This window comes from Mauremys reevesii, linkage group 6 (assembly GCF_016161935.1).
Source record: "Mauremys reevesii isolate NIE-2019 linkage group 6, ASM1616193v1, whole genome shotgun sequence".
Lineage (NCBI taxonomy): Eukaryota > Metazoa > Chordata > Testudines > Geoemydidae > Mauremys > Mauremys reevesii.
The window spans coordinates 82,771,146-83,019,027 of record NC_052628.1 but is presented as its reverse complement, the minus strand read 5'-3'; the positions used below and the strand labels follow the sequence as shown (position 1 = coordinate 83,019,027).

General features: G+C 41.6%; 5 protein-coding genes, 1 long non-coding RNA gene and 1 pseudogene across 23 annotated transcripts; 3 read left to right on the top strand and 4 right to left on the bottom strand.

Annotated features, from left to right (window-relative positions):
• Positions 1–19,309: 19,309 nt before the first annotated feature.
• On the bottom strand, positions 19,310–21,065 carry LOC120408777 (protein FAM240B-like). The gene is made up of 2 exons (XM_039546002.1): positions 20,926–21,065; positions 19,310–19,466 (listed from the first exon to the last, which is right to left on the bottom strand). The coding sequence occupies exons 1-2, from the start codon at positions 21,063–21,065 to the stop codon at positions 19,388–19,390; spliced, it is 219 nt and encodes a 72-aa protein (XP_039401936.1). The 3' UTR covers positions 19,310–19,387.
• Positions 21,066–55,788: 34,723 nt separating this feature from the next.
• On the bottom strand, positions 55,789–66,232 carry LOC120408774 (cryptic protein-like). Its single transcript, XM_039545999.1, has 7 exons — positions 66,205–66,232; positions 59,691–59,827; positions 59,173–59,222; positions 58,878–59,054; positions 57,900–58,014; positions 57,701–57,810; positions 55,789–56,125 (listed from the first exon to the last, which is right to left on the bottom strand). Exons 2-7 carry the CDS (start codon positions 59,711–59,713, stop codon positions 55,989–55,991), a joined length of 612 nt encoding a protein of 203 aa, XP_039401933.1. The 5' UTR covers positions 59,714–59,827; positions 66,205–66,232; the 3' UTR covers positions 55,789–55,988.
• An 18,836-nt stretch (positions 66,233–85,068) lies between these two features.
• TDGF1 (teratocarcinoma-derived growth factor 1) lies at positions 85,069–88,415 on the bottom strand. Of its 2 annotated transcripts, XM_039545598.1 has the most exons (7): positions 88,339–88,397; positions 88,049–88,204; positions 87,754–87,809; positions 87,496–87,651; positions 86,232–86,346; positions 86,043–86,152; positions 85,069–85,222 (listed from the first exon to the last, which is right to left on the bottom strand). In XM_039545598.1, the coding sequence occupies exons 2-7, from the start codon at positions 88,069–88,071 to the stop codon at positions 85,110–85,112; spliced, it is 573 nt and encodes a 190-aa protein (XP_039401532.1). In that variant the 5' UTR covers positions 88,072–88,204; positions 88,339–88,397; the 3' UTR covers positions 85,069–85,109. The 2 variants fall into 2 exon arrangements, with proteins under 2 accessions (XP_039401532.1, XP_039401533.1); XM_039545599.1 differs by lacking the exon at positions 87,496–87,651 and having other exon boundaries at positions 88,339–88,415.
• LRRC2 (leucine rich repeat containing 2) lies at positions 88,380–181,969 on the top strand. Of its 7 annotated transcripts, none has more exons than XM_039545593.1 (10): positions 88,380–88,533; positions 113,479–113,624; positions 122,613–122,823; positions 137,077–137,148; positions 139,254–139,410; positions 149,009–149,145; positions 175,088–175,233; positions 177,760–177,915; positions 179,575–179,711; positions 181,569–181,969. In XM_039545593.1, the coding sequence occupies exons 2-10, from the start codon at positions 113,500–113,502 to the stop codon at positions 181,616–181,618; spliced, it is 1,191 nt and encodes a 396-aa protein (XP_039401527.1). In that variant the 5' UTR covers positions 88,380–88,533; positions 113,479–113,499; the 3' UTR covers positions 181,619–181,969. The 7 variants fall into 7 exon arrangements, with proteins under 7 accessions (XP_039401527.1, XP_039401528.1, XP_039401531.1 ...); XM_039545594.1 differs by lacking the exon at positions 88,380–88,533 and adding an exon at positions 88,837–88,859; XM_039545590.1 differs by lacking the exon at positions 88,380–88,533 and adding an exon at positions 104,282–104,364.
• LOC120408528 lies at positions 102,242–139,710 on the bottom strand. Of its 2 annotated transcripts, none has more exons than XR_005600756.1 (4): positions 139,657–139,710; positions 124,440–124,558; positions 117,110–117,283; positions 102,242–104,473 (listed from the first exon to the last, which is right to left on the bottom strand). It is a non-coding gene; the product is annotated as an uncharacterized LOC120408528 (long non-coding RNA). The 2 variants fall into 2 exon arrangements; XR_005600755.1 differs by lacking the exon at positions 139,657–139,710 and adding an exon at positions 127,438–127,657.
• Positions 181,970–186,682: 4,713 nt separating the features above from the next.
• On the top strand, positions 186,683–231,683 carry LOC120408703 (spindle assembly abnormal protein 6 homolog). Of its 10 annotated transcripts, XR_005600904.1 has the most exons (20): positions 186,685–187,181; positions 197,096–197,156; positions 197,673–197,752; positions 198,622–198,726; positions 200,536–200,707; positions 201,180–201,233; positions 203,449–203,526; positions 203,656–203,775; positions 204,128–204,319; positions 215,003–215,197; positions 216,932–217,021; positions 217,128–217,307; positions 217,659–217,740; positions 218,655–218,779; positions 223,905–224,057; positions 225,838–225,941; positions 226,350–227,276; positions 227,778–227,956; positions 228,734–228,822; positions 229,618–229,660. XR_005600904.1 is itself a non-coding variant. In XM_039545878.1 (18 exons), the coding sequence occupies exons 1-18, from the start codon at positions 187,117–187,119 to the stop codon at positions 231,332–231,334; spliced, it is 1,956 nt and encodes a 651-aa protein (XP_039401812.1). In that variant the 5' UTR covers positions 186,686–187,116; the 3' UTR covers positions 231,335–231,683. The 10 variants fall into 10 exon arrangements, 5 of the variants coding, with proteins under 5 accessions (XP_039401813.1, XP_039401812.1, XP_039401809.1 ...); XR_005600903.1 differs by lacking the exons at positions 227,778–227,956; positions 229,618–229,660 and adding an exon at positions 231,324–231,683; XR_005600902.1 differs by lacking the exon at positions 227,778–227,956 and having other exon boundaries at positions 229,618–229,667.
• Positions 196,128–196,278, top strand: LOC120408791 (annotated as a pseudogene).
• Positions 231,684–247,882: the final 16,199 nt, after the last annotated feature.

The following is a 247,882-nucleotide window of genomic DNA, read 5'->3' as shown; positions in this document are numbered from 1 at the left end:
ATTTAAAAAAAGAAGTTTACAGCCTAAGGAGAGTCAAAGACTTGCAAATTGAAGTAGTATTTGTTTCCATGAACTTTGACTCAGGATAATGATGGTAAACAATAATTAGTACCTGATATTTATAGATCTCAAACTATGGGCCACTTATGTGAGTGGTTCCATTCATTTAATGGGATTACTCATCACAGATAAGGTGAGCAGGCTTCTGCAAAGGCTTAAGCACACGCTTAACTTTTCATACAGAAGGGTTCAACAGTGCGTGCAGTTAAGCATGTTCATGAGGCCATGTCTACGTTTCGCGCACTACAGGGTCAGGGCATAGCTACTGCACCATAGCTATGCTGCTGTAATCCCAGGGTGTATGCACAGGAAGGATTTTTTCTGTCTCTGTAGAAACTCTGTCTCCCTAAGCAATGGTAGCTTAGTTGACAGAAGCATTCTTCCATCAAATTAGCTGTGTCTTCACCAGGGGTTAGGTCAGCATAGTTATGGCACTCAGGGGTGTAGATTTTTAACACCTCTGAGCACCAAAGCTATGTTGGCCTAAGTTTTAAGTGTAGACCAGAACTCAGTCTTTGCAGCACTGGGATTTTAGCCACTTCTGGGGTGGAAGTGCTTAGCAAACATGCAGCATAGCTCAGAACAGCAAGTGAAGAATAGCAAAGGAGTAAAGAAAGTGAAGAATGTATCTGAATGTCCAGGGAGAATTTGAGATAGGCAGAATGCAATTATTTGAGTGAGAATTCATCCGAGACCGTAGGCCTAACAGTCCTATCTCTTGTTAAAGTGTTAGAGGAGTGGTAATTACCACAAGCTGGCTTTGTTTTTACTTTTCTTCCTCTGAAAGAGGAAAATTCTGAAAAGCGGGATAACTATGTCAATGAGGGGGTGATTTTTACTGATGTAATTATACCAGTACAAACCCTAAACACATTTATACTGGAATAACTCCTTGATGGTACAACTTTCTAATGTCAGAGAAGGTCTGAGGGCTTGTCTACACTTAAAACGCTACGGGACACAGCTTCCCCATTGCAGCTGCACTGCTGTAGCACTTCAGTGTAGACACTACCACGCTTATAGGAGGGATTCTCCCTTTGGCATAGGTAATCCACCTTCCTGAAAGGTGGTAGCTAGGTTGACCAAAGAATTCTTCAGTTGACCTAGTGCTGGAATTTAGGTTGGTTTAACTATTCAGCTCAGGGGTATGGATTTTCCACACCCCTGACTGACATAGTTAAACTGACGTAATTTTCTAGTGTAACCAATCTTCCGAGACCCTTTTTTGTGGTTTAACTTAATGCATTTTAGAAGTAGATTAAACTAAACCACACAAAGGCATTTTGGGTGCAGAATAAGAGCATCCACATGGGAAGCTAGTGGCAGAATTATGCAATAGCTTATTCTGGGCTATTTCCCTATGTAGACAAGCCCTGAATCTCCTATTCTTGAAGATGCAAAATAATTATGTAGTGAGGATCAAAAGCCCTCAACAACATGTAGCTAATGGAATGGTTAATGTGAAGTGGCTGTGGTTAGCTAATGAATAAACTTTGACTGTTCCAGATATTTATTACATATATGAAACTTTTTTTTGTATTTTCTCTTCTTTTGTTTGTAGCTTAAATTTGCTAAGATCAGTGTCAGAAGGTTATTCATTTTTGGCCCATTGATCAGACATTGTTTTCAGATATCTACATTTATTATAAAGCTTAACAAAAACAAAATTGAAAAACCTCACTGATGGATTTGTTGGAGATGCTGCTGCTGCTGTTAGAATGAAAAATGCATCTCCTTGTTTTCTCGTCTGAATTATGTTACATTTGATTTTAAATGCAGCAACATGGTGAAAGCTGACATTTCTGGAGGGGTTCAGTACAATTTAGCAGCTCGTTAAAAGCTAATAGCTCTAAGGTGTGCCTGGGACTAGCAAGACAATTAGCACCAGGAACCCTTGACTTTGCTAATGTTGGGTTCTATTATCATGTTGCCATTTGCTTGGTTGTATGAAACCAGTGTGGTTTCTCAGAGGCATAGATTAAATCTGAAGAGAATTACATCACAATAGTTAACTCATTCATTGTTATTTCAGCTCCATCAGTATGAATTAACAGATTCTCTTAATGCACTTGCTTTTAAATGAGTTTTACTGCTTAAGAAAGTATTTAATCTTCCCCCTCCTTTTTAGTGTGGATTTATTACCAAGGACACTATCAATTCAGTGTATTGCTATGGAATAGCAGCCTAATAGCAATGTAAATGTAGACTCTATTAGCTGCATTATAATCATAAACTTTGCATGAAGAACAGGAGTACTTGTGGCACCTTAGAGACTAACAAATTTATTTGAGCATAAGCTTTCGTGGGCTACAGCCCACTTCTTCGGATGCATAGAATGGAACACACAGAAAGAAGATATTTATACATACAGAGAACATGTAGCCCACGAAAGCTTATGCCCAAATAAATTAGTTAGTCTCTCAGGTGCCACAAGTACTCCTGTTCTTTTTGCGGATACAGACTAACACCACTGCTACTCTGAAACTTTGCATACTGTACCCAGTTATTTGCATGAAAGCATAGTGTATAAAGGAAGTTTAAGTGGAACATGTTCTGAATATGTCAACTGGTGTCTAGAGAATCATAAGACATGCCCCTGCCTACAGAACACAAAAAGATCAAGCTATTGAAGGATGATCTTATGAGTGATTTTTAGGAAATTTGGCTTCTGTCCTTGGCTCTGATACAGATTTCCACTTTGATATTGGACAAGTTACTTCACTTTTCTGTACCTCAGTTTCTCATCTGTAAAATTGGGATAAAAATGCTTGCTTGCCTCACAGTGGTATTGTGAAGTGTCATTAATGTATGTGAAGTGATGTGCATCATTAGAGAAACCTATAAATTAACAGTAGCTGGCAAATAAGTTGTATAAATCAGTGGTTCAAAAAACTTTTGTATTGGTGACCCCTTTCACATAGCAAGCCTCTGAGTGTGACCCCCCTTATAAAAATCTAGCTCATTTAAATTGCTTCTTATACAGAATTAGGTTCTGAAGGAAAGAGATGGTCATAAGCTGTTTAGGCCTCTTAAATCTACCTTTCAAAAAAGCTGGTAAACCCCATGCACTTTCTCTGGGATAGCCCATGTTTACCAGTGATTTAAATATCAGTTGATGCTTTATGGACAGTGCAAATTCAAGCAAAAATTAATTGAATATTTACTAATCATTGATCAGAACAATAAATATCCTAGTCAAGTTTCAATGGAAGGCATAAATGTCCTGTTTTTCAAAAGTTTCCTGTGCTACAGAGAGGTCATGTATGGACCTGACAAAAAATAAAATGAGTGAACTTCCTGCTAATGAAATTCAGGAAATTGAGCAGGAAACATTGCCCCAAAACCCCTGGGATAGGGCTCAATTATACCTCTGCAGAAACAGAGGGGAGGAGAGAAGGGCACATCATCTTAGCAATGGTGCCTTGGAGGCATATCTTGTACAGGTATAATGCCTCCGGTGGGCTGATGGAGCATAGTGCAAAGTAGGGAGGGCACTATGCCTTTAAAAGTAGTTGCAAGCCCAACATACAGTACAACCATTCCAGTGCACAGAGAAAGGGGGAAGCTTGTGGCCACCCAGAAATGTTTTGTTACATGAAGGGCTTGATCTTTAAAGGAAAATCAGGCTCTGCACCCATCTGAGTTTTCCTCCCAGGTTATTGGACTTGTAGTAGAGGGATCAGGTAACTCTCTATAAGTTGGGACAAAAGCCTGCTGGGAAGAGGGATGCAGTGCTAGCCGGTGGAGAGGGAAAAGGGGTGAAATTCTATAGGGACCAGGGCTTGGGCAATCCCTTGTTGAGAGAGAACCAGGGAATAAGCACAGGAAAGGCTCAGCTGAAGCCATGTGAGAAGGCCTGGAAGAAGACCTGGGGAAGAGCAGCAGCATATTGGCAGGTATTTCCTTGGACTAGAGGTAGTGGATGTCCTCAGATGGTGAGGTGGATGTGCTCAGCTGCACCTTTCACAGTCTCTCTCTCTCTCTCTGGGGCTAGTCAATGCTGTACCCATCACTAGCCCCACTCCACAATATGAGGAGAGAAATTGTACCTCGTCCTTGTGACAGTGTATACTCCCTCCTCACTCTACCAAACTCACAATGGGAGTGGCATAATTTAGCCTATAGCATTAGGAACCTTCTAGTTATTCACCGTTGGGTTCTACTTTACTAATTGCCTTTTAAAGTAAGTGAGTCAATGAATCATAGTCACTTTACAAAGCAATTAAAAAGGATTAGAGTGTCCTAAAGAGGCAGATTATGTCAGAACATTATATTATATTACTTTCCTTATTACTGCACCATCATAGGGAGTAGTACATTAATTAATTAAAAGTTGTAGTTTCCTCTTTAATTAAAATTAGTTTCTAAAGGTGAACTGTAAAACTTTTGGGAGGAAGAAAAGGAGGAAGGAAAAGAAGAAATTGAGGCATTATATAAAGTTGTTAACTCTTACATCTATCGCCTATGTCACTGAGTCTTTTATTTTTGTAGTCTTTCACTATAAAACTTTACCCACTGAACACAGTTGTTAAAAATTGAGTTAGTTGACATGATGCTGACCACAACTTTATGTATAGACCAAGACAAGTCATGTTCCATATCATGTCAGCTAGTTGTGATTAAAGCCTAATGGTCTGTGTTGGTTGAAAAATCATGCACAACATCATGTCAGCTAACTTGATTCTTCACAGTCATGTTCAAACAATGTAAAATATTACAGTGTAGGCCCATCCATCCTAACTGGGTGTATTTGCATTAGAGAAGTGTACCACAGGTCACTGAAGCAAGTGCCATTTTCTCCAAAGAGGTTCCAGGATGAATGCTCAACTCTCACTCAGGAAAACAACCTGGATGTATCAGAGGCATTTGCAGCAAAGCAACAGAGGGAGCCTCAGCAGCACATATGGGGAGCCAGGGACTGATACCAGCACAGATAAAGTTCTTGTCGCAGTAGTCATGCCCCTCCCGGTTATCTCTGGGAAGTCTGCTTCATTCAGTACTTATTGATTATATTCACCAGGTTTTGCGATTGGGCCATAGCCAGACTCAGTGGGCTGAGTTTTAGTAACATCTTGAGCTGAGAGGAAGGACATATATCTGAACAGCAAGTCTGATATTCAGTCATTCTGAAGATCTGAGCCTGCAAACTCACATGAAGAGTCCTACTGAAGCCAATAGAAACCTTTGTGTGAGTGAGAACTGCTCATGTGACTAAGGAGTTGCTAGGAGGTGGCTTGTTCCAACACACATTTCCTTTTTTGCCTCTACCTGTTACAGCTTGCTGTGTAAAGACTGCACTGGGCTGGGCTGGACTAAGAAGTAATTTGCTATTGGCTAGTCTGACATGAGTCTTCAAATCAAATCAAACAATGTGGAATCTTTGAAAAGAGAGTGACCTGAGACTGACATATGGTTTCACAGAAGTTTTACGTTATTGTCATTGGATCTGGTGCCATAGGGCTTTGGCAGGCATCCTGGCTCATATGACTGGCAAAGAGCTACAGAGACCTTCTGGTTTTAGGTCACGGGACAGTGACTGAAGTGTTATATCATCTTTGGGTTGGTTTTTTTTGTATCATTCCTTAGTGGGCAGGTGTCCCCATCACCAAGCCAGAAGCCCAGATGGCTCAGGGTATTCTTATTGCCAGCCTCAGAATAGAGGCTAAAGACTAAATGGATGTGGAAATGAAGGTACCCTTTTGTGCCGATGGGTTGGTCACTCAGGGTTTAAGAATATCAGCAGTGTGGTATGGAAACTTGGAGGGCTGCTGTTCATGCTTTAACTTTTTTGTGGAGAAAGAGCTTTATTTTTCAGGCCTGTCAAGTCCACACTTTCATAAGCACTAAATTTACCTTTTAAAAAGAGACTGATCAAGATTTTCATAGTGATTCTGGGTGATTCATTTGTCGGATGCTCAACTTGAGATTCCTTAAAAGGTCCTTTACTTACAGAAAGTACTTAGCACCTCAGCATCCTCTGACTATCAGCATCCTTCTAAAGTATTTCAAGTTGGCCACCCAAAAATGGAGGCAACCAGAATTACTAGTCACTTCTGAAAATCTTGTCCATTAGTGCAAATAAATATTTAAAAGATGTAGAGGCTGGTGAGCTAGCCTGTGAACATTGTGTGACAGCCATTTATTTCTTCCCATACCTTGAAATTGGAAAATGGGCTGATTATTTAGTAATGCATCTCCTCTACTAACAGGTGTACATTCTGGCTGTGACTAAGTTTATGGGCCTATCAGGTGATTTTGAGTCAGCTGCGCTAGCACTGGTTGAAAATTTTCCAGCAAAATGTTTTCCAATGGAAGATTGGGTTTTCAATTAACGCTCACCCTCACCCCACCCCAAGTGTCTCCTTTCCTCAAAACTGTTCAATTTTCTGGCCAAAAACTGAAGTTGGGGGGTTGGGGCTTTGGTGAGACATTGAAATTTTCCATGTTAAAAAAAAAGATAAATTTTCCAGTTAGCTCTAGGACTAATCAATGTAGCACAGAAGTAACTCCAGTCCCCTCAGTGAGACTGATGTGGGCTGACTGCTCCCCTCTGTAAATGTGCGCCTGACCAAATAGTAACCTTTAGTCTAGTGGTAGCAAACTCAACAGTTCTAAGTAGCTGCGGGAGAAACAATCTGGATAAAATAAGAACCTTCACCTCCACAATTGAGTGCAAAGCCAAATCCTTTGTGTGAGAATCAGGAAAATTTTTACTAACTCTTTTTGTAAATCATTTCTTGGTCTGGCCACACTCTGAGCTTTCTGGTTCCATGCTGATCCTGTCTTGTGACTCTGAATGCCCTCCTGGCTGACATTGCAATGGTGGGAGCTGTGTGTTGGCAAAAGTGCTATCTGTAAAATTTTACAGATATGGCCCAGATGGACCCAAGTCTGTCTTAACTCATTTGTACTGAGGAGCTGGAGACTTTTATTTGTGTTCCCTTGAGCTTGAGTTTAATGAAGTTATAAAAAAGGAGATCAAGGTGAGGTTAATTATAAGAATAATTTGTGGTGTCCATAACCTATTTGTAAAGGATGATGGTTTAGTTTGGCTGCATAAAACAGCCTCTGCCCAGTGATAACTGCTTCCTGATTTAATCCATTTAGCATGAAAATAATTGGAGTGAGTGAACTGGCTTGGCAAAAGATAATAAACAATGAAAATTTTCACTCAGTTCCCCAAACAGATGCCTACATTGATCCAAACTGAATCTGTAAAGAAGACTCAATGTGTATAAGTCCCCATATATCTTTTAAATGTATAAATCATGGTGGGTTTAGGAGGTCACGGAAGTCACAGATTCTGTAACTTTCCGCGACCTCTGTGACTTCTGCAATGGCCAGTGTGGCTGACCCCAGGGCTGCCCACATAGCTGGCTCCAGTGCCAGCTGCTTAGATGACCCTAGGTGACAGTCACACTGGCTGCTGCTGGAGCGGCTCTGCAGCCAGCTGCTCGGGGGGCCCCAGCAGCAGTCCCTGGCCCTGCAGCCCCAGGCAGCTGGCTGTGGGCCCAGGTGCCCCCCGCCCTGGATGCACCCGCCGCAGCACCCCCTCCTCATCCCCACCAAGAGTTAGTTGTAGGTATAAGCCGAGGACAGGTCATGGCCATGAATTTTTGTTTATTGCCCGTGACCTGTCTGTGACTTTCACTCTAAATACCCATGACTAAAAAGTAGTCTTAATAATAATATTGTTGTCCCATAAAACAGTGTCTGGAAAAGAACTAACTGAGCAAGCATAGTAATTAGAGTTGTGCAATTCAGTTTTGTTACCTACACCAGACTGTTGCCAAGATCACTAAGGATCTGTCTACACTGGCAGAGTTACAGCGCCGGCAGTTACAGCACCGATCAGAGAGTGCTGAAGGGAAACTGCTGTTGTGTGCTCACACTGTCAGCTGCCTGTACAATAGCATAGTCACACTTGTGGCACTTACAGTGGTATTTAGAGTGGTGCACTGTGGGGAACTATCCCACAGAGCATCTCTTCCTCTTCTGCCACTAAGAGTTGTGGGAAGATGGAGAGGGTCGCGGGGCATCCTGGGTCCTATCCCAAAGCCCCATGATGCATTGCTTCACATCCCAGCAATCCCTGTGCTTCCATCCACATTCAGCATCATCTTTCAATGGCAGCTTGTGGCTGCAGTACCGGCGTGGCAGTTTGCCTCCCGCGCCTTGTGGTAGGTGTTGCGCAGCTCCTTCACTTTGACACTGCACTGCAGTGTGTCCCACTCATGCCCCCTTTCTGTCATGCATCGTGAAATCTGTCCATAGGTATCATAATTTCTATGGCTGGAGCGCAGCTGGGACTGTAAAGCCTCCTCTCCCCAAATGCTGATGCAGCCCAGCAGCTTGGCATTGCTCCAAGTGGGGGATTGCTTGGTGCGTGGAGCAGGCATGGCCACCTGGAAAGATGCGCTGAGACCACTGCATGCATCACTGAGCAAACAGGAAGGGGACTTTCAAAATTCCCAAGGAATTTAAGGGGTGGGGATGATGGTTAGTAACCTGAGGGCAGGGCAGTAGAGTTCAAACCGATGACCAGAGAGGCAAGAAAGAGCATTGTGGGACACCTCTTGGAAGCCAGTTGCAGCACTGTAATTGACCAGGGTGTCTACACTGGCACAACAGCGCTGTACGCCTGGCGCAGAAAGCTGTACACCTCTCGTTGGGGTGTTTTTTTACAGCGCTGTAGCTGCGCAGTTTCTGTGCACTAAGTGGCTTGGCAGTGGGTACACATCAGGAGTTACAGTGCAAAAAGCTGCTTTATTGAGCAGAAACTTGCCGGTGTAGACAAGGCCTAAATGTCTTCAAATGTTTTTGCAAGGCCTGGGCTAACTTTTGACTGTGCTTGGACTGATTTGTGCTTTTCAAGGGCTGGGGGACGAGAAGGAGAGAAGCTTGCTAAACTAGGTTTTTAGATTGATTCAGCTGAGGGGTGGGGAATGCCAGGTGGAGTGGTCATGGCTGATGTTTGCTCGGAGTTTGGGGCCTAAATAACCTATATGAATTAGGTGCTAGGCACTGTTATGGCAGCTTAAAGCAGCTATAAACCCAATTTAATCCCACTTGGGAGGATTCTGCCTGAATAGGGCAATTCTTCTAGTCATTGTACTGGCTTCTATATCTTCCCTTTACCCCACTACAGGGGTCTACAGGGGATGATGTAGGAGATTTGGCAAACAGGCCATTGTTGGGACACCCCTGTCACTGATTGATCCTTGACTGCCAGAATAGCTGTGAGCAGCTGGGCATAAGGTTGGAGTATCTATTGGGTTTCCGGGAAACGGGGCGGGCAAAGCCCGCCCCATGCTAACGGATCCCCCGCCAGCCTAAGGGGAGGTTCCACAGGGCCTCAGAAACCCACTAATTGCGGGGGACAACTAATAAAAGAACAGGAACAGGAGTGCGGTCAGAGGGTCTTTGGGTTGGAGTAGCTTCCTGCTGACTCTGAGATCAGGGGAGCACACAGGTAGCTTATAATCACATCTGTTCCTGGTCTTAGTATGAGCACAGCTTGGCTAGACTAGAAAACCTGTCCTGTTAGGTTCGTTTGAACCCAAGACTTGGGTTGTGAACTGAAATTAAGAAAAAGCCTTGTACCACTGATCTCTGCAATCTGAAACTGCAAAGTTTCACAGAGTGAAACCTAAGAGTGGGGCAAAGACCTGTGTAATAAGAGTCCTGCAAGGCATGGAAAATATCAGGGGATAGGGGAGAGAACCCTTAGTTTACAAGCAGCCAAGCCGTCCGCACACCAAGGCCACAGGCTACAATGCAGGCCATTGAGAAGAATAGCCGATGCTCCCTGTTACACTGTATATAGGGCTTTTGTGCTACTGAATCTTAGTATTCCCATACATCTGTAGTTTCCAGTAAAGATGAAGCGGGAGAAAGGAGTTTCAGTAGGCCTCTGGCTGGCTGAGTTTCTTTTGAAATGATTACTTTAATGCTGCTGGGATTTTATTGTATTATTGATGATACATTAGGGTGCCTGGAGCATTGGCTAGACTTATTTTAAATCTAAATAAGTATTGCATGGCCCCATTGATCAACCACATTGCATGCCTGTCCACATAGCTCCTTCTGGTGGTGGAAGCTCAGGCTATCAACTGAGATCTCATTTGTAATTGCATAGCATGCTGCATGGCCCCACAGCACAGAATCTCCACTGCTATTGGCTTCCTGCACAGCTGAGCCTTGGCTTTGAAGTTAATCTGGGGCATTCTGTGGGCACGTAGGCTGCCCCAGGATTTGACTTTATATGCATACATTGCATATTAATAACCTGCAAACAGTACAAGGATTATACAAGCTGCTTTCTGTTTGCTTTTCTTTATGAATAGACTACTTGATAATTTCCCACCTTTTCCTTTAAAAACACCAACTAATACAATAGATGCCGCTTATATGTTTTGAAAAAACAGTATTTAATTTAAGTAAATCAAATCAAATAAAGAGCATATTCTTTCTCCTGTTGGGTTCTGATCCATTCCTTCTAATTACAATAATCTTAAATTACATGACACATCACTTGGACATGAAATGAACTATGAGCTAGTGTAGGATTAGAGCGACATCAAAGCCCTGATTGATTTTCAACATTATGCAAAGCCTCTCATTTTCCTTTTGACTCAGAGAGCCATGCAGATTATAGATTGTGTTCAGTAATCATAGCAGTGCTGGTCTTCCCTGGCCATGGATAAGTCTATATCTGCATTCCCCTTATGAACTCCTAGTTTCAAAGGGTTTTATAGTTTGTCCATAAAAATGTGTTCTGTGATGGAATTTGGTATTAAGGTCTCATCCCAGGATCAGAAGAATTTTTCTTTAAACGTTTGATTACTGTTTGCCATTTCTGAGATGCTGTCTGAGGTTTAAAATGGTAGAACTCAGTTCCTTAAAGTGCTCCCCACTCCTACAATTCAAAACCAGCTTTATTTTCCAAAGTGAATGTTGACAGGTCATTATTAGACTGTTCTGTGGATTTGTGCCTTTCATTTCCTAGGCAGTGCGGAGTCGGGAGGGTCAGAGAAACAATGCACTCAGCTCACAGAGTGAACTTCACCTAACAGTGACTCCTGCCACCAAGGTTACTCCACTCAGCTCTCCTGGACAGAAGAATGATGGGATAAAGCAAAGCCCTGTTTTCAAGCAGGAGGGAGAAGGGGATTAAAGTACGCTTCTCAGGAAGGTGTAGCCATTCTTTAGGCAGGCTGCAGCCAAGGCCATGCACTTTGTTTTCACAAGTAAGTCAGCAAATGGTTAGGAGAGATCGGGTTTGTGAGGGAAGTCCTGGGGGTAAACTGGCTGGATTGCAGTAATAAGCAGTGGTGGAAAGGGTGGTTATGTTTACTCATAAACAAAGAGCAAACTGGATGATAATGACATTTACTTTATATTGAGAAATAGCAAGTCAAGCGAGAACAAAAGTAACATCCCTGTGTGAGAGCACACTGTGTGTGTCCTCTCTGTCAAACTCTGCTGCCCAAAATGGCTGCCAGCAGCTGCAGAGAGCAAACTTCTAGACATGTACAAGTGCTGTACACAGATAACAAGTCATAATATTTGTAAGCTACACATAGCACAGCTGTCTCCATTGAGACTTTCCCTTTAGGTGCAATGGGCCTAATTCTGAGCCTATTGAAGTCAATTTTAATCTTCCCATAGACTTGAATGGGCTTCAGATCAGGCCCCATATGAAGCTGTTGCATCAGCCCAGAAGAATCTTTGGGATTGTCCTAACAAGTGCTGTTAGCATGATGTGAGAACCTTTGATCAAAATAAGGGCTGTTCAATGCTCACTGGGGTGTTGTGTAGCTCTCAGCTGACCAGACAGCAAGTGTGAAAAATTGGGATGAGGGTGGGGAGTAATAGGAGCCCATATAAGAAAAAGACCCCCAAATTGGGACTGTCCCTATAAAATCGGGACATCTGGTCACCCTACTCAGCTGTGGTCTTGCACTGATTATAAAATGGCCCAAAAGAAACGGTACCATATATACTCGTTCATAAGCCGCATTTTTTTAGTAAAAAAGGGAAGCACTAGAGAAGGGGGTCAGCTTATGAACAGGTATAGAGAGAGGGAGAGGTGGGACACAGCCCCTCCCCCCAACAGAAGGAGCAAGGAGAGGCAGCACAGCCAGAAGGGAAGAGGCGGGACCAGAGTCTCTCTGCTTCTGGCCATGCTGCTCTCCTCCCAGCCTCTGAAGCAGCTGCAGCTCTGGGGCTGGCAGGCTGCAACCGTGCCGCTCAGCCCTGCTCCCCAGAGCAGGCTGTGGCCGTGCTGCCCGGCCTGCCAGAGCACACTTCAGCCGTGCTGCCCGGCCCAGCCCGCTGGAACGTGCTATGGCTGCGCCACCCGGTGTGGCTCACCGGAGCAGGCTTCAGCCGTGCTGCCCAGTTGCCGGAGCAGCTCCAGCCAGGCCAGAGACATCCTCCCCTGGCCCTCCCCAGATAAGGTAGGAAGGGATGGGATGGGGGAGAGTGTGGGGGTCCCGGGCTAGGGGTGGGGTCATGTGAGGTGTGGTCACAGGGGTCACTCTCCTGACCCCAAGCTTCTCCCTCCACAAAATTTCCCCACCAGTTGCTGTTCCAGCCCTTCAGGGTAAGTAGCTGGCGCACCGGGACACTTTGTTTACTTTAGGTTTACCTCCCTGCCTGCGGACGCTTGAGGTAAACAAACCATCTCGACCCACCAGCGGCTTATCCTGATGGCCCGGGAGCCAAAGTTTGCTGACCCCTGACTTATAGGGTCAGCTTATGAACAGGTCATAAACATTTTCCATTTTTACTTAGCCATCTTGTGTGGAGGGGAGCTTATAAACCGACTTATTATCGAGTATATACGGTAGTTAACTTAGGGTAGACAATTATACATTTAGGAGCTCAAACAGATGCTTGAGGGATAATTGGAGTACTCTGATGCAAAGTGGTTGACCAAATTTGAAAATTGGCCCCAAAGGCTTATGGTTTTATCCTGCAGACTAAGTTCTGTAAAATGGGGCCCTTAATGTGTAGGTGCAACAGGTGGACCAACCCAAGAGTGGTGATGCCTTTCAGAGACCACAGGTGTAATAAGTAGGGATGAATGGGTCAGTTCAAAATAACACTAGTCTTGAATCTCAGTCCTTCAAATGAACCACATCAAGCCGTGTTTCAGATATTACCCCTCCCTCCAAAATCTTTGACTGCCCTTCTAAAAATTATCTACCCTGCTTCTTTAAATTCAGTCATCTGGCCTGGGTCTAGTGAGTCTTGTTCTTTACCCCTCTCCTCGCATAGTTTTGCTTCCCAAGAATTCCCTTCCCAATCCACTCCTGATGATATGTTCACTAGATCCCACAGTCTCTGATGGTGCTGGACCCTGAATGGTTTTATTTTTCAAATCTCAAGCTTCAGGTCTTCTCTGGATTATCAGAGAGTGGTGGTTCTTGTATGAACAGAGGCAATGTGATCCAATGGTTAGGAAATTGGATTGGGGCTTGGTACTTGGACTGGCTAACACAGCTGTGCCACTGACCTTGGGCAAGTCATTTCACTTCTTTTGCCTCTGTTTTTCCCTCCTGCTCTTTCTGTCTTGCCTATTTAGATTGTAATCTCTATGAAGCAGGGACTGTCTCTTATTAAATGTATGGATAGTAATCAGCACAAAGAGGGTCCTGATCTTGGTTGAGGCCTCTGTGTGCCACTGTAATACAAATAACTCCAATACTTTAACACTGTATAGAATATCTAGTAAGACTCATGATGATGAGTGACCTGTTTATCTTTGAACTGGGATGGAGCTCAGTCTGTCTTTCTTTCTTTTCTTTAGGTAGTGCTGCCACTATTAAAAGAAAAACCCAAACAAACACAATTTGCAGGACACAAAGGAATCACACACGGCATGGTATGTGTCGCCAATGGATGTCACTGTGAAGACATACTCCACTTGTGAAAATCTGAGGGCACTCTGCAGTAGCTTGACATACCCATCATTAAGGGTATGTCTACACTGGCAAGTTTCTGTGCCACAAGTTATACCACTTTCATTAAAACGCTGGAATTAAACTGCTGTTGCGTGTCCACACTGTGCTCCTTGTGACGCTGGAGCGCATCCACATTAGCAGCTCTTGCAATGACAAAGACTGCAGTGCATTGTGGTAGCTATCCCTCTGTGCAAATGGCTGCAGGGTACTTTGAGAAGGGTTTGCAATGCCTCATGGGGCTGGCACAGTATCACATGATGCAGGTTTCCCAATACCATTGTTCCATGGGCATCCTACTACATTGCTAGCTGCTTTTCAACTGAAGAGTGGGGGGAGGGAAGAGTTTGTGACAGGAGTGTATGTGCGTATGGAGGTGGAGAGAGAGACAGTGTGATTTGGGGGACAGAAAGTGTGTCAGTATGCTGTCTTGTAAGTTCACACAGTGGCAGGAAGCAACCTGTCCTGAGGCAGGGGGAGGGGAAAACCCCGACATTAGCCCCCGCCTCCCTTCCTGGGCTCTCTGCACAGAAATATCTCTCTCCCTCTCTCTCTCACCCCTCCCCCCCCCACACCCTGCCTCTGTGTTCAACAGCGGGAGCATTCCACGTTAATGGTTTGCTGTGTGTCCCAGAGCAGATCAGTACTTTGAAAGGGGAGGGGCGCATGTCTCCAGGGCAGCTGAGTTCAAAACAATGAGCAGAGAAGTCACTTGAGGCATTACAGGACAGCTCCGGAGGCCAATTACAGCACAGAAAGCAATCAAGTGTCTACACTGCACTGGCAATAGAGCGCTGGAGCCTCTGCGCAAATAGTTTTACGACTCTTGTTGAGGTGGGTTTTTTGCAGCACTGCAACTGAGGAGTTTCTGCACACAAAGTGGCCTGGCAGTATGTACACGTCTGCAATTTGAGTGCAAAAAGCTGCTTTACTGCGCAGAAACTTGCCAGTGTAGACAAGCCCTAAGGAAACTGTGCTGGGCCAGGTTTGTGAAAGTTCACCCAGTCCCATTTGGACTCGCTGACAAAATTGACACTACTGTATTAGCAAGAAAGAACTCGGCTCTGGTTTCAGTACGTTATTCAGCTTCAAAGCACTGCATAAACAAGCACGACGACACTTCCTAGTTTGTGGAAAACAACGGTCAGGAACAATGTTAAGGAACTGTATTTAAACTCTCCCTTAAACACAGTTTCAAAGTTGTCAGACCTTATCCATACAATGCAGGTAAAATGAAGTATCTGTCATTCCCATGGTAGCGTTGAATATACTTCTCATAAACAGAGCCTAAAAGAGGGATTGGATCCAGATTATTTAGTGTTTGTTTTAGATGATGGCAAAACTATGCTACTTCTGATTTTGTCTGTGTAATAAGATTTCAAAAAGTTGTTCTGAATCGTTCATATATAATGAAAGAGGCATAGTACATCTTCTAGTAACACGCTATCCAGATGAGGAAGAAGAATGGTAAAATAGTGAGAGCTGGAAAAGATAAGCAAATGTATCCTATTTTAATCTCAAAAAATAATTAAAATGGATTGGTATAGTTGAAATATCCCATTGTTATACTCAAAACCAATGCGGAAATTTGGTTTGAAAAAATCAAATGAAGTTGTCCTTTGAAGAAGTGTTTTTTTTTAAATTCCTAGATCTCACTGTATTGTTGCACATCCCACTCTGCTAAAAGCTCTGCCTTTACTGAGAGCAACTTGTAAATAATCCAGAGGATCTTTGGCTGTTAAGCAATAATGATCCTACAGTGCTCACATAGTTTTATCAATGACTAAATCACAACCTTTTCTGTCCTATAGTCTCTAGAGGTGAGGAATATTTTTCAGTGTTTTGGCTTGTCTTAAAGTTTGTCTTTACTCTTCACTTCCTTTTGATTTTTATCAGTAGTGTCAATCAAGGTGAATTAAAGACTTATACTCCAATCTTTTCTATTTACCCCCAAACATTTTCATCTCACATTCTGCTCCTGCTTCTGATTAAGTTTGTTTCTTGACATTTAGACTTGAATTTCAGTTTTATTGTATTTTAGTTTTTGCTGACTGATCTTAAATTGTATTTATTGCTGTGGGAATGTACTGTTTTGTTACTAATAATTTATAAAGCTACTAGTCAGATTGCCCCTGAAAAAGAGATTGAGTTTGTAATCAAAATGGGTTGCTACGATCTGGATAAATAAAGATAACAACATGACCCAAAGTCCTAAATCTAACACTGTGAAACCTGAGCCCAAAATAATTCATTTAAACACTCAAGGTAAATTGCACAGCTAAACTGAACACTGGGCTAAATCCAGAAATATGTTCTCAGAGCCCCCAGGATCCAGGCTGTGGAGAATGCATTCAGCACAAAGATAAGTTTCAGTTTACTATTTTAAAAAATATTTTATTCATCTTCACATCTATTGGCACATCCTAATTTGCTAAAGACATGCATCATTCCAGGGCCGGCTCTAGACCCCAGCGCGCCAAGAGCGCGCTTGGGGCGGCATGCCAGCGGGAGGGCGGCAGGTGGCTCCGGTGGACCTCCCGCAGGCACGCCTGTGGAGGGTCCGGTCGTCCGCGGCTCTGGTAGACCTGCCGCAGGCGTGCCTGCGGCGGGTCGGCTCTGGTCCCGCGGCTCGGATGGAGCATCTGCAGGCACGTCTGCGGGAGCTCCACCGGAGCCACAGGACCAGCGACCGCCAGAGCGCCCCCCATGGCGTGCCGCCCTGCTTGGGGTGGCGCAATTGCTAGAGCCGCCCCTGCATCATTCTGTGACATCACTGAAGTCTCATGATGTCAGGAGCCTGAAGTATCATGGGGAAATACTTTGGAAAGCAGGCACTTTGTTCTGTTTCTTAGGCCTGGTCTACACTAAGTGGGGGGGGTCGAAGTAAGGTACGCAAGTTCAGCTACGCGAATAGCGTAGCTGAACTCGAACTACTTTAGTTCGAAGTACTCACCCGTCCAGACGCCGCGGGATTGAAGTCTGCGGCTCCCCCGTCGACTCCATCACCGCCGTTCGCGGTGGTGGAGTTCTGGAGTCGACGGGGGCGCGTTCGGAGTTCGATATATCGCGTCTAGATTAGACGCGATATATCGAACTCCGAGAAGTCGAACGCTAGCCGCCGACCCGGACGGTAAGTATAGATGTACCCTTACTCTTGCCACCTAGTGGATTCTGACAGGTCTGCTCTCCATGATTCATTTCATTGGAAGAGAATTTGTATGGAAAGTAGTCAATCCATCTGAATCCTGTAGTGAAATTCTCACTCCTATATTTTCAGGTACAGTAAATCTGAGTCTCTCTTGTATTGCACGTTTTAGCAGCTGCATTGATGCAGCAGTGCCACTGTAAGCTCTCTAATGAAGCTGCTCTAAGCCGATGAGAGAGAGCTCTCCCATTGGCTTAATTTCTCCAGCATCCACGAGCGGTGGTAGCCATGTTGCCGGGGGATGCTCTTCCACTGACATAGTGCTGTCCACACTGGCGCTTAAATCAGCATAAATTATGTTGCTCAGGGGAGTGGCTAATTCACACTCTTGAATGACATAATTTATGTTGACTTAAACTATAGTGCAGCCATAACCTTTGACCCTTGGGTCCCATTTTTGATCTCTACTACACCAGTGTAAAATCCGGTGCAACCCTGAGAGCAGAATTTGGTCTTGGGTTTAGTAGGTGCTGAGCACAGGCAAGGGAGGAGAAAATTGAGCTGCACAGCCTGGGATTTTCAAAGGCACTAACTCCTACTAAAACTTAATGAGAGCTGTGTGCCTAACTCCCTTGAGGCTTGTCTACATGGGGAAATTTACAGGTATAATTATATTGTTATAGTTATACTGTTATAACTCCCTGTGTACATGTGGAATAAGAGTGCCTTTCCATTTTAGCTTATGTCACTTTGAAAGCAGTGTAAGAAAACAATATTGAAGAAATGGAGCATAGCATATTTTAGGAAGTTTCAGCCCACAGGGAAATTTTTTTCAAAAGTTCTGATGACTTGATTTCTGAGCATGTGTTCCAAGGTAGATTTTTATGTTTGAACTGCTTTTTTCAGGCTCCCAATCAGCCTGTCATTTGTGCACAACTCCTATCAGATGCCAGATTTGTTTTTTGCCCTCAGGTTTCTCCAACGTGGCATATTTGAAATGTGATGTACAAAGGAAAATATAATATTTTAAACGTGCTTTATGATAACAGTTGATTTAAGCTATTTAAAAACCAGAATCTTACTTTTACTGATTTCCCCTCTGCGCCCCCCTCCCACTTGGTAATTAAAATCTTGTCTACCCTGGAACTATATGGAGACTGGAGAACTAGTCAAATGATGTCATTGCAAGAGACTGACAGCTGAGCAATTGAGGGAAAGGGATTTTTACCATGTTTTAAAAGAATCCATTTTGCCATGCATTACTCCTGTGCAGGGCCGGCTCCAGACCCCAGCGCGCCAAGCAGGCGCGTGGGGCGGCATTGTCCCGGCAGGGCGGCATTTGGCTCCGGCGGACCTTCCGCAGTCATGCCTGCGGGAGGTCCACCGGACCTCCGGGACGAGCGGACCTGCCGCAGGCATGACTGCGGAGGCTGCGCTGGTCCCACGGCTCGGACGGAGCTCCCGCAGGCGTGTTCGCGGATGCTCCACCGGAGCCGCGGAACCAGCGCACCCGCCGCAGACACTTCTGCCCCGGTAATTTCTAGAGCCGCCCCTACTCCTGTGGCAATGAAACAGTCACTAAAAAAGAAGCAACTTGATAGCACTACTTCATTGAAACTCTTCCATTTTAGTAAAGGCTATTGCATATTGGTGGTAGGGGTTAGACGAATACACTTTGAAACAATCTGTCTTATAAGGAGGAGGAAGTGGACCTACTCCCAAAGTGTATTAGTAATAAATGAATATCTTTTAAGTATATTTGTTCTCTGTGTATATTTGTGGTTTCATAGTAGTCAAACACACAAAAATGTATTTTAAACAATTTCAAAGAAAAAACACAACATTAAATTGCTCTATAATATCAGTATGTATAGAAACCCAAGGAGTATTTAATAAAATACACAGGAGATTATTTCAATGAGCATTTAGTTAAAATGATACTAAATTCCTTTTCCAGACAGTTTTCTGGATCAGGGAACCACAATTTAGGATCCATCCACATTTATTTTCTCCTCACTGAATAAGGGGTCCACATAGGTAATAGGTCTCATAAGCAGTAATAGAGGTTTCACATATGAACTCCCTACATGATGATGGTACTGTAAAATAAATCTTATTGAAGCTTATCAATAAAAATAAATTGGGTGTTTGCAATACACTATGGTTTTCTTCTGCAAAACATTTTTCCTTCTTTTCCCAAATGTGTAAGAAGCCTTCAACTAGCTGGCTCTTCATTTTGAGTCTTCATCATTTGTATCCTTTTTTCCAACCTCTCCTTCCATTCAGTTCTGAGTCTAAGACAGGAAACAAACACCGGTATCACCAAAAAGACTCCAGTCTTGCACATCTCCGGGCTTTGAGAGATACCACCAAACCCATCTTCCTAACATTTCCCACCATTGGTGCTGCTTTGCCAGCAGTAGCAACAGTGGGAGAGCTACCAAATCCTGCTCATCTGGAGTGTTTTCTAGCATAATAGTGTTAACATGATGAAGAAACTTAACCTGAGTTTTGGGGCTCAGCCATCTCTAGTTTTCATCTCTCCTGGCTTGACAAATCTACTTTGTAGGTCATCCCTTATTTCTCAAGATTGGCTGCTGCCACCTGCTGGACAACCTCTTACAGTACTTTCTTGGTTTCCTTTAGCACTACTAGATTGAAAGCACTAGAGAGACTGTGTACAGTTAAATCTACAAGATTGTTACCAGAAGCAATGCTTCTTACTTGTTGACCAGATAGGTTAGATGATTGGTGGGAGTTTATTTGTAGTGCAGTAGTACCTAGTGGTCCCAATAAGGATCAAGGCACTGTACTAGGCACTGCACAAATTCATAGTAAGACAGTTCCTGGCCCAAAGAGTGAATAGACAAGACAGACAAAAGACACGAGAAATTATACAGGTGGGGAGCTGAGGATGGAGAAATTAAGGGACTTGCCCAAGGTTACAGTATAAATCTAAGACAGACCCAGGAACTGAACTCAGCTCAGCTCTCACACGTCCTAGGCCAGGGCACTAACTACAACACCATCCTTCCTTCCTCTTCTCTGTTGGATTTTAACTTTTTTTTTTTTTTTTTTGAAAAAAGGAAAAGGGTGGGTGAATTTTGAATGCTTCCTTTATTTGGGACCAGCTTACGTGGTAAGGTGCATCTTCACTAGGAAAAAAAAGAAGGTATGTTCTTACCTCAGGGTAACCAGCACAATCTGAGATCCTCTGAAGACAAGGCAGTTTATAGTTTTCACAGGTTAGCAGGCTGAGGTAAAGACTAGAGGGGAGCTTAGGGTTTGTCTTGGCCTGTTGACACATGCTGAAACTACAGCTGCCTTGTTTTAATTAGGGATTGACCTTGTGTTAGTTACATTAGTTACTCTGAGTTAAGAACACACATTTTTTCCTAGGGAACAGAAGGCTAGAAAGGCTAAATGATCTAAGGCCAGATTCTCTGCTGTGGTTGAACTGAGGCTCCACACAGCACCAGACAGTGAGGGGTAAAGGTAGCATTAGCAACTTGAGCAGGACCCAAGAATGAACTACCCTCTCTTATCTTTTTGAGATCAGCCATTGAGGTCATGGCTGAGGCACACAGGGGGAGGGGCAGCGCATGAAGCTTTGTTGTTGTATATTATACAGAGAACCCCAATTACCTGGGTGGTCATTCTGGGATCTATTGCGTGCACTAAATTTATTTATGTATTACTTTTTTAAAGGATTACAATATCAAAACAAGCACCTCTTCTCCCCCTCCTCCTTACTTTGGCAGAGCACTTCTCTGTTGACGTTCTTTTTCAATTTGCAGATGCTTAGTTTGTTTTTCAATTGTCTTTTCCCAGAAGTCTGTTAGTTCCTCAGTTTCACATCCAAACACTTCAAAGCGCACATATTGACTATTCATTTTCTGTAAAGGAGAAAACCCAAATGACCAGTTACCAGTCCTTTTCTATTTTGCTGTCTGGAATATGGTACTACTGCAGCATGCTTTAGATCTTTACAATATTGAATTCACATGCAGTTTTCTACCGTGGAGGCAAAAGAAGAACTTAATGGGAATGAATCATGCTTCTACTTCTTCATTCAGAAAGCGGCACGAGGTATATGCTGTACTACAGTAATTACAATTCCTAATTGTTCACCTTAAAGTGCCTTTGGTAAAATATCTTTCACCTCCATATAATTGTGGTTGTGACCTTTTAGCGCACAATTCAGGATACAGTTATTGCACTTACTTTAGCATAATGATGAAGACATTTTGCGTGTGCCATGCTCATAAGTTAAAGAGGTAATGTAAAAGTAACTGACATTTGTAAGATTTTTCCAAGGTTTCTCTGAAAGTAAATTGCCAGCAGGCTAATTACCAGTTCATCTTAACACCTACAATAATGAGTAAACCCATTTCTGGCAAGTCTGTCCTCATAGTATCTTTACACTTCCATAAGATGTAGGCAAGCATGTCTTTATTTTACTTTTTAATTATTTATACAAAGATAACAGAAATGTCCCCCAAAGTTCCCCATGCGAAAGACTTTACAGTAAAATTAACAGCACTCTTAATAGCTTAGTTTTTCATTCCACTTTATTTCCACTGATTGTAGTTGATATTGATACATTTTGTAATATTGTAACAAAGGATGTTAATGACTTGCACATTTGGAGAGTTTCACCCTGGTGACCCCAGAGGAAGAGTTAAGGGTGTCAGGCAGTAACCATACTCAATCCTTAAGGGTATCGTGTGGGTTAAAGCACTTTCAGTATGGTTATTATTCCTTTCAGAGCTTCCTTTTGTATTGCAAAGCAAGTGCACAAAAGGAGGGTTAAGGGTTCGCCTTTCTGGTCAGGGGTGTCCTTGGCAAGAGTTTTGGGCTAGGGCTGTTTCTATTCTTGAGGGCTAAGTGTTAAGCATGAGTTTTGCAGTTATATTGGAGGGAAGTAGCTGCTTCTGGGGCTGGAGCAGAGCAGTGCCTCAGCTAGGGTTTATGCAAAAAGACAGTTGCCTTTGTGCAATGTGTTGCCATCTTGGTTCAAGGAAACAGGATGGTGTGTACATTTTGTAAGGAAACAAATCTCCTAGGAAATACCTGACTCCACAATTTCTGCTGCTACAAATGGGAAACTGACCGGTCAGAATCAAGACCTGCTACTGCTTGGCAAAGGGGATGTCATAGGGTGGGACTCACCCCTGCAGCACCTCCTGTCAGTCATCCTGGGAATTAGTTCTTCGATCCAGGAGTGCCCTCTGCAGGTCAGTGTCCCACTTGCCACTGGGCCTGAGTCCCTCTTGGTCCCTGGCACCCCTTTCAGGCTGGGGGGTTCTGTCCCTTGGCAGTACCCCCCCAGATCTGGGTCTCCCCTCCCCAGGGAACTCCCACCCTCTATCAGGGTTGCCCAGAGGATTCAGGGCACCTGGGGTCTTCAGCAGCAGGGGGCCCCCGTTTTGGCAGTAATTCAGCAGCGGGGGGTCCTTGTACTCCGGGACCCACTGCCGAATTGCCCTGAAGATCTGCGGCGGGGGGTCCCCCACTGCCGAATTGCCGCCAAAGACCCGGCACTTCGGCGGCGGGTCCCGGGGTGGAAGGATCCTCCGCTGCCGAATTGCTGCTGAAGACCCAGAGCGGAAGAAGCTCCAGGGCCCCAGGCCCCACGAGAGTTTTCCAGGGCCCCCAGAGCGAGTGAAGGACCCTGCTCTAGGGGCCCCAAAAAACTCTCATGGGGGCCCCTGCAGGGCCCGGGGCAAATTGCCCCACTTGCCCCCACCCCCTCTGGGCGGCCCTGCCCTCTATCCCCACCTTGTCTCAGTCTATGGCCACTGCCAGTCTCGATCTAGCCCCCGTTCACTGGGGCAGACTGCAGTGTAAATGCCATTCAGCAAGCGGGGTTTAGACCTGCTGCCTCTGCCTACCCTTGGGTTTCCCTCTGCAACCCTTTAACAAGGCCTACAGCCTGGGGGGTTTCTAGGCCGGAACTCCCCTGCCCTTCCCTCAGCCCTGCCCCACAGTACTTTTCTTTGGCCTTTAACAAGACCTGCAGCCTGTGGGGTTTCTAGGCTGGCGCTCCAGGCTCTGGCCTTCCCCCAGCCCTGCTCCAGTCTCAGTACCCTGCTTAGCTCCTAGCAGTCAGGCCCATCCCTCTCCACATCAAGAGAGAGAAAGACTCTGTGTGCTTCTGGCCCACTGCCCTCTTATAAGGGCCAGTTGGGCCCTGATTGGGGCATGGCCACATCTGTAGCTGGTTCCCCAATCAGCCGAGGCTTGCTGCTTTTCCTAGCAGCAGCCCTCTGGCAGTTTCAGCCCTCTCCCAGGGCTGATTTCAAGCCCTTCAGGGCAGGAGTGGGTGGCCACCCCACTACAGGGGAACAGTAACAACTGAGGTGAGTGAAAACCTTCCCCCAGCCTGATGGAATGAATTGAGGTAGCTCTTCGGGGGAGCCTCATGAAGTGTTCCTTGTTGTAGTCCCTGATCCTGCAATTGTCTTTGTGAGGCATACCTCTGTGCCTACCCAAAGCACCGTTAACATCAGTGGGGCTGTGCAGGCCCAGGCATGTGATTAAGTGCAATCATCAATGGGAGCATTGTGGCCTGAATCAACAAAATAAAACAGATATAACTTGGCTAGGATGACCAGAGAGCAAATGTGAAAAATCAGGACAGGGGGTGGGGTGGGGGGTAATAGGAGCCTATATAAGAAAAAGACCCCAAAATTGGGACTGACCCTATAAAATTGGGACATCTGGTCACCCTAAACTTGGCAACACATCTAGGCCCTGAATATGGAAGGCATTGGATCATGTACCCATGCTTAAAGTTACATACATAAGTAAGTGCCTTCCTGGATAGGCCCCGTAGAATAAGATGATGCCATTTTTGCATAGTCTTTACTGTTTTGTTAACATAATCATGCTCTAAATCACAACATATATTAGAGGATTACATGCTTTGTTGCTTCTGCTGGCCATGCTCCTGGCATCCCTTCATGCTCCCAACATGTTCCCTGTGTTCCATCCTCCCATCCCCATCTATTTCAAGGACTTGCTGGAACTCCTCCCAGTCTCCACCCTGCCAGGGTCTCTGTGTGCCCCCCAGTCTCTTTCCTCCCATACCAGAGTCCCCCATTCTTTTCCATATGCCAGTGACTCTGTGCGCCTCCCTTCCCCATACCAACGTCCCGCACCAGGGTCCCTCAGTTTTCTCCACTAATGGTTCTGTGTATCCCTGCACAGCAGGGCCCCGCATTCTCCATGCCATACCAGAGGCTCTGTTCCTCTCCATTCCCTTCTCCCCACCACACACACCAGGGTCCTTCATTCTCCCAGCATGTCAGGGATTCTGATTTTCCTCCAATCCCATGTATGCCCATGCCAGGGTCCCCCCATTCTCTAGTCTACACCACGTCAAGGGTGCTGGGTGTCTCTCCTCCCCCACTGCCCCCATCAAGATACCACATTTTCCTCACCATGCCTAGGACTCTGTTTTCCTCTATTGCTCTCTCCCCATTCCTGCTCTGATTCTCCATGCAACATGCCAGGGAAGCCCTATGTTTCTTCTTCCCTCACCCCAGACTGCCTTTCTTTCTCCCAGATTGGAAGGAAGGGACAGACGGCTAGTACCATCTTTCTTCTCACTTGGAGCAGGCTGAGGAGACAGGACATTAGGAAGGAAGATGGAATGAATGAAACCTTCTCTCTCTTCTCCCTCTGGCTGCCCCTGCTGGCTAAGAATCTGCCCCATCGCTCCCCAGCAGGGAGAGTAATTATTTCTCTTATGTTTTTCAAGGCAGGTCTACACTGAAAAGTTACATTGGCATAGCTATGTCTCTCAGGGGTGTGAAAAATCCACACTCCGAGCAATGTGCCTAAGCCAACTTAACCCTCAATGTAGACAGTGCTAGGTTGATGGAAGAATTCATCAGGGAGGTAGATTACCTACAGCAATGGGAGAGCCCCTCCCGTCACTGTAGGGAGTGTGTACACAGAAGTGCTACAGTACAGTGGCTCAGCTGCAGCAGTGTTTTAAGTGTAGACATAACCTCAGTGTGTCAACATGTTAAACTCTCCTGAGAGATGAGGAGAAATGTTATGCTGCAAGGGGTTAATGGGTGCCATCAAGAGATGACAGGAGGGCTACATGTCCCCCTTTCCCCTCTTTTGGCATTCTGATTTCCCTTCAAATCAAGAGGGTGCTGGCCATTGAAGTCTAGAACATTCCTTGAAATTTTGGAATAGATCAGATGTGGCATTCAGAAGTTATGGCACGACAGACAAATTCCATCAAGTTGAGTACAGGGGCTCACAAGCTTGGCCAACTATTACAAGTGGCACATTCATGTGCTTATAGAGACTAGGAAGGTTCTTTTAGGGGTATTCCTGCAGCATTGTGGGGTTGGTATTGGCTCTGCCAGTAGGATAAGTCTGTACAGCAACTGGGAGGGTAGACAGATACGTACTAGCTCTGCTTGAGCTAATGTACTAAAAATAGCTGTATGGGTGTGGCCTTGGTGTCATATGAAGCAGCATGGGTTACCTGCATGAGCAAAAACCCGCCTGAGGCCAGGTCTACATTACAAAGTTTTGCCAGTATAGCTATATTGCTTAGGAGTGTGGAAAAATCTGCACCCCTGATTGACATATCTATGCCAGCATGCACACAACCCCCCACCCAAAACCCAGCAACCACCAAACAACTCTTGTGTAAACACAACTATATTGGCAAAAGAGTATTTTTCCATTATAGCTTATGTCATCTGGGAAGGTGGTTTAACTATACCGTCAAAAGATTGCCTTATGATGGTATATAAGCTGCATCTCTACTGGAGGCTCTGCTGATATGGCCATATGTATGGCCATAGCTACACTACCACTTATGTTGGCCAAACTTATTTGCTCAGGGATGTGAAAAACATGCACCCCTGAGCGACTTATGTTTCCGCGGCATAAGTGGTAGCGTGCGTTGCGCTATGTTGATGGAAGAGCTTCCTTGAGGGTGGTTTTATTATGTGGATGGGAAAGCTCTCTCCCGTCAGCAAAGATCAGCTACATGTGCGATCTTACAGTGGCTCAGCTCCATTGTTACAGCTGTGCTGCTGTAAACTCGCCAGTGTAGACATGGCCTATAGCTGTAGCAGCAAAGCCTTTCTAGTATAGACATAGCCTGAGACAAAGAGAGAATGAGAAACTCTAGTGACCACCAGTAACGGCATGGGGGAATGAGACAGCAGGTTATTCATTCTGAAGTTGAGTTATTGTTGAACTTGTACTAGAGACCATAAAATGGCTACAGTAGGCCACTGCCAAAGAATTGAAGGGATAGAGTTCTATTGGTTTTTCCATTAATCAGTACAGCATTTACCTTCATTTTAGTCAGAAATGGGGAAGGTTAGAAATTATACAGGATGCAAAATTGCAAATGCCCATGAATTAATTTAAAAAAATCAAAACAAAATCTTAATTGAATATATTTTGTCTGTTTTATTACATTTCTTTCTGATAGTCATCTTGTACCTTCAAGGCAGTTTACATTCAACATCAGCTTGAGAAATAAATTTGGGGACAAATTTTATAAGATAATAATCTCTCTCTCTCAATGGGACTTTTAACGGGTTAATAGCAATGCCTCTGCGCCCCATGTTACTGCTAGAAAATTTCATTATTTCCAAAAATATCCCTTTGTAGTCTTCATTAAGCATGGAACGGGTTTTAGATTATACTTATACATCCTGCTTTCCAAATGATGTGGTTTTTGCATGAAAATGTCATTACAACCATCTTCCACAACATTTAATTTTTAACAAGTATGTAGTTTCCTGTGCCTTGTGTGAATTTGTAGCAATTATTTGTAATTTATTTTAATCAGAGCTGCAGAGAGCTAGTAAGATAGTCTCTCTAGGCTTGCTTGGAAAAGCTTGAAGAAATTGCTGCCATTCACCTGCCAGGCATGGTATGAAAAGCAAAGCTGGGAGCTCATAATGTTTATATAATTCTATTTAGCGATTCAGTTGTTTTATGAGAAAATGTGACACATACTACAAAGAGACTAGGAGCTCAGAACAAAAATAGCCTCTTTGAAGGGATTGTTTTATTTTCTTTTTGAGATTTTGCTGTGGCTTTGTTTGCATTCTTCTTGGGTTTCTGAGTTTGAAAACCCCCTTATTTGCCAACCCATTTCCCCTGAATTATTGGGGCTCTTCATTTTGAGTCTGATTTTCAGAACTTCACTGTGGTTGTCGCTTTTCTGAAGTTGACATGTTGAGCAAGTAAATCTGATAGGTATACGTGTGCTGGCATTTGTATTTGGGATTAATTGCAGGTACAATTGTGTGCTGCAAGAAAAATGTGGGCTCCATTATTTCTTGATTAAAAGTTATGCCCACAAACATATTGGTTGCTTTTGAAAATCTCCTTATTTCTTTTTTTGTTTTATGCTTTAATGTGTCAGTGAAAAAACTTACTTCTTTCTAGTTTTAAAGGCAAGTGAGTATCCTTCCTTTTCTCTAAACAGAGCAGAATGTTACAAATGTAGGAATATATTACAGCATTTACCAATTTGGATCAGACTAATCATCCTTCTAGTCCAGTATTCTGTTTCTGAGAATGACCAGTATCAGATTCTTTAAAAAAAAAAAAAAAAGGCCGTGTGTGTGTGGGGGCAGGGTATAGAGCAAGAGTCTGTAAGCAAGCAATTAGGAGTAATTTTTCCATAGGGGACATTATTTCCTAACGTCCTCAGTCAGATGTGGGCTTATAGCCTGAAACATAAGGGTTATAGTCCTTCCTTATTCTTATAAATTCCTGATTAATATAGCTGTGGATGTTCTTATTGTCTATTCATTATTTGAATCCTGCTGAGCTATTGATCTCAACTATACCTTGTGGCAATGAGTTCCAAAGGCTAAATGTGACTCATAGAAAAAAATATTTCCTTTTATCTGTTATAACTATCCTGCCTGTCCGTTTTATTGAATGTCCCTGTACTCCTGATGTAAATGGTGATTTTTTTTGTTCTTAACCATTAAAAGAACCAAACTATTTGTTGAAATAACACCTTGTAACCTGTCAAAAGGAGGGGATCTGCATTAGTCTTCACTTTTAGGTCACGTGATGTTCTGTGCAGAAATACTGGGAGGAATTTTAGAACAGTCTGGGGTCTGAAGTGCAGTTAATGTGCTATATGCTGCATTTGGATCATGATACTTTTCTGTGTGTATGAGTCATTTTGAGATGGGTTCACTTGTTCAGGTAAAATAAGAACTGGCCTAGCCTGTCACTCTTCTCAAGCTATTTATTGTATGTTCAAATGTGGATTCATTTGTGGTTAGGCTTTTTTCGCCATTCCTGTAGCTAGACAAACCTAGAATCTGGTTCAGTGCTGCCTAGGCATTGCAGCTCTGCAGCACGACCTATGCAGGACACAGTCTGACCTTATAAAAGGGTTATTCACAGCCCTTCTTAGCACCAGAGCTTTGAAAACTTTAGCACATGAATGTGCAGTAGTTTTTGAAAACTGAGTCTTCCTACCTGTTTCAAACTCCAGTGCTTTTAGTGTTTGCCTCAATTAACACACATGCTTATAGGATTCCTGTCCCAAACATTCCAAAATGATTGACCTCTTTTTTTTGCTTGGTCCTTCACATGCACATGTATCTGAATTCGGCTGTACAATGGGATGCCCTGGCTACGCCACCTCTGGGCCTGTCCCAGAATGCTTCCCCTGTGCCAGGGGCTTCTACAAGGAGTGGATCTGCATCTACCTGAGAAGCCCTCTATGGGTATGTCTACACAGCAAAGAAAAATTTGCAGCTGGTGTTTGCCAGCCGACTCTGGCTCACAGGACTTGGTCTTCAGGGCTGTTTCATTGCTGTGTAGTAGACTTCTGGGCTTGGGCTGGAGCCCGAGCTCTGGGGCCCTCCCACTCTCCATGGTCCTAAAGCCTGGCCCCGGGCTGAGCCCGGGAGTCTACACAGCAATGAAACAGCCCTGTAGCCTGAGCCCTGCAAGCCTGAATTGGCTAGCATGGGCTGGGCATGGGATTTTAGTTGCTGTGTCAATTCTATTCACTCAGCAGGGAGACATTAACCCTGCCCTATTTTCCCTTTATGCCAGCAAAGACAAATTGGACCCGTGTTCCATAAAAAATCTATTTCCATTTTAAAAGAACTTCTCAGATAAAGGAGAGAGGAGAAGTGAGAATAGGGGAGAAGTGAGATGTTGACTTTGAAGTGGGCACTGAACACAGCTTGAACTCAGTATCTCTGCATGTAATACAAAGTGTACACAGTAATGTTTTGTTAAAGTATGTAAAGAGCTCCAAGTAGCCCTCTTGTAAATCTCAGGAGTTAGGACTGACCTGAGCTGGCCTGCCATAACTGCAATAGTTCTGACTGAAAGAGATTTAATTTAAGCCTCTGGTGACAATCCTTCCAAAGGACAACAATGAGAAACTCACTCACAGGCAATCATTTTTGACATAGCCCTGGCTGAAAACAAGCTGAACCAAAACTGACTGCTCCCCAATGAAAGAAATAGCTGGAATGACTTTAGAAGGGGTTTTTCCTACACAAGATTAATATGATTGCTTATTTTTAGACTTAATCATATTAGAGTGCATTGATTATTTTTAGATTTAATTTGCAAAGGTATACTTCCCAGGGTAGGAAAACCATGTTACTGACAGTGCTATTTGGAAACACTAGTAATGTTATTGGGACTAACAAGTGGAATACAAGATGAGTTAAATAGTGACACATTGACTTTTCTGTAAGTGGAAGATCAATAGCTAGAGGCTGGAACTCACTGATTCTATGAAACATAGTTACCATCAGCAGAAAAAATACCTTTCCATATAAGGAATTGGAACTCAAGTTCCTATATTAGAAAAGAGTAGATACAAAGGGGCTTTGCTAGCAGAGATAGAAAGTTGATATCCAGGGATACAACTTAATATTTTACAATGTTTTAAAATCTATTATGTTTTAGTATAAGTATAGTCACCTGCAGGGTCACAAAGGCATTTTCCCTCCATGTATAAATCACAGTACTGTTGTCTAGGGCAGTGGTTTTCAAACTCTTTTTTTTCCTGCGGACCATTTGAAAATTGCTGAGGGTCTTGGCAGACCACTTAATGATCTTTCCAAATGTTGTTTGTACCGTTAGCTAACTGTTGTGAAGTGCTTTGGATAAAAGCGCTATATAAAAAAACCTTAATAATAATTAACGGGGTTTTTTTGTTCTACAAATGAAGGCACACACTCATATTTTAATATCAGTAGTCTTACCTTTCTAATGTGATGGATGTGCTCTCTCTCCCCCGCTGCGGCAGCACCCAAGCTGGGGCTGGGAAGGAGAGGGGCTCCCCCACCACAGGAGCCACAGAGATAAGGCTGGGAAGGAGGGCCGTCTCTCCCCAGCAGCCACAGCTCTGGAGCTAGGGAAAGTCGCCTTTTTCTCTGGCTGCTGCAGCCCTACACGTCCCAAATTTCCCCTACCCCCTCTTCTCACCCCACTGCCCCCCCCACCTACCTGCTATTTCCCCCGAGGCCACCACCTCACCTTACAGGTGCGTCTTCTCCAGGGTCCAGGCACCTAATTAGTGGAGCCAAACCTGCGTGGCTCCACTAATTAGGTGGATGGCTCTTCATTTTCTTGTGTGCGGCTGCCCAGGCGTGCACCTTAGGGGAAACTATCCATGGACCACCTGAATGGAGCTCGCAGACCACTGGTGGTCTGTGGACTATAGTTTGAGAACCTCTGGTCTAGGGCAATTGATGGGTCATTGCCCGCATCTGAGGCATCAGGTATTAAGCACTACAGGGGCCAAGAGTGGTTCAGATTCTGCTTTTCCTTATACCAGCATAAACGACACGTTGTTTTCTGCCAGAATTGGGAAATGGCTAAACCCAAGCAAGACTTAATTTATGTATGTTGCATGGATGGTATTACAAATCTGGTGCTGCTGAGGCCACTGGGCCCTGCAATACCTCATGCTCTTCTTGCTAACTTCAGGTGAATGTTTTCTCTCTAGCAAGGCCACAACTTCCTAAGTGGTGTTACAGGAAAAAGGCCTATTATTTTTTCTTTCATTATTATTTGTATTACCATAGAGTCTAGGAGACCTAGTCATGGCTGTGCTAGGTGCTGTACAAACACAGAACAAAAAGATGTTAGCTGCTCTCACGGAATGACAATCTAAGCACAAGACATGAGACAATAGACAGAGACAGAGAGACAGAAGGGGAGTACAAGGAAACAATGAGACACTGCTGCTGCGTGTGTTAGGCTGTGGTCTCTGTACACCAGCAGCCTAGCCGTTGTCAAAGTTTTTGTGTCCTGGCAAAAGAGAGTTTAAGGAGGGATTGGAATGTGCATAATCAGGTAGCTCTGCAGATGTTTACAGAGAGCATTTCCCAAGCATGAAGGACAACATGGGCATTGAAAATGTAATGAGTGGGCAAAGGAGGATGGTGTCCCCCAACTGGAGATCAGCATTGATAGCTCAGTATTGAATGGGAGTATAGGGTACTGGGATGTAGGTAGTCTTGCCTAGTGGTCAGACCAGGAGTCTGCTATAGTGGGTGGAGCAGGCATCCAGGTTGGGAAATGGAGTTGAGTGTCTGGACAAGAGTCAACTGCCAATTACCAACGCCAGAGGTCAAGCCAGAGTCAGGAATTGAAGCTGAGAGTCAGAGCTGGAGCTGGAGCCACAGAGTTTTCTGCATTCTGCACCCAACAGGCACAAGTAGCAGCAGTGAATTATCTAGTTGCTCAGACAACTTCCTGTGCCGCCTCCTGGCTTAAATAGCATGAGTGGACCAATTGGTGGAGCTGGGCAATCCTCCAATCATGGTTCCTAAGGGTGGTGCCTTGGCTAAGGCTATTGTCCTGCTAGCTCCTCTGCCCTCCAGGTTTCAGGATATCACAGGGAAATGATAGCTAGGATGGGGACCAGGGGCGGCTCCAGGCACCAGCACGCCAAGCGCGTGCCTGGGGCGGCAAGCCATGGGGGGCACTCTGCCAGTCGCCGTGAGGGCGGCAGGCAGGTTACCTTCGGCGGCATGCCTGCAGAGGGTCCGCTGGTCCCTTGGCTTCGGCGGACCTCCCACAGGCGTGCCGCCGAATCCACGGGACCAGGGATCTCCTGCAGGCAGGCCGCCGAAAGCAGCCTGCCTGCTGTGCTTGGGGCGGCAAAATACCTAGAGCCGCCCCTGATGGGGACTGACTGTGAAGGGTCCTGAAAATAGATACAAGCAGCTTATATTTGGTACAATAGAGATGGTGCAGCCAGTGTGGGGATTTAAAAACAAAAGTTCTCTGGCCAAAGTAATGGGCTAGGAATGATCTTTGCAGCAGCATTCTAAATGGGTATGATCAGGGCAAAATTTCACTTGTCAAAGTCAGAGAGAAGGGTGTTGCAATGACTGAGATGTGAGAGGAGAGCTTGGACAAGAGTTTTAGCTCTGTGGATGGATAGGAAAGGCTGTATCTTAGAGAACTGGCAAGATTTAGACATAGCCTGGATGTAAGGACCTAGAGAGAGGTCTGAGTTGAAGATGATGCCTAGGTTACAGGCCTGAGTGACAGGCAGGATGGTGGTATTGCTCACTGTGATCAAGAAAGGGGGAGAGAGAGAGAGAGTTTCTAATATCTCACACTCTCTCTATGTTTTAGCCATGTTTATCTTGAGACAATGACTAGACATCCATAAGGAGATGTCATACACAGGCTGAAATTATAGTTTGGACAGAAGGAGACAGATCTGAAATACAGAAGCAGATCTGTGAGGCCTCAGAATAGAGATGGTATTGGAATTTTTGTTTGCAGATGAGATTGCCCAAAGAAAAGGTGTAGAAGGAGAAGAGAAAGGAACTAGAACCCTCATAGAAAATTGGAGGATAGATGAGGAGGATCCAAAGGACACACTGAAAGAGTGATTATGAAGGTGGAAGGAGAAACAGTAGAGGGCAGAGTAACAAAAGCCAAGGAAGGACAAAATTTTGAGAAGAGGAGCCAGGGGCGGCTCTACGTTTTTGGCCGCCCCAAGCAGTCATGCGCGGGAGGCGCCCCGGAGCCGCGGGAGCAGCGGACCTCCCGCGGGCATGACTGCAGAGGGACCGCTGGTCCCGCGTGGCTCGGCTGGACCTTCCGCGGCTGCGGACGGTTCGCGGGTCCGGCAGCTCCGCTTGAGCTGCCGCAGTCATGCGTGCGGGAGGTCCAGCCGAGCCGCGGGACGAGCGCCCCCTCCGCAGTCATGCCTGTGGCAGGTCCAGTCGTCCCGGGGCTCCCGTGGACCTCCCGCAGGCATGACTGTGGCAGGTCCGCTGGCACAGCCTGCCGCCCCCACCCCGGCCGCAGGGGACGCCCCCTAGATTTTGCCACCCTAGGCACCAGCTTGTTTTGCTGGTGCCTAGAGCCGCCCCTGAGAGGAGCATGTTCAATTGTGTCAAAGGCGGCTGACTGGTCAAGGAGGATGAAGATGGAATACTTGTTCTGAGTTTTAGATTGAAAGAAGTTGTTAGAGACTTTGATGAGAGTGGTTTCAGTTGAATGTTGGGGGCAGGAGCTGGATTGGAGAAGGTCTAGGATAGAATTGGAGGAGAGAAACTTGAGACAGCAATTATAGACAGGGCATTTAGTGAGTTTAGCAAGGAAAGGGAGAAGGGAGATGGGGTTGTAGTTGCAGAGGCAAGTGGGATCAAGTTTTTTGTTTGCTTCTTTTTAAGCTGGGAGAGACTAGAGCATGCTTGTATTGTGAGTGGGAAGAACCAGAGGAGGGTGAGAGGTTAAGGAAAAGAGTAAGGGAGGAGTTGAGAGGGGTACGAGGGAGATCTGAAGCTGGGATGGCGTCACTGAGGCAAGTGGATTGCTTAGAGGAGGAGAGCGGATGACACATTTCTGTGCCTGTGATAAGGGAAAAGCAGGAGAGAATTCTACGGGGAAAGGGAAGGTGAGCTAAGGGGAGGGGGAACATTACATTATATTTTGTCAGTTTTCTCTTAGAAGAAGTCAGCCATCTCCTGTGCAGAGAGAGAAGTGGAGATGGGGAGGGGAAGGCTTAAGGAATGAGTAAAAGGTGGTGAAAAGGCAGCTGGGATTGTGGAAGTGAGATTCAACTAAACTGAAGAACTAGAGTTCTGAACTGGAAGAGCAGAGAATAAATTGGTAACAGAGGAAGTCGGCCTGATCATAGGATTTCCAACACAGATGCTCTGTAGCACTAGAGCAAGAGCAAACCGATGTTGGGAGTGAGCCAGGGCTGGGAGTTGGCAGGATTGACCCTGAAATGGGAGAGAGGGACAAAAGAGTCAAGGGTGGTGCAGAGTGATGAATGGAGAGTGTCAGCAACCATGATGAAAAAAGGGAAGAGAGGATAGGGAGAAGAGGGCTGAAAGCAGATAGGAAATCATTAACACAGAGGCCCTGGAAGTCACAGAAAGGCCAAGTGACTGGGCATGATGGAGGGGGCTGATGGCAATGTTGAAGGAGATGGTCACAGAGGGAGAATTCTGCAACAGAGAGATCAGAGACAATTTAAATAATATAATGATATAAATAATAGGAGAAAAATAAAAACCAATGATTCTGATAAGATCTATGAGAGTTCATGTCTCAGACACTGAGAGAAGGCTGTACAAAGAAAGAGATCCTGTTGGAATTTTTTGTAATGATATATTTAGGTTTTTTGGTTCATTGCAGACCAGTACAGAGTGTACCAAAAGTATCTACAGTCATCACCAGTACTGCACACTATCTGCTTTTTTCTCCTTGCTGTAACAAATCTTTCTATATTTGTCATATCCAGATCGCTACTGCCAATTCATTTTACTTGAGGTTTCTAGGTATTATTCATCTCCTGCTATAAAAATCCAATTGTATATTCATATATCCTTACATGTAGTTTGCTTAGCACGCGCACTTCATAATATAGATATGCTGGATAAATACAGAAATTGCACAGCATAGAGGTCTGGTGTGTGTGTGTGTATATATAATGTCATTGTTGACATTTTACTTTAAAATGTCTGTTTAGAGATTAGACAATAAGACTGGTAATTAGGACCCCCCATTTTTATTATTTGCTCTGCAACTGACTTCCTCATTTGCAAAATAGGGGTGGCAACCCTTATCTCAGATGAGTGTTTGAGGATTCATTTTACATCCTATCGCTATGCAAAGAATTATTGTATTAAGAGATCTGAAATAACAGTTTCCATTACAGTTCTAAATCTGTTTTGTTTTCAGATCCTGGACAAAAATCTGTATGTGGGAAGAAAAGTAGTTGCAAGGATAAAGCAGAAAATGTTCCCTATTTAAGGGGGAAAAAATTGTATAATAAATATTTTCAGAGTTTGTCCATTAAAATTAGTGTTGGGAAAGCTGCAACAATTTTGTGGGTTTAAGGAAATGTACCAATGTTTGCAGACATATCGAGAGGTTTATCTGTAAATTCTGGGGTGCATAGTAATTGGAGCTAGTTGAAAATTTTCCAAGGGAATATTTTTATGTTCAAAATGATGATTTGTTGGAATCGAGTAATTCCATGGGAATGTGTTGATTTTTTGAGAAAATTTTCACTTTTAAAAAATGTTTTGAAACAAACACTTCAAAGATGTCTAAACATGCTGTTTCAACATTTTCAGAACAGAACATTTTTATTTTTCATTTTGAAATGACTTCTCATTTTGAAATGTATTATATTTTAATGATAATAAAAAACAATTGAAACAAAACATTTCAAATTTTTCAATATTCAGTGAATTGAGTCCAAACAAAATTTTTTGGAATATGTCGGTTCACAAACAATTATGACATTTTGTCCCGAATTGGGATGAAATAAAATCTTGAAATCTCAATTTTTTTTTTTTGTGGCATGAAAAATCCATTTTCCAGAGAGCTCTATCAGTCATTACATTGTGGGGCCAAAATATAAGAACACAGAGTTGGTTTGATTTTGGGGAAGCTTCATGAGAAAGGAAAGTGTGGCTAGCTATGGAGCTTTGGCTAGCAGCATGCTGGGGAGCTGCAGAGTATGATCAGGATTTGTCCAACATGAGTCATATGGCTAGAAGCTATGAGGAATATACTTTCCAAACAGTATGACATTCAACAAAATAAGATAAAACACCTTTAGAATCACTGGTACCTGGACTTTCATCATTATAGGGCAATTGCATTGCACAGCCTATCCCCTAATGGTATTCAGAAAATAAATAGTATTGGGGTCTTCCTGAAACCACAATACTAAATTTTATTTCGGGGATTTAATGGGAGGTTGGCTTAGAAACCCAAATGTGTATCTATGTTGCAGTGTATCTCTGTAGTTTAAAAGTTGTGTTTTGTGTGTGTATTTTGGATAAGCACAATTTTTCATTTAGACCCAAGAATCATCGAGTACTTAGATAAGAGTAGCATGGTTCAGCGTAGCACTGTCTACAGACATCAATGAAAGAATAGAACTCTGGATTGTTTTATTCCCTTGCACACATCTATTCTCCCTTCCACACTTGACAGAATTTGAAGTATGCAGTGTTGTAGCCATGTTGGTCCCAGAATATTAGAGAGACAAGGTGACTTGGGTGAGACAATATTTGATGTATATATTCTCTTTCCTGTCTGTGGCCAGTGTAAATCCCAAGGGAGTTAAGGAGAGTTTTCTGTGCACAAGAACTTCAAGATAAGAACCATGTTTGAGTATGACTCTGACTAATTTTAATAGGAGCTACCTACATACATCAAGAGAGTAGACACTGAAACATTCATGTTAGAAGGAAATATTTGCATACCAGCATCACACAACACTCTAAAGTTTGCCAGTCCTTCCTATTAACAGCACCACTGTTACACTATTGTTTTCTGTGAAATATTGATCACTCTGACCCATTTGCCAGAATCGGAACATGATGATTCTTGGCAGACTGCCCTAAAACACAAAACGAACTAGTTTTTCTGACAGGTTTCAGAGTAGCAGCCGTGTTAGTCTGTATCCGCAAAAAAAAACCAGGAGTACTTGTGGCACCTTAAAGACTAACAAATTTATTTAAGCATGAGCTTTCGTGAGCTACAGCTCAAAGAAGTGAGCTGTAGCTCACGAAAGCTCATGCTTAAATAAATTTGTTAGTCTTTAAGGTGCCACAAGTACTCTAGTTTTTCTGAGACATTTTCTCACATAATAGCACTGTGTGAAAGAAACCTGGAATAATGCAAGGCTACTGGCAGCTGACTCATGTACAATGATATCTGTAATGCTGCTATTATGGTTAATCCCTGGAGAGTGGAGACTATTCAGTCTAAGACAGCAGCATCAATGCTTTTATAATGGCAATTATAGTTGGCCTCACTTTTCTCTGTCCTCCCCTCCCAAAGGTCAAAAACATGTAGGGCCTGCATGTGGGACCCTTACACTGAGGTGAGCACTTTCGAGTGTAGACCCATTGACTTCAGTGAGACTACTTATGTGCATGAGCACTTACACAAGAGTAGCACATCAGACCTTCTTCAAATGACTACCCTTTTCTGAGCTATCCATCACTCTGTCCATCTATTATTGACTTTCTTTTAATATTCCACATGTAAAGCAGTTGTCGTTTGCTTTCTTGATCAAGGATTGTCTATAGTACATGAGCTTTTCCCCACCCATCCCATTTGAAACCTGATCCCGTGAATTGCTGAATTCAGGGCTCTTGGTAAATAGCATAAATTATTGTCTGTGAAAACTTATGTTAAGATCCTAAATGATCATTGTTGAGTGGGATCGCTTGATGCTGTGGGATCAAGGAAGATGACAGATCCTGTCTGTAGCTCATGTTCTTAATCAGGTGAGAGAATTTTGACACAGCATACCAGAGAGAGGTCTACTCTCAGGTTTGGGTATCTTTTTTTTTTTTTAAATCATCCATCTAATGGATAATGATTGAAAGTCTTTGTAGAAGGAGTGTATGTAACCCCAGCTGCCATTTGGCACACCAATCTATAATATACAGAGACACCCATTGGTGTTTTGTCCTGTGCTCTGCCAAGGGACCTCATCTTAAAATATTTTTTCTGTGTCAATACTTCTAATCTTTTCCAGAATGCTGTTAAACTGGGCACCATTCCCTGGCTTGCCTCACACCTTGACCTTTATTTGAATATATTTGTATAAGAATTAAAGTTAGAGAAGGTACTCACCTCTTGCGACATTAAGATGATGAAATGTATTATGAAAAACAAATCCTTACTTACCTTGGAGATAGATTCTTCCTGCAATAAATCCTCTGTGTGACACAAACCAGTGATGAATAATGCAACTGCAGCCCTGGCTTCTACAGTGCCACAGGGCAGCAATGAAATCCATCCCTCGGTACTTTTTATTTGAAGTGGGGGTAACATAAATCCTTCATCGTATCAAGGCTATTTTGAACAGAACTAGTAGAGAGATAAGATCAGTCTCATTTAATGAACTTTGCAGCCCCCTGCCTGAGATGACCATGAAACACAGGCCCCTTGAGAGCATGCCTCCCTCCCACTCTGGCAGATACCACAGAGAGCATGACTTGGCAAGAGCTAGGAATTATTCTTTAAAATACACACTGATATTATCCAGTCTAATATTTGTCCCGTGAAGCTTGAAAAATTCCATATGACCATCTTGGTTGTAATGGTGGCTGGGATGGTGCGACAAATCACACTTAGTTTTGCAGTAGAGAATGACTTGTAGAAGCACGCTGTTCTGAGCTGCAGATCTAAGGGTGTGTGCTTGATTATGACATATCACACAGTCTGTTCTCTCAAGACAATAGTCACAGGAATTGTCTGTTCCGTTAATGTTAGCTGCCAAAAGGTATTATACTGGCACTAGTTTCACCAATTGGAGTTGTTATAACTCTATTATAGATTATCACTTGAATTATTACATTTCATTTTCAGATAAAATATTTTGTACATTTGTTTGATGACAGATGTAGACCCCAGTCTTAGTTTTCATTAAATCCATCTATTGCTAATATACCATATGTGACACTTAGCTTAAGTGGTATTTATAATGTCACTGATTACTTTAACCTTCCTTTGCTGTCATATTTCAAACTCCAAGCAGCTAAAGCCACACGCAGTGTTTTTAGGTCTGTGCTTTTGTAGCTCAGATTTTAAAAGGTTTTTACTGTAGCTAGCCTTACAGCCAAATTCCATAAATAGAAAAAAGTTGATCAAAACCCTAATTGCGGTAACCTTTTTTTATAGAGCACCATTTCAATTTATTCCAAATAGATTGAGCTGTTAAACATTTCAAGCAGTCTTTAATGTATGTTCTTTTTTCTTTAAAATACAGGCTCTTTAAAAAAAACCCTCATATTGTTATATAAAGCCATAGAGGTCTAGTCTCAGTATGTGTGTGTATAGTAACTCCCATGAAAATTACCTATTAACAGCAAAGTTACTATAAGCTGTAAGTTCATGATCCTGAAGACATGCATGTACTTAAAGTTAAGCATATATTTAAGTGCTTGCGGGATTGGGCCTAACTCAGCAAAGACTGATCTGGCAATACTATTTCTTTTTAGAAAACAGTCGGTAACGTCTTTGGAAATCACAAGCAAATATTACACACACATACTCTACCTGTGTGTATGTGTGTATTATAATATTCTAACCAGATGCAAGATTACTTTGACTGCTTTTTTCTGTCATTGACCTTAATTATATCTACACAAAAAACCCTTCCAGTTGGCTCACCGGAATTTGTTTTAAAATTGCTTGAGTGCCAGGGTACACAAGACATTGCTGGCAGTATCTAAAATGGGTTAGAATGTTTTTCAACTCATCTGAGGTGTAGACAAAGACATGTGGTGAAAATTATTTTGGTTGTATCTGTCTTTGTTCACTCCATTAGCAAATCTCCATGAAGCAGTTTACCATAAACTGTGAATATGTTGCTCCTCTTCTGTGGCTCAGAAATATAATGTAAACACCTGCTTAGTGCCATTAACATGGACCTCTGTAGAATCCACAAAATGTTTGACTACAAAGAACAAATCTCTGGAGAGGCTGAGGTTTTATTTATCTGTAGCTATCAAATTCTGCCTCTGTGTTCAGAGCACGTACTGCCACTTATGTGGGAGGGTTGTGGAATTTAAAGGAGCAATGTTTAAGTCATGTCCCACACTTATGTGAGTTGTCTCGCCGAGTATTTACAGATCAGAACCTTCATTTCCAATCTGGCCATCTTCTTCCATTAAGTTTTAGTGTGTGTTTGTATGAGATTCATGGATCCAACATAAAAGGAACCAACAAAAAGAAACAGAGATTGTTAGAGGAGCTTGTCAACAGAGCAAGCTTCTCATAGTCTTTTCTCTAAATGCTGAATCAAGTAGGAAAAATACCTGAAGGTGTTTCTGGATGTGCAAGTTTTTAAAGACCATCCAGATTCACCAGCTGTTGGAATCCTCATGATTTTTCTTCTGCTCCCTTTTGGCTGATACTTTACTAGTCAGAAAGAAGGGTGGCCTGCTCATCACTATCAGAGCAGCAGTGGCTCTATGAGTTCTCCTCATACCTCCTGATGTCCAGAATGAATCTGTCAACCAGAGAGATTCTGAGGGCCGGATTAGGTTAGGCACCTTTCAAGAAAGTGAGGTGCCTAACCTGCTTAGGCACTTTTGTAAATCCCACTAGGTACCTAAATATCTTTGCAAATTTGGCCTTGCAAGCTTTCAGGCTAAAGCTCCTCTAACTGCTCACCTACCCCACATTAGGACATCAGAGAAAGGACTCCCTGAAGATGTGGAGTGGAATCCCCCAAAGTCCTCCCTAAGAGGCCACTTATTACTTCTGGGTAGAGTCAGAAGGCTAGTTTCTTCTCAGGTACATCTGTGTAGCCACATTGACTTTCGCTATGTTACACTGATATACACCTCTATGCGATGTACGTGGACAAAACAAGCCAAGTTTGACGTTTCTAGCTTGTTGGAGGTAGCACAAAATAACCAATCATATAATATTAGGAAAAGTCCTTTTTTTAATGCTTGAAGAACTCAATGGCTTATTCCATTTCACTTAAAAACATAATTTCACTATTAGCTTGATCATCAGCAGGGACAGTTTTATCCCAATAGGAACTTTGTTTTAAAAAAAGAAAGTGATAAACAACTGAAAAAATGAGAATGAAACTGGAATTCATCTTTAACTTCAGTGGGTACCAGCACCTCCCACCAAGATACTTTATAATTTCATAAGATTTTTAATCTAGGCCCATTATAGATGGCACACAAATCACATCATCCAGATGCCTAAACTATAGGGGACACATCACACTTTCCCCCCCTTCTTTTTAATACCTTTTATAGGGAAATCTCAAGGTCAGTAAGGCAGCAGATTGGAGAGTTGGCATGTTTTATTAGCTGACTGCAACTTCTTATTGACACCAGTTATATGACATATGAAACATTTATAGAGGTCATTTCGTGTTTATTGCAGTCATAATACTGTTTCTGTGACACAGACTGGTAAAATTAGATATGGAAGGTCCATTCTGTTGTTATGCTGGCACCTTGCAGCAACACTGGGTGTCTGCCTGAAGCTTTTCCATTATTAATCCCATTTTCCAGGAGTTTATAACTTTCAGCTGTTTCAGTTGCAACCGGCTAAAATTTACCACACAGAGCTGGATTCAAAGACTCTGAAAAAGGTATAATTTATGTGTCTCTCAGTTAGCCTGGCTCCTTGAACTACAGGGGGGAGTTCCTTTATGAAGGGAGGTGGCAGGAGTAGTTGATATCACTGTCCTCAGGGTTTCCACCAGGTAGAAGCAGTTTTATGGTTTGTGCCAGCAGAGTTTCTGTAAGATACTTGTCATCAGATGCTTCCAAAGGGAGGCACTGAATCAGTTGTCTTTTTCAGCTTCAGCCTCTCTAGTGCCAGAGACTCAGCATGAAGTTCACTAGGGATTTTGCTATGGCTATTGATTTTCCATGGAAGGTGCTCAGATACTACGATGATGGGCAGCAGTATAAAACCTGAGGATAGTCAGCCTGTTAGAATGATTTTTCATCTTCATTTAATTTCTGACAAATGTTAAGTGCACAGATATCAGAAAGAGGGTGAGTGTTAATGTGTTGTTTTTCTTAACTGCAAACCAAGACTTCACTGGAGATTAGCTCGTGAAGTCTTGGTTTGGGGGAAAATAAATATAAATCATCATTATGCTTTGTTTTTGAATGGCAAAAATCTTGCCCACCCATAGTATTGGTTATGGATTCTCTGGGCCAGATTCTAAGGTGTGGTATTCAAGCGGGCATTGCTGCTTAAACTCTAATGGAACTGGCACTTGGGCCCATCATTAGAATCTGGCTAAACAACCATTTTGACCCAGTAGGTTCACCCCAATTCAATGGGGATCCTTCCTCATAGAGGCTTGTACACACTCAGCTGCCAGGGAAAGGGACGTGGCTGGGACACCCCAAAAGTGCACTGATTCGTGGCTGCTGTTATGGCCCTTGGGATCATTTGCAGTTGACATAAATCAGAGCAGCCTGAACTGTTCTAACTGGTGGACAGACCTCACACGAAGTAGACTGAGGACCACAGGAGCATAATGCCACCTGTGCACTTCCCATGCACTCCTTCTGACTTGCATTATATGAAGTTCAGCTGGACCCTAGGATCTGACCCACTGTGCCTCTAAATCAAAATGGGCTAACTCAGGGGCAGATAAACATGACTTTAAATCCTGCATGAATCTAGGATGCGAATGGTTTTCATCAGCATGTTGTCACCATAAAGCCTTAGAAGATATCGTTAAAAAAGCCTTTGAATGGAACAGACTTCATGATGCAAAGATTGTTTTTGAGATTACAAAAAGTACCAGGCACATGACAAGTAAAACTTTAGTTGAGGCAGATTAAAATCACATATTTACCAGAAAACTGAGAGTCTCCTGGAACATTGTTCAGAAGCATAATGAATATACTCACTGAAAAAAACCTACAGATTCCAGCTGATCAAACTGCAGGAACTAATACATGGATTGTTTTGAGGATGCAGAACTGCAAGTCCTGAAACAGGATACTTGAGGGATGGACGGAGGCAAGAGATAGATCTCATCCTGAGCTAATCTTTCCTTTTCCTGTGTGGGTGGAGCAGTTTCTGGGAGTTAGTAAGATAAGTAACATTTTCATATGTGTGCGTTTTGACCTCAGTGGGTGCGCAGTAGAACTGGTCAAATATTTTCCAATGGAAGGTTTTTCTGTGGGAAAAAGTCATTTTGTTGACATCAAAACTTTCAATGGGTATGTGTCATTTTTGGCAATTTTGTTTTCAAAAGAATGGAAGCAAATTATTTCACTAAGGTTAAAAAATGCTCAGTTTAAACCTTATTGGAATAGAATGTTTTGATAATTTTAAAATGATTTTTCATTGTGAAATTTATATTTTAATTTTTTAAGAGTCAACAATAAAATGAAACATTTCAATTTCATTGAAATGCAACATTTTGACCCAAAATTATTATTTTTCCCCAACATTTTGTTTTGTGGAGAAATTTTGCGTTTTTTAGTTTTTGTTCTGATTCAGAATGAAAACAAGCTTCAAAATGATGGAATTTCCTGCAATATGGAAATTCTAGTTCCCTCACAGCTGTAGTGCTCATCGTCTTTGAACAATCAGGCCACTTACGTAAGTTAAATATGGATTTTAAGGGCTTAATAATAGATTGAAAATTCTGGCCATATTTTTTGAGAGAGAACCCCAGTGATTTCAAACAAGGAAGGAAACGGTATGTTGCATTTGCCAAGGACATTTTTATTCCAAAGAGCCAGAGAAATCCGTTGCTGGTCTGGTACGTACACATATTACTGATATGGTTTTGAAATGTTTAATGTGTCAAATGTAGCCATCATAAGAGCCATTACATCCTTATGAAGTACCAGTAAAACCTTCACAAAATGCATCCCCTGACCTTCAATTGAAGGTAAAAAGTCTTTGTGTATTTGACCTATATTCAGGCTACTTGGAGTTGAATCATCCACAAAATAACCTTAGCTATTAATCTTCTCAAATCTATCTTCACAAGGAAGGGAATCCAGGATCAAGCAGTTTCTGATAATGATCCACAGTATAATAGCATTCCCAGAACATAGGTTTGGGCAGTAGCTCTTTCCTTGAGTGTGCTCTCATGTTGTGTTCCACAGAGTTCCATCTTGTCTCCCTCTCCTGTTCAATGTGTGTATGGGGACAATGGAAGGGCTAGTGAGGGGAAAATGGTCTGCCATGTCTTCACTACACTGACATTGACACCCACTTCTATCATATGATTTGGCTATTGCAGCTGAGCACTTGGCCCTCTGTATGGTAGACATTAAGGCCTGGATTAGGGCAAACTGGCTGAGGCTCACAATCTAGATATGAGGGAAACAATATTAGTTGATTGAGGGAATCAACCAGGAGATGTGGCAAGCATTCTGTCTTCTCCTTTGACAGAGCAGCTACACTTTTGTTCTGTTACTTAAATTTATAATTTGTGCTAAAGTACAACCCTCATTGGGTTACACCGTAAATCCATTCTGAAACAAGGGTGTGTCTTGTTCAGTAGTGTTTCCTGCTAGAAGCATGTGGCATCAGGGGTCTGTAATGTATAGTGGTTGACTTTTTGTTTCTGAATACACTTTAAACTGTAAATTCTGACCTCTAAAACCTTAAGGCTATTTCTACACTGCCCTGCAAATTGCAGTGTGCACCAAAGTGCTGCACCGTAACTCCTCCGTGTTGACATGGCAGGCACGAACAGAAAGGTTCCTAGTTTGCATTAATGTAACTATGTTTGAAGAAGACACCATTAATGCAAACTAGGAACGTTTTTGTTCACACCTGCTGCGACCCCTTGGGGAGTTACAACACACTTTGGTGTGCACTGCTATTCACACCTCCAGACTCTGAACTGTGGGGCACCGTTGACAAGCCCTAAATCACGTATCCTGCTTGCCCGAGAGTTGCTTCCCTCCTGTGTGAAATTGCCTCAGTTGTGTTCAGTGGAGGCAGCTGAGTTTGAGTTCCTTGGCTTACCAGGGTGGAAAGCAGCCAGCAAGGCATTCTTTGTGAGAGGCCTTTGACTTTGGAATTCAATCCTCCTAGTTTGGTCCAAAATACCCTGCTGTCCTTCAGGCCATGCTGCAAAGCCCATCTGTTTTCTGGGGCAACCGTTCCAGTAGGGCTGAACACCTACAACTCCCATTGAATTGTAACAAGTGCTTACTAGTGCTCATCAAGTAATGTGCTTGCTAGTTCTCACCAAGATGAAAAACTACATAGAGCAATGTTTTATTATGCGAGTGCAAGAGCTCCCCCTAGTGTGTCAGCGTTACCTGTGTAAATAGAAATGTTTCCAACAAAAAAGGGCCCCAAATAGCAACTTTCCTCAATAAAGCATAAGTCCAATGAGATCATAAATGAGACTCCTCTGATACTGGTCAGAAGGTGTGTAGGCAGTAAAGACGCTCTCTCAATTCCTGATGTAAAAAAAGACCTTGGTGATATTTAGCTTACACAGACATCTTAAGTGGCCCTTAACATTGTTTCTAAATAATTCTTTTAAAATGACCTTAAAATCAGTTTCCCACTTACTCTCTTCGATTCCCATCCTTGTGTGGTGTTTGGTGGGTCCACCTTCATGCCACCCAGGTCATCTCAGAAAAATAGGCACTTTCTTATTGTCCATTTTCCCCATCTTCTCTTTGTTTTGGCTTCTGCCCATTAGTTGTTGAAGGGGGTATTCACTGATGGCTCTGTAGGACAGGTTGCACAATCTCTTGTGCCACAAGAGCAGAGAAAACTTGAACCTACAGCCCTAAGTACACATGAGCTGAGATCTGCTGTGAGAGCAAGGCAGGAAGACTGAGGTGGTCACAAGGAGGTACTTCTTTTTGCCCACAGGCAGCTGAAGGCATAAGAAAGATTTGAGTTATGCAGCTTTCCCTGATTCCAGTGCTCCTCTGACCTGTCCACAGGCTAATCTGGCATTCCACTAAAACCACTCATCAGGTGGGGAATTTGCAGTGGTAGCAGCCGTTCCCAACAGTATTCAGGAACAGAATGATACACTGGTGGAGTCCAGAATTTTTGGTATTTCCCAGAGAAACTTTTTCAATATATAATGAATTATTAAAGAAGCATTTTTATTTTGGCTCAGCTAATCACATACATAGCACACCAAGGTCAGTGCATAAGAGTGTTACGGAAAAACAATAAATGTAGCAGACAACTAATTTATCTTCTGGCAATGTTATTTCACGCACTGACACATTTTCCTCTTTAGCATCAGTCTATAGGGCTGAATTCTTTGAAGTACTTTAATTAACCTACCATTATGTTGCTATTTACTGAGACCCACAAAAATATCATCATCAGTTTACAACTGTCTGCTTCCTAGGTCTTCATATTTACATTCTGTGAAATATTTCAAGAGCTGAATATTTATACTAAACAGTAAATGTTGAAAACAAATATTTCCAAACACACTTAATATGCACATCTTTGCATTCTTTTCACTTTAGCTGCCAGGAGCAAAGCAAGATATTTAGGCCTGGTCTACACTAGAAAATTACATTGGCCAGGGAAGTGAAAAATCCATACCCCTGAGCTGTGCAGTTAAGCCGACCTAAGTCCCTGTGTAGAGAGTGCTAAGTCAATGGAAGAATTTTTCTGTCAGTCTAGCTATTGCCTCTGAGGGAGATGGATTAGCTACGCCATTGGGAGAATTCCTCCCGTTGGCACAGGTAGTGTCTACACTGAAGCACTACAGCCGTGTAGCTGTGCCTCTGTGGTGTTTTAAGTGTAGACAAGCCCTTAGCTTTGAAACATAACAAGCCCCTGTTATTTCTTCTTGTCTGGGTGTCAGATAAAGCTTCTCTAAAATTAGTATTCAGAGCCTCAGGATCCATGCACATGGGAGCAGTATAATTTGTCTTTTTGACACAGTTAACCCAGTCAGTGGGTTCCTCAATCTATTTGAAAGAACAGTGAGATTAAAGGCGATTGTTACTCTTTCTGTAAACGTCTTGACACAATTGCACAAGAAACATTCCAACTCCCTGCAGTGAGTGTATTCATGCTTATTCTCTGCCAGTTTCATTTTAATCCATGAAGGGAATGATGATATGTAAAACTCTTGCAAAAATACTGAATTATTATCCATCACATGTGATAGTTTGTCAGTAATCTTGTTTATATCTGTAATCTTGTGCATACTCATTTTAACTAGCCAAAGATTTTCCAATCCTTAATTGCCTAAGTGAGGATTTCTCTCATCTGGTCTTATAGTAAATATGAGAAGAGTATTTTTTGCTAAGTATTGACAATATGTTCAACTTTGGTAAACACACCAAGAAAGACAGTTCATAGCCTGAGGAGCACATAAAACATCCTTTTGTGATTGCATTCAGAGAACACACTGCTTTTATTCAAATGCTTGGCAATAATATGCTTTAAGTGCATCAGTTTAGTAGTGATGTTAGGTTCTGAATGTCTGAACGTTCTGAACGTTTCATTATTACTAAATTTACTTTTGCACTTGTATCTAATTGGAAGAGTAGGAGTAAGGCTGGCCAGAAAACAACCATTTTGTTTTGTGAAACATTGGGGTTTTGGTGTTTGCTTTCATTCCAATGTGGAACATAGCTAAGACCTTTTGAATTTTTTAAGTGAAAAAGCACAGGAAAGAGACACAGGGTCTTGAACGTTGATCGACAATGCCCTCACCACCAAGCTACTGGCTGTTCTGCTGTGTTGTATGCTTTCTCTTATTCTTTCCCTTCTCACGCCCACCTGCTCACCCAATCATCATGACCCCGAGAAAACTTCCTGATGAAATTTTTGTGAAAGCCAATCAATGCACTCAAAACTGAAATTTCATTGAAATGGTATTTCTTGATGGGAAAAAACGTTTAAGCAAATCTTTTTAGACCAGCTCTGATTGCGAGTGGACTGATCTATTCCAGTGGTGCCACTTGGTGGCCAGCTGCACTATCGCAGTGATACCTGTTCCATTATTATAGATGTACATATGGTATTGTGAAATTTTGAGATAGTCTGCCTACAAAACCAACAGGCCTGATTAACATGACCCAAGTACCAGCATGTATGCTCTCAGGCAGCATTTCTCTGAGTTTGCACTTATTGATAGATGCTTTAGAAATAGACAGAAAAATCACATTTGCTGGGGATTGTCATCTCTTCAGGGCAGCAACTGTTTCTGACTATGCATTGATACAGGGCCTAGTCTGAGCTGGGGCCTGTAAGCATCTCTGTGATGTTGTATGCAGCTCATGATCATGGTTTTAACCAAATTGTTGCAATAAAATGATAGGCTGCTTTGTACATTACCTATAAATCCTTGCTTTATTTCTTTGGACTTCTCTTATTTCAAAGTCTGCTCCAGAATTGCCTGTTTATATGGAACTGTGATAGCTCATTGGCTTGATCGATGTTTGCTGTAGCCTCAACTGGAAGGTCCAATTCTGCCAGCAGCTTCTCAGGAAATATTATGATCCCAAATTGTTAACATCATGGGATGAATTCCATTCTTAGACATCAGGGTCACTCCTAGTGACGTGCACGCTCTGGGCTTTGGTGCCCTTGGTTCTCTACTGTGCACTAGTGAATCTGAGTTCTGCGGGTGTATGAGGGTGGAAATGGCACTGCACATTCACTGAAATCACAGGACTGAGAATTGAACATTAGTGTTCAGGACAAAGGCATCAATTTCCTCTCCTTGCTATTCTATTTAATAATTTGCACCTTCTTTGTGAGAGAAGAATCTTGGTTTTTAGATCCTGCTCAGCAATGCAGAAGAATATTTGCTTAGAAGTTCCCTCCAAGGTTTCAGCTAATTCTGTGGGTCTAACTTTCATCCATTTTACCCCTGTGTTACTCCAATGACTTCAGTGGAGATACTCCTGATTTAGCCTGATACTGCAATGAGAGATCCCTCACTCTCTCGGAACTTCAATGGGGCTTGGTGCAGGGGTCCAGCACCTTACAATGGTGCAAAAGGAGATTTGGGTCCTCTGGACTTGTTTCTGCCCTCAGGCAGACAGGTGTAACTCCTACTAAGGTCAGTTTAACTGAGGGCAGATTCATAGATTTTAAGCCAGAAGGGACCATTATGATACTCTAGTCTGACCTCCTGCATATCACAGGCTATAGAACCTCAGCCAGTGATGTCTAGAGCTGGAATGTTTTTCTGTTGGAGAATGCTGATTTGTCAAAATCAAAATGTTTTATAGGAACTGTTTAGATTTTGATGAAGTTGGGACAGAACCCAAGCAGGATTTCAAAACATGCCAGGTTTCTTGCCAGCTTTCCTGCTCAGTGCCTTAGCAGCCCACTTGGTAGGATGATGGGGAGCCTGGGCTTCCAGGCTCCTATCTCTTTGAAAACCTCTGAAATAAAACTACCTTTCTCCACACAGCTGCAGGAATTTCTGCATTAACCTCATAACATCTGCTTGAGCAAGAGTATCACTTTCAGAAATATATCTAGTCTTGATTTAAAGACTTCAAGGGATGGAGAAGCCATTACATCCCTCTGTAAACTGTTCCAATATTTAATTATCCTAACTGTTAAAAATGTGTGGATTATTCCTAGTCTGATTTTTGTCTAGTTTCAGATATTGGATCGTGTTTCTTTTTCTGCTAGATTAAAGAGACATTTACTATCAGAAATCTTTTCCCCATGTAGGTACTTGTAGATTGTAATCAAGTCACCTCTTAACCTGCTCTAGGATAAACAAAACAGCCTTCTGTTGCTTGGGTCATCCTCTGGAGTGGAGTGGCTTGGTGCCCGGAGCCTCCACCCCCGTGTTCTTGGGCATCTGGTTGAGGAGTCTGTGGAACAAGGGGAGGAGGGTAGGTGGTTATACAGTGGATGCAACGGGGGTCTGTTTGTGCTCTTGTTGGCTTTCCTGCAGCTCCAACAGATGCTTCATCATGTCCGTTTGCTCCCCCAACAGACGCTTCATCATGTCCATTTGCTCCCCCAACAGACGCTTCATCATGTCCATTTTCTCCCCCAACAGGTGCTTCATCATGTCCGTTTGCTTCCCCATTAGCCTAAGCATCGCGTCCTGCCTCCGCTCTTCGTGCTCACTTTAATTCTTTCCTTGCCTCTGCCACTGAATGCCTCCATGCATTAAGCTGTGCCCTATCAGTGCAATAGGACTGCATGAGCTCAGAAAACGTCATCGCGAGTGCGTTTTTTTTCGCCTTCTAATCTGCAATAACCTCGGAGATGATAAGGGGGGACTGCATGGTCACCTGTGCTGCTGAGTTTGCCACGCTGACCAAACAGGAAATGAAATCCAAAAGTTCCCGGAGCTTTTCCTGTGTACCTGGCTAGTGCATCGGAATTCAAAGTGCTGTCCAGAGCGGTCACAACGGAGCACTCTGGGATAGCTCCCGGAGGCCAATACCGTCGATTTGCTTCCGCACTACCCCAGATTCAACCCAGCAAAGTCGATTTTAGCGCTTCTCCCCTCACTGGGGAGGAGTACAGAAGTCGATTTTAAGAGTCTTTTAGGTCGACGGAACAGGGTTGGTTGTGTGGACGCATTATTTTTAATTGACCTAATGCAGCTAAATTTGACCTAGCCCCGTAGTGTAGACCAGGCCTGAGGGTGTGAAACAGGGACAGGTCTACTGTTGAATGATATTAGTATATATATTTAGCACTGTCCAAGACACACAAATGATTGTTTAATTCTTCCCAGAGGTCTCCTTTATGGTGCTTAGTCATCCAGCTAATCAAGCAGCACCTTGATATTCAGTGCTGTATAAAGAAAGTACTTCAGCTTTAATATTGAGACCAAAGCTACTGAATCTAAATCCTTCCTGTGCCATCAGTTGCTTAGGGCACAAAGAAGGCTCTGCCATCCAGTGTTGCCAACCCTCATGATTTTGTCTTAACTTTTGGGGGGGAGGGAGAGAAAAGGGATGGGCGTGTGTTGGGGCTTCTGATACCAATAGATGACTAGTTGGAAAAAGCTTCTTCATAGTCATAAATGAGAAGGAAGGATATTGGGAAATCAGATCCTACAAGAGTTGACTGAACTGTGCACCTTTAACACTATGGGGCTTTGGCTACACTTACACTTCAAAGCGCTGCCGCGGCAGCGCTTTGAAGCGCTAAGTGTAGTCAAAGCGCCAGCGCTGGGAGAGAGCTCTCCCAGCGCTGTCCGTACTCCACCTCCCTGTGGGGAATAACGTACAGCGCTGGGAGCCGCGCTCCCAGCGCTGGGGCTTTGACCACACTGGCGCTTTGCAGCGCCGCAATTTGCAGCGCTGGAGAGGGTGTGTTTTCACACCCTGCTGCAGCGCTGCAAATTTGTAAGTGTAGCCAAGCCCAGAGGCAGTTACAAATTCTTCCCTCTACCCTCAGAAATAGTGAAACATGTGGAGACGACATGGTGGATTACATGATTCTAATCTCATCTACACAGGAAGAGTGTAATTAGACTCTAAGAAGGGCAAAAGAAAGAGCACAAGTGTTAAACTTGATGATGTCTCCAGTGATGGCTGGTGAACTTTGGGGCAAGTGAGGCTCGTGCATAGAATTTTTTCTCCACTCACCTTCCTTCCTTTCCTTCCCACCAGTGATGCTGAGCATCTGAGACCTCCCCCCACCTCCCTGTCTACATCCTGATCCCTATGTTCTCCCCCCATTACATCCTGGAAGGAGCTCAAGTCAGGGCACAGTTCGAATAACTGGGACTGGTATGGACTTGGCCAATGACAGGGCCAACCCAGCATAGCATGCTGCAGAGGATCTGGAGAGGAAAAGCACCCAGGCTTCAAGGGGCAGGACAGAGCTGCCCCAGCCTGGGGACATGACACTTACTTGCAGGTCAGCCCTAGCTTTGCTTGAGGCTTCATAAAGGAGGTTCAGGCAGTGAAGAACTACTCCTCATATCCCTCCTCTTCCAGGCTGCTGTAGCTGCTGTTCATGATGCTGCTGGTCCAGGTCATCAGTGCCGGCCACAGCTGAATTTGGGGCACTGAACTCACTGCTCAAGCCACAGACTGCAGTGACTGTACAGAGCTCTAACAGCCCTGTGTAGATCCTGCTGGCCTGCTCTCTGGGTATCTTTTAGGGCAGGCCAGCAGGGCTATACAGGGCAGTTTGAGCACTGTTCAGTCACTGCAGACTGAGGCAATGAATCTAGCACCCCAAACTTCTCTGACTGCACAGTCTGTGAATGCGCCACATGGAGGTAGAGAAGAACTCCTACAGGCATGTGAATGACAAACTCAGCACATTTATAGCAGGCTGCTCTAGACTTGCTGTGTTCATGATTCATATTTAGTGATACACAAAGATCTATATATGTGTGTGCCTTTGCATATGTTTTGGGGGGGACATGGTGCCCTAATGCCCTCTATACATGAGCCACCACTGGTTTTCTCCTCAAAATATCCAGTTCATGGAGAAGGAAGTTGAGTTTACAGGAACGTTTTGGAAAGTCTTGGTCCACTCAAAATCTGCAGAATCACTGCAACTGCCTTTTAAGAGCAGTTAAAAAATAGATTGGAGTAAACCTATGAGAGTTTAAGGCTCGGTATTACAATTGTCATGGGTACCTAGTCAAGTATAGTGACAATTCTGAAGAGGCAAGAAACAAAACAAAACAAACAAAAAACAAGGCAGCTGCTTTTTCAAGATACTAATGATGCTACATCTCAGGTCACAATTGTGCCCTTTGGTATATTTCCTTTATGAATGGTTTCATGTCTTTGCCAATTATATGCTGTAAGGGATGGCATGAGCAGCACTCCCGAGGACAGGTTGTGCCATCTGTTTTAGTTCTGAGGTAAACTGTGAAGAGTGAGAAGTCTAATGGCCTAGAGAGGTGTGAAGCATTTGATAAATATTTCCCTTTGACAGTTTCCCTTCTCCCCAAAGGTGGCCACATATAGGGAGGTACAGGCATGAACTTGTGGCAACAGATGTCTAGTTTGCTAGGACATGCTATGTTTGACTGAGTGACCTATAAAAAGAGTTAGCATGAAGCTGTAGAGTAAACTTCAGTGTTTGCTATAAACAAACCTCATCAAAGTGCTTGTAATTGCTTTGTTAGAAGGATGGCCAGGCCTCCATGGTAGTGGGGGTGGAGGAACATTTTCTTTTATCTACACTTCTAAACAGCTGGAGACAGATAAGAGTGGAGACACTTTTGGCCTAGGCAAAGAGTCTGACTATGTGCTTTCCTTTGTCCCTTGCTGCTTTCAGTTTTCAGCCCTTCTACTTGTATTTTAGTGTGTGTGCAAAATTGTATGTAGAACAGCTACCACATATATTTTTTTTCTTAAGGAATTAAGGATTCCGTTTTCTATGGAGGTATCTAAGAAGAGACTAGCCTCATTATTCTGTAGTGACCCACTGACATGCAATGTCTGGAGCACTGACACAAAAGGAAAGAAAAATGGCTTTCAAAATATAGATATCACTTCATTGGACTGGCAAAGGTTTTCCCAGAGTCACTGAAACTAAGGCCAGAAGGAACTGCTATAGTCATCTAGTCTGACCTCCTGCACAGCACAAGCCAGAGAACATCACCCAGTGACTCCTGCATCAAGCCCAAAAACTTCTGGCTGAGCTAGAGTGGATCTTTTTGAAAGACAACCAGCCTTGATTTAGACTCTCTAGCTGATGAGCTCCCAGTGATGGAGAACCTCCAGTGTCCCTCAGAAGATTTAGTTGGGGATTGGTCCTGCTTTGAGCAGGGGGTTGGACTAGATGACCTCCTGAGGTCCCTTCCAACCCTGATATTCTATGATTCTATGAATGATACACCTGACCTAGTCTGGTAGATCTAAATAGGTTTTGAAGAGCTCATCTTCAACATTTCCAGTTCGCTAGAATATAAGAGCAGGAGGAGGAGCGGCAGGAATTCGTAAACCATTTTTAAAATGGTGAATCTATGTTCTTTGTCAACTCTTCCTACCAAATGAGGTTAAATGATCAGATCTTTGCATTTAGAGTGAGCTAGTGATTTCCACTGATGTTAATGAGAAACACTTACCTCTCTGGTCCTAATCAGCTGTTCTGGAATGTGGCTTTGGTAGGGCAGGGAAATTCTGCTTTGCTAGAACTTTCTATTGGTCTAATTCCATCAGACCTCAACAGCCCAATTACATACAGTTCCTTCAGGGTTAGTACACACACACACACACACACACTCTTACATTCTCCTGCATCTCATGTCTGTTTGGTTGCCAGATGCCTTACTTATGTTACACCATTTAAGACTGTGATTTTTGGATGTTTTATATAATAGATGTAAATTAGCCAAAAATAATTGTATATATTCTAGTATATTTCAGTTACCGCACAAGCTATATAATCTATAATACACTGAACAAGTATGCTCTATATCAAACTTGAAAACTTTTCCTTGGGACATGCATAGTTTGATCCGCGTGTTTGATACAGAATCCAAATCACAAGAACTCCAACTTACAACATAATGAATATTTTTCAAAACAATGTACCCATTTTGGTGTAAATTTTGCCCTATCTTTGAGGTTGAAGCGGTGGTGGTTTCATAGAACAAGGGGAGTGGAAACGATCTGGGCCGGGAGCATCTTGTAGAGCTCAGCTTCGTGGATGATTGTCTGCCTGATCAGTCATGTAAAGTTTAGATTGAGACAAGCCAGGGGATTTGCTGCCTTGTGGCTCTTCAGGTCCTTAACCCCTCCAACATGAGAGGGGGCACTCTATGCCTGGGGATGCTACTTCTTACATTAGGAGTAGGGAGTAGGAGTAGGGAGTTTAATGCATCACCTCACTAAAGTGGCTTCCTTGGAGCTTTGCAGTTTTTTGGGGGGAAGGAAAAGGAATCCTCCCTCTCATAGGGGCTTCCCCAGCCAGGATACTTGGTCAGGGCACTGGTGTGTGGATTTGTCCCTTAGAGAATAGATGTCTTACTTAGATTTGCTTTCTCAGAAAGAGACCTCCATCTCTCTGTGTAGCCTACCCACATCTCAGTTGCTGGAGCGGAGAAGCGTATAGGCTGTATATGAGGCCACTTGTGTAGGTATGTTGGGAGTGGGCAGAAGGGTGGGGAATGAGCAGAGAGCCTTGGATCTGGCTGGTCAATATAGGGTGGCTGAAGGAATGAATCTGCTAGTTGGGAGGCAGTAGCATTTTATTACCTCTGGGAGGAAGGTAGGATTGCAACTGCTTACACAGTGCTGCATCTCAAGGCACAATCAATGCCTAAGTGATGTGGGGGGGAGGGGAGGAGACACCTTTGCAGAGAGCTGCTCAGATTGAATCCCAAGAACAGCAATTAGTCACAGGAAATGCCACAGCCACTTACCAACTTTCTCCTGTTCCTTTTTAAAGGTTTAAATTAAAAAATACAGAGGGATCCTTTGAAATAAGATTTGTTTTATTTTTTTAAATAAAATGTTAAATATATGCAAAGAAATAATAGATATAAATTTCCAATGCTTAAGGCATAGAACATTGAGGGGTTTCTTCCACTGGAAGAGCCAATACTTCAAAACTAGAGAACTGCTTAAATCAGACCCTGATAGAAGTAGTAATAAGAATTAATACATAGCATTCATACAGTCTAGTGCTTTTCATAATCTAAGCTCTTTACTAACATTAACTAATTAATCCTTAGCATGTCCCTTTCAGGCAGACAAGTAAGTAGAGGTTATCTTTAGGTTAAAGAGGAAAATTTGAGGTAACGTACATTTCACCTCTTATCATTCAGTCTGTTAGAAAAATGGTTTTGTCAATGGGCAAAAAACTCTGTTTGATTCAAAGTGAGGGGATTTGAGTCCTAAATAAATTCTTTCATATAGCCAGTCTCAAAACTGCTGATGGAGCCTGCTGCAGAACAATGTGAAGAAGCAGAGTAGGAGAATGAGAGAGCACATTTTTGTTTGCTGTAATCTTGGGCCACTAGAACGTAACCTGAGAAATTCCTCCTCTTCTATTTTTAGATCTGAGAAAATAATAATTAAGAAAAGTTAACATGGGAGTGAGATAGGAATGATTTCAACAGACTTTGAAATTTCCTCCCAACATCTTTGCAGATACTTAAGTTAAAGCTATCAGATGTGAAAGCCAATCAAAAAGTCTATTCTCAGAGGAGAGATGTGAATGGATGCCATCAAGGATCGTTTGAGAAGCAACTGATAGCACTTATCAGCTCTTGAAGCATTAATCTCAGCATAATCAAAAGTAAATACCAAGCACTGGCAAAGATGTTAGCAAGTGGCATGCACTCATTCTTTATGTTGACTGTTAACCCTTTCCTCAAGGGAAAAAAGCCATCCTTCTACAGCCATTAACACACAAGCAGAAAATAACTGAGTAATTCAGCCCTAAAAATTCTTTTTGTACAGTTTTAAAAAAATGGTAATATCTACTTATATAGCACTTTAAACCAATCTTCAAAACACTTTACAAGTCTATGGCCTGGTCTACACTAGAAAATTAGGTTGGCTTAACTACTTTGCTCAGGGGTGTGAAAAATCCACACCCCAGAATTGTGTAGTTTGACAGCCAAAGTCCCCATGTAGTCAGCATTAGGTCAACCTAGCTACCGCCTCTTGGGGAGTTTGATTAACTCCTATCAGAATAAGGGCTAGTTTACACTGGCAGTGCTTTAACCTGGCTTGTGTGGTTGTGGCGAAGTGCTGGGAGAGAGCACGAGGGGCATAGCTCCCAGCGTTGGTGCACTGTCTACACTGGCGCTTTACAGTGCTGAAACTTGCTGTGCTCCAGGGGGTGTTTTTACACACCCCTGAGTAAGAAAGCTGCAGCACTGTAGATTGCCAGTGTAGACAAGCCCTAAGTTGTGTCTACACTGAAGTGCTAGCAAGGTGCCACTGTAGCGTTTTAAGTGTAGACATACCCTAAGAGTACTCTCATGATTAAGATACAGATTGAAGTGGTATTCATCCACCCTTAGGTTCCCATTCTGACTCTACCACCTGCTTCCTATGTGATCTTGTGCAAGTCTCTAACTTCTTGATACCTTAGTTTCCTCCTGTATAAAATGTGAATAATATAGTATATTCCTGCCCCACAGAGTTGAGGTGAAGCTTGTAACATGTAGTGAGATCCTCTGACAAAAGGGTCTAAGTAAGTGTAAAGGCTTTATTTGTATTTTATGTTGGTAACCATTTTCAAGAAGGTTCTAAACCTTCTGACCCAGCAAATTTTATGCATGTAATTTACACATATGAATAGTCCCTTTGATTTAAGTGTTTGAAAACCTGGCCAACTAATTTAACCTCTTTAATTTTTAATTGAACTGGGGGAAATAATTCCCTACTGTACAGGAGTGTTCTTATGCTTTATTCACTAATATTTGCAAAGTACTTTGAGATCTGTGGATGAGCTGCTTTAGAAGTGCAAATGTAGAAGTACCATTACATTAATGTGTTCTCAAAAATAGACCAGGCCACTGAATAAGTTTCACGTTAATGCAAATTCTGCAGAAAATAATGTTGTCCGGTAACTACTAAAAAGCCCCATTTATTCCCCACTAGTTAAATAACCATCTCCTTACCACAGTTGTCTTGCGTTATTTCCGAAAGGCAGTGCAGAACCCCATAGCCACATCGACAGAATCGACAACCCTTTTGCACCCAGACTCCATGGGCAACACTGCCACAGTTGCTGTCAATGACAAGGGAGAGGTTTTGCATTTCCCTGCTTGTCTTCAGTAATAACCTGGAGGATCTCTGCCTTCATCTTTTCTTTCTTACCTATTCTGCTCGTCATGCTCACAATATCTGCCAGTGAAGTGTTTTGGGCAAGCACAGAAACTGCCCAGGATACAGGTTCCTCCATTTTGACAACAATGCCTGTTCAGTTTTTTACCTAAAAGACAATGGTCCACAATTTACTAAGAAATAGGAAAACTTGGAACAACCTCCTTTCTCATTTGTTCTTTCAGGTCTCTGTAGCTGCCAAAGGATCTTAGGGATGTCTAGTTTTATTGTCCTTAGGGGCAATAAAATTAGCTGCCTGTTAGGAATGTTTGTTCAGTTAAGCTGAGTTTGTTTAGTTAAGGATTAAAAGCAAACTACTAGGGATTACAGGATGGTCAAGAAGCAACTCCTGACAACTTCTACAGAAGAAGTATGTATGGAACTGAAATATTTCACTTTGACAGAGGCAGATTTCAGTCACACTTATAAATCAGGGTTGTTCTTTAGCACTGTCACTCAGCTTTACTCTGCCGTGCAACAGAGGAGATCTGACTGGGATGGATTCTCTCACCTAAAACTTTGTGATGTTATGAGACACAGAAATCTGCAGTTGTTTTGGAGTGTTACTGTTTGTTTATAGACAGTCACTCTTAAATAAAAATGATTAAAATTTCAATTTAACGAGAATTTTTAACTATAAAACAAAATCATTTTTTAAAAAAAACCTTCAAGACTAGTGCACACCTCGTTTGTAAGACCAACATCTGCACTTATTTTCTTTATCCTTGACAGTGGTTTTGTAGATGCAAGAAACCTAGTTCAACCTTAATTTTATATGCTCACTTTATAAACAATAGTCCACAGGGATTTCTAAATTGTCCAGCTTAAACTATCAGAATCCAGCCTAGTTAGTGCTTAGGAGGACAAAGGGTTATTGATGTTGAATGAATGCTTATGAAGGCACTTTGCAAATGGTTAATATAGCAATTTTACAGCACTGCGCACACATGATGGTATAGAAATGTTACCTACTATCTGTAAGCCCAGTAAAGGGTACAAAAGTCCTCGAACTCTGTTGCTTGCTGCTCTCATCACTCCGATTCATGTCATTAAACATATTTAGAGTAGTGCCTTGATTTTTTGGCTGTTGCTTTTGGGCTGTTGCATGCACATTTTCTCCATCACTTTTATGCTCCTCTTTTTCACGGCCTTGGAAAGGTAGTGAAATCGGCAGGGGAGGGAAAGAACAGTTTGAAATGAGCAACACATTATATATTCAGAAAAACTTGCACACGAAAACAGATGGGAAATATAAGCTCCCCTTTACCTTTTCCATAATGAATGACCTGCAAGGCCAGACTCACAGTAAAAAGAATTCTACAAAAATAAAAGAAAAAATGAAAAGTTTATGGAAATAAAAATGATGAAGCACATTGTTGAATACTGAAATGGATTCTTATGAAAAAATATACAGTGCCTGATAGGCTACAGGTAGTGTAATACTAATAATTCAGATTAGCACACCACGAAATAAACTTGTCAATGAAAAAAACTGTATGTATAAATCTAGTTTCCCTACATAATGCCACAGATTCATACATTTGGTTGTTTTCAAGTTGCTATATACAGTTGTTGAGTACAGCTAGCCTATTAGTAAAGCACCCCATTACAAAAGCACGGAAGACAAAAGTAGGCATTAATCTTCATTTGAAGTAAAGTTCACAAATATATTGTTTCACTGTTACTCTTGTTTAAATTGTCTGCTCTAAATTATATAAAGAGAGTTTGACTCAAATCAAATGATTTCCTGCTTATAGAAAGTAATTGGCCGGCAGATCGCCTTACCGAACATGCTGTCCCCGGTACATTTTCCGTCACTCTGCAATTCTAGTGTGATTCTCAGCAGCTTGACTAGATGCACGATTCCAAGGTAGATCAGTGTAGGCTGTTACATGCAGCAATCTTCATACCATACGCTGTGACTGCTCCATCAAGAGACAGGATAAAGAGCAGAGGAGAGAAAACGGAGGAAACTTTTCCTTTTATCTCTAGACCATAGCAATATAGATGAGACATAGTTCCCAGCTCTGCTGCTTGTAGATCCTCACTGAGGTAGTGATAGACAGTCACTTATCATTTCTCTGAGTTTGCTAGTCCACCCCACCCCTAACCCACACACAGCTTGCTGGAGGTGGAGCAAAAAGTGCGATTTACATCAGTTTCTGTTTGCACGCAGTGAACTGGGGGAGCAGGTCATTGGATGACTAAAGTTAAGTACCTAAATCCATTTTTAGGACTTCAGTTAATATCATGATTTTCAAAAAGACTGAGCACCCACTTTAGGCACACAAGTTTAGAATGTGTGGGCCTCAGTGGATGATGTGATTTAATTCAATTCCTTGCCTTCTGTAATAACATGAGTTATTGGGCACTGACAGAGGCTGATGTGATCCTCTATTGCAAATCCTATATAAATGTAGGGGTTCCTTCATTATGAACACAGTGGGTGAAATTCTACTCTGTTGACAGGGGCAGCTCTATGTCTTTTGCAGCCCCTGTTTGTTGAAGAGACAGCGAGAGAAACACATTCTTGTGAATCTTTGTGCTCTTTAAGGGCAGAAGTATATATGTGTGTGTATATATAATTTTTATATTATATGTGGGTCTATATTCAAACGTTTTTATGCCTACTATGTCCCTCCTTGATTGATCCTAAGTTGGTCTCTTCATAATTTCTTTATTAGATGTAACTGACTAGTGTAACTATAACAAGCCAATATGAGGAAGTAATATTTGTCTGAATTATTATGGTTCAAATAGCTTGGACAGCATGCAGTATAATCTATTTTTGACTCCTGCACCCAAAGTTCTCCAGAGAGTGTCACAAATCCACATGTTGTCAATGAGAGTTAAGTTTTGCATTTGGAGCCTTAATTTGATGAAAAATTTGTAACACTCATGTAGCCATCCCCCGAAACATTGGGGGCATCACTTATTCATTTCAATGTCAACTGTAAATTGAATTTACTAAATTGCCTACAGATCTCTCTCTTTCAGATAATAATCAAGATATAATTTAGCTTGATCTAAACACCATGGGTACACCACATTTATGGAGATGCCATCACAGGGTACAAAGAACACACTGACCTGGAAGATCATGGACCCAATTCCCCGTTTCCTTGAAAAGTCAAATACAACTGTACAAAGACAATGGAAGGTGGCTGTAAAACTACCACTTCAGAATCACTTATCACAGGTGCCAATGACTACCCAAAGTGCAAGCAGGGGAGAATCAGGCTCCATATATTTTGCAGTGACCACCAGTCAGTTGCACAATTTATTCTCATTGTGTGCAGTGTGGATAAGGGAAGAAAATGTGATCCTACTGTTCATTTAGCAAAACCTGAGGTTGATCTCAACCAGTAACATTGAAGTTAAAAAAAAACTACCCATGTCTTTTCTCCACTAGCATTTACATTGAGATAACTAACGATGTAAAAACACACCTTTTTTTGCAGCAAAGCCTTAGATACCACCTGCTGGGTAAACTGGACTTAAACTTAACCTTTTCCCCAGTGCAGATGCAGGACTTTTAGCTCAGTTTTAGCTGGCTGTATTCTAATTTAGGTTTGTAACCACTTTTCGCTAAATCAACATTAACCACTTTCGTTCCAGAGCACTGACTTGCACCAAAATAACCCAGTCTGTTGTAATTAACTCTGCCATTTGGGTGCAAGTTTGCGTGTAGACCAGCCATCACTGTAAATCCAGAGTAACTCAGAGCATAATTTGATGCAATTGTATGGTGTGGGTATACCAATAACATAGAATCTAGAGTTGAGACTTTGATTTTTATCGTGACTGTGTCTATTTAAATAATGTCAGAAAAACAGAATCCTTACCTGAGTTAGTAGTATTTTAGATTAAACTGGAATAACTTCTAAAATCTAGTTTACTCTTCCACGATTTTTGCTGTCTCCTCCTTTTAGATCCAGTTCAGGAAAGCACTTAAGCCTGTGCTCAAGTCCAAGTTCAGGACAGCACTTAAGCACATACTTAGGTTTAGCCATTTGTTTAATCCTATTGACCTTAAATTAAGCACATGTTCAAGTGCTATCCTGAATAGGGATGCTTCCCTGCATCTGGGCCCTAGCGTGTTTCAGGCAGCTTGGGCAATGTAATTAAACTAGGCAGTGTTGGGTTTGCATGTACTAACAGTGTTTGGTTTTTAGCACTGCTGGGGAATATTTCAATAAAATGTTTTCCCAATGTTTGTTTGCTTTTAAATCAAACTCATTAAATTCCTTTGATTCTAATTGAATCTCCAGTTCCATTCCTTATTTTCCATAAGTGTAAAATGAGGATAATGTTTTGAGTTCAAGAAGTAAAGCACTAGAATAAATGCTTTTAATAATTTATTATGATTATTATTAGACAAAACAATTAATTAATCTACATGTCAGTGTCCCTTTAGTTTGAAACCTTTAGAAAATAAAGCAAACAGCCACACTATCACTCAGGATCCAGTTTACGGCTTTTCTCCCTCACCACAGATGGAAGCCAGAAAATGTAAACAGGGCAAAATAAATATGGAGACAGAACACTTCATAGTTTTTTTAGTAAATGTAATCCTGATTCAAATATCAGTGACGTCGCACTACTTTTTTGGTATCAAGACCCCCATTTTATACTAGAGGTAACTTTTAAAAGGGGATACTTGTAAAGAAATATAGATGCATCTTCACACTTTGTGCCATTTGTTTAAGATCTGAAGTCAGCCCTAAGGAGTGAAAGATTTGATGGCCCAGAGAGCTGTAAATCAATTGATAAATGTTTCTCACCATGTTACCTTATTTCTTTCTTCCTTCTCCCTGCAGTCACACAGAAAGGGCACATGTCGACTGAGGCCACAGGCGTAGCTTATGCCACTTTTGCTTATGGAGAGGAGTTTGGCATGAAACTGCAGAATAGCCTCCAATGTTTGTTGTCAACAAAATCTACCAGAAAGGGATTGCTTATGCACAAGAATCTGAGAGAAACCTGTCATGAGAGCAAACTCATCTCCTTTTATCAGCTGTAAACAAGATAAGAATGGAGACAGGAGGAATTGGTCCTAACAGTTTCAATCAAGCTCTATCTATACTAGAGAGCTTTTTGATGGTTAAACATTAGTTAGGTGTTTCTAGTACAGTTTGTTCTGGGAGGGGCTCAGTGAGCCTGCACTTACCTACCTGGTTTATGTAGATGAGTTCAGCAGCATGTCCACACAAAATTGCTTTATCAGGGCACAGGACAAAGCCTTTCCTTTCAGAAGTTAATATATCAGTGCCTGTGGGTCTCCCAAGGTCTACCTGTCTCACAATTCCCAGCACAGATCCCTAATGTATGAGCAGCAGGTTATTCTGGAAGATTAAGGACCCTCCACTTTCTGCATTAATCTCTAGTATAGAGCACATCCCAGAGGAACTGAAGCATCTTGCATAGTTGTTCTGACAGCTTTCCTAGCTTTGACAAATCTGTTGGCACCTGAGGAAGCCATTGTCAGTATTTCAGCAGAGAATGAGGTGGGACAGAGGGCAGGAACTGGAGAATTCAGGTATCACTAACTGCCTGAACTCCATGCTGGAAATATTGACTCAGCTCAGAGTAAGATTTTAGACTAGGGATGTTGCCAATATAAGAACATAAGAATGGCTAGACTGGGTCAGACCAATGGTCCATCTAGCCCAGTATCCTGTCTTCTGACAGTGGCCAATGCCAGGTGCTTCAGAGGTTCTGAACAGAACAGGCAACAAGCGAGTGATCCATCCCCTGTCAGCCACTCCCAGCTTCTGGCAAACAGAGGCTAGGGACACTCAGAGCATGGTATTCCAATCAGTTCCTGACTTAGGACCACTGATGAAAATATTTTTGCTGCTCTAGTGTACTTCCACACTAGTATCAATCAGTAGGGAGCTGGGACAGCAACAGGCTATGGACTTTTGGTCACATTCCTGGCCCAACTCCTTGCCACACCACTTATCTTTATCTTATCTTCTCCTCCATCACCATTCTACCAGGTGACTCTCTAATGTCCTGCATCATGGGAGGCTGAGTGGGTGCCTTAGGCTCAACAATGGCTTGAGAAGGGGCGGGAGTGTCATCCTGCCTTAGTGATGTGTTGTCCTGTGCCTTATTGAACTCTCCTTTGTGGCTTTTCATTTTATTCTGGCACTGTATTTATGCTAAATTCATCCTGACACTGTGGGTATCACACTGGGTCTTCACTGCAGAGATAAGTTGGGCTCTTAATTGGGAGTTTCCCTTAACTGTCCTTCTGTCCACACACACAAACCCTCTTACCAAAGATTGGTGGTGTTTTCAGTCTGAGCTAGTTATCTTGTGTGAAGCTATTGGCTAAAACCTGAGTGAGCTTTTCATTCTGACTGGGAAACAACCCACTTAGCAGTGAGGATGAAGGATAACCACTGCAGGTGTTGATAGTCTTCCAATGCTTTCCAACAACCCCTTCCCCTCCATATGCCCAGAAGGACAGACAAATTCTCCCATAATTCACTTGGAAAGAATCATTACGCAGCTCACCTTGCTGCAGCTCAAAAACCTGCTCCCAGAAGTCCTAGCAACAAAGATGGAGAGTGTGGCACCAATGAAGACACAGTAACGTGTGCATAGTTTTGTATTTGGCTGTTCACCCAAGTTAACTCTGCACGTAAGACATACCCTGAAATATTTGGTATATACTAAGTTGTTCTGAATGGCAAAGTTCGGTTCTGAATAGACCTTCTCATTAGCAGATCCTAGTGAGGGCCCGGGGCTGGCATTCTTCTTAGGCCAGCTGTCAGCATGGTCCTAGAACATCTTTGTTAGGAAATGATGGTTTCAAATCCAAAAGCACTAGGTGGCCTGTACCAAAATGCAGCAATATCACTGAAGTGGATGTTGATGATGAGATAGGTACTAAGTAGTTGAAGTAAGTTCAAAGAACAGACAGAGTTCTTGTAGGGACCCCCCCCATGTGGCACCCTGGGAAGGTGCACAGATTGCTGAGTGGTCACTGGAAGGATGAGCAAGAGAACAATGGGTTTGTGCTGGGAGGATCTGCTGCAGCTGTAATATATTTGGGTTCTGTTCCATATTAGTGCAGCAATTATCTGAACTGAAGTTGTGTGGGCAGAGGTGCTTTCAAAACGTGTTCACATCATACCTAGTATACTTCTAGTGATAGCTGGAATGTCTGTGAAATTCTTGGGAACCCATTTATTTGTTGGCCTGGAAGCCAAATTTTCAGAAGTTGCACCTTAGCATCTGAATCTGAGCACTTAAAAATGGAGCACCCCATATCAAAAGCCGGTTCTGCAAGTTTTTGGTGTGAGTACTTTACAGGCTGCCCAGGTGCATGAACTGGCAGTGAGAATGCAAAAATGATCCAGTGCAGATGGAACTAAAAAAGCCACAAGTAAAGCCAAAAGCATGATCTGGAAATAAAGCAGTTGTTTCAAGTAGTTAAAGCACACCTAGGGCTACAGGATGAATAGAATTGTCTCTCTTTCAGCAATGGGCCACTTCAATGTGCTTGAATGTTGTAAATTGACAAGACGATTAAAGGGGTGGAACAGAAAAGCAACAAAGGTCTTTGGAAGAGCTATATAGATAGAATCAGGTTCTTAGGGAAAGCTGTTCAAACTCAGGATAACACGTTAAAGCTTAACTTGGGAATTATCCTTTTGAAATTACTTTTCCTTTTTTGGCTAGAGGGGTTACAAATTTAAGTGATCAGTATTGTTTTAATCATTTGTTTCTTGGGATTAGTGAGGAACAGCAAGCTTTTAATTGTGTTTGCGCTTAAATGGTTACATGGTATGCTTGAAACCTTCAGACAAGACATCCCAACCAGCTTTGAGGAAATGTATAGACTCTAATTTCAAAAGATTATAGCAACTTCCATCTTTTTCAGGGAAAATGGGTGGGGGGACCCTGAATCCTGGGGGGGGGGAGGACAAAAAACGTATACTTTTACATAACTTTACTCACCTGAATAAATCCACTGAAGTCAATGCAACTGGATTCACTCAGGTAGACACCCATATACTTGACTTATGTGGGACTCCATACAGGCCTATGGGTCCAGCCATGCTGAGCCTTATGGTACAAAGGGCTCCACATAGTTGCATAGGGGTTCCCTCATGTGGATCAGTTTGCATTGACTTCAGTGGGACTATTCATATGAATAAAGTTACTCGCATGTTTAAGGCCCAGACCCTCAAAGATATTTAGGTGCCTAACTCCCATTAAAATCAACAGGAATTAGACACCTTTTAGGATATGGGCCTAAATGATTAAAGGATCAGGCCCTTACCTTATATGCCTTCTTATGACAGTTAATTAAATAGCCTTCTCCTACTGTTTGTTAAAATATGCTTGGTTAATTCCTTCTCTCACAGAACCTGAGTGGTTGTGAATTGTAAGCCATTCTCTTCTTAAGGTTGGCTCTGTAACAAGCAAAAGAAATATTGCTTAGTGCTTGTAGGTATTAAAACAACTGCCAAGAAAGCAATTAATTTAAAACACATGTTTAATGGCTTTGTTTTTGTGCACTCTGCACAGATGCACTCTAAAATCCAAAACATATACAGTAACCAGAAAAGGAAACGATTGAAATGGTGAACCTCTAGCCCTAAAAGGCACTTGCTCACACTGATACAGGAACCAGCTGTCAGAAGGAGTTAGGATAAAGTCAAGGAGGTAAAAATACTTTGCGTGGGAAAAATAGCTATGTCATGTATATTATATTAACAGAGTAATTAAGCCAACATTTTCACCAGTTCATACCATGTGATTTTGTGCCTCTGAACATTTCGGTATTTGACATATTGGAGCCCTGAAGGAACCGTTTGATAAATTCCAAAATCTATTTTAAAACACAAAAATTTCCCAGACCAGCTCCCAAAAGCCTCTCTGGCCAGTGTTTAACCACAAGATGGGAACTAGGAGGTCCTAAGTTCTACTGCCACCTGTGTGACACTGGCAGGACTTTATAATACTTAGTAATTATATGACATTTTACAAACATAATTTATTAAGTTGCATTGCAATGTCAAGACTGGTACATTTCTTACTAATGGGAAGAGGTTACAGAGAGGTGAAAGAAAATAGCATAGGAGAGAGAAAATAAACAGAGGAAACAGAGAAAAGGGGTTGGGGCGGTGTGTGTGTGTTGGGGGGAGGAGATGAAAACAAGGCTAAATTCATCTGGTTAAAGAGTAGGCCAGACTTTCAGCTGCTGTAAACTGGCACTCCTCCACTGAAGTCAATGATGCTAGCTTAGGATCTTGTACAAATCTCTGCCTTTTTAGGAAAATAATTCAGGCAGAAGTCTCAGGAAAGGCAAAATCATCTAATGGAAGGGAACAAAACTGAAAACAGGTATGACACTGAAAGATAAGGAGGAAGGAGAGGGGAAGAGAATAGAAGGCTGAGCTGCCAGTGGATAAAAAGTAGTGCTCTGCATTCCCATAGGAGATATCCAAGTTTAATTATAGGACTCTCATTTTTGCTCTCCATGCTGGCACAAAACACATTCTGCCTGAGATGGGATGGTGGGGACTTATAGATTTTAAGGCCAGCAGGGATCATCATGAGTATCTAGTCTGACCTCCTGCACATTGCAGGCCAGAGAAACTCACACCTCCATGATAGACCCATAACATACCTTGCACCACTCAGTTAATTCCCTTCTCACTGATTAAGTATAAAATTGGTAGGTATTTGAAAGAATCCCAATCCTTTTTCAGCTCTGGTGGCTCCAAGCAGAAAGGTCAAAAGGGAAGAAATAATGAGAAAGCCTCAATTTCAATATCCATATTGGAATTGTCTAAAAGTACCTGACAAAGTCAGAGAGATTAATGGAACTGGGTTCTTCAAGACATTCAGTATGGAATTTAGAGATTTCTAGCTCTAGGTCACTTGATGTTTGAATCTAGGCTTAGTCCTTAATGACCAAAGATCATTGTTATCCAGTTATCTCCAGCCTGTCTGATATAAGTTGGTGTCCTTACTCCATAAAATCATTACCACCCCAACTGGCCCCTCTGTGCCCCACTGACAGTTTTCACAAAGGGTATGTCGTCACTGAAGACAGGGCAGTTACTTAGGTGTTGCTCCTAACCCCCTTTTCATCCACACACAATACCTCTCATCTGAATCAAGTGGTACTTCCAGCTCAAGCTAGGTGATATGGGTTAGTGTCTGGGTCACAGCCGCCGACTTTCCAAAGTGCCAGGGGTGCTCGACACCTGGCCCTGCCCCAGGCCCCATCCCCACTCCACCCTTTCCCCTACGGCCTCACTCCTGCCCCATGTCTTCCTGCCCCCGTTCCACCTCGCCCCACCTCTTCCCGCCCAGTTTTGCCCCCTCCCCTGACTGTGCTGCGTCTTCCCTCTTTCTCCCTCCCCCAGCCTCCTGCATGCTGTGAAACAGCTGATTGTGGCAGGTGGGAGGTGCGGGGAAGGAGTGGGAGGTGCTGATCTGCAGGGCCCGCCGGTGGGCTGGAGATGCTGGGGGGAGGGGAGGTGCTGATGGGGGGCTGCCAGTGGGTGCTCAGCACCCACCATTTTTCCCCCGTGGGTGCTCCAGACCTGCAGCAGCCCCAGAGTCAGTGCCTATCGTCTGAATTCAGCTTTTTAACTCACCTACTTTGTAGTGAGAATGCAGGCTAAATCATTTGAGTGCTGATAGTCCTCCAGTGCCTTCCCACAATTTCCCTAGGTGCCCAGAAGGACAGACAAGTTCTCCCACAATTCACAGTGGGTCAGAGTTGCCACACAAAGAGCCATGAGCTATGGCCCCAGAATTCCTATCAAGATAGAGACACACACACACACAAGGGAGTGCAGTACCACACTAACTCCACTATGCAGTGTAGCTGCTGACGCCTGGGCAATGCTAACCCTGGTGTTGATCAGAGAGGCTAACTTTGAGGAGAAGACATAGCCAGAGAGGCCACAGAATGCAGGAATAGGGAGACTGAACTAACTTGTCACTCCTTTAGGTGAGTTGCCTGGGCAGTCATGTACTTCATTCTCAGTACTACCTTTTCTGGGGATAAAGAGAGAGTGTTAGTGTCCAGTGCTGTTAGGCTGATACCTTTCACAAGTACTGTAGCTCACATTTAAAAAAAAATGTTTGACTTAAACTATCAAATTATCTTCAGCTCTTGGCTGGTAGACAGAAATGTTTCTTAAAGGCCTAGTTTTGAAAAATGTAAATCTTAAACTAAAGTTTCGTTCTCAGATTTTATCATAGGATAGACCACATTTTAAAAGAGAGATTGTCTTGGGCAGCACCATATTTAACCTAAATATTTCTGCCTGTATATATCATGGCCCCACATGTCTTGAAGCTGGGTCTACATTAGTCCAAGACAACTATTGTCTCCCTACTGCCACCCAGCAGCTCTCTGATTACCAACCTGCGAGTCATGAGAGACCATGAAGATACATCTGCAAGGGCTCCCTGGGCCTAATTAGAGGAACACTGTGAACACTGATTGGTCAGGGCTTCCTATTTAAACCCAAAGAGAGGCACAGGAAGTTACCTGCACAACTGGGCTCTGTGTGGCTGCTGCATTGGATCCAGTCTTCTTGGCTGACTTCTGGTTTCTGATCCTTGCACCTGGTCTCTGAATCTGTCTTTGACCCGAGGCTTGACACCGACTCCTGTTCCAACCGGTAGAGCAAAAACAATGAGGAGTCCTTGTGGCCAGGGCTGGCTTTAGGAACTGCAGGGCCCAATTCGAATACCCGGTGGCAGTCCGGGTCTTCGGCGTCACTTCGGCGGCAAAGGGTCCTTCACTCGCTTTGGACCCCCTGCTGCCGAAATGCCGCCAAAGACCCAGAGCGAGTGAAGGTCCCCCCGCCGCCAAAGACCCGGAACGACGCTGGGTATGTAAAAAAAAAAATTAAAAATTAAAAAGATGCCTAAGGAGCGGGGCCTTCTTAGGCGCAGGCGCGGGGCCTGATTCCAGGTAATCGGGGGAATCGGCCTAAAGCCGGCCCTGCATGTAGCACCTTAGAGACTAACATATTTATTTGGGCATAAGCCTTTGTGAGCTAGAACCCACTTCATCAGATGCATGGGGATCCACTAGAGCAGGCTGCCTGTATCTTGGCCACAACAGTATGTTTATTCCAGGGGAGCTCCTCTGATTGTATCCCAGAGTATCTTCCAAGTGGCTGAAGCATAAGAACAACGTGCTGCTGTAAGTCACAGTGTCTGGTTTGCTACTTTACAAAGGTTAAAAAAAAAATGGTTTCACAGAGTAATCAAAGATTTCAAAAAACAATTTAACAGAGATTTCCACAATAGCATGAGTCACCAAGAGAACTCAAAGCCATAAAGCGATAACACAAATAGTGAATGTGTGTTCTGTTAACACAGTTTTGTTTGGCTAAGGATTAAAGAGGGAAGGGTGTGAATTTCTAATTAGCAAAAATATTGATCTCAAGCAAATGCCAGCAGAGCAAATATCTATGCATTCAGGTCAAGTTTACAGCCTGACTTAAGTATATATTACCACATTCACGATGAGGCTTGGCTTATCTCAAATTATTTAAAACTAGCAGTTAAGAGATACTTTGGGAGTGCTCATGAATTTCCTCCTTAAGTGAAAATGCATCATTTTCACAGCAAAATTTTCTTATTTTTACAGAGGACACTGACTACAGCAGAGATTCTCAAACTGGGGGTCAGGACCCCTCAGGGGGTCACGAGGTTATTATGTGGGGGGATCACAAGCTGTCAGCCTCCACCCCAAACTCCACATTGCCTCCAGCATTTATAATGGTGTTAAATATATAAAAAAGTGTTTTTAATTTATAGGGGGGGGGGGGTTGCACACAGAGACTTGCTATGTGAAAGTGGTCACTAGTACAAAAGTTTGAGAACCACTGGACTACAGGGATACAGGACCACAGTGACTATTTCTCACCTGGAAACCTGCCCTTGCTTTTCACACACAAATTAATGAAGGGGGGAAAAAAATCCATCCCTTTTTTTTCACCAAACTATAAATTTTGATCTTTCTCTTGGAACCAAATGTTCTTCCACAGTTCCACTTACAAACTTTGACCCTAATCTTGCAGACACTTATACATGTGCATAACTATTTCCCAGTGACTTAAATGGGACTGCTCATATAAATAAAATTATGCACATATATATGGGTTTGCAGTATATGAGCTTATAATAAGAATAACTGGCATTTATAAAGTGCCTCTGAGCACTTGACAAACTCATTTACAAACTGGGAGCCAAATCTGTAGTTCCTTAATGAATCATTGCTCAGGCAAGAATGTGGCCATATCTTCACTCCCAACAAATCATGAAATTGTGTTTTCACATCAACATAGTGATCTCAAGATAGAAACAGACCTGCTAGAGATAGCTATCTCACTGTCAAATCCTAGTGGAGTCAAGGCTTGGGTAGTTTTTACTTGGTGGTAGCTAGTCATGTTGAACTCCAAGAGGGATATGTAGGGTGCATACATTGAATTAAAACTACCTGCTTTGTCTCTGCTAGGATCTTACATTGAGAGTGGTATCTCAAATTACCTATCTCAATATAAAAACATGCCTTGATTTGCAGTGCAGATATAGCTATGTTGACTTATTAACCCTGTAACCAGTGGTCAGAGTTATTTTTATTTTTGTTGTGGGGCAAGCAGTGCTGCTGGATGTAGTTGTGTGCATGCACAGGGGTCAGTCTCTCCTCTTCACAGACCAGGGGAGGGGAAGTGTAATTGCACATCTTTTTTCCAGCATCCCCACAACCCGGGGAAAGGACTATGTGACGAATGTCTTGCTTCTGTACCCCTCACTGTGGCTGGTGTTCCCCACAGCAGCTGAAATGTCACCAGATCTTATTCAGAGTGGGCTCAGACACTTGTCTGCTCATCTGGAACATACAGGTAAAACTTTCTCTTTTGTGCATCTCCCCTGGGGGGACAACATCATCACTTGCTTTCAGAGCTGCTGAGCAGGAAGGAGTTAGCATTGAACTGCACATTATTATGTATTTATATTGTAGTAGCAACTACGGCCCCATTGTGCTTGATACTGAATAAACAGGGGAAGGGAGATGGCACCTGACCCAAAAAGTTTGTTACACTCCCCGACCAGGGATGATTTTAGAACTGAGGTTTTATTAAACGTAGCACTAAAAAAACCAAAACTCAACCCCATATAAACACAGCTTGCACAGCCCCACTCCTGCTCTGTCACACTGGTGCACACCAAAACTTTCCTAGGACCACCTCATGCTTCCCAGCTGTGTCCCGTTTAACCTCATCAGCAGAACTCCTTAAAGGGCCAGGGCACAGATAAATATAACTTGGCGTTCAATTATGAACGCTACACTTGCAATCTAATATGCCTCCATTGCCAGCTGGGTCCAGGTAAGGGCTGCTACTGCTTCCACACCTGTGACCTTTAAAAAATGTAAACAAGGGTGATGACAAATACAAGTGAAGATGGGCCTGGGGAGAGATGTCACACCCGCCCATCTAAATTTCAAGGGATTTTGTCTTTAATACTGTCAGTTGCCTAATTTGGTCATTAATTCCTAGTTTCAAATGTTAAACTATCTATGTAGTAAAATTAATAACTTATTTTTGGGTTGGTTTTCTTCTTTCTGTACCTTTTCTTTTCCTGTCTTCCAAGTCCTTCTGTTACTCCATGTGCCTTCTTTTCAGTCTTGTATAATGTCCGTCTCAATCTCCTAGGAGTTTCTTAGGCCACGTCTACACTACAGACCTTACAGGGGCACAGTTGTACCGCTGCAGCTGTGCTGCTGTAAGGTCTCCCGTGAGGCCGCTTTGTGAGAGCTCTCCTGTCGGCATAATTAAACCAACCCCAACGAGCAGTGGCAGCTATGTCAGCAGGAGAGCATCTCCCACCATCATAGCGCTGTCCACACCAGCACTTCTGTTGGTGAAACTGTTGGTTTTTTCACACCCCCGACCAACAAAAGTTTTACTGACAAAAGTGCTAGTGTGGTCATAGACTAATACTATTTTTCCGTTTCTAAAGCCTTGACTAAAATTTGCATTGGTGTCATAAGTGTAGTGGTACAAACCCCTAATATATATTTATTCCTCCAGCTCACGACTTCACCCATTGGCTTGTGGGGGGGAGGAGGAGTAGCAGACTTTTGTGCCTGAGCTGGCAATCCGAATAGGGCAAGGAGAGGGCCCGCATGACATGTAGGGACAAGTGATGGTTTTGCTTGTATTGTGTTGTGATTGAGTTATTCAGTGATGTGTCAATGTAGCTCTTCCTTGGTGGTTGACATCTTGCAGAATTAACAATTTTAGGGAATAATCCATAAACCCAGATCAAAGGGGAAAAACATGTCTCATTTTATCTAAGGCAAGCCTCTCAGTAAGACATTCATACTCACTTGTCACCTCTGTTCTTTTCCCTCCACTCTGTCACTTTGCCTGCTAATGGGAGAGTTTTATGTGTACATTAACATTACTGAGATATCAAGCTGCTCTCTCAAAAAACATTATATCATCGGCAAGTGAGATTAGAGGATTTCCCCTAAAGATTTTTCACTGTTAGGCAGGGATAGAAATGCCTGATCCACACATTCTGTTCCATATATAGTACTTTGCTAACAGACTCAGTTGTAGGGATGCAAAAACCTGGATGGCAAGCTGCCATCTCTGAAATAGATGCTGGATCAGTGTTGTGTGACAATGTGATATCACAGCTACTTTAGGGAAGGTGCTTTTGGCAAGGAGAGAGATAATAAACTTATAGGACTGTTGTCACTCTGTGGCACTGTGAAGCTTAGAATGTCCATTGAGTCAGCTATAAGCATGGTTGAGAGCTCTTTTTGTTTAGCATATCATGAGGTTCAATCACCACTGGGATTTGCAGTCTGTTGCCATCCAGTTTTTAAGTTTTTAGCTATTTTTTTTGCCTTTTTACACTTTACAAATTACACCCATATGGCATCATGGGCTTTCATCGGTAACAGGCTATGCAATCTAGGTATATATAGGTAATAGGATGTGTAAAATAATGTTGCAGACATAGAAAATAAGATAAGTCAGGCCAACAAAAACATACAGGCTACTGCACTCACATTACTCCAATTTTTGGAGACAGTTGTACTGTATAGATCTGTCCATCTTTTAGTTGATCAATATGGTGAGTGTAAACCTGTGTGATTCTCAAACTGTATATAGACCAGCTCTAACAGACAGCTCTAAACTTGTCTTCACTACAGATTTATAGTGGTATAATTATGCCACTAGTAACTTTCCCCACTTAGACAGGTCCTACGTGTTCTTTTTATTTATTTATTTTTAAGGAAAATCCCTATGGATGCAAAGAAAATCTGCTGAATCCTGAATGTGACCTTATGCACTCCTGAATTCCTGAGATTGCAAAATGGCAGCATGAAGCACTAGTTTTGAGAGAAGTGAGACCTACACCCATTCTTGTCAATGCGGTGTTTTGTCTGGAAGGTAATTATGACAATTTAAATATCAACAATGTTAACTATTTAACTGTTAATCATTGTTTATCCATCACTGCTGGACTTTGTGGGTGGGTGGGATTGGTGGGGAGGTTTGACTGCCATCAAACTGTCCTAAAACAAAGTCAACCTTCCAGATTTCAACTCCTCATGTACCCTTCCCACAATGCAAAAAGAAAGAGATGAAAAGCCTCTTCCTAATGCCAAAACCCCAGACCAACCTCCTGCTCATTTCAGGGCACTAGAAAGCCCTGACTACCCTTTACCCAGCTGTGAAAATTGTGTGGCTTTCCTCTTGAGTGTCTACACTAAAGTTTTGCATTACCGTTGCTGTACACTGAAAAGTGAAAATTAGGGGGCAGCAAAAAAGTCCAGTACAGGTTTTAAATTTAAAACATATCAAACAGCTGACAGGAGACACTGCACTGATAGTATTATTTGGTTTCACATTTAAGTCAATAAAAAAAATGCTGCATTTGAATTTTATTTGCAGCTGCCTCAGAACACAGAGTTCAGTGCAAAATTCAGTGTGCACTGTCTGCAACAGCTTCACAAATCAGGGGGCAGACCTATAGACTTTAGGTCCAGTGTGTTACATTACATGGGGCCCTGCACATGCCGAGTCCACTCCTGGGCTCTCCCATTGAATCAGAGCATGCATGGCAATGAATAGTTATTCACTTGGGATCAGATTGTTATATCAGGCCTTGTCTATACTGAAAAGGATTTGCTGGTATAGCTATATGGGCAGAGCTAGGCTTTGTCTATACTAAAAAGTGTCTGCAATTATAGCAACATTGGCAACCCCTCTAGTGGAGTGCTTTTGTGGGTATGGCTTATACCAATTCCCTGAATGGAAGAGACTATACCGGTAAAAGGACTTTTTTGCTGGTGTAACTGCATCTACATAGCATAGCTCTGCCGTGTTGGGATGTGATCTTTTTCATTCTCCTAATGAACGATATTGCTGGTAAAACTTTCTAGTGTAACCAGGCCTCTGTCATTAATAGGTAACAATGTCATATTGCTGCATATGGAGAGCTCTTAACTTGTCACAGCTGTGCAAGCCAATTACTCACATGGCTATGTTGCAAGTGGTGGATTACAATGACAAGGAATCTTACGGAATGAGGCGACAGTGCACTTATTTACCAGTGGAGCATAGTGAAAAATTATGTTTCTGTTGTGAATACAGGGACAGAGAAGTTGCATGAATGTGCGACTCAGACTGTGCTGCTAGTTGTTACTCATTGTACCCAAAGGTGTCAAATTTGAATAACAAAGGTAATTTTGTAATGTCTTCCCAAACCACAAGTTAGAATAAGGATTAAATAATAATGACAAATCACAGAAGCTATCAGGGGAAAGGAAAGATGATGTTTTGGTTGGAAGAAAAAAAAAAGTCCACAAGTTATTAAATAAAATCTAATTTGTTTTCCTCTCTCCGTAGGAGCATAGGGCTGAAGTGTAATCGCTATTTCTGTAATATGGCTTTCTTAGCATGGAGTTCTAGAAATAGAATCATAGAAGATTAGGGTTGGAAGGGACCTCAGAAGGTCATCTAGTCCAACCCCCTGCTCAAAGCAGGACCAATCCCTAGACAGATTTTTACCCCAGTTCCCTAAATGGCCCCCTCAAGGATTGAACTCACAACCCTGGGTTTAGCAGGCCAATGCTCAAACCACAGCACCTTTGCTATTAAGTAATTTGTGTTTATTTTGTGGCCAACAGTCTTCTTTGCTTCTGTGGCAATGGATTTGTCAGAGATTCCATTCTAGAGCTCTCTTTTTAGGGCTTTATTAATGGAGGCTTTATTCCTATTAAGTGTTGAATGTTCAAGTATCCAGCTTCAGTTTGGATTTGTTCTCATATTTGGAAGGGAGGGATGAGGCTCTTCCCTGTGATTACTATCTGGGGTCCTTATCAGAGGCTCCAGAACAGAGCCACTCTTGGTACCTAAGTCTAACTGAGGACTTGCCCTACCTCTCCCTGCTTCCAGAACCTGTTTCTCACAAGGGGGGGAGAGTAGGTCTGTACAAACGAGGAAGCAAGTAAGGGAGGTGGGAAGCATGAGCATTACTGCCCCCTGGGCTGTTAAAGCTGTTTATGGTGAACTCACAGTGGTGAAATGAAGACAGACACACACACACACACCAACTTTTATTAAACTTTAACAACCCCCTGCTCTCCTTTAGCAGGCATTTAAATAGTTCCAGTGAAGGAGTTACATGGCTCCTTACCATATAACTGGCTGTGGGTGTGGGCTCTGGGGTGGGGCTGGGGATGAGGTGTTTGGGGTGCAGGAGGATGCTCCAGGGCTACAGTGGGGAGAGAGACTCCCCCCAGCTCTCTCCTCCTGCACCAGCACCTGGACTGGGGAGGGAGTGGCGCCTCTCCCCACCACAGCAGTTCCGGGGCTGGGGCCGCAGGATAGGTGCCCCTCCAGTAGCTCTGGCAGGTCTGGGTTGGGACGGGGGAGGGGTGCCCTTCCTTCAGCTGTGGCAGGTCCGTGGCTGAGTTGGTGCCTAGGGAGGGGTGCCCCGGCCACAGCAGGTCTGGCCAGGGCTGTGCTTGGGCCACACCTCCCCTGGATGCAGGTCTGGCCAGGGCTGTATTCAGGCTGCCTCTCCCCTGGCTGCGGCAGGTCCCGCAGGGTGGGTTCCCTGAGCACCTGTGCTGTACTAGCTTAGAGGGAACTTAGCTGCCAATCGCCTCAGCTTTCCCCACCCATTGAAGCAAATGGGTGACATTTTTTCAGTACTTGCGGCCTGGTCTATACTACAAACGTTTACCAGCAAAACTTGTTTCTGTTGCCACAGCCTTTTGTGTGTCCACATTCTGTTTTGAATCATGTTGATAAAACCCTGAACTTTTGTTTGTGAAGTTAAACCAGGTCCCCAAGCAACGTAAGCGTTCCACCAGTACCATCTTACTGGCACAATACCTGTGTGGACAGAAGCAACTGTACTGGTATAAGTAGTCCTCCAGCAACAAGCCCACAATGCATCTGTATCCACAGCAGTGACCACGCTGGTGAAAGGTAAAATATTTGTTAAAACAAAAGACAAGCAGTAAAAATGAGGTTTCAGGCCTGATGTATCATTATTTTGAGATGAATTTTGCCACTTGGGCTTCTCCCCAAGCAAACTTGTCATCCCTTCTATGACAAGAATGAAATAAAACAGGTGATGAAGCAGAAGGGCTGCTGATAGGCAATGTCTTGTGAGTGACATCTAAGCCTAGGAAGAACTTATATTCTCCTGCTGGGGACCCCTCCAGCCTGTGACACTAAACTCTGACTGCCAGCTCTGGACTAAGAGCCAAAACAAGAGGATAAAGCTCTGTTAAATCTCACACTTTAATTCTTCTTAAGTTCTGCAGTGCTCAGTAAATCCACACAGCCACAGCGTGGATACATCTGCTTTCCCACCAATCTCATAGTACAGGAGATCTCATGGAGAAGAATGCTCCTTCTAATATCAATCCAAGTGAGACAACTGTGGTACATTACAACTTGGATGACACTACTCAATCCTAAAGCCATTATCAATGCCTTCCCAAGCTTGATATGATAAACAAAGCACTCATTTCCTCAGAAGATCCTGGTAAAGGGAGGAGCTATGTTAGGAAGATCTATAAAAAACCCAAGGCTGGTCTACACATACGTTTTATGGGTATAACTAGTTCAGTTAGGGGTGTGATTTTTTTAAAAACAAAAATGATTATACAAGTAAAAGCTATAGTGTGGATGCTGTTAAACTGGTATAAAGCTCCCTGTACCAGCATAGTTTATTCCTTTTCCTATTTGGGAATAGCTATATCAGTGTAAAGCAACTTTACACAGATATAATTGTACCCACACTATGCGGTTGTACTACTTTAACTATACTGGTATAGTTACAGTGGTACATGCTTCTAGTGTTGACAGAGCTTTAACATGTATTTCCTACCCATCACCCCACAGCGTAAATCAAGGTTTTATCTCCAGTTACCAAAAAACAAAACAAAAAAAAGTACTGTGAATTGAGAAATAAAAACTTCAATATGTCACAAAAGGTCAAACAAACAGCATTTCTGTGAAGACTTCCTATAGCAGCAGTTGTAGTTAAGCGGATTGTTCAAACTTTTCAAAGCAGCAGCCACCTAAGAAGTCAGATGGCACTGGCTGTGCTATGGTATTTTAAATGTGCTGTGATCCAAATGAATAACAATGTTATTGCGCATAAAATTCCTGCACCCAACAAATGGTCACATCAGGTTGCCGTTCAGTTACAGTGAAAAACTGAAATGACAAAGCCAACTACATATATTTTTTTTAAATTTTAAACATATGGGAAGAGAACAGATCTTGTCAACACAAACTGTCCTGCAAGGCTGCAGCTTGGCACCAGCTCCAGCTGTGCACAACAGGCATTTCCCCTCAAGCCGACAGCACTATGCACAAGACACTGAAGAGGATCCGCATCTTTCCTGATCCACTCCTTAAAGAGCACTTAACACTGCCAGAGCTTTGTCAAGGAAATATAGTATGATCCTAAAGTCACACTGTGAGATTAAAACAGTTTAAAAAAAAAGCAGTAGGCATTTTATTCAGAGTTAAAGATAAATTACTATCCCTCACTTTTGCTAGCAAAAAGGAACAAAGGTAAGTAGACAGACCAATCAACCAAAGCCCTGTGAAGTTGTATCATCTCTCTCTGGGTACGTCTACACTACGGGACTATTCCGAATTTGCATAAACCGGTTTTGTAAAACAGATTGTATAAAAAAAGTGCGGCGGCCACACTACAACAAATTTGTGGTGGTGTGCGGTCGGTCACGGTCTAGCATCGACTTCGACTGTTGTGGGCACTGTGGGTGTAGCTATCCCTGGCTTCCCATAGTTCCCGCAGCCTCCCCGCCCTTGGATTTTCGGTTGAGATCCCAGTGCCTGAAAATGGGCAAAAAATCATTCGGGGGTGGGTGCATGTCAAATGTCAGTCCTTCCTCCTCTCTCTGCAGCAGCAGCAGCTTTTTTTTTTCCTTTTTTGGGTCTCTCTCTCTCAGGGCTTATATGATCATAAAAGTTATACCACTGTAACTATACCAGGATAGTTAAAGCAATTCAACCCCCCACCCCACACCATGGATGCAGTCATATTGGTAAAATGGTGCTTTATACTGGTAGAGCTATTCCCACATAGGGGAGGGAATAAGTTATACTACTGTAAGGCATCTTTATATTGGTAGTTGCTAAGAGCGTGGGTCCTCTCTACTATTCTCCTTCCTGGAAAGATTTAAGTCTGGCTTTAATTAATTAGCAGTATTTTTTAAAAAATTACAGTCATTGTCAGAATTAAATACATTTTAAAAAACACAAAAAAACAGCTACACTTGTTCTGAATCATCCTATCCAGGTTTTGAAGCCACATTCGATCAGATGCTTCTAATTAGTGAGTGAGCATTTCCTACCATTTCCATCCCACCATCAACCTCAGCCTAGACCAATCCACACAAGCGGTCCATTTCCTAGACACTACTGTGCTAATAAGCGATGGTCACATAAACACCACCCTATATCAGAAACCTGCTGACCGCTATACTTAACTACATGCCTCCAGCTTTCATCCAGTACACAACACACGATCCATTGTCTACAGCCAAGCTCTAAGATACAACCGCATTTGCTCCAATCCCTCAGACAGAGGCAAACACCTACAAGATCTCTATCAAGCATTCTTAAAACTACAATACCCACTTGCTGAAGTGAAAAAACAGATTGACAGAGCCAGAAGAGTACCCAGAAGTCACCTACTACAGGACAGGCCCAACAAAGAAAATAACAGAAGGCCACTAGCTGTCACCTTCAGCGCCCAACTAAAACACTCTCCAGCGCATCAAAGATCTACAACCTATCCTGAAAGATGATCCCTCACTCTCACAGATCTTGGGAGACAGACCAGTCCTCGCTTACAGACAGCCCCCCACCTGAAGCAAATACTCACCAGCAACTGCACACCATACAACAAACACTAACCCAGGAAGCTATCCTTGCAACAAAGCCCAATGCCAACTCTGTCCACATATCTATTCAAGTGACACCATCATAGGACCTAATCACATCAATCACACCATCAGGGGCTCGTTCACCTGCACATCTACCAATGTGATATATGCCATCATGTGCCAGCAATGCCCCTCTGCCATATACATTGGCCAAACCGGACAGTCTCTATTCAAAAGAATAAATGGACACAAATCTGACATCAGGAATCAGAACATTAAAAAACCAGTGGGAGAACACTTCAGCCTCTCTAACCACTCAGTGACAGACCTGAAGGTGGCAATTTTACAACAAAAAAAACTTCAAAAACAGACCCCAAAGAGAGACTGCTGAACTTGAATTAATATGCAAATTAGATACAATTAACTTAGGTTTGAACAGAGACTGGGAATGGTTGGGTCATTACACTAATTGAATCTATTTCCCCATGTTAAGTATCCTCACACCTTCTATGGGTCATCTCGATTTTCACTTAAAAAGTTTTTTTTCTCCTGCTGCTGATAGCTCATTTCAATTGATTGGCTTCTTACAGTTGATATGGCTACTTCTACTTTTTCATGTTCTCTGTATGTATAAATATCTTCTTGCTGTATGTTCCAGTTTATGCATCTGATGAACTGGGCTGAAGCCCACGAAAGCTTATGCTCAAATAAATTTGTTAGTCTCTAAGGTGCCACAAGTACTCCTGTTCTTTTTGGGGATACAGACTAACACAGCTGCTACTCTGAAACCATTCCCTTCTGTTTACCATGGAAAAGGTAAGAAAGCTGAAGCATTCAGGGCATGACCATGCATCCAGACTGTCCCCATGTGCAGAGGTGTTCAGACCAACATTTAGCTTCATGCCCAATCTTTAAGCTTTTTTTGACTGCCGTAAGTTCTGGACTGATTGCCCCAGCAGCACTTTATTAACCTATTGAGACAATATCTATATTAGTAATGATATTAGAAAAGAAACTACAGTAGAGTGGGAAGAAATTCAGACCCAATTTAAGATTTCTGTACTATATTTGATGAAATTATTGCCAGTGATGGCTATTCTGTACTGCAACTGGTAACCAAATGAAGTCTGGGTAATGTTTGGGAGGTAATTCTAAGAGGATAGAAAGAAGCAACTGTCCAGATATAAAATACTTCATTTTCTATAAATATTTTCTACTCCAAAAGTAAGAGTAGTTTGTGGAAGCACTGGATTAGTCTTAGGAACCAGCCTTTTTTGGGTCTTCAAAGATTAGAAGAAGAATAGTCTTGTGATTTAGACTCAGCAAATCTAGGATCAATTCCTACATCAGCAATAGAGTTCCTGACCTTGGACAGGTCACTTCAACTCTCTACCTCACTTTCCTGGATGTAAAATGAAGATAATAGAGCTGACTTTCTCTCTGCCTCTGTCTTGTCTATTTTAGATTGTAATCCTTTCACACCAGGGACTGTCTCTTCCTATGGCTGTTCAGTGCCTAGCTCAGTGATACTGTATTAATAATCATGTGAAGCCCCTAGCCACATGGCCTCCCCCTCACCCTGTTTGATGTTTGGTCAGTCAGCAGATCAGGAACATTTAGAAGGAAGAGAGCAACTATAGTAAGCTTCCACTTATGTATTTTTGTGATTAAAGTGACTGTCTTTATTTCTAATAAGCCTGGTTAGCAACAAACCCTGCTCTTAGAGGTATGTATTGCGTAGCAGCAGAGAACTTGTTTAATAATTATTAATTTAAAGTGCAACCTGCTGAAAGGTTGACTTATCAGGCCTAAATTCTTGGCCCATGAAAGCTATTCTTCGAACAGATTTCGGTTACTCAAAAGTTTGCTAATGTACATACATGAGAGAATCAAATAGATTGAACCATGCAAGTCCCAGGAACAGCCATATTAAGATATATTAAGTATTTTTTTCTTGGAAGGAAGGGGAAGGTATTCAGAGATTAAAAGGGTACTGAAGTTTATAAGAACAAGACAATAGCTTACAATTTACAAAGTTAGTAAGTTTTTACAGTAAAAGATAGTAAGCATAACAGTGTAGAAATCTGTAAGTTGGTTCAGATCTTTGGTTCACCATAAAATTCTATAGCTTACTCCAATGTTCAAGAGCCCTAAATTTTGTTCAAGTAGCAGTAATGATAAGCAATTCTGCATTCAAGTTGACTGATGTTTGTTGGAGTTTTGTGTTTTTTGTGGTCTAGGCAGCTCAGTAAATTTGACTTGATGTACTGTGTTTGGCCAAAATTTATTGGCCAGACAAGCAGACCCAGTTTGCAGATATCATGGGTGAAATTCTGGCTGCATCAAAGTCAATGGCAAAACTCCCCTTGACCTCAATGAAGCCAGAATTTTCCCCACACTAGTTAGGTTTAAAAAATAAAAATAAAAACTAACACACCACAACACCCTCCCCTCAAACACATGAAAACTGAAAGTTAGTTATTTGAAATTGTAGGCCCTTAACTGCCCTTTTACATGCTAATTAAGTATACTGGGTAGGGTGACCAGACAGCAAATGTGAAAAATTGGGACAGGGGATGGAGGGGGGTGGGGTAATAGGAGCCTATATAAGAAAAAGACCCAAAAATCGGGACTATCCCTATAAAATCAGGACATCTGGTCACCCTAATACTGGGTTCCATTTCTGCTATACATCTTTCTAGCTACCCAAGCCAGTGTTGTAATAACACACTATGGTGATAGGGAGGTTTATTGTCATTAAACACACAACCTGCATTAAGCCCTGCTTTCCTCCCTCCCATGCCTTTACATTTTAATAAAGCAGCATGGAGTAGCAGTTCTGCACAAGCACCATGACCCTAGACCAGAACACTTGACTTCACTACTGCTGCCACAGGTAGTGGGGTAGGTCATTTTGATGAGCAGTTCGGTAATGGTAGTTAAGGTGACTAAGAAGAAAGTCATTATTTAGAACTGGGATGTTTTGCTCTAGACTGCTTTTTATTTAAAAGAAGGGAAAAAAATTCTCCCAGTCAGCACTACCGAGCCTACCCAGGGAGGCAGTAAAGATTTTAGCACTGAAGACTCAGAGTATGGTGCAGGAATTGGGGTTAATGCCCCAAGAGCAAAGAGAGATAGTGGTGAGAAATTAGTATGAACAGAAGTCAGCTCTCCAACTTTGAGGACTGCTCTACATCTAAAACTTGGATCAAACTAGATACATCATCAGGGTTCTGAAAAATTTCATACTCTGCACAACAGTTATGTTAACCTAATCTTCACTGGAGATACAGGCTTGTCTTCACTACAGGGGTAAATTGACCTAAGTTATCCTACTCCAGCTATGTGAATAAGGACGTAGCTTAGGTCAACTTGTCCTGGTGTCTTTACTGCACTTCATCAATGAGAGACTCTCTCCAGTCAATTTCCCTTACTCTTCTTGGAGAGCTGGAGTACCAGGATAGACCGGAGAGCTCTTTGCTGTTGATTTAGCAGGTCTTCACTAGACCTGCAAAACTGATCCCTGCTTCACTAGACCAACAAAATCGATCTCCCCGTAGTGAAGACCAGCCCACAGCTAAGTCGATGGAAGAATTATTCCATTGACCTAACTACAGCGAGTCTCAAGTGGTGGTAGCAAGTGTCTACACTATAGCAGAGTAGCTGCGGCACTGCCACTATATAGTGTAGTGTAGGGTCTGCCAGAGGTGTACACATTCAGCAGTTTTATAAAGTGGCTCTTAAAACATTAAATAATCACTACAAAAATGTATTATAAAGTTAGCTAACTTGGGTAAAATCCTACTGCACACAAGGCAGCTTGTAATTTCATGCAAGTTGGCATGTCAGATTAAAGACTGTGGGGCACTATGGAGTTAATGTGACCTACCACCTAGTATGAAGGCTACATACTGCCTTTTCTGCACTAGGATTTTACCTCAATTAGCTAACTCATCACTACAAAAAAGTGTGTTCTGAAGTCATGAGGCTGTGATGTCTTAAATTGGGGGTGGGTTGGTGGAAGATTACATATGGCTGGCTGATCTGAGCCTATGGCACTTTTTGGATCATGATTTGTGTTTTCTATTAAACAATCTCTAGAAGTTTTTTTGGTGCCAGCAATTAGAATTGTTATATAGAACTATAATTATAGTTATAATTTATAGTAGTCTTCCCAAGTTCACTTCATTGTAAAGCTTGGAATCTAAGGGTAAGGAACATATCATGTATATTGGGTAGGAATTTACTATATTCCACTTCAGATTCAATAAAGAGAACCCACTCGCACAGTTTAAGTGGTTGTCCTACCTTTCATATTTGCAGCTAAAACTGAAATATTACATCATTTGCACATTAGTCTTCCCACTAAACTATTTCTTTAGTATTATCTTACAATATTTAAAAAACCTCACTCCACTTCTGGGAAAGTCTTTTGAAATTAAATAGAGATGAAGTCAGTAGAGTTATATAGCAGTTATTCTAAAAAAACCTACATAAAATTGAAAGAAAGATACATCTTTGCTATACATTTTCAAAATCAAAACATCCTGTAGATCCCTACGGTGGAAGTCTCCCTTGAATTCTATGGAACTGTTAAAAGAGCTGATAAAAACCAACAGCACTATTAGAATTCTACAGGAGTTTTCCCGGGGGGGGGGGAAGTCTGAAGATAAATTAAAAATAAAATCTTGATTACAAGCACAGAGACAAAACAGAACTTTTCTATTCTGCTTTCACACCATAAAATGGGATATAAACAGTGTAAAAAACCAGATACGTCCTGTTGGCTGCAGTTTAGAACTCATGGAAAGTATTCGGAGAATCTCCTCTTCATATTTGTCTTCATCTGAAAGGAAGAATGAAACAAATAGCTCTTGCACATCTTCTGGTTTTATTAAAAAAACTTGAGTCCTTAGAATGAATTTCTACTGGGCAGTCAGTAGCATAGGGTGTTTAAAGGAGGTGTGAATAGCTGCTATACTGAACATTCACAAGATAAAAGAGTCTGAGCTTTTACAGTCCTCACTATCATTCAGTCTGTAAATTCTAAATAGCTGGCAGAAGTCAAATTCTTTAACTGTAGGTCATCCAATTTATTGGCTTTGGCAACACAGAAATTTTGGATAAGAAGCCAACTCCTGTTTTATTGCAAATCACATAATATTTGGTGTTTTTCTTAAGGCCCTAGCTGCTGGAATCAAACAATTGCATCAGAATCTCAGCTTTAATTAAAAAGAAAATAAAAGTAAGCTTCTAACCCTCAGTTCCGAGGGGGGGGAGGGGTGTCTTAAAAACATTGAGTGTATGCTCTAAAGGCATAGAAACTAGAACCCAACATTTGGCTTAAAAAAAAACTACTAACAAATTTAAAAAAAAAACAAAACACACACACACCACAGGATATTTTGTGACCTGACTCATGATTTTTGAAAGCCTGGAACTGGCACTAGTGCAGACTATTGAAATTACAGTGATGGTGATAGTGCCTCTGTTGAGAATAGTTACTAAACAGATTCATCTTCCAAGACTGAAGACATTACATTTCCTGTTTCTAATGTTTGCATTAAGCTTGTTTGCAACCTACAGCTTTAGAACCTGTTTATGTTAAGGAGGAGGATGGAAGATTATGCATCTGCTACCTCATTCTCTTAAGCAAATTTACTTACCACAACCATCTTGAAACATTTGTGGGATACAATGCAAAGTCCCATAAACACATTTGCATAAGGAACAATCTTTCTGTAGCCAGTTTCCATGGAGAACAGCACCACAGTCTCTGTTAAGAAGAACAGATTTCAGATTTTAAAAGGTGATCCCATTGGAACAAAATACACCACTTTCATCAGTTCCTTTACCTTTTCCGTTCATCAAAGTCACAGTATCTCCCAGTGAAATATTTTGGACATGCACAAAAACTGCCTAGGATACAGGTTCCTCCATTTTTGCAGCAGTGTCTATTTAACTTCTTGCCTGGGGTTTTGAAAAAATAAATTGTTAAAGTTATTTGCATGCCTATCAGCATTTGGCAGCTATAAATGGGGATCCCTTTCACCTGCACTGAAATACATGGAACTAGCCAGATAGTGAGAAATAGATATTTAGTAAAGAATTAGAAGAAGTGTCCCTTCAACAAGAGGTTACTTGAGTTTTGGACACCTATACCTTAGTACCAATACAGACTAGGAACCAACACAGCCCTTCAGTCCCATGATTTTCCCATGTTATTGTTTACCACACACTGAAGTCAAAGAGGGGGGAAAAAACCTAGGTCCACAAAGTTGTTTTTAGTAAAATAATCCCAATCCACTGTGATCAGGAAAACTTTACTGGCATGTGACTAGTATAATTTGGCAATGATACAGGGAAGGCCTTTGAGTATCTTTTCAGTTAAAGCTACAGCTAAAGGAAGAAGTGTCAACAGATTTATTAAACAAGAAATTAGTGCCTTGGAGAAATTTTAAAGACTACTGTGGAAAAGCTATATTGGACTCATTTGTTTATGTTTTTTCACTATCAAGACCAATTCTATGGCCTAGTGCAGAGCAAAATATTTTCAAGATGCAGCAAGTAAGTTTAATTTCCAATCCTACACTCATTATTTAAAATGTATTTGATTTAACTTAAGCCAATAGATTTTTAAAAAGCCTCAACTAGCCCTGGGTAAATACTGTCAAGTGTTTACTCATTGGAATTGCCTTGGCCAGTGATCATGCCTTTGTTGTAGGCTTTCCAAGGGCATCCTAGTAAATGAGTTCGCTGGCAGGAATGTTTGCAGGAACTTTGGAGTTTACTTGGCTATTGGAGAATAATCAAAGAAAGTTCACCTTCCATGAGAATTCACATCAGAAATGTGACTTTAAAGAATAGAATCACAGGGAATAGAAACATATAGAGTGACTTAGGTGGCCCATGCCCAGATATGGGCTACAGACCCAGATTTGTTTAATGTCTTTAATAAGTACTTGAGTGCACATAGACAGTTAGCAAAACAGAGCAGAGGTAATTTTCAAGTTAGTTATTCATTATGAATTATTCCCCTAGCACTCTTCTCACTATTCATATGGTAGAAAGCCTGGTGCTGGTGCAGTTTTCCTAATTATACATAATGTATTAACTTACTGTCTGTGAGGCCAATAAAAGGTACATGAGATTGCAGCTCTGAAAAGCCATTTGTTTCATTAATGGTCTTCAGGGAAAAGTCAAAATATCTCAGAGGTGGTTGTGTTCCAAGAACAGACAGATTTGTCCTGTGCTTTGGGTTCCTTTCTTCATGCTCTTAATTTGAATATAGAGAAATACATTTATATAGTATAAGAATCAAAGGTAATATTTTAAAGACCCCCTTTGCCATTCAACCAATAAGAAAAATCCTCCTACCAGTTCCCAATTCCAGCTTAACAGCGTCAGAAAACAGAGCCAAAATGAAAACCAATCTAAAACAGACAGAGAACTCAGTTTAGCTGCAAAGAAGAAATGAAATTAGTTTGACAGAAGGGGGAGGAAGGAAAAAAACGCCATAATGCAGGTAAATATTCGGTTATTAAAATTTCAGTTCTCATCTTAAGTAATTACTGCCAAGTGAAAAAAAACAAACCAGGAAAACCTTTTAAGATAACAAAAAGTCAGTCAAAAAGTTGACAGTTGCAAAGGTGATGTTCTCAATGTTTCTAACCTAGTTGAGACCCTCTTGCTCATTATCCTTCTGTCTCAGGAGACAAATGCTGCAAAAATAACTTCAGTATTCCACCAGCAACTTAACAGGCACCTTCATTTACTGGCCAGGACCATCATCCACAGAGAAACCTGGAAGCAACTTTCTTTGTTTTGTCTGGTAGAAACAAGCAGAGAACTGTTAGTGTTACTTTAGCTTTTCCTTGTAACAGGTCAATCAATAAACAATTGAAAGTCAATTATCACCTGTCTACCCCTCCTCCACACACTGATATCTCCATTAAAGCTCACCTAAAGGGACAACAGAACTGAGCCTGCTGCTACCAATGAATACTCCCCCAGTTCTCCAATCTCCACTGGTTCTGCATTGATTCATATAGATTGATGTAACTCCATCGGCTTCAGTGAAGTTACTTGTTATTTACACCTGTGTAAGCAGAGGTGGGCCCAATATCTTTTAGAAGGGCCAGCAGACAGACCCCTCAGGTGAGTGGATATGACTCGTCTATTATTGTATGCAGCGTTGTTGTAGCTGTGGTGGGCCCAGGATATTAGTGAGACAAGATGGGTGAGGTAATATCTTTTATTGGACTGACTTCTGTTGCAGAGAGACAAGCTATTGAGCTTACATACAGCTCTTCTTCAGGTCAGAGAGCTCTGTGTAAGCTCAAAAGCTTGTCTTGCTCACCAACAGAAATAGGTCCAATAAAATATATTATCTCACCCAACTAATCTCACCTGCTGTTAAATTACACACTCAGTGTGCACTGGTAAATGACTACACCGGGGCAAAGCAGTGGAGAGTCAGGGCTGTAAGTTGTGTTTTCACTAGGGACATTTTTGCAAAGTTTCATACTGTCACTAATGATGGCCCAGTTCAACCAGTGTTAGCAATGGTGTGAGCTCGTGCTGATGGAGCATAGCTGGTGTTAGTATTTTAAATATTGTCATCTAACCCTGTTTGGAACAAATCTAATTGAATCTAATGGAATGTTTGCAAAATTTCCCCAGTGTAGTGTGGTCTTTGAAAAAAAATCAAGCAACTCTTTTCTCATGTGAAAAATGTTGTGAGCATTATGTAAAATAACTTGCAAGCTAACTTTTGAAAATGCAGCCCTGCATATTTAGATATAAATTGTTGTTTACTAAAATTTAGCTTTAAGCATTAACATGTGTCCTGGAATGTCTCTTTGTTCCCCTGTTTTGATATGAAACAAAGAGAAATATACAGAGTACAAACCTTGTTTCTTCTAGAACATAGTAGAGGAAACATTTTCAAGTTGTAGGGTGCTGTGTAGCACTTCTTTGCATAGTTCCCCCCCCCCTTCTTCTTTAGTTTCTTGGTGTTAAATTAAACTGGCAGCATTACAGGCCATTTTAAATCAATGCTTTCAGAACTGCAAGAAGTGTGAAGTTGCCAGTGAAGAGTCAATGAGGAGGCAGTGATAGTAGTTATCAGCTCCTCCACATAAATATCCTGAGCATTAGAGCTGGGTGAACCTTCCAAGTTTGATTAAAAAGGGATTAATGATTTTTTTTGTATGAGAACCAATTTGTGTGGGTTTGTAAACCATAAAGTTTGAAGAGGTTTGTATTTAAATGAACCTAGTTTTCCAATGGACAAATATTACTGCAAACCTTTAGGCAAGACGTCGGTTTGACAAATTCATACAGTTTTGCTCGAGTTTGCTCCATTTAATTAGTTTGCAAGAATTAGAAGGGGCTTTAGCTCAAATGCTAGACCCAAAATCTGATCTAAGGAAAACAGATGTATTATTATTTTTACAGTGCTGAAAGCATGGTAGGGGCTTTACATGCAGTTCTGAAGACAAGGGGGTTGATTCTCATTTCATTGATGTTAGCGTGATGGAGTTTCTACTGAGATGAGAATGAGGCCCCTTGGGTTGGATCCTCGGCTGGTGTAAATTGGTGTGGTTCCATTGACTTCAATGGCACTATTCTGATTTACACCAGTTGAGAATCTGATTCATAGTCTTTAATTACATATTCATAAAATAAACCAGGTTTTCAGATGGTGTAAATTGGCACCATTCTGCTGAGGCCAATGGAGCAATACAAGTTTACACTTAGATGAGGCTCTAATCCAATATTTTTTCTGTAGGATCCCTTCCTCATCCAGTGTGCAGGTTAGACAGAGTGCAGTGAATGAATCAGGGACATGGGCAGGGAGGGTGCAAGGATGTTTTGCGCCCTAGGTGAAACTTCCACCTTGTGCCTGCCCCTCCCCCTCAAGCCCTGTGACAGCTCCCCACCCCCCCGCCCTAAGGTGCCCCCTCGTGGCAGCTCCCCACCCCCCTGCCCTGAGGTGTCCCCCCTCGCGGCAGCTCCCCCTCCACCCTGAGGCCCCCCCCATGTCAGCTCCCCCCGGCCCAGGGAGCCGTGCAGCAGCTCCCCGCCCCAGCTCACCTGTGCTCTGCCTCCTCCCTGAGCATGCCATCACTGCTCCACTTCTCCCACCTCGTAGGCTTGTGGCGCCAATCAGCTGTTTGGCGCTGCAAGCCTGGGAGGGAGAGAAGCAGAGTGGGGCGGCGTGCTCGGGGAGGAGGCAGAGCAGAGGTGAGCTGGGGCGGGGAGTTCCCCTGCATGCCGCCCCCCCCCTTTACTTGCTGAAGGGGGCCCTCCCTGCGCCCCCCTGCCCCAGCTCCCTCCGCCTAAATGCCAACAACTGGGGCGGCCGAAGATGCGGTTGCCGCCAAAGGACCCAAAATGCTGCCCCCCAAATGCTAGCACCCTTGGCGACCACCTAGGTTGCCTAATGGGTTGCACCAGCCCTGGACATGGGTAATTCTGTGATTGATAGATTCTCTATCTTATTTTGGCCAGATTCTTTTTGCAGTTGCCAGGGAATGAAGATGTTGAGATGATTAAATGGTTGGACACTTTGTGACAGGAAATGAAGTGAGGTTGTGAGAGGCTTAATGTGGGTTGCCCCAGTTGAAGACAGGGAAGCTAGGCTACATTGCTATGGACATGTCCAACATAGATCTGAGAGTTATATTGGTAACATGGCCCTTGAAATGATTGTGGATGGAAGATGACCAACGGGGACGTCAGTGACTTGATATATGAACTGGATATAAGTGGACTTTAGAGAGAACAATTTGCATGACAGCCACATGTACAATCATGAGTTTTTTTGGAAGAAAGCTATATAAGTCACTGACTCTGAATTGGGAAGTAGAAAGAAAGGAGAGGAGTGTAAATCTGGAGTAGATTTACTCTGAATTTGCTCTAGTGTAACTGAAAGTACATATGAACCCTCAGGGGACAGGCTGGAAAATGTGTAGTAAATGTTGCTGGGTTGCATAGTGAAAAAGGCAGAATTCCAGAGGACGGTGAATATGATAGCTGCAGAGGATGTGGGAGGTAGCAATCAGGAAATGCTAGGAATGTAGGCACAACAAATGCTTATTGTGACAGTTTTTACAACTTTTTTTCCTCTTGTGATTTTTTTTTTGTTGTGAATATTCTTAAAAGGCAATTAAAATTAAGCAAACAACCGTGTTCACTAAGGACTAGATTTTAACTTGGACTACACACCCATATAGGGGAGTAAGAACCCAGACCTTGGGTCACAGTATGCAGGTGTAAGTTGGCACTGTGCAGACACTAGTCTGCCCCAGGAGGGAATGGGAGAACTTTCGTTGTGGCCTTCCATCCCATGCACTAGCCACCACAAATTACTATCCACCTGAAGCAACAGACAAGCAGGGAAGGAATTGTTCCTCAGAGTGACAGTATGACTACTGGCAGCTTAAACACTATCTCTTATTGTTGCTGGTATTTTTTATTCTCATTACTGTAATATCTGAGCATTTCACAATCTTTAATTAATGTATCCTCATAAGAACCCTGTGAGGTAGGAAAGTACTACTATCCCCATTTTACAGATGAGGAACTTAGGCATAGTGACACTGAGTGACCTTGGGCAAGGTTACTCATGGCTTGTCTACACTTACCAGGGGATCGACGAGCGGTGATCGATGCATCGGCGGTCGATTTAGCAGGTTTAGTGAAGACCTGCTAAATCGATCGCAGATCACTCTCCCGTCGACTCCTGTACTCCACCGGATCGAGAAGAGTAAGGGGAGTTGACAGGAAAGTGTCTCCTCTAGACATTGCATATTGTGGACCCACGGTAAATAGATCTAAGCTAAGTAACTCAAATTGTGTAGCTTAGATTGAATTTCCCCTGTAGTGTAGGACAAGGCCTCAGGAAATCTGTAGTAGAAGAGGGAACTGAATCCATGTCTACTAAGTCCCAGATTTGTGCCCTAGCCACTGGACCATTCTTCCTTACTCAGAGCTGCACCTAAAGGCTCAATATAGCTCTTAGCTATGAAAAACTACACTCTCCATAAGCTTTTGAATCTGCTAGTGCCTGGCCTGCAAAGATATAAACCTTCTTTAATGCTGCAAATAGTCTTTCTTCAGTTTACATGCTACAAGCCTGTGATTTTTGGATCTAAATATCTTTAGTTCTGATTCCCCTGCTGCCTGTTTGCTGGTTAGCTGTAATTATCAGTAGAGCTAGTTTAAAAAATGGAAACATTTTCCATTGAAAATTATTTTCATTCTTTGTTAATTTTTAACTTCTTGAAATTTTTTGACTAGCTCTAACCATGAAGCCATTCTACCATTATAAACACTCTCATTTTTAGACATTTACCAGGATACAGTCATTTATAAATCTGTAATAATGTCATTAAAATTGCACTGAAGGTTTAGCTTATTAAAACTTCCTTTCCAAATCTAAATGACAAATGCTGGTCCTAATGGGACAACTCATTTCAACAAATTAAATACTTAGTAACTGGTATTTTTTTTTGAACATTACATTCCTCCAGGTTAATTATTTTAAAATTATTGTTTAATCTGTGCGTATTGCAAGACAGAAATAATTAATTCTTTGCACATGGATTCTTCATTCTTCCATGCAGTTCATCATCTTGTGTGATGAGCTGCATTGTCTCCACTGGTAATTACCTTTTGTAATTACCACTGCCCCCACTTGTCATGTTTGCTCGACAGAGAGAAAGATAATATATGTAATGGTTAGGGCACCTTTAGTACTTACTGTTGACACTGATACAAAGCCAATTGCTTAAACCTGTACGTAGAATGAGAAAATTTCTCTTTGGTGAGCTACTAGGAGAATGGGGAATCCGGTAGGCTTATGCCAGGGATGATACTTTGCTGCTCTATATTTGTTTTCATGGTGTCCAACACTTGTTAATTGGCTCCATGAATCATGTACAGAGGAAAACATTGACCCTTTCAGAGTGAATTACCCTATCAACACTAATGTCAATACACTGCATGTTATGAATGGTCATAACATTAAAATTCAATTTTTACCACCTTCACCCGTCCCTTCTCATTCTTGGTCCTACTCTCTTTTTGTCCCCCCACCCTCCCCAAATTAAAAACTAGCACAATACATTAAAAAAAAAAAACCCAACAGCAAACCCAACCCTACAGCCTCACATGAGGACATTGTTTTTTCCTTCCTTTAAATGTCCTTTGCAGTTGTGATTTGATGTTAGTAGTCGTGTGGTGACCTCGGGTACTGCCTCTTGGAGGTTGATGCTGCCAGCTCCCATTCTGCTTTGTTGTACATTTCTTTTTTGTCTCTGCTGGTAGCCTGGGACAGTATGTACAGCAGAGAAAGAAGGATTACATCACTAACTGGGCTCTGGTAGCACTAGAACTATGGTGACTTTTTTCCTATGAAACCTGAACCCAAGCAAAATTCACTAATATTTTTTACTTTACAACTCCAAATCCAGTTTTATTACCTTTGAAATGTTAATTTGGGCAAACTTCTTCCTTTTCACATGGACACTTTGTCTGCCAATCCTTTTATCTGCACACAGAGTTACCATATTTATCTGAGCACTCGCTGACACATTTATTAGGTCATGGAAGTGTCAACTAAATTTAAATCTAATAAACAAGATGACACTGAGATGAGAATTTACACACTAAGCTTTTTTGCTGTTCTTATCTAGATATACTCCCAGTGGGAGAGGATCAGGTTCATTACCAAGAAATAGATAGTGCTTGTTCTTCTGTTCACAGTTTTTATAGGTATGGATTAAAACTTTCCTTTTCCCTTGTTGCTCTCTTCTTTATAAAGTTATGATGAACAATTTGGCAAAAGTACAAATACTGCCCTGGGGGAGCTTGCTGTCCTATGATGAGACTTACAGGCAACATTACACAGCAAAGCAAATCACAACCTAGTTTTTAAAAACTGTTGGGCCAAATTTATCACTGAGGCCAATAAAGTTATGCCAGGGATAAATTTGTCTTATTAGTGTGTTCAGTGAATTTAACCACATTGTGCCTTACTCTGTGTGTGACTTCACATGGTTTTGAATGGAGCTGTGGGTGCATATTCACTAGGAAAAAAGCCTGGCTGTGTTCTTACTGCATGATAGCTGACACATTGTAAAATTCTAGTGAAGACCAGGCAGTTTGTAGCTTTCACATGTGGGCAGACTGAGGTAAAGACAATGGGGTGTCTGTGATTTACCCCAGTGACTCTCAGCCTTTCCAGACTACTGTACCCCTTTCAGGAGTCTGATTTGTCTTATGTACCACCAAGTTTCACCTACTTAAAATCTACTTGCTTACAAAATCAGACATAAAAACACAAAAGTGTCACAGCACACTATTACTGAAAAATTGCTTACTTTGTCATTTTTACTATATAATTCTAAAATAAATCAATTGGAATATAAATATTGTACTTACATTTCAGTGTATAGTATATAGAGCTATATAAAAAGTTATTGTATGAACTTTCAGTTTGTTCTGACTTTGCTCATGCTTTTTATGTAGCCTGTTGTAAAACTAGGCAAATATCTGGATGTTGATGTACCCCTGGAAGACCTCTGGGTATCCCCATGGGTACATGTACCCTGGTTGAGAATCACTGATTTACCTCAACTTGCTAACCTATGTTAAAACTACAAATGCCTTGCTTTGCTAGGATTTTATCTCATGTTAGTTATCATTAGTTCCTAGTGGAGACAAGGTTTGTGAGGTATCTGGCATTAATAGGAGGTGTTTGTTTCCTGATATCAGTGTAAGCCTTTCCTCTCTGGCCTCTGCACCTATGATCACTTTAGTCCTTACAAAATCTAACATAATTTTCCTTGTCTATCTTTTTTAATTCCTCAGTGACCCCATTCCACCACTGCATGAAGTTCATGCTTATTGTCCTTGCCTTTTAGACCCCACAACACCCAACCCTTCTTTTCTTATCTTTCCTTGTCTCTTGTGTAAAATAATTCATGGCATGTCTACATATACTTACTGAAAGGTATGTTGGACCTATCAAAAGACAATGTATAGACCTGATTGTATATCAAGGATTGATTAATGGAGAGTTCTTTAGCTCAGTAGTACCCCAGCACTTTAAAGAAAAATAGTATTGCTCATGAATTAGTGGACATAGACAATTCCTCTTTTTCATTCTGGGAGTGATCCTTCTCCACTTTGGTTCCACCCAGAATGCTGCTGACTAAGGCCTGGTCTACACCTAAAATAGGTTACCCTAGCTGTATCCCAGAGGGTTGTAGAAAAATTCACACCTCTGAGTGATGTAGGTAAGCTGACCTAAACTCTGGTGTAGGCAATTGCTAATTTGACAGAAGAATTGTTCTGCCAATTTAGCTACTGCCTCTCGAGGGGGCGCATTTACTACAGTGATGGAAAAATATTTGGTGCTTATTGCTATGTATGTGAATTAAGTAGGTATTAATATAGTTTAGTCAGTAGATGGTGCTATTTGTTTCATTGTTACTACAACCACTCCTGTTAAAGCAATGTCCTTGTCTGTTTGCTGCCTTTGAGCAGGTTCAGAATTATTCCTCTGAATTGCTGTTGTTTGTTAAAATGCAATACCGCAGGGCATAAGCTGATCACTTCGGGGGACGTATGGTAGGATGTACTCTTTGGCAAGTCATTTCTCCCCCTCAAACCTAATCTCTGAACAGGCTGCCAATGGTAGGATGTTGGTATAGAGTAGATAGGCCAATGGTCTGTTTCCTCTTCATAGCTCTCCTGTTCTCTTAACAGAAAATTAGTGAGAAGGATAACTGTGCCGCTTCTATTTTTAGCCTTACTTGGAAAGCAACAGGTTTCCATCTATTGATCTCATTGCATTAGGCCTTGATGATGATGTGACCTCCTGGAAGAAGGTTCTGCTCCTTCACTGTTTTGATATGGATGGAAGGCTAGTGGCATTTCACTCACTGTACTGCTGTCTCTGTTGAGGATATCAGTTGATTTTGGCTTCTACTATAATAGCCTCCTATTTCAAGTACCACCAAAGTTCTGAGCAGTGATTGGCGAACAAATCAGACATAACAAATCAGTATTACACCAGGGCCCTGCTGTATGTTTGGTTTGTTGCATAATGAAATCAAATAAGAGTTCAATTGACTGATAACATTCCCATTACTCAGCTCAGAGAACACCTTTTAAGTGAGGTGAGTGCCAGTGGAAGCAGTTCTAAAAAAAAGGGACCTTGAGATTGAGCATGGGGCTTTGCTCTGGATTTACATCTGCACACATCTGCAATCATCAGGCATTAACAATATTATTATTTATTTATTTGTATAGTGCTTTGTGTTCTTTATAGCTTTGTTATCTACCTCCTGTACAAGACTTGTGCGGTCATAGCATTGTCCTTCCTTCAAAAAGATTTGGAAAGTGTTCCAGTATCTTGCAAAAATCTCCATTAAAATGCTGTGAGTCTCCCTTAAAACATTAGCAAAATCCTTCAGGAACTCTTAGCTGGTTTTTGGCTGGTAAAGTATTGCAAATTTATCTATGGACACGTCACCTCCAAAAGTATAGCCTCCACAAACCAAAATGACTTTGGAGACTCTTTAATGGTATTGAGGATCAACTTTTCCCCTCATTCTCTTGTGGGCTTCTGAGAATTGCTCTAAGAATCCTTGGGAGCTGGGAATACTAATAATTTCTTGGCATGGATGCTCCAGACACATTTTAGAGCATCTGTCTCATAGCTGCAGCTAAGCCAGGAATTAAAAGTTGGCCCCATTCCCCAGTACCCTTTCAGACTATATCAGGAAGGGCCGACTTCACAAGGTCAGAAGGGCATTGATACCTTTCTTTCAAATAGGTAATGAGCTGTCCTATTGGAATGATTTGTAGTGGGACTTGTGGATAGTGTAGTCTCACTCTGCAGCTCTGGCAAGTACAGATGGCTCTTGAAGGCCATATGAATGTTGTGAAAATAAAGCAACAAGCAGAAATAATTTTGGTGGCCAAGTATTCTTGTCAACACTGAGTCTTGCTTAAGCACTGCACAGCTTCTTTAGTGAGTGGAAAATCCACACAGCTAATTCCACCTTGTCTTCAGCCTGACACTGGGCCATTCTCATGGGGAAAAGCTTCTGCTAGACATTTGTGGGAAGTGTATCTCCAAGGAGCTGTTGTTTGCCACACTGTTGCACTAAAGCATTGCCTACACTAGGAGTTTTGAGGAAGTATTTTACTGATACATCTTTACTGGGGGTAAACAATGGCAAGCTCTGGTGTAGAAGGGCACTGAAATTCTCTGTTCTCTATTGTGCGGTTTAGAATAGATCTGTTCTGAGCAGGATTCAATGACACGATGGTAAAAACACTAGTGCCTTGTCTACCCCTAATGTTCTCTCTATTTCTACCAATGGTAGAACTGCACTGGGAGATTCTGGATCCCCTATCATCCAGGGGTTGACCCTTCATCTCAGAGGTCTTCTAGAGATTGTTAGCAAATGGAATATTTTCAGAACTTTATTACTTCGTCTCTGAACAAGTGGGGGGAGAGAGAGCAGGAGAACTGTTATGTCTATGCAGCTAGTGTTTAATATTGGTTACTCAATAGATTGGGTTATTTGATCCTGAGTTAATTGTAGCTACTCATGCTGTTTTATACAAAATAATAAGCTAGCAGGTAGTGTTCAGATATAGTAATCGGAAGTTGTGTGTGTGTTCTGAGCAGAATGAAAGTAAAAAGATGGGTTCTTTTAACACCCTTGATCTGTGACTTAATTCTTAATGGTTTAACTGGCTCTGTGAAACCAAAGAAACAACTGGACTGTCTGAACAAGCTATTTTTGGAAACAGCTTTGGGAACTGAATACTCAGTACAGACTTTTTCAGATATGATGTGGATCAGGTTGTATTATTAGTTGCCAAACTTTCTGGTATTCAATCATACAGTTAGTCTGAAGATTTAAATACCCATTTTACAGATGCGAAGCTGGTTATAATGACACTGACCTCCTTTGTAATGTTTGTAATGCTTTGAGATACACAGCACTTTTCTGGAATACAAGAGCTAGGTATTATTATTATTATTATTATTATTATTTATTATTTATTTATTTATCTCTACAAACACTTCCTACAACTCCCTGAAATGGTCCAAATCCTTCCTTGAACTGAACCCAGGGGGTTGTAGCGGGCTACAGTTCCTCACTTACACCTTCTTCTTTGGAGGCACAATCGTCTTTCTCAATGTATTCAACATGCATATGAATCAATTGTTGCAGCTGGGGAGGCAACATAACTTGAAGTGCCAGCAGTCTATTTCTGAGTCCCAGCTCTACATCTCATTATAGCAAACACAAACAATGCCTTTCCCAATGCCTAGGCAACATTAGCAGCTGAAGAATAGCAGTTGGTGGATCTGAAACAAGTCAAGAATCAGGTGACTTATTATTATTAATTAGTAATAATATTTATATGGTGGTAGCACACAATGACAAAGATCAGGATGAGGAACCCATTATGCTAGGCACTGTACAAACACATAGGAAAAGATGTGATGTTGATGGGAAGAGGGAAGCACTTTGAAGAACTTGTCTTCTCCATAATATCTCCCTCTATTGTGGTCATCGCCTCTTCCAATTCCTGAATCAGTTCTCCCTTTTGAGAGTCTTTTTGGACTCCTCACTGCTACTGGAATCCCAAATAGCCATTCCACAAAAAATGCCTTTCCACTTTGCTCTGACCAGAAGACTGTACTCTGTGTTACTGGATTCGGACCTGACTATGAAGATTGGTACATTTGTGGCTTCCAGGCTTGTTTATTGCAATTTAGGAATGAAGTCACACACCTGGAAAAAGCTCCACCTGATAGAGAAATCATCAGCCTGCATGAATAACACAGTCTCTGTGAACACATCATCCAAATGCATTGTTTCACTGACTCTCAAGCCTTTATGTTTAATATTCAGAGGCCTCTGGGATTAATCTTAACTGTCCAATGATGCATTTTTCATTCTGTGACCATTACTTCAGTGTAACAGAGCTTGATGTTTGGATAAATTAGACTGCAAGTACAGGAGACAGAAATTCATCAAGAATTGCATGAAGACAGTGGAACTCACTTCCACAAGAGCTCATTGAAGTTACAATCAGATCTTCACTCTTTCAGGACTAAAGGCAAAACTCCATTTTTAGTCCTGCAGTTCATGGACTTGAGTCTCCTCTCTCACTGGTATAAATTAGGAGTGATTTAACTGAAGTCAATGAAGTTATAGGGAAGTAAAACTAAGTGAAATCAGAATCAGGACCAGCTGCTGTAATTAATACTTAGAATTGCTGAGGCTGAAGAGTAATGCACATAACTGGTTGAAAAATGCCAATTCTTTTTTATGTTTTTTTTTTTTAATTCCCCATGAAATTCTTTTGGTTTCTTTTAAATGAAAAACTGAAATAAAACCCCAAAAGAGTTTGGTTTTAAAAAACTGTAATCAATCTTTTAGGTTTCAAAAACCAAACCAAGAATTTTTTTTTACCAAAAACTAAACATTTTTTTTTCAGAAAAGTTTTAAATTTCCCATTTTTTGATGTAAAACCATTAAAAATCCTACCAAATTCTGCAACATTTTCCTTGTAGTTGAAAAGCCATTTTTTATTAAAAACGTATTTCCTCCTCCTGCAAATTCTGGCCAAAAGAATTTTTTTTTTTTTTTACAACAGAAAAATAAATGGGGCACCAGCACAGAGATATAAAAATGGGGATAGAGAAAAGGCTGGCATCATCAAATATTGAAAGTCCCATAGCAGAATTCCCTATAAATGAAATTGACCAGTGTACTCATAGAGTGAAAGTGTGTGTGTGTGTGTGTGTGTGTGTGTGTGTGTGTGTGTGTGTGTGTGTGAGAGAGAGAGAGAGAGAGAATTTCATAGGGAGAAAAAGGAAAAAAAAATTTCTAGGAATTTCCCCCCAAATTGGACTGAAGTCACCATAGTTATTGTACAGATGTAGGTAAGAAAAATTCATCAGTGTAGAGGAACAGAAACAGAAATGCTTCTGGTTACATTTCTACTGGCAAACATACTGCACTAGATTCTCAGGTATGTCTTGGCACATCCAAGGTTGAGGGGGAATAGAAGGTTTCCTCCAGGCTGCTGTGACTCATGACCCCTAGAAAGGCCCCGGAACACTGGAGTCCACTGTGACGGGTTCACACTGGGATACCACCTGGAACTGGGGTACTACTGAGTCCCCTGACCCACCAGCCCAGGCTCCCTCTCACACTGTACTGCTGTGACAAGCTGCCTAGCCTTCTAGCCTGCACTTTCACAAGCATACATGCAGGTAGGGACACACCCAGCTGCAGTTACGTGCAGGCTTTCTGACCAGACCCTGTGTGATGGTGCCTCCCATAAGGCTTTATGGAATATGCTTATGATTGTATATGTGACATAACTGGAATATGTTTTAGGCTACATATGCCATGTAACATATCTATGTAAAGGTTATGATCTACTGAATGTATTTATCCTATTTGTATGCATGTATCATTTTTGTATTCAAAGTATGAATATTGGCTGTGTACTGGCTTGATTTTAACTAGCCTAGTAAAGCATTTGGTCAGCATCTTGAGAAAAGTGCAAATTAAGTGTGCAATCAAAAACCATTTAAGCCAACAATGAACTTGAAGATGCCAATCCACATCTGAGCCTTTCCAGGAATGTGGCTTGGCTGGTAAAAACTGAGTCATGCATGGACATGTGGCTTGCCCATATGACTCCAAAACTCCATCTTGGAGCTGGACTTTGTATAGGAATGAGGAGGGGGTCTCCACCCACAAGAGAGAGTCTATTTAAACCCCTGGGAAACTCCTCCATTTTTTCTTCAGCTGGCAAAGAGAGAGTCTCTCCATGCCCAAGGATACCTGAAAGAAACTGGAACAAAGGACAGTAACTATAGGAGGTGTGAGTGATTGCTGGACCCAGACTAGCAGGAGACTAGTCTGTAAAAGGAAGCTTACTGGAACTGGTGGGGTTTTATTTGTATTCAGTTTCTTAGACATAGACATAGACTTGCGTGTGCTATTTTATTTTACTTGGTAAGTCACGTTGTTGTTACTACTTGGAACCACTTAACTCCTACTTTCTGTATTTAATAAAATCACTTTTTACTTATTAATTAACTCAGAGTATGTATTAATCCGGGGGGCGGGGGACAGCTGTGCATATCTCTTTATCAGTGCTATAGAGGGCGAACAATTTATGAGTTTACCCTGTATAAGCTTTATACCATGTAAAATGGATTTATTTGGGGTTTGGACCCCATTGGGAATTGGACATCTGAGTATTAAATACAGGAACACTTCTGTAAGTTGCTTTCAGTCAAGCCTACAGCTATTAGGGGACGTGGTTCAGACCCTGGGTCTGGGTTTGCAGCAGGCTAGTGGGTCTGGCTCAAACCAAGCAGGGCACTGAAGTCCTAAGCTGCCATGGCAGGAAAGCAGGGGCAGAAGTAGTCTTGGCACATCAGTTGGCAGCCCCAAGGGGGTTTCTGTGATCCAAACCGTCACACCCTGCCTAGGAAGTATACAGATAAGGCAACTCCCTGCTCCTCAGACATGCACCTCCTCTGGAGTATAAACCCCAAAATGATACCATCTTGCGCTGCACAGGGAACTCTATAGCATACGTTCATAAAATTCACCCTCATCCCTCAATGTGGAGGGGAATATACAACAGCCTTTGCCCATGAGTTATGATTCCCACACACTTCACTCCAACTCCCTGGCTTAGATAAAGCAAAACCAAGTTTATTAACTACAAAAGATTTTAAGTGATTGATTATAAGGGATAGCAAACAGATCAAAGCAGATCACCTAGCAAATTATAAAAAACACAAATTAAGCTTAATATACTAATTGATTGGACATAACTAGCAGATTCTTACCCTAAGAGATAATACATGCAGGCTTCAGATTCTTAAGGGACAAGCTGCACTGGCTTTATAGCTTGGAATCCTGAGGTGTTTCATTCACAGGCTAGAAATCCCTTGAGACTCAGTCTTTGTTCCTCAGGTGTTTTTAGGAGTCTTCTTGGGTGGGGAGTGAAGAACCCCAGATGATGTCACTCCCTGCCTTATATAGCTTTTGCATAGAGCGGGAACCCATTGTTCTCAAAGCTTGGTTCCAGTCTGTGGAAAAACACTGACACCCCAAGATGGAGCCTAGCGACATCTGGTCTCATAACATGTCCTTGTAGAGTCATAGCAGGAGGAGGCTCTCTGTAGCATTCTCATAACATGTCTTTGTAGAGTCATAGCAGCCATTGCTAGAAGGAGGCTCTCTGTAGCATTCTCAGGAAGGCTTCCCAGGTGGGAGATAAGCTTCTCCTAAGGCCTATTGTTTTTTCCTAATGGCCCATTGCCCTGAACGGGCCCTTCCCAATCAGCTATCTAGCCTGAAAGCATCTTGTGTAGTGGGCATTACCCAGGTGTAACTGCATTTGAAATACAGGTACACAGTCACTAGTCATAACTTCAGATGCAAAAATGAGACATAGGCTAATCATATTCAGCAAATCATAACTTCTCCAGTGATACTTCATATGACTTATCTTGCATAATTATGCCATACTCAGATCATAATAATATCACAGTGAAGAATATGCTCTCTGAGTTGGGCCTGGGCTAGGAGCAGATGACACAGAGCACACTATATGTCTTTAACCTGCTTTGGGATTCTCCTGGGCAAGGAGAACACACAGCTGTCCCATTGGGATGGATTTCCAGCTTCTGGCACCTTAGAGGAGCAAGAATGGGCAGCAGTGGATGGCATGGGAATGAAGATCTGGCCCACTTTATGTAATCTAGTGATGGGCCATACTGTTAAGATTGGAATACGGATTACATTTAGCTGGGATTCAGGTTTAGTTTCAAGGCCTAATCAGGGCTAGGATTCGAGTTTGGGTTATGAACTCTCTCAATGTTTATTCTTGTGAGACTTTGTCCCTAAATGATGGCACTCGCAAGAGATTAGTTACTCACAGAATCAGGTGATCACCATCTGGGGATAAAATCTCACAAGAACAGTTCTCAAGAGATATTGTTCACGTCAGAACAAAAACTGTAAAACTTTTTTCTGGTTCTGGATCCAGCTCAGAACTAAAACAACCGGAGTAGATTTGAATCTATGAATTTGAATCTGAAAACAGCCATCCTGAAATTTATGGTGGTTCAGATTAGGACTTGATGTTTGCTCTCCCCCCTATTGTAACCCATCATCTGATCGCTTTAGATTTGAACTCAAGAGAGAGACTATAATCAAAATGCTTTGTTTTGTTACCAAACAGAAGCATTTTTAGATGGGTCATTCTAATATCAACCTTATAACCAGAGTTACAGCGAACAGCTTTTACCTACAGTTTAATAAAACTTCAAAAAGGATCTGAAATAGAGGGGATGGGGGTAGTGTTGATTGTCTTTGCCTTTGAAGGGGATTTCCGTATCCCTTTCTCTTTTCATTTCCTTGTATTAACAGGTTTCTTGTCTATAAAAATTATGTTAATTGCAAGGATTTTACAGTAACAACAGAAAATTATTTAACTAATTTCAAGTATGGATTACCCATGACATTTTCAAGTGGAAAAGTACACAGGCACCTGTGTGTGGTTTAAATAACTTTAGGTTACAGTTCCAAGTAATGTTAGCTCTCTCACTATTCCATAGTTCAAGTAAGATGCTATTCTATTAACACTGCTGTTTCTCGTACTGTTGAGTCATGCAGTATAGATATTTTATCTTGCACGTGTCTCTGTTCTGAGACCACAGATCATGTTATCATTGTACAAATATAGCATATTAGTGCATGTGGAAGGCTAGTCAGCTGTGGGGTTCAAACAGATCTGGCTCAGCATAAACTATGTTGCTGTTGTAAACAACCTCAGCGTCCCCAATTAACTAACCACAGTGCATAACCGGAGCTCTGGACGCTTGTGTTCCTTTAGTTGTAGGTAAGTGACAATTTTGCTGGTTACAGTTTACAGTTTCTTTGGATTCATGGGGTCAGGGTGGGAAGCAGGAAGGAGAAATTGTCATCAGGTCTTTGTTGCTTCTAATGAACTGCAAAAGAGAAAGATATGTATATGAGAAAGAGAACAGAGATAGATGCAGCATATTGCACCCTAAGAGTGTTTTATATTTTAAAGATAGCTGGCCAAATTCACCCCCGGTGTAACTCCACTGATTTCAATAGACTTACACCTGGGACAAGTTCAACCCAGCGTGTTGTATTATACACACACAATGCTTATGACTCCAGATATTTGCTCTCTCCATGTCTGCACTGTAATAAACCTTTGCTATTACATCTCAAGGACATATGTTGGTGTGAAAATGCTTTTCAATAAAATAAATGGTTGGAGAGATTGGTCATTTATTTTCACTAGCTGTCAAAATTTACGGTAGAATCGAAAAAGAGTTATAGAACTTCAGCCTCTGAAGGCCACTTACACCTAATCTAGCACTGGTAGAGGAAATCTAACCAGCTAATAGATCTTTGTGAAGAAAACATACCATTTTAAGTTAAACATAGTTGTCTTTAGTAAAAGTATTTGTATGGTGTCCATCGCTGTGATATGAGGATGTGTTCCTTACTGTAGGCTAAAATGGTACTGAACATCTCCACGCCCCAAAAACTATGAGCATGCACTGTGTGAACCTCTATAGCAACTAACTCAGCATCCTTGAGAAGATCTGTGATACCACCCAGTGCACAAAGGTTCAGATCTTGGGTGCTGGCTCCATCCTCTACGCACCTCTCTGACAGCACAAAGGAGATAGAGAACTGCTTTAATGGGGAAGCTAAGGACTGCCCTGATGGAAAGTGAATCCCTGGGGGATGTAAACCTGGTGTCACCAGCTCTGTGCCACCTGGTCCCTACATATCAAAGCATGTAGAGGGAATTCTTGGGGAGGCTGAGGACATGTGCATAATCAGGAGGAGGCAGAGCTGGAGTGTACTGTCCTCCAGAGCTCCTCAGCCAGTGGAGTGGCCCTGAGGTGACAAGTCTTGATGGCATAATATAGTCACTGAAGCAGGAGTAATTTAGAGCAGCCCTTCTTCTAATCTATCTAACTGGTGTGCCCTAAATTCTTATACTGCACTCATCACCGTGGCATCAGAGTATGAAGGAACTGAGCTGGCAAGAGCACATTGCCCCAGCTCCCATGATTTTGAGACTGATAGCTGAAGTGTTCCTTCCAAGTGCAGTAACTGGGGCAGATGTGGGGCCTGATTCGCAGGTCAGACATAGGCATTTTACTCTGTTCCTGCAAAATAAAAGGGTCTTAAACTGGCCAGGGAATACCTCTCATGTAAGGGAATGGTGCAGAACGCTAGCAAAATGGCTTGCTGACATCCCCTTTCACAGATCCCTGTGAAGGGAATGTGACTCGTGCAGAAGAAGGTGTGGCTAGAAGGAAGGGACACAATGGCTCCATGGGCAACTGAGCCCAGTGTAGAAAGAGCCTTAGGATGCTATAATCTCTGAAGGGGGCTAAACTTGCCTCTGGAAGACTCTGGAATATGGAAAGGATAAAAGTAGTTTAAAACTAGGGTCCTATACCATGTGGTACTTGTCCAGACCTGAGAACCAAGGCTGTAGTCCTTAAGTCAACCAGGGGCTAAGTCAATGGGGTATCCTGCTTAAAAACTGGTGACATAAAATAGCCCTGAGGTAAGTGGACCTTAATTTTCCTGTTTTTAATTAACAGAGATATATTGTAGCTAAGAGCCTATATGATTCCTTCATTAAAAAATATTGTGCTTTATTTTGAAATTTCAGTTTTCCCTTTCACATAGACATGTCCCCAAATTCAGCTTCATTTTAAATATAGCAGGTCTCTTCCAATATTTATGAAAATTAGTCAGCTTCTCAGTGAAGTCCAGTAAATAAAAGGAAGAAAATATACCACAAACATCAGCAAAACATTTTTTTGGCTCCATTGTAGGAGAAAGAATCACTTTGCTGAATAGATTGTCTGTCTGTTCACTGAGGTACTGGGGAAATACATCTGTAATAAATCCCCTTGCAAATGTAACATCTATCATGCTTGATGACAAAAACATTAGTGCTACAAGAGTTGACAAGTATAAGGAATACTGTAATTCAACTGATAATTAATCCACAATTAAAAGACCTAATTAATGAATAACCCAGTGAGAAACTGTCTCAGAATCAAGGTGCGATGAGAATAATGATAAAGGGGAATCTCGTTTATGAGATCAGTTAATTTAACTAAGAGTAGAATTTGAACAGATTAATGAAAATTGTTACCTAGACATTGTGCTACAGTGATAGGCAATCTAGAAATATGTAAATAGAAAACAATGCAGGAGACAAGCTCAGTTTTTGCATACCAGTTATCTGCACATTTTTATTATTGCTGCTGCTTAAAATAGCATTAACTTGATCTTTAATGGAAAAGTTAAAGGAAGAAATATCTAAGTGACTTATATCAACTTTATTATTAAATGGCCACTTTTATAATATGACTTTTATTATGGTCTTTTCTTTTTTAATGTATTGTTACTACAGTATAGCCACATGACATCCATCAGTGAGAACTGTGCTCAGAAGAAAGTAAATTGTAAGGTGCCACACACACCTAGGCCACTATATAAATAGGTGCTTAAATGAACTGGGGGGCTTGGATGAGCACTCGCTGGCTGCAATTCACTCCCAACAAGACAGAAGTAATGATGGTGGGCTGGTAGAAGCAGCTGGAAGAGTTGGTAGACCTTTTTACTCCTGGAGTCCTAAGTAATGGCTGCCAAAGAGTTCTTTCTTCCATATGCACCAGGCAAGATGAGTGTGATTTATCTCTACAGTGTGGCTCTTGCCACAATTACTCATGCTTTCATTGCTTCAAAATTAGATAAATGGGTTGTGCTCAACCCAGGGCTATGATTTGGTGCCATTCAGAAGCTAAAGCAGGATGCTGCAGCCTGTTTATTAAGAGAAACTGCACATTTGGAGCACATGTTCTGTGATTTGCACTGGTTTCCATGGCGCTTCTGAGTGGAATTCAGTGTTAGTTTTAACTTAAAAAGTCTTAAGTTGTTTGGTTCATGTTTACCTCAGAGATCGCCACTCTTCCCATGACATACTTCCACAGGTGAGTTTAACCAAAGTGCTTTAGCTGGCGCTCCCTCGGTATAAATGAGAGGGAGCTGCTGGCAGGGCATTCTCAGGGTATGTTTAAACTGAAAATGCTACAGTGGTGCACTGATGGGAGGGCTTCTCCTATCAGCAAAGGTAATCCACCTCCCAAGGTGGCAATAGCTAGGTTGATGGAAGCGCTGTCTACACCAGAATTCTTTATGGCCCTGAGAGATGTAGCTAAATTCCTAGTGTAGACCAGGCCTCAGTGAGAAGTCGTCATTTCTGGCCCTTGCTTCCTCACTTGATCTGCCAGGCCCAGATTTATTAATCTTCTGAACACATTGCAAAGGCCATCTTTTTTTCTCTCTTGGTTAAAGCTGGTGAGGATCGTGTGGGCTGAGGTAGATATATTTATGTGTAGTCCTTGTTTATGTTTGTATTGTGAAATTGTAAGCTTCTTGGGGCAGGGATTGTCTTTTGGTTCTGTATTTGTACAGTACCTAACACAGTGGGATCCAAGTTCTCAAGTAGGGTTCCTAGGTGTTACCTTAATACTAATAATTTTTTTGTTTATGGGATAAGCACCTAGAACATTGGACAGGCAATTATAGATTTTTTTCAAAAATGAATACGAGTCATAGCCTGTGGTGCCTGTTGTTATGCATGCCAGATACTTAGCAGATACTCATCCTGATGATGGAGTTGTGCATAAATGCTACAATTATTTCAGTAAAATATCTGATAAATACCATCTCTTTATTCTTGGCCTTTTGGGCCCTGATTCTACCAATCCTTATGTACACAAATAGATTTATCCAACGATTATGCCCATTGACTTCAATGGGCCTACTCATTTTAAAAGTACTCACATGAGTACAAGTTTTCAGGACTGGGCCCTAAGTTGTATTTCTGAAGAATAAGTAAAACAGAAAATCGATTTTAAATCCCTTTATGTCTGGAAAACAAATGTGAAAATAAAAAAAGCAGAAAGAATGAGGTATGAGAACAACAACATCCAACTTCTATAGCCTGCAGCTATGAGATAATGTTGGAACTACGTATTTATAATGGTACTTTAAAATCATTCAGCAGTTGATACCAGAAAAGGACATTTCACCCCCAATTTAATTATTTAAAAATAATATACACTACTTTGAAAAATAGTCTGTATGCAATGAATCATATTCCCTTAAACAGCAGGCAAAGATTTTACAATATTCTTTACAATAGCCATGAATTATAGTTAATGGATGATCTTAGTTCCTGATCAAACTCTACTGAAATCAATAAAGATACACCAGGGATGAATCTGGCCCAGTGTGTTACATTTGAGGATATTGATTAAGGCCCACTAAATTGCCCATATGTGAGTGTGAATTACAAGTGGTAAAATTATCTCCTACCATTGACTCCCATATGCAGAACTCCTCTTTCCAGAGGTGAGGCTATTGTAAATCATACCCTTGCTTTCACTTTATAGTCCTGGAGCCTTTCTTCCCTGGAAGGCACTGTGCTTTCATTATACTGTAGTATATTACCAAAGAGCCTTGCTTTCATGATCCTGTCTCACTAACACTTCATAAGACGGAGTGAACATTATAACAATGCATCATCCGAGAAAGGGGCTTTGATGATCTGTAATATAATTCAGAAGCAGACCTCATCCATGGAAGAAGGTATTCAGCTGCAGACTCAATACAGTTAAAGAGTAAACTTTGCAGACATTAGAGCAAATGCTCCTCTGGCCTGGATGGTGAAAGCCCACACAAGATAAGAAATATGCTGGTTTCAGTGTATTCTCCTCTCTCACCTACTGCTTCCTTCTAGTTAGAGGCAGAAGCTGCGTGCAGAACTTGAGACCCCTCTCACTCATGGCCGAGACTACTCCCACATCTGCCGGTGCAAGGACGGGGAGGAAAGGGAGCTGAGTTTTGTTCAGGATGACTGGGCACATGGGGGAGCATGATGAAACTGTGATACAGAAAGGATTCCTGCCACCTTCCTCATGTGAAGGTCTCTAGCAGCTAACCCAGCTACCTGTGAAGTAGAGAAGAATATTTTCTCCTAAGTGGCAAACTGTAAATTGATAGTAAAGTTAGGTTATGTCTACACTAGCACTTCTGTTGGTATAACTTATGTCACTCGGGTGTGAAAAAAAATACCCCTCTGAGCAACATACGTTACTCCGACAGAAGGACCGTTGTGGCCAGCACTGTGTTGGCAGGAGACGCTTTCCCGCTGACATAGCTACTGCCACTCACTGGCCATGGTTTAATTATGCCAACGGGAGAGCAACATGAACGATCTGACAGTGGCACAGCTGCATCGGTACAGTTGTGCCATTGTAAGCTCGCTAGTGTAGACATGGCCTTAGTGTTTGTACAACACATCTGATTATAGACAAAGCTTTCCATAGAGGAATAAGGTCAGTGTTCTCATGACATTGCTATTCATGGGGTTTTGACTCTGCTGTTGTCAGCAGTAGGTTGAAGAGACGCTGGGAGCTATTTGTTGCTTCATTGTTAACACTCAGATATAAACAAACAACAGAAGCTTCTTTACAAGCAGGAAAGGTAAAGTTCATACTTTGTGACTTTGTCCTCACCCACAACTATTTCACATTTGGGGACAATATATACCTTCAAGTAAGTGGCACTGCTATGGGTAACCGCATGGCCCCACAGTATGCCAACATCTTTATGGCTGACTTAGAACAACGCTTCCTTAGCTCTCGTTCCCTAACGCCCCTACTCTACTTGCGCTACATTGATGACATCTTCATCATCTGGACTCATGGAAAAGAAACCCTCGAGGAATTCCACCATGATTTTAACAATTTCCATCCCACCATCAACCTCAGCCTAGACCAATCCACACAAGCGGTCCATTTCCTAGACACTACTGTGCTAATAAGCGATGATCACATAAACACCACCCTATACTAGAAACCCACTGACCGCTATACTTACCTACATGCCTCCAGCTTCCATCCAGGACACACCACACAATCCATTGTCTATAGCCAAGCTCTAAGATACAACCGTATTTGCTCTAATCCCTCAGACAGAGAGAAACACTTACAAGATCTCTTTCAAGCATTCTTAAAACTACAATACCCACCTGCTGAAGTGAAAAAACAGATTGACGGAGCCAGAAGAGTACCCAGAAGTCACCTACTACAGGACAGGCCCAAAAAAGAAAATAACAGAACGCCACTAGCCATCACCTACAGCCCCCAACTAAAACCTCTCCAGCGCATCATCAAAGATCTACAACCTATCCTTAAAGATGATCCCTCATTCTCACAGATCTTGGGAGACAAGCCAGTCCTCGCTTATAGACAGCCTCCCAACCTGAAGCAAATACTCACCAGCAACCGCACACCATACAACATAAACACTAACCCAGGAACCTATCCTTGCAACAAAGCCCAATGCCAGCTCTGTCCACATATCTATTAAAGTGACACCATCATAGGACCTAATCACATCAGCCACGCCATCAGGGGCTCGTTCACCTGCACATCTACCAATGTGATATATGCCATCATGTGCCAGCAATGCCCCTCAGCAATGTACATTGGCCAAACCGGACTGTCTCTACGCAAAAGAATAAATGGACACAAATTTGACATCAGGAATCATAACATTAAAAAACCAGTGGGAGAACACTTCAACCTTTATAACCACTCAGTGACAGACTTGAAGGTGGCAATTTTGCAACAAAAAAACTTCAAAAACAGACTCCAAAGAGAGAGTGCTGAACTCGACTTAATATGCAAATTAGATACAATTAACTCAGGCTTAAACAGAGACTGGGAATGGTTGGGTCTTTACACTAATTGAATCTATTTCCCTATGTTAATTCTCCTCACACCTTCTATGGGTCATCTAAATTATCACTTCAAAAGGTTTATTTTTTTTTCTCCTGCTGATGATAGCTCATCTCAATTGATTAGAATCTTCCTGTTGGTATACTTCCTGTTGGTATACCTGTTGGTATACTTCCACCTTTTCATGTTCTCTGTATGTATAAATATCTCCTGTCTGTGTGTTCCATTCTATGCATCCGAAGTAGTGAGCTGTAGCTCACGAAAGCTCATGCTGCCATAAATTTGTTAGTCTCTAAGGTGCCACAAGTACTCCTGTTCTTTTTGCGGATACAGACTAACACGGCTGCTACTCTGAAAACAGTTCATACAGTCATCCAAAGATACAAAAGACACTGGTATAGCAAAATACGTGACCTATCCCTACGCCAAAGTTCAGAGGCACTGTATCTTCATGATAGTACTTAGGGTATTTCTTACAGATATAACAAATAGGATCTAACCCTACTTGTTGTTCTTATCAGTCTGCATTTGCCTAAGTCAGCCCAAGGGTTTGGTTAGGGGAGACTGGGGTGCTTTGTTGATAAACAATGTATGTTTGTATTTCTTAATATGCCCTCTTGTATGGAGATATTTTGTAGGTTAAGAGAAAAAGAGCATTAAGAAAAGGTAGAATAAAAAAAAATAGGGATTTGGTGACCACCTTCTCCCCGCCTTCCCCTGCCCCAAGTGTTTTGACTCAAGGCCAGACTGTTAGTGACCCCCATGGAAGGATAGGAGGCTTGGAAACAGTGATTAGAGTATGAACTTGGAAAAATTAATAGCTGAAACCTTGAAAATACACACTAAGGTAAGGGACAGACTATTTGTTCAACAGTAGCTTGACAGCTCAAGGCCTTTGTGTGTTTTACTAACGAACAATGTAATAAAAGTGGCATCTAATGAAATCTCAAGTGAAGTTAAAAAAAGAGAAGAAACAGCAGTTTTTATCTTGGTGGAAGCAATTATTTTAAAAAGGCTTTCAGAGTTCTGTTTTATAAGATTTCCTCATGTTGGCTCAGTGAACCATTTTATGAACAAGTAGGCATAACAAAAGCCCTCTATAGATAGATTAGCTGCATCTCATGATAAAAAAATCGAGTTGAGATGATTACCTCTTCAGCAATGACTCTGAGCAAGAGAGAATAGTTCCTACACTGCTCCTATTAAAAGCAATGGGAATTTAGCCATTGACTTCAGTAAGGGCTTGTCTGCACTGCGACACTGTCAACAAAAAAGCCCCCCCGCACAAAAGACAAAACTTTTGCCGACGTGAGTGGCAATGTGAATGTGGTTTTGTCGGCAGGAACGTTCTCCTGCCGACAAAGTGAATGCCGCTCACAGGGCTGGAAGTATTTTGTCGGCCAAAGTGCCGACAAAATACTGACAGAGAGCATTCACACACGCTGACTTTTAGTGACAAGGCCGTGTCGACGCAGCCTTGTCGCTAAAAGCTGTGTAGTGTAGACAAGCCCTAAGAGCAGGTGCAGGCTGCAGGTAATAGCCCTGTATCTAATTTCTCTCTGCAGTTTTGGCTGGACACAGCATACTTTACTTCCTGGCTTAGGCTCCAATTCAGAACTGTACTCAATCGCTTGCTTAAAAGTAGGCATGTGAAGTACCTGGCTGAATGGAGGTCCTATTGCTATGTTCAACTAAACAACTGCCACCTTTCACAAATTGGTGATTGCATTTCAGTAGTAGATGAAGTGATTTCTGTATCTGATGGGACTGATCCTGCAGGCCTTAATCACATGATGAACACTTAACTTGTGCAAGTAGTCCCATTGATTGGAATAAGGATTGGTAGCATGAAAAAAGGTCAGTAGGATGACGGCTTAAATTTGGTAAACACTTTAGGATCATTTGGGATTGACAGGAACTTTATAAACTGTTGTTATTACTATTATTGTTAATTGCATCATTAAAGAAAAAAATATTTTTTTGGGATGATATTTAATCAAGTTAATATTTCTTTGTCCATTTTTCCCCAAGCAAGCTGTAAGGAACTGGACCATAACATTAAATATTTGTATTAATTGTTTTCTTCCCTTTTTATGATGACATCTTAATGATACACTTATTTTTTACAGGAAAAGCTTAATGTCAGCAACATGGGACATCAGGTGATAATATTTGACATTTCTGTCGTAAGAGGCTTCTGGGAAACTCAAGTCAAGAAGCATAAAGAAGTTCGAAAGAAGGAGAAGGAAAGATTAGCACAAAGCTCATTAGAGAAGTAAGCCAACCTACTATTCTTCTGTTTAACTGAATTCATTAACACATTTGTTAATTTCATTACATACAAAGGATAGTCAAATGATCCTAGGAATCCAATTTAATTTAGTTGGTTAGAAAGTTGCGTCAGCAAATCCAACCTCCCCTCAAATGACTGTACCAGAAATACAGCACAGATTATATGTATATTGCCTTGTCTTATTAGTTACTGAACTTTGTATGTAGACTGCAATTTACTGATGGGATATTTTGCTAGTTCATTGTATAGATTTAATTAAAAAATACAGAAGTGCTTCCCCCCTCTTCTATTCTTGTTCATGAAAAGTGCAATATTAAGGTACTGCATTTATTGTGAAATACATTCAAATATACTTGTGAAATTCAATAGTAAGAAATGTGTTGTGTTGTCAGCAGAAACAAAAAGGAAGAAATATACATGCAGGTACAGTGTTGTTGAATACCATAAAGGAGAAAAGAGGGACTAGAACAAAAGAACTATCAAAGGAGCCTTCTGTTGTCCCAACCTAAATGCAAAACCAAAGGCTTGAATACAATACCGTTCACCCCTACTATTCATACTGGTTGCTTTATTATAGTTTATTAATGATTTGTTTAAATGATATTTCAGTTTCTTTGTGATCATCTCCATTAGAGTAACTGGAATATTATACCAGGAAGATAGCGTAGGCATAGGTGCTGACTCCGTGAATGCTCCAGGGCTGGAGTGGGGGGCAGGCCTGGGGTGATACAGGTATCGAGCACCCCTCAGGAATGTAGAAAGTTGGCACCTATGCAGGAGTTACAGGACTTGACTGATACCATATTTATTGCTCAGGGAAGATTAAAAAAAAGAAAAGAATCTCTTTGCTGAAAAGTGCCTAGGGCTGAATGGTCCCTTTGGTGGAGGGACAGCATAAATCCCTAGACTGAAATCTGGCTGACCCAGCAGGAGTTACTCCTGGGTTCTCTGGTGCAACTCAGCCTGATAGTAGCTACATCACTGTTTAAAAGCCCAGGACAAGGCACATTACCGAAAGCACTCTTGTCGAGGGGATCTGGCTATGGAGCAAACTTCCAGAGGAGATCAGGCGAATCCAGAATCTTTTGGAAATGCTGTAAAATCTTCTTCTTTGAAAAAAGTTTTTCCAACATAACAATGACACACTGACACCCCCTGCTGTCCCTAAATCACTACCAAACAAAGACAAAACAACATACCCTAAGCAGAGCTTTTACCCCAAAAAGGAGACAGTGCCAGAGAGTCCATGAAGTCCCACAGGGATTTATCCATTGCTATTGATTGCAGTATAAAACCCTAAGACAGTTAAGCTGCTTGAAGGGGGTGGAAAGTGCTGCTTTTTCTGTGCCAGCTTCTCTGACTGCTCAGGGGATGAGACACAGGCTAGTGGCCTCACCTTCACCTTCTTGCCTCCTTTCAGGTAACTAGTGCCCACAAAGTTGTTAGGAGGAACCAGGGCCTGCACTTTCCAGCCAGACTATTGCTGGCCCCTGCAAAGGGGAAAAAGGCAGGAAAAGTCCATGCATCCTTTGGGCAATGATGTAGTGGCTGGCCACAATCTGGTCCCTAATTTGTGCATCCCTCCATCTCTCTGCTTTTCTCTCTCTGACTCATTTGTACAGAGTGTAGGTTTTCTAAACATTCCAAACCACAGACTATTTTGTTTCCTATTTGTGTTGGCTAGTACAAAAGCAAACCACAACTGACATACCTCAGGGAAATTCAACAGAGAGAAAAAAAGATGGCACCTTAATATGGTGAGGAGTAGTTTTTTCTGCTGCAATGCAGCTAATTTTAGCTACCTCACTTTTTGCCAGTGGACTGGAGCAAGACCCAGAGCTGTCCTGTGAGTCATGTTTTCCATGAAGACAACAATCTCGCCGTAGCTGACATCTGTGCTTCTCGTTACCCATCCCTTCTACTAAAGTAACAAGGATTGGTGATCCGTTCTGCCCAATCTTACTGCATTCATTAATGAGGTTCCAAATTCCTTCATTATATTTTCTGTACCAATGAGGGTAGGCCCAGGATTTGGTAGAGAGTACAGCAATATATAGCATTTGAACTTTCTATAGCCACAAGGGAAATTTTTTAAAGCCTGAAATGTATACAATACTTTGTCCCACAACACTAGGCCAGATTCCGATGCTCTTAATTTATGCTGAGAAGCAGCACACTCTCCGTATAATCCCATTGATTTCAATGGGAGTACTCCAGGAATAAGATGTTACTCAGTATAAATATTTCAGAACCTAAGCCTGTGTTATTATGGATTGATATTGTACCTCTTGAAATTAATTTCAAAACTCCCATTAATTCCAGTGGTGCAGGATCCAGCAGTTAAAACAGGGGTGGGCAAACTACGGCCCATGGGCTACATGAGGCTGTGGGACCGTCATGCCCAGCCCCCGAGCTCCTGGCCCGGGAGGCTAGCCCCCGGTCCCTCCCCTGGTACCCCCTGTCCTCTGCAGCATCAGCTCGCAATGCTCTGAGCAGTGGGGCTGTGAGCTCCTGGGGCAACTCAGCTGCAGAGCCGGCCTGACTTGGACTCTGTGCTGTGTGGTGACAGCGGTGGTGGCAAAGCCAAGTAGCCATCTGTTTCCTTGTTGGCTCTCCAGAGTTGTGAAATTAGAAAGAAAAGGATTAAGGAGTGGAGCCAATGGAGCTGGGCTACATAAGCGTAGGGTATGAAAGGGAAAAGCAAACAAGCAGGGGTAGGTTGTGGAATGAACCCAGTTCTAGTAGGCAGCAGAGTGTGTTGAATAAGTGCTATAGAGGGAATGATATTTATTATGCCCCTAGTGAAAGAAAAGATTTGCTGTTGTTGCTGTTCTCTATTTAAGGTCTCACACCAGGGAAGACTTTGTTTGGGTAGAGGTTGATTGTACCCCTGGTGGGGGACAGCTTCTGCTAGGATGAAGCTTTTTCTGCAAACTTGTTTCTATTTTGGAGAAGAACTTAATGGATTGAAAAGAAACCAACTTTCTACATAAGCAGGGAGGTTCTCTATGCTTCCCAAAGCACTTGAAAGTTGTGTGTTAGTATTTCAATGCACTTGGGGAGATAGAAGTATGTGAGGTGTTTTTCGGAAATGGAGATGGGTTACATAAACTTTCAGAAAAGCGGGTGTATTGCTAAATAGTGGGGCACTTGTACAGGCCAGCAGGTAGCTTAGTGTTTTGCCTTTCTGTCTCTTAAAACACTGGCCAGGAGTAAATGATTATTTTATTCAAGATCCCAAAACCTACCAGAAAACCTCATGGTAAATTTTCCAGATCATGGCTTAAATTATAAGCCACAATATGTTAGAGATGTACAGTACTGTATGTTCACTACATCTGTATAGAAATCAACACAAATTGTAGAGAATAGAGCCAGCAGCTAATGCGTGGGAATGGGTTTGGTTTAATGCAATGTCAGCATGTAAATAAAGACTATCATTTTAAAATGTAAGTAATGTTGCTTACAATACAGCTTCAAATTGGTTCTTCTACATTCTGATGATACTCAGTGATTTTTTTGTTGCATCCTGTAATGCTGACGTGTAAATAGAAATCCGGCATGCTGTCAGAGAAGCTTCATGTAGTATGTTAAGTGCACTCATCATGTGGAAGTCTATCTCCACCTTCTGTCTTCTTCTTCTTCAAAAAATAAATAAATAAAAGGTAAGTACCTTATAACTTACGCTATAATCTACAATTAAAACACAAACACACTGTTAATACAAAGCTAAGACTGCACCATTAAGCTCTGAAAAATGTGGAAATGTCCAGTCTAGCCACCTAAGGTTCTCCCCAAGAAGTAGCTCAGGCCTTGGCTACACTGGCGCTTTAGAGCGCTGCAACTTTCTCACTCAGGGGCGTGAAAAAACACTCCCCTGAGCGCAGCAAGTTACAGCGCTGTAAAGTGCCAGTGTAAACGGTGTCCCAGCGCGGCTCCCAGCGCTGTAAGCTAATCCCTTTGGGAAGGTGGAGTACCTGCGGCGCTGGGAGAGCTCTCTCCCAGTGCTGGCGTCGCGACAACACTCGCACTTCAAAGCGCTGCCGCAGGAGCGCTCCCGCAGCCGCGCTTTGGAGTTTCGAGTGTAGCCAAGCCCTCAGTAAATACCCTTGGTTCATTCCCAGCCCACCAACAAAACATGAAGTGAATAAGGCAGAGCTTGCAGAACTGTCTCACACATTTCTTATCTTCACTTACTTTTTCAGTGTGTAGCTAAGTTAACCATGAGTTGGACTCTTTCTGAATGTATGAAAAAAGCCTGGACAATATTCAGTTGATGTGCAGCGTGCAACTTTTTTTCAAAGGCTTATAACTGTTGATCAAAACTAACTCACTAGAACACTCAAAGCCTCTCCTCTATTTCTCTGCTGGACTTTATTGTTCGAGTTCCAGTTGTTTTACTGCTCATGGCTATTTTTTTAAGCGATAAGAATTTTTACAATAGTGAAAGTATTTTATTTTTGGTCCTTCACTGAGCAAAAAATGGTTCAGCTATTTCAGAGAAACTTTCTGACCACACTTAGTCCAAATCAAGTGTTTTGGAAAATTATGAATACTTCGAAAATTGGTGGTTAGGACAGAAGTAATTATGCAATGTTAACTACCATTTTAACAATATAGTTTGTTTCTGTTCATGTGCATTTGCTCATATAGATCTTTATACATAATATAATTAACAGAAATACAGTTTTCTGTCTGTTACATTACTGCCCATATTCTTCAGCTGCAATCCTGTACAAGAGTGCGGTAGGTTAGGATTTTTCCCCAAGAACCCCCTGTAACATTTCGCGAACCCCCAGGTGTTCACGAACCCCAGTTTGGGAACCACTGGGCTAGGTCTTACTGAAGACAAGATGAGCAATAACCAATAGGGCCGGCTCCAGGCACCAGCTGAGGAAGCAGGTGCCTGGGGCAGCACATTCTGAGGGGCGGCATTCTGGCTATTCAGGGGGTGGCAGTTCGTTGGCCGTTCTTTCTTTTTTTTTTTTTTGCTTGGGGCAGCAAAAAAGGTAGAGCCGGCCCTGATAACCAAAACAGTAACACTTAAACAAATAGCCACAATCTCTGCTGATCCTACTCCATACCTCAAAAATACTACCTTGAGAGCTCACTGAAAACTCATACTCGATTGGTCTGTAGTGAGGTTATCACAATGTTGACAGATTTCTAGGGCAAGAGTGACTTCTGTTTCAGCAAGGTGTACTTATTCATATACCTAGCTATCAACACAGAAATAACCTCATTGAAGCCAGTGTGACTACTTCCGTGCTTAACATTAGGCATATGCGTAAGTATTTTGCTGAACTGAGGCCTCAGATCATACTTGAATGATCTCCATGCCCCAAAAGGAACACTCCCCTTTTTATGATGTACTCATGCCACATGCCCAACTGCACTGGGCTCAATTGTGGCCAAATTATCTCTTAAATACCTTGAGAATGATAGCCATCTCTTTAAAACAAGTGAAACATTAATGAGCAGTTAGGATTGACAAAGAGTCCTGTGGCACTTTATAGACTAACAGATGTATTGGAGCATAAGCTTTCGTGGGTGAATACCCACTTCATCAGATGCACGTGTCTGACGAAGTGGGTATTCACCCCTGAAAGCTTATGCTCCAATATGTCTGTTAGTCTATAAGGTACCACAGGACTCTTTGTTGCTTTTTACAGATCCAGACTAACACAGTTACCCCTCTGCTACTTAATGGTTAGGATAAGGATCAACCTATTGCACAGCTTAACAGCAACACTTTTACTAATTAATAAAAAGAACAAAAAATAAACTTTAGGGCTTATGAGGTTTGTATCTCTGTAACTATCTTACATGTTGCTCTATAGGTCCCAGAGTTACCCAGCGCTTTCAGAACCCAAAGCAGTGGTAACTGTTTCTCTCAATAGCCAATAACAATTCATTATTTTCCTTATTAGCAAAGCAGCTTCAGCAAAAAAAATTCAAAGTCAGTTCCCCATATTTCTTCCCCCTTTTCATGAATCTGTTCTTTCACTTTATCTATCACACTCAGTAAAACTGCAGTGTGCAGCTGGTTTTGTTCTGTCTGCCTTAGGAATAATTTGTCCTCGCTATGTGGTGTCCTCGCTTCCATTTAGGCGAGGGATGGCGCTATGTACACAAGATGGCTGCAAGTTATGTCAAATCCAGTTTTCTCAAACCAGGATATTAGAGAGACAAGGTGGATGAGTTAAGAGGTTGGTCCAATAAAAAGATTTCCTCACCATTTTATGCATTTGTTGTAGGGGAAAATGTGTTCCTGGGTTTTCCAGGGCCTTTAAAAGAAAGCCAGTCTTCAAAACAAAGCATTTAGACTGGAAACCTACTTACTTTCCTCAGAGAAATGTTAACAGATTTAAAAAGAACTGGAAATGTTAAATAGTTGCTGGTGGAGTGTTTTCTTAAAACAACCCTTCTCCGCCTCCCCCCGCCCCTGGCGCCAACCACCCAAGAATTTGTTGCTCTGTTTTATAGAATTTTCTCACTCACAACAGAGGCTACAGATAGCACTTTGCCTATCTGTACATTTAGATTATTATAGATGATTTTTTTTGTCTGTGTGTGTGTGTGGTGAAAATCGATGTTTACCGATAAAAATCAAATTCTTCCAAGCCTATATAAAAGTCTTTTTCTGTGTAAGGAAAGCTGTATTGATTCATATTTGGTTGGTGATGCAGCCCCAGCGGTACAAGCAATGATTGCAAGTGATTAGAACATCTGCCCTTGGAATTGACCATGTCTTTAGTCTGACACATACTGGATAAAATCAGATATGTTTGTTGCCCCATTGGTATAATTCACTCTCCATCAGCATGCAGTATTTCTCTATGATGCTTAACCTGATGACCATGCGAGATCGTTTTATAAAAGCTCTGAAGAGCATATTGCATTAAGCTGACATTAAAAAGCTATGTAAAATTTCTTCTTTGCTCTTACATCACCGTGTGATTATATTCATGCTGAATTTGTCATCGAGTTTGTAGTTGTTGTAATTCTTTTGCATTCAGTCCCTCTTTTGCTGCATTGATCCATAATTGAATTATCAGAGGAACTGCATTGTACTCAACTAACAATGTAGTGTTGCCTCTAAATTTTTGTATTTTCTACATTTTATCAGTAAAATATCAGAGGAAAATACATTCTCTTGTCATTAATGCTTCCCTGGTTGTTACCACAGTTAAAAGTTTTAGAGCTAAATCTTGCCTTTTGTGGGTTTTATTGTGTTGCCTCAAGTCTCCCTGGGTTGGGAATAATGGTCAGCATGGAGGTGGCCTGCTTCTGGGCGGGGGGAAGATTTTTATGATCCCACCTCTTCTACTTACTTCAGGTTTCCTGAATTCAACCAGCTAGAGATGAAACAACCATTTATGGGACTGGCTGAGTAAAGGGCAAGGAAGGCACAAAAAAGCCAATTTTCAGTTCACTGAATGATCACAGTGAAACTTTTAATTCTTTGGTGGACGATCAAGGAATTCTATGGATGTGTGAGGATTGTGCCACAGAATCAAAATTCAACAATTATAGAATGCATATACCTGGAGGACAAGTGGAGGAGGAGAGTACAAAGAAGGAGCAGCACCGCAGTGGTATCTAAGTTAGGATTATTTCTAAGATATCAGAGAAGAGAACTCTAGGGGTTTGGGTACTTTTTAGTTTTCCGCTTTTTAATGGTTCAAATACTGTTTTTCTTTTTGTCTTCCCTCTTTTTCCGTCTGGGGTTTATTTTAATTTTTCTCTGCACATTTCTGTTTTGCCCACCTTTTCACTCACAACAACAAAAAGCTTTTATAGTTAATTAGATGCACTCACTGGTAGAATAATTTTAGAAAATAGCATGTAGGTGTCTTGGACCTATTTTTCCCAACGTATATTAGACCAGTATTTTTTAGATTTTTCCTACTTGTTCCTGTGTGAACTCTCTATTAACTCTTGCCTTGCCACTGCCTGCTCCTTGTTTTGCCAGTGATCTCTGGGTTCATAGAAGGGCTTGTCTCCATTACCAAATTGCATCAGTATAATTTAAATTGGCTTTTAAACCAGTACGTTTAAACTGGGGCAAAAGGCTCTGTGGAGACTCTTCTTTTGGTATAAGAATGGCTTATTTTGGTTTAGTTACACCTGTTCTTTAATTGACTTGAGCCAAACCAAAATAAGCTACCCTTAAATCAAAATATGTGTCTCTAAAATCACCTTCATTTATATTGATGCAACTTTTTCACATAGTCAAGCCCTAAGTAACATTGATGTTGAAATTAGCAGGGGTAAAATATATTACCTAACCTTTAACTTCACCTCTTCTATGATGTACACACCATAGTTTTAGACATTTTTTCTTTTTTCTTTTCTAGGTAAAAACTCTTTACTTGAATCTAAAAAGTCGGGGAAAAACAATTATTTCCAATGGCTGAAAAAGGTTGAGAAAATATTTTTCCAGTTGCAAAATTATGAGCATAAACCCATGACCAATGTAGGGTCTCCGTTGTATACATATATATTGGTAACTTCTTTAGTGTGAGCCTACTCCTATTGAAATCAATGGCAAAATTCATATAGGATAGGCCTAATAATGAGCATTATTTTCTGGAGCTGATCCTGTTCTCATATGCATTAAAGAAGAGCCTACTCATCCGAATTCTACTATTCATCCTTACAAACCCAAGAAATACTCTTGGGCCAGGAGTTCTAAAAATGGCCTCTAAATTTACATGCATAATTTGCATCTTTAGTCATTTGCCTACGCAAAGATGCCTATGCATTTCCAAGTGCAAGCAGGACTGTTTTAGTGCAAAAATCAAATGGGTTTCCATCTGATTTGCATGCATTCAAATGTTATTTACATGTGTGAAATGTGTGCACTAATTTGGAGGTTGGAGTCAGTCTCCTTTTAAAATATAAGACTTTAAGTTTTTGAGTTCTGTTATTTGGGTTCATAGAAACTCTTTATCTGCACTATTTCAGGATAAAGCAAGAATGGGACTTTGTACTAGAGTGCAGAAAGAAAGGCATTCCACAATCTGCATACCTAAAGAATGGTTTCATAGATACCACTGTGAAGATTTTGGATAAAACTGAGAAGAAAACTCAGCTCTGTAAGAAGAGTACTTTGTCAGATGAAACAGACAAAGAAAGAAGCAAGTTTATTTTTCAACTTTCTGGAGAGCACTGGACGGTAAACTTAGTCTGAGCCTTTTTCTGCAGTGTTTGGCTGATTAGCATGGCACATTTTTTTCCCCCTAACAAAACATTTTATGCCAAAGCCTGATATTCTAGTCCATTCTGAGTTGTTTTCTACTGCATTAGAAGTGACAATAATATTACCTTCCTTTCTTGCTATAAGTTAATAACATTTTTAGTTTTAAAATATGTTTGTGACAGATTGGATCACAGAAACACCTTTGGGGCTGCCAACTGATGTGCCAAGACTACTTCTGCCCCTGTTTTCCCTGCCAGCTTGGAACTCCAGCACCCTGTCTTGCTGAGCCAGACACGCCAGTCTGCTCCAACACAGACCCAGGGTCTGAACCACATGCCCCAAAGCTGCAGATTTAACTTAAAGCTGCTTAGGAAGTGTTCCTGTCTTTAACACTCAGCTGTCCAACTCTCAATGGGGTCCAAACCCCAAATAAATCCATTTTACCCTGTATATAACTTATACAGGGTAAACTCATAAATTGTTTGCCCTCTATAACACTGATAGAGAGAGATGCACAGCTGTTTCCCTCCCCCCAGTAATTAATACATATTCTGGGTTAAATAATAAGTAAAAAGTGATTTTATTAAATACAGAAAGTAGGATTTAAGAGATTCCAAGTAATAACAGAAGAACAAAGTGAATTACCAAGCAAAACAAAATAAAACATGCAAGTCTAAGCCTATTATAGTAATAAAACTGAATAGAGATAAAATCTCACCATCAGAGATGTTTCAATAAGTTTTTCACAGACTGGACACCTTCCTAGTCTGGGCACAATCCTTTTCCCCGGTCCAGCACTTGTTCCAGCTCAGGTGTTAGCTAGGGGATTTCTCATGATGACCGCCCCATTTGTTCTGTTCCACCCACTTATGTATCTTTTGCATAAGGCGGGAATCCCTCTGGGTTCCCACCCCTCCTTCTCAATGGAAATGCACCAGGTTAAAGATGGATTCCAGTTCAGGTGACATGATCACATGTCACTGTAAGACTTCATTACCAACTTGCCAGCACACACGTATACAGGAAGACTTACAGGTAAAACAGAGCCATCTCCAGTCAATTGTCCTAGTTAATGGGAGCCATTAAAATTCCAAACCACCATTAATGGCCCACACTTTGCATAACTCAATAGGACTTCAGAGTTATATTTCATATTTCTAGTTTCAGATACAAGAGTGATACATTTATACAACTAGGATGACCACACTCAGTAGATTATAAGCTTTGTAATGAGACCTTACAAGAGACCTTTTGCATGAAGCATATTTTACTTACATTATATTCACACTCATCATATAATCATTATGATTTTTCATAAAATCATAGAGTGCAATGTCACAATGTTGATCATTAATTCTGCACTGATGTGTGTAATGTAGTCCTCTGGAAAGCTTGATAGTAAACTATCACAATACAATGGGATTGTTCCCTAGTTCCACCTATAGTGCAAAGGAGACAGCAGTAACGATATCAGCTTAGGTTGGCTTGTCAATTACTTTTAAAATACCCAAAGATTTGCTTGCATTCCTTGATGGTTCAGAGACAAATTTTGTTCTGCATTTGTTTAAAACAAAATCATAAGTAGAACTTACCAGTCATGGAGTAGTAGAAATAACACTTGGCATTGCTTTTCTTGATACTTCAGTTTAGAAGTGAGATTAGGAGTCCACTTCCTCAACTGATGCCAGTCAATTAGTAGTGGAGTTGGTTTCTAGAGAGATAAAAGTGTTCTGAAGCATGTCCTATTTTCACAATCAGAGATAATTATTTATGTGTGTATTAGAACATAAGAACGGCCATACCGGGTCAGACCAATTGTCCATCTAGCCCAGTATCTGTCTACCCACAGTGGCCAATGCCAGGTGCCCCAGAGGGAGTGAACCTAACAGGCAATGATCAAGTGAGCTCTCTCCTGCCATCCATCTCCACCCTCTGACAAACAGAGGCTAGGGACACCATTCCTTACCCATCCTGGCTAATAGCCATTTATGGACTTAACTGGATAAATTCATGGTGGTTCTCTTTTAAACGCTGCTATAGTCCTAGCCTTCACAACCTCCTCAGGTAAGGAGTTCCACAAGTTGACTGTGCGCTGCGTGAAGAAGAACTTCCTTTTATTTGTTTTAAACCTGCTGCCCATTAATTTCATTCCTCATATGGGACCCTCTCCAAACCCCTAATCATTTTAGTTGCCCTTTTCTGAACCTTTTCTAGTGCCAGTATAACCGTTTCTAGTGCCTATTATGAGAAAAGGGGGGAAATCATAAAGCTACTCAGAGAGTAACTTTTGTCTGCCTAGCTATTTAACTAGGGGCATGTCTATACTACTGCAGCAAGAGCTGCACAGCTACAGTGTAGATTGACCTTGAAACTGTGGAATTCCTACAGAAATGAAGGACCATCACAAACTTTATCACCTTCTGCTATAAGAGCAAGGCATGCTTCTTTGACCTTGCCTTCTGTGATATAAACATATAGCAGCATCTACAGTTAAAAACCCTCCAACAAACCCTAATAAAACAAAGTACTTCACTGCACCCACTATTCTGTCCCTGGGGAGAGCATGAAAGAGAGAGTTAACCATACATGACAGATGTTAGTCATAATGTAATGCACTACTGGAAGGTGCTGAGCTATTATGTTGATGAGGGTGGTAGAAGAACATGTATAGATTAATGTCTGGAACCACAGTTTGGGTTGAAGTGTAGCTTTCCAGTTCACAGCTAGAGCTAACCCAACAGCAAGCAGTAAGTACTGAGTAGTGCTGGGACAGTGGATCTAGTGTATTAGTCTACAAAACTTTTTCCAAGCAGTGTCATTTGAATCTTCCAGGTTAGTGAGGTGTCCATTATGGAAATATGTCCAGCCAGGAATTAACAATTATAGGGTGTACTCGCCATATAGGAAAGAAAACTTCTATGCCAGAGTAACATCAGAATTTATGCAGCTGATATATAACAGTCGTCCCAGTCAGATAACATTTTATATTGGGTTTCCACACGAGCTGTGGAAACTGAAAGAACTTTAGTGGATTTAAAAATAGCTTTCCAAGCAGTATCAGTGATACAGAAATCAAAATGGTTACTCCCAAACTCGGGGTGTTGATGAGGAACTTATTCTATACTCTCATCTTTTGTATGATTGAGGATGTGAGTCCCTTAATATTAAATAATTTAGAGATTAAATAATATTTTCAGCATTTTACAGCTCTTTATTTGTTTCTATATTATTAGGGAGAAAACAGCTGTATTTGAAAGGAACAGAGTATTTCTGTTGGAGTTGATAAGTGGTTATTACAGAGACCTTGAGTTATCCTAGACCTTGAGAGACCTTGAGTTATCCTAATGATGCCCCTTGTTAACTAATGTCAAAAGGTTTTGTGTTTATAGTTGGCAAGAAACTAGGTATGTCCAAAACAGGTCTGAGAAGTGATGAATATGTTATGAATTTTAAAGCTTTATGTTTTCATCTTTGAATTTTGTTAAAAATGGATGGGTTGTAAGTTGTAGTTTGTTGGATATCCCCCCCCAACTTCTTAAAAAGAATTTTTCATAATTGATTGTAACATTTGCCTTTTCCTCTTGCTTAATTGGTGTCATTGCCCACATTTATTATTATTTTAAATGAGAGTTTAGTTCAGAAATACAACTAAAATAGGGAGACATTGGATGATCCCTTAGAATATGTGCTAACTACTTATGCTAAACTATCTATTCAATCTTGTATTTGGCTCTGACACTCTAAGTACCTTTCCCAAACCTGAAGAAGAGCTCGGTGTAGCTTGAAAACTTGTCTCTCTCACCAACAGAAGTTGGTCCAATAAAAGATATTGCCTCACTCACTTGTCCAAATAAAATAGGAGGCAGAGCAAATAATGAAGAACAATGCTGCTAGTTTCAAAAGGATTAAAATAATTTGGGATTTAGGACAACAGATTGCAAATGCTGTTAAACGTAGACTGATGTAAAATAATTAGTCCTGAAATCAGGAAACGAGGCCCAGTTTCTGTAAAGATTTATGTACCTCTTTAAGCACATGAGAAGTCCCATAAAATTCAAAACAATCGTTCAGCTCCTTAGCTGGTGAAGCAAGGTGGTCTAGTGGCTGCCACACTAAGTTGGAGATCTGGGTTCTATTCCCAGGATCTGCTATGTCACTGTGGGTAAATCACTTCATCTGTTTCCCCTCCCACCGTTTATCTGTCTTGTCTATTTAGATTGTATGCTCTTTGGGGCAGGTGAGGTGTCTCTTATTATATATTGGTACAGTGTTTAGCGCAGTGGGGCCCCAATCAGTCGGGTTGTCTAGGTGCTACTGCAATACAAATAATTTATGCCAGCTGAGGATCTGGCCCACTGTTTTATTTTAACTCTTTCCCTCTTCACTTTCCTCCTTCTCCCTTCATTTTTTGCAGTCACTCTCTCTCTCATTTGTCCTCCCAGTGCATGACTTTTCTCTCTGCAGCTTCTTCATAGGTCTCCCTTTATAGTGCAATTCCCTCTCCATGTTGTTTATCCTTATCTGCCCTTAGAGAATCTCCCAAGTGAACCCCTGATGAAAAAAAATGTTGTAGTGCTTTTAGACTCTTACCAGCATGTCTGAATCAGCTACCTAGCAGAGAATGATAACCAGTTGATAAAGCTCTTAGCTGAGATTCTTTGTGATTTTACCACAAACGTGTACCTACTGAATTAAATAAGTTCTTCAGAGAAAGCTTTAGCTACTGCAGATGGGTGAAGGCTGTAAAAAAAACCCAAAAAACATCAATGTCATGAATATTTATTTGAATTATTACATGAATTTACTTTGACTGGCTTCTTGCCATTTAAGTGTTTCATTCATTAGTTATTCACAGAAAGCAGTTTACGTCAAGAATGTTCATGGAATCAGCACATTTTAAGTGAATGTTGGAAAATTTTCAGGAAAAGCAACTTTTGAATTTGTGAATGTCAGCATTAGCACCAGAAAAAGTGCCTATACTTATCCAGTCAGGCAGTCAGAGAACTGAAAACCACCATGGACCAGATCTTGGCTATATTGCTTTATGCCAGCTGGGGATCTTGACTCTCATTTCCAGCAGTACATATCCAATAAAAAAGCTTGAATATCAAATGCATTCAGCAAACTCCTTGCTAATGAACTACAGTAAAATAATTATTTATGAACAAATCATGACCTCAGGTACAATTTATGAAGGTTAAAATACATGAAATTCACAGAAAAAAATAATGTATTGCAAATTATTCTCTCAGGGCTTGTCTACACTACAGGACTATTTCGAATCTACTTAAGTCGAATTTGTGGATTCTGTATCCATACTAAATACACAAATTCACATTCAGTGCACTGTGGGAAGCTATCCACAGTTCCCACTGCCCATTCCAATGCATGCTGGGGAAAAATGTGTCGCCATTGAACCGTCAATCACGCCTCCCTGTCTTCCTTGAATCTGTTCGCGCCTTTGTCTGGTCGGTTACACGCGCGCGCGCCACAGCACTGCGAGCATGGAGCCCGCTCGATCATCGCTGCACTTATGGCCGCTGTCAACTCCTCGCACCTATCGTCCACCTCTGCAACAGTCAGCTGCTGAGAAAGAGAGTGGCACAGACCTCTCAGAAAGCAGGATACGCCGGGCAGTGGAGATCATGGAGGCAATGGGTCACGTTCATGGTGTGGGAAACAAGCACAGACTGGTGGGACCGCATAGTGCTGCAGGTCTGGGATGACACAGAGTGGCTGCAAACTTCAGGATGCACTTTCCTTGAACTTGCTGTCCCCTGCCCTGAAGCGCCAGGACACAAGGATGCGAGCAGCCCTGAGTGTGCAGAAGCGAGTGGCCATAGCCCTCTGGAACTTGCCCCCGCCCAGCAGCTACCGGTCGCAGTAACCACTTTGGCGTTGCTGTCATTCAAGTAGCCCACGCAATCGTTGAGCAACTGCTCTCAAAGGTAGTGACTCTCGGAAATGTCCAGGTCATCATAGATGGCTTCACCGTGATGGGATTCCCAAACTGCGGTGGGGCTATAGATGGGACTCACATCCCTATCCTGGCACCAGCCCACCAGGCCAGGGCTACTTTTCAATGGTGCTGCAAGCTGTGGTGGACCATAGGGGACGTTTACCAACATCAACGTGTTCAGGAACTCTGGTCTGTTTAGACGCCTCAGGCAGGCACTTTCTTCCCGGACCACAAAATAACGGTTGGGGATGTGCAGATGCCTACAGTGATCCTCGGTGACCCGGCCTACCCGCTAATGCCCTGGCTCATGAAGCCCTATACAGGCGCCTTGGACAGTGAAAAGGAACTCTTCAACTACCGGCTGAGCAAGTGCAGAATGGTGGTGGAGGAGATGGCGGACCTTACTGACTCGCTCGGACATCAGCGAAAAGAATATCCCCGTAGTTATTGCTGCTTGCTGTGTGCTCCACAATCTCTGTGAGAGCAAGAGGTTGAGGCAAATCGCCTGGCTGCTGTTTACGATCAGCCAGACACCCGTGCTGAGAGAATATCCCAGCTATGCATCAGGAGGCTTTGGAGCAGGGTAACCTGTGACTGTCCACTTGATTTTAAGAGAGCCTGATCATAAACCAAGTTTCCCCACTTCGAAGGACATTTTAAAACTAAGGACATGTTTTAGTAATTAATAATAAATCTTTCGTTGACTTTGCATTTCTGTTTCTTGGTTGAAACATGGAAGCATTCTGTGCTGGGTAAGGTGTGCACTGATGGGTGGGTTTGCAGGAAGGCTGTGGGTTTGGGCGTTGGAAGGGTGAGGGTGTGGGAAGGGTGCGTAGCTGCCCCTGGATGAGGTCTCTTTTTGGGGCTCAGGGCACCGGGGAGGATCGTGACTATGGTCCAAGTGCATGTGAAGGGAAGCCTGCCTTTACATTCGGGGATGGCAGGCACCAGGACCCTGCACAAGCATACACATCAAGGAAAGACCGGCAGCATACACCACACAGACTGTCCCTGGTGCCTAGTGACTGCAGTCTGTGTGTGCCCTGCAGTTGACCCTGCAGCCAAGTCTGTATCATGGCACTGTGGGCTATGCACTGAAATTACAATTCCCCACAGAACAACAGAAAGTCCTCTGTCACCAGAAACGTGACGGAAACAGTCATTAACACCAACCCGCTTTTAATAATTTAGTACACTGTGGGGGGTTTGAACTTGTAGTTGGGACTGGTTGATGCTGTAAGGAAAGAGCTTGTACAAATTTACAGCGAGAGTTGTCTCGAACATTATCGGTCTGCTGCGGTGCAGGGACAGTTCTCACGGCCCCTACCGCTCTCCTTGTAACTTTGGGTGAGGGGACAGGACTTCTTGGCGTTGGAGGGCGGTTGCAGATGCACTGCAGGGGCTCTCTCCTCCTGCCTGCGGTCTTGCAGAACATCTACAAGGCGCCGGGCGTGTCCATTTGCTCCTCATTAGACCAAGCAGCGTTTGAGTCGCCTGCTGGTCTTCCTGCCGCCACCTATCCTCCCATTCCAGGTGTGTGCGATGCTGCTGACACAGGCTCTCCTCGACTGTCTCTGCTCTGCCGCCTCCGCTCTGGAGCTGGCCATCAGTTCCTGGAACATGTCGTCCCAAGTCTTTTCTAATCTGAGCCAGCCTCTGCGTGAGCGCTGGGCAGTCCGGGAAGGGCTGTGTGATGCGAAAAAGTAGGTGATTTCCTTGAACAAATACATGTTTGCCAACAGTAAACACAGTCTAGTCAGTTTCAGTTAAGAAGACCAAAGAGGGAACCAAGTCTCAGGAGATCTCGGAACTAGTCCGAGATTTCACTGGATAGCGCGAGACAGCTGCATCCCTCTTGCACAAAGTCCTGGTAAGCCTTACAGTACAGAGTGCTTATCAGTTAGTGCTTAGCTGTGCTCTCCTGCTGGAGGCAATGTGCAAAGCAGAAAAGATGACCGCACCTCCCTCCAGTGAACGGGAAAGAGCCCTGTATGCTTTTCCTCTGTGGCCTCCAACACGTGGCTGTTAAGCGAGGGTCATTCTTATGCAAAGTAAAAGTCTGTTAAGCGAGGGTCATTCTTATGCAAAGTAAAACTCTGTTAAGCGAGGGTCATTCTTATGCAAAGTAAAAGTCTACCATTCACAATAGTAACAGTACACTAATTCCACTAATTAGATGCAGCACTTCCACAACGACATCACCCTGAGGCATGTCAGGAGGACTCAGAGAGAGCGGATGCTCACAGAAGCCCTGCACAGACCAGGACCATACGCTGCCATGCTCATCGAGGCGATGGTCCCCCTTTACCTGAGGATGGCCTGGCGGAAGAGTGTGCTTCAACGGAGCACCCAACAAGGCACCTCTACCAAGGAACCTCCTGCTGAGGCTTTTCCAGCTGCTCTCTGAGAGCTTTTTTGAACTGTCCCCAGAGGACTATTGCTCCATTCCTATATGTGTAGACCTACTTTTTGTATAGTTTGATATTTAAAATTTTTAATATAGTATTTCTATTTTTTATATATATCCCTGTTTCTTAAAAAAATAAATGTTTCCCTGTTTGTAGCACTTACCGCCTGATCCTTCCCCTGATTCCGAGTCCGGGATCTCTGTGAGGGTGATGAAGAGATCCTGGCTGTCAGGGAAAGCGGGAGTGGGTTCGATGTCGCCTGCGCCGTCCTCAAAAGACCCTTCCTCATCTTCCCCATACAGGAGGAGGAACTGTACACTATTCCGTCCTCGGAGTCCACCGTCACTGGTGGGGCACTGGTGGCAGACCCACCTAGAATGGCATGCAGTGCCTCGTAGAAGCGGCATGTCTGGGGCTTTTGATACCCTTGTCTTAGGTCCTTCACTTTCACGCAGCACTGCATCGCATCCCGGCTGTATCCTTTCTCTTTCATGGCTTTAGAGACCTTCTCGGTCTTCGCGTTCCGCTTGTTGGAGCGCAGCTCCAAGAGCACAGACTCCTCGCCCCACACAGCGATCAGATCCTGGACTTCCCGGTCACTCCATGCTGGGGACCTCTTTCTATTCTGGGATTGCCCAGACTCCTCTGCTGGAGAGTTCTGCATCGTTGCAGGTGCGATGTGCAACCAGAACGTCAGATTCAAACCGCCCAGACAGGAAAATGAATTCAAACATTTCCTGTGTGGCTGGCCAGAGAATCCAAGCTCGGACTGCTGTCCAGAGCGTCAACAGAGTGGTGCACTGTTTAGCATCCACACCAAGCCTAATTCGAGCTAGCAAGTGTGAATTTAGCGTTACTCCACCTGCCGGGGTGGAGTACCAAATTCGAACTAAAGAGCCCTCTAGTTCGAATTAAATGGCTTCCTGGTGTGGACGGTTGAGCGGTTAGTTCGAATTAACGCTGATAAATTCGAATTAAAGTCCTAGTGTAGACCAGGCCTCAGTTTTATTCTGCGAATTTCAGTTACTTTGTGACTCAGTAAGGAGACTACTTCCATTTGTTATTCCAAACCTGCTGGTGACAGTGAGTTATGTGTTTGCCATAATAAGTCAAGTTTCTTTATGTGAAATAACCACACCAGAGGGGATAAATTCTGTGTCATCATTATATCATTATTATACACCCACAGATGTTTTCTGAGCCCATGAAGAACCTGCCCTGGTTAGGTAGTCGAGATGGGTCAGAGTCTTAAAGCTTGGAACCAGCTCCAAACTTTCTCAAAACTAAGGGAGGTATTTGATTCCAGGCTGTTGGTTTGGCCCATTGCAGATAGAGTGGTAAGTTTGGATCAAAATCAGAATCTGAACTTCTCTAAAAATTGAGTGTTTGAAATCCAGAGTTCTGGTTCAGAATCATCTCTAGTAGGTAGAGTCTGTTCTCACTGGTAATACTTAAATAAGTGATGGGTACCTTGGTATATTGCCTTTAAATAGTTTTTTCAAAATCAAGGCATTTTGTGATATCGTTTTACTCTTAGAGGCTAAGACTGGGCATTTTCCAAGTGGCATTCTTCATGGAGTAATTTATCAGCTGCTTGCCAGCTTCAATAAAGTGGCTGAAGATTACAAAAAAACCACCAGGGAATTGAAGAAGAAAGCAAAAATATAAAGCCTGTGTACATTTCAGTTCCTACTACTCACTGGTTTAGCAACACAGATATATGTATTGAAAGAGGGAATATCCTGAAAAAAATGGAACACTATAGCAAAACATTAGGTTGTTTATCCCATATAATACTGGGTATAAAGAAAGATTGTCAGAGAAAACTTGGAAGTCTAGACAATTGATATAAATTCAGACCTTGTGTGAGTGGGTTCAACTCTATTACAATCAGGTTTGAATTTGGCCTGATTACTGGACCAAACATCCAGAAAGAATATCTTGGTACTAGGGCTGTCAATTAATCACAGTTAACTCATGTGATTAACTCAAAAATTAATCGTAATTAAAAATTAATTTTTAACAGTTTTAATTGCAGTGTTAAACAATAGAATACCAATTGAAATTTATTAAATATTTTGGATGTTTTCTACATTTTCATATATATTGTATTCTGTGTTGTAATTGAAATCCAAGTGTATATTATTTTTGAGTATAAATATTTGCATTGTAAAAATGATAAACAAAAGAAATAGTATTTATGTACAAGTACTGTAGTGCAATCTCTTTGTCGTGAAAGTGCAACTTACAAATGCAGATTTTTTTTGGTTATATAACTGCACTCCAAAACAAAATAATGTAAAACTTTGGAGCCTACAAGTCCACTCAGGGTACGTCTTCACTACCCGCCATATCGGCGGGTAGCAATCGATTTCTCGGAGTTTGATATATCGCGTCTCATCTAGACGCGATATATCGAACTCCGAACGCGCTCCCGTCGACTCCAGAACTCCACCACTGCGAACGGCGGTGGCGGAGTCGACGGGGGAGCTGCGGACGTCGATCCCACGCCGTGAGGACGGGTAAGTAATTCGAACTAAGGTACTTCGACTTCAGCTATGCTATTCGCGTAGCTGAAGTTGTGTACCTTAGATCGAACCCCCCTCCCTCAGTGTAGACCAGGCCTTAGTCATACTTCTTGTTCAGCCAATCGCTCAGACAAACAAGTTTGTTTACATTTACAGGAAATAATTCTTCCCTCTTCTTATTTACAATGTCACCAGAAAGGAAGAACAGACATTTGCATGGCACTTTTGTAGCTGGCACTGCAAGGTATTTATGTGATAGATATGCTAAATATTCGTATGCCCCTTCATGCTTCAGCAACCATTCCAGAGGACATGCTTCCATGTTGATGACACTCTTTAAAAAAATAATGTGTTAATTAAATTTGTGACTGAACTCCTTGGGGGAGAATTCCCTTGCTCTGTTTTACCTGCATTCTGCCATATATTTCATGTTACAGCAGTCTTGGATGATGACCCAGAACATGTTGTTCATTTAAAAAACACTTTCACTGCAGATTTGACAAAACGCAAAGAAGGTATTAATGTGAGATTTCTAAACATAGCTAGAGCACTTGACCCAAGGTTTAAGAATCTGAAGTGCCTTCCAAAATCTGAGAGGGATGAAGTGTGGGGCATGCTTTCAGAAGTCTTAAAAAAGCAACACTCTGATGCGGAAACTACAGAACCCGAACCACCAAAAAAGAAAATCAACCGTGTTCTGGTGGCATCTGACTCAGATAAAGAAAATGAACATGCATCAGTCTGCACTGCTTTGGATTGTTATCGAGCAGAACCTGTCATCAGCACGGATGCACATCCCCTGGAATGGTGGTTGAAGCATGAAGGGACATATGAATCTTTAGCACATCTGGCACATAAATATCTTGCGACTCTGGCTACAACAGTGCCATGAGAACACCTGTTTTCACGTTCAGGTGACATTGTAAACAAGAAGCGGACATCATTATCTCCTGCAAATGTAAACTCGTTTGTCAGGGCGATTGGCTGAACAAGAAGTAGGACTGAGTGGACTTGCAGGCTCTAAAATTATACATTGTTTTATTTTTAAATGCAAGGTTTTTTTTTAAATAATTCTACATTTGTAAGTTCAACTTTCATGATAAAGAGATGGAACTACAGTACTTGTAGTAGATGAGTTTAAAAATACTATTTCTTTTGTTTTTTACAGTGAAAATATTTGTAATAAAAAATAAATATAGAGTGGGCACTGTACACTTTGTATTCTGTGTTGTAATTAAAATCAATATATTTGAAAATGTAGAAAACATCCAAAATATTTAAATAAATGGTATTCTATTATTAACAGTGTGATTAATCATGATTAATTTTTTTAATCGCTTGAGAGCCCTACTTGATCCTACTATAGCAATCCTTAGCTCTTAATAGCAGCAAAGAGTCCTGTGGCACCTTATAGACTAACAGACGTATTGGAGCATGAGCTTTTGTGGGTGAATACCCACTTCGTCGGATGCATGTGACATCAGTGGGTATTCACCCATGAAAGCTCATGCTCCAATACGTCCAGTGATGAGCTGCCAAAATATTAACAACCGGTTCCCTCCTCCTCACCCCATGAGGGGGTCATGACCCCCCGGGGACTCCTGCCGCATCCAACCCCCCCATGTTTCTTGACAGCCCCCCCCGAGACCCGTGCCCTATCCACCCCCCTTCCCTGTCCCCTGACTGCCCCTTGCCACCCCATCCAACCCCTTCTCTTATTCCTGATGGCACCCCGGGACCCCTACTCCATCCAACCACCCTTTCTCTCTGTCTCCTGACTGTCCCTGGAATCCCTACCCCTAACTGCCCCCCACTGCCCCATCCAACCCCTGCTCCTTTCTGACTGCCACCCCGGGACCCTTGCCCCCATTCAATCCCCCTGTTCCCTGCCCTCTGACCGCTCCGACACTAATCCACCCCCCCAAGTCCCCTGCCCTCTATCCAACACGCCCTCCCTGCTCCCTTACCGTGCTGCCTGGAGGTGGGAGCCCAGCTGGGCTGGGGCTGGGACCGGAGCCACCCGGCCGAGGTCGGGGCTGGCCCCGGGGACCGGGAAGGAGCCGCGCCACCCGGCCGAGGTCAGGGCTGGCCCCGGGGGCCGGGCAGGAGCCACGCTGCACTGCCCGGTGAGTTTGCAGCTGGACCCGGGGGGCAGGAGCCGCTCCGCCCAGCCCCAGGGTCCAGCCGCGACCTCGCTGGGCGGCGCGGCGCCTGGAGCCCTCCTCCCACTGGCGCCCCTGACCCCCGGCCCCAGCTCAAGCTCACCTGCAGGAAGCTGCTGCTTCCTTCTCAGCCCTCCCAGGCTTTCCGCACGAACAGCTGATTCGCAGGAAGCTGGGAAGGGGGAGGAGAAGCCAGAGGAGCTTCAGAAGAGGAGGCAGAGGCGGAGTGAGGTGAGCTGGGGCCGGGGGAAGGGTAGAGAGCTGCTAGAGGTTTTGTTAAATTTAAAAGCCCTTTTGGAACTAGTTGTCCCTCCAGGAACAACCGGTTCTAAACGGGCTTCTAAATTTAACAATTGGTTCTCGTGAACTGGTGCGAACTGGCTGCAGCTCCACTGAGTACGTCTGCTAGTCTATAAGGTGCCACAGGACTCTTTGCTGCTTTTACAGATCCAGACTAACACGGCTACCCCTCTGATACTTAGTTCTTAATGAAACTTAAGTACAATTTTCTAAGCCTTTCAGATTGATTCCAGACAATAGAATAAATCCCTAAGTTATGAAGTTCCCAAACTTCATAACATTCCCAAAGTTATGAAGGAGTCAGATAGCAGAGGAAAGCCCAGCACTTTGGATCAGTCTATCTCTAACAAAGAAAAAGGTTTTGCATGATTATCTTTTTATTTATGGAGAACACTCAGGATGAAATCCTAGCCTCAGTGAAGCTGATGGGAGTTTTGCCATGTGACTCCAATAGGACCAGGATTTCACTCTCAGTGCTCACTTTAGTGAATTAGGAACAACAGGTGTTAGGAGAATGTGTACAAGATGGAAAGAAATGGGAGACCAGTGAAGGGACAGCAATAGAGCTAGATCATGGCAGAGCCAGGGAACAAGGAAGTGTAATGTGCTTTCTCTCTGCCATCCACTCTTCCCAACATCCAAGCAGCAGCTATCTGAACCTTGCCTCTGGGGTGGGAGGAGAGCATGCCAAAGACTGTCCCTCCCTAGCAAGTGGGAATGAAGTGGATGAGGAGAGGACTGTGCACCAGTCAGTGGGAGAAGAGAAATACATTGGGTTTGGTAAAGGGATAATGCAACTTCCATCTAACCGTCCTACCAAAGTGGAGCTCTGGAGGAATTGTGACTAAATGGAGTGTCTCTTATCTATCTAGTTACATACATGGCCCTTATTACCATCCTATCTGAGCACCTCACAGTCTTTATCTTCACAACACCCTAGTGAGGTAAGTAAGTGCTATCATCTCCATTTTAAAGATGGGAAACTGAGACACAGAAAGACTAAGTGACTTGCCCACAGTCACATGTGGTAGAGAAGGCCTTTGAACCTGCATCTTGTAAGTTCTAGGTTAGCCCTTTAAGTACTGGGCCACCCCGCCACTTCCTCCCTGACTCACAATTCCTTGTGAGAGCTCCTTCTTGGCTGGTACAAGTATGTGTTACCCCATAGGTTGAAGCTTCAAGTTAAGTCTCAGTTTAGCCCATAATGGTGGGGAAAATCAAGAATGAGATGAAAGAAGAGCAGTCATAGTTTGAACCTTTATGATTTATTTATTTATAATAGATGTAAAAATAAGTACTGCACATTTGGAGGGGTTGGGGGGAAGGAAAGGGTGGGGTAATCTTCCACAAGAATTTAGAAAGATTGCTCATTACCAGCCTTGAGGTAATTCAGGCACTTTATTTTTTAACTGCCAGAAACTGACAAATATATAGGATAAATCAAAATATGCTAAATACTTCCTGGGCAGATAAAGTAAAAAAATGAAACAATCCATATCAAAAAGAGAAGGGAAAAAAAAAGAATTACATACAGACTCAATGTCTGCAGATTTATATATATATATATGAAGTCATGGAATTAGAACTAGCATTACATTATTTTTTAAAAAAATCCCAGTGGTCAGCATTTGAATGTCTGTTTCAATGTACTGCTAATCAAGTTAAGATGAATGATTTAGCTGTACATAAGTAGCACTATTACTGGTGCTTAATTAAGAGGAACCTATTAAAATATGTCACCATATTAATATTTTGGGGGAAACTAACAAACCTAAAGAAAAACTGAAGTTTCTGATCTTAAAAACAAGTTAAAATTGTGGCCTTCGCAGTTAAAGTTGCCTTTGTAATGTAAAATTCTAAAAGAACAGAACAAAACCCACACACAAAGATTTAAAGGGAGTAAAGGTGGAAACTATTAAAACTCATTTTATGAGGTGGAGTTACTGCTGCAGAGATGGTAATGGCATCTCAGCTAGATTATTTATTTCAGATGTTACCACCGCAGAATGATATAAAACCTAGCAGTAAGATTGCTAGATGATATGCTACTTTACAAAAATAGAGTCTAAAATTACCTAATTTTCATTTTTATCAACTGATTTCTATCTGACCCAAGTTTAGGGCATTTGTTGCATAATTCAAACAATGAAAAGTTGATCAGAATTGAAAACGAATTAACTAAAACAATTTAGTATGGATTCAAAGGCTTAAAAACCTGCACTACCCATCATTCAAAACGGTTGAAACACATGGGTTAAAATGAATGGAGTTTTGAAAATTACCCCAGTAGCAAATTCTTTCCCAAGTATTTGAAATAATTCTAGAAATTGGCAAGGCATAAATTGCTTCTAATTAATGAGTTGTTTAAAGACACTATTTCCATGCTTCCTGGAGCCAAAAGAAAGATCCGGGGGTAACATTTTCAAAAACGCTTAAGTGATTTAGGAGTCCTATTTCAGAAAGTGAAAGTCAATGGGACTTGGGCTCCTAAGTGCCCAGGTCACTTTTTGAAAATGGGATTTAGACTTCCCAGTCACGTAAACACTTCTGAAAATTTTACCCATGATTTTGACCCAGTGTTGCTATGTCGCTATATGACCAAGCTAAAAAGAGTTTGCACTCTTCAGTCTCAGTGGGTATGTTTACATAGCAATTAGACCCACAGCTGGCCTGTGCCAGCTGACTCTGGCTGTGGGGCTCTTTAATTGTGGTGTAGATATTGGGGCTTGGGCTGGTTCCTGAAGTCTGACCCTCCCCCTCGCAGGGTCATAGAGTCCAAGCTCTAGCCTGAGCCCCAAAGTCTACACTACAATTACATAGCCCCTTAGCCTGACACCTGCAAGCCTGAGTCAGCTGGTATAGTCCAGCCACAGGTTTTAATTGCAGTGTAGACATACCCTATATTCCTTCTCAGAAGGAGACAAATTTGGAAACATTGATAAATGCTAAAGGCAGATCTCAAAGGACCAGACTATTCTGGACCTGATTCAACAAAACACTTAAGCACTATCCAAATACTCTTGATTTATGTAATCTCATTTCATTACAGGAATTGCCAGATTCATTGAAAGAACAGACACATCTGAAAGAATGGCATATCTACAAAACACAGATAGAAACCATTCCAGCCTACGTTGCCCTGTTTCAAGAGCTGAAAGTATTGGAGTTATCAAATAACCAGATCACACATCTTCCAGTGGAAATTGGTATGTTAATTTGGATTTAGCTATTTAATTTTATGGTCAAATGTGCAAATGCATGGTGGTCAATTGGCATGAAGCTACTACTTGTAAATATAGACTGACCCAGTCCCAAAGTCTTTTGTCTCTACTGTTTTCAGCAAATAGTTATGCCTGGATGTTTACTGTTTTTCAGATACTTTATATGTACTGAATCATGTATGATATTTTGCAGTCAAACCTGGCCAAAATGTAAGAGAAAATGACACTCACCTATTGTTAAGATGTTAGGCAGTGACTTTGGTTTCTATGGTGCCATTGTTTGTTTCTAAGTTCTACTTAGAATGGACAGCATTTTATGGCCCATTGTTAGGTTACCAACAATGAGAACAACAACACAGAACACCAGACTGAAACGCTGTGTGATTAATCATGATTAATTTTTTTAATCGCTTGAGAGCCCTACTTGATACTACTATAGCAATCCTTAGCTCTTAATAGCAGCAAAGAGTCCTGTGGCACCTTATAGACTAGCAGACGTATTGACTGAGTCTGCTGTTGCTACCTACTCTTTTGGCAGTAGAGACTCATGCTTTGAGGTCTGCAGATGACCCAACTGGGGTATCAGTATATATATCTATATACAATGCCAGTATATTCATTCAAGTAAAGGAGAAAAAAGACTTAAAAAATGAAACCTCCCTCTTATCAATTATCTATCCCAGAATCTTACGCAATATCTTTGCTGGAAACACTGCAGCAGACCTGCTGTAGTGCTTCATTGTAGACACTCAATATAGGGATATATGGGGTTCTCCCGTCATGGCGGTTAATCAGTCTCCCCAAGAATTCTTCTATTGACCTAGCACCATCTACACCAGGAGTTAGGTCGGCTTAGTCATTTTGCTCAGTGGTGTGGATTTTTCGCACCTCTGAGCAATGTAGCTATGTCAACATAACTTTTTTGTGTAGACCTGGCCTTAGCTTTTATTTCTATTTCTTTTAGCTAGAGACTTGCTACTTGGGGTTCACTGCCAAATTTGGCTTTCCCAGATGGTAGATTAACACTGATACTTTTGATGTATTTATTTACTTACATATACAGATAATTGCCCCCTGGCATAAAAAATATTTTATAGGGGCATTCCGGTGGCTAAATAGTATAACAAATCATAAACAAGACATAAGGAGGAGATTATGAACATAAAATAAACACTCACAGTCTGGCTGTTTTATCTGTTCTGTAACCTTAGAACTGACATAGGCCAGTGGGCTTAATTGGTGGAAACATTCCACAAGGTGGCAGTAGGGAATGGGGGGAAAAATGATTCCAAAATTAGATTCTATGTGAGGTAACACGAAAAAAATGGCTAACCATAGTTGTCTTAAATTAACTAAAAACAGGACCATTTTATGCCATATTAAAAAATTACCGCTGTTTGACCATTTGAAGCAGGTAAAGGCCATTACAGGTTCTTCAGTCTCTGGTGATACTGGATATTAACAAAGAAGTCAGTCCTGCCAATCAAAGCTGATTAAAAAAAGTAATAACATTTGTTTCAAGGAATAAAGACATAAAACTAGGTATTACTGGCATGACCTATTCTCTACAGAAGGATGATTTTGAAGCCATTCAAGACCTACCTTGGTAAATGAGGATAAAAAGTTTCAGATTTGTTTGCTACCAACCACTTATCTTTTTTAAAAAAAATCCATACATTCATTGGACTAAATTTTGCCTACAATAATTTTCATGCAACTCCCACTGAAAGAATTATTTTGGAGAAGTTCTATGACCTGTGTTATACAGGAGGTCAGACTAGATGATCACAATGATCCCTTCTGGGCTTGGAATATATGAATAGCAGCTGCAGTTTCTCTGCTCTATGGGTGAAATTCAGCCCTGTATGTAGGGACTGTGTGGGGTTTATAATTACCAATTAAGTTCTGTTTTGTGTTTTTTCAATGGTGCTTAGCTTTGTGTGGTCTCACTGCATAATGTTGAGTTTTGAAGGTTTGGGGCCCTACTATGCCAGTGTGAAGTCCTCCACACCACATAAGCCCTGTGCTGACGGGGAGTGCCTGCACAGCCGACAAAGAAGGGTGTCTGCACAACCCTTACCCGCAGTGGAAAAATCTACAGGTCAACTGTGCATAGGTTGGTCTTGAAAGCCGTGATAACGGATGGGCTGTGGGTCCCAGTAATCCAAGTCTTGTGGAGTAATTGTCTGTGACATAAGGGTCTGATCTAAAGCCCATTAAAGTCAATGGGAGTATTTGGGTCCCTTTGTATTAGGTGCCTCATGAGAAGAAGCTGCTGCTGCTATTCCAAGATATAAACTAGAATACCAGCTAAGGGGGTGGATTTAATCTCCCCAATACCTTTGCAATCTACCTGTGTAGGACCTGATTACTCAGGCTTTATGCAGGTGGAAAACTTTAAGCACAAGTCTTTCCATGCAAACCTCTGTGCATATTGGCATGTATAAACAGAAGAATGCCCTTGACAGCTGACTTCCTAAGGTGAGCCAGGCTGGCAGAGGGTCACTCCTGCAGACCTCGTAAACTAGATGGCATAGAGGTTTTGGGGGATATCTAGCCAAATTTTCACTTTACAGATTTTTTTGTTTAAAGAACCCCCCCAAGAATTTCCATACACAAAGCTGTATTTTGTTTTTGAAATAAAAGAATTGTAGGATATTGTGTTGCATTATTTGAAAAGTACTATGCGGTCATATAATTAGAGTGTCTTTATAGGAACAGAGTTAAGACTGTGTGTTCAACCTTAACTTTGGCATTGCCTGATTTTGAGCACTTAACTGTGAAACTTTGATGTTCTCTCCAATATAGGCTTGTTTTTTTGTTTTTGGATGGAACATGTAATCAGTTAGTTCAAGTCTAATTTAGAAAATGTACTTTAGTCTAAAAAGGCAGCTTGGCTTTTAAAGTTTCTTTGACTGTTAACATGCTGGCTGAAACATCAGTTTGGAAACCCCAGAAGCGTGATCTTAACACCCATTGACTTAATGGCATGTACATACACTCTTAATCTCTTTGCTGAAGCAGGGCCTGAATGTGTTTACCGCGCTCTAATGGCTAGTCTGCTACCTCCTAGTAGAGCTGCTCCTTCAACTCATGTGGTGGAGAGTTGTGCTTTGGTATTGAAAGTCCTGGCTTAAATCCCTGCTGATGGATGACCCCTGGTAGGAGTTGTTCTTAGGGAAACAACTACTTCTTGCACCATTGAGCTGTTAAAAATAGCTCTCGATGATATTATCCCCTGTTGTTTATTCTGTAACTTTGACAAACATTCCATCACTTGGTAGTAAGTTTAAAAAGGAAGTGAAAACTTCCATTAAAGTGGCAGTTAAATTGATCATGCTGTTGGCAATATGTGAATTATAGACTTGTAAATCACAAATTATCATCTCCCTTACACATACCCAATCTTGTAGAAATCAGGGTGGTTTTTTTTTCCCATTTCAGGTTGAGAAATCGTGGGTATTGTATTTGCATAGATAATATCCTGTTTGGCAATATTAACTGTAGCATTAGAAGAACATAGAAACTTGTTAATTCAGGGGTATTTTAAAAAGTAAATTAAATGGTAGCAAAATAACCGCTAACAAGTATCAAGGTATCTTCATTAGGTTGGACTTAAGCCTCCTTGATGCTGCAACTTCAAGCTTGCTGTTTTATGCTGCTGTTGCAACTCTGGGAAACTTATGAACCATGGTGAATACTTTATACTCTGTCCGTAGCTTCATGATAATTTACAGTACCTTGCATAAACAGAATGAAACATGCTGTTACAGGGATGGCTTTAGAGAATTCTTTACAATATTTCCTCTTGATTGCAAATGCTTTGGCTTTTAAGTAATCTTTGCATATGGAACACCCCATTAGAATTCACGAAGAACATGATCCAAAGTCCACTGAAGCCAATGGAAAGATGTCTGTTAGCTTCAATGATGAGACCACGTGGCTTTGTCTAAACTAGAGTTTTATAGACATGTACTGTGAATCCAGTTGCACAAAACTCTGAGTGGGGAAAAAATAATTAAGTATATTTTAAAAATAGAATTTAAAAGACCTATAATTCTCAGTGTGCTATCTCAGTGAGCTTCCAGAATTAAGCTGGGAACTCAACCCCTCTTTTCCAATGTTATATAGTCCAGAGGAGTTGCAGGATAGCAGATTTTAACTTTTTCACATGTTCAGTACTGAATATTGTCCAGAGGAGTGTAACATTTGAAGAAAAACTCCCATTTGGGGGAAGGTGGAAACATTTCTCTGGCAGGTTGACTTTTTAAAAAGTGGCAGTTGTTTGCAGCTGCTCACAAGTTTGGAATATTATAATAAATACTGGGAGACATGGATTTATGGGCAGAGGGGAAGTGAGGTTATCATAAGATAATTAATCCCATGTCTGTCTCCTCCGCATGTGTTATATTCTATCTTACCTATCTGTCTAATCTATCTTTTAATTTGCTTAAGATATCAAGAAGATGAATAATACATTAAAATGTAAAAAACAAAACAAATAAACCCCCTCTGCTTTCTAGACAACAAGGGACTTTGCCAAGGTCAATGAAAATAAAAAAATAAAAAAATCACTTAATTTCTTCCAAGGGCTTCAGATAGTGGCATTGTATAAATCAGCGCTCCCACTGTGAATTCTGACACGCACACACCCCATTTATGTAACCTCTCTTTGCTAAAAAAATTGTATCTATTGATTTATCTTTTGAGTTTTATGCTCTCTCCCATCACTGTAGTATCTCAGAACCTTACAGATAAAATAATCTGGTAAAAGAAATATGCTCTGGTGGACGTATCCAGCTCTACTCTCCTTTTAAATAATAGGAAGATCTGGGTGGGTGGGAGTAGAAAAACTTTATCAAATAGAAAGAATTTGCTGCATTTCTTAAAAGTGATTAGACTCTGAATTCCTCTAACCTTCTCCAGATGTTAATCTGACAGCTAGATCCCTTCCACTGAGAATGCTTTCTCCCTGGTTTCCACACACTTTGTATTAGACTTTGTGATCGCCATTGTCCCAGAAGAATACAACTGTTTTGTTGGTCCACAGAGAGATTTGAATTGGTATTCCATTTATCTGTTCAGAAAAAAATCATGGTTAGATAAAGTTAATATGGAGCCTTGATCCATCAAATTCCCTCCTCTCAAAACAAATAAAACCAAAACCCCACATCTGCCCTCTCCTCACCACAGAGATTTCTTCCCACCGCTCCTTGTACCTCTCTGACTCCTTGAACTTCCTCCTCAGTCCTCACAAATGGTCTTTTACTCATAGTTCTTTCCCCCCAGGTGGAGTCTGTTTCCATCCTCTCAACCCACATGGACTTCCTCATCTTCCCCTTCCACATATTCTGCTAGAAAGGGACTTCTAGGTTCTCTTTGACTCACTGCCATATTCGTAACCCTCTGATCCTAGATCAATTGCAAACAGGATTGATACTGGCCTTCTGATTTTTTAAATCCAAAATTTTAGATGTGGATACGTAGAAACTGGACAAAGAACAAAATGTCACTAACCAAGGTCACTTTGTTAAATAATAATAATGATAATTTAAAAAAATGATAGTACTTTCTGAAGCACCACCCACAACCCCAAGCTTTGCCTATTTGTTATGCCACAATCTGATGCCAAAGTAGATTGTTCAAAAAATCATAGTCTCTCTCTTCTTCTGCAATGCTTTGATTAGAAGTGAAATAATGAACAATGTTGACATTTAAATTGTCATCAGTAAGCTACAGAGTTTATACCCCTTGAAATGAAACAAGGCCGAATCACTGGTGTACCAGAGAGGATGAGGAAAAGAGACAATTTACCATTTAATGGACCAAAAGAAGCTCGTGTCCAGCTAATTCGGCTTGACTATTTCGGACCAATGCAAACACCTGCTTTGCAGGTTTCTGTAGGCTTATACGGGTGGAAAAACATTGGTGAAGAACATTGTCCTTAGGTGATAAAAACTACTTTATAATTTTGTCTGCTCTCTTAGCCATCCCCTTAGAAGCTCTAATGCAGGCTTGTCTACCTCTTCAAGTGGCATGGCAATCACTATTGTGCTGCTTTGCATATTAAAAATTAAAAGTTGTAGGGTTTAATTACAGGGTTTAATTTTTTAAATAATGAGTTTAAAAAATCACAATGAGAATAAATGGTATCTTATGCAACAACTGTGATGGCATAGCAGGTTCTAATTAAAAATAAAATATTCTTAGACATGAAATTGCCAGGGAAACTATGGGTTTCATTACTGCTTTAACTGCCTCTGCTTGGAAAATACAAGAAGATGTTAGCTGTTTAATGCTCTAATTTATATTTTTTATGGAATGGAAAACTCAGTGCACTAGCCTCATAAAGAGAAGTCAATCACAAAGCTGTACCAGCAGCAAGTTTATTATTGTGGGGTTTTTTTAATTGTGAATTTATGCTTGAGCACCATCTGAATATAGTGTTGACACATGTGGGGCCAAATCCTGATCCATTCCATGCAGCCAAAAAAGGGGGAGTACCCTTATAGGACTACATAAACGGGTTGCATTTCAGGCTGATCAGTCTTAAGGGGGGGTGGGCCTGGTACATAAGGTCTAGTTTTAGAGGGAAGGAGATACAAATACAGCAGGCTTGTCCCTCTCATCCTGCTCAGGCTATTCCAGTAGGACAATTTTGTTAAGATTTCTCACTGTTGCTATCACCAGTTCAGCTTCACAAGAGGTAATGCTGCATTCTGCAGATCTACCCTGATCATGGTTAGACAACAAAGGGCTTAAAACACCAATGGTCCTCTGAATCCTGGTGTATGTTAACACTTCATCTGCCAGTGGAGCAGAAATGGTAGTAGGGATGGCGAGAAATTTTAGCAAAAATTTCCTGGCAGGGACCAAATTCTCCTCTGGTCTAAATGATTCCAACTCCTATTAACTTCAATGGGAGTTACTCCTGTTTAAAGCCAGGAAGTAATTGGGTCCACGTAGAAAGAAATCTTTCCCATCAGACTTGATGTGTTCTTCCTCCACATATTTACAGCTCAGTGATTTATTTTTGCTATAACAAGGTGATAAATTGATGTAAGATAGGCTAAATATACAAATAATACCTTCATTTCTTTAAATCATGTTGCACTCGATAGGTTAACATTATATTTTGATGCACTTGTAAATAGGATAAGCGGTTCACACATTAACACCCTAACTACTGCTATTATCCTCTTGCACCAGCCAAATGAATCTTTTTTGATAATACTACACTGCCAAATCTATGTCTATTGTAGTCTAAAGGCTAATTCTTCTCTTGCCAGTTTAACTGAAACACCACTTAAGAGGAAAAAGGGAAAACAATAATTTCTTATGTGCATAGAGCTTAAATACTTACTCAGTTCTTTGTGAGGCAAAGCTTCACCAAAGGCAATGGGAATTTTCCCTGAGTAAAAGAACTTAAATAAAAACTAAAGTCTACATCATGCCTCTTAGCTCAGTGAATCTGCCTCAGATGCCACAGAACAAGGGTGGGGTCTTCTACTTCCATAGAACCATCCTAGGCCCTGTCCCTTGGAAGGTTCACTGTGGATATGGGGCTCGGTAGCTGGGGAGAATGTAGGCCAGGGCAAGCTGACATGGAGGCAGGCATATCATCCTCCCCTGCAATCTGTAGAGGCTCCCCTTGCAGAGCTTCCTCCATATGGGGACCCTCCACCTTCACCCCCACTACTCCCTAGCACCAGAGTCGGATTAATTCTCCTGTGGGCCGGGGTTATTAGATTTTGTGGGGCCCCTGTATACAAGTCTTTTTCCTAATTTAAAACAAAATGATCACAATTGTGGCATTGAGGCTACTAATGTTATACTAAACTTGCCTTTTAATTAATATAAAGTAATTCTGTGGTTACATTTCAGTCTTAAAACATGTAGAATGTAGTTACGTTCATTCAAAATAGCCTACTTCTTCCCTTAGCACAGCTGTTATATTAGTTTGGGTGCAGGAGGGGGCTCCAGGCTGGGGCAGGGGGTTGGGGTGCAGGAGAGAGTGAGGAGTGCAGGCTCTGGGAGGGAGTTGGGTGCAGGAGGGGATTCTGACCTGGGGCAGGGGGTTGGGTTGCAGGAGCGGGTATGAGGTGCAGGCTCTAGCTGGGAGGCGCTTACCACAGGTGGTTCTCGGCCGGCAGCGCAGCAGGGTTCAGGCAGGCTGCCTGCATGCCATGGCCCCATGCCACTCTCGGAAGCGGCCAGCTGCAGGCACGTCTCTGCGGCCCCTGATGGGGCATGGGGGAAGGAGGCTCCATGTGCTGTCCCTGCTCCCAGCACCATCCCTGCAGCTCCCATTGGCCAGGAATCCCCTGGCCCCACTGCCTAGGAGCCACTGCCAGAGGGATGTGCCGATTGCTTTCAGGAGCTGCTCGAGGTAAGCACCGCCCGGCCGGAGCCTGCACCCCTCACGCCCTCCTGCATCCAACCCCCAGCCCAGAGACCATACCCCACACCTCCCTCTGGGAGGGAATTTGGGTGCAGGAGAGGGTGCGGGATGTGGGCTCTGGGAGGGAGTTTGGGTGCGGGGTGTGGGTTCTGGGCTGGGGCAGAGGGGTTGGATACAGGAAGGGGTGAGGGTTTGGGCAGTTCCTGAAAGCGACCGGCACATCCCTCTGGCAACAGCTCCTAGGCAGGGGAGCCAGGGGGGTTCTGTGTGCTGCCCCTGCCCACAGACACTGCCCCCACAGCTCCCATTGGCCTTAGTTCCCAGCCAATGGGAGCTGCAGAGTTGGCTCTTGGGGCAGAGGCAGTCCGTGGAGACTCCTTGCCCCCCTCACCCAAGGGCCACAGGGATACTGGCCACTTCTGAGAGCAGCGCAGAGCCGGTGCAGGTAGGTAGCCTGTTCCCCAGTGTGCTGGGAGGGAGAGGAGTTGAGGAAGGGAGGGGAGGAGTTTCTCAGTGGGGTCCGCGGACCCCCTGGAGTACCCTCAGGGCCCCAGTTTGAGAAATGCTGCCCTAAGATATCATCAGTGCCTAAGATCCAGCTGACAAGGAGCATAGCTTTCAATAAAGCAAATAATGTAATAACTGTACATTCTCCTTGTCTTTCATATCAGATATGAGCACCAAAGTCATCAAGATTACATAAAAGAGTGTATAATGCTTGATACTTGCCAGATGCAATTCTTGATGTCCTCCAATAAGTTTGGTGGCAGGAGAAATCAATGATGATAAAGGCCATGCCAATAGTCACAGCACTTTCCAGCCAAAAGGCAAACTCTTTATTCCTTTTTAGCAGTAACTGAGGGCCTAATTCTGCACATGATCCAGTTCCTATTGAAGTCAATAGGAGTTTTGCCATTAATACCAATAGAAGCATGATCAGACCTTTTGTGAGATGCTGGGTCCTTTAAACTCCCATGGAACTCATTGGGAGTTGAGGGCATTCCATACCTTGAAGGACTGGGCCCATCATGACTTCAGTGATGTTTTGAACAATATTTATGTCTGAATACTTTTTTTTTTTAACTAACTGGCATATAGAGTGGCTGTTCCTTTGCTAACCTGAATAGACTTTTGATTCCTTTGTGCTTCTGCCCTACTGATTTTAACTTTTTATTTTAACAGGTTGTTTAAAACAACTGAAAGAACTCAATGTGAGTTTTAATAATTTGAAGAGCATCCCTCCAGAATTGGGAAACTGTGAGAATCTGGAAAAACTGGATTTGGCTGGAAATATAGAACTTACAGAGCTCCCGTTTGAAGTAAGATCTGTAACTGCATTTCTTGTATCTGATTTATTTGGGCTGTTAGATATTTCACCACATGCAGCATAAACAGAGATTCTTACAAACTGATTTCACACACCATCACATACTTCAACAATACAGTTTTAGTAGCAATGTCATTGAAAATATCTTAGAACAGACAGAACAGAGCAGGACAGAGCGTCTGAGTGTCACTTGACAAATGGCTAAATCCTGCTCACATTTGCTCTAGTGCATAAGGCTGGGAAAGGGGCCAAAAGGGATTTTGTATAATGTGGCTAAGGGAAGGCTGCTGAAGGCTTCCTGCCATGAAACACAATTGTGTGTTGACAGCTTTATCCATGAAATGCCCCAAGTTGCAACCCCATGTATATGGGGTGATGGTTTATTAAAGGAACACGGTGCTGTCCCAAGCCAATAATGCTGTATGCTTCCATGAGCAGCAAAAAATGGTTGGCAGAAATGTAGATGCTTACATGACTCCTGAGGATCAGTAAGCTCTACTTACTACATTGTGATGGTCCATGGAGAGACACCCAGCCCTGCAACAGCAGTATATCCCTTATGTTGGATGTGTGGTTGTCTACTCACTGCATACACACCCAACAGGTGTTTGCTATTTAAGGCAGAAATTTGGTCCAAAACGTCTATGGTGAAATTAAATAAAGTTCCTAATTTTATTTTTAATCTAGAAATTTCCTGCATTTTGCCAATGTCACCATCACTTCCATAAACCTAGACATTTTTTAAACTTCTTGGTTCTGCTGTAGGTCAGATGTTTGGGTGGAAAGTAGGTGTTCAGTAGTGTAGTAAGGAGAAACTGAAGTGCACACAAGCCTGTCTCCCAGAGCCTCATGTCACAAGCAAACATTGTATATGGACATAAGTTATAGTATCAGGCCAGCCAGCAAATCCCATGTGTGCCTGTCTCTCTGTCTTTATAATCTTTATCCTTGTGGTTAGGGTACCTGCCTGGGATGATGGGGATCTAAATTTGAATCCCCATTCCAGACTTGAACTCAGATCTCCCCCACAACCCAGATGAGTGCTCTAACCACAGGCTATTCTGAAGTGGCTGTAGTCAGTGTCTCCTATTGAAGATGTTCCACTTTATGTAGCTACATAAATATTCATTGGGCCAGAGAGAGAAAGTGGCTAATGCACTCGCTTGTAGGGTAGGATACATGGATTTAAATCTTCTGTCTGATTCAGATATACAGATAAATAGGCTATTTGCCTGGAAAAATTTAAATTTTAAACCACAGTTTTTTAAAGTAGTAACATTATCCTTCATAATGTAATATGTGTCTGACATCTCATTGTTAGATGGGCATAAGATGGTAACTAGGGTGACCAGATGTCCCAATTTTTATAGGGACAGCCCCAATATCTGGGGCTTTGTCTTATATAGGTTCCTATTACCCTCACCCCGTCCCTGTTTTTCACACTTGCTGTCTGGTCACTCTAATGATAACTGGCAATAATTGCTTCTTCATGAATGAAAACTATTGAAATAACTTGAATTGTGTTTGGAACCTGAGAGAGACAGAGAAAGAGAGAGATTTTGAAATGCTTATAATACCTGAAAGAGGTGAACATATTTACTTCTGAAAATTACCAATTGGGCGAAATGAGTGATTCACAAGAGAAACATCACAACCTCCAATATGACTAGAGAGTACTGTGTGTGTGTGTGTGTGTGTGTACAGAAAAATTACCTACAAAGGTATTTTTTATTAATACATTGTCATTTGGAAAGTTCAACTTTTATTTGACTTTCAAAATCCTTAAAAAAATCTTCCTTGGAAGGTTACAGAAATGTGCAACTTGAAGAAAGCAGGTAATATTCTCTACTGTAAAACTTGCTTGAGAGAAATAATGGCAAACTTCAACACAGCAGAAATGATCAAAGTCTAATTTTACCTTGGTATTGTACATAGAATAATGGCCAGGGAGAACCAGATAAAATATATGATGATAGATTCAGGGAGATTGATAACATGCCTGTAATTCAGTCAAGAGTTTCTGACGGTGCCATAAAAAGTTTATGAGATCATCAGAACTCTGAGACTGAATTACATCTTCAGTAATCAGTCTCCCTACTCTCTTTCTATCCATTTTCTTTATGACAGCTGTAGAATATATAGAAGTTTTTGAGCTTTTAAAGCAATTTATTGAGGAATTTTATAAGAAGAGAATTCTGGATTTTTAAACAGATACAGAAAGAAAATATTACAAACTGACTGAATTAGAGGGGAAAAATTCAGTTGTGTGTGTCACATAATACCTGCTACCACTTTCTACATAATAGTGGCAAAAGCATTGTCTGAAAGTGGCAAACATTCAGTCTGATCCACCTGCAATTCCATGTACAAATCATGCACTTGCACCTCCAAACACCCATTTGACAACGAGCTGTCCAGTCTGTGGGCACACCCACTGTGTTCTGGGACTACAATTTGTGTTCATGCATTTTTGCAGGTGCACCAGTTGCTCCTGTTTTTAACGTTTCGTCCACAGTGACAAAGGATGTGCATAGGCCCCACAATTTGCATGTCAGCTATATATGAAGTCAACAAATAAAACTGCTATATGTCAGGAATTTTCTGTAGTTTTTTATGAGGTCAAATACTGAGAGGTGCTGAGCACCTGCAACTCACATTTACTTCAGTGTAAGTTCTAGCTGCTAGCAGATGTGCAGCACCTTTAAAGATGAGGACCATTAACAATATCTGATGACTTATGTCTTTTACATTTCATTTAGCTCTGTGTATGGTATAGTATACCTTAGAAATTATATCTAGTTAAGTCTTTTTTTCACAGAACAGCTCTGCTTGTAGTCAAATAAACTGTCGTGTGAATGTTGATATCATTCTGGACTTTTATATCATTATTCCATACCAAAAAATATCTTCCCAAAGCCCCCCAAAAGTCTATGTTAAAAGAACATTATGGTTGCAAACTCAAGAACTCAAAAGTTAGGAAATACAAGAATTAACACACACTTAATTCTGCCCCCTTTTCCAGATGCATTATGATACAAACCTTAACTACTTGAGCTTATACTTTTTTTTCCACAGGTAACTTGTGCTTGGAGCACTTTACTAGTGCAGGAATACTGGCATACTATCCTGGCCAATTGCTTGTAGTGTGCGTGCAGATGCCACTATGAATGAAACTAGCTAGCTTGGTACAGGACAGATTTGCTGGTATAGCTGTATCTACATTAGGGGCTTCCGTAACTTGGCACCCTGTGTCAGTCAGGGATTACACCTCTTCACACCCCTGACTGACATAGCTCTGCTGACAGAAGTTTGTAGCATAGACCTGGGGCCAGCGTCAATAAGGACTGCTTTGTGTGAGTTAGAGTTGGTAGGATCATGTGTCTCTCCTTCTCTATCCTCGCTAATGGGAAAGTCCTCACAAAGTATCATAGATTCATTGTCTTCTATGGAGCTGTGACAATTGAAACCAGCTGGTGATCTGCCTTATGATGTCTTCTTTCCCTCAAAATCATGTTCTCTTCACATTTGGATGTATCTGGACTAGAAAGAAAGATTTGTTTATTTATTTACTTTACAAACACCCCCCCCCCAACATTTTGCTAACACATTTTAATTAACACATTTTAAAGGCCTCATGTAGACAGCACAAATTATATTTTAATATGTCTTATCTGGTTCAGGTGAAACCAAGCTAAGACTACGAGCTACATTTTTTTAAAATGTTTTTATTCTAGTCTAGACATACTTTTTGTGTGCATATACAACAAAGTGGAAACAGCTTGAATCCTAATGTCTGAAACTCTGGGAGTCAAGTGACAATGACCTGAAATCCCAGCACTTCAGACCCTAGATTTCAAGTCATTTTAACTCAGCTCTGTACACACACAGAGTGGGGCAGAAAACAATGCAGGGTGGAGGGGTAATTTTTGCCATGTGCCTTTTAAAACAAGCAAAGAAAGTCTTCTTCCAAAAGCTATGGCATCTCTGATTGCATGTCACCGACACTGCCAAGGTAGTTGGCTATCTGTATTATTTCATAACAGTGTTCTTTACTGGGATAACAAAGATACATTGTGGTTAAGACACAGAACCGAAAGTCTGGAGATTGAGATTCCGTCACAAATTTCTTATATTACCTTGAACAAGTCATTTGTGCTCAGGTGTTTGTGCCTCAGTTTCCTCATGTGAAATGGGAATTATAATACTCACCTACATTGCAGGGGGATTGTAAAGATAAATTAATTAATGATCACAATGAACTCTGAGACTCTAAGAAGGAATGCACTATACAGACCTAATTCTTCTCTCATTGACACTTCTGTCAATCGGGAGTCACTCTATTGAAGTCTATGGAGTAAAATGTGTATGAGAGAAGAATTAGGACCAACTAACTATTGAGTCTAGATGCTGTTGATATGTTGTTACACATTGTGCAATTAATTTGTTTTCTTAGGAATTATAGATAAGACTGTAAATTAAATACATGCCATAGTGTGCATTCATATATTTGGGCATGTAGAAAAACTGATCTGACTTCAGTCCTAAGTGTACTGCTTTCAAAAGGTGATGCTTTCAACTATTATGTTACCGCATCACACAATCACCATTTCCAATGCTGCAACAGCTCTTTTTAATTACTCTTTCTGTGCTGGTATTTCATAGTGATGCCTGCACTACATGGAAGGGCCAGATCTCTAGTCAGTTCAAACTCCCTTGCCTTTGAGGCATTCCTATTACTTATTTTATTTATTTTAATTAACTCAGTCCATCTCTGATAGGAAATATTAAGCAGCTAGTTTGTTCAAGAAAATCAAATTTCAAAAAGGTTAATGGAGGGTGCAGCATGGTGTTCTGAACTTCTTATGCAGTGAATAGTGTATGCTGCTGTTAGGGGGGTTCCCAGCAAGTTACTTCGACATCCCTTTGTACAGCCTGAACAATGCAGAGTGAGTGAAATGGGGTAGAGAATCTGCTCCTGCTCCAGCATATGAATATTTTGTCAGAGAAGAGCATCCTAAAATATCATGAGAGGGAGTGAAAAGAATGTGTGTGTATATATATAATATATTGAACACCTTGAATAAATTAACCAAAATTAGTAAATTTAGCTCTAAGCAACATAAGGAATCATAGTGTGGTTTGTTTAACATGTGGTGTAACACTTCTGCAGAGTGAGCATGTGTGTGCGTGCGTGTGTGTGTGTGTGCATGCACCTCTGTGTTTTCATGTGCATGCATATGTATTTTAAATGTATTACTTAATATCCGGCCTCCAAAGTTCAGAGGCCTGGGAGATCATGTTTTCTTTTCGGCATGCCATAATCTCAGTGTAACAGGTGGTAATCTTGTTTTGCATTATTGCTGCACAGATGGGTTCAAATAAACTGTAAACACTGGTCAACAGTTTCCCAGAGGCCTCCTTACTTTAATCACCCAGAAAGGAAAAAGGTTGACCTTTCCTTTTAACTTCACCTTCCTGTTATATTTCTTCTGGAGCAGCCATATTACTAGCCTGTTCACCGTTTACAAGATGCAAGACCTTTATCTTGTTACAGGAGTTTTGCCTGAGTAAGGAGTGAAGTATTGGATCATAAGTAAAAAATGAACTTTATTACTGTCCAAATCATTTGAGTTTGGTTTGTCCATGCACAGGTTCAGAACCACAAAACTGTGTGCATTGGCTATTACTTCAGTGAGGAGGTAGCAAGTCAGTGGCAAAAGGCCTACTGTGGGTAAAATCCAGCTTCTACTGAAATCTGTTGCGATGGGACCAGCATTTCACAGTGTATGTTTTGCAGTTTAAGAAAGGTACAGTTGCTTAGCCTTGCTGACTTTCTGTTTGAGAGAAATTTATCTTGCTTTGGTTGTTTGTTCAATGCACATACTCGCCTGCAAAGATTAAAGCTTTTTGGATGGCAAATCCACCTAATGCTCATGCCAAGTTTCACACTATCGTAGCATTTGCCAAAATGCTGTCAGTCTAAGGTAAGGAACAGCTGCTTTGTGAAACTGGCATGAGATATAATACCAGACATTAGCAGGAGTGTGTGAAAATCGAAAGGGGGTGGGTGCAAAGGTGTTAGGTATCAGAGGAGATAGACAAAGGCATTAGCACTGCATGAGTTCTTATAAATGTTTTGAAAAGATAAGAGAGTAAAGAAGGACATGCAAATGTGTTAGGAAACAGGATTATGTAGTTAGACAAAGGAATGTTTGCATCAGTTGATGTAGTTCTTGACCATGTGATTCAAAAATTTTATAATTAATATAACATCACTTCAAAGACATTGCATTCTCTACCAGAGCAGGTCATTTGCCAATAATAGCTCTGCCTTGTTAGAGAACTGATCCCTGTATACCTTTGTATTGTGATACCAGTGACCTTTACCTTCCATTTGAATTTTAAACAAAAGTAGCATCTCCTTCTACAAGCAGAGTTTAAATGACACCAAAACCCTTGTATAAACAAAGGATTATTAGTGGTGACCAAATGCTACCAAAAACTGAGCAAAGGGGAATTATGTGAACATTAGAATGTTACTAATTCATTATAAAAATGTGGATTTAATTTTAAAAAGGTTTTGTTCTCTGTAAATGAGGGGTGGGGGTTTTCAATAGTGTTCAGCATTGGCCCAACCCTGCTGTCTTTTAAAGTCAAAAGTTAAACTTTGTTACAGGAGTTTTGCCTGAGTAAGGAGTGAAGTATTGAATCATAAGTAAGAAATGAACAATTCAGTAGCAGGAAAAGTTAAACCAGCTTTGAGTGCTTGTGAAAATCCTACCCTCAAATGTTATCTAGTCACATAAGCTAGAAAATCAGAGCCAGATTCTGCCTGATCCATAAATAGGTGTACAGTGGTGGGAGAGGGAATGCAGAACTTTCCCTTATTTGCATGGCCTGCATAAAGCGAGCACAGGGACTGCTTTCTCTGTCTCTTTCTTCCCCTGGGGATGTACAGCATCTCAAGGGGATGAAGAGGGTTAGGGAAAAAGCAAGTCACTTCTCCACAGTGGCCCATAGAGTGAAACTAGTGAAGTGAAAAGGATAGCATAACTGGTTCCTGATCATGTCTGGAGTTTCTGGGCAATACCAAATATTAAATAGGAAATGTATTAAATTAATTACTGAGTACATTCATCTCAGTTATCAGCTAATTACAGCTAGTTACATGATTACAAGGTAAATTTTTATAGCTGTCATCAACATTTAATACTGTTAACCATGAATTTCTGTATATCCTCAACAGACTCTTGTGAGGGTGGACCGGAAGATGGGATCAGTGCTATCAGTCAGCAGCTGGTGCAAAGTGTCAGTGGTTGCAGATGGTGCACTGTGGGCTTGAATTCTTTCAGCTGAGCCTGGGGCTTGCTGGGTATGCCCAGTTAATGAGCCTGGTTGGGCTATGGCAGAATTGCCTGATTTGCTGGCCTGACCTGTTGTCTGGAAGGAGCCATCAGGTGTGCATTTAAGCTCAGCAGTAGTGGTGGCAGGCTGCTGGAAACTTAATGCTTATTCCTGCCGCTGCAATCGCTTCTGTGCCGTCTTGTTCCCAGTCCCTTTCCTGCCTTATTTCTGACTAGCTTCAGCCCTGCTGCCTTGTGCCAGCTATGACTCCTGATTGCTGGCAGTGGCTTTGAACTTTGGCTCTGTTTGTGGCCTCTGTGATGCTTTGGAGTTTCACCTAGAGCATTAAGGGGTTCTGTCATTGCCTGCCCTGGAGCCCTGGGTACTTCTGTCTGCGTGGCTTTGGCTCTGACACTAGCAACCTGCTTACAATACAATGTCCTCACTCTGGCTTCCATCAGCCTGGTTACTCCTTGCAGAGTGACAGCAACAGCCTTTCCAGTCCCAAGTCTGTCCAAAACCATCTCCCTTGCAGTGTCCAGTCCCTCTCGCTGGATACTCAGAAATTATTACGTTCACTGTCTCCAAAGAGACAGAGCTCACATCAGCCTGTTAGTTTAGCTGAGGATTTCATCCTTCAGTTTCATACACAGAATTGAGATGGTTTTGTAATAAGACAAGAATGTTTATTAACAAAGAACAGAAATTTGAATGACAATAAGTAAGAATAGAAGACACAGATATGGTTACAGTGAAACAAAACAAAACAAAACAAAACACACTTTTTTGTGGCTAAAACAACTTCAGCAAGTTACAATCTTTGTCTAAGCAGGTTTCTCACCTATAGTCAGTTCCAGCTACTCTTGGTTTTCAGGCCAAGAGGATCCACTCTTCATGAGCTCAAGGGGCGCTGCTTCCCTTTTGTCACCCAGGTGATGGATGACAAAATGGCTTTATTTTTTTTTGGACTTCGCTTATATTTCCCAAAGTCTATTGTCTCTGTTTCAAGAGCCAGAAAGCTTCCTGGGAGTGCAGGCTCCATCCCCTGTCATGATCATTAAGCGGTCTTCTCCCTCTTAAGCTTGATGGCTTAGTTTAATTTGCATGTAGATGTACTTTTCATTGTCCTCCTGAGGTATTACCTGTCTACACTGGAAACACTGGAAAACAAGCAAAACAATGTTCTTTGACTTGGATAGGCTGGTTTTATACAATGCTTGCTAAACACCTTTTAAGAACATATTTTCAACACAGATCTAAAATTCTTTATACACCACTGGTACATACATCACACAATAATATTCATGACCAATGTGTTATCAGTTTGCATATCACAGAATCATAGAAGATTAGGGTTGGAAGAGACCTCAGGAGGTCATCCAGTCTAACCCCCTGCTCAAAGCAGGACCAACCTCAACTAAATCATATGACACCTCACTAAATATGTAGAAGCAGCAAAGAATCCTGTGGCACCTTATAGACTAACAGACGTTTTGCAGCATGAGCTTTCGTGGGTGAATACCCACTTCTTCGGATGCAAGCAGTGGGTATTCACCCACGAAAGCTCATGCTGCAAAACGTCTGTTAGTCTATAAGGTGCCACAGGATTCTTTGCTGCTTCTACAGAACCAGACTAACACGGCTACCCCTCTGATACTCACTAAATATGACACCTCACATGACACCTTTTAGATACAGATTATATCAACAGTGTGTTGAGGCAATGAGTATGTCATGCTCAGGGGCGGCTCCAGGCCCCAGCACGCCAAGCGCGTGCTTGGGGTGGCATGCTGCGGGGGGCGCTCTGCCAGTCACCGGTCGGGCGGCAGCCGGCTCCGGTGGACCTCCCGCAGGCGTCCCTGCGGAGGGTCCACTGGTCCCGCGGCTTCGGTGGAGCATCCGCAGGCATGCCTGCAGGAGGTCCACCAGAGCCGCGGGACCAGGGCACCCTCCGCAGGCACGTCTGCGGGAGGTCCACCGGAGCCGCGGGACCGGTGACCAGCAGAGCGCCCCCCCGCAGCGTGCCGCCGTGCTTGGGGCGGCGAAATGGCTAGAGCCGCCCCTGGTCACACTTGATGTGAGTTATGGTTTGATGTGCCCTCTGCCAGTTGGTAATGAAAGGCTCTCAGCCTCTGACTGCCACTGATCTAACCTCCAGGCCTGACTGCCCATGTCCCAGTTCGTGACACACAGCTCCATATTATTTTTCCATTTTACCTGGATGATGCCATGTCTGTACTTTTTCAGTGTCAGGCAAAGATTGGGACTTAAAGGTGAACAAGTTGGCTGATGCTGAGCCTACATATAATGGAAGTGATGTTAGTGGCTTGGTGGAAGTAGATTGAAGACATAGTAGAGTGGTTACTGCTCCTGTTGTTGAAGAGGTTTGTCATAAGAACATAAGAATGTCCATACTGGGTCAGACCAATGGTCCATCTAGCCCAGTAATGCCAGATGGGTCAAAGGGAATGAACAGAACAAGGCAATTATCAAGTGTCCATGCACTGTGCAATAGTTTTACAACTGTGGGAGAGTCTAAGGAGGCATTGTTTGCTAAAAGTGAAGGCTTCTGTCTATGTCTGATTAGGTGGATGTTGTGAACTTTTCTTTTCCATCTATGTATTGGTTGTTTGCTCCAACCTCCTTCTGCCTCATTTCCTCATTGTCTCTCTGTGGCCAGCTTCATTCTCCCTTTCCCTCTTTATGTTCCCCTCAGTCCTTATATCTTTTCCTCTCCTCTCAGAACCTAGCAGGAGACACCCAGTACCTCTCAGAGCTGGGCCCTGTAATATATCAGAAGTGACATGGAAAGGACAATGAATCTCATATTATGAAATTAATGGCTGGTAAATTTAGAACAAATGTAAAGAAATGCTTCTTCATACAGCCGATAGGCAGCCTATGAAATTCACTGCTGCAGAATGCCAATGAGCCAGTTATTGTGGCTGAATATTAGAAAGTCCTGGATAATTTTATGGACAATATCATTTATAGTTATGCAGGCTATGATGAGGCTAATTAAATCTTATTCTTCAGGTTATAAACAGATCACTTCAGGGATAAAGAAAGATTTTTGTCACCATGTAAAGCATTGCAAAATTGATGTTGAATATTTTTGTTTTATTGGTTTTTTTCCCCCTTTCTCTGACATATCAGGTATTGGCCACTGCTAGAGGTAGTCGGTTGGACCGGATATGGACTGATCTGATATTGCTAATCCTATGTTGCAATGCTTTTACTAGAATGAATTAGTAGTTAGATATTTGGAGGGTCAGATGTGTGTGTGTCTTAGCCCGTGTTCCATCAGTTGTGCTTTTGTTGCAGTTGTTGTTTATTTCTGGGGCAAGAAAAGGGTCAAAGAAAGTCTTATTCCCTGAAACTACTTTTAATATAGCTGAAAGATTTTCATCCTCAGAAGTTGGCACCAAGACCTCAGAATATTACATAATACAAAATGGCTAGATGAAAAGATGGCTAGAGGCAATGAAAAAAATTACAGGAACTCGATTGAAGGACCTACTATTGCAGTTAAGAACAAATGGAGTCCAGGAGCTAGAGTACAACTTTAAAAAACGAGGTTCTTAGAGAACAAATCACCTTAATGTTTCCCAGTGATCATACAACACTATCAAAACAGATCTTGAAAGTTGAACAGGCTGTTAAAAATAACTTGGGAAGCAGAGTGGTCTGAATGGATGTGTCATAGGACTGAGAATCAGGAAACCTGGGTTTTATGAAGAGATTCTTATTCTATTTGTATAGCACCTAGCACAATGGGACCCGGATCTCAGTTGGGGGGCTTTATGTGCTACTGTAAGAGAAAAAAAATATTTAATTAAGGATCAGATTTCAAAAGAGCTCAGCACCCAATGGCTCCTGGTCAGACACCTAAATTAAGTGGACAGATTTTCAAAAGTATTGCAATGCCATAGAGATGCCAACTTCTGAGGATGAAAACAATGGGGATCACTGGGGGCGGCAGACTCTTCTGAAAATGAGAGTTGCACATTTTCAAAAATCTGAGCTTGATTGTAGAAGCTGAACACTTTTGAAAATCTGGCTCTAAATTTAAGAGCAGGGGGCATCAACATTAATTTGGTGCTGTTGACTGTAAGAAGCATAGGGGATCCATAAATTGTCTAGAACTACTGCTTTAATGCAGTGATGTCATCTTATAAGAAGATAAATAGCAAACAATAAATTACGTACATTTTTAATTTCCCGAGTTTCCATTGACTGTGGCACAGCATTTTAAAATTGTATAAAGGAAGCTTGTGCATCTTCTGTGAAGGAAGCCATGATCTGGTCCCTCCTGACTGCTCTCCAGCTTTGCTGCAGAAAGGAATGCATTCATGGGAAATCAAAGAGGAGTCAGTGCTTTGAAATGTGATTTTTGTTTTCTTAGGCCTCAGTCCAGTACATCACTTAAGCACATGCTTAATTTTAATGGAAGCAGTCCTATTGCAGTTAGCAAATGCTTTGCTGATTCAAGGTCTTATTTCTTGGCAGATTCTACACTGAATGCTAATCATATCTATATCTTCACCCCAGAAGAGACTTCAAAGATTTTGGTCCAAATGAATTGATGAATTAGTAAGAAATTCAGAATTTAGATACATAGGATTATTATCCAGATCAGATAAGTCATTCATTTAGTTCAATATCCTATCTGACTGTGGCTTCTAACAAATTCCTCAAAAGGTTGTGTTCCTATCATGGATTATAATGGAATAACCAGCCCCTTGGAGAAATTTTTTCCTAGCCCCAGGCAGGTAGTGGTTGACTTATGTCCTGAAGCATGAAGGTTTATATCCCTTATTTTTCTATCCTATCTAATGTACCTGTGAATGTTTTCATTATCTGTATAAATGTCAAATCCTCTTCAGAATCCTGCTATGCTCTTAGACTCAGTAATACACTTATAAAGTTTGTGGACAATACCAAGCTGGGAGGGGTTGCAAGTGCTTTGGAGGATAGGATTATAATTCAAAATGATCTGGACAAACTGGAGAAATGGTCTGAAGTAAATAGGATGAAATTCAATAAGGACCAATGCAAAGTACTCCACTTAGGAAGGAACACTCAGTTGAACACATACAAAATGGGAAATGACTGCCTAGGAAGGAGTACTGTGGATCTGGGGGTCATAGTAGACCATAAGCTAAATATGAGTCAACTGTGTAACACTGTTGCAAAAAAAAAAAAAAACAATCAGTCTGGGATGTATTAGCAAGAGTGTTGTAAACAAGATATGAGAAGTTATTCTTCCTCTCTACTCCACGCTGATTATGACTCAGCTGGAGTATTGTGTCCAGTTCTGGGCACCACATTTCAGGAAAGATGTGGACAAATTGGAGAAAGTAGAGAGGAGAGCAACAAAAATGATTAAAAGTCTAGAAAACATGATCTATGAGGGAAGATTGGGTTTGTTTAGTCTGGAAAAGAGAAGCCTGAGAGGGGACATAATAACAGTTTTCAAGTACATAGAAGGTTGTTACAAGGAGGGGGGAGAAAAATTGTTCTTCTTAACCACTGAGGGTAGGACAAGAAGCCATGGACTTAAATGGGCAGCAAGGGAGCAAGGTTTGATTGGACATCAGGAAAAACTTCCTAACTGTCAGAGTGGTTAAGCACGGGAATAAATTGCCTAGGGAGGTTGTGGAATGTCCATCATTGGAGATTTTTAAGAGCAGGTTAGACAAACAGCTATCAGGGATGGTCTAGATAATACTTAGTCCTGCCATGAGGACAGGGGACTGGACTAGATGACTTCTCAAGATCCCTTCCAGTCCTATGATTCTATTTCAATGAGTTCCATAGGTTAATTATGTAAAGAAAACTATTTCCTTTTATCAGTTTAAATTTATTGCTTTTAGGATTCATTGGAATCCTTCTTGTTCTTATGGTTATAAGGGAATATATATAGGAGCAGCTGATTTACCATTTCTCTATTGTTCATTGTTCTGAAAATTTCTTTTTTATTCATCAGCTCTTTAAACTAAAGTGTTACCGTCTTTCCAATTTTTCTTCAGCTTGATTGAGATCTTTGGGTATTACTGCAATGCAAATATTCAGTAAAGATGATAGAGAAAATTTCTTTCCATTCCTCTGATCGTTTTTGTTGTTCATCCCTGGACCCCTTCTATTTTTGCTGTATCTGTCTTGGAGACAGAGTGACCGGACATGAACATAGTATTGCAGGTCAAGGTGTGCTATTGATATATATAGTGACACTATAATAATTTCACTGTTCTAATATATCCCACTCCTTATGTATTAAAGTAGTATTTTCTTTGACCACCAGTGTACATTGAACAGAAGTTTTCATTCACCTAAATAATTATCTTTCCATCCCTCCTGGGTTCCAGTTAATTTAGTAATCGACAATGTGCATGTTAGTAATTGACATTATTTCTTCCAGTTTATATTTGTCAACACTGAATTTCATATACCACCATGAAAACTCAAATATTTCAGATATGTACCATTAATCATAATGAATTTTGTTCACTTAAATATTTGTTCATTATTCACAGTTTCCTCCCCCAACCCCATGTTCTGATATATTCATGCTACACTGTAGGTATTATTGAAATGCTATCTGCACAGAAAATATTCTGTGACAGTATACAAATTATACACAACCATGCAGAACTATTCAATTGGCTAATACAGATTAATGTTTATGGGAATACACATCATCAGCAATTGCACAGAGATAAGCAAAGAAAAGTTTAGGCAACACATTAGAAAAAGGTTCCTAAGAGTTAGAGGACATGGATAGAGAAATAGATTTTTTTGGAAGGTGCGTATGAACACAGTACAAAACTAGCAGCCCGGGGGAGGAGTGGCTAAGGTAGTTTTGAGCCTCGGCTCATCTGGAGGTTGGAGAAGCTCCTAACATATCTTAGACAGCACTAGGAGCCTATCCAAGTTATAACTTCCTCTCTGAACTGCCCGATGGGTGGCAGCACTGCTTGAAATTTCTGCAGCAACGTGTGCTGTGACTCCACCTCAAGGTGCCTCTCCCACCCTTGGCATGCCCCCTATACCAGGGCTTATGGAAGGCAGCCCTCTGGTTGTCTCTGCAGTGTCTGTGCTGGAGGAAACCACCCTCAGCTGGAACTGGGTTTTTTTTTAGGACCCCTTTATACTGCTCCAGACCTTTAAAAAGAGCCAGTGCAGGGGTGAGGACCTCACTCATTGGTTTTACATAGGAATATTTATACAACTGTATGTAATTCTGTTTGATTCACTGCTCCTCCTGCTATATACAGATGGCTTGTTCAGGGCTGAGCCAGCTGGCTAAATATTGAGCCAGATAATTTATTATTTTATTTTATTTTATTATTTATTTATCACTAATCTAAAGAAGTAAATGTTCTAGCATCTACATCAATTGTATTTCCATCAGCAGACATTTGTAACAAATGAATATGTAATTCTAATAATACAATGTATTCTGTGAGCTGTTTGTGTTTTAGGGATACAGCCCCGAGTTAGGGTGATGCAGAGTGGCAGTGACCCAGTGGGAGCTGCTGGAGGCTTTGTGCTGAGGGCCGGCTCCCTCGTGCACAAGAAGGTCCTTGTTAGGCAGCCTTATGGGTCTCTCCTCATGACCACTGTGCCAGACAGTTCTCCAGGCCAGGGCAGAGAGGGGTGGAGCCATAGTTCCATCTCCTCTTTCTGAATCCCCTAGTGGTACATGCCTTATAGAGCTTTTGTGCATGCATACAGGGGCAGGACATAAAGAAACCTGTTACATGTTACACATATTGAGAATTATGTGGAGAGAAAAAGAATAATGCAGGATAATAAACAGGATAGATGAGATGAAAACATTCCATGCTAGCCTGGTGGTGGTAATTAATTAAAACACAGTAAAAGTAGTTACTCCACCTAAGGCCATTCTAGCTATAATTGGATCTGTGCATAAAAAATTTTAAAAGAAAACCTCTGGAATGGAAATGCAAATCTGAGAGCACTCTGTGTGGGTGAAGGAGAGAGACTGCTGAAATCCTGGCAGGGGACAAGACTTTGAATTGCCAGGTTAATTGTTGAAATTGTGCCCAGTTGAAGGCTCATAAAATGTGTCACACCCAAAGGCAGATTCTGTGGATCTACCTACATTAAAAAAATGAGCCATATTTGATAATAGACTTTCAGGCGGCACTGAAAAGGTCATCCACTGATGTGGATAGGGTCAGCTGAGTTTTACACCCGATCTGTTAAAGAATGGGACAGGTTTATCCCTGGTGTGACTCCACTGAATCTTGGGATTTTGGCTATGAAAGTGTTGGCTTAGGAAGCAGCAAGCCCAACCCTAATTGTGGAGGCTTTTCCACCAAAGACTGAGCGGGAGTGCTTTTGCCTGCTATTATTATTTAACTATTATTTATAGACATGTCTATGGTGCTCATCAACATAGTAAATAAGGACCTCCCAAAGGCTAGTGAACTAAGGTTGACAAAGCCATTGTGAGGTATAGAGAAAGTATTATCACTACCATTTCTATAGATAAGAATACTGAGGCAGAGAGTGATTGATTCCCAGTATGACACAGGAAATCTGACACTTAGGGTACGTCTACACTACGGGACTATTCCGAATTTGCATAAACCGGTTTTGTAAAACAGATTGTATAAAATCGAGTGCGCGCGGCCACACTAAACACATTAATTCGGTGGTGTGCGTCCACGGTCCGAGGCTAGCATCGACTTCTGGAGCATTGCACTGTGGGTAGCTATTCCGTAGCTATCCCATAGTTCCCGCAGCCTCCCCCGGCCCTTGGAATTTCCGGGTTGAGATCCCAGTGCCTGATGGGGCAAAAATCATTGTCGCGGGTGGTTCTGGGTAAATGTCGTCAGTCACTCCTTCCTCTGGGAAAGCAACGGCAGACAAGCATTTCGCGCCTTTTTTCCCTGGATTGCCCTGGCAGATGCCATAGCATGGCAATCATGGAGCCTGTTTTGCCTTTTGTGACTGTCACCGTATGTGTACTAGATGCCGCTGACAGAGGCGATTCAGCAGCGCTACACAGCAGCATGCTTTTGCATGACAGCAGAGATGGTTATCAGCCATACTGCACCATCTACCAATCCATAAATTGGTAAAAAGATGAGCATGGCTACCAGTCGTTTTGCACCATTTGCTGCTGTCATAAGTGCCCCTGGCTGCTCTTAGCCAGGGGCGCAAAAGCCAAAATTGGGACTGACTCCCAGAGTCAATCCCTCCTTTTTGGTATCTTAAAAATAGAATCAGTCCTGCCTAGAATATGGGCAAGTGTACTAGAGAACCACTGTATCAGAGAGCACAGCTGCTCTGTGTCAGATCCTGCAGAAATTATGAGCTGTATGCTATTCACAGGGGGTGCTCCTGCAAAAACCCCACCTGTTGATTCTGTTCTTCCCCCAGCCTTCCTGGGCTACTGTAGCATTGTCCCCCCACTTGTCAGGAATTGTCCCCTCACTTGTCAGGAATAAGACACACTGACTTGTTAGTGAGAAATGAGTGGAAGGCAGCCTCCAGCTGCTATGATAGTCCAGACAGGACAGTAAGGAGTGTGTAGGAGAGGAGCCCAGCATCCCTCTGCTAGTCCAGGGGCAATTGAATCTTTTTTTTACACATGAAGGGTGGGGGCTGACAGAGCTCAGCCCCCTGTTGCTATGACGACGATGGTTATCAGCCATACTGTACCATCTACCATGAAAAATTAGGGCCAGGCACCCTTGATAGACCTCACCGATGCTAGTCTGCATGGTTACCAGTCCTTTTGCACTGCCCCATGTGCCAATAGGCTGATGACGAGGACGGATACCAGTCGTATTGCACCATCAGCCACCCATGGCGGGGGGGAGCAAGGATGTTGGTGTTGAGTGCTGCAGCATCGGGTCTATCTGCAGCATTCAGTAAAGATAGGGTGACATGTTAAAGAGTCAAGAGAGGATTGTTTTCCCTTTCACTTCTGGGGGTGGGTGGGGGGGTGCGTAAATTGCCGAGCTATGCCCTGACCCACCGCGGACACTGTGTTTGACCCTAGAAGCATTTGGAGCTCAGCCAAGAATGCAAATACTTTTCGGAGACTGCAGGAACTGTGGGATAGCTTGAGTCCTCCAGTCCATGAGCGTCCATTTGATTCTTGGGCTTTCCGTTACGTTTGTCACGCAGCAGTGCGCTGAGCCCCTGCTATGGCGTCTGTCTGGAGATTTTTTAAAAATGATTTTGAATTTCGTCTTCTGTAACGGAGCGCTGATAGAACAGATTTACCTGCCCTTACAGCGATCACATCCTCATGGTCCATGCGGGAGCTCTTTCTTTATTTTGATTTTTAACTGCATCGCCACACGTGCTGATCTGAGCTCCACGCTAGGCAAACAGGAAATATTCAAAAGTTCGCGGGGCTTTTCCTGTCTACCTGGCCACTGCATCTGAGTTCAGATTGCTGTCCAGAGCGGTCAGTGGTGCACTGTGGGATACCGCCCGGAGGCCAATACCATCGATCTGCGGCCACACTAACCCCAATCCGATATGGTAATACCGATATTAGCGCTACTCCTCTCGTTAGGGAGGAGTACAGAAACCGGTTTAAAGAGCCCTTTATACCGATATAAAGGGCCTCTTAGTGTGGACGGGTGTGGCGTTAAATCGGTTTTACGCTCCTAAAACCGGTTTAAACGCCTAGTGTAGACCAGGCCTTAGGAATGGAACCCAAAGCTTTTAACTTCTAGTCCTGTTCTGTAACTACAATTATTCCTCTATTCTCAGCTCCTAAATATAGGGGGATTGTTCCTGAATTTTACCTTTATTTCTCAACTTTTCTTGATATTTTTTTAGCATCCGCCAATATTATCCTATGACAACATTCTATTGTACTGATACTGTCTCTTTAAATGTCCTCTGTATATCTTCTTCTAAAGTGAGTCATTACTAGTTTACCAACCTAAAAGAAAACTGTCAACCAGTGCTTTACAGTTCTTAATGCATTTGTCATCTCCTTGGTTTATAATACTCTTTCTAGCTGCTTGAAAATAAAATTTACTTCTCTACTGATTTTTTTTTTCATTCTCCCTTTGGCAAATATTGATTGATTTACTGTGTGTTTCTGTAAGATCTAAAACGAATATGACCATTTTTAACAAACAAAATGACAACTTTAGTAGATATAGTGCCTGGTCGTGTCAAAATGTTTTTGTTTGTGTGTTTATATCATTACGTCTGTGTCACTCTAATAGTATTCTCCATTCATTGCTGCTGCAGTGTGCAGAGGGAACATAACAAAATGGTGTATTTGTTCCTGTTCTGTTATAAAAGTGGACATACTTTTTTTTTCATTTATTGGTGATGGAGCAGAATATATTTTAAAAGAGATCTTTGAAAATCAAAAGATATTTACCACCAGAACATTACCGAGAGGTCAAATAATATGCAATGCTATTGACAGGGCTCTTCTAACTAGTGTTTTTAATTAAAAAATATGAAAAGTAAGCCCTTGGTGAGAATTTCTAGGTCCAGGTAAGTAAGTGGGAGTTTTGCTATTGACTTCAGTGGGGCTAGATTTTCATCCCCTCATGTTCCTATGCAATATGATTTGGAGATCTAGAAAACAGAGCTATTTTGTATTGGCAAATTGCATTGATATGTGGATTACATGTAGTTGGAGAACCAGCAGTATGAAGATTTATAATTTATAACTCTAATCAACAGGAAGTAACCTTTTGGGATATTTGCCGTTTATATGGCCTCAATCCAGCAAAGCACTTAAGCACATGCTTAATTTTAAGCACCGTTGTAGTCTCATTGACTGAAATGGATTGACATGCTTAAATGTAAGTGTGTGCTTAAATTTCTTGCTGGATCAGGTCTTTATGCAGCATAGTGCTTTTGTTATTACCATGCATGATCAAGGGATGAAACAAAAGTACAGGAGTCAATGAAATAAAGGAAAAATGTAAAACCAATTAAAACACATCATGGCTTTTTATGGCTGTTTGCTTGCATAGTCTAGTAATCCTGCTGCCTTTAGTGTCAGTGGTAGTTTTGCTATCGACTTTGTCTACATTCTGATCAGAGGTATGACTACAGCACCTGTATCCATACCTGTGCTAGCTCTGATCTAGCTAGCTTGTATAACAATAGCAGTGCAAGCCTGCTTGGGATGGTGCGCACTTGAGGGCTAGTCTGTGCTGCCACCTATGCCGCTGCAACTTCACTGCTATTGGTGTTCAAAGTAGTTAGATCAAAGCTAGCTCAGGTATGTCTATACATGCTGTTGTCACCCCACTGATTGCACTGCAGACATACTCAACGGGAGAAGGATTGGTTCTGCTAGAGCTACAGAACTAACACTGGAGCAGAGACCATCTTTTTATTATACAGTGTGCGCACAGTACCTAGCACAGTGTGGCTGGGTTCTCCAAGTGCTACAGCTATACCGTAAATAATGAGTCCATGGTTGTCTTTCTTCTCACCCCCAGTGTGGCCCTGATGCCATTTTTACATTCTACTGTAGGTCATTTCCCAATGTTACAGTAATAATTAGTATTTTATATGCAGCCAGTTTACTCATTCTTTGAAATAGTTGGCATTTTTGCTTGCTTCTCAAAGCACACGAGACATTTTACTTCATCACTGTTTTCTTTAAGTATACGTAATTTTTTAAAGATAAAAGGGTGAAAGGAAATAGGGCCAACATTTTAAAACTTGGGTGCCTAAAACTAAACCCCTAAATTCACAATTAGGCATCAAAATAAATGTGGCCTGATTTTCAGAGGTGCTGCTCTGACTGACTCCAGTGGTTCAAGATAAGCGTGTCCAATGCCTCTGAAAATCTTCTTTTGTGACCAATTTAACATTCTTCAATTACCAGAATTCTGTCATCTAGTTAGGAACCTGCCCCCATGTTAAGACTTTGGGGTGAGTTTCTTTATGTTACTTTATGTCAAGATCCTGGGTTGATGAAATCACAGACTCTAACCCTAAGAATGGTTTTACTGTAGTTTCATCTAGCATCCTGTCTCTGGTGGTGAATAGGGTATACTTCTTGTTACCAACTCCCTGCTAACTGCTGTACTCTTCTGCAAAAAACCTTGGTGGTAATAATAATATATTTTTTTAAATACATACAAAAGAAATGTTAAGGGTGTAGTTTAAATTGACAAGAACTCGTTAGCTAAGAGTTAAAGCTAAAGAATTTACCTGAGTAGTTCTCTTGTCATCGGTATTGCAGCACAGATGTGTCCCAGTCCTGCAAGTTACTGAGCGCCTTCTGCAAGGTGTTGAGTGCCATCCAAACCTGGCAGGAGAGGTTGGGTGACATCCTGGCCTCATTAAAATCAATGATGCTAAACTCATCATGACTTCAATGGGGCCAGGATTTTCTTGCTTAGGTCACCAATTGTTTGGACAGAACTGAAAGCAGTTGGGCATAGCTGTGCTAATTCTCTGTATTTCCTGGCTTATGTTGGTTTTAGTCAGATTGTTTCTGCCACAGAATATTTGTATTTAATTTAATGTTGTTGTTTTTTTGGGTAGGTATTGACATAATTTCAGATCTTTGCATTTGCTGATGCTGTGCAATGGGCAGCTCATACTAAAACCACAGGCAACAGACCTTATCAGTAAAACCCTTTCAATGACAAAAATAAAGCAGAAGTAAAACCACACCCATTAATCAAACAACTCATTCAACTCAGGGACATGGTGTCCTTTTCTCTCAACTGAAACTTTAACTGTCAGAGAAAAGAAAAGCAGTGGAGCTCTGGAATGCTGCAAGGACTATTTTCTTTAAAAGCAAAATTATTAAGATAAGAAGCAATATGGGTTGTTTGTCAAATAAAGATGACAATTATGATTAACAGTAAGGACCGCAATAACTGTGGCCAGGTAGTTAGATTGTCAAATGTAGCTAGTGTTTAAAATGGAGCTTGCATAAAACCTATATTCTGACTGATTCAAAGTCAGATAACCAAGTTAAATAGCAAAAATAAACTGCTTAAGTAAAAATGATAAGGTTGGCAGGCTTGTTTATAAATGAAATGTTATAGGAGGTGCAAAAATCCATTAGTCTTTCAAAAGGAAATAAATATATATAGGATTTTCTTTAGTAAATATAATATCTAGCTGCCATAATTTCCAGTGTGTCATATTCCCCAGGGATTTGTTGGTAGCATTTCAGTGACAGATTAAATCAAAACTCCATTTTGCTGGAACACGGTGTAGAAACCAGATAGATTTTGTTAACTATTTCCCTAAAAAAAGCGCAAGGAGGGCTTGTAGCCTACACAATATAATTAGAGCCCCATATATTGTGTGGCATGCCAAACCAAAGTTTTGTATCAAAGTTGTGTATATATTTCTGTGGCAAATTCATTTTTGTGGGATTATAAACTCCGAAGAAAAACAAAATTAAATATTAAAAAGATCATTTGGCAATAGCATTTAATAAATGGAAAAATAGCTATTCTTATAACATGCAGTCATGCAGTATTGATGTTCCTTTTAACATGTAATTCAGTAAAACACTTTGTTTTTATACGTTTTCTGGTTTACGCTGGACAGAAATGTCTGTTTGCCATGGAATGTGGTATTAACATTACAGAACTGTTGCAGTGTGGCAGTTGTCTGGGAAAACTGAAGTGTTTGGCAGCTTGTGAAAGCGGTGATGTCAGGTAGATCCTGTTGGAAGTGAGAGACCAGGGATCTTGTTACTTAAGGAGAGTTTGCAACCTTTGCATGGGCATCTGGTTGTTTGGGGCTCTGTTTTAACCCTGTCCTTGTTAGACTCTGTGTCAGATCCATTTATCCTTTCTATGTCATAACCAGAGACACACTTTTAACAATTTAATTTTTTTGAGTTGAGAGAAACTTGAACTGCATGCATGGCAATTTTGCTTTTGGAAAATGAAATGACGTGTGGTTTGGAAATCAGACACCTCACTCTTTAAAATGTTTTCCTCGAAGCTTTGATTCACTTGTGAGGGGCTTCCACTTTGATGCTTCCTGAAAGCAGCTTTAAAGTGGAAGCCAGCAGACTTTAACTTGTATCTTGACTTTGAGAGCCTCTGTGCCTCTATCTTGATTCTGCGCCTCTATCTTGATTCTGAAGGCTGAATTTAATAGTATCCTATGTAATCCAATATTCTTCAATAAAGCTCTTTGAATAGGTTCCCTCAAGTTCTAAAGCCTGTTCTTGGAAAGCTGGCAGCAATATCTGGTTGTATCTGAAAGGAAACTATAGCTTTGACACAGCATCACACTGGAAATATCAACATTTTAAAAGAGCAGTGTGAAGTTAAATATTAAGAGTGAAATTCTGCCTCCATTGAAATTAATAGAAATTTTGTCATTCACTTCAGTGGAGCCAGGAACTCATCCTGAAAAAGCAAATTCCCTTACCTATGTCACTAATAACACCCTGCATTATAACAAATGAAATAATTTTAAAAATCATATTTTCACTTGTTTATGCTGTTTGTGTAGAAAATTTCCCCTGCATTCTAAAATGCCTTAGTTCAAGTATAGGTGAAGTCCTGTGCACATCTCACTTCAGGACTGGAGTAGGTTATCATCTCAGATACATGCTTAGAAGTTAATTTCCACTCTTAAAATATTTATTTTTTTGTTAACTGCTTTGACAATCACTTAAGATGTCTGAATAGTTTCATGAACACTAATACTATAAATTAGGGCTGTCAAGCGATTAAAAACTAATTGTGATTAATTGCACTATTAAACAATAATAGAATACAATAATAGAATACAATATAATTTAAATATTTTTGGATGTTTTCTACATTTTCAAATATATTGATTTCAATTACAACACAGAACATAAAGTGTATAGTGCTCATTTTATATTTATTTTCACAGTAAAAACACAAGAAATAGTATTTTTCAATTCACCTAATACAAGTACTGTAGTGCAATCTCTTTATCATGAAAGTTGAACTTACAAATGTAGAATTATGTACAAACCCCCCTGCATTCAAAAATAAAACAACATAAAACCTTAGAGCCTACAAGTCCACTCAGTCCTATTTCTTGTTCAGCCAATCGCTTAGACAAACAAGTTCCTTTAAATTTGCAGGAAATAATGCTGTCTGCTTCTTGTTTACAGTGTTACCTGAAAGTGAGAACGGGCATTTGCATGGCACTGTTTCCCACACACCCCGCCCCTTTCCCTGCCCCTTCCCCCCGACTCCACCCCATTCCAGTCCCTGACCCGGCCCCCATTCCAATACCATCCCCAAAGTCCCCGCCCTAACTCCACCCCCTCCCTGCCCCATTAGATCCCTTCCCCAAATCCCCACCCCGGCCCCGCCTCTTCCCCCAGCGCACCACGTTCCCCCTTCCTCCCCTCTCCCTTCCTGCCCCATGAATCAGCAGTTTCATGGCGCAAGCCCTGGGAGGGAGGAGGGAGAAGTGGGATACGGCAGCATGCTCACGGAGGAGGTGGAGGCGGAGGTGAGCTGGAGCAGGGGGTTGGGTCGGGGCCATGGGGAGCTGCTGATGGGTGCTAAGGACACACCAATTTTTTTCTGTGGGTGCTCCAGCCCCAGAGCACCCACGGAGTCGGCACCTATGCACTGTTGTAGCTGGCGTCGCAAGTTGTTTACATGCCAGATGCGCTAAACATTCATGTGTCCCTTCATGCTTCAACCACCATTTCAGAGGACATGCATCCCTGCTGATGACGGGTTCTGCTTCATAACAACCCAAAGCAGTGCAGACCGACACATGTTCATTTTCATCATTTGGGTCAGATGCCACCAGCAGAAGGTTGATTTTCTTTTTTGGTGGTTTGGGTTCTGTAGTTTCTGCATCAGAGTGTTGCTCTTTTAAGACTCCTGAAAGCAAGCTCCACACCTCATCCCTCTCAGATTTTGGAAGGCGCTTCAGATTCTTAAAGCTTGGGTCGAGTGCTGTAGCTATCTTTAGAAATCTCACATTGGTACCTTTTTTGCATTTTGTCAAATCTGTAGCGAAAGTGTTTTTAAAATGAACAACATGTGCTGGATCATCTTCCGAGACTACTATAACATGAAATATATGGCAGAATGCGAGCAAAACAGAGCCGGAGACGTACAATTCTCCCCCAAGGAGTTCAGTCACAAATATAATTAACACATTATTTTTTTAATGAGCATCATCAGCATGGAAGCATGTCCTCTAGAATGGTGGCTGAAGCATGAAGGGGCATATGAATGTTTAGCCTATCTGGCATATAAATACCTTGCAATGCTGGTTACAAAAGTGCCATGCCAATGTCTGTTCTTCCTTTCGGGTGACATTGTAAATAAGAAGAGGGCAGCATTATCTCCTGTAAATGTAAACAAACTTGTTTGTCTTAATGATTGGCTGAACAAGAAGTAGGACTGAGTGAACTTGTAGGCTCTAAAGTTTTGCATTGTTTTGTTTTTGAGTGCAGTTATGTAACAAAAAAATCTATATTTGTGAGTTGAACTTTCACAACAAAGAGATTGCACTACAGTATTTGTATGAGGTGAATTGAAAAATACTATTTCTTTTATCATTTTTACAATGCAAATATTTATAATAAAAATAATACTATAAAGTGAGCACTGTAAACTTTGTATTCTGTGTTGTAACTGAAATCAATATAATTGAAAATGTAAAAAAATCCAAAGATTTTATAAATTTAAATTAGTATTCTATTGTTTAATAGTGTGATTTAAAACTGTGATTAATCACAATAAATTTTTTTAATCGCGATTAATTTTTTTTAGTTAATCGCGTGAGTTTACTACGATTAATTGACAGCCCTACTATAAATAATTGATTTAGTACACAGAGCCCTTCATTTAACACATTTAATTCTTAAACTGTTCTACTTTACATTTGTAGTTAATCTTGGATACACTAGCAGTTTATTATTTAAAAATATAATTCCTTTGACAGGTCTTCAAATAAAAGGATTTAGTGCTTTTTTAATATATATATTTAGTTTGGGACACAGAAAATTTATTTTTAAACAGCTTTCGTTAACAAAATGTTGGATCGTATTCTAGTCTGACATTAACTGGTAAAGTTGCAATTCTCAAGTGGTCTTTTAGCTAAACATTTTCAATGTGTTACATGAGTTTATAGTCAAAGAAGTCTATTTAAAGTAAATAGATGATATATTGATAAAACCTCCATGATGTTTTTAAAAATGACTGTTTAGTATATATATAGTGTGTAATAACTAAGTCTATTAGTTAGCAAAACAGTTTTATTTACTGGTGTTAGTTTTCTGTACTATTTTGGGGTCAGTATTTTGTCCCAGTTGCTGTTTTCCCAGACTCCAGGCTTTTTAAAAGGGGAAATACTAGTTCATGTCATTTTTTAGGTTTCTTTGGTGAATTTAGAGGTGTTGAAAAGTTCTGGAGGGAGTTATGTCTGGTATCCCTCTACCTGAAGAATGATGGCTGTGATGTGTGTGGCATAAAGCCGAGTACAAATCAGAAACATTATGCAATCCTCAGTGCTCAAAGTGATCTGGAGAAGCAATAATATTTATTTGAAGGGTGTAATGATTTGCTTATAAAATATTCTGTAAAATGTACTTAAAATGCTGCATTGTTTCTTTCCAGCTAAGTAACTTGAAACAAGTCACGTTTGTGGATGTGTCAGCAAACAAGTTCCCTACTATTCCAATTTGTATACTCCGGATGTCAAGTTTGCACTGGCTGGATATTAGCAACAACAAACTGAAAGATCTCCCACAAGATATAGACAGGTAGTTCCTTACATTTCATAAATAGGCTCATGAACTAGAAAATTTGTTTAGAATGTAACATGACAGTAACCAGCAAATTTTAATTTACCAATTATTGTTTGAAAGGGACACCATCACCGGAAAACTCCATTTCCAGCTGCAAATGTATCTAGTATTTTACAAGTAAAGCCTACCATTTACATTACAGAAAGATATTGGAGAACAAAATATATTTTCCTCAATTTTCTAGTGTGTTGACCATGTGGTGTGTAGTCAGTTTCCCTGTTTTGTGGTTAGCTAGTTGCTCTTCCTGTTTTATTCCTGAGCAACATAATGTTCTGTGTGGAGACAGAAGCAGCAAACTTGCAACTGAAAGGGCAGCAACTGTGCAGCTACACAGAAAGGAATACGAGGTGGGGAGAAAGGTCAAGCCAAAGCATGCTTAATGTGACTCATAGAGCTTGGTAAACATCAGTAGGGAAGCAAACTAATCTGTATGAATTTTAAATTTCCATCCTCCTCGCAACAAAATCATTACAAATCCTTGCTATTGGGCTTGCAATTTCATGCCCCAGTTCCTGTAATATTCTTGGATGGAGATTATTTGGCTCCCCAATTTGGCCAGTAAGCTGTTTGAGTTTGACTTCCACCTCGGATGTGGTATTTTCTACTTTCACATCCTCATTTCTATTAGCTACCCTAGCAGTACCCCAAAGCTCCTCATTACACTTATTAAAAGCTGAGGCAAAATATTCATTTAGGTGTTGGGCCTTGCCTATATTATCTTTGATCTCCACCCCATCCTCAGAGCTTAGCAGTCCCACTTCTTCTTTTCTTGTTTTCTTTTTACTTATATGGTTAAAGAACCTTGGGTTTAATTGTTTTTAATTTCCTTTTGCAAGGTGAAACTCTGCTTCGCTTTTGGCAGTTCTCACTTTTTTCCCCTACATCTTCTGATCGCCAAGAGGTAGCATTCCTTGTTGATCTATACCACTATACCAACAACTTTTAGGATTTCTGCTTTCTCTTAATAACCTGTTTGAGATGTTTGTTCATCTAGTTCGGTCTGCAACCCTTCCCTACAATTTCCCTCCCGCCTTGCTTGGGATGCTGGCTCCAGATAGCTTATGCAACTTTGACTTAAAGGAATTACAAGCCTCTTCCTCATTCAGATCCTTTTGTTCTTCAGTTCAGTCCAATTCCCTATATACCTGCCATAAGTTTTTAAGTTTGTCCTTTTTAAATCAAGGATCCTAGTTACATACCTATTTTTATCCTTCCATTTAGTTTAAACTGAATTAGCTCATGATCACATGAATCAAGATTCTCCTCTACAACCAATTCTTCTGTAAGGTCCTTGGTACTAACTAATACTAAATATAAAATGGCATCACCTGTTGTTGGTTCGGTGACTTTGATGGAAGAAATCGGTCAGCTATCACATACAGGAATATCTGGGCCCTACCATTATTAGTAGCACTTGTCCTCCAATGGATATCTAAGAAATTAAAGTCTCCCATAATCACACAATTCCAAGTAGTATTTAGTTCATTAAAAATATTAAAGAGGTCTCTATCCATATCCTGAGGGGCTGTAGCATACCCCATCCACTATCCCAGTGGAGTATTAGTTAGCTTTCTTCCCTAAAGTGATTTTCAGCCAAATAGATTCCATTTTATCCCTTCCATCACTTTTCCCTTTAAGAGAAACACCAAATATCATGAGGTTCACAGTCAAAATCATGTGCTGAAGCACCACTTGCCACACCTTCTAGAACTCAAAGGAAATGTCTCTCATGCAATACAGCTGCATCACTATTCTAGCAGTAGAACCAACACCTATACGGGGTTAATGAGAAAAACAATAGTACCTCAGGTTTTATAGTTCTGGCCCCCACATTCACTCTCAAGACCAAATGTTCAGCCCCAAATTACTATTGTGTGAAGAAAGGATAAGGGGACACAAAACAAATGAAAGGAGCCTACTCCCTAAACCACAAGATTAGGTCCTTTATATTGATTTCAGTCGTACTTGTAAAAGTTCCCTTATATATTTTGTTCCCACCTAAAATTTGGGCAACAAAATAAAGGCCAAATCCTGGTCACATGACTGTTACAAGTAGTTCCCATATATATTTTTGTTCCCACCTATATTTTGATGACTTTCTGACAGAATGAGGTACATGAGAACTTTACATCACATTGTGTGGCAAGGCATCGTGTGCATACACCTTCACTGTACCATGAAAGTGCACACTGCTGCTCTAGCTTCTGATTTGGGCACAACTTTTAGTTCTTCTCACAGGTGTATTATTAGCATCTATCTTATCAAACCATGCATGAAACTTCCCACTGAAATCAATGGAGTGTTCTGTGAAAATAAAAAAAACAGCATAAGGAAAAGCATATGGTTCATGTGAATATTTTCATACTTCTTTCCCAGAGGAAGACATTAACAGTTGGTGTTTGAATAGATACACATATATAATAAAAGATCTTTAAAATATATTGTATTTTTAAGCCACGTTTCTCTTTTATGCTTCCTTAGGCTCAGTGAACTGCAGACATTTCTCCTGCAGAAAAACAAGTTGACTTATCTTCCACGAGCTTTGCTCAATATGCCAAAGCTCAGCTTGCTGGTGGTTAGTGGTGATGATCTGGTCGAGATACCCACCGACGTTTGTGACTCACACACAGGTTTAAAGTAAGTTATAGTTAGGGAGAAATGAATATGCTCAAAAGTAGAAAGGTAAGTGACCCAGTGCAGTAATGGTCCTCAAAAACAGTTTTACAATTCTCTTTTCCTTTCCTTTTATTGCGTTCTGCATTCATGCTTGCTGGGCTGGGTATGTTGTTACCTGTGCAACTTCCACCAAACCTGGGGCAAAATTCTGACCTCATTTACATGAGAACCACTCTTTAAGGGCAATGAAATCACTGAAGTCCAGTGGGGAATTGTACAAGTGTACCTCAGGGTTCCTGATATTTCACCTGCTACCGAGGAGTGCTTTTGTACTTGTACTGAGACTTTATTGCCTCATCAACATTCAGTGTTTGTGTCAGCTTAATAATGTGTATATTCTTGGTTGAGAGACTGTATCCTATAGATGCAGAACAATGGACTCGTAAGTCTTTCCCATTTGTAACTATGATAATCCCATGTCTTGATTTGACACTCAGGATTTAGGACCTGAAGTCATTTGAATCTGATAGAGTAGTTCCTGGTAGTGTTACTATGCCATATGATTAATTGGAGTGATATTTTTTCTTTTTGATAGTTGAAATTTCACTGATTAATTTATTTTTGTTGCTTTAAAGAGATGTCCCCATAATTTTCAGAATTATGTACACATACTTTGTGCATGGAATTATTGAGCAGTTTGTGCAACCATGTGATTTTCATTTTCAAAGTATTGGTTTAGTATATTTACATACATGACAAAAAGAGGCTGCAGATTGAACTTCTCTGTTGTAATGGATGTTGGGAAGTAACTGTAACCAGGGGCGGCTCTAGGCACCAGCGCGCCAAGCAGGCGCTGGACCTGCCGCAGGCATGACTGCGCGGTCCCGCCTTCCCGCTGCCCGCGCGCTGAGCGCCCGAGATGACCGCGCGCGGTCCGCGCGCGTGGACCTGCCGCAGGCATGCCCTGACTGTAACTCCCAAGGGTGTGCATCATCAACTAAGGAATTCTGACTAAACCCTGGAATGCTGTGAAACCTGGATAGGATGGGGTCTATGTTGAAGTTTTTTGTTCTGATCTGGAGTTGCTGTAGAATTATGGTACAGCTGGTCAGATGTTGTGAAGTGTGATATGTACAGATGCCTCAAAATGCTAAAACTCTGTTCCTGCAGAAAAAAATATTGCAGTATGGATGTACTGAATTGTATTAGGGAGAACAGAGTGTAAAGAGAGTGCTACCTAAAATATTTACTTGCTCCATAATAGAAAGACCATAAAACACTTTTGTTCAATTACTTAAGCATAGTAATTCTTCACAACTCCCCAGTTTAGTCAGAATTCCTTAGTTGATGATGCACACCCTTGGGAGTTAGTTACTTCCCAACATCCATTACAACAGAGAAGTTCAATCTGCAGCCTCTTTTTGTGCGAGTTGCCACTTTTAAGTAATGTTGACTGGCTAATTAAACTGAGTGGCTCGTTGGTCTATGGACTATGTGTAGGATACACCCAAACAAGACAAGTTAGTAAATATAATGTATAGAGCTAATCAATTCAAACTGTTTGTAATTTCAGAATAGGGAAATTTTTTTAACATAATCAATATTTGACATACAGCAAACTACATTTGTCTGCCCATGTTAAGAAGTTATCCTTTCATGTTAATATTTCTTTTTCTACAGATTTATAAGCCTTAAGGATAATCCTCTTGAAACATTCTTGTATCACGATACTGAAGACAACGTAGAAAGTGAACGTGATCGAGAGCAATTTGAGAAAGAATTTATGAAAGCCTACCTTGCAGACATAAGAGAAAGAGGTATATGCACTAAATTTTTAGTACATCTGCCATTATTTATGATATAAATGTAGATTTCATAAAGATTTCCTGGCCACATCAAAATAATATGCTTGGGTTATACAGAGAGATCAACAATATCCTGAATCTTTATAAAAAGTGAAGACATGTGTAAGAGCACATGTAATATGCAATTTTAAAAGCTGTAAAAGTTCTATATGCTATTGGAGGAGGGTGAAAGTTCTTTTATCTTTTTTTCAAAATAAGATGAGCTTTCAGATACGTTTTGATGAGAGATGCCAGAATCAGAGCCCTGGATCTGAACAAACATATACAAACTTCAGGGAGGGGTCAAAATTCATTATGGCTAGGGCCCTACCAAATTCATGGTCCATTTTGGTGATAGGGTTTTAAAAATAGTAAATTTCATGATTTCAGCTATTTAAATTTGAAATTTCACAGTGTTTTAATTGTAGGGGTACTGACTTATAAAGGAATAGTGTGGGGGTCCACAAGGTTATTGTAGGGCAGGGGTTGTGGTACTGCTACACTTACTTCTGAGCTGCTGCTGGCAGCAGTGCTGCCTTCAGAGCTGGGCATCTGGAGAGGGGTGGCTGCTGGCTGGGAGCTCAGCTCTGAAGACAGAGCCATCACCAGCAGCAGCGCAGAAATAAGGATGGCACGGTATGATATTGCCACCCTTACTTCTGCGCTGCTGCCTGTAGAGATGTGCCCTCAATCAGTGGCCACCACTCTCAGGCCACCCAGCTCTGAAGATAGCAGCGCAGAAGTAAGGGTGGCATGGTATGGTATTGCATTGCCTTCAGAGCTGGTGCCCAGCTAACAGCTGCTGTTCTCCAGCGGCCCAGATCTGAACGCAGCGCAGAAGTAAGGGTGGGAATACCATAACCCCCCTAAAATAGCCTTGTGATCCGCCCTCCAACTCCCTTTTGGGTCAGGAACCCCAATTTGAGAAACGCTGGTCTCCCCTGTGAAATCTGTATAATATAGGTTAAAAGCACACAAAAGATGAGATTTCATGGGGGGAGACCACATTTCATGATCTGTGACGCATTTTTCATGGTCGTGAATTTGGTAGGGCCCTAATTATGGTTGTTATTATGCCAAGAGACCCTGATTAGAGAACAGGCCCACACTGAACTTGAAATTATACTCTAGAGCTGGGTCACCCCCTCTGCTCCCTTAGTAGTACCACCATGGAGGGAAAATAAACAGAAAATATCAGATCAGAATTTGGCTTTAAAGGTCCTGGAGATGTGTACAAAACAAGTGTGTAGTGATGGTGTTCTATTTGCATGACTGGTGGGGATGTCATATGTGAGGAAGTCCATTCATTTGTGGTGTTCCTGGGTTATTTGGTTTGATCTGGGATAATTGACAGATTTTTTTTAAAAATTAATGTAGTCTTTAAAAATTGTCCTGGGAGCCCGTGGCATTGGATATATACTCATTTATTTTGGTGCATATTTAAATAAATAATAATTATTATTAATAAAAACACTATGGTGTTTTGTTGTTGTTTTTTTTTGTAAAAGTGAACTGCAAATCAATAAATATATATTTAAAAATTGTTTCTACCCATAAGTGCTAATCCTGTGAAGTCAGACAGGCACAAAATACATTCACCTTTGTAGATGCAGTTTCAATTTTAAGGCCAGTTATGATAATCTAGACTGACATTCTGCATAACAGACCAGTAGAATCTATGAAAACTAGCACACAAATCATTTGCTGTTGTAGTTCACCTTTGAAATAAAACAGACATAGAGCTGTTTCTGGGCAAGGTTTAAATATAACTGTTTACTTGATGATCATACAACTGAAATTTTAAATAGTATATTTTTTCTCCTTTTACAGAATCTATGCCTTGCTATACTACAAAGGTATCATTTACTATCCAGCTCTGAAGATCAGAAATCTCTAAGACACTGTGGGATACCAGAAAAACTCTATTTTTGTCTATGTGAATGGAAAACATTAATATCATGGAGAGTCATAAGCAGCTCTTAAATAATGATCACAGAATTTCTTATTTGTTACCATACTTGCTTTCAATAACTACAGACAAAATTGCAAGGACTAAATAGTTTTCATCAGATGAAATTTCACTTTTTAAATTAACACATTTATTTTCAAGTCAACAGCAACAAGCACTAAATTATACACGGCTAAGGCCCAATCTTGCAAACACTTATACATGTGCTGTACTTCATGACTGTGAATAGTACTATTGCAATCAATGGGGTTACAGTAATAAAGTTAAGCAGGTATGTGTTTGCAGGATAGGGGCCTTAAACAGTATCTGGTTTATATTCTGTTGCAGTTCAGCTGAAAAAAGATTTGTTCCTGTGCAAACAGTGGAAGTGTTAATGCTTTAGAAAATGCATGTGATCTATTATATTTTAAAGACCAAATAACTAATTCAATTGTTTTCAATAGTTCTTGATGGTAGGTTTAAATACATTGTTTACGAGTGATGTTTTTACTTTCTGCTGTTCAGAAAGGTCCTACTTTGGTTTTTCAGTTTAAATAAATTCCAGCAAGTAGACACTCAATATGGAGTCTGTGAAAATACTGTTGCTTTTTTCATTATATTACAAGCATTTAAATGATCACAAATATTAGTACACAGGTGATTAGAATTTTTGCGGTAAGCAATTTTAAAATAATAGTTTGGCAACGGCTTAATAGGACTTTAAAGAAAAATAATCTCTGGGAAGAAGTTTCAATGAATAAAACATCATGAAAATATTTAAAAACCAAGCACTTTGACTAATAATGATAATTCTGAATTACAGTATTGTTGGTATAACAATGAATTGTTTTTGTATGTAATGCAAATGCCTTAGTTCTATAAGTATGATGATTTTGCTGGTTATGATATTTGTTTTGCTTGTTTTGTAATCTGTTATACATAATTCTGTAAGTGTAAATACTATAGAATGATTTAGTTTTGCATATGAATATTTTTCATTTATTAAATCAACTTTTAATCTAAAAATACTAATTGAAACTTGAAGCCATTTAATTAAAATCATCCTAAACTCTGTAAGTGTGAATGTGGGAGAAACATGTAATAAAGAGTAGTAACATCATGAGGATGACATGTTATAGAAGAGTGATAGCTCTGCTATAGCCGGTGAGATAAAGACCAGTTTCTGGTTAAAGTTCACCAACACTACATGGTGAGCAAAGAAGAGTATCAGAAATATTACTTAAAGAGGTAACTAAAATAATATTTTTATTGTATTTATAAGAAGAATTTTGAAAATATGATTTTACAATATTAAATTATTTTTCTACATTTGTTATATTGGTAAAGATAAGGTGAGATTCATTGGCCCCCAAATATTATGTAAAATACCTCAGATCAATAATATGGTGTGAAAATAATACAACTTATTAAACTCTAAGACCCTGATCCTGTAAACACTTACCAACATGCTCAACATTAACCATATGAATAGTTCTATGACTACAGGGAACTACAGGCCAGTCAGTCTCACCTCAGTCCCTGGAAAAATCATGGAACAGGTCCTCAAGGAATCAATTTTGAACCACTTAAATAAGGGGAAAGTGATCAGGAACAGTCAGCATGGATTCACCAAGGGCAAGTCATGCCTGACTAACCTAATTGCCTTCTATGATGAGATAACCAGCTCTGTGGATGAGGGGAAAGCAATGGATGTGCTATTTCTGGACTTTAGCAAAGCTTTTGATACAGTCTCCCACAGTATTCTTGCCAGCAAGTTAAAGAAGTATGGGCTGGATGAATGGACGGTAAGGTGGATAGAAAACTGGCTAGATGGTCGGGCTCAACGGGTAGTGATCAATGGTTCCACGTCTAGTTGGCAGCCGGTATCAAGTGGAGTGTCCCAAGGGTCAGTGCTGGGGCCGGTTTTGTTCAATATCTTCATTAACGATCTGGAGGATGGTGTGGACTGCACCCTTAGCAAGTTTGCAGATGACACTAAACTGGGAGGAGTGGTTGATATGCTGGAGGGTAGGGATAGGATACAGAGGGACCTAGACAATTTAGAGGATTGGGCTAAAAGAAATATGATGAGGTTCAACAAGGACAAGTGCAGAGTCCTGCACTTAGGACGGAAGAATCCCATGCACTGCTACAGACTAGGGACCGAATGGGTGGGCAGCAGTTCTGCAGAAAAGGACCTAGGGGTTACGGTGGACGAAAAGCTGAATATGAGTCAACAGTGTGCCCTTGTTGCCAAGAAGGCTAATGGCATTTGGGGTTGTATAAGTAGGGGCATTTCCAGCAGATTGAGGGATGTGATCATTCCCCTCTATTCAGCACTGGTGAGGCCTCATTTGGAGTACTGTGTCCAGTTTTGGGCCCCACACTACAAGAAGGATGTGGATAAATTGGAGAGAGTCCAGCGGAGGGCAACAAAAATGATTAGTGGGCTGGAGCACATGACTTATGAGGAGAGGCTGAGGGAACTGAGATTGTTTAGCCTGCAGAAGAGAAGAATGAGGGGGGATTTGATAGCTGCTTTCAACTGCCTGAAAGGGAGTTCCAAAGAGGATGGATCTAGACTGTTCTCAGTGGTAGAAGATGACAGAACAAGGAGTAATGGTCTCAAGTTGCAGAGGGGGAGGTTTAGGTTGGACATTAGGAAAAACTTTTTCACTAGTAGGGTGGTGAAGAACTGGAATGGGTTACCTAGGGAGGTGGTGGAATCTTCTTCCTTAGAGGTTTTTAAGGTCAGGCTTGACAAAGCCCTGGCTGGGATGATTTAGTTGGGAATTGGTCCTGCTTTGAGCAGGGGGTTGGACTAGATGACCTCCTGAGGTCCCTTCCAACCCTGAGATTCTAAGATTCTATGATTCTACTCATTTGCATCACTCATGGGTACCATAGAATAGATCATGCCACTAAAATGATACAGGGAAAATAAAAGGGATACAGAAGTTACTGCATGCCATTAGAAAGGGAGAAAAGGCGGATTGTATTTAATTAATACTTTGTGGCATGGAAAATTATAGAATATATCAATATTATTTTAGTTTCTCTCCTTTATTTACTGATTTCGTGTAAACAACAATTGTGGAATGCCAGTTTTCAGCAAACATATTTTTGTTGCTTATACCTTTAGGGCTTTTGCTAAAAAGAGTATTTTAAATTAATTTATTTTCAGATTTAAAGACTCAGATAATACAATTATCCTCTTACATGTTGTTATAAAGTACAGTAAATAAAATCATATATGGGATGTACTAATAAAACTGGGATCACTTTGCTGATCTTATAACAAATGCTAGGTAACAGGACCTTGGGGGTTTTATATATGTATTCATTTTATGAAGACTTAAAAAATTTCCCACTCACCATCTGGATTGAGGGACTAAACCTATTAGATTTGGGCCAGATCCATTGGTAACACACAAGTCAGGTGCACAATTCCCCAGCTATCAGCTATTGGTAATGCGAAAAGTACTGGGATTTTGGTCCCTTCCTGGGTCCTGTATCTATCACATCAGCAGTGGATAGCAACTGTTTTATAAAGGTGAAGTTTCTAGCTTTCTAGCTGCTAGGAGCTTTCTGTCTTTTTCGCCTCATCCAGTGCTTCCTGACTGGTGTGAGAGATGTATTGCTATTCTACTCCCCTGGACTGTCTATTTTTTTAGGTCCTCCTCCAAGCTAGTGAATAACTCCTGTTCCTGCCTCTGCTACTGTTTACAGCTTTTCCAAGTAGCAATAATAAAGTTAATCTGTCCCAATTCTTGGCAGCTGAGACTCCCATGGTTGCTTGTAGTATCAAGGGTATATATTTTTACATTCTTCAGTAAGTGTGTAGCACTGACCTACATGTCAAACATACATTTTTGTGCTGCTGCTATTCCAGTTTACAAAACGGTCTGGATTTTTTGGTGCAAACAAAGTGACTACACTTGTTCTTTATGTGTTTGGTGTAGCGCTCATGTTCTGAGATGCATAAGGGTCTGGAAATGCAGTCAGTCATTCTCTATACTCGTACTGCAATTGGGGCCATAATTAGACAGGATTCTGCTTTTACCTTAGAGTTGCTCTAGATTTACCCCAGTGTAATTGTGGGCAGTATTCACTGTTGCTAGCTCATAATTAAGTCTGTGAGTCTTTCACAGAAGTCACAGATTCTGTGACTTTCTGGGCCCTCCATGACTTCCGCAGCTGCAACAGCTGTCCCCAGGGCCTTACTCATACTACTTGGCATTTTTCCTTGAAGGATTCTGATTATTAGCAACCTCTTGGCTCCCAGAAAAACTCTCATCCAAGAGTTGCCCATAAGTGAAACACAAGGTGGATGAGGTAGGCGTGACCTGTTTCTGTTGGTGAAAGAGAGACAAGCTTTCCATATCCTTGGACCAACACGGCTACAACAACAATGCATAAAATAAGTGGGGCTTCAATCAAGGAAGAAAGTGCTGGGATATGCCTTCAGTGGATGCAGACTACAAACCTGCCTGTGACCCGTGTTCCCCACACGTGGTATGTGACTGGGGCACCCATATTACCACCAAATGGGGGAGCCTCTGCCAGAGTCCAGGTGTTGTGGGCTGGGAAGGGAGGATGCAGCCAGGGGAACAGTGGGCTGAGGGGCTGCAGCCCTGATTCAGGGGCTCTCCTCAGGGTGAGTGGCTGCTGGAGGCCTGTGGAGATGGATGGTACCTCTCCCTGCGGTCTACAGACCACACCCTTCCCTGACATTTGGCCTCGGCATTCCTAGCACTTCCCTCCCTGCCAACCTGCCTGCAGCCAGAGCTTTTCTTTCAGAAAAGTTGTTACTAAGCAGGAAGTAGCATGTCTGCTGCTAACATCCGAGTCCCATTCACATTTAAGTCAATGGGATGGGATCAGGGCCGGGCATAATGTTGCTATTAAGCGAAAGTTAATATGGGCATTGCTAGGAGGTGGCATCTCCCCCATGACGTGAGACCCTCACTTTTCATTTTCAATCGTTCCTAACCCTCCCGCCTGCAGAGACAAGCTGGACTTTCTCGCCCTCGGTTAACCTGCAGGCGCAGGAACCAACAGACCCCCGCTGGCAAGGCTGGCGCTGCTCTTTGGCCGCTTGCTGCTAAGGCAGATCCAGGGATTAACACACACCGGGCACCGCAAGGGCTCCTGCGGCCTTAGGCAACCCCACTGCCAGGGGTAGAGCAACGAGGGCGCGTCCCCCTTCCGCGGCTCCGCCCGGCGCGGTCTCCCCAGCGGCGGGAAGCCGGCGCCAAAGCTGCGGGGAGCCGCCCGGCGGGAGGGAGGGGAAGCGAGCCCAGCAGGGAGCGGCGGCGGGGATCCCCGCGCGGCCCCAGGTGCAGGCAGGGAGCTAATGCGCCCGGCGCAGGCAGCGACGGCAGCGCCAGGGCTATGTAGGGGCGCGGGGATGCGCGGGCTCCCGGCAGCATGGCAGAGCAGCTCTTCTGTAAGGGGGTGTCCGCGGTGATCAGCTGCGCGGGCTGCGAGGAGAGGTGAGTGCCACCGGGTCCCGGCTGGGCTCGAGGGGGTAGGCAGAGCCTGCAAAGGGAGGGGTCGGGAGGAAGTGCCCCCAAGCTTCTTGCATTTTGTTCCCACAAATGTGGGGAGAGGCAGTATTGTCGATTGGGATCACTAGCCCCAGCTGCGTGGTAGCCGCAGCCTCACCCAAACTGACAAAGTCAGAACACTTTACCTGTAGCATTAAAAAGCACTCCGGCCTTCATCTTCTAATAACCCCCTAGCTTTATAAATCTATTCCCACAAGATACTGACGCCTTAAAGCCTTGTAACAAACACATTCAGTAGTTCAGAGCTGTCAACTGTAAACATTCAGGACCCATGAGTTTGGGTGAAAAATGATTTTGTTCTTAAATGGTAAATTTCTTTTTATCTGCTTTTTGTGTTTTTGAGCCTGTGGGGGAGTCCCATTTTCAAGTTTTCCCCACAACCAGACTAGAAACTTTTTTTTTAAATAAATTGAGATTTTCATCTAACCACATGACTCCAGGAGTGGGGGCTTTAAGAAACACCAAATATTATGAGACTCATGAAAATATTGTGAGGCTTATCAGTGTTGCAAATTGTTAGGCAGTGACATAAAATGGTCTCACAGAAGTGCAAGGTAAGTCATAAACATGCTTTGTACATTCTAAAGGAAAATCTTGAATAATCCTAGTCTGAGGGGCAGTATGTATGCTATATTGTCTTTATCTCATATATTACACACTAGCTTTCTTCTCCCTTCCCATTATTTCTACAACTTCCTGCCTTCCTAAATATCAAAACTACTTACAAAAATCTAAAAGTCATATTAGGATCATTTTTTTTTATATCCAGTAGTTCTACCACCTTAATTCTTTCCTACAAATTAAATGATAAAACTTTAAATTAAATAGCTGACTACACATTAAGTTATCTGGTGTTAAGAACTCACTGTTATGCTGGGATAGGCCTTGAAGCAGTTGATGTGATTAGTACTTTGCACATTACATACACACAGGGCTGGCCCTAGATCAAATAGTGCCCCAGGTGAGGAGCATCTTCGGCGCCCTCCCCTCTATTAGTAAATGTTTGAATACCTTATTTTTATTGCATTTGTAGCCCATTTCATGACTTTGATGCACAATTTGCATGCATGCTTTATCTCCATCATATAAGAATAAATTCGCATACTGGGATCTGTAAATCTGTATTTATTCATGCCATATATAAGCAAATAGAAAAAGTAGTTTCCTCTAGGCTTATAGATTCTTTTTAATTTTAAGAATAACTGAAATGTACTAATATCAAGAAATTGAAATGTGTATCAACATTGGGTGGACCAGTAATAGTGTTACAGTAAGTGACAGCCTTAGAATGTTAAGTATAGTCCTTTAGTTCAAAAGGTTGCTTTTCTCACCTTTGCCCTTGCGAACTGAAGCACAACATCAGAGAGATCCAAAGACTGGTCAATGGCATTTCCAAGAGAGAAAATAGTAAGCTATGTCAGTCTCTCATCAGGCATTGTCGATCGAAGATGTGTTTTTAATGAGCTTCAGCTTTGAAAAGCTGCACTCACACTTGGCTGACCATCAGCATGAACAGAACCCTCCAAGCTATCTACACATTAGGAAAAGCATCCTTCAACTCTGCATCATGAATGAGTTGGAGAACTTGGAGTGGAGAGTGCTTACTGAGTGGAGAGTGCTTACTGAGGTCATACAATCCCCATCATTCTCCCCCGCCCCCCCAGGTCTTTTTGTGGTGCTTCATTTGTCCGAACCTTTCTTCGATGGACAATCGAGCAGGGTCAATGAGCAAGCAAAAAACCTCCGTCTTTAATTTTTCTTCCAAGCTTCCCATCACGTCATCTCTGCCATACAACCAAACTCTCTCCTCTTCCAATGAATGAGTTTCCTTGAAGGCAGGCTCAGCTCCTAAGTTTTCTGCCATTTCTTTGGCAGTAGTGCTGGATCTTCAAAACTGTTGCCTCTGGAGGCCATAACGAAATCAAGGCAGCTTCTCATCAAAAGTGGTAGCAGTCGTGATGTCTATCGACTGAGTTTGTAATGCCTTGCTTACAACATTTACTTGGAACAGGATATCGTGCCAAAGCACAATTGAGGTCAGAAATTTGAAGTTAGTTCAAAATTGTATGATCAATATCAGCAGAGTTTTATGGACGGCCATAAAGCAGGATCTGATGTATCGATTTGTGGCATGCAATTTTTCTCACTGCTGTTTCTGTCAACATGCAAGGCTGATTCTTCTCTATTGCTTCTCTTTTTCATGTAAACAAGATTTTTCTCTGTCATTGCGCTCCTTTTCACGTGAGCCACATTCTTCATCATCGCGCTCTTTTTTTACGCTGCTAGGAAAACTGGATGATTCTCCATCCCTTTCCTCACATTTCCGTTCCTTATCTTTAGGTAAATCTGCTAATGACTTAATAATAGGACTTCCATCATTTACGCTTTGCTCCTCAATTTCTTCTGCACTGGGACAATCGCTATTGTGTTAAGCCCAGTATATGTTCTGTTTCAGATATTTTCCCATCAGTTTGCCCCTTGCTGCAAACTAGATGGCAATGGAGCTTTTTGCTTCCCATACTGAGCTCCTGAAGGCTTCTTTGCAAGATGCCCCCAAAGGTGTCATGGGAACCTTATTTTCCATATATGGCCGAGTTCTGTCTATTAAGTTTCAGCTAAAGGATGACGTCTGCAGCACCCAATGCCCCCTAGGACCCTGTTGGGTGCTGGTTCAGTATTAAATCAGATGGAGGAGTGCATAGGTGCTGACTTCCCCTCTGCCCGGTGGGTGCTCGACTGCCCCCCCCAGCCATGCCCGTGCCCCGCCCCTGCCCTGCCCATGCTCCACCCCCATTCCAGCCCTTCACCCATTCCAGCCGCTTCCCCCAAGTCCCCGCCTCTGCCTTGCCTCTTCTCCACTTCCTCCCCTGAGCACGCCGCATCCCCACTCCTCCCCCTCCCTCCCGGAAAGTCCTAAGCACTGCCAAACAGCTGTTAGGCGGTGTGCATGGGGGGAACGGGAAGCGCTGGGAAGGAGGGGAAGGAGCAGGGATGCGGCGGGCTCGGAGGAAGACGGGGAGGGGGGAAAGGAGGCATGGAGGGGGGAGCTTGGCTGCTGGTGGGTGTGGAGCATCTGCTAATTTTTCCCCGTGGGTACTCCAGCCTGGAGCACCCACGGAGTTGGCGCCTATGAGGAGTGTCACCTTCTCTGGGTCTCTCAGGATTTAATTATTCCATGTAAGTATCTCATCTGAATGCTGACCTGGTTGGGAGAACTGAGCAAATTTTCCTACGTGCTGAGATGGACCTGGACTGAAATCACATATTAAGTCACAAATGTCAATTATCCTAGATTCTTCCTGGTCTCCATTTGCGCAGATTACAAACCCACCACATAAATCAGTATGACTTGCACACTGCCAAAGAGCAGTCTAGAAGAGTTGGAAGGAGAAAGTGAGAAATGTAAAAATCGTACTCTAGGCATGACATTCCTCTTGTCTCCTTTGTTACATAAGAACATAAGAAAGGCCGTACCGGGTCAGACCAAAGTTCCATCTAGCCCAGTATCTGTCTACCGACAGTGGCCAATGCCAGGTGCCCCAGAGGGAGTGAACCTAACAGGCAATGATCAAGTGATCTCTCTCCTGCCATCTATCTCCATCCTCTGCCGAACAGAGGCTAGGGACACCATTCTTTACCCATCCTGGCTAATAGCCATTTATGGACTTAGCCACCATGAATTTATCCAGTTCCCTTTTAAACATTGTTATAGTCCTAGCCTTCACAACCTCCTCAGGTAAGGAGTTCCACAAGTTGTTAGTTGTTTTCCTGACTATATTACTTTGTTTTGTATTTGCCAACTGCAGTAGTGTCATAGAATGGTCTTAGAAACTTCAGGATTTCTTTGATAAATATCACAGAATGATGTGGCAAGGTAATGCTGTGACCAGACTGTTGCTGTAGCTGGGTCATGATGCATCTTGCAGGAATGTTTCAGGACTGGATTGAAGTGCATCATACCATTGCTGTGTGAGAAAGTTTGCACTGCTCTTGCCTGCAGTGCATGACTCAAATCAGGGTTATTTGTTGGAAGCACTTGAATGGCAAGTTTAGCACAGTCTCTGCTCCCCTCCCATGAATTCAGGAAGCGCGCTCTGGTGGGAATTTCAGGACCTCACTGAAGCATCATCTTTGCTATCATCCTGGACTCAGAAGGTGTATGGTAAATGTTTAGAACCCTATACATGAGCGAAACAGTCCCATGAGGAGAACTAACAGATCAGTAAGAGCCTAGAAAGATTCCTAGGGAAGGTGGTACACGTGGGTATGTCTACACTGCAATAAAACCATGGCTGGCCCATGTAGCTGACACAAGGTCATGGGGCTCAGGCCGGAGGGCTATAAAATTGCAGTGTACATGTTCGGGCTCCCTTGGGGTACCAGAGCCTGAACATCTACACTGCAATTTCATAGCCCCATAGCTGGAGTCCTGCAAGCCTGAGTCAGCTGACATGACCCAGCCGTGGGTGTTTTATTGCAGTGCAGACATATCATTGGATGTTACAGTGCAAGCAGACTGAAAGATATAAGAAAATATCATACACAGTGTTAGTGTTGGCTTTAAAAAAACAAACAGATTTTCTTGGATATGACTAAAATCCAAGTTGAAATTACAGCACTACTGTCAGATTGATAAGCAAAATCACTCTAGGGAGGGAGAATATAATATAGAAAGGAATAGTTTAGGGCACTAATTGGATATCTTAAAATATTAGAAATAGTATATGCAGGCATTTTAGGCTGTCAGTTTGAACCCTGCTCAGATAGCTCTTTGGTCTATAAAAAGTGAGTTGAGTGATGAGTTATCCACATGAAATCCACAACCATAAATGCCATTGGTGGCTTTGTTGGTAACCTCAGAATAGAAGCAAAGCATGGAAAGCACATGGTTGAATCCCATCAGTGGGATAGTTCAAACATGTCCATACTGTTTCTTTGTTTCTTCCTGTGCTCTGTATGTTTTGTATTTAAAGAGATAAGTTTAGTTTCCAGGCTGTTTTCTGGTGCCTTATGAGCATTATGCTTTTCTTTTCTTTTTTTTAAACACACCACTTTTCCAAAACACAATTTTAGTTTTAAAGATCTTTCCTACCCATAGATATCTTTCCTCTCCCACCTAGCAAAAATTCATAGAGTGAGCTATAAAAAGAGACCCTGGTCAATAGCTGTCTTAGCAATTATGACTTAGAGTAGGATTCCTGTATGTCTCATTACACTGGCTTGATTAGGAGTAGTTGATGTGTTTTTGTTTAATTTTAGGAGCAACTTCTCATCAAAACTGAATTTCCATGATAAAAAGGAGTAGTAAATTGGCAAATCTTTAATTTCCTCTCATTTTTGACTATCTCTAGACTTGTGTCCAAGCAGAGCAGCAAGGCTCACTTTATTGTAAGGAAACATTGATGTGTATTCTCACATCAAATGTAAGCATGATTCTGCAGTCTAAAAAAAATTAACCTACTTTCCCAAAGTGTGTCTGATGAAGATTGTCTTCCTCTTGCAGGTAAATGTTTAGATGAGCATGAAGATAGGTTAAAAAAGATAACACCTTTTGTGAAACAGCATATTTTTAAATGAACCATGTAAAGACTTGTCATTTTTGTGAACCTTTTGGCTAGCTTGATTCTGTACTCTCTGAGGGTATGTCTAGGCTGCAGTGTAAGCCCAGGGTTTGAACTCAGGCTCAAGCCTAACCCCCCTTCCATCTACACACAAATTATGTTATCCCAGGGCTCAGACCCACCCCCATGAGGGTGGATGGTTTGAATCTGAGTCAAACCGGGACCCACGGTTCAAGCTTTATTGCTTTGCAGTGTAGATGCAGCCGCACTGGATTTTTGCTCTGGGAGTGCACTAAAAGTATTCCATGATCTCATGGGCTGACTGTTCTCTGGACATTCTAGTTTGTGGCCAGTAAAATTTTCCCATGCTGCACCATGAACCAAGAACTGGAGTGGCCACATTTTGGGAGGGCACTAGGAAGTTTGGGATACGGGTGGTTGGACTCAGGCCCACGTAATGTAGTGTAGACTCTGGAATCCCATGTTGGGACTCAGAGTTCAACAGTTCTTAACCTGGGGTTACAAATGTGTGTCAGTGCTCAAGCTGTAGGTTAACACACCCAGCATCTGCTAACTTGAGATCTACTAACCACTATAGGTTCATTATAGGACACAGTAATTATAACTTTTGATTTCTAAATACTGTATAAGTAAAGAAGCATATATTCAAATTCCTCCAAATCAGCTGTGCTAATTGTCACATCAAATGTTTTTGTCATGGGATACCATTTTTTTCTTTAATTTTAGTGGATTTAGTTCTAAATTGACAGTTTTGGACACTCAATTCTTTTAATTAACAAAACAAATACTGGGCAGCAACGGTACAAAATTCCCCATACTGCCTTGCCAACGTGTCTCAACCCTGAAACGGGGGGGGGGGGAGGGAGGCATCTTTAAGGGTAAGAGCGCTCCATTGTATTTTACTATAGCAGTGGCTTACATGTATGCAAGACTTGAAAATTGCTTTTGCCAAATGGGATTCCAATTGAATCGTGAATGAATGTAGCCCTATAACCTGTTTGTCTGATAGCAGCACTTCATGACACTGATCATCACTATAGCCTTGTCTTAAGGACTTTGGCTGAGTGAGGAGCATACGACTGATCACAAGAGTGCTTCCAGCTTAGCCTAACACAGAATACTCATGGATAAGGGCAGTATGGGGAGCTCCAGTGTATACGCCATGGCAGTATAGGGACTAACTGGAAGAGATTATTCACATTTAAGATTGTAGACAGCCTTCTATATATGCCTGAAATAGGCCCCCCCCCCCCCACTCTATGAAATGGTCTTTCAGTTTCAAATTTCTGCCTGGCATATGTATGTGCTTTTTTTTGTTAGCCAAATTTTGGGGAAAATCAGAAGTAATTTCTGAGATAAGAGAGTTTAGAAAGTCAGATGTGAATTGCCCCTCAGGTATTGTGTGTTTATCTAGTGTGCAAATGATCTGATGGACTTTGGAAACCTCTGAAAAATTCTGGTGGGCTCTTACTCAAGTACTGTACCTTCCCTCCAGCATGCGTGCACACACTATCATCTCCTGTTGTAAATTTGGTTTAATACACTTATTCTTACTGGTATATGGCTCCTTTTGTGCTCACAAAGAGCTACAAGTGTTCTGAATGTGTTGTGGGCTCCTCATGACTTTGAGACCAGGTCAACACTAGGAATTTACATTTGTATAGGTACAATTCTCAAGGGTGTGAAAAATCTACAGCCCTGGAAGACATAGCTATACCAACCTAACCCCCGGCATTGACAGTGCTACGTCGACGGAAGAATTTTTCTGTTGACCTAGCTACTGCCTCTTGGGGAGGTGGATTATCTACACAGATGGGAGTTGCACCATTGTAGCGTTTTAAGTATAGATGTAGACTTCAGGGGAATTAGTAATCTGCCATATTCCCGAAGACAAAGGTGAAATTTCTCCATCACATGTGCAAACCACCACCTTGTAAATGCATCACCTCCCACTTCCTCTTTCATGCACGTGGTTTAATGTATTTGGTCCTTCAGCGATTCTGAATACCACAGGATCCTTAGCAGTACTGATGGGTTCAATTCTGATGACTCTCAATCAGATAGATAAATCAGCACAATACAGAAAGAGTTAATACTTTACCCAATCTGGAGAACAGGCATGCAGCTTACATCTTCACTGTTAACTCAGTTTTGTCCATATTTGTACCTCGCTTGTTTACAATAGAGAGTGATTTTACAGTATTACCACAAACCTTTTATCCCTTTTCTTATCTAATTTTCTACATATTTTGAAGTTCACACAGACCTCTGTAACAATTATCCCTAGAAGATAACAAGCTGCTTCTAGCACACTGTTTATTTTTGACAATACTTCTGACAGATTCTACATACGCAAACAGAGATTACATACAGTTTACTTGCTAATAAATTTCTACAATAAAGGGTAGCATGAATACAAAACATTCTGTAAAATACAACCTATTTATACAACTTAGCATGCTTTTAAACCTTTCTGAGAAATATGATCTTGTCTAACAGTAGAACCACCTTGTCTAAAGAAATGGAAGAATTCTTGAAGCTTTTCTTCCACAGGATAACTGGAACATTCTGACTTAAGTTCAAAGCTGAGACTGTTGGTTCTGAAATTTAACCATCTGTATATGCAGCTTTGAGGAATTTATGGTGCAGTTTTAGCAAGGCAGGGGACCACAAGATGCTAATTACCATAGTGTAATTTCATGTAGGATGTAATTAAATTTATATAATTGGAGAATAAACAATTTCCTGTCGCAACAGTTCAATTATTTTTTCTTTGAAACTTTTATTAAAAATAATTAAGAAACTGTTCAGTCGTGCCTGCATCCCTTTGTACTAACTGTATTTGCTCCTGTAGGGCTGTCTGACTTGGATTAAGATGATCTATCATGGTGGCCCCATTGATGTCGCCAGTCTGCAGCCTTTCAAATCTTGCATTCCTGGCGTCTAATTGCCAGTATCCCGTTGAATTATTGAGAACATTTTATGGGAGTGATGCAACACAGTTGAGACAGGGAACGTATTTTACTTTAGCTTTTAATGCTTTAATTTAGGGTAGACTGATTGCTAAGATGGCATTTTTCAGAAGAGTTCAGCTCCCATTTAGGCATCAAAATAACTGGCCAGATTTTCAGAAGTTATCACCACATTTGACGCTGAGTTGTTTTGAAATTCTAGCACATATTTAGGTGCCTAAATGGGAGCTGACCCCTGAATAGGTGCTGAGCTCTTCTGAAAATTTGGCTCTCAGTATTGAAAATAGAGGATCTAGTTAGTGCTGTAGTTTTTATTCTTACTTACCTGGCAGGGGAGATACCATGATCACGAAGGTGGTTTTCCCAGGGTGAGGCTCATCCATTGCACTGCGGGTGTGCTGACCCCTGCGATTTCCCCAAATGCGGGAAACTCGACTGCATAATTTGTGGTTTAGCATTCTCCGTGTCTTTCAAGGTGAAGTAACCACAGTATGGAGAGGCCTGGTGAATTTAAGGTCCTGTCTGCTAGAGATCTGTCACTGCTGTTTCTGGTGGTTGGATAATGCGCAGACCCTTTCCTGTAGAGGCTCCCCATTCCTCTGACAGTGTGAATACTCAGTGCTAAGGAAGATATTTTTCTTTAATTTTTTTTATTAAATAAAACATTACTTCTGAAAGTTCATTCCAAGCAGTTTTATAGGCTACTAAATCATTAGAAGAAAGTATTGATAAAAAGTTGAAACTTTGTTCCATTTATTTCTGAACTTAAGAAAAAAGTTGTAATGGTTGAAGAATCTCTTCAGTCCATGGACTCGTGACTACAACAATAGCCAGTATTAAACACCCAAAATGAAAACAGGAAACAGTTAATATTGCAGTACACGGAAATCTAAAAGTATTAGGTCTGAAAGAGTGTTTGTAGGTAGAAATAATACAGAGGATTAAGTTGTGCTGGTAACTATGGTACAAAATAGGGCAACAAGTCTGAAAAGACTCATTGCATGTGCTTAATTTTGTGCACTGAGAGACGTCAGTCTTCATTAAATATTGAGTAGGTGTTTTGATTACTGAACCTATTGACTGGTTAGGCATTTGCAACTTCACTCAAATGTTTATAAATTTGTCTAGCCATACATAATTTTATTCGTAGCAGGAATAGAACTGTATTACCATTTTTTTAACACCATGTAACAATACATTTGTAAAAAGCATGAGTTCAAATGTTAATCAATACCTTTTTGATGAAATGTCTTTTGTTGAGTGTGAGTCTCTATTTATATTGCAGGAGGGCTGATGTAAGGCTAACTGTTGAAACTTGTACATCATCAAGTCCTATCCATAAGAAGGTATGCTCTGTATCAAAAAATCATCTTTTGTACATCTGCTATCTCTTGTGTGCTAAAACAGAATGTAAACTGCCTTGATGCAGTGACACAGGCTTTTTTTGCTTTTTACATTGCTTAAGATTCTATAAGGTGCTATGAAATGTTTTTTGTAAATCTCTGTATAACCATATAATCTTGTGTTTAAATGTACTGTGATGTGTTTAGGGATCATACAAAATATTATTCTGATTATTTAAAATGCACATTGTAGATAAACTTGACTATGCTTTTCAATGTGAGTCACCACTAATGATCTGCTATTAATTACCAAAATAAAAAAAGTCTGAACCAAAGGTGTGATACAAGCACCTCTTTAGTCACCTTGTACTTTGTATCTTAATTGTAGTTCATTTGTCTTTTTTTGTAAATGTAAACTTTTTATGTGTGTCGTGTCTCCTGTATACTTTATGGTGCCAAGCAGCATGCTGTTAATGTTCAACAAATAATGTTAATATAATTCTACCCTCACTTTGACAGGAACTTACTGTGCGTATTACAGATGATGCAGATCCATTATTCTTGTATTCTGTTGCTATAGGAGAAGAAGATTTTCAGAGGTAATTGCTATCTTGCTGCTTTTATCCAGGAAACAATGGAACTTGCTATCATTGTGAACGTTGTTTGAAGAACAAATATGTACAATATTCTATGTTTCTTACTTAATTTTACTGTTACTATATACTCTTTGCAGTTTACATACCAGCTTCATTGTGTTGTCATTTTAATATAATGTACTTACTGATGTAGGTGTCAGCATTTGAGTTCAGAAGCAGATTCTATTCTGAAAGATTTCTTTATATCGTAGAGGAGTATAAGTATAGGAAATGAGATGATGATCCTTCTTTAAAGTATTGCATTAATGTAAAACTTCTGTAATGTATGTAGTAATGTAATGTTAACATAGTAAAAAGTTGTCATTGTTAGATATGCTGCCTAATAGAATGAATTTGGTTCTTTGAAAGTTCTGTTTTATGCTGTTAAAATTAATTTTATGAACATGTAGTGTCTGAAGTTATGGTGCATATAGTATTGCTGTCTTTAGTAAAGTCAGTGTCTGGCGGCTTTTTACATAAGGGTGGGAGTTGGTATTAAAAAAGAAATAAGATGCTTTTCTCAAACTTTTTTGTAGTAACTATCTTTGTGTGTGTTCTCAAAGATATGGCTGTCTCGTTTACTACCCAGATCCTATTTTAATAGGAGGGAAGAAACTGAAACCTCCTAATAAAAGAGTACAGAGGAAAAACTGCCCAACTAAGGGAAACTGCTAATGACAAAACCTAATTGTTGTTTGAATAATATAGAACTACTACCTAGATCCCATTTAGAAAAGCTAATTTGTTTTCTAGGCTGACAATATTTCAGAATAAAGATGGTTTTCCCTTGACTGTTATCCTTTATCATTGCTATCCTTTTGTTTCCTTTACAGTTTAAAGAGCCAACAAGGACTGCTTGTAGATTTTTCAGCTTTTCCCCAGAAATTCATTGATTTGTTAGAACAATGCATTTTGGAACAAGGAAAACAAGTGCCTCGGTAAGGGCAGTTTCATTATTTTGATAGAATTTGGATTAGAAAGGGGCATTCAATAAATGGAAATTCTTACCCGAGGGAGCATTTCACTGCAACCCTCACAGTTGGTTGTATGGGTGCTTGGATATCGTGGTGATGATGAGTAATGCCTTTACAAGTGCCAGAGATAGAGGTAGCCAGGGGAGCTGTTTGTGTGGTTTTGTATTTGCAAAGTTCCTTAACTCTGCTAAGAAAAAATGGTAGAGGAAGACCACTTTGCTGTCCTACTGGTAATTTAAGAACTAAAATTCTCTTTCCTTGTCAACAGCACCATTCTCCCTTCACTCAGGACTGCAATGTGGATGTTGACTTGGTTCCTCCATTGCCTCATGTCCAGGGCATATCTAAATCTTGCCACCTCTTCCTCAGCTTTTCCAAGATTTCTCTTTCCATCCTCTCAAACAAATCTCTCATTCAGGCCCTCACTGTATGTCACTTTGCCTACTGCAACAACTTCCTCTCTGGTCTCCCTGAAATCCACATCAGCCCTGTCTGCACCCTGCAAGATATTGCAGCTAAGGCCATTTTCATTGCCTCTTGTTTTGATGACGTTACTGCCCACTTTCAACCCTTCCACTTTCTCCCCATTCACTATTGAATCAGATTTTAAGCATCTTGTTACCATCTTCAAAGTTCTACATAACTCTGCCCTCTCTTACTTATTATCTGAGCTTGTCTGTTTGTGTGATTACCTGTTCTCAGCTTTGTGCATAAACATCTAAGGGTATGTCTCCACTGCAATCAGGAGGTGTGATTATAGCATCAAAGCAAGCTCAGCTAACAATAGCAGTGAAGGTGTGGCAGCACAGGCAGATGCATGAGCTAGTCCTTCCTGCCCATGTTCATAGGTGAGTACTCAAGTACCACTGCCCGGACTGCTGCTTCACTGCTTTTGTTACTTGAGCTAACTTTAATGCTGTAATCACATTTCCCAATTGGAGTGCAGACATACCCTGAGTGCCATCTTTCATGCTGCCCTTGTGCATTGTATCTTGAAACAGATGTTTGGGGAATATCTATCCTAGCCTTTTCAAATGCATTAGCTCTCTTGAGTTAACTCTAAAAAAGAACTGTGGTGTAGATGAGGCCTCAAGGTTTTTAGTCTTCATGTGTGTTAGCAGGTTGAGGTAAACTTAAAGGGAGAACCTAGGGTTTACCTTGACCTGCTAGCATATATTAACTACAGTTGTCTTGTCTTGTTTTTACTAGAATTTTACCTTGTTACCATGTGTTAGTAAACACACAATACACCTTTTTTCTAGTGAAGACAAATCCTGAGGGGCTACAACATTGTACCCAGCACTATTATTATTGTGTTAAACTGTGTATGCGAGATGTTCAGTGGTTCATCAAATCATGTAAGCTAACTCAGTTTAGGGGAAAAAATTTTTTCCCTCTAGTCCAGGGCTTCTCAAAGCCGGTCCGCTGCTTGTTCAGGGAAAGTCCTTGGTGGTCTGGGCTGGTTTGATTACCTGCTGCGTCCGCTGGCTTGGCCGATCGCAGCTCCTACTGGCCACAGTTCGCTGCTACCTGTCTAGACAGTCAACACTTGTTGTTCAAACAATTTTCTGAATTGATGTGATTGTCCATTCTGGTGGCCACCCTGTTGAGAGCTGGTCAAGAGGAGGTTCTTGGTTGAATTCACAGATGTCTCAGTGTATCTATAAAATAATGGTGGGAGAAGCCCAGTGAATCAGTGAAGTTTAAATGGCTGTAACCTTTTTGAATCAAGAGACTGTTTTTAATACTTGCCTTTTGTTGGTGTGTTTATAGGTTTTTAATTCAACTTGTAACATCTTCCCCAGCATTGGATTGCATGCCTGCATATTTAAATGTAGTGGAAACCAATCCATTCAAACATCTCACTCACTTGTCTCTAAAGCTTTTGGCAGGAAGTGACAGTGACATCAAGAAATATCTTGCCATCTGCATTAAACATTTAAAGGTTAGCTTTAAGTCTTTCTTTTATTAAGAAATAACACAAGTACTATCAATTAAAACCTTAATAGATCAGATAGAACAAGATAAGCCTTGAACCTTGGTATGATCGATGAAGGTCCATCCTTCCATGTAGAGCCCCATTGACTTGAATGGGTTTCCCAGTGGGGGTAATGGTCCACTCATGCAAATCTAATTCCAAGATCAAGCACCAAATTAGAAGGATATTTAAAGCATATGATTAGTACATTGGCTAGCTCTTATTGCTAAGATGGTGCTGTATGCATATGTACCATATGTATAAGTAGTAACACCCAAGATGAGAATCAGGCTAACTCGACAAAGAGTCCTATGGAACGTTAAAGACTAACAGATGTATTGGAGCATAAGCTTGCGTCTGATGAAGAGGTTATTCACCCACGAAAGCTTATACATGTTAGTCTGTAAGGTGCCACAGGACTCTTCGTTGCTTTTTACAGATCCAGACTAACACGGCTACCCCTCTGAAGCTAACTCAAGTGACTTCAAGAGAGGTGCCTTTTTCTTTCTTTTTTACCAGTTTAAATTAGATGAAAATTGGGGCCCAGCATCTTAGATGTACACCTCTACCCCAATATAAAGTGACCCGATATAAGGCAGGTTCGCATACAAGGTGGTAAAGCTCTGACACACTGCTCTGAGCAGTGTGTTAAGGGTGCTGGGCCAGGCCCAGGGCCGAGGGGCTCAATAAGAGACAGAGAGTCTTGGGGGCGGTCAGGGGCTCCCCCCCAGGGTCTGGGGGGCAGGAGCTGTGGGAGGGCACTTTTGGGGGCCCTGCAGTCCCAGAGTGGACTGGGGGATTAGCAGATGGCTGGGAGCAGTCCGCTCTGTTTACCTCACCCCGGCCCCAGCCGTGTCGCTCAGGGGAGGGGGTTGGGGAAAGGGATCCCCCTGCACTCACCAGCAGTGGCAGAAGCGGAGCAGCCTGGCCCCAGCCCGCTCCACGCCGCAGCACTCCGCTTCCTGCCGCAGGTGAGTATGGGGGGCGTCCTTTCCCCAACCTCTCCGTGCTCACCTGCGGCGGGAGGCAGAGCGATGCAGCCCCAGCCCACTCCGCTTTCCTTGTCTCGGCCCCAGCTGTGTCCCTGGAGGGTAGCTGGGGAAAGGTCCTGCACTCACCTTGCTGGCGGGAAGTGGAGCGCCATGGCTGGGAGCTGGCAGAGTGGAGTTGGCTGGGGCTGGGCTGCTCCACTTCCCACTGCCGGTGAGTGCGGGGAGTTTGGGGAAAGGATGCCCTCCGCACTCACCGGTGGTGGGAAGCAGAGCGACGCAGCCCCAGCTCGCTCCATTCTGTCAGCTCCCAGCCATGGCACTCAGCTTCCTGCCGCAGGTGACACGGCTGGGGCCAGGGCAAGGAAAGCGGAGCATGCTGGGGCTGCGTCGCTCCGCTTCCCGCCGCAGGTGAGTGTGAGGGGGCATCCTTTCCCCAACCTCCCCGCACTCACTGACAGCGGGAAGTGGAGCGCCGTGGCTGGGAAGTGGTGGAGTGGAGTGGCCTGGGGCCAGGCGGCTCCGCTTCCTGCCGCTGCCGGTGAGTGCCTGTCAGGGGGCAGGGTGAGTGGATAGGGGTTGGAGCAGTCAGGGGATGGTGGGGGGGAGGGTTGGGTAGGGTCCTGGAGGTGATTAGGGACGGGGGTCTCTGGAGGGGGCGGTCAGGGAACAAGGAAGAGTGGGGGCCAAAGCAAGTTTGATATAATGTGGTCTCACCTATAACACAGTGAGATGTTTTTGTCTCCCGAGGACCGTGTTATATCAAGGTAGAGGGGTGTGTGTGTGTGTGTGTATATGAATACAAGTTTTTATCTTGTTGTATATTTGTTTGAAAATAATAAGCAGTAACATTAGAAAGTTTCCATTTAATGGGCCTGCCTGGTATAATTAGACTGCCGTGGTTTGAAAACTATACTATGAGAGGGAAAAACTACAGATGCTGAATGTGTTAAACCTATAATTAGTTCAAAACTCCTTCCTGGATCTTAAACTAATGAATCTCCCTCAACTCCCAATGATGATAATTTGTATCTAAAGGGAAGTTTGTGCTATGGGAAAGAATTCCCTCCTCTCTAAATCTAGGCTGGCACAAGTAGGTCGCTGGCAGATGGTGTATATGCTGTTTGCTTCATAAGGATATTTCCCCCCACCCATCTGCTATTTTAAAATCTCTTAAGTGGAGTGCGACTCCAATAACAGCTGAGTCTAGGTTTCAAACTATAATGAACAAGTGGGTTTGAAGTTAAGCAAAAGTCTTCTGTTTCTAGAAGAAACAGAGAAATAAATACACAAGACCAGCAAATTTGCATGGAAAATAAAAAATATTTAAGTGCTTTAGAGATCTTCCTTTTAAAATCAAATACATTACAATATTGTGAGCAAATTTCTTTCCTCCATTCCTGCTTCCTCAATCATATAACTTACTGACATATTACTTACAATATTTGCTGTATAGAAAGTGTAATGAATTATTATTATTTTTAATTTTGCTAGTGGTTTGGAAGGAGACCTCTGAATTATTGTATACTGTCACCACTGATAGTAATATTATGGTCATTTTACATATTGGTAAAGGTTCTTATTATAAAGGAAAAATCTGTAATTTTAGCATGGGTTGTGTAGTAAGTGCAGGCCCTGATAAAGGCCCGGTATGAGGCCTGAGGCCTTAACCTTAACGATTTATAATATAGTTTGTGGGGATTTGGTGTTTTTTACTAGATGGAAAACAGTATGTTGGAGGATAAGCTACACAGATCAGAAGAGGGACTTTCGAAAAGACTAACTGTAACACAGCAGGTAGGAAGCAGCCTTTATTTTTAAAAAAACAAACCAAATCCTGAAAGTGTGGTGCTAAATCTATACCAAATTGACTTTACAAAAAGTGTAACTGCTATACAAACAGAAATCAGCATGTGATATTTTCAGGCTTTGGCAGAAAAAAGTAAGGAACTGGATAAACTGCAAAATGAATGGACATCGCAGACCACTTCATTGACTAACAAGTACTCCCAAGAAATCACAGCAGAAAAGGAGAAAGTGCTACGGGTAAGAAGAAATATAGTCATCTGGCTCAGGTAGAGCAGCACCAGAATAACCTGTAGATCGAATACTTCATATCTATAGCATAGATATGCAAGACTACTTCTTGGCAATCTGTTGAAGTAAATAGTCCCTCATCTAATAGCTTCTTTTAAAGAGACTCCCTGAATTCTACAGTGAAGGGGGAATGTGTAAATGTTGAGTTTTAATATTGTCTGTATCTCTTGTGAGCCTGGTGTGCATTTTTTCTTTAACTGTATTTAATTGAATTTTAAATTAATATATCTGTATGTAAAATCAGATGTTTGTCTGTATGCCATATATATGCATGATTAATATCCTTGTCTTCCTGCTTAAGGTCCAAACACAGTACCAGCTTCAGCATGAACAGCAAAAGAAAGAGATGGAAGCAACTTTCAACAGAAAAGTGCATCACTTAGAAACCAGAGTATCTGAATTTGAAACTGTTAATAAGGATCTCACAGAGAAAAAATACAAGTCTGAATCTTCTATAAGGGAGCTGAAATCCAAATTTGCAGGACTTGAAGAGGTATAGTAAAACTAGTGTAATAAATAGTATGCTTATTGGGGAATTAAAAGTTTTGTGTTACTGGTAACATTTTTGCCTTTAAAAATCAATTCACTTAATGAATTCCAGTAAATTTAAAAGTCTTTTTGTGTCAGATATTTAGCTAATGTAAATCAGCATAGCTTTGCTTTAGTCATTGGAGCTCTGCCAGTTCACACCAGCTAAGGATCTGGCCCCTTATTTTGATACCAGGGCTGGCTCTAGACCCCAGTGCGGCAAGCACGCGCGTGGGGCGGCCCTTTCCTGGGGGGGCGGCAGTTTGGTCCACTGGAGCCCCGGGACGACCGGACCTCCCGCAGGCATGACTGCGGAGGGGGCGCTCGTCCCGCGGCTCGGCTGGACCTCCTGCAGGCACGCCTGCGGCAGCTCAACCGGAGCCGCCGGACCTGCGAACCGTCCGCAGCTGCGGGAGGTCCAGCCGAGCCGCGCAACCAGCGGATCCTCCGCAGTCATGCCTGCGGGAGGTCCGCTGCTCCCACGGCTCTGGGGCGCCTCCCGGGCATGACTGCTTGGGGCGGCCAAAAACGTAGAGCCGCTCCTGTTTGATACACTTAGGATGGGATATCCCAACCTTAACATATTGTTAAAGCTTGCTCCAGAGTAGTTCTGAGAGCTCTGCAAGACCTTTGTGTGTATGAGGAGGTGGGGAGAATAAATAAAGCATGTAAAATTGCTACATAAGTAGTTCTGACTCTAAATACAGTCTGTACTGAAATATTTCCTCCAGCTCATTCTGGAGGAAATATTTCAGTACAGACTGTATTTAGAGTCAGAACAAACATGTAGCTGCTGTGTAATTATTGACCATAATTGTAAGTTTATTTCTATTATGCAAATCTTTGCACTCTGGCTCAGGAAAATCTATTTGCATAAGCACTGTATAGCTGGATAATTGCTGTAGGGTTATTCAGAAACAAACCCCTGCACGGTAACTGGTTATTGCCTTCAGAATGCCCCATCCCTATACCTGTATCAAAGCTATTTGCCTAAATATTTACTCCTCTTTCTGTGCTATTGCTTCATCTAACTCCACATATTAAATACAACTTAATTTAAGGAAGAGATTGCTCTTAATTAAGGAGGGAGGGAGATAAAGCATTTGTGGGAACCAAAGGCTAATTAGTGGGAGAGGCTTTTAGGTTGACCCAGGTCCTCAAAGGTTCTGGACCCACAATGCTTATTGAAAGACATGTGATTGATTTTTTTATAAATTAAAATACTTAAATCAAATCAAGAGAACATATCACCAAAGCTAATATAGTCTTACTAATATTAAGCTAAAAATAAGTCAAATAAAAACCTTTAGTAGTACTACTGAATTTGGGTTAGATCATCAAATTTAATACCAAAATAATCAGTTCTTATAAATTCTAAAAAGAGGACCCTAGGAATGTGGCTGTCTGTTTGATAAAATTCTTTTAGTTGGGATTATTAAACAAAGTCAATCAAATCTGTAATTTGGAGTTGGTTAAATGTCTTTAATACAGAAATCAAATTATCTTCTGTTTGAAACACAACATCAGTGCCAGTTATAAAGGTTTCTTCTTAAAACTCAGGGTACGTCTACACTACGGGACTATTCCAAATTTGCATAAACCGGTTTTGTAAAACAGATTTTATAAAATCGAGTGTGCGTGGCCACACTAAACGCATTAAATCGGTGGTGTGCGTCCACGGTCCGAGGCTAGCGTCGATTTCTGGAGCGTTGCACTGTGGGTAGCTACTCCGTAGCTATCCCATAGTTCCCGCAGCCTCCCCCGCCCCTTGGCATTTCCGGGTTGAGATCCCAGTGCCTGATGGGGCAAAAATCATTTTCGCGGGTGGTTCTGGGTACAGCCTCACCCCTCCCTCCCTCCCTGACAGCGGCAGACAACCGTTTCGCGCCCTTTTTGCTTGGTGAACCGTGCAGACGCCATAGCACAGCAAGCATGGACCCTGCTCAGCTCCATACCGCAATCGTGGATGTTTTAAACACCTCGCACTCGTGCAGTATATGCTGAACCAGGACCTTCGAACCGAGGCGAGTAAGAGGCGGATACGGCAGCGCGCGATGACAGTGATGAGGACGTGGACACAGAATTATCTCAAACCGCGGGCCCCGGCGCGCTTTAGAGATCCTGATGGTAATGGGGCAGATTCTATCCATTGAACGCCGATTTTGGGCCCGGAAACAAGCACTGACTGGTGGGACCGCATTGTGTTGCAGGTGTGGGACGATTCCCAGTGGCTGCGAAACTTTCGCATGCGTAAGGGCACTTTCATGGAACTTTGTGACTTGCTTGCCCCTGCCCTGAAACGCCATAATACCAAGATGAGAGCAGCCCTCACAGAATAGAAGCAAGTGGCGATAGCCATGTGGAAGCTTGCAACGCCAGACAGCTAACGGTCAGTCGGGAATCATTTTGGAGTTGGAAAATCTACTGTGGGGCTGCTGTGATGCAAGTAGCCAAAGCAATCACTAAGCTGCTGCTACGAAGGTTGTGACTCTGGGAAACGTGCAGGCCATAGTGGATGGCTTTGCTGCAATGGGATTCCCTAACTGTGGGGCGATAGACGGAACCCATATCCCTATCTTGGCACCGCAGCACCAGGGCACCCAGTACGTAAACCGGAAGGGGTACTTTTCAATGGTGCTGCAAGCACTGGTGGATCACAAGGACGTTTCACAAACATCCACGCGGGATGGCCAGGAGGGTTCATGACGCCGCGTATTCAGAAGCACTACTCTGTTTAAACGGCTGCAGCAAGGGACTTACTTCCCAGACCAGAAAATAACAGTTGGGGATGTTGAAATGCCTGTCGTTATCCTGGGGACCCAGCCTACCCCTTGATGCCATGGCTCATGAAGCCATACACAGGCAGCCTGGACAGTGGTCAGGATCTGTTCAATTACAGGCTGAGCAAGTGCAGAATGGTGGTGGAATGTGCATTTGGCCGTTTAAAGGCTCGCTGGCGCACATTACTGACTCGCTCAGACCTCAGCCAAACCAATGTCCCCTATGTTATTGCTGCTTGCTGTATTCTCCACAATCTCTGTGAGAGTAAGGGGGAGACCTTTATGGCGGGGTGGGAGGCTGAGGCAAATCACCTGGCCGCTGATTACGCGCAGCCAGACACCAGGGAGATTAGAAGAGCACACCAGGAAGCGGTGCGCATCAGAGAAGCTTTGAAAACGAGCTTCATCAATGGCCAGGGTACAGTGTGACTGCTGTGTTTGTTGATGAACACCCAACCCCTTGATTGACTCAGTCCCTGTAAGCAACTCCCCTCCCCTTCGAGTACAGCTTACTTATGCAAATAAAGTCACTCTCATTTAAAAAGCATGAATTCTTTATTTTTTCATTATAAAAAGAGGGAGAGAAGTAAGGGTGTGCTTTGGGAGGAGGAAAGGAGGGATGGAGAAGGCCATTAAAAAAAATTCAGAGTAACGGCATCCTTCTGGTTGGGCTGTCCACGGGGGTGGAGTGGGCGGGTGCACGGAGCCTCCCCCCACGCGTTCTTACACGTCTGGGTGAGGAGGCTAAGGAACATGGTGAGGGCTAAGGAACGTGGTTATACAGGGGCTGCAGCGGCACTCTGTGATCCTGCTGCCGTTCCTGAAGCTCCACAAGACGCCGGAGCATGTCAGTTTGATCACGCAGCAGCCCCAGAGTTGCATCCCGCCACCGCTGATCTTCCTGCCGCCACCGCTGATTTTCCTGCCGGTCTTCCTGCCGCCACCTCTCATCTCGGTTGTCCCTCCTGTCCTCACGTTCATCCCTCCTGTCCTCACGTTCACTGGCCTCTTTCCTGTAATTTGAAACCACGTCCTTCCACTCATTCAGATGAGCTCTTTCATTGCGTGTAACTTCCATAATATCCGAGAACATCTCATCTCGCGTCTTCTTTTTCCTCCGCCTTATCTGTGCTAGCCTTTGGGAAGGAGGAGGGACGCTTGAAAAATTTGCAGCTGCATGAGGGAGATAAATATTTAGAAAGATACATTTTACAGAACAATGGTTATACTCTTTCACAGTGAAAAGCACTATTCACCTTACATAGCACATGTGATTTCCCTACAAGGTCGCATTTTTCATCTTAATAGTGACTGCTTGCATCTCTGGGGTTACAGATCTCACAGACACAGGTCCAGGCATCAGGATTCAGCTTGCATGCGGCCATGGTAAGCCACTGTCTCAGTGATTTACCCCTCCCCCCCCAACGCATGGCTAATACCACGCTAGCTCCCTGCTAATCAACAACCTTCCCCCTCCCCCCCACCCACTGCTTGTCCGGTAGCTTGGGGAAGCTCGCCGCCGGTGACCAAACAGAAAAGATCATCGGCATTTCACCCCCTCCCCCCGCTCGCTACGTGCAGGAAAGTGTTTTTTTTAAGCTGCTGCATTCCACGAACCCAGTAGAAAAATGGCCACCCCCCTTACTTAAATTCCTGATTTTTAACCAGGTTATCCTGAACGATATCACTTTGCTGAGGATAACAGAACAAGATAAAGAGCGGATGCTTCTTGAATGCCAGCAGTCCCGGGACCATACGCTGCGATGCTTTGCCACGCAATGATACCTGATTACTTGCTACATGCATGGCATGGTAAAGTGTCCTACCATGGTGGGCGGAACAAGGATGCCTTGCCCAGAAACCTTCTGCAAAGGCTTCTGGAGTACCTACAGGAGCGCTTCATCGAGATGTCCCTGGAGGATTTCCTCTCAATCCCCGGACATGTTAACAAACTTTTCTAAGTAACTATACTGTCTGCGAATGCATCCCAAGTCCTCAGGGCAAATCAATCATTAAAAAAGGCTTGCTTAAAAAACACTGTTTGCTATTTGCAAAGGTACACTCACCAGAGCTCCCTTCCAGGGCGTCATTCTCTGCAATAGTTGCTTGTGAGGGCTGGGAGCAGGGTAATTCCGTCAGGGTGATAAAAGCTCCTGGCTGCTGGGGGTCACGGAGTGCTGTGTGCTCTCTGCGAGGTCTTCCTCTTCTTCTTCCTCTTCATCTTCCCGTCTGCATAATCCTCAGACATGGCAGAGATTACAACCCCCACCTCGGAATCCACAGTCAGGGGTGGGGTACTTGTGGCGCAGCCCCCTAAAATTGCATGCAGCTCATCATAGAAGCGGCATGTTTTTCGACCTGCCCCGGACCTTCCATTTGCTTCTTTGGTTTTCTGGTAGGCTTGTCTGAGCTCCTTAACTTTCACTCTGCACTGCACGGAGTCCCTGCTGTGGCCTTTAGCAGTCATAGCCTTAGAAATTCTTTCAAATACTTTTTCATTTCGTCTTTTGGAACGCAGTTCTGTTAGCACTGAATCCTCTCCCCATATAGCGATCAGATCCAGTACCTCCCGAGCGGTCCATGCTGGGGCTCTTTTTCGATTCTCAGGAGACTGCATTGTTAACTGTGCTGATGAGCTGTGCGTGGTCACCTGTGATGATGAGCTCTCCACGCTGTCGAAGCAGGAAATGAATTTCAAAAGTTCGCAGGGCTTTTCCTGTCTACCTGGCCAGTGCATCCGAGTTGAGAATGCTGTCCAGAGCGGTCAGTGGTGCACTGTGGGATAGCTCCCGGAGGCCAATACCGTCGATTGCGGCCACACTAACCCTATTCCGATATGTTAATACCGATATTAGCGCTACTCCTCTCGTCGGGCAGGAGTACAGAAACCGATTTAAAGAGCCATTAAAATCGATATAAGGTGTCTCCTAGTGTGGACGGTTGTGGCGTTAAATCGGTTTTACGCTCGTAAAACCGATTTAAACGCCTAGTGTAGACCAGGCCTCAGTTCTTATGTGCTGGCTAACTTTTTCCTCCCTCCTTCAAGTGGCCTGAAGAAGAGCTCTATATAAACTGGAAAGTTTCTCTCTCTTACCAACAGAAGTTGGTCCCAGAAAAAATATTACCTTGCCCATCTTGTCTCTCTCTCATATCCTGGGACTGACACTTCTACAACACATCATCCTTCCTTTAGCATCAGTTTTGTGAAAAGTCCCATTTAAATTAGCAATTTTAAAAGTATTCAGTGGTTTACATACTGCAGAGACTGTAAGTCTGTGACCCCCTGAAAAATATCATCAAAAAGCCAGATACATGAGACCACCTTGAGGAAGCTGACAGTCTTACCCAGGTGAAAGTCTAGGGATGTCACCAGTTTATGGAAAACTTGACACACATACATTCTATAAAAACAGCTGATTGCTAGGGGTCTTTTCCAACAATTAGTTCAACATTCATCCATCGATCAGCAAGATGAAAATTAAGCTTGAACAACTTATGACCAGTATCATTCTTGCAAATCAGACAGTATTTTTTCTCTTTTGGAACTGGGTTATAAATCAAACAGCTTGTCTTCTCTAATCTTCATCTTGCTATTATTTAGAAAAAAAAATTCTTTATCAAGATAAAAGCCATTTAAGAAATAAAAATGTTTAAAGTTTTCTGTGTTGCCATATAAGCTATTTATCTAACACCTTTATTGAAGCATGGGGGAGAGATTGAGATCAAAGGGTGAAGATAGGGTCTTATGCTGTAGGAGTCATGCTTGCCATGTGTGTACAGTAACTCCTCACTTAAAGTTGTCCCGGTTAATGTTGTTACATTGTTCCCTAACTGATCAGCAACATAACATACTCGTTTAAAGTTGTGCAATGCTCCCTTATAACATTGTTTGGCAGCCGCCTGCTTTGTCCACTGCTTGCAGGAAGAGCAGCCCATTGGAGCTAGCTGGTGGGGGCTTGGAACCAGGGTGGACCGGCAGCCCCCCTATCAGCTCCCCACTCCCCTAAGTTCTCTGTGCAGCAGCCACCCGGCAGGCTATCAATTGCCGGCAGTTCAGCTGTCCCTCCTCCCACTGCCATGTGCTGCTCCTGCTCTCTGCCTTGGAGCTGCTCCTGGGAGCCTCCTGCTTGCTGTGCGGGGTGGGGAGAGGGAGCTAATGTCAGGGTGTCCCCACTTCCCCTCTACTCCTGCCCCCCCCCCACTTACCCCTTCTCCATATAGAGCAGGGTGGGGACAGGGTTCAAGATGGAGAGAGCTTGCTGGCCACAGCTGCTGTCTCAACTTCCTGATCTTTTTAAAGGCAATGTACTTAGAGTGGTGTCAGCGTACTTAAAGGGGCAATGCACATCTCTCTTCCCCCCCCCCCCCCACAGGATGTGTGTCTGTCTCTGTCTGCAGTGCTGTCTTCCCTCCCTCCATTTGTGCTGCCTTGTAGAGTGTGAGGCTACATTAACAACGAGTTAACCCTTGAGGGCTCAGCCAAGTGCTAGTTCATCATTTAGCAGCAAGGCATCCCTGGGAAATATCCCACCCTCTTCCACCCTTTAACTTCACCACCTCAACCAAGCTTCACAATCATCATCGCTGTGTACAGATTAAATTTTTTGTCTAAAACTTATATGAGGGGTGTGTGTGTGTGTTAGTTTTTTGTCTGGTGGGGAAAATTTTTTCCCAGGAACCTAACCCCCTCCCTCCATTTACATTAATTCTTATGGGGAAATTGGATTCGCTTAACATCATTTCACTTAGTCTCATTTTTCAGGAACATAACTACAACGTTAAACGAGGAGTTACTGTGTATAAATGGATAGTTCAGAGGCATTCACCAGCCAGCAAGAAAGGTAGTGAGGATGAAGTGTTCATTCAATAATAATAGTAATAAATCTGAAGATGTTGCCTATTAACTTGGTAATAACTGCAGACCAGAGCACATACTTCAGTGACAAAAACCCCTGGGTGAGGTACCAAAGGGAAGACAAAAATCTTTTGAGAGAGGAGTCAGGGTTTCCACCCTACAAAATAAACTGCAGTGGCTGCTTGTAGGCTCACCTAATAAAGCAATGCCCAGAGCCTCAGACTCTGTGAATCTGAGTTTGTATGAGGTGAGGGTTGGTTTGAGGAGTTTAAGGGTTAGTTCTTGAAAGGCTTCATGTAGAGCAGGGCTGAAACGCTGTCATGTGAGAGAGGAGATCGTTTCTGAAGTGAACATGTATCTACCCAACCTGCTTTCTGTCAACTGAGCTGGTCAATGGCCTGTCAGCTGACCCTTTTGCTGACATTTACAAAAAAGCTAGAGAAAACATGGTGTTCTTGTAATACAGAACAAGAACATTGGGAAAGATCCTGAAAGTAAGGACAATCCTGTTGTTTCAGTGACATATGGTTACATTGTTGATAAACTGAAATTGTGTAGTTCATTCATATTAATGTGCAGTAAAGTGTGAGCATGGCAGATAAGAGTTAGTTAATGTTTTTTTGGTGGAAGGAAATGAACAGACATTAATGTTTTGTGCACCTTGCAGACCCTGATAGTGTCACTGCTAACTTTGCAAAAGGAATTCCTCTGGGCATGATCTCTGGTACCCTGATGTAAAAAGAGATGGTCTCCAGCTGACTTAAAGTTCAATTTTTAGTTCTTCTCAACAAAACTTCCAGATATGACCTGGCAAACTATTTGTGTGCCCCCCAAAAAACAAAAGACATGAGGGAGGGGGAAACTATTAAACTTCTTTCATGCCTCACAGTCCATGGCAAAAACATTTTAAAAATCTAAATAGAATCTATCCTGCTACTATTTAAAATTAGATTGATCCCTGCCCAAGAGCTTATAATCACTGGATTTGTTTTGTAAAGTGCCTAGAAAAATTCTGAACTAATACTGAATTCAGTGCTTGCATGCAGTATTACCTGTCATGTAGCAGTGCCCTGGTCAGCCATATTGTTAGGCAAGATAGTCAGACTGACATTGTGTGTATGTCTGAGTTATAGGCAGCTGCAGGAAAAATGGGTTTTATCTTCCCCATTTCTCTGGCATTGTTTCTAGACACTTCTATTTGAAATGGATAAGGAAAAAATAGAGAGAAACCTGCCTGTGTGAACACCTTCTCAACAGCTGGCATTGGGATTTTCTTTTAAGGCCTGGCAAATATTTTGGACTCTATTCAGCAATAATTATTTTTTGCATAGGTATAGTCTATTCAAGTCTAAATTGCAAATCTTCATTACAACATGCTCGATCACTAACCCATACATGGTACCATCTTGATTGTCTAAATCTGCTGTTTTTTATTACAGTAACAGAGTTATAGATCATACCATCATCTTCTAATTATAATGAAAAGTCATTACATTTCTGATAATGTGTGCCCAAGTTATTTGGATAATCAAGGGTACTATAAGGCTATGATGTTGTTTCAGTGACATAGGTGTGGCCACTTCCACTATACACTCAGCAGTGCGAGTGACACTTGGAGACCAGCAGCATCGTTGCTGAACAGCAGCACTACATTGAATAGTGTGTTGCTGGAGAGGCTGTGGCCTTCCAGTCCCTAGAGCTCATGAGCAGAGTTGGGCAGGAAATGTTTCCTGTTCTGTGAAAGTTTTCACGACTTCAGAATTTTTTCCTTTTGCACATCAGGACAAAGATATTGTCTCTTTAGTTATTATACATGCCATATGTACAATTATTCCTCTTCAATTACATTTTAATTGACCAGAGAGAGAGAAAGACAGACTTGTTTGCAGTTAGTAAGAGGATTTGATTTTTTCATTTATTATTTTCACACACATTTGCATGTAGAAGGAGGTGGCCTAACCAAAGGCATATGACAAGATCGATGAGAATTATTCTGAAATCAGTACAGATGAAGTTCCCCCTACCCCATTTGCATAACACAATACATCCATAAAATGAACAGGTTACTCCATAATAAAAGGAGACTAATGAAAAAAATTGTGTGGTGGTTTTTTTTGAGTATAAAGTATAGTAACAGCAGGAAAACACAAACAAAACTGCACTGTGAACTGTTTGTGTGCAATTTTCTCTGACCTCTACTCTATGATAATGGTCTCCATTACACAGTAGCAATATTGGTATGTTGCCAGTGTGGTATTTTGTTTGTCTTTCCTTGTCTTGTGAATAGAATTCTACAGATATTTGTCACTTGTTCACACAGAGGTGTTGCAAAGATTAGGTAGTATTGCTTTTGAGGCAAGGCCAAATGGTACTTTTGTAAAAGTTTGCTTAAGAATCTACTAGCCATTTTGAGTTCTATTATTGTGTAAAATACGATCACAAATTCCACAGACAAATGAAATCAAAACTATAGTAACTGTAATTTGCTTCAAGCATTGACACTCAGGTGTTCACTTTCAAAGACAAAATCATATAGTTAGGTGAGGCTCATTAAATTATTCTTGCATTTTTATTATTAGTGCATCTGTTTAACTGTTTAATTATTGGTATTGATTGGCTAGCACTAAAGCAAGCTAAGTGTTGTACAAAATACAAGAAAACACTGTCCTTGCCTCAGAAACATTTACAATTGAACTATAAGTTATCATAAAAGTGTAAGGAGGTTTTTGTGAGGCTCTGCACTGGACCAGAGTTATTTGCAGAAAAGCTAATAGCCTCTGAGGAAAATCTTGGCTAGAGAAGAATAGAAATATAATGAAGGTGAGTCTGTCTAAAGGGCTAATTCCTTGAATAGAGCTGACCAAACTCATAATTTTTCATTAGTTTTTCCATCTACAATTCTCCAGTCCTCACAGAGAACTGCTCAGCTGCTCATCCTAAAATTCTTCCATAACACTTTAATGTAAAGACTTATTTTTTTTTTCTATTTTTCCCCTGAATCTTCATTTGATAGGAGTATCAGAGGGCAAAACAAGAAGTTCTGTCCCTTCGAAGAGAAAATTCAACTCTTGACACAGAGTGCCATGAAAAGGAGAAACTACTAAACCAGTTAAGAACACGCATTGCAGTCCTAGAACAAGAAGTGAAGGATAAAGAGCAAGTAATAATAAGAAGCACAGATGTCTGTGAAAGTGCACAAGAACACAAGGTTGGCAATAGCAACTCATTGCTTGAAAGATGTTCCCTAGAGGTGTAAAACATGCACATCTTGAAGATTTCTTTAAATATTCCTTTGGAAAGTAAACCAGTTTTGAAATGATGTGGTGTTAATGTGAGGATTATGGCTTAAAACAAAAGTCTTATTTTGTCAGGGTGTGTGTGTTGGCACGTCTACACTATAAACTTAAGCTGACCTATGTTGGGTCAATTTACAGCAACCGCAGTAATTACTGAGGTGGTTCATGTCCACGCCGCCCTTCTTCTGTCAGTGGTGCACATCCTCACTAGGAGCACTCTCACCGACTTAAGAGGGGCAATGTGCGGGGCTGAGAGTCAGGGCTCTCTGTGTGCAGATCCCTGCCGGTAGCCTGGCTCCCTGCTCCTCACCGGGCTTCTTGGCTCCCTGTTGGGAGTGGGGCAGCCGCACCAGGCTTTTCAGCTCTGTGCTCCTAGTGTGGGGAGCCAAGGGCATGGGGGGCATCCGGACTCTCACCAACCCGGATTCTGAGCATGGAGCTCCCGACCGAGTGCTCCTAGTGGGGGGCCGAGATGCTTGGAGTGGCTGCCCCGTTCCTGGGGCAGGGAGGAGCCTGAAATTTACAAGAATGATAGCTAATAGATGTAAGTAACGCACTTCAACGCCCTAACTACACCAACATAAGCCCTTTGCCTCTCGCGGAGGTGGAATTATGTTGGTGTAGTAGGGCACTTACATCAGTGGGAGCAAGGTTGTAGTGTGTACGCTGACATAAATAGGTCAATGTAAGCTGCCTTATGTTGACCTAATGCTCTAGTGTTGACCAGGCCTGTGTATATATACATAGATATAATTCTTTTCTTCCCCCTCAGCTCCCACCAATTAATTTTGTTTTTAAACACAGTTTCCTTTAACTTTGAAACAATCCAACATGGCTACAGTCAAATTGGTTTGTTTAATTTTACTTTTTAACACAATACATTAATGAATTCAGTGCTCATGAAAGAATTGATAGCCTTGGAAACTGAAGTCCTATTTACAGACAAGGCAGCAGCAGCGTACATTTCCCCATGCTGCCCTGCTTGAGTACATTAACATTGAGATGGAAGATCTACTCTAAAGTGACCCTTCCTCACAAGTGCAACCTCTGGTCTCTTTCTACATCTGCCAGCAAGGATGACAGTTGAGATGGTACTTTCTGAGAGGGACAGTTCTCCACTAGGGCTATCAGGACAGCTTTCAGATGACACACACACACACACACACACACACACACACACACACACTCTTACTTTTTAACCAGCAAAGGCACCAACTTTCTAATTTGCTGGATGGTGCTTGACCTCCACTCCAAGCCTTGCCCCCACTCTTCCTCCAAGGCCACACCCCCAACCACTTCCTGCCCCTGCTCCCGCTGCTGAACAGCTGATCCTTGGTGGATGGGAGGCACTGGAAGGGAGGGGGAGGGTCTGCCGATGGGTGCTGAGCATCCACTTTTTTTTCCCCCCCCTTTGGTGCTCCAGCACAGTACCACCCACAGAGTTGGCACCTATGTTAACCTGATCCCCTTCACAGGCTGTCAAGGGTTGCCACTGAACAGGACTAATTTCAATTGGTGACCTAGAAATGAAATGCACACTCTCTCCCATTACTAATCCCTGGAGTCTTGCAGTTACCAGCACCACTACATTTCAGCATTTGGTTATATTGACATTGTCGTGTCATGAATACAAAACTATCTTTCAGAAAAAGTTGGAAGAATCTCTGGAAATGAAACAGCTTCAAATTGGAAAATTTGAAACCACTGTGAAGTCTATTTCTGAGGAACTTCTGAAAGTAAGACACTTATGAGCATTTATTAAATTTTAATCTATGGGGCAGGTTTGTTCACTTGTGTTGTGTTTTTTTATTTATTTTATTTTTTATTTTTGGGTGTGGGTAGGCTAATGAAATTATCAAAAAGCTCCAGGGAGAGATGAAGAAACTAATGGAGAAGATGAAGTTAAAAAATGCAGTGACACTGCAACAAGAAAAAATATTAGGAGAAAAAGAGCAAATCCTTCAAAAGGAGAGATTGGAGCTTAATAATGTGAAACAGGCCCTTCAACAAAAAGAGGAAGAGGTAAATGTGAATGTGTGTGTATGTGTGTATATATATATAATTTTGCATGGAAAAGTACAGAGTAATGCAAATATTTAATGTTCACATAGAGTATGCAAGCTTTACCACAATCTCCTGGAAGGCAGGTTGATAACCTGACTCTCCCCAACCCTTGTAATTGTCAGTGTGTGTTATTAGTATCATAATGATTGTTATGGGGAAAATGTAGGAATAGAAAGGTTTGTATTGATGGTGTTGCTATATGAGGAAGAATTGTACCAGTTTTTTACACTTTTTTTTTTTAAGTTTCTTTTGAAGACTAGGTTGCTCAGATTGATTAATTATATACTATAATTTCATTACTGTTCCCAGGTCTTGAAGTTTCAAGAGCAGCTGGACATCACTGTTCAGAAATTGGAAGAAAGCAAACAGCTGCTGAAAACTAATGAGAATGGTAAGGAGAGTAAAGGCACCCTTTAGAATGATGATGTAAACTATCGAACTAAAACCTGTGCCTTATTACAAACATTTTATATTCCATGGGCACTTTAGTTTTGCTACTTCTCCACTCTGTTATGAGTTGAAACCAATTTCAAGGCAAAGTTAGATCTTTGAACTGGAAAAGGTGGGTATTGAATTTCTCTGTGTGTATATCGAGGCATGAGTCAAGTTCTGATTTGTTAAAATACTATAAAAATGGATTTAACCGCACTGAAGTCAGTAGAGTAACTGAGATCAGAATTTGGTACAAAATTTTTACTGTAAGACTAGTATAGTATATAGCTGTGTGGGAGAGGCAATGAAGAATATTACAATTAATAAAACTTATAGATATGTGCAAAGTCACATTAATAATGGCTGAATAACAACTGCCACTCCAACCCTGTCCAAGACCTAGGTATCAGGAAACAAAGAACATTGTCTTCAGTGGGAGTTGAAGGTGTTTGCTACCTCACACTCAGTGCTCAGCACTGCAGGATGGGGTTCAATTTTATCCCCATTATATGTGGTGATAATCCCTAGAGCTTCATTTAATTGACTTCTTTCAATCAAGCTAAATTCAGCACTTGTGTGCACATTTAAGATACAATATGATAGATGTTGTGACCAATGCATTTTGATTACTGTTGGCTTTCTGAAAATACATATGCTGTATAATTAGTGTAATTCCATTTACAGTATATTGAAATTAGGTCAGTTGGCCTTGCTTGCATGTGTCCTCAAAGATAGGACAATGAATTAATGCCTTATCTTTAGTCCTCAGTTACTCTAATATACTTGCCTGTATTTTTGTATGAGACAAATCAGAAATCTGTTACATTTTATGTAGAATTGAATGTTAATTTCATGCATTTTTTCTCCTTGTAGTAATTTCCTGGCTAAATAAACAACTGAATGAGAATAAAATTGTATCTATGCATGGGGCATCAGGTCACAGTGATATGCCATGTGCTGGAAGTGCCACCAATTCAGCAGCCTTGCAGAATGGCCTGGTAAGTATTTGTGCTGTATTACACTGAATCATGGTTGGGAAATCTTTTTGATTATTTATATGCACAAAACCACAATAAGTCTCAGATCTGAATGAAAACTGAACAAAGCCACACAGTTCTAAACATGCCCATCTCTCGCTCCCGGGGCAAGATTCTTGGCCTTGCCTGTAGCTGTTTGTTTTGCATTTTCTCAGCAGCACGAAGCCACTATAAACTGCTCTGAGGGCAGCTGAGATTTCTTCTGAGTCACAAAGAGGATTTGTTGGGGGTTGAGTGGAGTATACAGTGCACCTCTTGATTTCCAGTGCTAGCCATTTAAAGCAGCTTTTAAACAGTCCCCAGCATAGGTTAAGGCAGTTTCTTGGCCTCTCTCTTCCTCCTCTCCTCCGACTCCGCCCCCATATTAACTTTATGTCCACTCTGTTCCCTATCTTTTCACACACCTACCTTTGTCAGCTGTGCTGAGTATCTATCCCTTGAGGTTCAGGTGAGCATGGTTGACGGTTGAGATCTGACTGGGAAGGAAAAACAAAATGTGCAGTGGTCGCATGTGAAATTTCTTCCATTTTAAAGGATTCTGGTAGAGTGAGAGCGAGTTCCTACACTTAACCTGAGGGATATGGCTGAACTGGTTACCCCCTCTCAAAGTGGCCAAAACTATACAATGGGTACACTTTTATATAGTTTCAATGGACACAGGAGGAAATAATAAATTGGCTGGCCTCCTCTTCATTCAGGAGATGTACTGCCATATTAGAAACAGACATTATCCTGTCTGTGAGACTGCTGAACCCAGGACAGTGTTTTCCAGAAAGGTGTCCATTACTGGTATACATCTGGACAATGGAAATTGTCAGCAGTGCAGAAAATTTAGTGTTATCTTCATGCAGTTTCTTCCTGATGTTTTATCACTTCAGAATCAGCAGGAAAAGATATGTAGCCTCTATCCAGTACATGTTGGCTCATAATGCAAACAAAGGATTAAGAATTGTAAGTAAAATAGTCAATGGAGAAACATTAAATGAAGTCTGAGGTTGTTTAGTGCTTTCCAAATTATACAAACACAGTAGGGGATTTATATATATCCCAATGATACTTGTCTGAAGAAAAGAGCTGTTGTTGTTCAGGAATTCTGAGGTATATAACAGATGGCACTAAACTGAAGCTGTGGATGATATTCGGAGCAGAAGAAAAAATCTTAAGATGATATTGACAGGTGGTACAAAGGTGAAAATGCATCCCAGTGGCTCAGTGAAAAATGCAGCAGTGAAGAAATAGACTGATGTACTATGGAAAATTAGACCAGGAGGACATGTTAACAAGCATTTCACTTCTTTCAGGACCATCCGGAAGATGGCTTCTAACAAATGTAAAAAAGGGAAAATCAATACGATTGTTAATTCTAAGGGCTGGTTACAATCACTCAGTCTCTGCATCCAGCTGACAAATCATTAATGAGTGAGTGGTACACAGCTGAAATAGTAGAGGCACTGTGCTTTGTTAGATGGCTGACATAAGTTTGGCTCCAACTTTTAAATTGCCTCAGAAATAATGTGTAAATTTTAAAACCGTTGCCTTCAGAGTTCAGCTTGAACATTATTTGCGAAGATGAAAGTTTCTTTTAAATGGCAAAGGTAATATTGTGGCTATTATAAATGTAGAAAGAAATTGTGTCCAGCCATGGTCCAGCTGTGTGTAACCACTTTTTACTAAGAGCAAGCTATTTTAATTTCTAACTCTTTTTCTCGAAAACACTCAAGCCAGTCTGAAACTTCTCCTGCATATCTTTGGCCCACCACTCGCTAATGTCAGACTGTTAAGAAGAGTCACTTCACCTTACAATTCTAGTAAATGGACAGGTTGGTTGGGATTTTTTGTGTCAGTTTTAAAAAAAAAATCTGATGTGGAGACCTCCTCAAATATCCCTTTAATTTATAACAAAACCCTTTAGGAGCTGCTCCAATAATCATCTGCTTTGAAGGTGTTGCCCCCATTTTCTTCAGTCCTATTTGCTTTTTAATTTGTTGATTTGTTCTGAGGCAGTGGGGATTTTAAAATCTGCATGACCCCTCCATTTCCAGAGTAGTGAGAGACAGATACTTTGGCTCTGCTGTCATTTTAAAATTCTTCTCCATTCCTAACTTGCTGGCTGACTGATGGGAGGTGAAGGACCCAACTCTAGGGATTCTCTGAATTTACTGAGTCCCTAGATTGCCATATACAGAGATCCATACTTAATTTGGTATTCTACAACCATCAGAGTGGGATTGTTATCCCTTTAGGAATAGTGAACTGACTCCACTGCTGCGGAACCCAAGAAGATGGCTGGGGTTTTCATTGGTCAGGAGCCAAGCGAACTAATTTTTTGTCAAAGAACAACCTAAGGAGCAGTTGTCATAATGGCTTCTTTTTTACTAAGGATTTCAATATTACAATCACCCTGGATCTGAATTGAAGAAATTAAATTGCAATTTATGAATCTGTGTATCTCTCTAGCTAGATCACTACTGTCAAAATATTTGCAGGAAAATCATTTGGGTAAAACTCTTCAAGCTGGTCTCTTGATGACAGATATAGCTGTATGGCTCAATTATCTTTTATCCACTTAACATTTTTGGTTGACAAGAATTTACTTTCTTGAAAATTAGGCTACGTGGTGCTAGATGGGTTAAGATGTTTTGCAGGATGGGTGTGCACTAAGATGCCTCTGAAAAAAAGTGATATATATTTTCTTAATAGGCAGTTATATATAAAAAATAAATAACCTAGCGATGAGTAAAATTCCAAAAGATTTCCATGATTAATGTTGGGAGTCACCAGATGATGCTATTATAGTTAGTCTAACAAGTCATGTTTGACTGTGTAGTACTTGTTGGGTGTTGGCGAGGATAGGGGTGAAATCACACTGTTCAGTGTGTGGTGTTTGAGTTTGTTATAAAAACTTGATTTGATTTGCTTCCTAAATCATGTACAGAAATAACGTGTTAGTCTGTAGGTATCAGCTCTTTCCTATGTCATGAAAGCAAACCAGTCCATTAAACAAGGTAAAATTTTCAAGAGCTCTTAGGAACTTAAGAGCAAAACCCCGCTTTTGAAAATGGAACTTTGGCTCCTAACACAGTTTAGGCTCTTTTTTTTTTTTCAAAATTTTACCCAAGTTATCTAACTTGATAGATTCAGAAAACCTGTAAGAACAGTTACCCCCACCTGTTGTTGTTGTTGTTGTTGTAAGGCTGTCTAGAATAAATGGGAAAAGCATGAATATTCTTAGGGAGAGGAAGAAATTTAAATAGTTGGTGGAGCGTCTTCAAGGGTCTCCTAAAATTCAGTGCTGAGGAGCAAAAATGTTGTTATATACTTGTTTGGAGAAGAAGAGGAGGTAGAGACATTTATAATACTTGGATAGATAGATCTGCTGAAGAGAAAAGAAAGCTAAAAGCATATTACAATAGGATTTGAAACTCCGCAAAAGCTAACCCATTGTTAGTACTCCCTACGTTTTAAAACTAAACACAGGTTCCAGCTGAATCCATAGAGTAATCTGAGACAGAGTTAAAGTTCCTGGCTAAGGGCAGAGAAATTACTGACCTGAACAAAGTGATTTGGGATAGGATAATGTTTGACTGATTCACTAAAAGTTGTGAAAAGCTGATAAGACAGGAAGCTGAATAAAAATTAGACAGTATTAGAACACAAGAAAAGGCTGAAGCACAGTTAAAATTTATTGCTAACATTTTCAAACTTGGATCCCTAAATTCACGTATGAAGATTTGTCAGTGGCTTGACTTCTCAGAGTTGCTGAGCATCTAGAACTCTCAGTTGAAGTCTACTGGAAACTCCCACTGTTCAGCACCTCTGAAAATCAAGCTATTTAGGCATCCTGTATATAGATTTGTGTGCCTCACACAAACTTGAAGGTTTTGGCTCGTATATAAAAGAAGACCATATACGCAGTATCACCATGTAATACCTGTAAAGCCTCTGTGAACAATTAAAGCTCTTACCTGTCACATCTTTCATCCAGAAATTGTTTCATATTTGAGATAAGCCAATGGACGTTTCATTTTTGTAGCATAACATACAAGTACAAGGAAAATACAAATATCTAAAACATGAACATATATTTACTATCAGTACTTGGTCTCAGAACATGCCTGATCTTAAATTGATCAGATTGCTTTTTTTTTTCTTTAAATGAAAAAGATAGACAAAACACTTCCCAGTTCCAGTGGCATTTACCACCTGCTAAGCTACAAGATGTAATGACAGAATACGAAGATATATATTTAATGGAAGTTTCCTGGGAGGGTACTAATTTTGAAGTGCATCCTCTTATAAATCCCATGTTACCTGCTACTTAAAAATCCCAGTTGCACTGCAAGTCTGATTAGATAAAGAGTTTTGGAGATTGGAAAAAAATTAGAGGCAATTTGTCAGAGGTAGATGATCATTTGTAGTGGGTAAAAACTATGGAAATGGTGGAAAAAACACTTGCAGTAGAGCTGAGACTGTGCTGTGTGTGTGGGGGAGGGTGGGGGGGAGAACGCAGGCCCTCCCACTCCACTAGGTGCCAGCCCAGGGCCCTAGCGGTGGCCAAACGGCCGCTGCTGTCAGTGGGGATCCTGGCCACAACACACTGACATGAGTTCCAGGTGTGTTGCAGCCAGACCCGGGTTGGCTGTCCTTGGGCTACTTCCCAACTCCCCCTCTGGAGGTACCTGGGTCAAAGTGGTGTCCTCAGGGTAGCTGGTGAGGGGTAGGCTCAGCGACACTCCCACACGCTAATCCGTGTCGAGTGTCAACAAGTCAGGCCAGTCTCCAGGTCCACCACTGGTCGCTGGAGTCTCCCCTGCAGGAGCTGGGCCAAAGGCGTCTGGCCTCTCCAGCAGCTGCCTCTCAAGTGAGCTCTTGCGTTGAGCTCTTATACTTCCTGTCCAGCCTCTGACCCTATGGGGGATGGCCTTGGAGTGCCTGGCTCCACCTACTCTGGTGTCCGGCAGAGCTCGTCCCTCTCCGGGGCACCAGGGAACCACACCGCCTCCCTAAGGGGGCTTGTTTACTTTTGTCATATTTTACTTTAAACAGACTTTTTTCTTCCACTTATTTTTGTTTGTTTCTCTTACAGCCTCGGCTTCTACTTTATAACAGTCCTTTCTCTGTCCCTGTGATGCCTCCACCAATTAGCACTGCTTCCCTTTCTAATAACTATAAAGGCTCTGTTCCTCTGCGAATGAATATCCCATGTGCGGTCACCAGTGCTGCAAGATATAATCCACAGGCAGGCATATATACTTTATTTTTCACCTCCTTTGCACTATAATGTATTCTGCTGAAGTGTCCTAGTTTTGAACAGCTTAATTCACCATTGTGATTTGCCTCTGGATAATGCACACCGGAACATTAATGTTAACATGGAATGTTTTGACACTAATAACTGCATTAGAGAACTGGAGCTGTGCTTAATGTAAATGTTGAAAAACAAAACACTTCAAAATGGCCAATACTCTTATCTAAGTATTCCCCTCCACCCAACAGTTTTGACTTATGTCATAAATACAACATAATGACAAATGTGTTAAGAAAACATTACTAACCATTTTTGACAGATTATGCACAGACTACAAGAGAGGAATTGGATAAATGGTTTTGGAGGAAAGTGGGGAGAAGCGTTTTTCTTAACCATTTTTGCTTATTTGCTCCTCCTGGAAAAATTAACTATGAGCCCAATTATATATCTGAAAAAGCATTATTTTCATTTTTCTAAAACTGTACAATAAATGGCGTTTATCTTGTAACTTTCACTGCCTTCCTACACTCTGCCTACTAATCCATTTCCACTAGGGACTACTACTTACATTCCAAATCTCTAGGCAGCTTTTAAGCAGTGTGGCATTTTGTTAATTTAAACAAAAAAAAATCTGGTACAAGAAATGGTGCTATAAATGTTCTCTTTATCCCCTCCCCAAGCAAAACTATCACTAGTCTATGGCTCAAGCCTGGCTAAATCCATTCTTGTGCCTGATATCTCTCAATTCATCAGAGCTAGAAATGTCTATAGCCCACAAAAGATCTGGGATCTCAGCTCTTGTAATAGTATAAAGAATCTGTTCCTGGCTTCAGCCAGCTGCACTATATTGGGCCTTCAATTGCAACATTTGACATGTAGTAGCCTTTTTTCGAAGTTGTAAAATGTATCATTTGATCTACCTCCCATTTGTAGAGTTAGACTCAAAGCCAAAATTCTTTTAGTACATAGTTGGAGGATATGAAAAACAGAAATTAAAAAAATAAAAATTGGCTCTATAGGTGGAGAGTATGAAAACGATAAATTTAGATTTAACTGTAAAAATGTAGCATAATTAAAATATGTAAATGTGTTTAATTTGAAGCTTCTATTGACAATTATGAGGCAACATTCAAAAAATGCAGTAATCTCAAACTTGCCCCAGTAAAACTTTATCCCCCCAACTTTTATTAAGTTAGTTTACCTTTAGATTAATCATTCACATAATGTATTTACTTTTAGATGTATTAAAAATTTTCCCATTGCCTAAGCCTCTGGTTGCATTTACAGCAATAAATTCAATAATACAGATATTATACTGTTCCAAAGTGGGTACATCAGGCATTCCCTCACAGATGTAGTTTCCTCTCAAGAACACAAACTAGGGGCCTTCTCCAGCTCCTCTTGAATTCAATGAGTTTTGTCATTGGCTTCAGTGGAAGCAGAATCTGGCTCCAGAAGCCAGTGGGCATGACTCTGCTCTGCACTGCACTGCACCAGTTTGAGCCATGTATTTTCACTGAAGACAGTGGAGTGGTGCAAGCATAAAACTAGTGTAGTACAGCAGAGGTCTAGGCCTGATGTCCCCGAGTAGTTACCCAAGTGATCTTTTAAAAAATGAGGGACTTTAAAAATCACAAAATATGGTTTAATGGTACAATGATGATTGTTCTATTTGGGAGAGGAAAAATGTGTGCCGTCTATGGTGATGGGAGCCTTATAAACACACAAGTCTTGTCCAATGTTTCTGTTTTTCACTCTCTAAATTGTATAGGTACGCATCAACTTATCAGCAAATTCCACCAGCACTCCATTACATGAGACAAGACCTTGTCCACCAGCCTCCACTCCTTTAGTGCCCCCAAACTCAGGCCATGTGTAAGTTGTGGTGTGTTTTGTTTGTTTGTTTTTCCTTTTTGTTTTTTTGCTGAGTGATGTAACAAACTACATCATTTTATGGTAACTTCTAAAGACAGAGATTACAGAAGTCCTATTTTCACGTGTGTGTGTGTGTGTGTGTGTGTGTGTGTAAAAAAGCCTTTATGAAAAATCACACATTTGTCCAATGTCAGATTGTTCCTGTGTTGTAAGTAACATCAGTCTGAGATTTCAGGCAGTGCTATATGGGCTGCTGTTTGACTCTGTTTCCTTCAAGGAATCCGTGGGACATCCATTTGTTTGCCAGAAGAATGTTCAAAAATGTCAGGGAAGATCTGGAAAAGAATTAAACCCTGCAGAGAAGTCTATTTTCACTTTTTTGTTTGTTTTGTTTAACCTTCTCTTCAGGTCCACCAATCCTGGCAATGGACTTTCTCTCCCTAAAATCTACTACGGGGCCAAGCACACTGGTTCAAGGACTGGCATTTAGGAACTCCCACTGAGAACCCCTGATGGAACTGTGTGCCTTTTTAAAATTCGAAATGTTTCCAGCTAATTAGATTTTTACTTGGGCACTTCTCCAAATAACTTCTAATTCTCTTCAGTATGATCTGGTATGTGGGCAGCTGACCTGAGCTTGTTGTTTGTCCTTGGAGTCAGGATCCCCGTTCACACACCACCACAACTTCATGAATAGAAATATAACTGTCAAGAGAGAGAAAAGTAAAGACAAGATTAGAAAGTATTTTGCCTCTAGAAATGCTTTTCAAGAAAGTGAATTCCCTGGCTTGGTGGCAGATAGCACACGATTTCAGAAGTAAGGTGAAGCCTCCTTATAGTTCCCTGAAGGTAGAGTCCAGCACACCTTGTTGTTGTTGCCCAAGCAAACCACCAACTAACCAGCAGGAGGAGGATATAGGGGACTGTGCTGCTTGTCTGAGATGTGGGCTGTGGACTGTTCAGACATCTCTGCAGCCATCTTCAGTCAGTGACCACCGTTCCTACCTTCTCCTCTAATGGTGGGAAGAGCTCGGAGCCAAATAGACTCTACCAAGAAAGACCAAACAAAAATCCTTTCTGGAAAGAGAAGAGAAAATGGAAGCAAGAACCTAATGGCTGTGACATCAGCCAGAATATTTTAGCGGTGTATATTTATCGAACTCCAGTATTGTACTCTTTGCGAGGCAAGAATAGAGCTGATATTCATCTCCACAGTAAATGATTTTTTCATTGGTTTCAAAAGATTATAGCCATTATCTGACCTAAACTCAAGCTTCAAAGAGAGAGAGAGACACTTTGAGGATGTGAGAAGAGCTGTTACAGTAATTTTTCCAAGTAATTTTTTTTCTTTTTTCCTCTTATCCTGCAGTATAAAGGGGGAAAATATTTAAATAATTAGTTGCTTGCTCCATCAGAACTTGCATAATAGAAGCCTTTATGTAAACACATTAGACTCCAGCACCATATCACAGCTCATTAAAATAGAAGAACACTGATGCAATACTTTTTGCAGAAAGAATATATGCCATATAAGACAGTCAACTTGATCCTCATGTGTAGCACATTTTCAAGGCTCTACAAAAATAGATTTTTTGGGGATTTTTCAAAAGCACTTGGCATTATCCTAATTCTGTTCCCGTTGAAGTCAGTGGGAGTTTTACCACTGAGTTCAATGGCAGCAGGGTTACATCAGCGTAGGGTGGCTGGTTTTGAAAGCTTCAAGGTCATTCATCTTGTGGTGAAGTGCTAGATGGCGTGGTGCCTCCGTTTTTATTTTTCCCCTTCTCAGTTACAAATGTCTTAAGTTTTACATTAATCCATTATATTTATTTTTAGCTCATCAGGTCAGTTCATTGCCTATAATATTCCACTATGAGGATTGTTGGACATACATTTCCTGTGTCTGACTGTCTCCTTTCTGATGCAAAAAGTAATCCCGGCTGTAGTGTAAATGCCAAATATTTCCCCTTTTTGTGAATATCAAGATGGTGTGCATTTTACTACTGCACCCTAATGTAAGTCTTCATAAGCAGGAAAAATATGTTGTGGTGTTGTGTGGCTTTTTGTGTGGTGAGAGTGGTTAGATGGTATTTTAGAGGATGAGGGAAAAATTCTGAATGATCCAATCTTGTGACAAATAAATTTAAATAGGTGTTAGGTATTTGGTAAAACGACTCTGGTTTTTTAATCTGCTTCCCCCCCCCCCCAAGCAATTACTTTTTTTATACATTTTGTTTAATAACTTTACTGTTTATCTAAAATTGATTGATAGATAATTTGATTTTATTATTAATGCCAGTAACATCTGTGTACATAGTAACATACCTTTGAAAATGACACAAAATTATCCTGACTGGGCCTTTTGTTACTAGCCATAGCCTGTAAAAGGTGATGGGTGCTGTTAGCTCTCTGTTTAAGGCTAAGAAATTATTCTTTTATGATTCCTAGTCAGAGTGCAATGTTAGATGCAATGTTTCAGTAGCTGCAGAATGAAAGCAATGAACTGGATAACTGCTATTATTTACAGTCCACTGTTCTGCAACTGAAGTTGGTTGCAGTATGCATTTATTTTATATTACTCTTCTCTTAACCAAATAAATAAAAATACAGCTATCAGGAATACATAGTACTACATTACTTCGGCACGTTTTAAGAATAAAAGCTAATAACTAGAAAACTGGGGAGGAGGAGGAGTGGCATAAGAGACCATATAATTTTAAAAGGATATTAATTACAGGCAGCTTTCTCTCTTTTTGAATAACCTTTTCCCCAAACACATTTTGATATTTCAGTGAGCCACCTGGTTTAGACATGAAATATTTGAAGAAAGATGGCAACTTGCCTTTGAGAGGACTAAAACCTTTGTCTGTAGCAAGCACAGGTAAATGATCTAATGGAGTGCAACTGCTTTGAAAGGTGACTTGTTTGTTTGACCCAATTAGCCAGCAGTTCAGGGCTGTTGGGTACTATGATAATGTAAATGTTCAGTAATAATACCCTGTATATTTAACTGTGTGTGATTTGAAACTATGTTACAGTGGTCACCATTTATACAGTCACTATTTGATGTAGCATGATATCTTATGCTACATCATAAGTTACCTCAATCGTTTCCTGTTCGATGTGTAGGGGAATACTGAGATAGTTCAGGTTTCACTGTTTCACACACAGTAGTATTTTAATGGAGACAATATGAATGTATGGTGGAGTTACTTCTAGAGATGGACCTGAACTGGTAAGATCTGATCTGAACTTCCTCAGTGTAGAAGAATAGAAATGACATTTTGGAGTTTTGGTTCAGGCCCATTTCTACTCTTGGCAAATGTATGTTGTTAGAATAGAACAGTTTAAAGTATATTATTGGCCAGATCTGTTAACCTACACAGGAATATTTATAGTATGAGGTCCTGATTCAGCAAAATACTTAAGCAGGTACCTAACTTTTTAAGCATGTGAATAGCCCCATACTAAAAGTTGGGTATCTGCTTGTGTATGTAGTTGAATCAGAGACAAAATGATTTTTTGGGGGTGGGGTACGGTAGCAGGGGAGGAAGCTTACTATATGGTGAACTTAAGCTGTCTTTTTTCAAAACAATTTAATATGAATAATTGTTTGTATATACATTTAACCACCTTACAAAGAGTGCAACATCTGGTCAATTTTTTTTCCCCCTAGTGTTATCAAGAACTATGTTACCCAAGCAAGGAAATCCACCTGTAATATCTGCTTACTTCCCAGGGCAACATACTAGACTTCCTGCATCATAAGTGCCAATTTTATTAAGAGGTTGCACATGTTAATGGAAGCAGCATAATATATATGCATCTGATATAGCCTGTCTAATGTAAAAGAAAAAAGAGGTGCTTGAGCAACACTGTCATAAATTTGACTTTATAGTCCGTCTGGACTTGGTTACTCTTTTCTGTAAAGTCTGTGCTCATCAAAACTGCCAAAATATGGTCTGTAGGTAAAGCCAGCTATTAAAAAACCTAATGATTTCATTTCTAGAATGAAGTCTTTAAAATGAGTTGATGTTTGTTTATTTTGTTTAATATAAGGCAGTAGCTGATTGACTCTTCAAAGACACAAAGCTGTGCAGGCTGAATGAAAGCATTTATTTCATGTGCTTTTGGTGCTTAGATCTGTCTGTATGCACACACCTTATTACTACAGGATGTACCAGTTTTACCCGCTTCTGCTTAGAAGTGTTTTTTGTAATCCTCAAATTGTGAATTTCTAAGAACAACTTTTTTTAAAAATGGCAAATTACAGCAGGAATACTCCAATGTGTGTGCAATATTTATTCTGTGACATACTAAGGATGACCTCTATTGATGACTCTGTGTGGGGGGGAAAAATGATTTCTGCAAGCCAGAGTTTTTGTTGTTTGTGGTGGTTTTTAACTGCATTCTGTTTGGGATTTTTTTGCACGAAAACTCTTCAAAACTTTGAAACACCCATTTTATATTAGCTATGCAAAGACTACAAAGTTAAAGTGCCTATTTTATTATGTATTTTATAACTGGAGTCAGACAGTTATCTAATGTTTCTATTTTTAATAGATATTTGCATCTAATATTTACTCTCAAAACTTGGACAGTTCTAGTAACAGACAACAGATTCAATGAATTCTAGATGTTGAAAATTTTTGTACTGTACCATTCTAAAAATTGTAAGTTTTGATAGATTAGGATGGATACACACTCTCAGTGGGTGCAATTCCATTTACTTTTATCACTTCTTTATTTGACCATTTGTTCTCCAGACCGTTTTAAATCAAACATATTGAATCCACCTTTTTTAAAAAGTTTAAAAACTGGGGTCTATTGGCAAAATGTTATAAGATGTGTATTTTACGTGAAACTCAATACAACCAACCCATTTTGTGAGAGAGTCAAGATGTCAGTGGAAGAATCTGCCTTTCACCTGATAAGGGTTTGCCCATATATGTTCCTACATATCTACGGGTCATTTTCTCTCCTTCCCCCACACACTTATATTTTATAAAAGAAAAAAATTAGGGTCCTTGTCCTGACTTCTAAGAAATGATACAGATATCACTTCAGTGTCTCCTCCCATTTTCAGACAGTTCTAGCTTGATCTGTTGTGAGTAAATATTTGCAGTCTCAACAGAAAGCATAGTTTGCAGTTGATACTGAAATAGCTTTGATCTATCACTTTTTCCTTTTGATTCAATAGTCTACTTTTTGGGAGACATGAAACTGGTCATTGGATTATTAAAGTGAGACAGATCTGCTCTAAATTGATGCACTACTGTAATCTTCAAAATAATGTTAAAATGTAATACTGGAACTCTGCAGTTTAATTTTCATGTCAGTATTATAAATGTTAACCTTTTTCTAAACTTACTTTTCTTGTAGAGCATATATGAGGTTGTGGGGAGCAGCAGCGGGTTAACCCTAACTACTGTCCATGTTATACCATACTTTCATTTCTGGAACTTTCAAATGCATCTCATGTTTGGATCCAGACAAAATTGGGTATTCATAATTGCAGTGTTTTTTGCTTGACCTCTTCCTCTGTGGGTTATTTTATGAGAGAGGATTTTGCATGTCTCAAAGAACTGTCTAAGGGTTTGGAATGTGCCTCACCTGTCACTTGATGCCTAACCTGTGTTTCAATGTGTTGTCTGTCTTGCAGCATGTCAAATGTGTGTATAAAAATGTAACATTTTATATTTGTTTTACATTATGTTGTGAATAAAATATTTGAACTCTTTGGATTTTAATTGCCTAACTTTGTCCCTTTAAAAGAAAACAGAGGTGCTATTTTCCAAATCTATACTCTCTGGCAAAAATTTTGCTCTCTGCACACTGCCACCCCACTCGATGAAAGAGGGGTGGGTGACACAGGCATAGCTCAGAGCAAAATATGAAGACCAGGGGATGAGCATAGTAAATGAGGACAGAATTTGGCTTGGTGACTCTTCAGAAAAATCCCTTGTTTGCTGCCAGAAAACCATCCCACCCACCTTGTAAACTGACCATGTCTAAATGATATTCACATCAAATATCTTAACCATGGAAAGCTTAGTTGGTTGTAGTTCTGTAATGCATTGTACATGGGGCTATTTCTTTAAAGCACTTGGAAACTGAAGCTAGTCCAGAATCATCCTAGTAAATTTAGGATTTTTCATACTGGATCAGACCAGATTTTTTCCCCCCTTCAATCTCATGATTCCTATCCCTCTAGCTTGTTTAAATCTCTCTCTTATGTTTCTCACAGCCCTCTCTGGTCCTGACTAACCTAAATAACTGTCCTCTCCAATGTTTTTTTTAACCTAACTGTTCATCCCCTTTTCAGCTCATTTTAATGTATTTGTTAAACAACTCAGGACCTAGTGTAACCCTTTGCCAGGTGGAACCAGCAGCAACCAGGGCTGTGTTCAATATCTAAGGGTTCCTTTTCAACAGTACAACACAGAACTGGCTCAAGCCCCCACCCAATAACCTGGGAAAATTACACACCACCCCTGGGTGCCTCTGAGAGGCAATATTTCCCCACTTGCAAGCACAGAGTGTAGAAAAGAAACTCTTAATGAAAGATGGGAAGTCACCTAACATTAATTAGGGAAAATGCCACAAGCAGGATTCACGATAGTAAAACTGTGAGCAGGACACCCACCCCAGATTGTGTCGCCACCCCTCTTACTTTCATTCTGGCATTGGAGCCCCTGACTTAACGAGGTCCTTTCAGCTGAGGGTCACCCTCTCATTTGGGACAGGTTAAGCACGGTTCTGCTCCCCTTTATGCATACAATAACATTTCACTATCCCTGCATTCAGGACTAAAGTGACTTGTAACCCAACGCCAGCCAAAGTTGATCACTTTGAGCAACACAGCTCTATCTGCTGGATATCTTGGCAGAGTAGGTGTGTTCATGTAAATACATTTGGCTTCTGAAGTCTCTCCCCCTCCCAGCTAATTGTCAGGGGAGAACTCATTTTCCCTGTCCATGGGTATTGTGTGTGTGTGTGTATTGAGAGGTATGGGTGAAAACTACAGGACAGACTGGGGTTAGCATTAGTACTGTTACAAGTGTAAATGTAAATTTGTTTAATATCTATGAAGCAGTTGTGATTGTCTGTCTTTATTGTTTTGTACTTTGATTTTTAGTGTTTCTTTAGAAAGGCAGGGGTGTGCGTGCACATGTGAGTTTAAAAAAATACATATTTCGTGAAAGCACAAAGGACGCTTTGGGACTTAAAAATGAAAATAAATCCCACAACAGCACTTAATCACTTCTCAAAAAAAAATACTCTTCCTACCTGAAATGTGCATGTGTGTATTCACAGAGAAACAATTCAAGACAGTTGATAATGTGGTGTGAATTAAAGATAAGTGGGATAAAACTACTGTTCAATGAATAAATGAAAGCATTCAGTCACAAAGTCAAAAACATAGCAATACAATAAAGGCAAAGGGGGGAAAAAAGATGATTTAAGATTAAATTTGAAAACCTGGAAAGACCATGATGGCTGCCATTTGTAGGAGTTGTGAGAGAGACTGCTCTCCCCACCAATGGTGGTGAGGATGTAAGAAGAGATCAAGAATGGTCAGGGACTAGATGTATGTAGGAAGCAAGGAGAGAAGAAAAAGGAGAGGAAAGGATTGGAAAAGTGGCTGCTGGGGACGGGGGGAGCTTAAAAAAGGTGATAATGAGGCAGAGATTGCATTTACTTGTGTGAGAAAGTGAAGTAGCCAAATTCTGGGGAAATTGTGGACCTGGTATAGTCAAGGAAAGAGATAACTAAACTGGCTGAGGATTTCAGCAGAAACACAGTCAAGTTAGTTGTTTGGGATCACAGGAAATGCTGTGGAGATGTTGAGAACCAGGTTTATAATCATACATTAGTAGACTAGGGAAGAGAATAAAAATTCAGTCAAAGTTGATGTGAAGCATTCAAACAGTGCAGGTAAATGGGAAGTTGGAGAGATACTTGAGAAAAGCTTCCTTCAAGATTTGTAGCTGGAAAAGATTGGGACAAAACCACTACTTTACATCTGGATAGAGTGACATTATTTTCTTTATAAACTTGTTGCTAAAGAAGCTCTTATGTTACAACTAGCACTAACAATGTTGTTGGCATTTTAATTCATAGTAATACAAAGTATCAGGTTTATAACAAATGGAGGTGAATTTGAGATCAGAATAAGGGACTATTATGATGAACGTTATAGAGAGAGTCTGTTTCTTTTTGCTTCCTCTTTCTTATAGTTTCAGTGATATGCATTCAGTTTGTGGTGGTACAGCTTGTCTTACTGCTCTAGCTCCTCCTAATGGCAGAGCCACACTTGTATCTCTTTCCACACTTGCTTAATGAAAACCAAAGGTGAAGTACAAAATGGGTTAGTATAGACTACTGCTAATTATACTGCAAAATAACACAGCATATTTCCAATCCAGGATGATTTCAATAGAGGTGGTAAATTGGGGGGTGAATGTGAACATAAGAATGGCCATACTGAGTCAGACCAAGGGTCCATCTAGCCCAGTATCCAGAGCGCATGAACAGAACAGGTAATCATCAAGTGACCCATCCCCTGTCGCCCATTATCAGCTTCTGGCAAACAACATGGTTTTGCATCCCTGCCCATCCTGGCTAATAGCCATTGATGGACCTATCCTACATGAATTTCTTTTTTTTTTCTTTTTTTTTTTTAACATTATTATAGTCTTGGCCTCCACAACATCCTCTGGCAAAGAGTTCCACAGGTTGACTGTGCATTTGTGTGAAGAAATACTTTCTTTTGCTTTGTTTTAAACCTGCTGCTTATTAATTTCATTTGGTGACCCCTAGTTCTTGTATTATGAGGAGTAAATAACACTTCCTTATTTACTTTCTCTACACCAGTCATGATTTTATAGACCTCTATCATATCCCCCCTTAGTCATCTCCTTTCCAAGCTGAAAAGTCCCAGTAGTGTTAATCTCTCCTCATATGGAAGTTGTTCCATACCCCTAATCATTTTTGTTACCCTTTTCTGTACCTTTTTCCAATTCCAATTTTTTTTTCAGATGGGGTAACCAAATCTGCACACAGTATTCAAGATATGGCTGAACCAAGGAATTATATAGAGGCAATATGATTTTTTTTCTATTGTATTTATCCCTTTCCTAATGATTCCCAACATTGTTAGTTTTTTTGACTGCTGCTGCACATTGAGTAGATGTTTTCAGAGAACTACCCACAACGACTCCAAGATCTTTCTTGAGTAGTAACAGCTAATTTAGACCCCATCATTTTATATGTATAGTTGGGATTATGTTTTCCAATGTGTATTGCTTTGCATTTATCAACACTGAATTTCATCTGCCATTTTGTGGCCCAGTCACCCAGTTTTGTGAGATCCCTTTGTAGCTCTTCGCAGTCTGCTTGGGACTTAAATATCTTGAGTAGTTTTGTATCATCTGCACATTTTGCCACCTCCCTGTTTACCCCTTTTTTCATATCATTTATGAATATGTTGAACAGTACTGGTCTCAGAACAGACCCCTGGGGGGCACCACTATTTATCTCTCTCCATTCTGAAAACTGACCATTTATTTCTACTTTGTTTCCTATCTTTTAACCACTTACTGATACATGAGAGGATCTTCCCTCTTATCCCATGCTTAAGAGCATTTGGTCAGAGACCTTGTCAAAGACTTTCTGAAAATCTAAATACACTTATCCACTGGATCCCCCTTATCCACATGCTTATTGACCCCCCTCAAAGAATTCTAGTAGATGTGCCTAGTTATAGAGTAGGAAATCTGTAATTGTGAATGAGGAACTGTAGTATCCTTGTCTCCATTTGGCTTGGGAAAAGATTGGTTGCAGATTTATGATGATGTATGTTTAAACATCATTACTTGTCAGAACAATCAAGTGTGCATAGCTTTACTTATTGTGGATGAAAACTAGTAATTTTTCCTCAGCTGTTTCACTGAAGTAGAACAACTAAGAAGGGTAAGGAAATATGGCTGTTTATAAATCAAGATACTGAAAAGTTATACATACACACACACACACACACACACACACACTAAAGTCATTTAAGTAGGACTGTCAAGTCATTAAAAATTAATTGTGATTGATCAGGCGATTTTAAAAAAATTACGTGCCTGATACACTAAAGATTCATATGTCCCTTCATGCTTCAACCACCATTCCAGGGGACATACATCCATGTTGAAGATGGGTTCTGCTCAATAACAATCCAAAGCAGTGTGGACCGATGCATGTTCATTTTCATTATCTGAGTCAGATGCCACCAGCAGAAGATTGATTTTTATTTTTTGGTGGTTTGGATTCTGTGGTTTCTGCATCAGAGTGTTGCTCTTTTAAGACTTCTGAAAGCATGCCCCACACCTCGTGGGAGCCAGGAGCTCAGCAGTCTCCTTCTGCCTGTAGAGGGAGAAGGGCCTGGCTGCAAGGTGCCAAGCTGGGAACCTAGATTGGAGCAGGGCTGGGGAAAGGCCAAGGGAGCCGTGGAGCTCTGGCCTAGGAAAGCCCCAGGCTGCAGGCCTGGTAAGGCCTATTGGGTACTGGGTTGCAGGGGGCAGCCCATGGGTAGGCAGAGGCAGCAGGTCCAAACCCCCTTTGCCTATGATGAGTGGCTTATATACTGCAGTCTGCCCCAGTGAGCGGGGGCTAGACGGGGACTGGCAGTAGTGTAACACTGAGGCGAAGTGGGGATAGTGGGTGGGGGTTCCCCTCGGAGGGGGAGACCCTGAGGCTGTGAGGGGTTACTGCCAGAGGGGCAGCACTCCAGGAAAAAGGGGCACGGGGTCCTGGGAGGGACATGAGCCAGCAGTAAGGCGGATCACTGGCCTGCAGAGGGTGTTCCAGATGCTGGAAGAGCTAATTCCTGAGGACAACCAGCAGGAGGCGCCACAGGGGTGAGTGTACATTGCTACAGTGTCTTTAGAAATCTCACATTGGTACCTTCTTTGGATTTTGTCAAATCTGCAGCAAAAGCATTCTTAAAATGAACATCATGTGCTGGGTCATCATCTGAGATTGCTATAATGTGAAATATATGGCAGAATGCAAGTACAACAGAGCAGGGGACATACAATTCTCCCCCAAGGAGTTCAGACACAAATTAATTAATTTTTTTTTAAATGAGCGTCATCAGCATGGATGCACGTTCTCTGGAATGGTGGCCGAAGCATGCATCCAGTGACATTTGTAGTGACATTTGTAAATAGTAAGAGGGCAGCATTATCGCGTGTAAATGTAAACAAACTTGTTTGTCTTTACGATTGGCTGAACAAGAAGTAGGACTGAGTGGACTTGTAGGCTCTGAAGTTTCATATTGTTTTGTTTTTGAGTGCAGTTATGTAACAAAAAAAATTCTAGATTTGTAAGTTGCTCTTTCACGACAAAGAGCTTGCACTACAGCAGTGGTTCTCAGACTAGGGCTGCCGCTTGTTCAGGGAAAGCCTCTGGTGGGCTGGGCCAATTTGTTTACCTGCCATGTCCGCAGGTTTGGCCGATTGCGGCTCCCACTGACCACGGTTCACCGCTCCAGGCCAATTGGGGCTGTAGGAAACAGCGCGGGCTGAAAGATGTGGCCACCTTTCCTGCAGCCCCCATTGGCCTGGAGCGATGAACCCGCGGCCAGTGGGAGCCGCAATTGGTCAAACCCTGCAGACGCTGCAGGTTAACAAACGGGCCCACCAGGGGCTTTCTCTGAACAAGCAGCGGCCCTATTTTGAGAACCACTGCAGTACAGTACTTGTATGAGGTGAATTGAAAAATACTATTTCTTTTGTTTATAATTTTAAAGTGCATATTTGTAATGGAAAAATAATATACACTTTGATTTCAGTACAACACAGAATACTATATATATATATATATATATATATATATATATATATATATATATATATATATATGCAAATGTAGAAAAACATCTAAAATATTTAATAAATTTTAATTGGTATTCTATTTAACAGTGAGATTAAATTGCGATTACTCGCAATAATTTTTTTTTAATTGTGATTAATTTTTTTGAGTTAACTGCGATTAATCGACAGCCCTACATTTAAGGCAATCATTCAACTTCCCTTGTTTTTGGATTTTTCATTCACAAATACATAGCTTTTTGGTCTTTAAAAATGAAAACTGGCATCATATAGGCTAAGATTTCTAACATAGGTAACTAAATGCAGCTCCAATTAAGCTCAGTTGTGAGTGTTGAGCACTTAAGAAAATCAGGCTATTTGTTTAGGTGCTTCAAAATTGGTTTATATACCTACATTTAGGCTCCTAAATTTGAAAAATTGGGTCATAAGCTTTTGTCTCTGCTGCTTTCTCTTTCTGGAGAAGTACACTTTTATGCAATTGAGTTGCTAAATAAACATGGTGTGAGTTAAAAAACGAGCTTGTACTGGATATAGAAGTTAAAAATTAAACTAAGGATTGGGTTCATTGTTGGTACTTTTGAGCTCGTAGTGGATACAGTGCTCAGGAATTCCTAGTAACCCATGAATGTACTATGTTTGACATCTCCATGGTAACCAACTGTAAAATTGTTGGGCTCAGTGAGCTTCCTTCTTAACCTAGGTTCAGTTACTTAAGATGGTTGCACTTATAAATCATTTACTTTAACAAATGTCATAGTACTAGATGCAGCAGCATATCTTATCCAGAGAGTTATTAGAACGGGCACATTGGAAAGCAATATTTAAGGATTTATTTTTAATTGGATTTTTTTTTAAAAAAATGGCACTTCTGCTATCTGAACTGAGCTGGCTGTTCAAGCATATAATGAAACATCTTGCAATTTTTATTCTCTCCTTGACCTACTGTACATTGCAATATGTAGAAAGTTCTGTATATAATAGTATATTTTGTGAAAACAAAGGCAAGGCCATAGATATGAAGACTGACCTGTAAAGTCTATAAAAGTGTATCATTATGCCTTACTATGTCCACCTGTATTGAACATCTGGTTTGTTTAGCTAAGCTATTTTTTCTTTCGCCGTAAGTGGCTTATGAACAAGTAGAACAGAACAATACTTCTTAATGTCATGGTAAGGGATCTTGAGACTGTTAGAAACTGTTCCTTTTAATGAATGGGATTAGCTTGCTTTTCTTCACCTTTTAAAAAAAAAAAAAGCTTTTGATTCAGAAAAACTGACTTGTACCAGAATGCTAGTCTGACTTTAAGTGTAAGATATGTGAAATTGAAGCACTTTGTGCTTTTCATCTTCAAAGTGCTTTACAAACATTAAATCTTACAATGGTTAATAAGAATTATCTGTGTATTACCGACGGGGAAACTGAGGCAGACAGTTTCAGTGACTAGCCCTGCTGTCTGAATAGAGATGAAAATTTGGGAGTGCCAGACTTCAAGCTCTGTGCTTAGACTACATGTATCAGGACTTTCAAAGATGGGAAATGTGAGAGAGGATGAACTGAGAATAATACTGATATGCTAATGCAGATCCTGTGTCTTGTTAGATGATGTTGACACACAACATTCAAAAAGTATTTGCAGGTTATGGTTGTACCTACAATGACCCAGTATTTTACTTACGCGCACACACACACACACACACACACACACACACACACACACACACACACACACACACACACACACACACACCCTATGTTATAAACAATCAGAGCAGGTAGAGGTTGAGAGCATTTTATAGTTAGTATTAAAATTGCTTTTGTAAAATAAAATTTTATTCTGGTTAATAAAACCCTAATCTCCAGTCAATACCACTTCTGTTAGTGCCATCGAAAAATAATTTACAGGTCTGCTGGCAGCTGCTTACTGAGATACTGTATCAGGAGACAAAGCTGGGCCAGAAGAGCCTGAACTCTTGCAGTCAATGTAGTCAATTTAAGAACAACCTCTCCCTCATGTACCCAAAAGCAAGGTTATTGTCAGGTGATAGGCCCAGCCAAACACACACACACCACTGTCCCATTAGAGCTGGGTGGATCAGAAAGGTAAAGAATCTTATTGAGGGAACAAGTTATGTTAGACATTAACCTGCACGTTAAAGGTGATTAAAATAAATGTTGTACAATTAAAAAGTGAAGGGTTTGGCTTATCAGCACAGTGATAATCGATTCAAAGCAAACAGATGGGTTTTTGCGGGGGTGGGAGGACTTACACTATATCACTTTTATTTTGAAATACATGTTTGTTGAGGGAGAAGAGGAAGAAATGGGGAAGATTCTCATAATGAAAGCACTCCTGGTTTTGATTATAATATAGGACCTCTTTTCATACGCACTGAATCATATGCAAAATTAGTACTAATACAGTGCTTTTTTTTTTCTTGAGCAAAGTACCACTAGGTGGAGCAAGTGTTGTTTAGTATTCTTCCTTTGGTATTGTTTTTTAAAGTCCTGTGCTAAAGCCTGAGAAGGCTAAGTGCACAAATCATTTAGAGTTGCAGCATCGTTGTTATTAAAAGTTATGTTAAACTATTGATGCTTAATGTAGTTGAAAGCTGCCTAATCGAGAAGATTGTTTGCACTTTCCAACAGATATCTTAATAATAAAAATTAGGCTTAAAGCAACTCTAATGTGAGGGGCTGGGGGAGAGGAAAGACAATTGAAAAAGCTATTATTTAAAATTCCTTGCAGACTCCATTTCATACAGAAGATAATTGGGATACCATCATTAAATATTTTTGGATAATGAGTTGCAAAATAGGCTTATTAAAACATTTACTTTATACAGTGAGAAATATTCTATCAATCATACCATGGTTAGCACAGAAATTATGATTGGCCTTGTAATTGGAGACATACCTAGAGGATATAGAAATGTTGAAGTGTGGCTTCAATGTAATGGAAATTTGTATTATCTCACTAATCTACTCTAAGGTGAAAACCCTCCTCAGCTGATTAGTCCCATGGATGCTCAGGATGGGACCTGTTGCCAACCACGAGAGATGAATTTGGTAGTGGCATATTATACCTGGGAAGCTTGAAAAACACCTGCTTGCACTATGGCTTAGTAAAGCTCATGCTATTAATTCCCTTTTAAGATAAGAAAAATGTTTTATTTTAAATGGACTTGTCATAAGTAGTTAGTTAAGGGTTAAGTTCTACCTGTAAAGGGTTAACACAGACCTGGTGAAACACCTGACCAAAGGACCAATCAGGGAAGAGAATTTGAAAATCCCAGAGAGCGGGAACTTGGGTCTCTGTGTTCTTTGTTCTGTGTTCTTAGCCATCTGGAACTACACCAGCCCAGACACTTAATCAAGTCTGCTCATCTTTCTGAACTGATTTCTTCTATTCAAGCTAGTGAGTATTAGAAGTACTGGGTAATTTCATATAAGAATCCTATGTCTGCAATTCTGTGTGTTTGTATTGATTATTCGTAATTTTGCCTGTATTGTTTGTACTGAGGAAAAGGGAGAAATTTCTCCAGGGATTAATAAGATTAGACCCTATGAATGTCTATCTTGGATTCATAGAGAGATTGTGTATTTTTTTCCTTTCTTATTCTTTTAATAAACTCTTTTAGGTTCAGGACTTGGTTAAGTTCCTTACCTGTGGATTCAGGGGAAGGAAGCTAGGCGCCACTCTGTGGAGACAAGGGTTGTCTCCAAGCAGAGAAAGCAGGGAAGGGAGAGGGAAGTGAAAGGAATCTTTCTCCCTCTGATTTGATCTGTGCTTCCCCAGGAAAGTCTCTGGAAGGAGGAGGGGGGAACAGAGGGGTGTCTCGATTCACCGAATTAATCAAGTGGTGGCAGCAAGAAGGAAACCTACCCTAAGGGTTAGGGTGGGGGGAGAATACCTGTGGGTCCCCATCTTTGAACTCACAAGCTCAAAGTGGGGGTTTGACCCTAGGACAGGACTATATTTACGTAAGGATTTGCAGAATAGGGTGCTTATTGCTCCTAGCTCAGGTAGTAAGACTATTCCCCCTACCTGACACTGGAGGAATTTAGGAAGAAGCCTGCAAAGATTCTCCAACTAAAGACTTCAAAGCTGAAGCAAATACTCACTGAAACCACACAACAAAAACACTAACCCAGGAGCCTGCACTTGCAACAAAGCCCAATGCCAACTCTGTCCACATATCTAGTCAAATGACACCATCACTGGACCTAATCACATCAGCCATGCCATCAGGGGCTTGTTCACCTGCACATCTACTAATATGATATATGCCATCGTGTGCCAGCTATGCCCCTCTGCCATGTACATTGGCCAAACTGGACAGTTTCTATGCAAAAGAATAAACGGACACAAATCTGACATCAGGAATCATAACACTCAAAAACCAGTAGGAGAACACTTCAGCTTCTCTGGCCACTCAGTAACAGACCTGAAAGTGGCAATTTTGCAACAGAAAGACTTCAAAAACAGACTCCAACGAGAAACTGCTCAGCTTGAATTGATTTGCAAATTAGATACCATTAACTCTGGTTTGAATAGAGACTGGGAATGGCTGAGTCATTACACTACTTGAATCTATTTCCTTATGATAACTATCCTTACACCTCTTGTCAACTGTCTGTAATTGACCATCTTGATTATCACCACAAAAGTTTTTTTTCCTGCTGATAACAGGCCATCTTAATTAATTAGCCTCTTAGAGCTGGTATGGCATCTTCTCTGTATGTGTGTATATATATATATACTCTTCTTATATGTTCCATTCTATGCAGCCGATGAAGTGGGCTGTAGCCTAAGAAAGCTTATGCTCATATATATTTGTTAGTCTCTAAGGTGCCACAAGTACTCCTGTTCTTTTTGTGTGACCACTGAGAGACTTCTGCCTGCCATTTCACTATGGAAGGAAAGAATGTAATGTAGAGTGCAGGTTTCACAAACCTGGGTAAAATGGTCCCACTATGTTCAGCTTGCAGCTCTAGTCCCACCTTGTAAAAGTTAAGATGACATATCATGGTTTTCATACCTTTTTAATTCTTTCAAATCACAAACTTAACTGACTCCTAGTATACACAGGTGGTGGGCAAACTTCTTCACATGATCTGCCAAATCTTGCTCTCTGACTTCTAAAACCTTAACGCTCCAATCCGTGGCCATTCTTGTGCAGAGACAGAAAATCCGTCTGATTTGTGGCAAAGTTGCTGATGACTTCATAATGTGTATAAATAGGGACTAGATGTTTGACCTTTCTGGAAGTTCCACTACCCCTCTTAGCTACACAGTTTAGGTGAATGGGGGCATGACCTTATTTTCAGGACGCAGTACAGACAGGCTCTAATGAAAATAAAAGAGAGAGAAACCTACATAGAGTACATTAGCAGTGCAAACTGCTCCGTGCTGATCAATAAATATGCATCAACCCAGACTTGAAGAGAGTTTCCCTATGGATGTGCTCATCTTCTTCTGAGTGTGTGCGCAACATGCCTTGGGTGGCATCTGACCAGGATTCATCACTGAATTTGATCCACTGGTTGGATCGTTAACTTCCCGGTTCCGTACTGATGGGAAGCAAGACATGAATGCTGATCTATGCCTAAACCTTAGTCTTTCTGCTCATGCTGCCATCAAGGGCACCAATTAGTGTCAGTTGTGATGGTAATTTTTTTTTGTAATATGGACCATTAGGAAAATTCTATACTGACTACAATGAAGCACAGGGGGTACGGCATAAAACAATCCTGCAGGCATTTTGGAGCATTATAGTATGGCTGTGGAGAGGTGGGTATTCCTCTCATTTTAGTATGTCTCATACACTGATTTGAGGTTTATTGTTTTAATGTTTCACACTCCCTCTCCCCCTTCCCTCCACTCCCTGGGATTTTGAGTCATGTGCCAAACCACACTCTTCCATAGGTTATTTTTTCTAGGACAAACTTGAGTTCCCTGGAGGGATGGGACTATGGAGCCCTAATGATAATAGCACCATTGTTGAAGGATTGGGAATTTTTCTTTAAAATTCCTATGTAAACAAAATCTAAGGGAATTTAAAAAATAAAGAGTCATTTGCCTGCTTCCATGTAATGCATCAGAGAAAGAATAAAGTGAAGGTTTACAAAGGGCATTTGAAGGCGTAGAAACAGTTTCTTATAAAAGAACAGAGTTTACAGTGGTTTAATCTCAAGACCAGATAAAGAAGTAATGAACTGGAACCAGAAGTTAAATGCAGATTAATGTAAGAAACAGATTTGAGATTACAGGAGCTAAACTGACAATAGTCCCATTATTTCTTTTCCTGAGGCTTCTAGAGAAGAATGTATTTTGTAGGGGATATACACAACTTCAGTATCCTATATTTTGGTGTCCTCCAGATGCTTTTCGGTTGAAATTTAGATTGGCCTTGTAATTGGACTCCCTGGCACTGGGCCCATGCTCAGAAGGGGCCCATAACAGCTGCTTCCTCCCCTCCCACAGTACTCTGAGAGGCCCCTGGTTATCACAGCACCCAGCCTCCAGCCCCAGAGAACACCTAGCCCCGCCTCCTATCAACAGGAAAGGGATGGGGGAAGCTGCCAGGGCTGGTGAAACTCGATGCACACCTGGCTTGCTGTGAATGGGGAGCTGGCTGCTAGAAGAGGGTGGTACTATGGGGAACATGTATGCACAAGGAGTAGAAGGCTTTGGCCCAGCTATCCCCCTCAGAAGACTTCCCCAGACTGTATTAGGGATGACTCTGCTGACAGCCCCCAAAGAAGGAATTAGGTGGAATGAATGGACAATTTGAAGCCTAGCAAGGGAGGTATGGAGAAGCTGAAATGATAGGTAAGGGAGGGAAGCCTGTACTAGAGAGGACCTGGGCAGCTTTAGGTACAGTAACAGGCACGCAGGAGGATCTGAGTCATGAAAGTGGAAATTGACTTTTCCTTTCCAGATTTATCTAATATTCAGAAAGGGAATCTAGTACTTGCCTTCCAGATTTGAACACACTCAAAGTTCAGGAGTGCTCAAGTTCAATTTGGGCTGCTCTCTATTATTTCATTTCTCCCAAATCAAATGCTGAGCCACTATAATTTGCTGTAGAAAAAGTAGGATAAAATTGAGCAACAAATACTAGTATCTTCCCAATGCTAACTTGGACTGGAATGCTATTTTCAACAACCATTACTGGGTTGTTGTTTTTTAGTTGTGTGTGTTTAAAAAGAAAATGACAGTAATATTGCATTGGCAAGTTCCCCACAGGAACTAAGGCCTTGTCTACACTGCCACTTACAGCGCTGAAACTTTCTTCACTCTGGGGTGTGAAAAAACAAACCCCAGAGCCATGCAAGTTTCAGCACTGTAAAGTGGCAGTGTAGATAGTGCTACAGCATGGGGAGAACTTTAACACTGACTGTGTAGACATACCCTAAGAGTGGAACAAAAGAACAGCAAAGGCACCTCAACTTTTCCTCATTACGTGGGACAGTCTTACAGTATGGCTCCAGATATCCTCCCATCACACAAACAGAACTTTACTGCAGTTCTGTAACCATGCAGGAACCAGTCCTGCATTCTGTGCACATTGAAAATTCCTACTGAATTCAGTCAGACATGCATCCGACGAAGTGGGTATTCACCCACGAAAGCTCATGCTCCAATGCGTCTGTTAGTCTACAAGGTGCCACAGGACTCTTTGCTGCTTTTACAGATCCAGACTAACACGGCTACCCCTCTGATACTGAATTCAGAAGTGCCTTGCTTTTGTAACCATACCACCTGATATTTTCAGATCTTGTAAGATAAGCAGGTTTACATTTAGTAATTGGGTGGGAAGTCTCTCAGAAAAAGTTAAGTGCTGCAGGAGGTGTTGATTATTCACTAGGTAATGTGAGACCCTCCTGCTTACAATAGTAAACAAGTGCAGCATAGTTTTAGGATGTACCGTGCTCCTAGAGTCTAGAATGAAGTCCTTTGCTTCTATACACAGCCCATTACAGGCAATGAAAAGACTCTCACTGACTTCAACTAGCTTTGGCTGGAACTGGTTATACATGGCGTAACACCACTGTCTTCACAGGGTCCTAGTCCCACAGCAGTGGGGGGCCATGTGAGCTTGTTGCAGAGCTGCTGCTCAGGGATGGGGAACTTCCTGGTGCCCCAGCCTCCAAAATCATCCAGGCTGCACCTTCTGCATGACTATGTCTTAGCTGAGGGGTGCATGGGAATTGGGGACCCCTGCTGCAGGTGATGGGCAGCTCAGGTATTTAAAGCCATGGCCTGGAGTATGGAAAAGAAGAGAGTGAGGGATATTGAAAGAAATGGAGCCTTTTTGATAGATGCCCAGGATGCAGCAGTAGACAGAGATGCCAGCTTTCATTCTTAGTTGCCTATATCTATGGGATGTGGACCTAGCATGCATGGTTCACTGTTGCTATCGGTCACTTCATACTGGACAACTGCAATGTATTCTAATTTTGGTTCACCTGGAATGCCACCTAGAAACAACAGATGGTTTAACATTCAGTTACCCTCCTGTTAGGAAGGACAGACTGATGAGAACACATTGCTGTGGTGTTCATCACAGTATGTTGACTGTAAATGCAATTCCCAATCAACTTCTCTTTACCCTATTAGAAACATCTGCCACTTTTGTTTCTGTAATATTTTGCTTTCAGTCATAGTTTTTAAGGCCAGAAGGGACCATCCGAACATCTAGTCTGCCCTTCTGTATGTCACAGGATGCCAATACCATCCAGCACCCACACACTAAGCCAACAACCAAACTTAGACCAAAGAATTACAATCCAGCCGGAGAGTACCCTTTCTTTCTTGATCTAAATTAAATTAGTCTCCAGACTACTTCCTCCTTACCAATTTCATCGCACATTACACTGACTTACCTCTTACTGAAGCTCATATATGCACGTCGTCTACTAATATCCCATCTTCTCTTTTTTCCTCCCTGCCTTATGTGAGGTCCTCTTCTTCCTTTGCCAAGCTCTGACAAATGAATGCTCCATCCATCTCTCTGTTTTAAGTCACTCAACTGCTTTCTAATCAGTCTGATACATTATTGCTACATGACTGAGATATGCTCCCTCCACCCTTGTCCCCACTCCCTGGTGTGTTGAGTCCCTCAGTTCCAAGGGCTTGTTACTCAGGGCTGGCAGAGAAACTAGGAAACCAGCAACGGGTGGCATTACAATTAGGCCAACATTGTGACCCCCAAATATCTCTGCCTAAAACATCTCTCTTCTTCCACTCTTTTATTGCAACGAAACAAGGTTTTTAGTGTTTTTTCAGCAGAATTTTTCAAGACATTGAGGCCCTGATTAAAATGTCATTGAAATCAGTGGGATTCTTTTTATTAACTGCAATGGGATTTGGATTAGATTCCAGATGAACTTTTGCCTGCAATATGGTGAGGGATCAATTATACTTCTCCTACCACTGAGCCTTCCTGAGGCGGGGAAAGACTTGCACCTCTGGAGGGCTAACCTCTGGTGGCAATATGCCTTTCAAATGCATAATGCTTCACAGTGCTGGGAAGTGAAGGGGAGATTCCCTCACTAACACCACTTTAATTACAATAGCAAATACTTCTGCCAACAGCCAGGAGGGGTGCTATGGCTCATCATCACTTCTGACGCTACTATCCTTGTCAGAAGTGTTAATACCAAGAACCCCACCCCACCCCACCCCCTTCACAGCTGTGGATGAATATTGCAATTTAGTCCTTAATTGGGGTACTCGGTAGGATACCTGTTGCCATGTGCCTATGAATCGTGTTTTTCAGCAAAGCCTCTCTTTTCCAGAAACATCTTTGGTTCAGAATCGGTGGGTGTTAGTTGCTCACACTCCTCCCTTTCCAAAGGGTTCATAGGCTGACATGGTATTAATTACAAATGCTTGTCACTGTCTTCTGAAGTTCATAGCAATAAAGAAGTTCAGAAAGAGCAATTTGCTTTTGTACTTGACAAAGTCGCTTTGCATTTCACATGGTTTAGTCATCATGAAGCACTGACACCTCAAATCCTGTTTTGACAACTGTCAAACCCGTTTAATAAAA

What these genes read in the sequence shown, in the direction of transcription:
- LOC120408777 (XM_039546002.1), bottom strand. Translation starts at nt 21,065, where the DNA reads ATGAATAGTCAATATGTGCGCTTTGAAGTGTTTGGATGTGAAACTGAG. An exon ending in CAGAGAAGTGCTCTGCCAAA is followed by an intron (nt 19,467 to 20,925) that starts GTAAGGAGGAGG and finishes TTCCTGTCTTAG; the next exon opens with ACTCAGAACTGAATGGAAGG.
- LOC120408774 (XM_039545999.1), bottom strand. Translation starts at nt 59,713, where the DNA reads ATGTACCGGGGACAGCATGTTCG. An exon ending in GGTCATTCATTATGGAAAAG is followed by an intron (nt 59,055 to 59,172) that starts GTAAAGGGGAGC and finishes TACCTTTCCAAG; the next exon opens with GCCGTGAAAAAGAGGAGCAT. An exon ending in CTTTACTGGGCTTACAGATA is followed by an intron (nt 58,015 to 58,877) that starts GTAGGTAACATT and finishes ATTGTCTTTTAG; the next exon opens with GTAAAAAACTGAACAGGCAT.
- TDGF1 (XM_039545598.1), bottom strand. Translation starts at nt 88,071, where the DNA reads ATGAGCAAGAGGGTCTCAACTAG. An exon ending in TAAGCTGGAATTGGGAACTG is followed by an intron (nt 87,652 to 87,753) that starts GTAGGAGGATTT and finishes ATTCAAATTAAG; the next exon opens with AGCATGAAGAAAGGAACCCA. An exon ending in AATGTTTCAAGATGGTTGTG is followed by an intron (nt 85,223 to 86,042) that starts GTAAGTAAATTT and finishes TCTTCCTTTCAG; the next exon opens with ATGAAGACAAATATGAAGAG.
- LRRC2 (XM_039545593.1), top strand. Translation starts at nt 113,500, where the DNA reads ATGGGACATCAGGTGATAATATTTGACATTTCTGTCGTAAGAGGCTTC. An exon ending in GCACAAAGCTCATTAGAGAA is followed by an intron (nt 113,625 to 122,612) that starts GTAAGCCAACCT and finishes GCACTATTTCAG; the next exon opens with GATAAAGCAAGAATGGGACT. An exon ending in GACTCACACACAGGTTTAAA is followed by an intron (nt 177,916 to 179,574) that starts GTAAGTTATAGT and finishes CTTTTTCTACAG; the next exon opens with ATTTATAAGCCTTAAGGATA.
- LOC120408703 (XM_039545875.1), top strand. Translation starts at nt 187,117, where the DNA reads ATGGCAGAGCAGCTCTTCTGTAAGGGGGTGTCCGCGGTGATCAGCTGC. An exon ending in GACTAACTGTAACACAGCAG is followed by an intron (nt 203,527 to 203,655) that starts GTAGGAAGCAGC and finishes TGATATTTTCAG; the next exon opens with GCTTTGGCAGAAAAAAGTAA. An exon ending in AAAAGGAGAAAGTGCTACGG is followed by an intron (nt 203,776 to 204,127) that starts GTAAGAAGAAAT and finishes TTCCTGCTTAAG; the next exon opens with GTCCAAACACAGTACCAGCT.